This window comes from Erpetoichthys calabaricus, chromosome 1 (genome assembly GCF_900747795.2).
Source record: "Erpetoichthys calabaricus chromosome 1, fErpCal1.3, whole genome shotgun sequence".
Classification (NCBI taxonomy): domain Eukaryota; kingdom Metazoa; phylum Chordata; class Cladistia; order Polypteriformes; family Polypteridae; genus Erpetoichthys; species Erpetoichthys calabaricus.
The window spans coordinates 264461006-264749363 of NC_041394.2; positions in this window are offsets into that span (position 1 = coordinate 264461006).

The following is a 288358-nucleotide window of genomic DNA, read 5'->3' on the forward strand; positions in this document are numbered from 1 at the left end:
ATATAAAAATACGTGAAAAATCTAACATGTAAATGCTGTACATAAAACCAAAATGCTATTTTAAAGAAACCGTAGAGCGTCTCCGATATCACATTTGTTGCAGCCAGGCCACCGGCAATAAATACCTACAATGCAAAAAAAAAAAAATGCAATGCAAAAAATTGTATAAAATGTGTGCACAGTTACAATAAACGTACATACATGTACTGTACTAAGTACGTAGAAAAATAGTTTTGGGTACTCACCAACTTGTCAGATAACGATGCTATTTACTGGACTGTCACAGCTGTTGTAAAGGAGCCTCTTCACGCGACTGTGTAGCAGCGCCGTCGTCTTCTTCCACTGAAGGCGTACTAGGCAGTGTTTTACGTGTAAGGAACATCGTGATGGGCAGTTGCTGGCGCTGCCTTTTCATTTGTGTAAAGAGGTTCCTATACACTTCTGTGGCGCCGTCAAGAGCATTTTTAAATTGCAGAGAACGAATCATTTGCGGGTCCCATTCTTCAACGGATGTCTGCAAACCGTGGACTCATTGATACCGTAGTGGCGTCCTACAGCGGCGTAGCTTTTCCCTTCCTTCAACATGTCCAACAATTTCACCTTTTCAGCAATTGTTAGCATCTTCCGTTGGCGCTTCGGCACGGCCCCAGTAGCAGGAGAAGATCGCTTTGTAGACATAACGAAGAGCTTGACTACAGTACGCACAAAGCAAAACGATGATGCTGAATGAATGAGATGAGATGAGATGCCGGCTTTAAGTGAAATCGAATTCTGCGCTCCCTGTTGCGGAGCCAGTCAGCACCCAGGAGCTTAACCGCGTCCTCTGATTGGGTAGCTTCTTAGCCATCCGCCAATAGCGTCCCTTGTTTGAAGTCAAATGCGTCCCTTGTTTGAATTCAAATGGGCAAATCATGAGGAAGCGCACTTACTGTAGACCGCAGACATCCGCGAAGCAGTGAAAAATCCGCGATATACATTCACATATGCTTACATTTAAAATCCGCGATGGAGTGAAGCCGCGAAGGAGGAAGCGCGATATAGCGAGGGATCACTGTATATATATTTACATGTGTGTGCATGTGTGTGTGTGTGTGTGTGTGTGGTCAAGTAATTCATCACAATTATAGTTGGGGTGCCAGGCTGGCCTTAACCATGTTTAACAAAAGACAAAACAAAAGCTTTCCCCAGTGCTTCTTCCACTTGTGACTGTGCTTCACAAAGCTCCATCTCTTGTGCTGGTTAGGGTCAAAAGATACCCTCCTCTGTCCAACCCCTTTTTAATATGGTCCCGGGCCTGGAAAGGTTTAGAATGCAGGGCGGGGGCAGCAGTAGCAGTGTCTCTTGGCCATGGTTCTGTGCGGTGGAAGGAACATGTGATACCATTAGCAAGCACCCCCTCTTGCTTGGTAGGGATACTTAGTTGGCTCACCAGAGCCTTCCAAGTGGTCCCCAAGCATGCATGTGCAACACACTCACACCTTTACATATGAATATATATATATATATATATATATATAGAGAGAGAGAGAGAGAGAGAGATACATGTGTGTATGGGAGAGAGTGTGTATTTCTGTTCAGGTTAGATTCAGTTTTCCCTCTTCTCTGAAAACAGTAGTGGACATGAGATTTTCAGTCTCTTAGGAATCTTATACATAGAATAACCTTAGTTTCACAATGCAACAATAGATAGATAGATAGATAGATAGATAGATAGATAGATAGATAGATAGATAGATAGATAGATAGATAGATAGATAGATAGATAGATAGATAGATACTTTATTAATCCCAAGGGGAAATTCACATACTCCAGCAGCATACTGATACAAAAAACAATATTAAATTAAAGAGTAATAAAAATGCAGGTAAAAACAGACAATAACTTTGAATAATGTTAATGTTTACCCCCCCGGGTGGAATTGAAGAGTTGCATAGTTTGGGGGAGGAACGATCTCCTCAGTCTGTCAGTGGAGCAGGACGGTGACGGCAGTCTGTCGCTGAAGCTGCTCCTCTGTCTGGAGATGATACTGTTCAGTGGATGCAGTGGATTTTCCATAATTGATAGGAGCCTGCTGAGCGCCCGTCGCTCTGCCACAGATGTCAAACTGTCCAGCTCCATGCCTACAATAGAGCCTCCCTTCCTCACCAGTTTGTCCAGGCATGAGGCGCCTTTCTTCTTAATGCTGCCTCCCCAGCACACCACCATGTAGAAGAGGGCACTCGCCACAACCGTCTGATAGAACATCTGCAGCATCTTATTGCAGATGTTGAAGGACGCCAGTCTTCTAAGGAAGTATAGCCGGCTCTGTCCTCTCTTGCACAGAGAATCAGTATTGGCAGTCCAGTCCAATTTATCAACCAGCTGCACTCCCAGGTATTTATAGGTCTGCACCCTCTGCACACAGTCACCTCTGACGATCACGGGGTCCATGAGGGGTCTGGGCCTCCTAAAATCCACCACCAGCTCCTTGGTTTTGCTGGTGTTCAGGTGCAGGTGGTTTGAGTCACACCATTTAACAAAGTCCTTGATGAGGTTCCTATACTCCTCCTCCTGCCCACCTGTAAATATGTGCATATATACATACTGAATATGTATATATATATATATATATACACACACACATACATATATATGTCTGAGAAAGTCAAAGTGTTAAAACATCCAAATAATTTCAAAGGTATAACATCTTATTTTTAGTTAATCGCATTGTTGAACACCCCTTACTAATATGGCCAATGGTTTCAAACTAGGAGCTAAGGCTCTGACTAGGTTGCCTAGCTAGCTTTTAAATAAACTGAAAATGTTCTTCAGTTATACACAAAAGCAGTGGTCCTCTTCCTATGAGCTACATAAACAGTTATCAGGTGGTATGCTAGGGAAAAAAAGAAAGAGTAAAAAGTGGGACTTAAAAGGACTATGGGTTACACAGCAGCCAAACTCAAGTCTCCACGATCAGACGTGGATCGATTCTACCATGCTGTCTCACTGTTCTCCTGGTGCAAGACTCCACTCCTGTCTTTCTCATCCCTGTTCTCCTGTCCATTTCCTGCATCAAGACAAACCCTTCCAATGCTCACACTGGCTTTGGGAGAACAGCTCCCTCTCACTTTCACACCTCTTTTCACAATGTTCACCCACACATGCAGTCTGCACAGTCTGTCTGTCTGTCTCTCTCTCTCAGGTTGGGTGTCCAACTTTACAAGATTTTTAGTTGTGTTAAGTTTGGTTTTTGTTCACAATTGACTGTGTTAGTTTTCTCCTTCTTGACCTGAAATTATATGTAATTTGAGTTATTTTGATCTTTACTTCTTTTGATCTAGACTGTTTAATCTTTGTAAATTAAAAAATATGGAAATATTAGCAGGGGTGCACATAACTTTTTCAGTGAGTTACTCAAGTGAGTACCATCAGATGGAGTTTGGTACGCAATTCAATTCAAAGAGCTTTATTGGCATGACCATAAACAGTTTTGCCAAAGAAATTGAAAAAATTGAAATAAAACAATTTCTGTAACAGATTTAACAGTAAGGTAAAGAATTAGGGTAAAAAATAAATACAGATACAACAACAATAATAAAATAAAAATATAGCAGCAGCTTAAAAAGAGGTAAGAATCAGAAATACCTGATCACTCTATACAGAGTAAGGTTTTAATAAGTGCAACCTTCCTCACTGTTCTCTACTTCTGCTTCCTGCATGGTAGATGATGATGCTGCAGATGCATCTCCCTCTCCTTGGTTAAGCCTCCACTTAGCTGTCTCCATCCACAGGTCAACCGCTGGTTTTAAGGTCAAATGTCTCTGTGGTCTTCTTTGACTGATGGATGTGCATTAGGGCCATGAGGCGAGCATGTGACAGACGAGAGCTGTGCTTGTTTTTTATTATGTTAAGATTTGAGAATCCCCTCTCACAGGCTGCACTGCTCAAAGGCTCAAAAGTTTAACCAACTTGACAATGTTGGAGTAAAGATCTGGATTGCTTGTATTTATTATCAGGACCAAGTCATACACAGAGGATGCTGCCAAGCGTTTCCCTGTTTGCTTTAAGCGCATCCATTCTGTGACAGTTGTGTCTTTGTCAAAACTCTGTGTGGCTTCATAATTCTGAAGAATGTTGTGTTGCCAAAACGATGTAAATCTTGTATTTCCTGAGGCCAAGTTGAAGGATCAAATACTAAGAAATGATCACATGACTTCAGTGAGTCATATCTGATTCCAAACTCCTCAATTAACCCCCTAAGTAAGTTTATCTTGTCCCTGTCAGCATCAGCATTAGAAACAGTATATGCTCTGCAGTGGCCTTCAGCATCAAGCAAAAGTGTAAACTGTCCTATGGCCACCATGAGTTCATCCTTACATTCTCCAATGCTCAGCTTTTCCTACTGAAACACAATGTATGTGGTCTTCAAAATCTTGCCAATGTCAAGCACGCTGCCCAGAAAACACTGAAATTTCACAAAGGAGATCCCGTTCCCTACACACAACTTCTTAAGCACAGCCGTATTTTTTGCTCCACCTTTTTGTAAATAAAACTGCAGCAGCTTGACCATGGAGCCATTAAAGGTCTCACAGTACGGAACGTTGCAATCAGCTGATTTTCCGCAGTTTTCTAGTGTGTGTGCAGTGCACAGAATGTGCACAAGGGAGTCTCCTACTGCAGCCACTTGCCATAGTTTCAGAACAATGCCGTTGTATATACAGACGTAAACAGCAGCCCCGTCTGTACACACGGTGACCAACTTTCTCTTCCAGTTGTCCAAGCCTGCTTCCTGGAAAGGTTTAATGAGACCATCTGTTACAGCCTGCGCAGATCGGTCAGCACTCAGTTCGATTAGTCCAAGGAACTCCGTGGTAAACTGCCCGATGTTGGACACAGACACAATGAAACGATCTCATGCTTGGTTTTAATGATGTCTTCCGATCCATCAAAAATCAGTCCCCAAAATTCAGCAGACTCCAACTTTGCTTTCAACTCCGTGCTGATAGTGCGCGTGATGGTCTACATTATCCGTGTGGGTGCCTCACGTGAATGATACACAGTTCCAACATTTATTCCTAGCCGCTCCAGTAAAGGAATATCTTCAGCATAGGAGGATAGGGGACAAGCGTGTTTAGCTTTATGAAAGGCAAGGAGAAAAATATTACACAGAGCTTGCCGCTGTTCTTCATTTACCTTTGTTCGCCATCTAGCTAGAGGGCGAGTGGAAATTTCTTCCTGACTAGCTTGTTTATTAGGAATAGCTTGTACTACATTCATGTGCTCCTTGCTCTTTTCATGTTTGTCACATAACAGATGACTGAAATTCTTTGAGCCTGTGTAAAAGGCACTTGTTTTGTCTGAGATATGTGGATGTGAGCGGCACAACTTACACATTTCAGTGCACTCATCATTAGCCTCAAGCCACGGCACATCTTGGAGCCACTTTTCAGGGCTTTTTTTTTCTGCTCTGGCTCGGCTTGTTGTTTCTTTGCAAGTGGTGAAATGCCAAAGTAGCTGATTAATGTCTGTTGTTTTTTAGACATATTGGCAACACAAGATAATCAAAACCAAAAAGAAAACAACATACAGTATATTAGCAACATGAGGTGTCAATGCTCTCTCTGACCGCGACACAGATGACGTTGCGCATTTACAATTTTTGTTGCGCATGCGTACCAGCATACCAGTTATGTGCACCCCTGAATATTAGGCTTTCTAATTTAAATTCCTTATCAAATCATGCTACTGTTTCTACATTAAAAAACAATTAATTAAAACAAACATTTGATGTGCATACGAAAAGTAAAAAAATATAACACAACCATACAAAAACTCACTGTAATCACTTGTTAAAATCACATTCAAATGTGCCTGGCAGGAGTTCAGTACTTTACAATTTGAGACTGAAATAAAATGGGGATACTTCAAAATATTTCAATTCATGGAGGTTATACGTCAAGCTGAAAACCCCTGGCATTTAGTCACATATGTGTCAGTAGTCTGCTGTAGTTAAGCTTTTGCTTTGAATAATAAGTCTATTATTATACAATGTCATGCAGTGGGACATCTATTAGCAGTAACCAAGATGCAATATCTTGCTCTGCTTTGCAAAATTGGCTTTTTATTATTGGTTGGCCCTTACCAGATGATACCAAATTTTGGGGGTGCTTGACTGAAAGTTCAAGGAACCCTGATTCATTCCATTAACAATCCAGCCATTAACAATGGCTGAGAAAGATACAATTTGTGATGGTTGCTTTTGAGTTAAAACTCAAAATTTAAATATCACAGAAGTCCACGACCTATCACTTAAGAGCAAAACATGCATGATGCTGCTGCTAAAAACTCTACCTTGAGGCAGCAGAATCTGCAGCAGGCTGCATTTAATGAATGTACAGCTCAAATTATATCCACAAATTAAACTAAACCTAAAGCATTTACTACAACTATTTATTGCAAAATAGATTGCATCAGACTGCAGCCCTCAAAAAATAATTGAAGATTTAGGGCTGAGAGACACCATTTGAGGTCTGACAATTCTTACATACTACGTTCACATGGGATGAATGTGCCTATTAAGGATTTGTATGAAATACAGATGGTTAAACATGCAATAAATTGTAGCTAATTGAGGGACATTTTGTGATTCATCATGATTAAAACTTTTAATTGCATGACAGCCCAAAAAAATTATATACTGTACATTATATATATATATATATATATATATATATATATATATATATATATATATATATATATATATATATATATATATATATAATTTACCTCATTTACTTGCAAACAACTGAAAATAATTGGGGCCTGACAGAGAGATATAACAAGAAAATAAATCTTTAGCCATTGAATCTGTAGGTTTTGAAAAGCGGTCCAGTCACAGCTCTGTAACATAGGTAACTCATCTCCTGAATGAGACGCCACCTCCCAGGAGGGCCTTGCTTTTATAGCTTCTGGACTGAAAGAGGCTGGGTCAGTTTCCCTCAATGGGCATCTTCTCTGAGCTGTGGGTGATAAAAGAGATACGAGTGTTAGTGCTTACATTAGACAAGGATGGAAGGTGACCCTTGTACACACACTTGTGATTATGCAGATTATATACATTTACATGAGCCTGAGTCTGAACCGTTCTTCTAAAGGACCAACAGCAGCACCCAGCAGCAGGCCTTCGGCTCACGCATGCTGTTGCCGCTCCTCTCTGTTAACAACAGTTTTCGCAAAATTCGCCTTAAATCTACACTTTCTTACGCTTGTTTTATTTTCTTTATTGCACGTATAGTTCGAGGATGCAGCTGACTCGAATTGTATGGATTTGGTTTAATTTTTACAGATTTTATGGACTTTACTTTGACTGAGAACAACTAAATCTGTGGATCAGGGACGAGACCTATGAACATTTCTTTGTACCCGGCGATCTAGGAGCCTGGGATGATCTGTCTCCTTGATTATATTTGCTATGCTGGTCTGCTCCCGATTCATTTTACTGTGTTGTATGACTAAGAACTGATCTGATGCTCATACCCACCTGGCTTGTGGCTCTGGCTGGCTTGTGGCTCTGGGGTGATCACGCCTGTAATACCCAGCGTTACTGTTTATGGCAGTATGTTGGAACCTCCAAATCCTGCTACCTCCTCCTGCTATGCTTTCTGTTGCTCTGCTATCGCCGCTCATCTACGCTACCGCACCCACCCATCTCACCGGCTCCGCTGTGCTGTACTGCTTCTCCACTGCTATCAGATAAGTATTGCTCAGTATCATGCTTAAATACTCTCATGACAAACTGCTTCATACTAAACAGTTTGTCCAGAGCAAATGTTCTGACTGGAATATCCTAAAAGATATTGATATTTTGCGGTGCCCAAAATATGTACATTGCGGGTCAGTTTGCTGCCACCGCCGGGCTGCAAATGAAAAGACCAATGGTGGCATTTGCTCGGGAATACGCAGTCCTACTCACGGCCCTGAAAATAGAAGTGTCAGTGTGCCAAATTTACAGTATTGTGCCGCTCACTTTTAAAATCGCTTCTGTAACGCCAATGTTAAAAAAGTCTGGCCTTGATGCAGACAATCTTAACAATTTTCGGCCTATTTCCCACTTACCTCTTCTGTCAAAAGTTCTTAAGCGTGTTGTAGCTTCCTAACTCACCAACTACTTAACTTCTAATAATTTGATGGAACCCTTTCAGTCTGGTTTCAGGGCGCAGCACAGCTGTGAAACTGTTCTGCTACAGGTAACCAGTCATTTGCTTATGGCAGCAGACTCTGGACAAACCAGCATATTAATTCTATTAGACCTCAGTGCAGCATTTCACACTGTCAGACATGACATTCTACTGTCCAGAATGGAGAACATGCTGGGTATCTCTGGCACTGCTCTCCAGTGGTTCAAGTCCTACCTTTACTGATAGGCAAGAGTTTGTTAGTTTTGGCAACAACAGATCCAGCTCAGCGCCAGTCACACAAGAAGTTCCTCAGGGCTCTGTCCTCAGCCCTTTTCTGTTCTGTATTTATATGCTTCCCCTTAGCCATATTATTCATAGCTTTGGACTGGGCTATCATTTTTTTGCAGACGATACTCGACAATATTTCAATATTAAAAGTGGAACTTCATCAGAGCTTTCTCAGCTCATAACCTGCCTCAGTGAAATTAATACCTGGATGGAGCAGAACTCTTTAAAATTCAACTACAACAAAACTGAACATCTGCAAATTGGGACCAAAGTGCAACTTAATAAAATTAGCTCCTTCCCAGTCCATCTTGGCGGTGATCTCATCAGACCTGCCTCTACAGCAAAGAATCTTGGTGTCATTTTTGATTCCTCCCTTTCTTATTCCGCTCACATAAATCACATTAAGAAACGGTCTTACTTTCACCTCAGTAACATATCCTGTGTTCGCTTCTTCCTCTCCTTCTCTAATGCTGAGAAACTTGTCCATGGTTTTATCACATCCCGCATCGATTATTGTAATTCCTTACTGGCAGGTGCACCTTCTAATCTTATATCACAGCTCCAGCTTATTCAAAACTCAGCTGCAAGAGTCCTTACTCGAACGAGCAGCAGTGAGCACATAACACCCATCCTGCTCCGCCTTCACTGGCTCCCCGTGTCTTACAGAATCGAATATAAAATTCTATTAATAACCAACAAAGCCTTAAACGACCTTGCGCAAAATTACATCAGTGACCTTCTACATCACTATGTGCCTGTCCACCCACTAAGGTCCTCTGATTCTGGCAATCTTGTTGTGCCCCACACTAATCTACACTCCATGAGTGACAGGGGCTTCAGCTGCATAGCGCCCAGACTCTGGAATGACCTACCAAAATTAATTAGATCAGCTGACTCCATGAATTCTTTTAAAAAACAACTCAAAACTCATCTGTTCAGGAAGGCTTTTAGCTCTACCTGACTTTATTACCCTTCTTTCAGTTTACCTCTATGTCAAGATGCTCATGTAACCTGTGTGTGTGTGTGAGACCATCAATTATATTGTCTGTTAGGCTTTTCTCTGAATTCACTATCTTACTCTTCTCTATTTATTTATGTGGTTTAGGACAATTCTATATACTGTATACCTGGCCGTTCTTTCTTAAACTCTGTAAAGCACCTTGAGCATGGGAAAGGAGCTATATAAATAAAATGTATTATTATTATTTTATTATTATTATATTCTGCCCTAACCCAGCCACAGGGGATGCACAAACCAGTGTGTTTCTTTGTGCCAGTCCCAAGCCCGGATAAATGGGGAGGGTTACGTCAGGAAGGGCATCCAGTATAAAATTTTGCCAACTCAATATGCGGACAACAATACAAATTTCCATACCGGATCGGTCGAGCCCCAGCTTAACAACGATTGCCACCAGTACTGTTAGCCAACAGGGAGCTGGCAGAAATTGGGCTACTGTTGGCCAAAGAAGAAGAAGGAGAAGAAGAGGAGGGAGACGTGTCCGGAGACAAGACGAGAGGAGGAAAGTAAAGAGAGTGGAACTGAGGGTAGGAACTTTGAATGTTGGCAGTATGACTGGTAAGGGGAGAGAGTTAGCAGATATGATGGAGAGAAGGAAGGTTGATATATTGTGCGTGCAAGAGACTAAATGGAAGGGGAGTAAGACCAGGTGGATTGGAGGTGGATTCAAATTGTTCTATCACGGTGTTGATGGGAGGAGAAATGGGGTAGGAGTTATTCTGAAGGAACAATATGTCAAGAGTGTTTTGGAGGTGAAAAGAGTGTCAGGCAGAGTAATGATTATGAAGCTGGAAATTGGAGGTGTGATGATGAATGTTGTTAGTGCATATGCACCGCAACTTGGGTGTGCAATGGGTGTGAAAGAAGATTTTTGGAGTGATTTGGATGAAGTGATGAACAGTGTACCCAAGGGACGGAAAGTGGTGATTTTAGCGGATTTCAATGGGCATGTTGGTGAAGGGAACACTGGAGACGATGAGGTGATGGGTAGGTATGGTGTCAAGGAGAGGAATGAAGTTCAGAGGATAGTGGATTTTGACAAAATGATGGACATGGCAGTGGTGAATACGTATTTTAAGAAGAGGGAGGAACATAGGGTTATGTACAAGAGTGGAGGAAGATGCACACAGGTAGATTACATCCTATGCAGGAGAGTTGATCTGAAGGAGATTGAAGACTGCAAAGTGGTGGCAGGGGAAAGTGCAGTTAAGCAGCATAGGATGGTGGTCTGTAGGATGACGTTGGAGATCAAGAAGAGGAAGAGAGTCAGGGCAGAGCCATGGATCAAATGGTGGAAGTTGAAAAAGGAAGACTGCAAGGTTGAGTTTAGGGAGGAGGTGAGACAGGAACTGGGTGGCAGTGAAGAGTTACCAGACAGCTGGGAAACTACAGCAGATGTAGTAAGGGTGACAGCAAGAAGGGTGCTTGGGTGACATCTGGAAAGAGGAAGGAGGAAAAGGAAACCTGGTGGTGGAATGAGGAAATACAGGAGTGTATACAGAGGAAGAGGATGGCAAAGAGGAAGGACTCACTGGCTGGCACATGAACACCACAACCTGTGAACTAAACTTGCTGTGCTCCACTCTGCCAGCAGTCGGTGTCAGCAAAGGCAACAGAATCACGTCTCCACAAAACGAAACCGCTTTAGTACAGATATGCGTATTGAATTAAATGACATTTCCCCAGACGCACCCACCCTCCATGATATGTCATCCATCCAAATATCAGACGGAACAGAAACTGATTGCCATTCTTGGATTTCCGATTCGCTAGCGAATCGCGGGCTTACTTGTATTTTCATAAAATCAGAACTTATTCCTCACCATCTTGACTATGTTTCAATGTGCATCTTGTTTATATTGCTTTAGAGATGCTACACATTCTCTGATCTCAAGAGGCATAAACAGCGGTTGGAACAGGCCAAATAAGAAGTACCACTAGGCTACTTCATAAATTAAATTATGAAATTTTTCCATGAATAGAAAATGAACAGGAAGACTGAGAAGAAGGGATTTATATTAATTTAGTTACCCACTACTAGATCTAATAAACTAATAAATATATAATTATTACTATAACCGCCTAGTTTACCCTAAAAAAAATCAGAAGGAAAGTGAAAAAAATTCAACAAATATAGAACCAATAGTAACAAGAGGGTGATTTTTTAAAGAGATTGGGAGACATCAACATTATAGTGGATGAAAGGAGCTATAGATATAAAAATATATGCTGGTTAACTTCTGGCAAGAGCATCAGTACAGTTTTGGCGAGAACAGGACATTTATCTTTATTCAGCTTGTCATTTCCTATCAACCTAATGTTTCTTAAAGACGGTCTCCAAGGTGCTACTTTAAACTACAGTACTCTAGGCTTTTTCCAAGCATCTGTAATCCTCTTTGTAAAGAAATATTTGTGTGAAACTTACCCTTAACCATTTTCCATCTTGTGTTCTCATTGAAAAAGTGATTTTAAAATAACAGTTGGCATCCACCATACTTAAGTCTGTTTATAATTGTAACCACTTATGTCATGTCATCCCTTAAACATTATTTTCTTTTTTATTGCTTTCAGAATTTCATCACACTGCACAAACAACTGAACAGTAAATCAACCAGTGTTATAATTATAAAACCCTTTCCAACTGCAATGTTCAAATATCCTTTCCCAAAACACCAAGATACAGCAGACATAGAAAATGAAGTAAAATGAATTTGTCATTCAAAAGTACTGATACATCTGGATGGTTGGCAAGCATTCTTCCTGTTCAGATAGTTACTTACTGTGGTGTTTTTGGTATGAAAATTCTGATGAGACCCATATGGACCTTAGGGAAAGATGCTGTAAAGGTGTCAGACAGCCATAAAAGGATCCGGTGCAGAAGATGTGAGGCTCTGAGACAGAGAGAAAGGCAGAGAAATATGGCCAAGCATTTAAAGAGAAGTACTTACATGACCTGCTCCTCTACTTAAATCAATTGGCCTGGGCATGTGGACGCAAGCAGATCTCAGGCACAATCCTGGCATGGATCAGTTCTCATAGTTGGGGAAGATATGGGCAGACAGTGTTGCTTCTGTCTCCAAGTGAATGATATGTGTTGGAGTTGTCAGCATGAACATGTAGGCAGGGGATGTGGCAGAGGAAACATCACTACAGCTACATGGAAGGACCCATGGAAGATTGGAGGAGGTGCAGTGTCAATGGAAACAGTCTCCAGTAAAATCACGTGAGAGAGAACTGGAAAATAATGATAAACTATCAGGTGAATAATGCCACTAAAAAAAAATTTAAAATATTATTTTGCCATAAATTACAACCACCAAAGTATAGTATTAAAAATAAAACATCAACATCAAATACTCAAAACCAAACCAGAAATGCAATTGAATATTCATAAATTTCCTAATTTCTTTCAGTTGATATGGTGCTAAATCATGTTGTGTATAAGAAACTGAAATGATTTACAATAATAATGGTGACTGCTCTGAAATAACAAGATGTGAAAGTTCATACATCCTCTACACTACATCACAAAAAAATTAATCAATTTGAATTTGGTGTAATCATTTTGAAAATAGGGGCGGCACGGTGGCGCAGTGGGTAGCGCTGCTGCCTCGCAGTTGGATGATCTGGGGACCTGGGTTCGCTTCCCGAGTCCTCCCTGCGTGGAGTTTGCATGTTCTCCCCGTGTCTGCGTGGGTTTCCTCCGGGCGCTCCAGTTTCCTCCCACAGTCCAAAGACATGCAGGTTAGGTGGATTGGCGATTCTGAATTGGCCCTAGTGTGTGCTTGGTGTGTGGGTGTGTTTATGTGTGTCCTGCGGTGGGTTGGCACCCTGCCCAGGATTGTTTCCTGCCTTGTGCACTGTGTTGGCTGGGATTGGCTCTAGCAGACCCCCGTGACCCTGTGTTCGGATTCAGCGGGTTGGAAAATGGATGGATGGATTTTGACAATACAATCTATTACTGAGCCAAATTTACTACATTTTTAATATTTACAAAATGTATAAAGCTATGGGCAGTGCCCCAACTGCCCTTAATGCCGAGACGCCACATACAGTATACCACTGATATTGTCGTTGACCATTGTTCCTCATAACAGCAAGGGATGAATTATGAAGAAAGAAGAAAAGAGCTGAGCTTTTCAGTTTAAACAAAACAGCATTAAGTGAAGACGTGACTGAAGTGTTTAAAATTGCGAAGGGGATTATTACAGTGGATCGAAAACACAGGGACACAGTTGAAAACTTTTTAAAGGTAAATTTCACACAAACATTAAGAAGTTTTACTTCACACAGAGAGTCACAGACACATGGAATTAAGTACCGAGTAGTGTGGTAGACCATAGGACTTTAGAGACCTTCAAAACTCAACTTGAAGAATTAAGTGCATAAGATTGGCAAGCTTTGATGGGCTGAATGGCCTGTTCTCATCCAGATTGTTCCAGTGTTCACAAAAGCTCCATTTTCCAAAGCTAAAAATACTGAACTTCTTCAACCTTTTATTTTTATAAGTTATACCCTATAGTCCTGGCATACGCCAATTCACTATATTTTTTGTTTATTATTAGATATATAGTAAATGAAAGGGACAATGATGCATATACTACAATACAGTAAACAAAACCTACAGTGGTAAATTGAAAATAAATATATTGAACTGATGTTAGGAAAAATAATTAGCTTGTACCTTGCTTTTAGTTTTTGAGGTTTGCCAGTTTTAATAGTATTTGACTGAATTTGTTTTAGTATTTGTAATGTGTAAATCTGTCCTATATCAGTATATTAATACTGTATACTAACCACTTAATATAGTTGTGCTAGCACAGTAGGTCAATGTTAATACAGTGAAAGCTATCCGTTATGTGTATTGTATGATTGGTCCAGAACTGCTGACTGGATGAAATTCATTAAATTGCTTTTGCTGGCTGAATTTTCATTTAACCCACAGTTTTAGCATAGCAAACAGTTCAGATAACTAGAAAACAAGCCACCTGATGCTGTGTGTGCTTCAGCAAACCAAGAATGATGGAGTAATAAAAATATTAACTAAAAATCCATCAAAGATGATAATGGGAGTGCATTAGAGTGATTTTAGCAAATCTCACATCATTTGTTTTTTTGAAGAGCTTTCTTTGTGTCAGCTTGCAGAATCACTTATTCACTTAATCTTGTCTGCCTTTGAATTTCTGTTCAGGGACAAGTTTGCACCTTTGTTTACAGTATACTGACTCCTGTAAGACCAGATGAAAACCACTGCTCCGGTCTTCTTCCCAATAGCTGCTTATTTCACAGGGGTTAAACTAAAAATCAGCACTGGCCACTATAGAATTCACAAGCAGGTACTCATTCCTGTTTTAATATCTATAACACAGATAACCTATTTACAACAGACATATACATAGGAAATAATACATTAATAATTAAAATGAAAAACTGCATTGCTTCAGCTACAACAGAAATTATAGATTGAAATTTGCCCACCTACAGTAGCCATTTAATCATTTTTAGTTTGTCAGAAACATATTGGGGACATCAGACTACTATTGATTACTCATTAGCTTTGATTGTGTTTAATATATTGCAGCTCTGCCACAATCTCATAAAGGATATTATTTGGTTGTGAAACAAAGCAGTGTAGTGTGAAACTAAGATAGAATTGTCAATTCCATCTGGAAATATGGTTCACCTCTGGGATGACTGTAATCAGATTATAGCAATTGAACAGAGTTCATGACAATCACACAAAGAAGGTGCTAGGTGACACATTGAGAAAGTGTGATCAGAGTAAGTACTAGTTTTTATTTATGAAAAACCAGAATTGATGGTTAAATATGGAGAGCTACTGCAGGTGGCAGAATGCTATTTATCTCAAAAAACCACTTGCTTAACAACAGGTTAAATATCCACCCACTGAACATGACAATTAAATTTATAATGGCTCAGTAAACTGAAGAGTTTGACTATAAGTGAAGGTCTACTGCAGGCACTTTTGCTGGGTGAAGGTGTAGTATAATGGATAGCCCCTTGTTTAAGTGCAGTTAAATAAAGAATACAAAAATGCCAGACTGCATTACTGAAGCGGCTAATGCGTTTTTTTTCTCCACTGTGAGGAAAGCAAAGCTACATGAATGAATGCCGCTTAGAAATACGTACTAATAACAGAAATGTAAAAGCATAAAATATAAATATATGCAATGTTAAACTTGAAAATGAAAGGAGAGATACACTTTGGGATGTCTGCTATCAGGAAGACATAAGAACAAATATTTTTGAGGGTATTGTCCCTTATTTCTGGAGGTTCAATAAGGACTTTTGCTGTTTTTATCAGTTGGATACCTGAAGGTTTCCTCTACTGTATTTTGCCATAAGTATTTTTTCTATGCTGTATCTCTTATCTCTTTTTTGACTCTTAAATTAGACTATCAATGATTTACCATTAGGGCATTGGAACATTCTAGGTGAGAGCAGGCCAATCAGCCCAACAAGTTATCTCCACTTAACTCTTCTAAAATAATATCAAATCGAGTTTTGAAAGTCCATAAAGTCCTATTGTTTAACACACTACTTAAAAACTTCCTAATGTTTATGCAAAATTTATCCTAAACAAATTTCCAACCATGTCCCAGTGTTCTTGATGAACTCATTTTAAAATAACAGGCTCGATCCACTGTACTAATTCCCTTCATAATTTTAAACACTTCAGTCCTGTCTCCTCTTAATCTTCTTTTGCTTAAACTGTAAAGGCTCAGCTCTTTTAATCTTTCCTCAGAATTCAACCCCTGTAGCCCTGGAATCAGTCTAGTCGCTCTTCTCTGGAACTTTTCTAGCGCTGCTATGTCCTTTTTGTAGCCTGGAGACCAAAACTGTACTCCAAGTGATGCCTCACCAATGCGTTATAAAGCTTCAGCATAAACTCTTTGGACCTATGACTGTAACCAATACAGTATTTAGAAAATTAACCGTACTATTTTTCAACATTTTGAAGTAACACTTTTAGTAATATACAGTAATGTTAAGCTTAAATACTTTCTACTGTGTTTGGAGATTAATATGTGAGGCAGAACATAGCAAGTGGCAATTTGAGAAAATTTTAATAAACAACCTTTAAGTCTATATAAAGAAGAAATTAAACTTCATTGTACAATAGAGTAGTTTACATTCAGCTTTACTAAAATGATACAAGAATTGAACAATGTGGGGCTAAATCTGTATCTTGCATTACAGCTTTTGAGTACAGAATGTAGTTGTGTGGGTGCTAGACTTTACTGGGCACTCTTTCAAGAACAATAAATTGACATACTGTTAACCCAATCAGGGTTGATTAATTTCTTGCACAAGAAGCTGCCAGGGTAGGGTCTGGTTACCGACAACCCTTCTAGTATATTGAAAGAGGTAAAGAAAATAGATGAATGGATGGATTCAATTATGCCTCATCTACTATTTTGCCATATTCTGTCATCAAGATCCACATGCAAAAACTGCATTACAAGCTTTTTTGCAAACAATACCAGCAAAACAACGATAAAACAATGAAGCATTTAGGTTGTGAACATGCTGCTGCATCAAAAACTTTATTAGATTAGGAGTAATTTCCATTGCGGTAACTTTGTATATTGAGTTTGCACTTTCCATTTGTGTGTTTTTTGGTTTTCTGTGGCTAATGTGCAATACACATAACACTTTAACTTACTTATCCATTATAAGCAAATATTAACACTCTGTAAATATTTAATTATACTTATAACAATAACAATAACAGTAAAGCTGTTAAAATATGTTGTCATTTTGCTTCATTTTATATCAAGAAGGCTTTGTGAGTACCCTAGAGGATGGACGGGCATCTCGACTGGGATTGATGGACAAGTTTTTGACTGGCTTGAAGGCTGTAATGGAAGGACTACATGGTTGGAGGCACCACCCAGCTAGGACACCTCACGGTTCTAATCTGCATTGGGATAAGGGAATAATGGATGGACTGGGCGAAGTTTATTCCCTTGCAAGGAAGATGTCAGTGTTCCTCTCAACCGATTCCAGTTTAGACACCCAGATGTTTACATGGGATATGAAGTGTGGAAGCACAACCCTGTCGGGATCCTTGGGTGCTGAGAGGGTACCACTGACACCACTGACATATAAGAGGAATGTTAAATAAAAACAAATGCTAAGCCAGTCTTTCTGAATTTTAAAGTAGATGACACCACTTTGAATGGACATTCTATCCAGTTCACATAATAATAAATAATAATTTACCGTACTGTACAATAAAGTAAGGGGAACAGTCAGGGCACTGTATATAGTGCATAAATTAAAATTCATTTATATCATCACTGACTGAGTAACAGAAATAAACATCCAGATACCTAGTTTGTTTCTTGTGTGTGTGTTAATAATGCTGTTGGTACAACACCATGTTTGGTCACACTTTTGTTCTATCTTTCATGATTCTACTACTACAGAACACTGTAAAACATTGTGCAAGTTTTTACTGTTGTGTTCTATGAATAACACCACTTGGCTGCCATTGAACAGAACACTCTATAGTATTGTTTTTAGGAGAAGATAAAGTTTATGGCTGAATTTAATAATGAGATTTCTGCCTCATACTTCAAAACAGTCACACTCTACACACGCAATAATTGAACTCTCTACTACTACCTAATTTAACTAAATATACTGTAGCCTGCTAGGGGTTATTTGAGGTTGTCCCAAACCCGAAAAGAGAAGTGTTTCTCCTTGAAGCACCTCTGAGACCTGTGGTCAAACCAAAATTGTAAGTGGCTTGAAGAATTCTCTGTCATCAGCTATCCAGGCTGACTTACCTGGCATTCACAAACTGTAAGTTTATCCTAAGCTGTTAATGTTCCAGTCTGTATCCTGGACGGTATATTTTTGCATACCATCCAGGGAATGTATCAGCTGGCATTCCAGGTGAGTTATAAACTATCCTGCAACTCCCACTACCAACATAACTTATTTCACAATACTTATATATATTCTATTATATACTATAAAAAATGTGTTTTAAATCACTAGGGGGCTGTGTTTTGCTGCCCGTTGTCTTAATTGATATTGGTTGTAAGTAGGGCGTGTCTTGCAAGAATCTAATGTTCTAAGTCATCACGAGACGGTCCTGGGTCAATCTCTTGGCACAAAGTCTCATGTTTAAGGTCCCCATGAGACGCTCCATGGCCATTCTCTTTCATCTCGCGGGTCTTTTAAGTGTCTTCCGTGATCTTAACATGAAGATCACGTCTCGTCTCCCGTCTTTCTCTCCCAGGATTTTTTTTTATAATAGAGAGATTACATATGGACAAATGCTTATACATATTATTTAATAGTGTGACATTTGAATCTATAGTTAAAACTACCATCCGTAGAGGATAATTTATATCTATTATCATTTATGAAGTGGTAAGTGGTAAGTCAGGCTCAGTTAGTCCATGATAGAGATCTGAAGCAATAATTATTTTGTCAAAAATAATGAAAAATTGCAATATTTAGCATGCTAGAAAAACAATATTAAATCATATTCAATTAAATGATTAGATAGATAGATAGATAGATAGATAGATAGATAGATAGATAGATAGATAGATAGATAGATAGAAATTAATTTGTCCCCAGTAGAATTTTGGCATTTTACAAAAGCTCAATAAATAAATATTATTACATTATGACAAACAATAAAACCCTCTCAAATATACACCAGAATGACTAAAAAGAAATAAATCTTCTGACTTGGCAGTCACAGTGAGGCATTATGCGGGCATATGACTGTTGGTATAAAAAGGCTCCAGTAGAGTTTCTTGACACACTTCTAATGAAAATTCATCAGCTGAAAAATACTGTGTTAGTGTGTCAGGGAGAGGATGTGCAGCATTGAGAATCAAACAAGTTTTCTCTCATGAGAATTAATTGTGGCATCAACAGATTTATTTATGCAGGCAACAGAACATAAAATGGTAAGAATCTGCAACCTTGCTGTGTAAAGACATAAACCAAACAAGAAAAAAGCTGATTTTCTGCAATGTTACCTTAGACTACTGATTGCCAACACAAGCAATTTGAGTAGAATTTTTTACAGCATTATTTCTATGTATTTTAAACATTGTAAAATTACTTATTTATGGAGAGGGTTGATTCTACAATGATTACACAGGTCAGAAAAAATGAGAGGATTTTATGAGGACATACTGAGAGCATTTTATTAGTATTGATTGAATTTACTTGGCAGAGCTCAAGAACTGATTGAGAAAACACAGAGAGCTGAGTGGGCACTCTCTGAGGAATATATGCAAGTGAGAATAGACGTTAAGAGTGTAAACTGGTATTAAATTACAAAACACTTTATTAAAATGTATTTTTAAAATACTGCATTAAGAAATGATAAAGTTACAAAAATATTAAATATAGAAATTAATATTTAATTTGTATTTTACCTTCTATCTGAGCATAATACTATATTTTGCATGTAAGTATAGATGAATAAAATGCATGATAGAGGCTATTTAGAACACAGAATTAGAATTATTTTACTAAGGAAGGCTGTTTATATAATTTCAGTAAGAATGTAATGAACATTGTATTTATTATTGTGTTTTATCATACATTATTATATGAACGTGTATATGTTTTTATATGTTTTGTTTATATAAAATGAAGCTTCCCACTTAAATATGTCAAATTCAGTTCACAATGTAGTATTCTAATCTCCTAGAAAAGGTATGTAAGGGTTTTGCGTTGTTTTTGCACTGATAATAAAGACTTGTCAAATGTCACACACGTTCGCATAGGAGACAGCTAAAGGGCTTGAATGACGGCAATTCCGAGCCAGACCAGGATGTGGCAGAGTGCACTGACTCTTTTTCTTGCTTTTCTGCAGACCGTTCACAGGAAATTCTGCCTGGCCCTGTTGACCTCACTTCTGGGTCCGAACCTATGGATGAAGACCCTTCCGGTTCCGGCCCCTCTGATGTTATTTCCGGGCCCGAGCCTATGGATGAAGACCCTTACGGTCCTGGCCCCTTTGATGTCACTTCCTATACTGGCCTTTAAAAGCCTCCACCTTTCCCCTATCCCATCAGTTCTATTTTGGACTCCGATTTGTGCACATCAGTGCTATCACTTATTTCAATTTTGCAGCCAGGAAATAATATACGGGTGGCTGCCCCAAACCTTTCTATGGCTCTTTGTCAAGTTTGTGACAATGTATTTTTTCATAAAATATTAATATTTGAATTAATCCAGAAATAAAATGCAGTGAATAAGTAACATCTACAGTAACGTATACAGTCCTTTTTCATAGCTCCAAGGACCAGTTTCATTATCATCCAAGTCACTGTTGTTGCAGATTGTATAGTTTGCAGAGCACCTGGTGCTCTCCAGTGACTCATGTTCCTTCCAAAATACTACAGATGTTCAAGTAAACATAACTGAGGCTAAGCTGGCTCTGTACTGGTGTGTCTATGAGATCTGTGTATTGGTTGATGTCCAGCTGGTCTCTGGTTTTTGCAAATCTGGTCTGGAATAACTGGCTTTAGAAAATGAATGATTGAGTGTAGGTGTGTATTTGAGTGGGCTCTTGCACGGACCACTATCCCATCCAGGTTAGGCTATTTGTACATGCTGCTGTCAGGATGGGCACTTGTTCTTCAATGCTCTCTAATGCAGAAAGTAGAGCAGTTCATAAAACTGAATGAATGTTAATTAATATTATATTCCCTGTCACGTCTCAACCAGGGTTCCTCCTCTGGCTCCTGTGTTCATTTTTAATTATTTTATTTATGTTGATTATGTACATCATTCTTTGTTTTTATTTTGTCTTTGTATATCATTTGCTTTTGCTGTTTCATGTGTTTTGTGGGTAGTCCCCCAAGAGGCAGGGCCACTTGCCAATAACCGCCAGGAACTGCTCTCGGCTCTATAAATCCAGTCACACTTATATAAATCCAATCACACTTCCTGATGGGTCATTTCGAATGTGCCCAGGAGTGGTGAATTTACATGTGTTTTGCTGTGCTTACTGTGATTACTGATTTTTCAACTTTTGGCTCTGTTTTTGACTTTTACATTGGACTGTGTATTCGGATTTGTTAGTGTTACCATTGCTGGCTATTTCTTTTTGCCTTGTGTGCTCCGCAGAGGTTTATCTGTATATATTTACAGAGCTTTTTGTGACATAATCCTTTTTACTTTATACAGATTTGATGCTTGCCCTTATTACTAGCTGGGGATACACAGTGATATCCCTGTCTAGTCGACATTAAAGGAAGTGGAAATTATTTCGGATTTATGTTCTTTGGGACAAAGCTGCTTGTAACTTGTTCCAACTTGTGTTACAGCTTCTTAATTTCTCTATTGTATAATTTAAAAAAAAAACATCGATGTATAGTATTGTTATCTATAACAGAGAAAATGGGTACAGGAAACAAGTGGCTGAATGGACTTGTCCTCTGTTTAATAAATGGTAAGATACTTATGGTAATGAAATTAGAGGATGGCCAGGATAACCCTTGACCCATGTAATGACCCATATGACTCTGAAGTGGATCAAGTGGGTATAGAATTAGATGGAAAGACAGATACATTCCTTGAAGCCACAGGCAATAATGCTGTTTTCTCATCATGTACAAATCTACAGCTATTATTAATGGCACACATTATGGTATATTACTTTTGTTTTGCACTTTTCTTCTGCTGTACGATATTCAGTTTGCTAATACTGTGTACCAATTTAAAAAACAAAACTTATTCTCTCACAAGCTTACCCAAAAATTCTGTTTTCTTCCGATTAATATTACCACCAATTTCGTTAAATATAACAGCAATTGCTCCTATATGATATTCAGCATTTCTGTGGATCTTAGAAATTAACATCATATGAACTGTCCTAAACTTCCCTGGAGATCAATTAAATGTTTACATTATTAGTACAGCTGCAGAGAAGTATAAATGGCACTAAATATAGCTCAAAAGAAAATATTAAACTGGATACATTAAATTGCATTTAGGTTTCGTTCTTTCATAGTGCATTTATAGTATAAGCAAATTATATGAATAATCAAAAAAGTACTTTATACACATAGGAAAATAATAAAAAATATAAAGTTTGCTTAATATTTTGTAGTGTTTTAAAGATCAAAAAACAGTTAATACTAGTAGCTTTCTTTATAGTATTTGTATTCTTGCTGAGTTGTAATAATATAATAGGATTGTTATATAATTTTATTACACTCTATGCATTGTATTGGTTATGGTATTACCTCTCACAGGTAATGAGGGAGAAATTTTATTATGGGACAGTATTAAAGGTGAAACCTTAGTGCATAAAGAAGAAAATGACTCATATGCCAGCAGAACCTGACAAAGGCTGTCTTATTGATGTTGGGCTTCCTACACAACAGAAAACAATGGCCACAGTGCTCCTTCACCTTTAATCATCAGATAACAGGAGCTGAGAGACTTTGAGCTGGGCAAGAGGACTGCAGACAAAGAGAATTAAACATTTTAGGTTAAGTGCCTTAGGGCTGAGTGTTTGTTGTCTACGGTCCTGTTTTATGTTTTTGCTTTTTGAGGTTGCATGTCCATTCTATAGCTGCTGTAAAAGAATGAGTCTCAACACACTGGAAAGGTTTGGGGCAGCCACCCGTATATTGCCCCTGACTGCAAAAATGATTTGAAATAAGCACTGATGTGCATGGGTTGAGTTCCGGACTGAACTGATCTGGTGGTGGAGAAGATGGCGGTTTTAAATGGTGAGGCTGGAAGTGATCCCATCTGAGGAAGGAAACTGGAAGTGACATCTTTCTTGGTGTCAGAACCGGAAGTGATGTCATGCTTGGCGTTGGTACCAGAAGGGACGTCATGCTTAGCTCCGGAAGTGCCGTCTTTCTTGCAATCCAGAACCGGAAGTGGCGTTGTCGTTGTTAAATCAGGCAGGTTTTCCCATATTTGGCCTGCAGAGATAACAGAATAAGGTTTAGCAAACCCCACCACCCCCGGGCCTGGTGAATAATTACCTCCACTTGGTCCAGTCAGCTTCCTCCTAATTGCACATGTGTGACACTGCATAGTTGAAGAGATTACTGGATCTACCTGAAAATCAGTTTCTACAAGAACAAGTGCACAAGACAAGTACTAAAAGTTCATTTCCAGCTCTTAGCACTTCTGTGGAATAATAGTGGTTAAATATTGGGATAGAACATTGAGGAAGTATAACAATAAATTATTGAATCATTCGCAACAGAATTGTTGCACCATTTTGCTACTTTTGGAAATTGTTTAGCTTAATTCACACATTTTCACATTTAATAACCACAAGTATTCTGTTTTCTTCCTTAATGTCACACAAAGTGTATAATCCAGTGGTCAGATTTTAATATTTTTATTATATTCTTGCAGTATGCATCATCAGGGAACAGCAGTATTATATACCGTATCACATTGAGGCAGAAAACAGAGATCTGCAAGATCAAAGCAAAAACAGAGAGGGCAAGCTGAAGTCGATATAAGCAGCCTGACTTAGACAGCAGTACAAACAAAGACAAGTGATAGATCTCGTGGGAGCGGACATGGGGCACAGTGAGCCGACTACGAAACAGTACATGAAACAAGCCCAGCTATGGTTGGCCCTTCAGCTAATCCCACTGACCACCTTCAACATCATCTACTAGATAATGAGAGTGTACATACTGCACAATTTGAAACTAGAAATAATTTATTTTCTAGCACTATCAGAAGTGGACATATCAAAATGTTTGTGGTATTTAGCATACCAAGAGAAAAATAATGGAGTAGGGGTGATGCTTCATAGCTACTATTAAAGTGCTAATTCAGCACCACTCCTGGTAAACCATAACTACTGCATATATGACCGGGCATAACAGTTTTCTACACCATAGGGAGAGTTTTTATCTCGTCATAGCCCATGTTGCTTTTCAAAATCACACATAAAGTAGAACTAAAGGAGGTATTTTGAAGCAAATGTTTATAAGAAACTATTCAAATATTTGTGCTGCTGTGAAATGTAAAACTGCTGATAAATTATTCCATTTAATGACCTAAACACACTTTTTACTTATACTGTACACTGTTGTCTGTGTATGTATATATTTTTTATTGTAAGTAGTTCAATTAAAATACCCAAGAAACACACAAGAAAACACAAAAACTTTATTTTTTACCTAGTTAACAACAGAAAAAGGAGAGCCACCCAAATACCCCTCTAAGATTCTTGAGGAGTAGTAAATGTTAATTAAAGAAAAGCAAAAACAGCACTTTCTGACCACAGGAAAAACTACAGAATGTTATGTTTCATAATGAAGCATCTGTCCATCCACACATTTATCAAACCAGCTAGTTTAATTACCAGGGTTATGGGGCAGCACTGAATGTTATATTTAGACTACAATGAATACAGAAATGTATAACAAACACCTAAGCACATTAATTGTCATTATTCACAAAAAACTTGGAAACTTAAATCGTCACTTCCTAATATTGTGACCCAGTATAAACTGTTCTTTTAGCAAGTGCAATAGTATGTTCACTTTATTACATAATCAATCAACTTCGATGCAACAAAGACAGCAACACTGTTACAGAGCCACCCCTAAAATGATTCTTTACATAGTATACAACAGCAAATAAGACAAAAAAGGTTCAGCAAACATCCAGCATTAGAATTACATCAATAAGATCTTGCCAAGTTTTGCTCTCAAAATTCTGAACAGATTCTTGTGAAGAGAATTAGATTTTTTTCCTAATTGAGATATTACTTTTCTGCATACAGAAAATATAGATGGTTATAGATGGTCAATTGGGATTCTTCCAGTTAAGCAGAATAAGTCTTTGTGCCAATAGTTTGGCATATGATATTGCAAATGATTGTTGGAAGCATGTGTTTAAAACACCCTGGGAACATTTTAGACAATATTAGATGAGATATATGTGAACAATGAACAATTTTAACTGAATTATGGCATGCTTGGGACATATTGAACTAGAATTTATTTTTATGAATGGCTAGATTCCATTCCTTTTCTGAAAATTTAATTGAGAGATTCCTTTCCCAATGTTCCCTTACTTCATTATGAGGTAATTTCTTTTAAGTTTTTTTTTAATATACTCAGGAGATGTTTTCTAAATCCTCATTTAGCCTAACCAGTACCACCTCAGGGTTGGCTATAGGTGAGAGATGAAGGAAGATGGGTAGTTTGCTTTTAGTACAATAAAATACAATGCAACTTTTACAGTATGCAGGCTCAGAGTGCTTAGTGAACTTTCTAATTTGACTGTAAAAGCAAAATGTGTGTCACTAGAAGATTATGTTTATAATGTAATAGTTCAAAATATGCTAAAACTATTTTGGCTAATTTTTTTTTAGTAATTTGTTATCTTTTACTCAATTGTTTGGCCTGCACAGCCATTCACAAACACTATTTGTATCACAGTAGTGTTCATGTGTACACCATAACACCACAGAGTAAAAAAAAAATAATACAGTTTCTCTCAAAATAAACAACATTTTGTGGATTCAATAAAATTGCAATTATTTAAAAAAATAAATAATTAGGTGGTCATGTTTTAATTTTTTCCTTTAAATTGGAAAACATCCACCCATCCACTCATCCATTATTTGAAACCGCCTAATAAAATTCCATCCATCCATCCCGCTATATCCCAACTACAGGGTCATGGGGGTCTGCTGGAGCCAATCCCAGCCAGCACAGGGAGTAAGGCAGGAAACAAACCCCGGGCAGGGTGCCAGCCCACAACAGCTAATAAAATTCCAGCTGCTAAATTTCCAGTTCCCTCCATTATCTTAAAAATGTGCAGTCATGTTTTTTTATTAATAGCTCCAAAATGAATGTGTGTGCTCTAAGATGTATGAACTGCACCTAAAGCCCAGTGTTTCTACGTTCTCTGTAGTACATAAAACATTGTAAGAAAATTGATACTATAATATTGGACCCAAAACACACATCTCTGGGATGCTCATGCAATATCTTGTGCTGACACCTGTGCTCTTTTTTTGTCTTAAGTTTAATTAAAATCAGTATGCACAAAGGAGTAGCGAGGAAAATATGCTTTGGGTATTCACCTAACAGAGAGCCGTTCAGAGTTCATTTTTAATTAATTTTCCCTAGTAGTTTTTAAAAGGCCTAAACCTTACTTTGTAAGTTCATTTTAATATAATGCTAGCCCTGTACGAGTGATCATTGGCATGTGAGTGATGGAGTAGCATACCATATATGGTTGATTCCAGTCTTCTGCCTAAGTTGAGATAATCACCTTGAAACCCTATAATGGAATAAGTTGTTTTATAAAGTGAATGAATGAATTAAACTATATTAAATGCATGCTTTTTAATTTTGTGAGCTATGTCCTCTTTTGGTCTTTTTTCCTATTTTACTTTTCTCTACTGCCTCACCAATTATTGTTGCAGTTAGGATAAAAATTGTTGTTTCTTCCACAAATATATTATACAGGATGCTACACATAAACAACAAATGTATGGTTTGATCCCATATAATGTGTCAATGAATCAGTTTTGTTCTTACTTGTTATCATCACGCTTGCTGAAATATACTGCACTGTGTTAAAGCATTCGGTGTCCTAAGTCATTAATTCTGCTCTTAGTGTTGCATTGGTTTGCTCACAGTTGTGCCCCAGCTGCTCATTAAATTATTTTGTTTCCAAACTTGCTTATGCCTATACAGGCAGCATCAGGTGCAAGATGTAGGTCTCTCTCTGTGAAAAGAACATATAATTGGAAGTGGCAGAGGTTGAAATACACCAACTATAGCCTGAAACCATCAGTCATCAAGGTAACTTTCCTACTATTGCAAAACAAGACGCATAGCTGTGAGAGCTTTGTTTGGGAACCTTAATTCAAATAAATTTAAATAAACAACTAAATATATTTACAAGACAAAAGTCTTTATTTTTTAGTACAAACAATAAAAAAGTTCTTAAAATATATGATGTCCTTACTTCTGTCAACCTTTACAAACACTGTATAAATAAGTTTAAAGTTAAAGATTGGTAAGGAATCACTTTATATAGTATGTTCTTAAAATGTTTGCAAGGCAATTTCATTTAAAATATGTAGAAAAAAACTCTTAAAAGGAAGCTGTGGTCATGTTAGGTACAGAAATTGGAGGGAAGAAATGTTGGGGTGCCAACTGGGTTATCCTGTTTAATGTTAGTTATTGCAATAAACAAAAACGGCACATGATGACACAATAACAAAACAGAAATGCTGGGGGTCCAAAATGAGACTTCTGTGGCTGTCTAGTTTTTATGCTCCTCCCACCAGATGGGGCAGAGTCAATTACCCTCACTGGGCGTTTTCTCCTGGTTGCAGGAAGGCAAAGGAGACAATACCATTAATGACAGCATCCCTTCTCATCCCAGGGTGGGACTGCTTACCCAAGATGAGTCAGGAGGGTGATCCTCAGACATACTGGACATAGGTCTGCAGTGAGTTTTCACATGAAGCAATCTGCAAGGACTTCCTATAAAACAGACTAAAATTATTGTAAGGATAAAACTGAAAATGGCAATCATAGTAATTCATGTTTTAAAAGTAGTGGCTTTAAAGAACCAATTCATAAAGAAAGTTTAACTTTATTTGAAAGTAATTTGAATACAATTTCAAATGAACATGTGGTATTAGTGCAAGGCACTTATTTGAAATGTCAGGCATTATTTCTTCCATTTATGTATTATGTATACTTAGGCAGACCTGCTTTATGCCAGAGGAAATCTTTTGCCTACTAAGTTAATTCTTCATGAAATATATTATATTTGTCCTTGGCAGGTTATTTTTTTTTTAAGTCTGACCGTGTTCTTAATGACTTTCTACTTTATACCTTTTCTTCCTAAAACTTTTATCCATTAGGATAATAAATAAACACATAAATTATAGTCAGAAATAATAATTCATAAAGACATTTTTTAAATAATAAAACTCAATTAACTCTCAATTAGTAAATCATAAATAACCATGCAACAAAGTGAAACTCATTGTATCCATGATTTTGTCATTTATCACCATAGTAAAAATTAATCAAGTGAACATTATTAAATCCAGTCAGTTTTCCATGACTTTCACCTCACTGTCACATTCTTATGTATGAAGCAGTGCTGCCTGGATGCAAAAAACACTCTAATGGCCTTTTTTATGTCTTCAAATTTAATACACCATTTAAATTTGTATATTTCGATATTAACAAATTTGACCTAATCACTCTGGTGCACACACACTAAAACTATAAATGTAAACCAACACATCATTTAAAATATTTAGAAGGAGACAAGAGATGCCTCAAGTGACTTTCATGTATGTGTTCTTAATTAATGATTTGCTTTTGGCAAAGAATGAAAATAACTTCTAATTTAAGGGTTACATTATTTCTTTCTTAATTACTTCTTGGCACTCTGAAAACTTATTCATTGTGCTTAGCCCTTTCCATGACACTTTTTGTGAGTTTATGAGATTGTGAATGTGTGTGTGTGTGTAACTGTACACATTGTTAAGCACAGGCATTTAGGCAACAAGGTGCTGGAAGCATAGACACAACAGGAACTTTCAAAAATAAAATCCATACTGGAACTTGGAGAAAGCAACCCCAAATGCCACTGTATACAGGCAGGGGTCAGTAGAGAACATGTGTATAGGCCACATGCTTGAGCAGTGCTAAGTGAATATTCTGTAGACACTTAACACTAGAATTACCAGAGCCAATGAAAAAACGTGTAAATCTGGCCCACCTTAAATCCCTTCGCACCTCTCCGTCAGCCTCTTTTGTCTTGTAAATGTGTCAATAAACCCAAGCAGCCTGCTACACCGTCCCCTCACCGCCTCAGAACGAGCAAGACGTTCTCCCAGTTCCTAACTTGATTGTTTATCTGGGAGTGAGTTACCCAGAATTGTAAGGGGAAATAATTTGATGTGTGTTTTGTGTCTACAACAATCTATGTAAACATATCGTTAAAAAAGAAATGTTTTCATGTTTTAGGAATAAATAATAAAATGTTAACATGAACTGTATAATGTGTGAAGTTCAGAGAGGCGGTGGGGGCATGGTATAGCACGCTGCTTGCTGCTTGGGCTTATTGACACATTTAGAAGACGAAAGACGCTTACTGACCTTCTACCGCTCGTCCATTGAGAGCCTGCTGACGTACTGTATCACAGTATGGTACAGCAGCTGCACCATGGCAGACAGGGAGAGACTTCAGCGAGTAATAGAGGCAGCACAAAAGATCATCGGCTGCCATCTCCACTCCTTGATGGACATTTACATCTCCCGCTGCCTCAGCAGAGCAAAAAACATCATTAAGGACAGCTCCCACCCTGGCTCTGATCTGTTTGACCTGCTGCCCTCAGGGAGACGCTACAGGTGCATCACAACAAGGACAAACAGACTCAAGAACAGTTTTTCCCAAAAGCCATAACCATTCTAAACTCACACATGCACTGACTACACAGTCTAACCCCCCAACCCCTGGACTTCCTTCTATCCATCAACTGTGCAATATCCAATATCTAAATGGTACTGATAATAACTGTGTAATATCTGCATACTGTACAATCTGTACAGGTCCAACATCCACTACTCACTGCACATGATCATCATTATTGTGCAATATTTAAATTATGTGCAATAATCCAATAGTGCAATAGTTATTTATTCTTTCCAGTGTTTAAATAATGTGCAATAACTCGATTTAGTTATTATTCTTTCCATTTTTATATAGAGTCGCAGAATTTTTTTTTTTTGCAACTTTTTGCACCATTTGTTTATTTGTTTACTTACTTATTGTGTTCTACATATATGTCTGCACTGAAGGAGCTGCTTTTAATCTCATTGTACATGTGTATAGTGACAATAAAAGACATTCTATTCTATGGAGAGGTGCAAGCAGATTTAAGGTGGGCTGGATTTACAAGTTTTTTCGTAGGCTCTGGTAATTCTAGTGTTAAGTAAGAGAGTGGTCATAGAGGTGTCCAGAAGACTGAAAGTGTTTCCCCCAAACTGTTAGGAGGACAGGCAGTATAACAGCTGCCAAGGATGCTTGGTCCTTTAATGGTAAGTTGGTACTCAGAGTTGCAAGGACATGTGAGACCACCAAAGAAATTTAAGAAAAGTATTTCTATCTAAAGAAATATTCCAGGGATGGTGTTTAATGGCCACTACCTTTCAAAGATAGTAGTCAGAGTTACTAAACAGAAAACAGAGCAAAAACTTGAAAGTGGGCTATCAAGTGTAGCAGAAGTAGTATCTAAAGAGGCTCCTGAACCTATGGAACTTGGGAAAACAAGTATTAGTTTAATACAAGAATGAAAACACTCAAATGATGATAGCACCCATTCAAAAACAAAATGGTATCTCAATTGAAAGAAAATATAACGAGTAAGTAAAACTATAAGAGAAAAAACAAACATCAACACGAAATAAGTTAAACTGGAATCTAAATGACTTGGAAAAAAGCAAGGTCTTGAATAAAAATGTATTATGCCCAAAACGTTTAACAAAGTTACAAGAATCATAAGAAGTGTTAACTTACAATTCCATGCAATTGCTTTGGAGCGGTTCAAAATTATTAGGCACAGCGTATACAGAGAGTTCAGATATTTCAGAAATTATTTGGTTGTATTTTTTACACAATTTAAAAATAAATTTGACATCTTTCACAAAAAGCAAATTTTCAGAAAAAAAAGTCAGCCTTGAAAGAGTTCATTTTGGAGTTTGGAAGTGAGTTGAGGCAAAAGTTGAACCGGTAGGGAGCCACTGTGGTAATACCAAGGGTAAGTGCATGAAACACTTGTCTTGACCTTGATTTATTTATACAACAATAAGTAGTAAGCACCATATATATTATACTGCATATATTGTGAACTATTGGGCAGCACAATCACTTCAATTACAGAGAAAACATACATTCAGCCAGATACTGATTTTAAATTGCAGCATTAGTGTGTAGACTTGTGCAGTTCTCATATCACATTGTAAAAGGAACCTATAAAGCCAATGGGTTTATTATGCTGTAGCTTACAACACAGCTGTGTTTTTTACCTTGCAGATCCTTCATATAGCATGATGGAGATGCCTGAGAATTCTGTTAATTTCATTTCATTAGACAAGGATATACTCCCAAAACAACAGACACTCAAATAATATGACTCCGACGAGTGGAGAGTGTGGTTTGTATAGCAGTTTTTACAGTATACTAAGGATAGCGGCTTGTACATTATTTGCATATATTTTCTTTTCTATAGAAGTATAGATGTCTCCTACTTGTGGCATTGTTTTGGTTGGAGGTCTTTTATACGTTGGGTTTATGGTACACATTTTGTCTGTTTTTCGCATTTTTTTTCTTCTTGTAAATATTTTTTTGCGATTTATTGGACTTTGTTTTGTGCAGTATCTTCCTGACTGTTTTTCTTTCTTTAGGAAGACTACAATTTTTGTGTATATACATTTTTGTCTTTGATTATTTTCATTTTGGGACTGGCAGGAAGCACTGTAAATATTTTTGACTATTTTTGATAAGGACATTGCTTTTTGTGGGTTTTTTTTGGGCACCTGTAAATAAACCCCAACTATTGTTTTGAAATATCATCTTTCTGTGTTTCTGTCTCCATGTCTGCAACCTCTCAATTGTGATTCCAGTCAGTCCAGTGCTATAAGAGGCCCACTGTGTAGTCTGGGCCTGTTGCTCTGACATTACATGTGATGAAGACCATGGAGATGCTGCTGCTTCACCACCTGAGGCCACAGGTTCAACACGCCCTCGACCCTCTGCAGTTTGCATATCAGGAGAAGGTGGGAGCGGAGGATGCCATCATCTTTATGCTACATCAATCACTCTCCCACTTGGACAGAGGCAGTGGTGCTGTAAGAATTATGTTTCTAGACTTCTCTAGCGCCTTCAACACCATCCAACCTCTGCTCCTTAGGGACAAGCTGACAGAGATGGGAGTAGATTCATACCTGGTGGCATGGATCGTGGACTATCTTAAAGACAGACCTCAGTATGTGCGTCTTGGGAACTGCACGTCTGATATTGTGGTCAGCAACACAGGAGCACCACAAGGGACTGTACTTTCTCCGGTCCTGTTCAGCCTATATACATCGGACTTCCAATACAACTCGGAGTCCTGCCATGTGCAAAAGTTCGCTGATGACACTGCTATCGTGGGCTGCATCAGGAGTGGGCAGGAGGAGGAGTATAGGGACCTAATCAATGACTTTGTTAAATGGTGCGACTCAAACCACCTACACCTGAACACCAGCAAAACCAAGGAGCTGGTGGTGGATTTTAGGAGGCCCAGACCCCTCATGGACCCCGTGATCATCAGAGGTGACTGTGTGCAGATGGTGCAGACCTATAAATACCTGGGAGTGCAGCTGGATGATAAATTAGACTGGACTGCCAATACTGATGCTCTGTGTAAGAAAGGACAGAGACGGTTATACTTCCTTAGAAGGCCTTAGAAGATGCTGCAGATGTTCTATCAGACGGTTGTGGCGAGTGACCTCTTCTACGCGGTGGTGTGCTGGGGAGGCAGCATTAAGAAGAAAGACGCCTCACACCTGGACAAACTGGTGAGGAAGGCAGGCTGTATTGTTGGCATGGAGCTGGACAGTTTGGCATCTGTGGCAGAGTGACGGGCGCTCAGCAGGCTCCTATCAATTATGGAAAATTCACTGCATCCACTAAACAGTGTCATCTCCAGACAGAAGAGCAGCTTCAGCGACAGACTGCTGTCACTGTCCTGCTCCACTGACAGACTGAGAAGATCGTTCCTTCCCCAAACTATGCGACTCTTCAATTCCACCCAGGGGGGGTGGGACATTAACATTACACAAAGTTATTGTCTGTTTTTTACTTGCATTATTATCAATCTTTAATTTAATATTGTTTTTGTATCAGTAAGGTGCTGCTGGAGTATGTGAATTTCCCCTTGGAATTAATAAAGTATCTATCTATCTATCTATCTATCTATCTATCTATCTATCTAACCTTGCCACTGCATAGGGTGTCACAAGCTGATGCCCTGTCTGGAAAGTAAGTGACTTTTTTTGGGACTTTCTGTTGGCATCCCCTCCTCATAATAAATGCATGCAGGCCTAATATACTAAACACTCCGCACTTCTTACTTCATGGTCACGGAGGGTGGCTAATGAAGACACTTACCTTTTTGACAGGCAGACATGCGGCATCCACCAGGCCTGAAATGGACGCATGCCCAACCCGTCACCAGCGCTGCCCTGCATTAACCTGCTGAAGCCAAAGTTAAAAATCCTCGTGGAAACATACCCCCACATTTTGACAATTTAACACTAGAATTACCAGAGCCTACGAAAAAACTCGTAGATCCGTCGCTTCTTAAATCCGTTCACACCTGTCCGCCAGCGTCCTTTGTCCTCTAAATGTGCAGATAAAGACAAGCTGCCAGCAGCCGGCTATTCCATCCCCTCACTGGCTTAGAACGTGCATGAACTTCTGTCATCTTTACACTATACTTAAACCTTTTTTCTTTAATGTGGTAATGCCTTGATGTTAAATTGATACATACCAACTACCTAAAGATTGTTGCAGACCACGAACACCCCTTCATGACAATGGTGTTCCTGGATGATATAGGTCCCTTCAACAGGATAATTTGCCCTACCTCATGGCAAAAATTGTTCAGGAATGGTTTGAGGAACATGACAAAGACTTCAAAGTGTTGACTTGGCCTCCAAATTCCCCAGATCTCAATCCAATCGAGCATCATTTGTTTAACTCTCCTCCATTGTCAACTAACCATATAATGTTTAACAATAATGTTAAAGGACGTACAGTATATTATATTGTTAGAATCCTTTCACATCATTCAACTTTGTTTTATTGAGAGTTTTATGTAATCTGTATTTTTATATGTGTGCATTTTTATTAGGCTGTTCCACAGACACTTATTTTTGCTTGCTCCCTCTGTTTCACCTAAAGAACATCTATAGTAAATTATGCTCAATTCTGTTAGTTAATATTCTTTGTTAGCCTGAGCAAGCACCTGCTTTTTGGGTCACATTAATTAGAACTAATAGGTTTCATGCTGCCACTATACACCTTATAATTATAACAAAAGATAATAACTCAGAAAGATAAAGGACATTCCCTAGTTCCCAAGAGCATTCCGACTAAATATATTCTTTGGCATATAAACTGCACTACATTAAGATTTTTTTAGTACTATAACAACACAAATTGGTATAACTATGATTTAATAAGGATTACATGTACTGTAGTCTATTGGATAATGAATTGGACTGTAAACAAAGATCCTGCCAATTAACTCATGACCTCTTCCTCATTTCCTGACTCCAAGAGACTCACTTAACACACACCCATCACCTCCCCTGCTCCAGTTAAAGAAAACATTTAAACTGAAATTCTATATTTGTAAAGTGTCTTGGGATGTCATTCACAATAGAAAGGGACTATATAAAGTAGGTAAAGGTTGTTTTGCTTACGCAATCTACTATGTTAAGAAGCAGCAGTTATACTGCAATAAATAGAGATGGCAACTTTTTAAATGGGAAGGAATCAGAAGATGAAACACTGTCAAAAGAAAACAGGCAATATTCAAAACCAGAAATTTAAAATGCATTATCAACAAATCCAAACAAAATCCTAAATCAATGTCAAAAGACAAAGCTAAAGTTCTAATACAGGAAACCCTAACCAATATTTATCACAATCAAAGTTCTGAGGCAGTTTATCTAGGAAGTGAATTTGTGCTGCACTTTAAAACTAGAATTACCAGTCTACGAAAAAACTTGTAGATCCGGCCCACCTTAAAACCATTCGCACCTCTCTGCCAGCGTCCTTTGTCCTCTAAATGTGCCGATAAAACAAGCTGCAAGCAGCCGGCTATTCCATCCCCCCACCGACTTAGAATGTGCACGAGCATCTCCCAGCTCATGCCTGGATTGATTATCTGGGAGTGAAGTGGAATTTTAGAGTGGAAATAATAGCTCGTTATTTGGAACACACTCATTTCATGTGTGTACCGTTTCTACAGTAATCTTAAAACAGAAACTTTTTCATATTTTAGTAATAAATGTTACAAAATGTAGGCATAAACTATAGAATGTGTGAAGCATGAAGTCCAAACATCAAATAAACAATTTCTATTTTATTAATTTTCATTGTAATCATTCCATACAAACAGATCAATTTATAACCCAACAAATTTGAAGACAAATCAAACCCCACCCCTGAGAAGGAGAGCTTAGCTAAAGGAAAATTGCTTTAAGCTTTTTAATAAGGCAACATTAGACAAAAGAAGGGGAGAAGTAAATATCTATATAAATAAGAGATGGAGAAGGGAGTTAAATGCAATAATAGTTAATTCTCTTATTCTAAAATAATATTGATTAAATCCTGCCAAGTTTTGAAAAAATTTTGTACAGATCCTCTAACTGAAAATTTGATTTTTTCCAATTTCAAATAATATAAAACATCAGTTTCCCACTGACTTATAAGAGGAGAATTAGGATTCTTCCAATTTAACAAAATAAGTCTGCGTGCCAAGAGTGTAGTGAATGCAATCACCGTTTGTTTGTCCTTCTCCAATTCCAGTCCATCTGGAAGGACACCAAACACAGCTGTTAGTGGGTTAGGAGGGATTGTGATACTAAGGCTGTCTGAGAGGCACTTAAAAATTTTTGTCCAAAATGATGTTAGTTTGGTGCAGGCCCAGAACATGTGACCCAGTGAGGCAGGAGCTTGGTTGCAGCGCTCGCAGGTTGGATCCTGGCCTGGAAACATTTTGGACAGTTTTAAGCGAGACAGATGAGCTCGATATATAATTTTTAGCTGAATAATTCTATGCTTTGCGCATATAGAACTCGAGTGAATTCTCTGCTTTGCTACCTTCCACTCCTTTTCTGATATATTGATTAAGAGATCTTCTTCCCAATGTCCTCTTGGATCTTTGAAAGGTAGGGACTCTAATAAGATTTTATATATTGCGGAAATAGTGTTTGTTTCCTCGGAATTGAGCAGTATTTTTTCCAGCATTGTGGAGGGTGCAAGGTGGGGGAAATCGGGCAATTTCTGTTTAACAAAATTTCTAATTTGAAGATAGTAAAAGAAATGTGTAGCTGGGAGGTTAAATTTTGAACGTAATTGTTCAAAAGATGTAAATATGTTGTCTATATAAAGATCTCTGAGCATTTTAATCCCAAAACTTTTCCAGGTATTAAAAACTGGATATACTTGCGAAGGTTGAAAGAGGTGGTTCCCTTGCAGAGGTGCCACTGATAAAAGATTTTCCATCTTAAAATGCTTCCTAATTTGGTTCCATATTCTGAGTGAGTAAAGCACAATTGGGTTATTAGTATATTTGCGATAACTTTCATTTATTGGAGAGCAGAGCAGGGAATATAAAGAAGTACTACAGGATTTTACTTCTATTGCAGACCAAGCCTGTGTATGTGCATTTATTTGTGTCCAGGTTTTTATGGCTTGTATGTTTGCTGCCCAGTAATAAAACTGAAAATTAGGTAAAGCCATGCCACCTTCTGCCCGAGGTCTTTGTAGGGTTGCTCTTCGGATACGTGGGTGTTTTGAGTTCCAAATGAATGAGGTTATTATTGAATCTAACTGTTTAAAAAACGATTTATTGATATATATTGAAATGTTTTGAAATAAAAAGAGAAGTTTAGGAAGGATATTCATCTTAACGATGTTAATTCTTCCGGCTAGAGTGAGATGAAGGGTTGACCATCTATGCAAGTCTTGCTTAATTTTTTCCATACAGACGCCAAAATTTTGTTGATAAAGAGCTTTATGTTTACTTGTGATATTTACCCCTAGGTATTTAAACTGATCTGCTATGGTAAAAGGTAGGGTGTCTAATTTATTATTATATGCTTGTGAGTTCACTGGAAAGAGTATACTTTTATTCAGATTAATTCTAAGACCAGATATCTTTTGAAATTCTGTTAGTGCTGTTAAAACAGCAGGGACAGTGTTTTCTGGGTCCGATATATATAAGACCATATCATCTGCATATAAAGAAATTTTCTGTTCCAGTCCTTCTCTGACAATCCCCTTTATCTGATGAGAATTTCGGCAGTGAACCGCCAGTGGTTCAATAGCGATTGCAAACAACAGTGGCGACAAGGGACATCCTTGTCTGGTACCACGTTCTAGTTTAAAGTAGTCTGAGCAAATTTTATTAATACAAACTGAAGCTTCTGGACTGGTATACAGTAGTTTAATCCAAGCACAAATATTCGGGCCAAACCCAAATTTCTCCAATGCAGTGAAAAGGTAATTCCATTCGATCATGTCAAATGCCTTTTCTGCGTCTAATGATAGTAATATCTCTGGGGTGTTTGATTTTGCTGGTGAATATATAACATTAAACAAGCGTCGGAGATTTGAAGATAGATGTCAGCCTTTAATAAATCCAGTTTGATCTTGTGATATTACCGAGGGCAGCACTTTCTCCATCCTTCTAGCTAGGATTTTTGAGAGTATCTTAACATCATTATTCAGGAGTGAAATTGGTCTATATGATGCACATTGTAACAAGTCCTTATTTTGTTTAGGAAAGACGGTGATTAATGCTTGTCGAAATGTTTGAGGTAGTATTTGGTGGTCTTTAGCTTCTGTAAATGTTACCAATAAGAGTGGAGCTAGCTGAGTGGAGAATTTCTTATAAAACTCTACGGGGTAACCATCAGGGCCTGATGATTTCCCGCTTTGTAGTGACTTTATAGCATCTAGTAATTCTGTTAGCGTTAGAGGTTTATCTAATTCCTCAGCACTTAAAGCATCTATTTGTGGTATTTGTGAATTATCCAGAAATGCATTAGATTGCGTGTTGTCTTCTTTGGGCTCAGTGGAATATAAAGACTTATAGTAATCTCTAAATGTGTGCATTATTTTATTATGGTCGATGATTTCTTCTCCATTCTTGTTGGTGATTACTGGTATTGCATTGTGAACTTCTTGTTTATGAATTTGTTGAGCTAAAAGCTTATTAGCTTTTTCTCCGTGTTCATAGTAATGCTGTCTAGACTTATAAATAAGTTGTTCAGTTTCTTTAGTTGTTAAGATGTTAAGTTCTGTATGCAGGGCCTGCCTTTTCCTGTGAAGAGCTTCACTTGGACGCCTGGCTTGTTCTTCATCTATTCTAGTAATTTCATTTCTTAGCTCTGACACTTTCTTGGTTTCTAATTTATTTCTATGGGAAAGATATGAAATAATCTGGCCTCTTAGGAAAGCCTTTAGAGTTTCCCAGAGTGTTCCTGCAGAAACCTCTGTAGACGTGTTTGTCTCTAGGAAGAAGCTGATTTGTTTGGATATAAATTCTGTGCAGTTCTCGTCTGCCAATAAAAGAGGGTTAAGACGCCATCTGCGAGGTGAGTACGAGGGGCTTATTGATTTTAGCTCCAAGACTAGAGGGGCATGGTCAGAGATAACAATTGTGTCATATTTGCATGATTTAATTGTAGGCAGGAAATTATTATCTATAAAAAAATAATCAATTCTTGAGTAGCTATAATGCACTGGTGAGTAGAACGAATATGTTCTTGAGTTTGGGTTAAGAAACCTCCAGGGGTCTGATAAGTTGTGATCATTTAAAAACTGTGTAATTATCTTTGCAGTATTAGATGTCGTCCCCCCTGTCACGGGAGTCCTATCTAAGAGTGGATTTAAAACACAATTAAAGTCCCCAGCCATTATAATTTTATGAGTGTTCACATTGGGAATGGATGCAAATAGATTTTGCATGAATTCCTTATCATCAACATTGGGTGCATAAACATTTATCAAAATCATTTTACTGTTATATAAGTTGCCCATGACCATCACATATCTCCCTTCAGGGTCCGACACTACCTCTGATGCTACAAATGGAACTGTTCTGTGTATGAGAATTCCCACCCCTCTAGTTTTCTTTATAAAGCTAGAATAACAATTTCACAAAAAGTTTAAGAACAATACAACAGTTTCTGTGGCGTAGCGGTAAGATTTGCTGTCTCAGAACACAGCAGGCTTACTGTCCATCAGAGACCTGAGTTCGATTCCCTGTTGAGGAGAAAGTGTTGTTTTTATTCTTTTTAACCTCAAACGGACATAAAATGTATAAATTGGTATGCACTGTCAGTTATGAGATTGTTATATTTTCATGTGGGATGCTCCTTTTAAAATATATCGGGGTAATTACATTCACGGCATTCGTAGTCTGTGTCACAATCTGATTGTATGGGTGGTTACCTACCAGGTAACGCTTGCATAAAAGTCACTAGAGCTGGGAAAACCTAGTGAACGTTCTGCAATGGTGGGGGATGGAATAGCTGGCCGCTTGCTGCTCATCTTAATCAGCACATTTAGAAGACAAAAGATGCTGGCGGAGAGGTGAGAACGGTTTTAAGGTGGGCCTTAAAGTTTTTTCGTGGTAAGTCTAGTGTTAAATTATGCTCCAATTGAGCTACAGGTCACAACCTTCCATACAACAGTCCCTAATAACAGGTCACCCCATCACAGCAACAAAGCCACACAATGGTGGCTTCCGTGAAAAACTAAAATGGTGAAGGTAAAGATGCTAACATACTTCAAATATATTTTTAAACAGAAAAACAGGATTTTAAGGGGGCCGTTACACACAGAGTACCGTGATTTCTTACCAGCAGTGTTTGGTGTGTACTAGTAATGTTTTCGAGCGTACTCATCCCATAATTCCAATATTTCCACATCCCACTCTTTGATCTCATGTTATCTTATTGTGGTGCTCGAAATTCTAAGGGGGTCCTTCCCCCCTTTCTCTTTTGAACTGAATAAATATATTTGGTAACACTTTACATTAAGTGTCCATAATTATACTGTAACTACTATGTAATTACCCGCTTCCAAAAGATGAATTTATTGCTGAAAAATGCAAAATCTAGAGGGGCACCTTCTTGACATGTTTTGCTTAAACAAGTATTTGTCACATTCTTGTAGTTGTGTTACATTATTTATTGTTGAAATTTTGGGCTATTATTATACCCATTCCTAACATAATACTGCCAAACTTGCATCATTCAATCAAGGAACACAGGGCCGCAGAGCCATTCCAAGAATCACCGGGCACAAGGCAGGAAACAGCCCAGGATGGGGAGCCATCCCATTGCAAGACCCACTGACAAACATACCAGCAGTCACACTTTCACACATATGGCCACGTAACCCAACCTACATGTCCCTGGGATGTGGCAGTAAAACCCATGAAGAAGACATAGGGAGACATGGGTAGAATGTACAAATTTTACACACATATCTCCAGACAGAATTCCATCTCAGGATAATGGATCTGTGAGGTAGAAGCGTTAACCATTTTGCAAAGGTGTTTTCGCCATTTAAAACAGATTTTGAAATATCATCGAAAACCTATGCAGTTATCACTGCAATTCTCCAATAAAATTGCCCAGACCATGGAACATCTGTTACATAGTTGTAGTTACATACCCTGATGTTTTTATTACATTTTGAAAGTACAGATACAATGTAACTATGTAAGTACACTTGGTTTTGGATCAGTAATAAATTGTTACATTGTAATTATATACACTGTGGAATAACAATGACAACTGAGTAATTAACTATAGTGTTATCTTGTAACAGAAAAACAGCATAACACTAAGAAAAAAAAAATAAAACAAATCCACATTACAATAGCAGCAGGGGAACATAATTTAGTGGTTAATTTGTTTTTCTGTTTTTTGTGTTGTTTCTATGGACCTTTATAATTAAAATAAATCACTAAAGACAATTGTTAAAATGATTTAGTTATTATTTACTGGCTAGTTAAATTGAGTGTATTTCCTCTTTAAAGTTCATTGAACATTCAGGACACAGTTTCTAGTTTATGTTTAGGTCTCATTTACCATTTAGATCAGCATCAAGAATCTAATCTTACATATTAACTGTAAAGACAGCACAGTGAGCAAGCATGAGAAACTTCACAATTATGGAATGCTGATTCAGTGGAAGTTGAATCTACTAAAGTCTCTCCAGTACCCTGTTTATTAGCACTAGCCCTTCACAATTCTATTCAGATGCCATAGAATTAACAATCTCCATTTTTCTTGTATCACCATGCTGTTGTAAATAAATATATATAATTTTTTTGTGCAGTTTCTCAATGAAACATGAAATTGTACCATTAATTCCTAGTATCAGTCTTTGAGTTTATTTCCCCTAAAGCCATTATTTGCTGCCTTGTAGACAGGAACCAGCCTACTGACGCAACCTCTAGGAGTTCACCAACAAACTGATCAGAACTGGTCAAAAAACAGTATTTTCAACATTAATTAACAGATATACAATACATTAGCTTTCTCCTCAGAGTACACTTGGTATTACTGTAAATGGTTTCCATGTTGCTGTAAAAGATTGTACATAACAAAGATGTATTTGAAGTTTTTATCTATTTTTTTATATAATAATATATGGTTTCTATGGACAGAGTGGTGGCTCTGAGGTTGCCGGTTCGAATCCTGTAAACACCAAAAGTGACTCTACTTTGTTGGGCCCTTGAGCAAGGCCCTAAACCTGCAATTGCACCGTCTTGGGTATGACGTTAATCTGCATGTAGGCCCTCCAACCTGCAGGGAAAACCTGGGGGTTGTTGGCAGAATTGGCACCAGAGCCACCATAAAAAACCTCACATTGGTTCCATTCCGTCTGAACTAGTGTAGTGCTGAGGTGTCACCCATTGCATGGCTTCACTTTGGTAGCAATCTGTATCAGAGCGTGCTCCTAACCTCTCTCTCTTACTGTCAACACCACACCTAACAAGCTTAACATAATGTTTGACTTGATTAAATAGTATTACTTTACAGCTAGACCCCTGGAACAATTATCCAGTTGCCAGAAAGTGAAAATGTTTGTACAGTTTTGTATTTATACAGTTGTACAGGTACAGTTTGTATCTAATCTATGTCATCTGTTACCAATCTTTTTTGAAAGTTACCAGCCTTATCCACAGTTGCTCTGAAGAACACTGAATACTCCAGGGGCCTCATGCATAACGCTGTGCGTAGAATTCACACTAAAACATGGCATACGGACAAAAGCGAAAAAATCTGCATGCACACAAAAAAAAAAAAACAGGTGCATAAATCTGTACATACACCAACTTCCACGTTCTTCTGCTCCATAAATCTCGGTCAGCGTGAAAAATAACGTGTGTGCATGCGCCTGCCGTCCCACCCCAGTGTATCCAGTGTAATAGTGACACACAGAGAGAAGTGTGTACATTGCAACAGGTATACTTGTCATAAACGTAGAAAGGATGGTCCTTGGGTGTGTGGGAACTGTTAACATTTGAATCTGATGATGGCGTATAGCGCAGAACTGTACTCTGTACTACTCTTTCCTCTGCATGTCCTAGAGTACAAAAACAAAACAGCACCATGCAGCAACATGTGAAGACTGGCAAGACTGGGGGAAAAAAACGCGGTCACTGATTACAAGCGCAAGAAGGCATGCGAATGAATACGAATAATGTTGCATCAGTGAAACAATGTTTTCCAAAATGTAATATACAGATCATAAAATGAGTTATTCCAAATATAATATATACCTATGTCTGTTTTTTTGTCAGTGCGGCTTTGACATCATGGACCATAAAGTGCATACTAATTCAGCGTGAGCAGGAACACTCAATAAAACTGAATAAAAAAAATTTCAAGTGACAGTGAGATACGAGGAAGGCAGTGTTTTTGTGTCAGCTTTTATCCCTCCACATCAGGGAATTTCTAGTTCCATTGTCTCAAAACACCACTCACATCTACAGTTATTCCCAGTTTCAGATTAAAAAGTAACCGCGTCAGATCTGGGGCAGGGAGTGGGTGTTGTATTGTGACTGTGATTGAGAGAAAAAAAAAGCTAACTTTTGCAAGTGCTATAAATTTACACTGGCTGTTACAGACACAAATCAAATGTATGTTTTTATTGTAAAATGTTAACAATAAGAGCAGCTCACTACTCAAAACGGTAAACTTGCCGGGGAGCTGGTTTCAAACTCACGACCTCCAGATTATAATTCAGCGGATCTTACCGCTGCACCACAGAAGCTGTCGTATTGTATTTGCACCTTTTGTGAAAGTGTTTATTTGATACTTAGTCATCAGCCTTCACACATTATACAGTTCATGTCTACATTTTTTTATTTATTACTAAAACATGAAAAACATTTCTGTTTTAATGATGTGTTTACATGGATTGTCGTAAACACAAAACACACATCAAATTATTTCTCCTTACAATTCTGGGTAGCTCACTCCTAGATAATCAATCAAGGAAGGAACTGGGAGAACTTCTTTTCTTGCTCGTTCTGAGGCGGCGGGGGGGGGGGGCGGGGTTTGCTGGTATAGCTTGCTGCTTGGGCTTATCGACACATTTCGAAGACAAAAGATGCTGATGGAGAGGTGCAAAGAGATTTAAAGTGGGTCAGATTTACAAGTTTTTTCGTAGGCTCTGGTAATTCTAGTGTTAAATAGACAGGTTTTTACTGATATCTATTGGGGGCGACTGTACTCTTCTTGTAATTTCTTACAAAGGAACCTTTAAAATTTCAACAACAGTTCAAACAATCAATTTTAATTTAAAAGATAAAAATTACAGGTAAGAAAGGAACAGAGATCAAAACACCACAAAGATAAGGACAGAACAGGCATTAAAGGACTGGTGAGCTTTGTTGGGCTGAATGTTCTTGTCTAAAATTTTCTGATTATCTATTGAATAAGATTAAATGCAAAAAATATTAAGAGCTACAGAATTTTAAAATGACAGCTATTGCATTTGCCCTTCAACGTTTTTTAAACAATTACACTTAAGATGTATAGAACCATTTTTTAAATTACTCTTTCATTAATGAAATAATAAGGAAATAAAAATAATACTTTTTTGTAAAATACATCATACATGTCCTGTTTCTTAATTAAGGTTTTTTTTTTCCAAATAAATTGTGTAATTCTTCTACATATTGTTTACTCTTTTCTTATCTGCATTGAATTTTTTCTTTGAAAACACTGTGTTCCTGATTTCCTTTGTGAGCTTTTAACAAATTATGCTGACTGCATGCTAAACATTGCATAAGGATTATTTTCTCAATGAATTAAGTAATAACTGGAATTTTCAAATTTTATTAAGTCTCTGCAGGGTAAAGATTAGGTCTGAAACTGACAAATTCCAGAGAAAACAACCTAACTGAAGTGTAATTCTGATTTTATCCTATTCATTTTTAGCCATTACACTGTAAATTACATAATAGTCTAACATTGCACACATAGGCAAAGATTACATAAGTCAAGGTATATATTTTGCTGCTAAAATGATGCAAGGTATATACAGTTATGTTTTTTCTCTATAAGCAACAATTCTAGGCTTTAACACTAGAATTACCAGAGCCTACGAAAAAACTCGTAAATCCGTCCCACCTTAAATCGCGTCTTAAATCCGTTTGCACCTCTCCGCCACAGTCCTTTGTCATCTAAATGTGCTGATAAACAAAAACTACTAGCAGCCAGCTATTCCATCCCCCCACCGACTTAGAATGAACTTCTCTCCTAGCTCAAGCCTTGCCTTGATTTGATTACCTGGGATTGAAGTGGAGTTTTACAGTGGAAATAATTCTAGCGTTATTTGGAATACACGCATTTCATGTGTTCCATTTCTATAGTAGGCTGTGCAAAGACATTTTTAAAACAGAAACGTTTTTCATATTCTAATAGTAAATGACAAAATGTAGGCATAAACTATATAACGTATGAAGCCTGAAGTCCATATATCAAAGAAACACTTTCACAAAAGGTACAAATAAGAGAACACGTGTGCTTTTCTTCAAAAAAAATATAACTGCACAAAAAAAAAGCCGCGTTAGCATGCCACATTGACACTCTTACTACAACCGCCGCGGTGGCGTAATGGTATCAGCTCCTGACTGGGGATCGGAGGGTGGCGAGTTCGATCCCGCACGGCTCCACTTCGAGAAATAAACTGCTCTCATTCATACAATTTTAGAATAACAACATAAATTTGATTTCAGTCTGTAACAGCCGGTGTAACTTATGATACTGGTAAAGGTTAGCTTTTTTTTTTTTTTTTTTAATTCACTTTTCATTCTCGCGCTATAGGTCTGCAGTGTATCACGATGCATACTACCCCCCCCAAAAGGGTTCTGACACACAAACGCTGGCGAAGCTGCCTTCTTCGTATCTCACCGTCACTTGAAATCAGCAGTTCTTAGCGCACGTGTTCTCTTATTTGTACCTTTTGTGAAAGTGTTTCTTTGATATATGGACTTCAGGCTTCATACGTTATATAGTTTATGCCTACATTTTGTCATTTACTATTAGAATATGAAAAACGTTTCTGTTTTAAAAATGTCTTTGCACAGCCTACTATAGAAATGGAACACACATGAAATGCGTGTATTCCAAATAACGCTAGAATTATTTCCACTGTAAAACTCCACTTCAATCCCAGGTAATCAAATCAAGGCAAGGCTTGAGCTAGGAGAGAAGTTCATTCTAAGTCGGTGGGGGGATGGAATAGCTGGCTGCTAGTAGTTTTTGTTTATCAGCACATTTAGATGACAAAGGACTGTGGCGGAGAGGTGCAAACGGATTTAAGACGCGATTTAAGGTGGGACGGATTTACGAGTTTTTTCGTAGGCTCTGGTAATTCTAGTGTTAAGCCATTTATTTTAAAATTGTAATACTATATAAAAGTTTTATTTTCTGATAATGAAAAACACTTACCTACTATAAATAACGTGGACTCTGAAACTACTGTATTTTGTGGCACTTGTCCTTTTTTAGAGAACCATTCCCACCCTTTATTCAAGTCAGTCTGTTGCCTTCTCTCTGCTCTTACTGCTTAGAGGTGAAAAGATGTCTTAAGATGTGTAATTCGCCTTTGTAATAAGTACAAAATGTATACCAATCTTTACACATAGTGATGGCTCAAAGAACTGTGGATTTTTTATTAAATTTATATTACATTTTCAGATTTTTTTTAATTTACTAATTTTTATAGTTTGTAAGATTTTTTAAGCATTATTAGTGGTGCCCAAGTTTAAGATTTCAGTTTTACTTTTTCTAACAAGTAGGTTAGATTAAGGTTAGGTTTATTATCACAGAGGGATGCATTAGGAAAGTACAAAAACATAAGGTATTGTTACACAGACTCAATAAAATAAAGATAAAACAACTGACAGCCAGTGTTATCACACACACACACAAACACACAGATTAGTTCAAAGAATAATAATTACTTTTAAAGTCCACATAGTAATAATTAAGAATTAAGCACAGCAACATCCCTAGAAGTAATAGAATTCAATATGCTTATAGCTCTGGAAATAAACAAGTTTTTAAATCTGTTGCTGTTTACCCTCGGAAACCTAAATCTGCAGCCTGATGGCAACAGCTGAAATTTAGGAAAAAAGATGGCGAGTCTCTTACAGAACTGAGGCTGTCTTTTTCTAAGCTGTTTGTAAAACAGGTTTCATTCACCTTAGTCAAGAAAGTGAATACTTTTTTTGATGGTGATTTGAATTTCAAATAGCTTGTCACAGCATCCTAAATGCCTAAATATCAGTAACAGGTTACCCATTTTTCGTTTGGTTTTATTATTTGTTTTTAATTTTACTACCATGTAAGACATTTTGCAAGATTTTTTCTTTGGAATCACTGTTTTGTGCATGTGATTAATTTTCTATATGATCTGTGACATCACGACAGCAACAATGGTTAAATGGTTAAAGTTGTGTCCAAATTTTGTTGGAAGATAAACAAAAAACTTTGCTTTTGAACATTCTTGTTTTGTCAGAATATTCCAGTTTTTAATTTAGTTTTTCTTATGACTTGGTGCATCATATTCAAAAGAGACAAACAAATTGCAAAATTCAATCTGTTCATTTTTATTATTTCTAACTTTGGCTTTGTGTGACTTTTATTTTGTAATGTGCTTTAAATCTCTGTCTCCGTCTAATAAATTCAGTCCATATTTAGTAAATCTTAAGGCTTTTGTTTCACACTTCTTCTGGTTCTTGATTAGCTGCCTATTGTAAGCCACTGGTAGATATTTTTTAATTTTGTAAACTTAATTTAACAACTTGACTTTTCTGGACAAAAACACCAAAGTTATCCTTTAAATCTCAGGCACAGATTAAATAAGAGACATCATTTAGTGCGGTGTCTGTTGTCTTAGGGTGGAAGTGATTGTTTGTGATCTGAGTTCCAAAATTAAACCACAGGTGCATTCTATCATAGTAATAGTAATCCTTCATGCTCAGCTAAATTGTTTGTGTTTTCTTATGGAATCTTTGAATAGTGCTGCTTAGATAATTTGGAAGTGCTCACCTTCCTAATAATTGGTGTGCTGTACTGTACTGTACTCTACATCAGTCAGGTACTAGGCAAGGTGAATTTAAACCCTTCTTGAGGCTGGGAGATGGATATTTAGAACAAATGTAACACCATGGAATGAAACAGTACATAGGTATTTAAAGCTGCATATTGTGAACGTCCTACTGATACCTCAATAAATTTTCTGTGGTCAAAGATGTCTTCCTAATTAGCACATAAATGAGGTTTTTACAAAACCAGGTTACTCACCTTATCCCAGTTTTGTGTATGCACATAAATGAACTCATAGACTCAACAACAGAAATTACTCACTCTGTTACCAACATTCTAAAGATGAATCATTCCGGCCCTGGAATTTTGGTGATGTCAACCAAGGGAACTTAGGAGGAAACAATAACAAACTTCTCAATTTATATGTATCTTGTTACTACATTCATGGACACAATAAGCTGGACCTGCTAATTGCTAAATGCCTTTAAATATAAACCTGCGTCACATCTAAATTGTACTTCTAGTTATGAGCCTGTTATTAGACGTCAACAACTGTCTTTGAAGAAGATTTTTGTGTGTTTTTTAGGGGGGTTGTTGCTTATTATAGTATTTATAATTTTCTTGAGCTTCTGTTAAGTCTTAATTTCCTCTTGGGGACAAATGAATTATTATGTACAGTATCTATGCAATGTACTAGGGGGCCCCACCCCCTGCTCGCTTCGCTTGCCCACCCCCGGGTTTGGTTTACTGGAACACACGCTAAGGAGAAGTGGTCGGATCATCTGCTGGCAAGCTGCGTGTTTTGCTTGTCACTTGTCGTTGTTTTAAGAGCTGTGAGTACATGAAGCGTGTCTGCAAAAAGCAGTCCAACAACTGTTAGGTTAGATGTCCGTGGACTTGTTTTAAATGATGTCTCACGTGACATTGTTAAAACAATACTTGTCCTTTATTTCCGGACCTGGGTATGGTTAAATCTCTTTCTCGCAGGACGTATAACGCTGCTCGCGTTGTGAAGGGCTGAACGCATGCTAAGGAGATGCCATCGGATCATCGGCTGTCTTTCTGCTGCTGCTGTCGCGCTTCCCGTTGATCATTTTAAAGCCTGTACAGCAGCTGTCCTTTTGGGTTATGGGTTAGAGTGGCTGAACGCACTCAAGGAGAAGTGGTCGGATCATCTGCTGGCTTTCTGCTGTATTTTGCTTGTCACTTGTTATTGTTTTAAGAGCTGGGAGCAAGTTAAAGTGTCTCTCGCGAGACTTCAAATTGTCTTCCGAGAAGATCACGTCTCGTCTCCCTCCCAAAGATTTTTTTTTATAATAGTGAGACATATTTGTTAGTGTGACTGTTATAAAGTAATTTCTACAATATGTGCATAGTCCAATTTTATGTGATGTTTCAACACTAACACTACCTTTTCTAGGTGAAAAAATTATATAGAAAGTGACAACACAATTCAAATAGTTTTTGTAAAGAACATGAATGTAGAGAAAAGCCAAGCAAAATGACACCTTTTATTGGCTAACTAAAAAGATTACAATATGCAAGCTTTCGAGGCAACTCAGGCCCCATCTTCAGGCAAGATAATCTAAGATAAACCCTAGTACTATTAAGAACATGAAGTAATTTTTCCTTTAGCTGTGTAATTTGGCTAGGTTTATTAGGTGTACTCTATTAACAACACCTTCTAGTGACACTCCATAATAGCCTATGGTACAGCAAATACAATATAATTGTGTATTGCACAGTGTTGCAGCTTTATAATAGATAAGTTGTATTTTAAAAATACCTGGACTTTGTACAAGAAAGTGTGTTGCTTTGGATAAAAAAGTAAAACTATGAAGAAACATATGTAATGTACGTAATGTCAATTAAGCAATAATTTCAGTAACAGGCAAAGTTCACAATCTGTAAAATGTGATAAGTAAAATGAGCACAAGAGTTAATCCATTTTATGGAATTTACTGCATATGGCAACCAAAATGAATAATGATTTGCCAAATAAAGGCTGGAAGAATATTACACTTTTGCTGCTGTAATCCAATTTTATATATTGCTTATGTGAAGGTCAGCTCATAACTTTTCAATAGCGTACAAAAATTAATTTTAAAATTAATTTCAATTATAACAAACAAGATATTCAAACTGTAGTAGTTTCTTTCTGCCATGCCACAGTTGAAATGCTCATTGTCTGTTTATTTCTAACACTATGAAACAAATATGCTTCTTACACTTTGCTTTTGTAATATGGCTTTCAGTCCCAGACTCAGCATTTATTTATTTATTCAATTTCCTTTGCTCTCTGTCATTTTTTTCTGTGATTAGGTAGTTTATAACCATCTGATGAAATGTATGTATCCAGTCTATTTTTGTTTCAGTAAATCATAATGTCTGTCTGGGTTTTTGCCATAGTCTATGAAATATATGATATTACAAAGGAAACAACCCTTTTTTATATTTAGTGAAGGTCTATGCTGGTCCACATCTGCAAAAAAGAAAAAATAGATAAAGGTTATTTCCATGTTGAAAAATGAAAAGAATGATACCAACAAAATGTTTTGCCTGTTTAACCTTACACATAATACTCTACCTCTGTGACTTTGAGGTAGGATGATGAATAGATGAAGGGCTGCTTGACAGAAGATAGGATTGGCACATGTTATTGCTTTATGTATCCAGCCATGAGGTTGTAGCAGTAGCTATAACAAAGAAATAATGGTAAAAAAATGGGAAATTGCACAAGAGACAAGAGTTGTATCCATTCAATATAGGGTACACTGCTTAAATCTTAAATACTTTGTAATTGCTTCTTTCACTCAAGGCAATTGTTAACGTTAATGAAAATGAAATTTACATTGAAAAAAAAAAAGGTAGTAACACATTGTTTTGCCTTTTGGCTTTCATCAGCTTAACAGCCAGGACATCTTTCAAACGCCCTTTTTTTATAGTATTATATTGTAGAATTATACCTCATCATTTTTTCATGTCTTTTTGACTGCCTCTGTACTGAGCTGTCGCTTATTAAATGAATTAATACTAGCATAGTATGCCTGGTTTAAACTAACTTTTGCTAAGTGGCTGATGCAAAATGATAACTATACACAGTAATGTTTCATATTATTTACTGCATTAGTTGAGTTGTTTTATCTTCAAATGTTTTAACATTTTTTTAAACAAATGAAATGATACACAGCATACAGCAGAAAAAAATTCAACAGGCACTCAAAACCTACAAGATCACGGATTACTCATGCAGTTGGTACCTCTGTTTGCTTCTTTAAGAGAGGTGGGAGAGAAGTGAGTTGGTCCCACTATTGAAACTTCAGAACCTCTAAGCTGTTCTTCATCATTAACTTCCTTTCTTTAAAGCTAATAGTGCATGAAAGTGGGGGAGCAATATGTACAGTATGCCGTAAATGGGAGATGAGTTACAAAAACTGAACAATGGTGTTCGAATATACAGATAAGTTTGCACATACTTTAACATGTTTAATATTGGTACAGCTCTTTAAATAACCTTTACGCCAGCTGTCCAACATCTGGTATTTCCCAGAGATTAAACTGGCTTACTTTATAAATAAACTCATTCCAAATGCTACTTTCTTGTTTGTCTTTCTGCAAGGGCAGAGAATTTTTGGCACTATCTACATACCAGGATGCCAAATCATTTTTTCCATATGGCATCTGTTTTGTGGGCATATTAAAATCATTAAGAGGTACTGGAATAATGAAAAAAGGGGAAAGAGCTTTTTCACAAAACTCCACTTTGTATGTATTGTAAATCTTACAAGTCTAATGCACACAAAAACTTTTTGTAAATGAGAGAATGATATCTTTAATTGAGAAACTTTATTGAGGAACAATAAATGGCCTTATTCAGCATTTCCAACGAAAGTATTTCTGTCTCCTTGAGCCAGTCATTGTAAGAAATGAGAAAGGTTTGTTAAAGACATTTGATAATAAAGACAAATGATCACCACCTTAACATACACAGAGATCAAGTGTTTCAGAAGGTAATTGCTTCCAAACTCAATTAATACCATGTAATACACATTAATTACCATGACATTAACACATTTAATAAATGTAGACATGTAATTAAACTTTATGTACATACAATTTTACCCAAAGAAGAACTGATTATTGTAATGGGATGATTAAGAAACAGGTAGAAGGAAATTATTCATGCAAAGTCAATTGATTATGCAATTCCCAAAAGATGTGCATCTCACATTCAGCAAGCTTTCTGCAAAGTCAAATAAAATAAAAGGCTCTGTACAAGAAATTTTGTTGACAGTAATATTCATATAATGCATTTTTGTATGTGTACCTCATTTTAAAGCCCGATAAAATATAATCAAATAAAAGTGACCCCAAATACAAAATTTTGTTGTTTCTTCGTAGAAACATAAGCAGCAATTTTAATTATACACAACATATTGTTTCATTAGTTTTTGAATGCTGACCCTTTATCACAAAATATTAATCAGGTATGTGAAACAAGATGATTGGTGGTTTTATAATATTCAGGAAATGTCATATGCTCAGAAACATGTCTATTTTGTGGACTAGAACAGTAAATATAAGATGATAAATTAGCTTGTGTGACCCACTCTTGTGCATTAGCAATTGATTATCAAGTGTATGTATAATTTTAAAAATAATTTGGAATTGAAAAAGCATGACTGAAATTGCAATCAAGATTTTAAAAAGTGAAAAATAGAAATATTAATGAAGTATTGCATCATTCGCTCTTAAATGCACAGTGGTATATGAAATAAAGAATGTTATGAAATGGCACACAGGTGAAGTGGATAGGAAAGTAGCTTCACAGTGTCTGAACTCCATGGAATTCCACTCTGGACACCTATGACCCTCCACAGTTCAAAAATATACTGTCCGTCTGATTGTTGACTCTAGATTCATTCAGCATGGGCCCGTGAGTAAGGTTATTCAGGATAAGTCTGATTCCTTTCCTATACTGTAACTACAAATTTATTACCTAGAAATACTGCATATGAGCCATTCAACTCACATCTGGCAGAATGAAAACATCTTTGCCAGATGATGATTACTATAGTAATTGTTAAAAAGTCTTGTTATCACGTAACCTTTTATTTTCATCCTGCCTGTCTGAAAACCTTAACTTACGGCACTGCATTTACAACAGTTTCTTACATCATTACAGTTACATTTAAAACAGTTGTAAGAATAATAGGACACTATGAGAAGTGTTGAGGCACCCGTGAGCAAACCCTGTATAACTGAAATTCAAAAGAAAAGAAAATAAAACACGTTCTGACTGATTTGAAGATGGCAGAGATTCTGGTTTTGAGGACATCTGACAGGAAGAGGTGGGTCCAGGCAGATAGACATCGGAAGTGACAGTGGTGGTGGAATAGCCATCAACCTTCCAGTCTGCAAAAGGAGGAAAAGAGAAGGCGTTATCTCACAGTGCCAGCCCCTGGAATGACAGAGAATTACCATCACAAGAGCTCTTCAGCTGTCCCCTATGTCCACTTTTTCTGACAGTTCATACTGAAGTACTTGCTTGAAGTGAAAACTGAATTCTTCATAAAAGCTCTGTTTTAACTGAATAATTCAAGGCAAAAAGTAATATTTTATATATTAAGTATATATATTAAGTAACACTAATATTACACTGCTTTGCCTAAATTACAAATAAATACATACAAAATATTTATCAACTTGTATGCAAAATCTCACATCACAACACTCCACCCCGATAAATCTTTTGTATAATGTCTTTATAATTAAACAATCTTAATTGTTTGAAGAGTCTGTTGAATAACTTGTGCTTTGGTTTGCAGTATTTGCTCTCCCAGTGTTAAAAGTTGTGCATGACCATTTGTCCATTACATATCTTCTTTATGTCAAAGACAATCTGAAAAACATGGATGCGCTCCTGATGACTTGTATCTGCTCTGGCTTGCTTCAACTGTTTCTTTAGCATTCTGCAGTCTTCATATGTCATCAGATCTGGTGGTTCAAAATGAGACAAGTCCACACCTTCCACTAACCTAATATTCGTAAATAATAACATTATGCAAAGTAAATCTGAATATTGGCAACCATACAACCTATATATGATTCCATATATGCATAAAGACAAGTAGACATTCACCCAGTTCAAAATGAGTTTTGCTACAGTTAGTGTGGGACACATATCTATAGATAGATGCACAGAACTTTGATTGTCACCAGGGAGAAATTGGGCTTTTTACAGTAGCTCTATAAATAAATACATACATAAATTGGTAGATAAATAAATAAATAAGGTGTAAAGTGTAAACACACAATTTGGTCTGAACAGAGAAGAAAATTAAAAAGAAACAAAACTTCTCACTTGGCTGTCACAGTTATATTGAGGCATTATGCAGACATATTGCTGTTGGTATAAAGGAGCTCTAGTAGCATTTCTTGACACACTTCTGCTCAATAATTTGTTGGCTGAAAGTCCTCAGTGTTAGTGAATCATAGAGAGGATGTGCAGCATTGTTCATATTGGCACTCAGTTTTGTTTTATATCTCTCCTTTGCTACTACTTCCGGGGGGGGTCTAAAGTGCATCCTATAACTGAGCTTGCCCTTTTAATTTAATTTAGTTACCTATTTAATTGGGTCAGCCTGCCTGGATTGCTTTAAAATCAGACTGAACACGGAGAGAAAGCTAATAAGCTTTTAGCTCAACAAATCCACAAGCAAGAAGTTCGCAATGCAATCCCAGTAATCACCAACACGAATGGAGATGAAATCATTGACCATAAAAATATAATGCACACATTTAGAGACTACTATAAAACCTCATATTCTACTGAGTTTAAAGGACAACAAACAATCTAATGCATTTCTGGATACATTACAGATACCACAAATAGATACTTTTAGTGCTGAGGAACTGGATAAACCTCTGACGCTATCAGAATTACTAGATGCTATAAAGTCACTTCAAGGCGGGAAATCAGCAAGCACTGATGGCTACCCTGTAGAATTTTATAAGAAATTCTCCACTCAGCTAGCTCCCCTCTTATTGGCAACATTTATAGAAGCTAGAGACAATCAAATTCCTAAACAAAATAAGCACTTGTTACAATGTGCATCATACAGACCAATTTCACTTCTGAATAATGATGTTAAGATACTCTTAAAAATTACAGCTAGAAGGATGGACAAAGTGCTGCCTTCGGTAATATCACAGGATCAAACTGGATTTCTTAAAGGCAGACACTTATCTTCCGATCTTCTGTTCAATGTAATATATTCACCAGCACCCCATAGATATTATTATCATTGGATGAAGAAAAAGTATTTGATATGATTGAATGGAACTACCTTTTCACTGCATTGGAGAAATTTGGGTTTGGCCCGAATATTTGTGCATGGATCAAACTACTGTATACCAATCCAGAAGCTTCAGTTTGTATTAACAACATTTGTTCAGACTACTTTAAACTAGAACTACTTTAAACTAGCACTCAAAACTATACTCCCTGCTCTGTGCTCCAATAAATGCAACTTATCGCAAATATACTAATAACCCAATTGTGCTTCATTCACTCAGAACATGGAACCAATTTAGAAAGCAATTTAAGATGGAAAATCTTTTATCTCTGGCACCTCTGCAGGAGAACAACCTCTTTCAACCCTCGCAAACATATCTAGTTTTTAATATCAATTAATAAATTGCTCAGAGATCTTTATATAGACAATATCTTTGCATCCTTTGAACAATTACATTCCAAATTTAACCTTCCAGCTACACATTTCTTTCACTATCTTCAAATTAGAAACTTTGTTAAACAGAACCTGTCCAATTTTCCTCATCTTGTACCCTCCACCATGCTGGAAAAAATACTACTCAATTTCGAGGACTTAGACACCATTTCTGCAATATATAAAATTTTATTAGAGTCCCTTCCTTTCAAAGATCCAAGAGGACAATGGGAAAAAGATCTCTTAATTAATATATCAGAAAAGGAGTGGAAGGTAGCAATGCAGAGAATTCACTCGAGCTCCATATGTGCAAAGCATAGAATTATTCAACTCAAAATTATATATCAAGCTCATCTGTCTTGCTTAAAACTGTCCAAAATATTTCCAGGGTAAGATCCAACCTGCGAACGCTGCAACCAAGCTCCTGCCTCACTGGGTCACATGTTTTGGGCCTGCACCAAATTAACATCATTTTGGACCAAAATTTTTAAGTGCCTTTCAGACAGCCTAACCCATTAATAGCTGTGTTTGGTGTTCTTCCAGATGGATTTGAAGTGGAGAAGGACAAGCAAACTGTGATTACATTTACTACACTTTTGGCACGCAGACTTATTTTATTAAATTGGAAGAATCCTAACTCTCCTCTTATAAGTCAGTGGGAAACCGATGTTTTATATTATTTGAAATTGGAAAAAATCAAATTCTCAGTTAGAGGATCTGTACAGAACTTTTTCAAAAATTGGCAGGATCTAATCGATGATATTTTAGAATGAGAAGAAATAATTATTTCCGCATTTCTTTTCCTTCTCCATTTATCTTTATTGCCCTATTAAACTCAACAATTTAGGTATATTTACAAGCTTTAAGTATTACTCCTTTGGCCATGCTCTCCTTCTCAGGGGTGGGGTTTGATTTGTTTTCAATCCTATTTCTTGTAAAAATTGATCTATTTGTATGGAATGATTACAATAAAATTAATAAAATATAAAAAAAGTGTGAAAAAATAAATAAATAAAATTGTTTAATAAATGTTTTATTCTGCTAAAAACTGTATATTCTGAGTCTTGTCTGCTGCTTGAAACAGTCTTATTATCCCCAGAAAATGCCAATTGCCATTGTACACTGGAATTGAGCTGTGATCTTTTTAAAGTGCTAATAGTTAGTAAAGTGGCAGAAACTATTCTGTGGTCTTGAGCTCCAGACAAAATACTCTGATAATGATTATTTCTTGCAAGTAAGTAAGTATTATCGCTATCCTCTAGTGATGAACGAATCCTGTGGAGTTTGTTTTCCCATGAGTTCATCTAAGTCATGGAAATCTTTTGGACCTTTGCCAGTCTCTGCAAGGAACAGGAAAACATCTTTCTTCTATGCTGGACTGAACATTGGGGCCAAAAATTGAACTGTGCTGTGAGGCAGTAGTGCTAACCACTGTTCCACCAGGGCTCAAAAAACAAAAGATGATAACAATAAAGAAATACAACAAATGGCCACAAACTAGTCATAATTAATATGTATATATATATATCATTGTGCTCATAGAGTTCCAACTTTTGAGCATCCATTAGCAATTTGACAAAATAGTGCAGTGAAACTTGCTTATTTCATTGTTTGATGATGTGGCACCAGATAAATTGTAACTTCTTTTTTGTTTTTGATCTCTATGTAGATGCTTTGCACTTTGTTTTTCTATGAAATGCGTTGTAAACAGTAATTATTCATTATTATTGTTATTATTTCATAAGATTGCATGTGCTTTCTTTCGAGGGGAGGGTTCCTCAGAAGTTTGTTAAGCTCCAGGCAATGGCAAATTATGCATATAAATGAATATTTTCAGTAAGGTCAGCTAATGTACCCTTGAAATGAAAATACTTCAAGTTTTTTTTTTTTTTTTTTTTTTACATGCAGGGTGGAAACCTGGAGTACTAATTGGGTTATGACAGCATACATGTCCGAAGTAACTCGGCAAAAATCTTACAGTATGCATGCATGAAATTTCTGCATGTGGCTGCTACAGCTTTGTGATATCATGCTGACCTTGCAACCCATCATGGGGAGCTGGGAAAAATATGTTTTTCTAACCCAGGTGCAGGGTGAATTTATAGGAAAATATTAAGCAAACAAGGTCACCCTCAATTATGGCATATTCGTTGGAAAGAAACACTTTGGCGAATTTCACAGATCAACACTACTAGTCACTTTTCATTGTGTTTCAGAACGGAATGCTTTGTGTACACTCTCAGTTAATAGATATTATAAAATTATAAATTTGCTGCAATTAAGGTATGCACCAGACATTCTGCTACTGCTCTTCTGTCCTTCAGTCTGACTTGTCTTTATTTTTCAACCCACATTTCCAATACCTTTGAACTAAGGTCTAGAGCTTGACAGAAAATTCAGTGTGTTTGTCCATCTTTTTTATTAACTACTACCTGTGTAAGCCCGTGCTATAAAACGCCCGGGATCCTAGAAACTATTGAAATCATCAGAAAAAAAATTGAATTGTAGAGATGTCAGGTAATTGAAATGAACTACTCTAGGCATCTCTCCCCTAGGAGGATTCATTTTGCCGACGTGCTCACATTGCTTGTGCATTAGCGTCAGGTGGAAAAGTAAAAGGGATACTGTTTTGCCGATGTTAGCAGCTAAGCGACTTTGTCTTTCATCTGAGATTTCATTTTGCTGATGTGCTGGCCTCGCTTTTTTTATTAGTGGCTAAGCGATTTTTCTTTTTCCTCGGAGGCAGAGCCCTTACCCCGACTCCACCTCTCACTTCCAGGCCGGACAGACAGACACACACACTTCCACGCGTAGACGTTTATATATAAGATTTTCTTATATTATATGCCATTCTTCCCTGGAGAATTATATATAATTGTTTCAAAGCCTCTTTGAATTTTCTCCAATGATAATGTTTTTATTGTTGACATATTAGGAGTCTAACGTTCCTGTGGCACACCAAAATGGCAGCAAGCACATCTCACATACTTGGTTGGTGGTGGAGATGGGGGGGTGGAGGTCGTGTGTGGTGTGGTGAAATCTCAAAAATTCAAGTAACAGTATACTGGACAATGAGGGTAGGGGAGTTTAGCCTGGCTAAATGACACCAGTAAATAACCACAGAAATGTTAGGATGACACCACTAAATAATGTGTCAGTGGCTCCACTAAATCCTGAATAATGTGCAACAGAAGTTCTGTTCCCATAATCTTTTTCTGCTTTTGCCTTTTCTGTATGCATTTAATTTGTTGCTTTGGCTCAGAAGTGTTTTGACAGAGACAGGTTCACATTTGTATGCAGCAGCATGGTTTGTTTAGACCGGGTGATGTTCTGCAGCACATTATATTTGGGATTAGAATAAATGCATGGTGCTAAAGTAAACCCTGTTTTTAACAAGTTAAACATTTCAGTGCCTAAGGCAATTTTTGCTGTTGTCAAAATTGTTGTTAAAAGTTAATGATTATATTTGATGCGATGCAACAGAGGAATCAAATGAAAGTGATAGATTTCATCCTGAGCAGTTTTTAAATGTGAAATTTTTAGTAATCTTTAACTGCTTTTGAAGACAGGGAGGTACAGCGGGATTGTTTTGTTTGGCTAAGTGGTGAATTCAGGTAGGTGTGCCCTCCATGTTGTGTTTATATTAGCCTGTTTGTATTCTCATGGGGTATGGGGTCTACAGAGCTCTGAGCTTTCATTAGGATATTCACTGCTTAGAAATGAATTGCATTATATTCTTCATCGGCCTTAATCTTATATTACAGTGCATCCGGAAAGTATTCACAGCGCATCACTTTTTCCACATTTTGTTATGTTACAGCCTTATTCCAAAATGGATTAAATTCGTTTTTTTCCTCAGAATTCTACACACAACACCCCATAATGACAATGTGAAAAAAGTTTACTTGAGGTTTTTGCAAATTTATTAAAAATAAAAAAATTGAGAAATCATATGTACATAAGTATTTACAGCCTTTGCTCAATACTTTGTCGATGCACCTTTGGCAGCAATTACAGCCTCAAGTCTTTTTCAGTATGATGCCACAAGCTTGGCACACCTATCCTTGGCCAGTTTCGCCCATTCCTCTTTGCAGCACCTCTCAAGCTCCATCAGCTTGGATGGGAAGCGTCGGAGCACAGCCATTTTAAGATCTCTCCAGAGATGTTCAATCGGATTCAAGTCTGGGCTCTGGCTGGGCCACTCAAGGACATTCACAGAGTTGTCCTGAAGCCACTCCTTTGATATCTTGGCTGTGTGCTTAGGGTCGTTGTCCTGTTGAAAGATGAACCGTTGCCCCAGTCTGAGGTCAAGAGCGCTCTGGAGCAAGTTTTCATCCAGGATGTCTTATATTGCTGCAGTCATCTTTCCCTTTATCCTGACTAGTCTCCCAATTCCTGCCGCTGAAAAACAACCCCACAGCATGATGCTGCCACCACCATGCTTCACTGTAGGGATGGTATTGGCCTGGTGATGAGCGGTGCCTGGTTTCCTCCAAACGTGACGCCTGGCATTCACACCAGAGAGTTCAATCTTTGTCTCATCAGACCACACAATTTTCTTTCTCATGGTCCGAGAGTCCTTCAGGTGCCTTTTGGCAAACTCCAGGCAGGCTGCCATGTGCCTTTTACTAAGGAGTGGCTTCCATCTGGCCACTCTACCATACAGGCCTGATTGGTGGATTGCTGCAGAGATGGTTGTCCTTCTGGAAGGTTCTCCTCTCTACACAGAGGACCTCTGGAGCTCTGACAGAGTGACCATTGGGTTCTTGGTCACCTCCCTGACTAAGGCCCTTCTCCCCCAATCGCTCAGTTTAGATGGCCGGCCAGCTCTAGGAAGAATCCTGGTGGTTTCGAACTTCTTCCACTTATGGATAATGGAGGCCACTGTGCTCATTGGGACCTTCAATGCAGCAGAAATTTTTCTGTAACCTCCCCAGATTTGTGCCTTGAGACAATCCTGTCTCAGAGGTCTACAGACAATTCCTTTGTCTTCATGCTTGGTTTGTGCTCTGACATGAACTGTCAACTGTGGGACCTTATATAGACAGGTGTGTGCCTTTCCAAACCACGTCCAATCAACTGAATTTACCACAGGTGGATCAGGGGAAACAGGATGCACCTGAGCTCAATTTTGAGCTTCATGGCAAAGGCTGTGAATACTTATGTACATGTGCTTTCTCAATTTTTTTATTTTTAATAAATTTGCAAAAATCTCAAGTAAACTTTTTTCACGTTGTCATTATGGGGTGTTGTGTGTAGAATTCTGAGGAAAAAAATGAATTTAATCCATTTTGGAATAAGGCTGTAACATAACAAAATGTAGAAAAAGTGATGCGCTGTGAATACTTTCCGGATGCACTGTATCTGTGTGTACTTTGTCCTTGCTGCAAGCCACAATTTGCTACTTCTAGTTAGGACTGAAAGCTGAATCTGTGTCTTTAACCATGTAGGTAGCTGGTGTGGATACTGTTCCCGATGATTTCTGTATTAAATTGTTTGTCAGACATGTGAAGTAGTAATGGCACATTCACAAAATCCAGTTTTTAAACATTGTTGTTTGTGCTGCAAATCTGACTTGTTCTAGTTATGCTAATTGATTTAAGACAACAGGGTAAAGATATGTGACCAGGACTGAGCTTGACATTGAGTCTTCATGGTGTTGCTAAAGTTATTATGTTTATATGCATCACTGTGTATTGTTTGAGTGCATAGGTACAGTTACAAGCATTTTGTGCAGACTGGTATTTTGTTTTTTTATCGTTTTCTTTGCTATTGTCTTTCTGAGGGCATTGTTCATGACTTTTAGATACAATTTGTTGTACAGCATTATTTTGTGTGCTTTTTACCTATTGTGTTTTGTTTTTAACTGTGTTATATTCATAAATAAATGCAATATTTTGGGAATATCAATAAAAATACACAATATAAAAATAAACAGAAATGAGTTCAATTATAAATCGATTGCTTGTGTTACTGATTGTTTTAGTAAGTTTATCTTAAATTTGAAAAGCTTTTAACTTATATGAATATACCAAATCTACTAATGCATGTTGTTCTTTAATTTTTTACATATAATTAACAGTTTAGTAATGGGCTTTTTCAGCAATATCTGGTGCTTATACAGGTAAAATACAAACAGTAAAACATTAAGATATTAGCAATATTGTCGTAACTGTACATATGTAACTAAAGCACAAAAGCCATGAATAATTTGTCTTTTAAAATCAATTGAAACAAAGATCTTGAAATGTGCTCTGAAAAGCATCTTCTATAATGAAGTCTTCTGTATAGAAATCCAAAAGGAAACATCAGTACTCCTTTTTGAATTCCAGGCTTAGGCTTTTTAGCACAGTAAACATCTCTTAATGCAAATTTGGCATGACATGGCTATTAGTATTCCACTCATGAAATGAGCTGCACTGAATACTACGCTCACTTAATAGGGAAGATTTCCAATCAGCAGGACTGCAGTTTTGTTTTCAAGCTGTTTGTTCTTATTGAGCATATTTGCCATATGCTTGCAGAAGCCAATTAAATGACCACCAATTATTTTTCAAAACATATTTTCAATAGGAATTATTACATCTGTTTTTTATAACATCAATGCTTATTTGCAGAGTGAAAATTAAGGATTGTAAATGAAAATATTTAACTATTTCTTTAATCTTGATGTGTGTATATTTTCACTTTCAGGCAGTATTTCATAAAAAATGTGCTGTTTTTTTCACTTATCATTAGGGAATATATAGAAAGACCCCAAGAGTGGACAAGCAGGTGTGTCAGTTCAAGATACTGCTAGTAATGGGAAGGTGCCCTCCTCCATTGTGAGGTGTGTTTCTTCCTGAATGGAAATTTCAGTAGGGAGAATATGTATAATATAGAGCACGTTTTTCATTTCTTAGTGCCTTCATGTTGTAAGTATACTGTGCTTGCAAAAGAAAGAATGTCCTGCAAACTGTAGCCATTGTAATGAACTAGTGATAATGGAATTAATATGTACAACAAGCACTTATCTAAGAAGTGTATATGCCTTTTGTATAAATGTTAAGACAATGAAGCTAACAAAAGACTATTTATACAAGTATATCTAAAACAATGTACTATATTGTAATAACTGTATTAATGTACTTTAATGAAAAGTGATTGCAGACAAGTGAAAAGACATCATGGTTCCATTAACACAGGAGCAGAAGAAAGCAAATGTCTGCTTTATCACTATCCTTGTACAATGCATTCAAAGGCTATTAACAGTGAAAAAAATGTTTATTGGTCATTTTGGGCAGCTCCATAAACCAGAGTAATTAGAGATTGGAAAAGTGTATTTCAGCTATCAAACATATTCAATATTCAGCTAAATCCGATATCAGAACTGGAGAAGTAATTTTCTTTTTGCTGCATATTATTTAATGAAAACCATATACATTTCGTCTTGTATTTTTTTCATTGTCAATGCATTCCAGTGTTTTTGTGGTGTGATATAGATTCAAACAGTAGTTATGACATTTTTGGTATATAATACAAGGTGTGACATAGACAATGCTTTACTAAAAACTGTGTAGCTGGAAACACTTCACAAAAACTGATTAACAATTAGAACATAATCACATAAAAAAATTGTCTTCAACAAATGAAGACCATTCAGTCCTTCAAGGCATGTTTGTTTAACTAATGGCTATGCTGTCCCAAAATCTCATCCAGATACTTCTTAAAGGTTATGTTGTAAGTACATGTCTCGGTAGTTTGTTTCAGATTCCCATGACTCGTTGCATAAAGATGTGCTTTCTAGCTTTAGTCCTAAATGCACTTTCTGTTAATTTCCACTGTTGTCCACAAGTATGTGAATTACATTTTAGTTGAAAATATTTGGCTGCATCTTCTTCATCATTGAGAATTTTGAGGACGTGGTTTAGGTCCCCACACACTCTTCTCTGCATGAAACTTAACTGGTTTAATTCTATAAGTCAATCAGAGTTGTCCTTAAGTCCTGGGATGCACTTTGCTGCTCTTCTCTTCACGTCAAGAGCTGCTATGTGAGCAGAACTGCATACAATACTCCAGATGTGGCCTCACTACTGCTTTATGTGGTCTGAGCATAATGTCTCTTGATTTATGTTCAACACCTTTTGCAACCTAATCTTGTACATTTTATTTTCCTTTTTAATAGCTTTTACACATTGCTTAGATGATGAAAATGTGTCAACATAAACCCCTAAATCATTATCAGGGATGGCTTCATTTAGGATAGTGTTCCATCTTGTATTTTTAATTAAAGTTCCTTTTGCCCACATGTAGCACTTTGCAATTTTCAACATTAAACTGCATTTTCCATCAGTTCTAAACCTTGTGAGATTCTTTTTAAACCGCTTTTGTTGCCTCCTCGTTGTCTGTCATTCCTTAAGTTTTAGCATCATCTGTGAATTTCAAATGTTTACAAACTATATCAAAAACTATATAATTAATATACATGAGAAAAAAGGACAGACCCCTGAGGGTCTTCACCGATGACCTCACTCCATGTGATGCATTCTCCTCTCATCTGTACTCTTTGTCTTCTGTTGGTTAACCAACTTGAGATCTAGTTTTTTAAGTTACTGTACCTCTGATGTCAACAATGTCTAGTTTAAGAATTAATGCTTGGTGTGGGAATGTATCAAAGACTTTTTGAAAGTCTAAGTAAATTGTGTCATATGCTTTGTTTTTGTCAAGTACTGCAGTAGCCTGCTCAAACAAAACTGAGTACCATTATGAACAATGCTGCACATCCTCTCCGTGACCCACTAATACTGAGGACTTTCAGCCAATGAATTATTCAGCAGAAGAGTGTTAAGAAACATTACTGGGGCGCCTTTAAATTAATAGCAATATGCCAGTATAATGACTTACTGTGACTGATAAGTCAGAAGTTTTCTACCTTTATAATTTTCTTCCTTTTTAGTCATTCTGGTGTGTGTGTATAATTATTAATCTAATTATTTATATAATAAGCTTCTGTATAAATCCTATCTTCCCTTGGAGACAAATAAAATTCTATCTAGCTATCTTAATGTACAAAGACACATCTGATTTTTCTTTATTGTTTTTCAACATATTTCATAAACATTTGATATTTTGGCTGTGAGCAGATAAGCAAACAGGAAATGTATTTTTACCTGAAAAAAATAATTCCAAGTATTTGTGATAAAATAATTATTCCTTGTTTCCTTGCATTATCATAAGAATGCCTAAAAAGCATGCATAAAAGCGAAAGGCAGCAACAGCTATGAAAGTTTTTTATCAAAAACACTTCACTTTACAATACAAATTTCTGTGTCAAAAATAACATATACTATGATTGTGAAGACATAACCGACTTGAAAAATATCAAATTTATCCTTTAAGACTAAACTTATAATGTGCCTTATTTTTGGGTTAAACTTACTGAGAATTACTGAGAGTTTTATCTCAGTAGTACAAAAGTAGATTTGAAGTACAAATATTTTATGAAACATGATTTGAAAAGGATTTTATCCACAGCTGAAATGGTGAAAGATTCCCCTAGAAAACATTTTATTATGGCACAGTGACATCAGTGACCTTCAAGGACCTACGCATGCCCAAAATGACAGACAAATATATGCAACCTTAATGATAGTCAAAATGGTTCAAAAATAATAACAAATTCTAACAGACTGGAATATCAAAAATAAATGGAAAAAATGAATTCACATTCCAAAAAAACACAAAAGAAACATAAGATCCCAAACATTGATGCAAAATATCTGAAAAATTACTGGAAGCAAGATAACTCCTAACAGCACCTATAAGCAGGCACCTTAGTTTAATCAAAAGAGGCCACGCCTTCCCTTAAACATCGATACGTGAGTTTCTTGTGTGCACCAGGATGAGTGGAGGAGGAAGTGTGATGGGCTGGGGTTCTTTTGCTGTTAGCAGAGTTAGAGACTTTCACAGAGTGACTGTTATTCTGAATCAAAAGGGTTACCACAGTTTGTCTGTTATATCAGAAAAAGATGGCTACTTTGATAACTCAAAAATGTGAATAAAATTTTGTACACTTAGTGACTCCTTGACTTATTTTTTTTTTATTTGCCATCGTTTATTGCTCTATGACCTGATTTCATGAAACATTAAGACATTAAACTATGTGCATTTCCATAAAAACTGAAAAAACTGATGTGTTCTAAAACTTTTAACTGGTAGTGTAGCTAAAACGCTAAAAAAAAGGAAATGTTGGAATTCTTGTTTTTTTTTATATACTTTATTAATCCCAGGATGGATATTGTCACTTTGCATCATGTTTAGACATCAAAGCACAAGGTCAGCCTCTGTACAGTGCTCCTGTGGTAATTTTCAAGTAAAGGGCCTTGCTTAAGGGCCCACAAGTTAAGATCCCTTCTGTCAGTAATGGAATTTGAACCAGCAACCTCCTAAATACAAGCGCAGATCCTTAACCTCAGAGCAACCACTACGAAGTGGCAGTAACTGTTTTATTGGAACTATATGAAGTTCAAGTAGGCTTTATTGTCACTTCAACCATATACAGTTAGTACACAGTGAAACGAAACAACGTTCCCCCAGGACCAAGGTGCTACATGCAACATAAATTTACAACATAAATTAACAGAAAAACTAAACTAGCTAACTAAGAGGCCTAGTTAGCTGGCTAGCAGAGACAAGACAGATTGACCTAACATAAATTACCTAACATGAATTACCTAGCATGAATTACAGCATAAATCAACAAAAACTAACTAACTATCTAAGGAAGACTTTTTTAACCAGACAGCAGACAACAAAGTGCACGTGCAATGTGCAAACAAAAGCAACAAGTGACAGTGCGACAAAAAAACACAAACGTAACATAATAATATGGTGTTGTGGTGATGAGTTGAGGTAGTGGAGAAACAGTAAACATTCCTTAGTTTAGCAGCAAAAAAAAAAAATTAGGAAGTAAAGAAGTTAGTGTAAAAAGTAAACCAGTAATGGATATTGTGCAAAAAAAGAAAGCATTTACAGGTTGGTGTGTACGATAGTTTGGTAGTGTAGGTCAGTGTGTTTAAGCTTGTGTTGATTAGTCAGTCCAATCTCAATGTTTTGAGATGGAGGATGGCTGAAGAAAGATAACTGAAGTTCAGAAAAAGAATTATTGTTAATAAACAAAAATATTTCTTGAAATAGGCCAGAAGTCAAAACTTTTAAACAAGGTCAAACAGGACAGAAAAAAACATCAAGATGTCCATAAATGGCAGATGTGTCTACTGTTCACCTTTGATCAGTTAAACAATCATTGGCTTTATTTTACTTTTTGTCTTATGCATACCTGTATATTTAATGCTACATTTAAGTTCTTTTAGAAATTAATTTTGTAATCATTTTTATGTCACTTTATGTTTTTTACCACAGTGCGATATGCCTTGTCAAATCCTTGTCCTATTTATTATAATTGACTTTACAAAGTAAAAAAAAATGCCTTTTTAAATTTATTTTACAATAGGTAATAAAGTAATAATAATACCTTATATAATTATTAAATGTTTTGTTTCTTTCTTTCCTGATACTTGTTTTCTTTTTTATATTATGTTGCACATGGTAAATGCATAGCGGTTTACAGTAAGTAAAGATTAATAAAAATAGTCAACACAATAATAGAAGTACTTTTTCACTTTCCTCTTGGACACAATGCATTTTCATGGAAAGAATTTCATTTCAGTTGTCAGTCTGTATACATTTAAAAAAGGGGAATTTTTGTTGGAAAAAGATAATAATGCAATGCAGTGCAATTTATACATGAAAACAGGACAAATGCAAGACAAGTAAAGAACAAAACTGTACTATACTATACTATACCATAATAGATAATAAATAAATAAATAAATAATAGGTAATGAATAGATAATAATACATTTAAATATATGGTAATAAATACAATATAATACAATAAGTAGCAATTCAAAGCAACTGTAAGAATACATATGCCATTTTGTATTATTTCCAGCTAGAGATTTAAAATTTTTTTTGTCCACCCTTGACCATCTGACCTTAGCATCAGACCCATATTTGGAGACTTAAAAACCAATTCCATATTTAAGAATTCTGTTTCTTTTAATTATATATCTATCTTATGAAAATATGCATTACAGTAATCCCTCGCTATATCGCGCTTCGCCTTTCGCGGCTTCACTCCATCGCGGATTTTATATGTAAGCATATTTAAATATATATCGCAGATTTTTCGCTGCTTCGCGGGTTTCTGCGGACAATGGGTCTTTTAATTTCTGGTACATGCTTCCTCAGTTGGTTTGCCCAGTTGATTTCATACAAGGGACGCTATTATCAGATGGCTGAGAAGCTACCCAACTTACTTTTCTTTCTCTCTCTCTTGTGCTGACTATCTGTGATCCTGACGTAGGGGGTGTGAGCAGGGGGGCTGTTTGCACACCTAGACGATACAGACGCTTGTCTGAAAATGCTGAAAGATTATCTTCACGTTGCTACCTTCTGTGTACAGCTTTTAACTATGCTGCACGGTGCTTCGCATACTTAAAAGCTCAAAGGGCACGTATTGATTTTTTTATCTGTCTCTCTCTCTCTCTCTCTCTCACTCTCTCTCTGCTCCTGACGGAGGGGGTGTGAGCTGCTGCCTTCAACAGCTTTGTGCCGCGGTGCTTCGCATACTTACAAGCCAAACAGCCCTATTGATTTTTTTGCTCCTTTGAAGAGGAAGATATGTTTGCATTCTTTTAATTGTGAGACTGAACTGTCATCTCTGTCTTGTCATTGAGCACAGTTTAAAGTTTTGAAAAAGAGACAAATGTTTGTTTGCAGTGTTTGAATAACGTTCCTGTCTCTCTACAACCTCATGTGTTTCTGCGCAAATCTGTGACCCAAGCATGACAATATAAAAATAACCATATAAACATATGGTTTCTACTTCGCGGATTTTCTTATTTCGCGGGTGGCTCTGGAATGCAACCCCCGCGATGGAGGAGGGATTACTGTATTTTTTTTGTATACTATTTATTCATCATTATTCTTATCTATGTTTTTTCTTTTGTTGCAACTATTTCTTTGACATCTTGTGAAGCACTTTGAACTACATCTTTTGTATGAAAATGTAATATAGAAATACCAGTAACGATGCACTGCAGTGAATACACTTGACTTGAGCATTCATAGTATTCATCCTCTTTCTCTGTACGTTTAGCATTCGTTTGCTCAGAGGTTGATGTGCTTGCTGCTTCCTGAGCAGCTGTTCTTTTCTCCACCCTAGTGGCCCGCTTCTTCTTTTCTTTCGTCGGCATCTTTTCACATTAAAACCGATTAAGTCAGTGTTTGTGTTGCAATTACTTAGTACGTTTTCCTTAATTTTTCACTTAAGCTGGCACTTAACTCATCAATCTGCCTCAAGAATGATTTAAGATATGAAGAGGTAGGGGATGTGATGGCGAAGGTGGTAGGGAATGAGAAAGGCAACCTTACGCATGTGCCACATGGCCGCCCTGCTGGCCACTGCCGAGACTTGATCCTAGAATAAAATAAAATAAAAATAAAAAGAGGAATAACCTTGAAGGTCAATCATCACCCCAAAAGCGGATAGTAGACGTCATGTAGCATATGTGTACCAAATTTCAGGTCAATAGTTCAAATGGTTTGCGAACTACAGGTGATTTAAAATCCTGGACAGACAAACGGACAGCCATGGTAGCGTATTATATAAGAAGATAAATGTTATTATTGCTAAAGTATCCATCATTTGTCTATCCTTATATCCATTTGGTTAACCATCTTTGTGGTCAGCAAAGAACTGTGGATTATCCTTGATAAAATCCAGTCCTGCATGCTGATAGCAAGACACACAGCTGTACATGCCCACCCTTGCTAATACCGTGCCAATTTAGACACTTTGGAATGTGAGAGGATACCTGAACAAAACATGCAAAAACACCACACAGAGAATTAAAGAATGAGCAAACAGCACACACACTCACACACAGAGCACAGGAATTGTGAAGCACCACATAATTCTGAATTTAAAATATATACATAATTAAAACTTCTGTATGTTTTATAAATTCATATTGTTCTATTTGTCCTTTCTTAGTTTACACTGAGTAAATATACTGTAACTTAGTTATTCTTGTGGCCACAATTTGTGAACTATTGACTGAAGCTTTTGTTCTTGTGGCATTTTCAAAGACTGCTGTAGTAGAACATAACATTCAGTTTCCCCTGAGACAGTCAAGGATTTGTGCTTTGTTGATATATTTTCAGTCATTCTGTAAAATGTGCCCTTTTTATGATCAGTAGAAGAGTTGCAATCTGTACTTGCATGGCATTCTAAACAGACTTTTTTAACAGTTTCATGAAGACATAATGGAAAACAAACGACATTATACACATTTGTTTTAAATTACTGTGACAGCCACCGGAATGAGCAAGATAACAGCTGTATTTAGGGATGTTGAGGTAACCACAAGAATCCCAAGGTACTTTTATTAATTCTTTTCCCCTGCCTGCGTCCTGCAAGATGCCTGTGTCCTGATCACACCCTTGCTTCACTGAGTGATCCCTCCTATCTTTCTAATTGCTCTGCTCTCCACATCTGTAAATCTGACACTCCTTGTTAGATCTCCCGCAGGAAACAGACTGTTTTATTGACACCTTGCTGCAGTGGGAAAAAAGGATGCTCCCGGGACACACTTCTGCTTTGCACAGAATCTGCCAGACTTCACAATACATTTCTAAAAAACATTCATTAAACATTGATGCCACTTTTGTCAGACAATTACCTACCAATTTATTTAATGGAAAATTCTCAATGCTTCTTATGAAATTGAAAGGATCTATTTTTAATAAACTAGAACTTTATTGTTGGCGGTAATTGATTTAGATAGGAGTTGTTCTTTTGCATAACAATAGAATCAATATTTTACTTTGCAGAATAACATTTTAATAATAGGTGCCTCCACAAAAAATGACCACTGCACCATTTGTTGGGGAAATGCACTGTTCCATTGTCGGAATGAAAAAGTCAGAGATATATCAGCATTTCATTTTCTTAAATATAATTCAAGTATACATTTTGTTAATATAAAATAACCAGCTCCAAATAAACATATTGCTATTAGCTGTACAGGAGGAAATGCATAAGCTGATAGAAGTAATAACATGTTAAAAGGTTACTATTGTATGTACACATTGCAGGTTTTAGCATAGACTGACTGTTGAGGTTTAAAAGTGACATGACATTATTACACATAAATAATCAGATCCTTTATACCTCCTCCAGAATAGCATATTTTGCATTATAAATAAATAAGCTTTCAAGACATGAGTAGAATTCATGCCACATGTGCATTTTTTTAATTGGTCTACTCTGTGATTCACTCGTGTGTACGATTGCTTTCCATTGTTATAATGCTATCAGCAATACAGTAATGACACACATAAGCACATGATGTCTTATTCTGTGGACAAAGGTTGGTAATTAGTGAGCCAAACTCTGGTGTACCCAAGGTGAAGCAAGTAGGGAAAACAGATTACTTTCTGGATTGTCTTAGCGCCTAATTCTAATTCGATTTAATTTGTAAAACAAACAGTAAACATAGTAATAACATTTTAGAACAGAAAGCATCAAAAGCTTGTATTGGAAAGTGTTGGCTTACATGTTTAGAAGTAAACATGTTTTATTATTTTTATTTGTTGATTTGATAGTCTGACATTTTATACCAGGGCAGCACGGTGAAGCAGTGTTAGCACTGCTGTTTTGCAGTAAGGAGACCAGGGTTCACGTTTCGGGTCCTCACTTTGTGGAGTTTGAATGTTCTCCCTGTGTCTGTGTGAGTTTCCTCTGGGTTCTCTCGTTTCCTCCCATTGTCCAAAGACATGCAGTTTACATGAATTGGTGACACTAGATTGGCCCTGGTGTGTGTGTTCATCCTGTGATGGACTGGCACTTTGGCCAGGCGTTGTTCCTGCCGTACCCTATGCTAGCTGGGATAGGCTCCAACCCCCAACCCCATGACTCTGGTCTGGATTAAGCAGGTTAGAAAATACTATGACATGACATTTCACACCATTGTATAAATAGAAAACATTTTTCAAATTGATTTTTAACAGTAGGCTATAAAGTAGCAAGCAATTGTGAAAGAAGGCTACTCAGAAAACATTGAGAATGCAATTTTTTTATTTTTAATAAATTTCAGGTTACAAGAGTGTACGGAGTACAATAAAAAAGAATAAAAAGATGTTTTTTAGAATAATGTTTAAATTCCCAGGAACACCCTCATAAGTAAGATTTATGTAATATTATACTGTTCTGTTATAGATACAGAGAATATTCCCTGTAAATGAAGAATGTTGTTCCTTGTACAACACAAAACACTGCAAATGCTTGATATACAGTATACATGGCAGATAACTGTCTAAATCTGGCTGAAGGACTAAATTATCACAAGTGTCCTTAATTATTTGGTAGCACTGCAGTTTGTGAATTTGTTGAACATCCTCCAGCGGTTTTCCATGGGCCAATGTGCGGTTTATGTGCATGTCAGCTGGGCTGTCTGGAAATGAGCACTCAATCCTGTCCAAAGTGTGTGGCATGGAATGTCTAAGAACAAACCAAGATTGTTGAAAATATAAATACTACAGTGCATCCGAAAAGTATTCACAGCGCATCACTTTTTCCACATTTTGTTATGTTACAGCCTTATTCCAAAATGGATTAAATTCATTTTTTTTCCTCAGAATTCTACACACAACACCCCATAATGACAACATGAAAAAAGTTTACTTGAGGTTTTTGCAAATTTATTAAAAATAAAAAAACTGAGAAATCACATGTACATAAGTATTCACAGCCTTTGCTCAATACTTTGTCGATGCACCTTTGGTAGCAATTACAGCCTCAAGTCTGTTTGAATATGATGCCACAAGCTTGGCACACCTATCCTTGGCCAGTTTCGCCCATTTCTCTTTGCAGCACCTCTCAAGCTCCATCAGGTTGGATGGGAAGCATCGGTGCACAGCCCTTTTAAGATCTCTACAGAGATGTTCAATCGGATTCAAGTCTGGGCTCTGGTTGGGCCACTCAAGGACATTCACAGAGTTGTCCTGAAAGCCACTCCTTTGATATCTTGGCTGTGTGCTTAGGGTCGTTGTCCTGCTGAAAGATGAACCGTCGCCCCAGTCTGAGGTCAAGAGCGCTCTGGAGCAGGTTTTCATCCAGGATGTCTCTGTACATTGCTGCAGTCATCTTTCCCTTTATCCTGACTAGTCTCCCAGTCTCTGCCGCTGAAAAACATTCTCCCCAGCATGATGCTGCCACCACCATGCTTCACTGTAGGGATGGTATTGGCCTGGTGATGAGCGGTGCCTGGTTTCCTCCAAACGTGACGCCTGGCATTCACACCAAAGAGTTCAATCTTTGTCTCATCAGACCAGAGAATTTTCTTTCTCATGGTCTGAGAGTCCTTCAGGTGCCTTTTGGCAAACTCCAGGCAGGCTGCCGTGTTTCTTTTACTAAGGAGTGGCTTCCGCCTGGCCACTCTACCATACAGGCCTGATTGGTGGATTGCTGCAGAGATGGTTGTCCTTCTGGAAGGTTCTCCTCTCTCCACAGAGGACCTCTGGAGCTCTGACAGAGTGACCATCGGTTTCTTGGTCACCTCCCTGACTAAGGCCCTTCTCCTCCGATCGCTCAGTTTAGATGGCCAGCCAGCTATAGGAAGAGTCCTGGTGGTTTCGAACTTCTTCCACTTACGGATGATGGAGGCCACTGTGCTCATTGGGACCTTCAAAGCAGCAGAACTTTTTCTGTAACCTTCCCCAGATTTGTGCCTTGAGACAATCCTGTCTCGGAGGTCTACAGACAATTCCTTTGACTTCATGCTTGGTTTGTGCTCTGACATGAACTGTCAACTGTGGGACCTTATATAGACAGGTGTGTGCCTTTCCAAATCATGTCCAATCAACTGAATTTACCACAGGTTGACTCCAATTAAGCTGCAGAAACATCTCAAGGATGATCAGGGGAAACAGGATGCACCTGAGGTCAATTTTGAGCTTCATCGCAAAGGCTGTGAATACTTACGTACATGTGCTTTCTCAATTTTTTTATTTTTAATAAATTTGCAAAAATCTCAAGTAAACTTTTTTTACGTTGTCATTATGGGGTGTTGTGTGTAGAATTCTGAGGGAAAAAAAGAATTTAATCCATTTTGGAATAAGGCTGTAACATAACAAAATGTGGAAAAAATGTGGAAAAAGTGATGCGCTGTGAATACTTTCCGGATGCACTGTTTATTGTACAAACAACTGAAGTCCAGATGCTGAAAATCAAAGAGGAGAGGAAACAATAGGAAGGAAAGGAATATAGTACAAAAATCAGTCCTTTCACTGATATTAAGCAGATGATAAACTAAAAAAAAACTTTTTTGTGGAGAGAGTTTTATGTATTGTGAAATAGGACGGCCCGGACACACACAGGCGGACACCGATTCACTCATCACCACGTTTATTCACAATACTACTATATACAAAGTCACTATGTGCACCGCCACCAAGCCCCACAGTCTCCCAATGTCCAGGCTCTCACTAGCCTCTTCTCTTTCTCTCTCTCATGTCAGGCCTCTCCTCGCCTCCTCTGCACCGACTTCGTCTTCCTCCTCACCCAACTCCAGCCTTGATTGCAGGGAGGCGGCTCCTTAACACTAGAATTACCAGAGCCTACGAAAAAACTCATAAATCTGTCCCACCTTAAATCGCGTCTTAAATCCGTTTGCACATCTCTGCCAGAGTCTTTTGTCATCTAAATGTGCTGATAAACAAAAGCTACTAGCAGCCCGCTATTCCATCCCCCCACCGACTTAGAATGAACTTCTCCTAGCTCATGCCTTGCCTTGATTTGATTATCTGGGATTGAAGTGGAGTTTTAGAGTGGAAATAATTCTAGCGTTATTTGGAATACACGCATTTCATGTGTGTTCCGTTTCTATAGTAGTCTGTGCAAACACATTTTTAAAACAGAAACGTTTTTCATATTCTAATAGTAAATGACAAAATGTAGGCATAAACTATATAACGTATGAAGCCTGAAGTCCATATATCAAAGAAACACTTTCACAAAAGGTACAAATAAGAGAACACATGCGCTTTTATTCAAAAATATAACTGCACAAAAAAAAAAAGCCGCGTTAGCATGCCACATTGACACTCTTACTACAACCGCCGCGGTGGCGTAATGGTATCAGTTCCTGACTGGGGATCAGAGGGTGGTGAGTTCGATCCCGCACGGCTCCACTTCAAGAAATGAACTGCTCTTATTCTTACAATTTTAGAATAACAACATAAATTTGATTTCAGTCTGTAACAGCCGGTGTAACTTATGATACTGGTAAAGGTTAGCTTTTTTTTTTTTTTTTTTAATTCACTTTTCATTCTCGCAGTCGCATTCAGAATCAATCCATACAACCCCATCTGACACAGCTGGTTTCACATAAATAAAAGTGCACTTTTAGTCAAGACTATAACCGAAGAATAAAGAAAGCAAGTTACAGTTGGTGGTTGATACGACAGCTTGCGTGGTGCAATGTTAAGAACTGCTGATTTCCGATCCGTGCTATATAAAATCATCACATTCAAATATTAACAGTTCCCACACACCCAAGGTCCGCCATTCCTACATTTACGACATGTGTACTTGTTGCAATGTACACACCTCTCTGTGCTATGGTTCCTATTACAGTGAATGAGCACCTGACACTGTACTTTCTTCCCTGGGGGAAGCTGAGGTCTTAGAACGGAAGTTTGTTGATGCTGTATCTTCTTTTCTTTTTCCATCGCCTTTTCCTGTAAGAAGCGACAACGAAGTTCCTCTGCAAGGTGAGCCATGAACACTCTTCTTTTCTCAGTGGACCCCGTGCATGCCTTATACAGTACGTGTACGTTCATCGCTGCTAGGTCAAGGATGTTGTAGAACACAGCAACCGGCCACCTGTGTGTTCCTGTTCGCACTGAATAAGCACGCGCCTTCTGGTCCATGATGTCAACGCCACACTGGGGAAAAAAGAAAGACAAATATATGTGACATTTTGAAGAAATCATTTTATCACCAGAATAGCACCAGAATACTTCGTCATACTAATATTTTTTTCATTAGCATACCTTCATGTGGTTGTAGTCTGTGACCGAGTTTGGTTTTTTTTTTTTATCTTGCCCAATCTCCACATCATGGTGCATTGTGCTGAGAATGCAGACAGACTTCTTCTTTTTGGGCACATACACTGTCAGCATGGCACTGGGAGATCTAAACACCAGCGTGGAGAATTGTTCGTGTACTGAACTGACTTTAGCTGCAGGTGGAAGTTCCCGTCGCACTTTATTCATGGTGCCAAGCAGAGTTGTATTGCGGTGCAGCAGTCTATTAGCCAGCGAAAGTGACGTGAATAAGTTGTCTGTTGTTACGGTTCTGCCTTTGTCCAGAAATGGCTCCATAAGCTTTATGACCACAGACTCGGAAAGTCTTTCTCCCGTGGGACGACTGGGATCTTTTCCTAAATAAGGAGTGGCATTGCACATGTACTTTGTCTCCAAATCTGCCGCAATCCAAAACTTGATGCCAAATTTGTCAGGCTTGCTCGCAATGTACTGTAAGAAAGGACAACGGACCTTGGTTGGAAACAGTTGCTCATCAACTGTAATATGCTGCCCTGGGTTGTAACTCAGAACACAGTTCTCAACAAAATGTTGCCAGATGTCCGAAATCGCAGCAAATCTGTTGTTTTTCACACGTTCTGCACGGGTGTCTGTGTTGTCAAAGCGCAAATGCCGCATGATAGTCTGATATCGGTGCCGGGGCATCGTATCTTTGATTGCCGGTACAACAAATAGTTCTGACCAGGCATCAGCCACAGCACCAACTGTAGTCATCGCTGCTCTTGTCAAAAGAATGGAGATAAATGCCATCAGTTCAGAGAGGGAGAGGCTCCAGCTGGGGTCTGCTCTGTGACCTTCGTGGACTGTGCAATCTCTGATTGTCAACAACATACCTATGTCGATCAAACACAAGAAGCTCTGCAGTCGACTGGTTACTTTATGCTGTAGGAAGATAAGTAAATAAATAAAGGTAAATACGTAAACAATATTCGATGCATCTTTTATATAAGTAACATAAAAATGTTTTTCATATACAGACCATCAAAAAACATTATTGAAATCAGGACTTAGCACGATACCTTGGCGAGCTCCGTAGGTCCGGCTGCTTCGCTGAAGGACATGTGTGTGACAGATCGACTGGCAGGACGACGCCCACCTTCTTGCTGTATCCAAATGGTGCCATCTTTTGCCTTTATGCCTGGTGCAGCTGTGCTGTTCTTATGTTGGACTGGACGTTTCTTGCGGGGAGGGCTTCTGTTCTCTTTGTCTGATATAGAATCCTCATCTGGGCTCTCCTATGTGTCTGTCTCATCGTCTTCCTCGATATCGAAAATAAGTTCCTCGCCACCGTCTGAGTCGCAATCGTCCATTTCTTGCAGCAGAGCCAAAGCCTCCGAAGGGGACAACCTCCTGTTTAGTGACAGAGCTGTGGCCATTGCGGTGTCTGTTTGCTCAAAATAATAATCAAGCATAACTGATTCACCTAGGTTTGTGTGTCAGGTTTTATCTCGCCACATCAGAGAATTCCACATCTGAGAATTCCTTGCAATTTGCAGCTCCATTCATTATCTCAAAACACCACGCAACATCAAAGTAATTCCCAGTTATGTCCACCACTCACACCCACGCCCACATTCCACATCAGAGAATTTCCACTTCCAGCATAAATTCACACCTGATCTGACGCTGTTCGTTTTCAAATAATATTGCATTAGTGCGATGAAGTTTTCACATATATTGTCTCTTTCAGGTGTGTAATAGAAACCACAGCATAGAGAGAAGTGAGTACATTGCTTCTTACAGGAAAAGGCGATGGAAAAAGTGCATTGGTACGAGAATGCAGTCACGAGTATACTGCAGAGCTATAGCGCGTCTTTATGTGAAAACAGCATAAATAATGTGAAATCATTCTCTCCTCTGCATGTCCTGGAGTACAAAAGAAGCAGCATACAGCAACATGTGGGGACTGGCAGGAACACTCAATAACACTGAATAAAAAGAAAATCAAGTGACGGTGAGATACGAAGAAGGCAGCTTCGCCAGCGTTTGTGTGTCAGAACCCTTTTGGGGGGGGGGGGGGGGGGGCGTTAGTATGCATCGACTGCGAGAATAAAAAGTGAATTAAAAAAAAAAAAAAAGCTAACCTTTACCAGTATCGTAAGTTACACCGGCTGTTACAGACTGAAATCAAATTTATGTTGTTATTCTAAAATTGTAAGAATAAGAGCAGTTCACTTCTCGAAGTGGAGCCGTGCGGGATCGAACTCGCCACCCTCTGATTCCCAGTCAGGAACTGATACCATTACGCCACCGCAGCGGTTGTAGTAAGAGTGTCAATGTGGCATGCTAACGCGGCTTTTTTTTTTTGTGCCGTTATATTTTTGAATAAAAGCGCACGTGTTCTCTTATTTGTACCTTTTGTGAAAGTGTTTCTTTGATATATGGACTTCAGGCTTCTTACGTTATATAGTTTATGCCTACATTTTGTCATTTACTATTAGAATATGAAAAACGTTTCCGTTTTAAAAATGTGTTTGCACAGACTACTATAGAAACGGAACACACATGAAATGCGTGTATTCCAAATAACGCTCGAATTATTTCCACTCTAAAACTCCACTTCAATCCCAGATAATCAAATCAAGGCAAGGCATGAGCTAGGAGAAGTTCATTCTAAGTCGGTGGGGGGATGGAATAGCTGGCTGCTAGTAGCTTTTGTTTATCAGCACATTTAGATGACAAAAGACTCTGGCGGAGATGTGCAAACGGATTTAAGACACGATTTAAGGTGGGACGGATTTACGAGTTTTTTCGTAGGCTCTGGTAATTCTAGTGTTAAATAGGCGGCTGATTGCTGACCGCACCCAGCCACCTGTGACAGTATAATACTTAAATTATCTTATTATTCTTATTATTATGTCTATGAATAATATATTCAATAATATTTTTTATTCAAGATAAAAAACAAAAGATCACTTAAATAAAACTTGAAATAAATTGCCCTCTAACCATAAAATTAAACATTAACACTAGCTTCCCATATCATGATATAATGTAAGCGTATCAGCTTCCATAATTAAAAATTTTTAAACAGTTTACTTGGGGTCAGACCAATTATTACCAATACATAATAACATGGTTTGGATATTAGTGTATTTCAATCTGCCTGGCTATATCCATTGCTTAATTATTGCATTGTGATTTAAAGCTTTTTTCAAAATCTGTAATGGTGTTCAGATAAATAGATAAAACTTAACTATGCCCAGAAGACACAAAATGATAGATAGATAGATAGATAGATAGATAGATAGATAGATAGATAGATAGATAGATAGATAGATAGATAGATAGATAGATAGATAGAGTCTGAACACACATAACTAAAAATAACAGAATAACAGTCACAGTAAGGCATTTCCAGCTGGCTCTACTGTAAATGGTTCAATCAGGTCTTAGACTCGTTATTACATCCGTTTTATTGTTGAGGTGATTTTTAATGATGGCAAATCAAATAAATAAGTTCTACATAAGAATCAGATAAATAAGTTCTTTAGAACAGTCTAAAGAATTAAAGACTGAAAAATTGAAGTTAAGTGATTTCATCTGATTTATTGCTCGTTGGTTAAAGGCCCCTGTAAGATATAAGTGATATTTTGTAAAAAGGAACCTGCATGATTCTACATTTTAAATCAGACAGATGAAATGTGATGGGTTTAATGTGAATATGTATTGTCACAAGAACGACAATGTTGTTGTTGTTTGGGGCAGCCACACATATAATGTGCCTTGGCTGCAAAAAGGTAGTTAAAGATTGTGAGTTGTTCACAAGACTGAGTCCAAAACAGAACTGCCAGTATTGGATCAGGATGACCGCTTTAAAGGCCTGTGTAGGAAATGACGTCATTGGGGCCAGAAGCAGGAGTGACATTATAGAGGCTGGACCGGAAGTGACATCATCAGAGGCTGGACCGGACGTGGTGTCGTCAAATGCGCCAGAACCGGAAGTGACATCATCGAAGGCACCGGAAACCCTGCGAGATTTCCCGAGAATGGTCTGCAAGGGATCGAGAAAAAACAGTTAGTGCACCCCGCCGCCCCCAGGTCGGACATGGTATTGCCACTATTCAGGCCATTTAGTTGACTCCTACTCGCACATGTGTGACAGTATATTTAAATGATGAGTATTATATGTCAGTGGTACATTCCAGTTTCATGATATAAGATACATCTGTTTTATACCAACTTGAAATGTCTGGTCCTGAGGAAGGAGTTATCCAGAAATGTGTTATGGCTTTGACACCTGGGTACTTCTGCATTTTAGTATAGCTATGATAAGATAAGGGCATTTGCAAATCTATTGTTAATAATTTGTCTGAATCAAAGAAAACTGTTTTAAAAAACTGTATTTATACAAGATTATATGGTTAATTTTTTTATCATTTGGGAAGTCATTGTTGCTCAAATTTTGTATTTTGTAGTGTGTTGCTCATTTCTTAACTTGATATAGAGTTGTATGTATATATTATAATTACATGTCCAAACAAAATTATGATACAGACTTATGGTGGAAGAGATGTGTCCATATGGCTTACTGATAATGACTGGGAGTAAAATCTCCACATGGCACAACGTTCTTTCAGAAACATCTGCATGACCTTGCAGGAGGTAAGTGTTAGAGTGCCACTGTCGCTTGTGATACTTGTTGTATAAAATTTGTTTAGCTACATAAAGTATTTTTCAGTGGCCATGTAGTTTGGCATTCACAAAAGCACTTCAATTAAATGTATTTATTTCTTTTGCAAGAGTTCAGTTACATTGCTAGATAAACAACATATAATTGTGCTGAATGAGAAAAAAAGCTTGTGAGATTCTGCTGGTGAAAGTGATGGAAATACCTTATAATGAAAAAAAAATGGACAGATGTAAGAGCCTATAATTCTGTTGTACTTGGACAAAATAGGTTTTCAAATAAGTAGAGCTGCATGTTAACTTTATGAGTTTTATACTTTTTAACTCCACTGCTTTATTTGTTAAAAATCCACTGTTTTCTGCTCAGTTCAATCACGGGTAGGCTGCTCTATTAGCCACTAAGTAATTTAAGTTAAAATCATATTGCAGCTATTTCCATCCTAGTAACAGTATGAAATATGTGTTACTAACTGCTTTGAAATTGTGGAGAGACAAACAGTCAGATAAAGTTTGGATCCAGAGAGATGTCCCATACTTGTATAAGCAATTAAAAAAGAAAGATAATAAAAGAAACAGGCAATAGTTGTCACATTGTTGTTCCTCAGGCATTGTCTGTCCTCATTTAGAGCTGTTTAATCAATGAACACCAACTTCTAGTGTTGACATAAGTCGTATACTGTCAGCATCAGAAGGGGTAGGACTCGTGGAGCTATGTTGGAAGTGATGCTATGCGTCCTCTGTTGGAGTCTCCTCCGCTGTACTAGCAGAAATGGAAAAGAGGATAGTGGCTGTGCAACACACTCGGTGTTTCCCCCAGAACCTGTGAGACACTCCCCACACTCATGTGTTAGATACTGCATGTGGTCCAGTTATAAAAGTAAAAATAGAAATATTAAATGAAAAATTAAATTCCGGACATGTAGCAAATATTTATAAGTTTCTGGAGTCAACCATATCACCTGTACTAAATACACAGAAATTCATACGGGCATTTCGCCACTCTCTGGCAGTGTTATCTGTGAATAGAACTACCTTAACTCAAAACTTCTGTCTACCATAGCTTTATTATGGATCAAGGTATTCCACAAGGAGAGAGGCAAGGACAAAATCCCTGACTGAAAAAAAAATCCTTGACTGATAAAATTTGAATCTCCAGTTAAGATGGAAAAGGAAATGACACACTGACATTGTACACTGTGATAGAATGGTTAAAGAACTGAATTCTCAACCAAAGGTTTGCCAGTCAAATTCACTCACTGTGTGACCCTGAGCAAACCCCTTAACTTGCTTGTGCTCCAACTGTACAAAACGTGATGAAAACAGCTTTTCTATATACTAAACAGCCTTTGAATGCAAGTCCCTTAGATTGCAGTGGTACACATTTACAGGAATTTACATGAATGTTACTTTTAATAGGAGATTTCTATCATTTTTAGTAATTCCAGCCATTGTGATCTATATTAAATTGCCTCTGGATTGTTTTACCAATGATACAGATGCAACTTTTATTGTTTACCGGTGGGGTTTCTTATGCAATGCATTAAGCACAATGATTACTTTTTTGCTAGCTGAATTGCTGGTTCTCATAGCAGTCAGACTCCATACTAACGAAAGCTTGACAGACGTTTCCATTATTATGCCTTTGAGGGGTAAAATACCTTCTTCACTCGCTCCGATTAGCACTCTAATTTATTTCTTTTAATCCTGGTTATGCAGCCCTGACTCCTTATAGAATAACCTCAGTAGTAAGTAGTTTCTCTCTCCGCTTGAACTTCAATGCCTCTCGGAGATCGATTCGACTACTCTTGGTGCCCTAATCTCCCTGGTTAAGCTCAAAGAGGCTTTAAGCTCTATGAATAATGGTAAATCCTTTCAGTGTGATGGCTTACCACCTATATTTTCTTTCACATTTGGAACTGTCTGAGACTTTTATTACTCTTGATGATAAATGCACCTGAGATTATCTTTCAGCACAAACAGAAATATGGCCATAGGTTCATTATTATTAACTGAAAAGACTCTGCTCTTTATTTTATCTGTCATCCACACTCCTTATCAGGTCTAATGACAAGATTCAGTAACTAGAGCAGCATCCAGGGTAAGATCCAGCTCAGTGCCAGGTGTTCTCATGACTCTGAATTGAAACTGACAACTAGAGGAACAATGAGTCTATCATTTTAAAGACAGCTAAAAAAAATGGAGAAATAGAAGGTGTTCCTACTAGGAAAATGGACAGGTACCTGACTGGAGAGACATGAATGGCCCATATTGGCAGAATAATGTGTCTTTTGTTCTCAATTGTATGACCTTTTTGTGTTTTATGTTTAAATATAGGCACAATTTTTGAAGTATCTGTTGTTCTTGGTAGTATTGTCAATGTGGAGAGTGTCAAAATCCAGTTGGGTGTTTATTTTTTCAAAAACATACATATTTTACTTTGCTTCATTTTTACTTTACTTTGGAAATATAAGAGAGCACTTGCCATTTAGCATTGACAGTTGACTGAACAGAAGCAAGTGTGAGACTGGGTCCTATAAGACAACAGGAGAGCTGCACTTGCTTACAGGAGCAAACACAAAACAAACAAACAAAAAAGTGTACTGTTTCTCACAGTAGAAATTAAATCCAAAACAAATAAATCACATTATAAAAAAGGAGTACAGTAATCCCTTGCTATATCGCACTTTGACTTTCGCGGCTTCACTCTATCGCGGATTTTATATGTAAGCATATTTAAATATATATCGCAGATTTTTCGCTGGTTCGTGGGTTTCAGTGGAAAACGGGTCTTTTAATTTCTGGTACATGCTTCCTCAGTTGGTTTGCCCAGCTGATTTCATATAAGGGACGCTATTAGCAGATGGCTGAGAAGCTACCCAATCAGAGCACGTATTACGTATTAAATAAAACTCATCAAATATATTGTGAGCACAGGGGCTGTTCGCACCTCTAGAGGATACGGCTGCTCCTCAAAAAACGCTGAAAGACTACCTTCACATTCCTTCCTTCCTTGCTGGGCTTACTTGTGGTTACTTTGTTGCGCGATATGCTTCCCGCAGGGTGCTTCACATACTTAAAAGCTCAAACAGCACTTATTGATTTTTGATTGTTTGGTTTTCTCTCTCTCTCTCTCGCTCTGACATTCTCTGCTCCTGATGGAGGGGGTGTGAGCAGGAGGTCTGTTCGCACCCCTAGAGGATACAGACGCTCGTCTAAAAAATGCTGAAAGACTACCTTCACATTGCTCCCTTCCTTGCAGCTGCTTTGTCAAGTGACATGCTTCGCAAACTTAAAAGCCCAAAAAGCACCTATTGATTTCTGATTGTTTGCTTTTCTCTCTCTCTCTCTGTCTCTCTCTGACATGCTCTGCTCCTGACGCGCAGTCCTTTGAAGAGGAAGATATGTTTGCATTCTATTAATTGTGAGACGGAACTGTCATCTCTGTCTTGTCATGGAGCATGTTTAAACTTTTGAAAAAGAAACAAATGTTTGTTAGCATGAGGTGGTACCTGCAGCGCTGTGGCACCGTGTCCTCACATGTTTAATTATTAACAATATAGATTATTTAAATGTTAACATTTTATCTGTATAATGTAATAAACATATTTTGCTGCATTTCATCTTAAAAATGATATTTTCATCATATGTAAATAAGTGCTTTATAAAGTGGCTCAGGTTGTGCAATATTATAACTGTATCACAAGTTTACAGTGACGTAATTGTACTTAAGTACAAACAGTTCTACAAGGAGCACTTGATGGACTGATTGAATGTGTTTATAGTTCTTGGGATGAAACTGTTTCTGAACCGCGAGGTCCGTACAGGAAAGGCTGTGAAGCATTTGTCGTATGTCAAATAAAATGTGCGCATGGCTGAGGCAGTGTGTGCTTGATGCTGTATACCGATAATTCTCTTTCTGATCAGCTGCTGTAGAGCCGTGATTCCACATTCAGATACAGTGGAATAAATTCTTGAGAGTAACAACACTAAAACAGCTATGGTATTTGGAATAGTTTTGCCATTCCGTGGACCATTATATTGTTACAGGTTAATTACAATCAGATGCCTTAAACTAATAAACGATATGCGGTTAATTTCAGTGTATTTGATAAAGCCGCTTCAGGGATGTGGATCTAAAAAAGAAAGGGAAACCACACTGGAACAAAACCACTGCTTTGACGCTGGGTGCAACCAATTTGCAAAACCGAGCGGAGAACTTGCATATGCCAAGCATTTAGCTGGCGTGAAAATGTACGTGGCTTTATGCCAAGTTTAGGTTTTATACAGCGTGATGTAAGCGTAGAAACGGGCTTACGCAACATTTTTGTGCATACACGCCGTTTATACATGAGGCCCCAGCCCATTGAGGTCTGGATTCAACATCACACAGAAAATCAGAAGTCAATAATTGAAATCATAAGCTGATCCAGTTTGGGTATATTTCAGCATAGCAACTCATAATGTGACTCAGTAGTGTGTATGGCCCCCATGTGCCTGTATGCACTCCCAACAACATCTGAGCATGCTCTTGATGAGATGCTGGATGGTTTCCTGGGGGATCTCCTCTCAGACCTAGATCAGGGAATCTGAGCTCCTGGACATTCTGTAATGCTTCTTGGTGGCGTCAGATGCATCCATACATAACGTCCCAAAAGTTGTCAATTTGATTCTAGTCTGGGGAATGTGTGAACCAGTCAATGGCATCAATGCCTTCATGATCTAGGAACTGCCTACACACTCTAGCCACATGAGGCCGGGCATTTTCCTGCACCAGAAGGAACTCACAGCCTGCTGTATCAGCATAATGTCTGACAATGGCACCGACGATTTCATCCCAGTACCTAACAGCAGTCATGGTACCGTTGCCTAGCACGTGAAGGTCTGTGTGATCCTCCAAGATATGCCTCCTCAGACCATCACTAACCCAGCGCCTAACCGGTCATGCTGGATGATGTTGCAGGCTGCATAATGCTCACCACGGCTTCTACAAATTCTTACATGTCTGTCACATGTGCTCAATGTGAAACTGCTCTCATCTATGAAGAGAACAAAGTGCCAATGGCAGAGCTGCCAATTGTGGTAGTCTCTGGCAAATGGCAATCGAACAACATGGTGATGGGGTGTCAGCACAGGTCACACAAATGGATGTCGAGCCCTTATGCCAACCTCATGGACAGTTTGCCCAGAAACATGCACACATAGTAGCCAGCTGGATGTCATTTTTTTGTAGGGTTCTGGCAGTGCCCCTCCTGTTCCTCCTCACACAAAAGAGGTCCTGCTGCTGGGCTGATGCCCCTCTATAGTCCTGTCCAGCTCTCCTGGAATCTCCTCCATGCTCTTGAGATTGTCCTGGGAGATCCTTCTTGCAATTACACATATGGATGTGCCATTCTGGAGGAGCTGGACTACCTGTGCAACTTGAATCAGCTGCAGGTACCACCTCATGCTACCAATAGTGACAAGGATGCATGCAAAACTAGAGAAGAATCAGTCAGGAAGGATAAGAAGAAAGCAATTATGTGTGGCCAATGCCTGCTAAACTACTTCCTTTTTTGGGGTTGTCTTGCTGTTGCCTCTCCAGTGCACCTGTTATCACTTTTATTTGTACCAAAGCATGTGAAGTTGATTCACAATCGCTTGTGCTTCCTAACTGGACAGACTGATATTCCTGACTTGGAGATAGACGGTGATGAATAAGTGTTGCCTTCATTTTTTAAGCAGGGTATATTAAGGATTTTGTGTTCAGCAAAGGAGTTGTAGGAACAAAATGGTGTAGGACATGATCAGGGCCCAGCAAGGCTGTAATCCAGACAGAAAAGCCTTCAGTGGCATTTTGAATGTATATATGTCTGTTTGGAAAAAAAAATGCACTACCAGGAGATCCTTCCTTCAGCTGCAGCGTATGCAGAATATATTCAGAGGCAGTAGAGGCTTGTTAAGAGACAGGGAGCTCATTTTTATTATATGTCATGACACATTGTTACTATCATGGCACCCAAAATAAGCAAGACTCATTAATGAGCTACAGATTTGTCAGAATGTTGGCAGAAACAGGAAGGCAATCACAGAAAAGAACACACACTATAAAATTAAGACTAAATAGACATTGTGTACCAAATACAATATCAACTCCAGCCAGAAAAAAGAGTCAGGGGAAACACAATAGCCAATCTAGTCCTAATGAGAGACATGGTCCGATGCTAGAGAATGGTATGTGCTCTGGTTTTATTTTAATCAGAAGCTATGGAACTTGGAGGAATGCTTGCATGAGGACTTCCAAGACTGGGCGCTGCATTTAAAAATAAAGAATCCAATTCAGCAGTCACAAGAGGTTTCTGGAGTTCCCCACTGCTATTGAAAGTAGTTTATTCTGATGTAAAGAAGGGTACAAATTTGATGCAGTGTCAGCTTAAGTATAAAGTGAGATAAATGACAAGAGTTGTTAAGTCTCCTGCATGTTTTAGAAGTAGAAGTGAAATTATAACCCCACCATGTTTTCCTGAAGGTTTTGATCAAGATGGTGCCCAGAAGAATGGGATAATACTGAAATTTTAGACTCCTTGAAAGAAAGTTCCCCTTGTGATGTGGAAGGGCTTCTGTCCTTCCTGGAAGTACACCAGCATACTGAACAGCCTTACAAAGCTAACTGCTTTCTTCCATAACTTGAAGTCGAGTGAGAGTCTTAGCAATTGGCTACCTGTTTGGTAAGGGGTTGCCTGGGAAGGCTACAACAGCATCTGGGACACCAGCAGCTGCCAGAAAGATTTCTAGATGTGTTTCCCATCACTGACTACGAATGTTAACTCAGAATCAAGTTTAAAGCTATGCCAAGCCATAGTCAAAATAGTTCAAGAGTTAGGAGATGATCTAAGAGCACAGACTTACTGAAAGGATGAGTTATATGAGAGTCAAACATGTTACAACAGGTTCAAAGTGACTAGAACAATTTTACTTTGCAAAATCACAGCGATAACAGACAGTCATTTAGCTGTAAAGCATCATTTTGTTAATGCACTGTGATAAGCCAAGTCCTGGATCAATTTAAAAGTAAAGAATTGCATAACTATTTATAGCCTATTATGGACATTGTAAATAGTTGTATAGGTAAAAGTTATTAAACTGTTTGTTTTAGTGCTCCATTGAGCTTTTGCAGTGACAGATTGAAATTGCACAGGTGTCGGAGTACAGGGCCGCTTCATGGTTATTTGGAGGCCTACAAACAACTCAAGAGCATGACACTGTGGCACATATCCAAAGCCTTTCTCGGATGAAAAGAGCAGTTCTTTAAGTTTAAGGAGAAAAAGGAAGAAATGAGAAAAGAGCTTGGTTTGAAAAGATTACCAGCAGAAACATGTGTGGAATAATTAAGGTTGTACGGACAGCATTACAGACAAAATGAAAGTTCATTGTTTAACTTACCTGTGAGGTGAAAAGCAGCTGTTGTGGCATGGTTGCAAACGTGTATAACAAATAGGAAAGACTACACCTAAACCAGGGTTGCCAGGTGCATAAAAAGTTTATAACTCAAAGACAGCTCAAAAATCACAAAGTCATCCAAAAAACTACTCCAACACCTGAAGTAAACAAAGTGACACACCAGAAAGCAGGGACTGGCAGCAAGATAAATGAATTAGCTACATATTATCAAACAATACATTACATATACAGGTATGGATAGCAGGAGAGGGGATGCCAGATGGATGGTAATAATGCGGAGATGGGCAGGAGGTGACAAATAGTCCAAAGTACCATGTTGTTTTTAAAAATTAGTAGCCCAAAAAAAATGCAACCTGCGGAAGCCCATTTTTTCTTGCACATGATGCTAAAAATAGCTCAATGATGCAGATAACTGCGGACCTGGCAACATTGAACTGAACAGAAGTGACGTGCAGCGTACATCCCATCATTTATTATTTGAGAACCCTTGAAGACGTGAATGGGGACTGGCTATGTGAAAGAGCTAGGCGTATAAAACTGTACTCCAAATCACCACGGGCCTCATGCATAACGCCGTGCGTAGAATTCGCACTATAACATGACGTAAGCGCAAACGCTTATGCACAAAAAAATCCAGATGCATAAATCTGTGTGAATGCCAGCTTCCACTTTCTTCCGCTGCATAAATCACGGTCAGCGTGAAAAGTAAAAAGTAATGCACGTGCACATGCCTGCTGTCCCACCCCAACTCCTCCCAGAATTACACCTCTTTGAATATGCAAATCAATATAAATAGCCCTTAAGCTCAGCCTTCTGTGAAAAGACAATGGCAAAAGTACGAGGGAAAATAGAAGAATTTCAGCGAATACCAAGTGGAGGCAAAGAAAAACATACTATTTGTTGATTTAAACAGTGGTATAAACAACAAAAGGAAGTTGACCGAGTGACATAGCGTGTCGGAGAAACTCAAAAGTTCAAGTTCACAAAAGAAGCTGTCACATATCAAAGTCGCCGTGAAAAGGCAAGTCGTAGCCCACCATCTGAGTGTCATATTAACGCTTATTAGGGTACAGAGAAAAAAAAAGGCACACAGTGTGAAAAAAGCACAAAATGTCAACTTTAATCTCGAAATTTCCACTTTAATCACGTAGTTTATTTTGTCATTAAAGTAGAACATCATAAACTTCATCTTAAAATCGTTTAATTTACTAGTTTCTCAAATCCCATTGTAACTAAAGTAGCATGTTAAATGCTTTGTTTTGTATTTGATCTTCTATGTGTGTGAATCACTACGTGCTTCTGGGCTTTCTCTTCCTCCGACAGGACACAGAATCCATTACATCCGTAATATTACAGCTCTGTGAATAATTAAAATACTGAGAAATATAAGTGATATCATTTTCATGATGATAGAAGTTAAAGCATGTTATTTCACATGGGAACACAGTGGCACAGTGATTGTTCATGTCTCACGCAAGATGCTTGCTGCTCCATACACGACCTTCGATGAAATACTTTATTGCAGAACTACTGTCTCTTTCAAATGTACTAACCCCCAATTCCTGTCCTTACTTTTCTTTCTCCAAATACCCAATCGCCACACAATCAGCTCTGTAATAGACGTTAAGCCATCTGTAAGCTTAGAATGCCGATTCTTCAAAACTTTTAAGGAACATTGAAATATCTTCATAATGTTTAATTATCCTATCCATCTGTCCTTCCAGTGTCACGCCAGCCACAGCAAGAATACAGCGCGAGGCAGGAACAAACCGTGAATGAAGCTCCAGCTCCTCACTAGCGCTGCAGCACTGTGTAGTTAAATTTAAAGTTTTATCTGTATAATATAATAAACATATTTTGCTGCATTTCATTTTAAAAATGATATCGTCATCATATGTAAATACACGCTTTATAAAGTGGCTCAGGTTGTGCAATATTATAACTGTATCGCAAGTTCTTGGGAAGAAACTGTTTGTGAACCGTGAGGTCAGTACAGGAAAGACTCTGAAGCGTTTGTCTCATGAGAACAGTTCAAATAGCGAATGGCTGAGGCAGCGTGTGCTTGATGCTGTATACCGATAATTCTCTTTCTGATTAGCTGCTGTACAGCTGTGATTCGCACTCAGATACAGTGATATAAATACTTTGAGTGATGCAGTGAGAGTAATATGGAAAAAGATGATCCGATGTGGCAACCTCTAACGGGAGCAGCTGAAAGAAGAAGGAGAAGGTGCAGTGAGAGTAACAACGCTAAAGCAGTTATGGTATTTGGAATAGTATTGACCATTCTGTGGACCATTATATTGTTACAGGTTAATTACAAACAGATGCATTAAACTAATAAACAATATGCGGTTAATTTCAGCGTATTTATAAAGCTGCGTCAGGGATGTGGATCTGAAAAAGAAAGGATAACCACACAGGATCAGTACCACTGCTTTGATGTTGGGTGCCGCCAGTCTGCAAAACCGAGCAGAGAACTTGTGTACGACAGGGTATGAGCTACCGTGGAAATGTGCGTGGCTTTACACCAAGTTTAGGTTTTATACATCGCGATTTGAACATTGAAACATTCTTACGCAACATTTTTATGCGTACGCACCATTTATACATGAGGCCCCAGGGGTTAAATGAACGTCTGAGTTGCTGTTTGTGTAGTAGTGAGAAGAGTGTTTAATTTTGTATATATTAGTAAGAACAGCTTTACTTCCCATTGTACATATTTTTGTGCTTAATTCTTCACTTTTTGTTTTGATTATTTTCTCTCAGTCATTGTCAATTGCAAACTTTCTGAGAAAGAAGAAGGAAGAAGAAGAGTCTTTCCTTGTCTTCAGTGCCTTAGAACCACTGTAATTATTGTATATAGCACTTATTTTTCTTGTTTTGTTAATGCTCTTGCATTGAACTGTTTATACATTTGCAAGACGTTACTGTAAATAGTTTTTGGCAAATCTGCAGTAAATCAGAATGTCTGTTTTTGAACAGTTATCATGTCTGTGTCTCTATTCTCTCATCTCGTGGTCACTCGGTTACAGGTCCAGGTTTAGGGAATCTGAAGCTGTGCAACAGTGCCATTGCACATACACATCTCACTCTCTTCCCTTTAGTTTAATTTATCTTTTCTGAAATTAGCTGCACTTATGCTTTGTTTGGGTATTGTTTCTTTGAGCTTCACTGTAGTTGTGCAGAATAATACAACCTTAGATACTGTAACAGAAGGAAAATCCTGCATATTTAAGTGTATTAGTCTTCATAGTGTTCAAATTCACATTTCTGAAAATGACAGCCCAAAATATTGTTCCTGTGGGGTAGTGTTACTATATGGGAATTCTTTCATAAGGTTGGGCAGTAGGGGATATGCAGGCTTACTCAAAGAAAATTAGGAAAAGCCTTGTCACCCTCCACCAAAACATGTGAGTTTGAAGGGATGTTTGCATCTTTTAAGTCATCACTTGAATTTGTAAATGTTTGAGCATTGGCAATTCATAACAACATTCACAAAACAGTACTCAGTCCATAATCATACAGCACTTATTTATTTTCAAAGAATGCTTACCCTTGTGGTTTATGTAGTCTGTGGATTTTGCCAATGGTCTTTTGATTTCAATGTACTTGCAGTCAACTACTTCAAGGCACAGTAATATACAATACCTTTTGTAAATGCTGGCAACAGGATCCTTAACGTCTGGCTCTGTTCTCTCTCTTTTGATGTTATCAGGATCCAAGGAAATAGAAATTTCCTTGCACACCTGACTTATAATGTTTGAAACAACTTTCAGAGACAACCCAAACACATTGGCAGTTCTCCACAGTCATCAGTCATCACTGAAGTGGTAAAGGGTACAAGTAAACTTTATGTCTATATACACAGGCTATCTCATTTGTGTATTCTTTCCTTCAACAAAGTTTTTGCACCATTCCTCAGGAACCACAACTTCCTTTGGAAAACTGTCCCATCAAGCACTACTTTGTTGAAGTTCTACATAAAAACAGAAACCCTTGAAGGGATGGTGATGCCATTAATAAGGGGAATTATCACAGGACTGTAGAGACTGGTAAATATACCTTTCACACATGTCTGCAGTTTTCAAACTGTACAATATGCAGTTTTAGCTGCATACAGGTAAGCAACACAGAAAAAGGAATGGAAAGCAGCACTTCTATGTCTGCCATGTTAGAATATGGTCTTCTTCTGTGCAGGGCCATGTAATAAGAATAAAACAATCAGCACATGATTACTGTCTGCATTTTCAAAACTCGTCATTTTCACCCATGCACACTGAAATGCTGAGTAGGCATTTTTCGGAAATATATGGTTCTGAAGAACATTTTTTGAAAAGTTTCCATTTTCAAGAGTTAAAATGACCAGACATAGTGTGGACGGAAGACAAACATACAGACTAAATGGCTGTGTATTTAAACAAAAACAGTGTTGTGAGTGACTCTTGGGGTACTGGGTGTACTTTTCCAGAGGCTCACAGCTCAATTTAAGTCGAGGCTGGAATTCTTGGAACCGTACTGAACATCAAAAGAATACCCATTGTGTGGCCATTGTCCTTTTGAGTGTTTCACTGTAAAACCAATAACAAAATTTGGTGCTTTATTATTGATCCTTCTTTACTGTCTTCCAAAATACAGTGGGTGTTTTTTAAAGTATCCTGACTATATGACTAACTCAGTTAAGTTCTTTTTTGTTGTCATTGTTTTGGGGTAATTTAATATCTACCTTTGCATTTCAACATATTAGCTTACACAATATTATTTGTTCATGGCTGTTGTTTAGCAACTTGCACTTCTGTATTTTTTTTCCTGCTATTTTTTTAATTCTAATTCAGAACTTTATTTTTAATGTATTAATCTATTATTTGGTATTTATTATTATTATTAGTAGTAGTAGTATTAGTACTAGTAGTGGTATTATTATTATTATTATTATTATTATTAACCCAACATGATGGCTGGAATAATTTAACATGGGACTACCTGATAAAATCATACAGCACAGTACCAAAGAGAATTGCTTCAGTTTTGCATTCTCAGAGAAGCTACACAAAATACTGGCTTGTTTTAAAAATATGAGACATTCTTGTTACTTTCTACAGTATCATGTATTTATTGCAATGTTTTACAGTTTTTTGATGAGCAAATCTACACTTACTTCCCAGACAACTAGCTGTAAAAAATATTTTTCTTTGATGGCTTAAGATTTTTCCTTAGTGCTGCATACAGTGCATGTTTATCTGTGTTTTATATATATATATATGGTTTTGAGATGCATAACTTATACAGTATGCCAGGTTCATTGTATATTTGTACTACATTATAAAACTTTTTTTATGATTAGTGAATATATATAGAAGTCCATGCATAATGTAATATGCATAAGATATACATATAAGTATACAGATCCTTTACAGAAACAGAAATTACAAATGATCCTATGTATACAATCAGATATATTGTGCTGTGTTCTTGTGTTTGACTTTTTAATCTACATTCCATTAAACAGCCTCTTACTCCAAGAAAGGATGAAGGTTTCTCTCTAGAGGATTATTGTCAGCTGGACATATTTCTTCCAAGATTCTACCTCTTTTTGATTGCAGCGTGAGTGAACTGCAAGTAAAATAAATCCATCAACTTCACATCACTAAACAGCCTACTTTTTAATTTATTGGTTTATTTAGCTCTGCAGGGAAATAGATAATCTGCTTTGTGATGGCTGACCCACACAGTGTCTGCTTAATGCAATATTTTATAGCAATTTTAAAATAAAAGGCTTCAACTGGTTCTTTCCATTATGTATTAAACAAAAGATTGAACAAAGGGCACAACTAATTGTATATAAACTTGAATTTTGTAGATAATGTACAGTAGTTGACATGTAGATACTCAAGGAAGAATTAACATATGTGATGGCCTATCAGTTTAGACTGCCCAGTTAATGAGAGATAAATACAACAGCAGTTGGTTTCATCCGTTACAGGAGATGGACGTCTGAAGCGGAGCTCCGCTAGCAGCGGCTTTATTTTCCCACGTATTTCTTATTATTTAGAGGTATCCTGTATTTACCCGACCCAAGGAACTTCCACTACAATATATAAACATGAGTAACAAGAAGAGAAGTCAGAAAGAACCGGAAAAGAAACTTAAAGCTGCATCAAAGTCTGGACAGACATCTGGCCTGAGTGCGAGGTATGGCCTCTCGGAGACTGACCTGGAACAGGCAGATGAATGTGCAGACGAATGCGCAGACTTCCTAAGACCCCGCTCCACTGTATCGTCTCCAGTCGAGAGTGAAAATGGTAGCGAGGGTGCAAGTGATACAGGTCACGATGGATCGCCGATTTCTGAGGATCATTTGAGACTAGAAAAGGCCCTGCAGTACGTGCTCTCATTTACTCATCGCGAGCCCGCAGCATCCGCTGTAATAGGAGCTGCAATCCCACTCGCGGAGCACGACAGCCAAAGCGAACTGTCCAAACTGAAAGAGATGATGAAAGAAATGATCGCTACACTGGCCACTGCCACATCTTCTGTCATGGCATGGGAAGGACTTATCATCTGCTGTCGGATCCACTTTTAAAGAGACTGGTATTATAATTATACATCCTTTTCTTTACTTGGACACTATATGTTTATGTTTTAATTACAGTTATTGACGTGAGTGTGTGTAAGTGTGGAAGTAATTAACGTAGGGTTTGTTTTTTTTTTTTTTTTGTTTTTTTTACTACCCTAAAGTAGACTGTTTAACATCATACCCTTGGTTTATTGCTATTTCTACTATTGCATTAGAATCTACTATGTTTATCCTAGACCACTTTTTAAAATCATTCCCAGGGTTCATTATTTTATTATCTTAATATCTTAAAATTGCTGAAGATTATATTTTAAGCTTAAAGACTGTTAATGATTATATTTTTGGCAGATAGTATTTAGACTTCAGCTGCAATAGATATCTCTACATTGTTTTAATTCTCAAACACCGCTGCGGGGGAGCTTGTTTTGTTTTGGACGTGCTCTGTCTCTTGGTATGTCAGAGGACTTGGACATTGTGAAGTGGGATCTAGCCTCATGCGGGGAGGCAAAATTGGGGGGTGGGGGGATAAAGGGGGGAGAGAAGGAGAGCAGGCTATATCTGATTTATTCTTCTAATCCTTATAACTATAAATATCAACGCAACAATAGGCTATATGGCAATAACTCGTGGGGAAATTTGAAATTAAGATTAAAACTGCCTCACTACCAGTTAAGACTATAAAATGACATTAAAAACTCAGAATCAATGTCTCTATGATGGGACAGTTAACTTTGTGAGCTGGAATGTTAAAGGCCTGAATCAGGTGAGAGCATACTTTCTTTCTCTCTAATTCCTAACAGGCTTAAACGCTAAAATAGTATTTTTACAGGACACCCACTTACTAAGCAAGGATCAGTCCAGACTACAAAAAGACTGGACTGGCCAAATATTCCATTCTAGCTTTACAAAGAAAACTAGAGGTGTGGGAATTCTCATACATAGAACAGTCCCATTTGTAGCATCAGATGTAGTATCGGACCCTGAAGGAAAAAATGTGATGGTCATGGGCAACTTATTTAACAGTAAAATGATTTTGATAAATGTTTATGCATCCAATGTCGATGATAAGGAATTCATGTAAAATCTATTTGTATCCATTCCCAATGTGAACACTCATAAAATTATAATGGCTGGGGACTTTAATTGTGTTTTAAATCCACTCTTATATAGGACTCCTGTAATAGGGGGGACGACATCTAACACTGCAAAGACAATTACACAGTTTGTAACTGACCACAACTTATAAGACCCCTGGAGGTTTCTAAACCCAAACTCAAGAACATATTCGTTCTACTCACCAGTGCATCATAGCTATTCAAGAATTGATTATTTTTTTATAGATAATAATTTCTTGCCTACGATTAAATCGTGCAAATATGACACAATTGTTATCTCCGACTTTGCCCCCCTAGTCTTGGAGCTAAAATCATTAAGCCCCTCACACTCACCTCGCAGATGGCGTCTTAACCCTCTTCTATTAACAGACGAGAACTGCACAGAATTTATATCCAAACAAATCAGCTTCTTCCTAGAGACAAACACACCCTCAGAGGTTTCTGCAGGAACACTCTGGGAAACTCTAAAGGCCTTCTTAAGAGGACAGATTATTTAATATCTTTCCCACAGAAATAAATTAGAAACCAAGAAAGCGTCAGAGCTAAGAAGCGAAGTTACTAGAATAGATGAAGAACAAGCCAGGTGTCCAAGTGAAGCTCTTCATAGGAAAAGGCAGGCTCTGCATACAGAACTCAACATCTTGACAACTAAAGAAACTGAACAACTTATTTATAAGTCAAGACATCATTACTATAACACGGAGAGAAAGCTAATAAGCTTTTAGCTCAACAAATTCACAAACAAGAAGTTCGCAATGCAATCCCAGTAATCACCAACATGAATGGAGAAGAAATCATTGACCAAAAAATATAATGCACACATTTAGAGATTACTATAAATCCTTATATTCTACTGAGTTCAAAGAAGACAACACACAAACTAATGCATTTCTGGATACATTACAGACACCACAAATAGATTCTTTAAGTGCTGAGGAACTGGATAAACCTCTGACCCTATCAGAATTAATAGATGCTATAAAGTCACTTCAAAGCAGGAAATCAGCAGGCCCTGATGGTTACCCCGTAGAATTTTATAAGAAATTCTCCACTCAGCTAGCTCCCCTCTTATTGGCAACATTTACAGAAGCTAGAGACAATAAAATTCTACCTCAAACTTTTCGTCAAGCATTAATCACCGTCTTTCCTAAACAAAATAAGGACTTGTTACAATGTACATCATACAGACCAATTTCACTCCTGAGTAATGATGTTAAGATACTCTCAAAAATTATAGGTAGAAGGATGGAGAAAGTGCTGCCCTCGGTAATATCACAGGATCAAACTGGATTTATTAAAGGCCGACACTTATCTTCCAATCTTCAACGCCTATTTAATGTAATATATTCACCAGCTAAGTCAAACACCCCAGAGATATTATTATCATTAGATGCAGAAAAAGCATTTGATATGATTGAATGGAACTACCTTTTCACTGCATTGGAGAAATTTGGGTTTGGCCCGAATATTTGTGCATGGATCAAACTACTGTATACCAATCCAGTAGCTTCGGTTTGTATTAACAACATTTGTTCAGACCACTTTAAGCTAGAACATGGCACCAGACAAGGATGCCCCTTGTCACCACTGCTGTTTGCAATCGCCATTGAACCACTGGTGGTTCACTGTCGAAATTCTTATCAGATAAAGGGGATTATCAGAGAAGGACTGGAACAGAAAATTTCTCTATATGCAGATGATATGGTTTTATACAGTATATACAGTATCAGACCCAGAAAACACTGTGCCTGCAGTTTTAACAGCACTTAAAGAATTTCAAAAGATATCTGGTCTTAGAATTAATCTGAATAAAAGTATACTCTTTCCAGTGAATTCACAAGCATATAATATTAGATTGGACACCCTACCTTTTACCCTAGCAGATCAGTTTAAATACCTAGGGGTAAATATCACAAGTAAACATAAAGCTCTTTATTAACAAAATTTCGCCGTCTGTATGGAAAAAATTAAGCAAGACTTGCATAGATGGTCAACACTTCATCTCACTCTAGCCGGAAGAATTAACGTTGTTAAGATGAATATCCTTCCTAAACTTCTTTTTTTTATTTCAAAACATTCCAATATATATCAATTAATAATTTTTTAAGCAATTAGATTCAACTATAACCTCATTTATTTGTGACTCAAAACACTCACGTATCCGAAGAGCGACCCTACAAAGACCTCAGGCAGAAGGTGGCATGGCTTTACCTAATTTTCAGTTTTATTACTGGGCAGCAAACATACAAGCCATAAAAACCTGGACACAAATAAATGAACATACACAGGCTTGGTCCGCAATAGAAGTAAAATACTGTAGTACTTCTTTATACTCCCTGCTCTGTGCTCCAATAAATGCAACTTATCACAAATATACTAATAACCCAATTGTGCTTTACTCACTCAGAATATGGAACCAATTTAGAAAGCAATTTAAGATGGAAAATCTTTTATCTGTGGCACCCCTGCAGGAGAACAACTTCTTTCAACCCTTGCAAACATATCCAGTTTTTAATACCTGGAAAAGAGTTGGGATTAAATTGCTCAGAAATCTTTATATAGACAATATTTTTACATCCTTTGAACAATTACATTCCAAATTCAACCTCCCAGCTACACATTTCTTTCACTATCTTCAAGTTAGAAACTTTGTTAAACAGAAACTGCCCAATTTTCCTCATCTCGTACCCCCACCATGCTGGAAAAAATACTGCTTAATTTCGAGGAATTAGACACCATTTCCACATTATATAAAATTTTATTAGAGTCCCTTCCTTTCAAAGATCCAAGAGGACAATGGGAAAAAGATCTCTTAATTAATATATCAGAAAAGGAGTGGAAGGTAGCAAAGCAGAGAATTCACTCGAACTCCATATGTGCAAAGCATAGAATTGTTCAACTCAAAATTATATATCGAGCTCATCTGTCTCGCTTAAAACTGTCCAAAATGTTTCCAGGGCAAGATCCAACCTGCGAACGCTGCAACCAAGCTTCTGCCTCACTGGGTCACATGTTTTGGGCATGCACCAAATTAACATCATTTTGGACCAAAATTTTTAAGTGCCTTTCAGACAGCCTTGGTGTCACAATTCCTCCTAACCCATTAATAGCTGTGTTTGGTGTTCTTCCAGACGGACTTGAAGTGGAGAAGGACAAGCAAACTGTGATTGCATTCACTACACTTTTGGCACGCAGACTTATTTTGTTAAATTGGAAGAATCCTAACTCTCCTCTGATAAGTCAGTGGGAAACCGAAGTTTTATATTATTTGAAATTGGAAAAAATCAAATTCTCAGTTAGAGGATCTGTACAGAATTTTTTCAAAACCTGGCAGGATCTAATCAATAATATTTTAGAATAAGAAGAAATAATTATTTCCACATTTCTTTCCCTTCTCCATTTTTTATTTATATATATATATATATATATATATATATATATATATATATATATATATATATATATATATATATATATATTCACGGCATTCGAAGTCTGTGTCACAATCTGTTAGTGTGGGTGGTTACCTACCAGGTAACGCTTTGTGGTTGGCCAGCAATCTGCTAACATCCGCCACGGTGCCTTCAGTTTGTGAAGAGCAGATCATAGAATGGTTGCAATAGTTTACTGTCAAATAAATGCAAAGAGTACACGACATGTGTTTCGCCCTCATTCTGGGCTCATCAGGTGTACATACTCCACTGCACTCCCTCTCGGGAATCGAACCTCGGACGTCAGCGTCAGAGGCGATGCCCCTAACGTTGCGCCACGGCGTGTGGTTCGTTTATTTGACAGCATGTAGATCGGGGTAATTACATTCACGGCATTCGAAGTCTGTGTCACAATCTGTTAGTGTGGGTGGTTACCTACCAGGTAACGCTTTGTGGTTGGCCAGCAATCTGCTAACATCCGCCACGGTGCCCTCAGTTTGTGAAGAGCAGATCATAGAATGGTTGCAATAGTTTACTGTCAAATAAATGCAAAGAGTACACGACACGTGTTTCGCCCTCATTCTGGGCTCATCAGGTGTACATACTCCACTGCACTCCCTCTCGGGAATCGAACCTCGGACGTCAGCGTCAGAGGCGATGCCCCTAACGTTGCGCCACGGCGTGCGGTTCATTTATTTGAGAGCGTTACCTGGTAGGTAACCACCCACACTAACAGATTGTGACACAGACTTCGAATGCCGTGAATGTAATTACCCCGATCTACATGCTGTCAAATAAACGAACCACACGCCGTGGCGCAACGTTAGGGGCATCGCCTCTGACGCTGACGTCCGAGGTTCGATTCCCGAGAGGGAGTGCAGTGGAGTATGTACACCTGATGAGCCCAGAATGAGGGCGAAACACGTGTCGTGTACTCTTTGCATTTATTTGACAGTAAACTATTGCAACCATTCTATGATCTGCTCTTCACAAACTGAGGGCACCGTGGCGGATGTTAGCAGATTGCTGGCCAACCACAAAGCGTTATCTGGTAGGTAACCACCCACACTAACAGATTGTGACACAGACTTCGAATGCCGTGAATGTAATTACCCCGATCTACATGCTGTCAAATAAACGAACCACACGCCATGGCGCAACGTTAGGGGCATCGCCTCTGACGCTGACGTCCGAGGTTCGATTCCCGAGAGGGAGTGCAGTGGAGTATGTACACCTGATGAGCCCAGAATGAGGGCGAAACACGTGTCGTGTACTCTTTGCATTTATTTGACAGTAAACTATTGCAACCATTCTATGATCTGCTCTTCACAAACTGAGGGCACCGTGGCGGATGTTAGCAGATTGCTGGCCAACCACAAAGCGTTACCTGGTAGGTAACCACCCACACTAACAGATTGTGACACAGACTTCGAATGCCGTGAATGTAATTACCCCGATCTACATGCTGTCAAATAAACGAACCACACGCCGTGGCGCAACGTTAGGGGCATCGCCTCTGACGCTGACGTCCGAGGTTCGATTCCCGAGAGGGAGTGCAGTGGAGTGTGTACGCCTGATGAGCCCAGAATGAGGGCGAAACACGTGTCGTGTACTCTTTGCATTTATTTGACAGTAAACTATTGCAACCATATATATATATATATATATATATATATATATATATATATGTATTTTTTCCTTTCTTTTGTTTATTTTTGCCCTATTAAAAAGCCCTAAGCAACTCTCCTTTGGCCATGCTCTCCTTCTCAAGGGTGGGGTTTGATTTGTTTTCAATTCTTTTTTGTATAAATTGATCTACAGTGGTGTGAAAAACTATTTGCCCCCTTCCTGATTTCTTATTCTTTTGCATGTTTGTCACACAAAATGTTTCTGATCATCAAACACATTTAACCATTAGTCAAATATAACACAAGTAAACACAAAATGCAGTTTGTAAATGGTGGTTTTTATTATTTAGGGAGAAAAAAAAATCCAAACCTACATGGCCCTGTGTGAAAAAGTAATTGCCCCCTGAACCTAATAAGTGGTTGGGCCACCCTTAGCAGCAATAACTGCAATCAAGCATTTGTGATAACTTGCAATGAGTCTTTTACAGCGCTCTGGAGGAATTTTGGCCCACTCATCTTTGCAAAATTGTTGTAATTCAGCTTTATTTGAGGGTTTTCTAGCATGAACCGCCTTTTTAAGGTCATGCCATAGCATCTCAATTGGATTCAGGTCAGGACTTTGACTAGGCCACTCCAAAGTCTTCATTTTGTTTTTCTTCAGCCATTCAGAGGTGGATTTGCTGGTGTGTTTTGGGTCATTGTCCTGTTGCAGCACCCAAGATTGCTTCAGCTTGAGTTGACGAACAGATGGCCGGACATTCTCCTTCAGGATTTTTTGGTAGACAGTAGAATTCATGGTTCCATCTATCACAGCAAGCCTTCCAGGTCCTGAAGCAGCAAAACAACCCCAGACCATCACACTACCACCACCATATTTTACTGTTGGTATGATGTTCTTTTTCTGAAATGCTGTGTTCCTTTTACGCCAGATGTAACGGGACATTTGCCTTCCAAAAAGTTCAACTTTTGACTCATCAGTCTACAAGGTATTTTCCCAAAAGTCTTGGCAATCATTGAGATGTTTCTTAGCAAAATTGAGACGAGCCCTAATGTTCTTTTTGCTTAACAGTGGTTTGCGTCTTGGAAATCTGCCATGCAGGCCGTTTCTGCCCAGTCTCTTTCTTATGGTGGAGTCGTGAACACTGACCTTAATTGAGGCAAGTGAGGCCTGCAGTTCTTTAGACGTTGTCCTGGGGTCTTTTGTGACCTCTCGGATGAGTCGTCTCTGCGCTCTTGGGGTAATTTTGGTCGGCTGGCCACTCCTGGGAAGGTTCACCACTGTTCCATGTTTTTGCCATTTGTGGATAATGGCTCTCACTGTGGTTCGCTGGAGTCCCAAAGCTTTAGAAATGGCTTTATAACCTTTACCAGACTGATAGATCTCAATTACTTCTGTTCTCATTTGTTCCTGAATTTCTTTGGATCTTGGCATGATGTCTAGCTTTTGAGGTGCTTTTGGTCTACTTCTCTGTGTCAGGCAGCTCCTATTTAAGTGATTTCTTGATTGAAACAGGTGTGGCAGTAATCAGGCCTGGGGGTGGCTACGGAAATTGAACTCAGGTGTGATACACCACAGTTAGGTTATTTTTTAACAAGGGGGCAATTACTTTTTCACACAGGGCCATGTAGGTTTGGATTTTTTTTCTCCCTAAATAATAAAAACCATCATTTAAAAACTGCATTTTGTGTTTACTTGTGTTATATTTGACTAATGGTTAAATGTGTTTGATGATCAGAAACATTTTGTGTGACAAACATGCAAAAGAATAAGAAATCAGGAAGGGGGCAAATAGTTTTTCACACCACTGTATTTGTATGGAATGATTACAATAACATTAATAAATAAAATAAAAAAAAATAATGAGAGATAAATAGAGCTGAAATATGAGAATGTAATATCTATAAAGATTTAAATCCATGTTTTCAACAATATTTTTTTTTTAACACTAGAATCCCTGAAGCCTACGAAAAAACTCATAATCCTGGGCCACCTTAAATTCCTTTGCACCTGTCCTTCAGTTTCTTTTGTTTTGTGAATGTGTCGATCAGCACAAGCAACAAGCAGACTGCTATCCCATCACTCCCTACCACCGGCTACTTGTAAAAGCTAGCACTTTTTATTTTATTATTCAGTTTTATTCTGTCAGTGACATTCACGTGGTACAACAAACATGCCTCTCCCTGTATGAGTTGATGGCGTTTATCTCCATTCTTTTCACAAGATCAGTGATGACCACAGTTAGTCCTGTGATTGATGCCTGCTCAGAACTATTTCTTGTACTGGCAATCAAAGATACAATGTCCCGTGACTGCTATCAGACTACTACACAGCATTTGTGCTTTCACAACAAAGACACCCATGCAGAATGTGTGAAAAATGACAGATTTGCTGCAATTTTAGACATCTGGCAACTTTTTGTTGAGAACTGTGTTTTGAGTTACAACCTAGGGCAAAGACTTTCTGAGTCTGTGGTCATAAACCTTATGAAGCCGTTTCTGGGCAACGGCAGAACCATAACAACAGACAGCTTCTTCACAGCGCTTTCGCTGCGTAATAGACTGCTGAACCACAACACAACTCTGCTTAGCACCATAAGAAAAATGGGACTTCCACTTCAGTACGCGAGCGATTCACCACGCTAGTGTTTAGATCAGACAATGCCATGCTGACAGTGTATATGCCCAAAAAGAAGGAGCCTTTGATTTCAGTCTCTAACAGCCGGTGTAAAGTTTTGCTACCCTATACGACTCCAGGCACCTCAGTGCCAGATAAAAAGACCTGAGCTATGAGAATTTTGCAACTGACCTCAGCTCCATATTGGGTGGCAGGGTGGTGTGATAGAAGGCTGCTTCCTGCTTGTGCTGATCAACATATTAGCAAACCATAAGATGCTGAAGGAGGTGTGAAGGAATTTATGGTGGCCCGGAATTATGAGTTCTTTCGTAGGCTTCAGGAATTCTAGTGTCCAGAGTATGGCTTTTATTTGAATAAAAAAAAATTAATTTATAAAGTGTATTATTTCAGTATTAAACTTAATTCTCTTAAATGAATTTCTTTAAGCAAATGAACATTTTAATTATATAGAAACTTACTTTGAACAATGCTAAATGTATTGATTTATTTGGAAAGTGATGATACAGATTTCCGTGGGATTTTAGTGCCTCATTTTTATTTATTTTTTTGTTTTTGCTTTTCTGATCATTGAAAAAGGGAAGAAAAAAATCCAATTATATGAAGTAAATTTAAATCAAAGTTATTGAATTATATTTTCAACAAATTAACCTTTCTCCTGATTCTTTATTAGTAACTCCAACCCCCCACAACTTTGAACTGAAAAATCCGTGCTTTAGTGTGTGATATTCCCCACGTACAGTATAAGTCTTAATAAGGCTATTATTGCATGAAGATATTTTTCTAATTTAGGATTCTGTCCCAGAAAGATTTTGGATACCTTTAACTGAGAAAGCGGTGTGTGGTGCATCACATGTTAAGTTGAATTACAGCATTCTTTGCAAAAAATGAACAAGTGTATATATTATGAATATTTGAATTCCACTCTTCGTGTGAGATATTGAATAACAGGTCTCATTGTTGCCTAAAAACAACTACAGGTGCACACAATAGAAATAATAAAATCTGAAAATACTATCAAAATCTCAATTATAACTAAATAAGATACATTGAAAAGTAAATACAATTTACCAAAGCTCTGCATTACCCAAGGCTATCCTGTAAGTGTATTACACTATTTTCTTATACAGTGCCATGAATATTATACCAAGCGAATATTACTTTGACGTAATTGGGACTTCACAGGGAGCAGTGCATAGTGTGCTGCAATGGTGGGGCGCACCTGGGAGGCTGGAGTAAGACAGGGGTTTTGTAGTTATTGCTTTGACGTGATTGTGACTTCACGGCTATCAAGAGGGAAGCAGTGTGTACTGTTGCCCGATGGCTCAGCACACCAGGGAGTCTGGAGGAAGATGGTGTGGTGGCTTATAGTAATTGTTTTAATGTGATCTGGATATTACGGATATCAAAATGGAAGTGGTACATAGTCCAGTGTGATGGCATGTTGCACCAGGGAGTCATGTTGATTGTGCTGTGCAACAAGGAGGCTGGACTTAGATGGGGTAGGTTTCACTACCTTAGTCCTGAGGTACAAAAGCTGGTATGGAGGAGGAGAAAGAGTAAAGAAACCTGACAGTATCCTTGGGCAGACAGGAGAGTGGAGGAGAAGGTAGATCTCGACAGAATATTGTGTATTGTAGATATAGGCCCTGAAGTGGCAAACTGTTTATTGTTATATCTTTAAATGACCTATACCTTGTATATTTCTGGAACCCTTCTTTCTGTAAATAAAAACCTTCTTGACTAGACTGTGGTGTGTCCGTGGGTAAGTGAGAGATTGCCCTTCACTGGTCTCAAGTGTCATACATCTTTCAAATACAGTATATATATAAAAATATACACCTGCACCATAAGCTAAAGCAGAAATAAACTGTATTCTTTTTCCCAATAACAATTACTGACAAACAGATAGACAGTCAGCTCATCATCTGTTCCCAACAACTCCACTACTCCTTTAAATTGAATATTATTCGTACTCAATTTAGAAGGTCAATAAGAAAGAAGATAACCTCTGTTGTCAGCCATGCTGTTTTCTATGTTCACAGGATTACTCGGCCAATCAGTGCTGATCCTCGTGAGAATCATCCATCTAGCTGGAATTAAACTGAGGTCCATGGCATTGTAAGTTTTTTTATAAAACAATACACAACTCTTTGGGGGTGTTAGTTCCTTAGGAACTGAGGAGACACCGTGTGTTCTGTGTTATGTGAGCTGATCGTTTAATTAGGTCATCTGCCCCGCATCAGTACTCTGCAGGTGTTAATTAAGGCATTGCATCCAAACGTTTATCAAAAGAAGCCTGAGTAGGATATTGAGGAGAATGAAGAAAACCAAGAAAGGAATTGGGAGTGAATGCCAGTGCAGTGGGGAGGAGGCAGACAAGTCAGTAGTCCCATAATACAGCAAGGGGAACGGTGCTCCAAAGGGTGGTACATCCTGAACAGTCTGGAGGAGTGAGGGCAATGGAGAATCCTCCTAGGGATCCGGTAGATACCAAGGGAGCATAGTGAAAACTTACAGTGTGCCAGGAGATGCTGAAGGAAGCAGTCGAGGAGAGAGCCGGAGAGATGAACTGCAGCTGCTGGCGATGGGGGTAAGCTGGGGAGACAACGGAGAAAGACATGCTTCCCTTACACAAAGCACATAAAAAGGAAATGAACTTGACATCTACATAGTTTTATATTTGATTTTAGTATATTATTTATTGCTAGCTTTATCCCAAGATAAGCACTGAATTTATGGATTATTTGTTTATTTGCCTGCACTGTACTTTTGCACTTTGGGGTTTTGAACTCATGTATTGTTAAATAAAAGCACTAACACTTTTTGCACCTCACTCTTGCTTGTTTGTGTCCTCATTTGTCCGGCTCATCCTGGTCATGTTATTGACGGTTCTGGGTTCAAGGATGATGTGGCAGCTGCATCCAACTCAGGCCACTACACTTGCCTGCTGCTGTGGTAATTTCAACATGACCTGTTCTTCACAGGCAGAAAGAACACTCTATCTATTGCTTAGACTCATGTGTGCATGCAAGTATCACCTTCTCAAACTGTTGACTTCGTAATATTAACCTGGGCCTAATTCTCTGTCAGCAACCAATGCTCTTTCACTCATAGTAGTAAACCAAAGCCTGCTTGAAGGTCTCTTGTCTTCCCTAAGACATGCAGATATTTGAAATTCTCCCAAATCTCCTACTTGCTCTAGACCAACCTCTAGCCATCCACAATCCACATCAAAGCCATTACACAACAGTGCTCCACTCCACACCACCCAGTTTCAAAATGGCAGGGGCCATTTTTCAAGTATCTACACTTTTCCCAATTTTTATTGTAACAAACAGGTTTATATAAAATGTCACCGGATAGACATTTGGATTCCAACTTTGTACAGAAATTATAGTGTCCAAAACATCAGCGAGTTATGCCCCAATGGGAAAAAAACAAGCCACAAGAGCAAAGGGAAGAAGTGCCCAGATGTCAATTCATGGCAACTGCTAAACAAGTCTGCTTGTTTATCATGAAATTCAAAATGACATTGCAGGAAGACACAAAATTATAATAGCACTATTAAAATGGTTGAATCTGTAAAAACCAACAACAGAAATGTATTCAGCAACCTCAAAAAATGGGTACAGAAAAAAAAAAAAAGAACAGGATAAAAACAAATGTTCTGCCAATGACAACACATAGTGAACCTCAGAGGTTTATGCTACCGTTCAGTTTATTCTGTGGTTATGCAATTTTATTAATAGCGCCATCATTGCACTCAAATGTAAATTGCAACTTACAGTATATTCCGTAAACATATTAAACTCATTCTTTATGTTCACAAACTTTAGTTCTGCTTTATTATTCCATACAGCTACTTTAAAAATCTCCTTCTTATATATTTGCTGCGCTTATATTTTACTGGCTTTTTCTCCATGCTCATAATAAGAATGATGTGACTTGAAAATGATTTGCTCTGATTCTGCTGTGATCCAGCATTAAATTCTGACAGCCATTTTTGTAGAGTATATCATTAGGCAGAATTTCATATTCTTATTCGTGTTTAAAAATCTTAGTAATTAATTCAGACATCCTTCCAGCTTGCAATTAACTTTAATACAAAACATATAAAATGATCTGCTCCTTCAGCTATACTTTAAGTGTTCCTGCAGATATCTTTAGGGATGCATTGATCTCTCAGGAAATAGAAATGAATATAAAAAAAGTCTTTATCTATTAATATTAATTAATTTAATTGCTCATGAGGAGTTGCATCAGTGGAGTATAATGATTAAAATAATAAAAGTCTCAAGTAAAAATAGCATTGTACTTACAAAATTCAAGATAAGACAAATAACATGTCAATTTGTGAATAGCTATGATGTATGCTGGAAAAAAGGATATTGTCATCAATATTGAGAAAGAAATCTCCATAGAGTCTGACAGGTTTTAGTTGCTCACTAGGACCATATTGAGAGGAGGGGCTATTTTGGAACCTAGCATTTTGACCGTGGGGATCCCGATTTTTTTTTTTTTTACGTATGCTAAAAAAAACACACTTTTATGTGACTACAAAGTGAATCAATGAAAAATTAGAATTCTAAAAAAACGAAGTGAATACAGAAACAGCGTTAAAGCGAGGTCTTACTGTACTATGAACTGTTCAACCTGAACTAAGAGGATGAGCCGGACATGACAGTTTTCACGTGGTTATCAATACAGCAAGTAGTTACCACAATTCTGGAATCCAATGGGACCCAAAAAGAACAAATTATTGACTCACAAGAGCAGAGACATGGCGTGGGCACACGTCACCAACATATTTGTCTGGTTTCCCCATTAAACATTCCAGCTTTGCAGCCACACACACCTACACCCACAGAGCCTGAGCCATACTGTTTTATTTTAAAACCTGCCCCTCCATGGACCCCTAACACCCTTTTACCCCTTTGTCGCACATGTACTCTAGCTAAATGGTATAATTTCAAACAATTGAGTCATAGAAGAGTAATGAAAGGCCATTGAAGTAAAAGATGCTTAGATAAATAGCATAAAATAGATAAAGTTAATAAATCATATATAGCATAAACCATGCATATTATGTACGCTACAGGAAAAAAAAAATATTAAAGAGTATTTCCATGCTGAAAAAGAAGGAAGGTAAAAGACAGAATTTTTCTGCTCTAGAGCCTTCATCAGATGTGCAACTGAAAAGGTAAGAGCAGGTAACATACATAGGAGAGGAAGGAGAGAACAGAGACAGGGCAGTTAACAGTAGAAAAGGTGAGAGTAAATGTGAGAAAGCTGCCATTACAAAAGATGAGGGGAGATATTAAAAAGTTAGACCTGGAGAAATGTGTGATCCCAGTGTGAGAATGAGCTTTGCCTCTTCTTTTTTTCTTTGAAAAGTGTCTTTGGAGCCCTCTGAAAAAACATACACAGAGATTGTTACTTACTCTATATCAGTCATTATGCTCATTAAAAGTCTGAAGTGATTTTGGGACTAATACCAGAAACAGAACTTTATATTTATTGTTCTAGTAAATATTGTATGTCATCCTGTCTAGAGCAGGTTCCCACCTTGTACCTTACACTGCCAGAATAGGCTTTCTGTATCCCTGCACTGCATAAGCAAGGTGAAAATTGGATGGATGAATTAATAGATAGTAAGTGCACAGGATATGTAGAAATACATGGTGGTTGACTCTTTTTTTCTCTCACAGCTTTAGGAACCTGTGTTTGAGTCCTGTCCAGATTAGCCTACTGTTTGTGTGAAGCTTGTGAATTATTTTCCTTATTTTCATTGGTGTGCAAGCATGCATATGTGCCCTGTGATGGACTAGATTGGTTCAGAGCTGGTTCATGCTAGAATACAGCTTTTAAAGAACTTATAATGTAAAAAAACTAACTGTAAAAATGTACAGATGACTCGAAAGTAGTATGATAACAACCACAACTGACAAAGATAAACTAAAGCAGCAACAGTAAGTCATTTAAAGAAAACGCTTTGCAGCCTCTTCAGCACTTTGAGAGTCAGCAATTTGTTAAACGTATGCCCATATTTTCTGAAATTGCCTAATAATGCAGATATAACTTGCTTCCCAGCTGTCATAGGAATATTTATCAGCAGCACTGCTGATGATAACTTTTGTGGCAGTCATAATCAGAGTACATGATTTAAGCAGTATTATGCTCAGTTAAGAATCCCTATTTCTGTTTCAGCATGTAGTGAATGGTTGTAAAAATAACATTGTAAAACCTTCTTAAGACTGACCATGTTATTGAATCTTCAATAATAAAAATGTAATGAAAACAATTACAGTATACTTGTCACATTTTTTATTCCTTTTATGACATTCAAATCAAGAGGGTAAATATGGAATATGCAAAGAAAAATATCACCTACCATTATTCAATGTTATTAGGTATTATAAATATAGTTCAGGTATGTTTACTGTTACACAAAAATCATATAGGAGTATCCATACGGCTGACTGTGAATACAGAGTGAGATGTAACAAGGATCACATTTTCACCAGTTCTATCATCTCATTCCATGTTTCCCTCATTTGTACCTCACAAGATCTACTCCATTTCTCACTGCCTGACTGGTGCTGTCTGTTTAGTTTCACAGCTAACCATTTTTTGCTATTTAGCAATAATGATCACTTATCATATTTGTACTCTAACTGATCTGTCACCAAATAGCAAGTATTAGCTCCCTATCCAAGCTTGTTAGCTGACAAGTCATGTTTTTCTTCTATGAGTTGGCTTGAAGCATAAAGGAGAAACTACTGTTCATGTTTTACATAATATATTTTAAAGACGTCATTTAAATGTCAACTTAATTAAGGGCTAATCAGTTTACACTGTATTATAGTGTGTACTGCATAACAGGCACTTTCCCTCTCAGCTTTCTATTTCTGCCAAAACACACACATCACATGAAACATGTTATAGGGCACCCTGATGGCAACGCTAAATATGGATATAACATATTCAAGTCAAGTTGGATGTCTTATTTTTAGTTGGTGTTTTTTGGATGCGTCATCAAATATATATAAGAGAAAAAGTTAAAACAGAAAAAAATTAAGACAATGAATAAAGTAATAACTCTTTTCTCCAATCAGACATACTTTTTTCACAGCCTATTAAAATGACCACTCAGCTTCAAAAAAGGAATGACCACTCCACAAAAAAATATTTTCTTTTTCCAAACTGCTTCTGCACCTTTGAACTGTTGTCCATGTCTTCCACTGACTTGCCTGTGACACATGCTACTCATATGTTGTTCACTAAATCAGACTTCACCCTAAAATGACCTCACTACCTCATACAATACTACTATTAGTCTGTTATCATTTGATATTAAATTATACCCATTCAACCATTTTCTTGAAAGCTTTTTTCAATGTAGTACTGGAGGGTACATCAATTAATATTAGGAAGCAGAAGTTGTAAATAATCATTAATTCATATTTGGGAGTCATCTCTGTACGTAACTTATATCTCACTTTATTAGATACACCTGCCGAACAGAAAATTGCTCCTTCATCTTCTCTTCAGAACGGCTTGAATTCATCAAGGCGTGAAATCAACATGGTGTCCAAACAGTGGAGCAGTGATTCTGGCCCATTTCATCTGCAGTGCTCCCCATATTTATTACAGAGAAGTACCCTAATTAGATTTTTCTGCTTAACTCCACAGATTACCTACATTAATCCGATTAGATTTGATTAAATTAGGTATACTTTATCAATCCCCAAAGGGAAATTCAAATGCATACCACAGCAAAACAAAAAAAACATAAAATACACAGATATCAACTCAAAATACAATATATAAATAGAAGAAAAACTATACAATTAATTAATTAATTAATTGGTTATGCTAAAACAATGTAGTAAATTGAAATTTGTACTATTTTCGTTTAGCTTCCCGCTGCAGCAAAGTAAGGGATGTGAAGAACACAGGGGTAGCCATTGTATTAATGCAAGTTTCTTTTCAAATGCCTTAACTTGCTAGTACTGTTGCCATTAGGGGACACACTAGATATACTTTGGCTTTCAAAAGTTGCTATACTTGTATTAAGAGATCAAATATATGTTACAAAAGCCACCCCAAACCGTTATTTTTTTGTAATATTTTTCATTTTTTGTTTTTCCCCCCTGCTCATTATTTAATCAATTTACATTCAGTACATTGTTTGTAACTTTATCCTGGTCCTTTCCTTGTTATCTGTCAACTAAGGGCTTCATGTGTGACCTCAAGAGCTCTGTTTATATCACCTAATTGCCACAGTTCCTTCCTATTGCATGAGCCGCCTTATGTAACTGAGTTCTTCAGCTGCCTTTTGTACTTCTTTGTTAATTAAGTTTAGTTGTTTTTTTCACCATTTTCATTGTTCTTTTGGTTCTTGTCACAATTTCTTATTTTTAAATAAATCTTTGTGTTTTTTTTCTTTCTTTGCATTTTGGAAATTTTTAAATATTTTATTAGACTTTTTGTTTAATTAAAAAATGTTTATTCAGGTTTTGGCAACTATTGTTACCCTTTTTGGATTTTGAGTGATGAGACCTTATACCGTTTTCAAGTGTTTAGGCTTTTAGCCCTTTTTCAGTTTTCCTACCTGAATCACAATCCATCATTGCTGACAACAGGCAGGGCAGATTCAAGAACTTTAGTTTATTATTCAGTATCTGGGTCCTTCCATCAGCACGAACAAGCAGATTTAAGATCGTCAGAACAGGCATGTTCTTTTTTCAGCTTGCTTTCAGTGACAAGAATAAACTGAATTATTGCTTGCAATCAAAACAGATGTTAATTTGTGGTTCAGCGACATCTGCAGCTGATGGCCTGGGTTGGTTGCAGCTGCCATACTCTCTTGAATCTGGGACCATCCATAGTCATGTCCAAGAATGAGCCAGGTAATGAGGACAGAAACTGGCAAGAGTAAGGTGCATTAAACTGCTTAATGTTTTTATTAATGCAAAATGCAGTGTCCACAAAAAAGTGTAGTGCAGTTTTTTTTGCTGTAATTACATAAATATTGCGGGAAGTTATATACTTCACATCTTCTGCAACTTTGTAATGGCCGGTGAAATTTCCTATGCTGTAGTGTGCTGGGAAGGTAATCTCACTTCAAGAGAGGCCCACAGAAATCAACAAGCTAATTAAAAGGGCAGGCTCAGTTATGGGATGTGCTCAGGACCCTCAGAAGGTAGTGGCAAATGAAAGAATTAAAACAAAGCTCACTGTCATTATGAACCAAGCTGCACATCCACTCTCTGACACACTAACACAGTACTTTCAGCCAAAGAATCATTCAGCAGATGTGTGTCAAGAAACACTACTGGGGCTCCTTTACACCAACAGCAATACGTCTGTATAATGTGTCACTGTGACTAGGACTGTCAAGTGAGAAGTTTTCTTTCTTTTTAATTTTCTTGCTTTTTAGTCATTCTGGTGTGTGTTCAGACCATAGTGTGTATGTACTGTATATATGTATTTATTTATTTAAAGAGCTTCTGAAGCCAAATTTCTTCTGGTGACAGATAGATATATAGATAGATAGATCTTTATCTACAGTATCTATCTAAATCAATCAATAAATAAATAATCTTATAAAAAGTGCTGAAGTAGAGGTTAAATTAATAAATACCAATAAACGATCCATAAGTAAAAAGAGGTTAAAGTAACTGGCAGAAGTAGCACGTTAAACTAAAATGAACCTTTGTGCTTTCAGTCTAAAATTGCTGTTTCCTCTGTTTACCCTTTGAGGTTTGCACACCAAGAGGAGACGTCCACTGACAGATGCATTCATCAGTTAATTCTCAGTTTGAGTTTCCACCACCACCCTGGGCATTTGTGATGGCCACCATGAATTCTTCTTCTTCTTTCGGCTGCTCCTGTTAGGGGTTGCCACAATGGAACATCTCCACCTTTCCAGGGCCTCCTCAACCTGCTTCCTACTCTTGTTATAGATAACAATATCATCCTCAAACATCATAGTCCACGGGAACTGCTGTCTAATCTTCTCTGTCAACCTGTCCATCTATATTGCAAATAAGAAAGGGCTCTGAGCCAATCCCTGATGTAATCCCACCTCCACCTTAAATGCATCTATCACTCCCACCGCAAATCTCACCACTGTCACACTTCTCTCATATATATCCTGCACAACTCTTACATATTTCTCTATCACTTCTGACTTCTTCATACAATACCACAGCTCCTCTCAAGGCACCCTGTCATATGCTTTCTCCAGGTCCACAAAGACACGATGCATCCCCTTTTGGCCTTCTCTATACTTCTCCATCAACACTCCCAGAGCAAACATCACATCTGTAGTGCTCTTTCCCAGCATGAAACCATACTGCTGCTCACTAATCATCACCTCCCCTCTTAACCTAGCTTCCACTGCTCTCTCCTATAACTTCATGCTGTGGCTCATCAATTTTATCTCTTTGTATGTACTACAGTTTTACACATCACCTTTATTCTTAAAAATTGGTACTGCTACACTTCATCTCCACCCCTCAGGCATCCTCTCACTTTCCAAGATTCCATTAAACAATCTGGATAAAAACTCCATTGCCATCTCTCCTAAACACCTCCATACTTCCACAGGTATGTCATCTGCACCTATAGCCTTCCCATTCTTCATCCTCTTCATAGCTGTTCTTACTTCCTCCTTGCTACTCTGTTGCACTTCCTGGCTCACTATCTGCACATCATCCAGCCTTCTCTCTGTGTCATTCTCTTCATTCATCAACCTCTCAAAATACACTTTCCATCTATTCAACACACTCTCCTCGCTTGGGAGTACATTTTCATCTTTATCCTTTATCACCTTAGCCTGCTGCTCTTCTTTCCCAGCTCGGTCCCTTTGTCTAGCCAATTGGTACAAGTCTTTTTCTACCTTCTTACTTTCCAGCCTCTGATACAACTCATCATACATTTTATCTTTAGCCTTTGTCTCCTCTCTCTTCACCTTACACCTTATCTACTTGTACTCCTGTCTTCTTTCTTCATCTATCTAACTATCCCACTTCATCTTCACCAATCTCTTCTACTGTATACTCTTCTGTATTTCTTCATTCCACCACCAGGTTTCTTGTCCTCCTTCCACTGTCCAGATGTCACACCAATTACCCTTATAGCTGCCTCCATTACCACTTCTATTGTAATTGCCCAGCTATCTGGTAACTATTTACTGCCATCTAGTGCCTGTCTTACCTCCTCCCTAAACTCCACCATGCAGTCTTCCTTTTTCAACTTCCACCATTTGATTCTTGGCTCTGCCCACACTCTCCTCCTCTTCTTGATCTCCAGTGTCATCCTGCAGACCACCATCCTATGATGCCTATCTGCGCTTTCCCCTGCCACCACTTTTCAGTCTACAATTTCTTTCAGACTGACTCTTCTGCATAGGATATAATCCACTTGTGTGCACCTTCCTTCACTCTTGTATGTCACCTTGTGTTCCTCACTCTTCTTAAAATATGCATTCACCACAGCCATGTCCATCTTTTTCACAAAATCCACTACCATCTGACCTTCTTCATTTCTCTCCTTGACACCATACCTACTCATCACCTCCTCATCCCTTTTGTTCCCTTTACCAACGTGTCCATTGAAATCTGCTCCATTCACCACTCTGTCTCCCTTGGGCACACTCTCTACCACATCATCCAACTCACTCCAGAGATCTTCTTTCTCATCTATTGCACATCTAACTTGTGGGGCATATGCACTGTGGCAAGCGGCTCTGGGTGGTACCCAGTCGGGACGCCCGGAAGGACCAGAAGAGGGACTATGCCTCCTCCGGACCACAAGAGGGCAGCCACCCTGGATGGTATGGGGACCACGGGAACAGAGCTTGGAAGCTCAACACTGTATGGGCCCGTGGTCACCGCCAGGGGGCGCCCAGATGCCTAGGGAGCCCTGGCCCTCAGCACTTCCGCCACACCCGGAAGTGCTGGGGGGAAGAAGACCTGGGACACCCGGAGTACCGGCAGTCACTCATTGGGAGGCACCTGGAGCACATCTGGGTGGATATAAAAGGGGCCGCCTCCCTCCATTCGATGGTTGGAGTCAGGAGTGGAGAAAGACGAAGTATTGGAGGAGAGGAGTGGAGGCGGACCTGAGCAAGGCAGAGTGAATGAAGGCTTGGACTTTGGGGAAGTACTGGGGTTGTGTGTGCACTTACTTGTAGATAGTCATGTATAATAAACGTATGTTAGGTGAACTGTCGGTGTCTGCTTGTCTATGTCCGGGCTGTGCTCCACAGCACTAATAACATTCATCATCATATCTTCAGTTTCCAGCTTCATAATCAATACTCTGTCCAACACTCTTTTCACCTCCAAAACACTCTTGCCATGCTATTCTTTCAGAATAATCCCTTTCCCATTTCTCCTTCTATCCACACCATTGTAAACCAATTTGAACCTACCTCCAATACACCCAGCCTTACTCCTCTTCCATCTGGACTCTTGCATGCACAATATATCAAAACCTTGCTCCTCTCCATCATAGTGGCTAACTCTCTCCCTTTACCAGTCATACTGCCAACATTCAAATTTCCTACCCTCACTTCCACTATCCTAACTTTCCTCTTCTCCTTCTGCCTCTGGACATGGCTTCCTCCTCTTCTTCTCCTTTGGCCAACAGTAGCCCAATTTCCACCAGCACCCTGTTGGCTAACAGTACTGGTGGCGACCATTGTTAATCCAGGCCTCGACCAATCCGGCATGAAAATCTGTATTGCTGTCTGCATATTGATCTCGCAAAGTTTTACACCAGATGCCCTTCCTGATGTAACTCTCCTCATTTATCCAGGCTTGGGACTGGCACAAAGAAACACTGGTTTGTGCATCCCCTGTGGCTGGGTTAGATGGCCACCATGACTGCACAAGACTTTTATTTTCCAGGATACACATAAATAAATTGGCTGTTGTAATTTTCTAGATGGAGTCTTGAATCTTCTTTTTGAATTACAGATTGAATGTTTAAGAGCTAACAATTATTTGGGCGGGAGAAATACATTTGTAAACCTTTACTATGTGTTTGTTGTCATTTGTAGAGTATGATTCACAAAGTGCAAAATAATTGTGAGTTGCCCAGACAACCATGGGGATTTCCTTAGCAACAACTAAACAGAATAAGAAAAACTCATTCTAATATAATGGGTGTAGGATGTATGAGGAACTCTGCTTCACCTTTCAGCCTGTACTCCAGAAATATGAAGGGATCTGTACAATTTATGAACCCATAATTCAGCAAAAGTCTACATTAAATTACTTTCACTTACTCTGTTGCAGCCTGGATGTGGAGATAGACTAATTTTCAATAAATTACCCAAACATGCTTGCTGTAATAAACCAAATAATACAATTTACTTTTATCACAAGGATAATAGAAAATGTATATATGCAAGTACACATAGATATATATATACACTATATATAAGACAATAACTAACAATACAAAAAACATAAATTACTGCTAGCTTAGTTGAATTTTTTCTATTCTATAAAAATGGCACATAACTTATATATTAAAAGTAATAAATAGTGTGAACACTAATGTTAAACAACTGACCTTGATATGTTTGTGGGACATTTTACTTTCAGAGGCCACTGTTTAACTCTGTAACTTTTTATTCTATGTACAAATAAATTAATGAAATATAAGAAGCAGAGAAATATAATTACATACTGATGTTAATATACTGTATATTGAAAATAGATTCAACACATGGTACCGTACTACCTTATGCTTTTCTAAAACTGCTTACAATTTAAATTTGTGGAAATACATTTAAAGGGTTCAGCTGTATCATATAAACACTACTTAATCTACAAAGTAACATTCAGAATTTCTGTAAGTGAGCCATTTTCTTTAATTCCCACATTCCTTTCACACAAGTAACCATTGATGCCCTCACCCATAAAATAAGCTAAAGTGGCACTTAAATATGACTGCATTAGCCCATTAATAATACAGCTGACATTTATTAACCTCTGACCACTTCAGCTTCTCCCTGTAATGAGTCTTTTGTTTCTTGCATGTACTTATTTTTCAGTCATGCCTTTTAATAGTAACTGTATTGTTTATTGACTTGTATTATTTTTGTTTTGTTTGTTTTTGCATTTATAACTATAATTAATTATGGGCTGCGTAACTACTGTTATTGACTTTTCCACAGTCCATTGGAACTAGATCTAGTGAAAGGTAAAATGATCTGTGTCAGATATAGTCTTCTTACCAATACATTATTTAATTGCATTCGTATTATATTCTAAATAAAGTGTAGAATTGAAAAGTATTTAGAATCCTTTGTAATGAATAACATAAAATGTATTTATTGCAAAGAGGATATCCAGGAACTTACACATACTAGACAATAACAAATATCAGGAGTAACAATGAAGCTAATTTCATCATGGCCTACATGAAATTTGGGGCCACTTCAATGGATAGAATACTATACAGTTTGGCAAGTGAAGGTGGATACTTGGTAAGAGTTAATTGACTGTGAGCTGACTTTGGAACCTCAGTAAATACCTCAATTCCCAGTAAATATTTATTAGGTTCTAGTGGAAACAGATAACCATTAAAGAGAAGCTGTAAAAAGTAATTGACTTGGAATCTTAACTTGAATGATCCAAAGGTCATGCAAAAAGACAATTTCCCCTCAGGGATTACCAAATACCAAAAAATACCAAATATTTTCTCACTGATGAATAAAAACACTTTCAAAGTGCAATCATAACCCACCTAAAGCAATAATTAAATGATTCCACAGGTGTACACTTTTTTTGGTTAATGTTATGATTGGTATTATTTTTTACTTTGTTGTGCATGTTTGAGACCTATTTTTACTTCACTTTTAATGCAAATATACTGTATATTTTAGAGGACTATAAAACTCAATTCTGTGGCTACTACCATTTGAGAAGATTATTCTAGAACATTTATAACTATTTTAAGTCATTTTTTTGGATGCCATTTTGAATTCTTTTCTGCTGCTGAAAAGAGTTTGTCATGGAGTTACGGAGTTGTGTTATGGTATTGCTAAGCAACTGACCTGGAAGTGTTTGGATTACACTTTCAGGGTGAAAGGTACAAAATTCTTCCCAAGCACTTCCTTCCTATCCAAGTCTGTGGACAAATGAAAAAAGAATAATGTGTGTTTAGAAGTCTTTTTTTATCTGAAGCTCTAACTAAATTATCTATCTATTTTGAATTGTAAGTTGAGGTTTTTGATCGACAATAGTGTTTAATTGACCTCCTGGTTACGGATCTTTGCTTGTTTTTTCTGTCTTAAGATTCTTTTTCTGGTAGTTTAGTTAAATAATTCTCTGCTAACTTTGTGGTGTCAGAACAGAAACTCAGATCCTCAAATATGAGTTACCTCAAGATAAGATTTGTTTAGCATGACATTTGCGTGTTGCTCGGTGAGACATTGAGTCTCTGTAAATAAATGACTGAACTTGCTTCGGACCTTTATGATAATATGTATAATATGTAAGGGAGAATATGGGGCATTTACTAGAAATAAAAACCGATAGAGGATATGAACTTTGTGTGGATGGCATAAAGAAGAAATAAAATACTCCATTAGTTTTAAAGTCAAACGATGGAGAAGAAAACAAAAATTTTGTTTCTATTGAGGTAATGCTGGGCATTAGGATTGCCCTAAATGTTTGAGAAACTTAGGAATCCAATGTTTGTAAGAGGTGGTAGGGTCAGTCTTAGTAGCAAAATCTTACTGTTAGTTCCCACACTACTAAGTGACATGGAAGTGTCTGCAATAATTAATTCTGGAGCTGCAGAGAACTTAATTAGTTCTGGTTTAGTAGAAACATTAAGTTTACCTAAGAGATTATTATAATTTAAACCAAAGTTCTGTCAATTGACGGAAAGCCAGTAGGCTCTGGTCTCTTTGAACATATTAATTCTCCTATTACACTACAAACAGCTGTCTTACATCAATAATCAATCACCTTCTTCATTATTCGATCTTAATTCCCCTAGATTATTTTTGATCTTCTGTAGCTTCAAAAACACAATCCAAGTATTGATTTGAAATTAAAAGGCACTGTTAAGAGGAGCTCTTTTAGTAGTACAGTAATCCCTCGCTACTTCGCGGTTCACTTTTCGCGGATTCACGACTTCGCGGATTTTATATGTAAGCATATCTAAATACATAACGTGGATTTTTCGCTGCTTCGCGGGTTTTTTCGGACAATGGGTCTTTTTACTTGCTTCCTCAGTTGGTTTGCCCAGTTGATTTCATACAAGAGATGCTATTGGCGGATGGCTGAGAAGCTACCCAATCAGAGCACGTAGTTAAGTTCCTGTGTGCTGCTGATTGGCTCAGCGACGGAGTGTTGCATTAACCAGGAAGTCTCATCTCACTCATTCATCATTAACGTGCTAATGCTTCAGGGGCCGTGTCCAAGCACAAACAGAAGATGCAAATGATTGCAGAAAAGGTAAAAGTTTTGGCTATGTTGAAGGAAGGGAACAGCTACACCGCTGCAGGACATCGATTCTTTTTATTTAAAAAGGAGGAAAAGCATATAAGATCTACGGCCGCAGTGTCCTTTAACCAGGGTGCAAAACGAGTTGCAAGTGGACGTGATAAGGCAGTAGTCTGGATGGAATCTGCTTTAGGAATCTTTGCAACAAGGTCGACGACGTCATGACCGCCTACATGCTGCTACGTGTACTTCGCTATACAGTAAGTGTAAACTTATCTACCGATTTCATATTGCTTAGCAGTTGTCCCTGTTTTTAATAGAGTAAATGGTGGGTTGTAAACAATACAGGGAGGGTTTAAAAACGTCCAAATACACGTTAAATAATTAAATAAATATAGTGTCCCTACTTCGTGGAAATTCAGTTATCGCGGTCGGCCTTGGAACCTATCTCCCGCGATAAGTGAGGGATTACTGTAAACATTTCTTAAATTAAATATCTCCTGTTTTGACAATACTAAGGCAATGATACTCTCATAGTACACTGACTTTCAAGATGTTTTTAATGAAAGTAAATCTCGAACTGCCACCACACAAGATAATGATTGTGCTATTGAACTTCTACCAGATGCATACTGTAAAGGACAGATTTATGCAGAGAATTAAACAAAATAACAGTAAAAATAACAGTAAAGAATAATTATCCGCTCCTACTCATCTCTTCATTATTAAATCATTAAAAGGATCAGTGCTGTTTTCTAAATTAGACTTGCGCAGTGCATCAATTTGATTCGAGTAGGAAATGATTAGAAAACTGCTTTTAATACTGCTAATGGGAATTGTGAGTACAGCATAGGGTAATGCCCTATGGACTGACAAACACACCAGCTGTCTTTCAGTTACTTGTGAATGATATCTTATAAGACATATTAGGAAATTATGTAGTTATCTAGATAGGCAATATTCTTATTTTCTCTAAATATATGGAAACTTGCAAACTACATGTGACAGAAGTCCTTCAAAGATTTAATTGCAGTAAGCTATTTGTGAAATTACAAAAATGTGAGTTTCATCAAGATAAGTTTTTGGGTTATGAAATCTCCTGTAAGGGTTTGGCCATGGAGTAATCTATGACTTCTCCTATCCTTAACTGGTCTCCTTCTGATAGCATTAAACAAGTGCAAAGATTCATCAGATTTGCCAACTATTACTGTAAGTATATTAAAAACAAGGGAAAAGTGTTTCCCACTTCAAAATAAAGCGTGCGTGCTGCTCTACTAGTGCCTGTGTTTGTCTGTATCGGGTTTGGGGAGCTGGTGTGCCCCTTGGTGGCCACAACATACATATCCTTCCCCAGTTATACTTTGCAAATCTGAAATTAAAAAAAGTAAAAAAAAAAAACAGCATTAAAGAAAGAATATACTTCAGACAAAGCTCCTGACAAATTCAGTGCAACAGTGTGGTTCCTGGTAATCAGCTCTGACCACTTGGAGAGTGCATGGTTCTAGGTTCTAGGATGGATGTCTTCCATCCATCGTTAGGAAGAGCTTAAGCTTTCAACAGTATTTGCTAGGAACTTTATACGTACATTCTTTGGTTACAAAATAAAAACATACAATTGTTAAACATTGGATCCATTCTTTGGTAACACAGTTCAACTTTAAATAGCTCACAGTAACCACTGACCATAAATTGACCATCACCAAACAAGAAATATATCAGCACCCTTTAAATAGCCATCTTGAGCTGCTTCATTTGTCTCTCTTTGTCTTTGTTTTGCTCTCTTCCTGACAGATCACTTGCATTCCTTAAATTCTTCAGCTGTATCTATTAATTACCTCAGCTGCCAAAATCTTAATAAAAATAATATAGAATTAAACTAAGAGATTACAGTGTCAAACTTAAAATCTTTGTCTGCAATCCACCCTTGAACACTGTTGGTCTGTAAGTAGTCCTTGAAGAGCAGTCCACAAAGCAGAAGGTATAGTATTTCCTATTTCTGAATTTTATGCTTATAGAGAATTGGGGTATAATGCCATTCTAATTCTTGGTTTAATACTATAATATGCAAGTGAAAATATTTACAATAGTGAAAACAACTACAGCTACATTAGTAACACAAATGGATATATAGCTACATTTAACAGATTATGAAAATGAACATATCCCACCAGTGTTGCGTGGAGTTCCCCTTAATTTCCTCTGCAGAGTTAATTACTTTCTCTTTCCTAGTTTTAATTCTTAATACCAGGTCACTGGTGTTCTGTAGTGTTATACTGAACATATGTTTTGATTCTTTACTTTAGCATGCTCTAAGATAGAATTACCAAAATATAAAACTACTTCAAAAGCAAATTAAGAGATGGGTTAATTTCTGCTTCCCAATGTATATCCTTCCAAACTGTCAAGGTACAGGCTTTTCCATAGTCATCATCTTGTACATTAATTACATTCTTGTGATAGAATACCACTTGGCCTTTATAGTGGGTACCATCACTCCAACTTATATTATGTATAGTTGCGGCACATGCATAAGTACAGTAGTATCTGTCTGAAACACTTCAGTGGAGTTTACTGCCTTTTTGCGGCAATAACAGCGTCCACCTAATGCATGTAAACATGAATGAGGTAATGTGCCCACCCTTTGACATATGAACCCTTCTTCCCAGTTATAACAAAAGGAAGGTTGCACAATACTTTCAACATCTATCCACTTCATATATATATTCTTGGTGCCCACCATGCTCTTCCTAATAAGACTGGGAGAGCATGGAATAGACACCAAATATTGTCTTCTTCTGTAGAGGTAAAAACCAAGAAAATGAAGAAAAGCTATAACTGAATTAAGAACATCTAGCCTCTGCTGTGTTATGTTTGTCTGTTTTGACATCTTTCATGTAAATTTATAAACAGTGTCATATTTCTATTATCCTTATGATTACCAATAAATTGTGTTACTTCATTTCTTAAAATAGATGTACATCAAGGTAGCCGAAGCCCACTTAACTGTAAACTCCAAAGGGAAAAGGTAAGAAAAAGTGTTAATGAATTACATAATTAATAGCATTGTAAAGGCAAAACAATTAATTAACTAATAATACATTTATGTGCGGTGGGTTGGCACCCTGCCCAGGATTGTTTCCTGCCTTGTGCCCTGTGTTGGCTGGGATTGGCTCCAGCGGACCCCCGTGACCCTGTGTTCGGATTCAGCGGGTTGGTTAATGGATGGATGGATAATACATTTATTGATAATTTGTTAATAAGCTGATTTTTCTCACCCACACTTTCCAACAGGTTCAATGCTTTGACATTTTTTTTTCTTTTCATAAATTGTCATTAGATAATATAGATAAATATGATGTTGTCTCTCTGCGGTGGGTTGGCACCCTGCCCAGGATTGGTTCCTGCCTTGTGCCCTGTGTTGGCTGGGATTGGCTCCAGCAGACCCCCGTGACCCTGTGTTCGGATTCAGCGGGTTGGAAAATGGATGGATGGATGGATGATGTTGTCTCGTTGAATTTTTACTTCAAAACCTGCTTAATCCAGGCTTACAATAAAGGTAGATAAACGCAGTACTATAATGCTTTATGTTAACAACATCCAGATGTTTGATTATTACTTTGAAGTTAAATCCAATCAAGACAGTAAGAACGATAACTACAACTAGTAACCAAAAAGCTGTAGTTCTTAAATCACCACATTAATTCCTTAAATCACTACATTTATTTTTTTTCTTACATTTAGATAGTAAAACATTGCTTGGTAACTATTATTATTAAACTGAATTATATATATATTTAAGTCCATATATGGTTTTATATTTCTTTATTCATACTGCATAATAATAATAATACATTTTATTTATATAGCGCCTTTCCCATGCTCAAGGCACTTAGTGTTTTGGGATTTTCTTACATGTTTGTTGGGACTGGCAGCTTACTGAGTATTAGATTTTTAACTTGTATTTTTTATTAATTTTTACTTCTTGCTTTTTTTTACAGGTTTTACCACCTTTGTGATAACCAATGCTGCCCAAACATACGTTACCATTTGTGTGTGTATGCATTCATGGACATATGACATCAATAAAAGAAAACATAAGGATAGCAAGATTTCTGGTCTAAATTGATCATAAAAGTTACCCGATTCTTTCACTGCTGTCAAAGCTAAATTTTTTTGTGATTCCATTTTAGGTGCATGTTTGTTTGTCTGTCTGCATGAAACAACTTGGCCCCCATTGGTCCATTTTTGTTGAAACGTGACACATTTATTACACAAGGAAATTTTCAATTTTCATTGAGATATCAAGAACAGATCGTCCTGTATAAACGTTTGAAATTTCAAAATATCCCATTGAATAGAATTGGTAAATCTGCAAACTTGTTTATCTTATAGTAGAGAAACATTCTGTGAGACTTAAACTACAAATTAGTTTACTGTTTCAATTCTACCTCGACAGAATACACCAACGTGTATATTTTGCAAATATTCCTCTTTTTCACCTCTGATAGCCGCTACTGACAATGAGCAGATGCCTGATATACAGTAAGTTAGTGAAAAACCAGCAGACTACATGCACAGGTAGAAGGGTACTTGCCGTCTACATGGACGGTTGGGTGGGCAGTTAATCCAGCATTCTGAAGTCCAGATGAGCGCATACGGAAACCTTTCCCCTCAGCATGTTGTTTCTGCTTTATTAAGTCTTCCCAGCAGATTAACCACATACAGGGTGGTGGGGAACCTGTGCACCAGCATTTCACTCCTCCTCATGATTTCAGACAGCATTTCCCAAGGACTGACACTGATCCATAGACATTTTCTGCCTGTCCGTGTAAGGGCAGGCATGGCAATTACATTAACCATGTTATTGCCCACTTCCAATTCGCAAAAAGCTGGCTATGAAATGTCACTGGTCTGCACACCTCCACCGCAATAAACAGCATCACAACCAAGAACAAGAAGCGGACAAAAACAGAGAAGTGGCATTTATTTGTTTATACTTCAAGAACTGTGTGGAATGCTATGTGTTCATTTGTGAAAGTGTGTGTGTTTTGTTTATTCCCATGCTATGATTCCCCTCTGATGATAATAAGATAAAGCAGGCATTAGGAGGATGGGCTTTATGCATGGACAGTGTCCCCATTTGGGACTTTGAAAATCTGGTCATCCTATAATTTACCATCAGATTGCCACATTCACCTGGTATCCGTAATGATCATTCACTGCAATACACTTTGCATTTCACTTATGTTATTCCCTACTATTTGACATAACTGAATAGCTCTCCAAGTTTAATTTCATGAAAGTTACTAAGGCCAGACATGCACACAGATGGAATTAATTACATTAAGTTTTTATTAATTTATTTTGGCTATGTTAACAGGTGCTTGCAAATTGTTCCTATATATGAGTATAGGATGTGTGTGTGTGTGTGAGAGAGTGAGTGAAAGTGGTCCCTTTAAAGGACTAGAGTCCTGCACAGGTTGTTTTCAGCCTTTTACCCTGTCCCTGTGGGATAGCTCCTGGTCCCTAAACGCCTGAAATGGACTGAGAAGGTTCTAGAACTTACCTACTAAACTCAGTCTATTGAGGGCTACAGTGCCTGTACAGTCCGTGAACACAGCTGAATATTGTTATTCCATGTGTACATTTTTTTTTTTTTTTTGCAACATTATTGTGATTTTTTTAGCTCAATAGGAATTACTTCATACGGTCAGGCACTCACTTCTTACAATAGGTAAGGTAAAGGTTAGATAAGGTTAGGTAAATTAAAGATGCCTTTGCCAGCACTGTAATGTCTCCAGATTAGCTTCTTTGTATCTTGGTGTTAGCAACAGCTAAATATTTCCTCTGCTGTTCGCTGTTTAGTCTTCCTTTAATCACCCTGTTGCTAAAACCTGGATAAATCAGCAGTACATATTTCTGCCTATTGATTATTTTTGTCATTTGTTCTGTTTTAACTGTATTTGTAATTGCATATGGTGCTTTTAGTTTATATAAGGATATGTAATATAATGGAAGTATTACTTAAAAGTAAAGTTTTGTATAATACAGTATTCCCTCGCTACTTCGCGGTTCACTTTTCGCGGATTCACGACTTCGCGGGTTTTTAAATACAAGTGATTGCCCGCCTATCGCGGAAGTTATGTTCCAGACCCATCAGCAACAGGAGAAAATCCGCGATATAGAAAGACCATATAAATAAACATTTTTATAGTTTAAGCCTTAAAATACCCATCCCACATGCTTCAAACACATGTAAACTTATAAAACACACTTTGTTAACACATATGATATGTGGCTGTTGGGCTAAGGATATGAGTAACATCTCACTATTATAAAACATTTTAACTTCACGCCAGACAAGACAGTGAGACAGGAAAATAGGTGATGTACACCTAAAAGCCTGATTGTACAGGCTTTTAAATTATTGACACACAGAGCGACAAGCAGCACAAAGTCCACTTCTCCTTAGCGTTCGTTCAGCTCCCCACCCCCTTGACAATGCGAAGTGGCAGGAGCGTACTGCGCCTCCGGGGAGGGGGGGGTTTGAGCGAACGTGCGTTCAGCCCTCATACACCCCCATTCCTCCTCCTCCTTCCGAACGCGCAGAGCGACAAGCAGGCATTTTGGCAGAAGCAGCACAAAGTCCATTTCTGCTCTGCTGAGAGTTCAGCTGCCCCCCTTCACAAAGCGAGTGCAGACACATTGACGTCTGATCGCTGCGTGCAGTGTGCAGTGTTGGTCTGCGGTGTTTAAGAATGCAGAAAGTGTTTAAGAGCATAGGAAGTGTTTATAAGAGCGTGGGAAAGGTTAACAAGAGAGTGAGAAAGGTTTATAAGAGTGTGGGAAGGGTTTATAAAGCCTTAAAATATGTATAAATAATAAAATAAATATAGGTCGCTACTTTGCGGATTTTCACCTATCGCAGGGGGCTCTGGAACGTAACCCCCGCGATAGATGAGGGATTACTGTAAAGTAAAAATGATGTATTATTGCAGACAAAGGACGTTTGTCTCCAGTAAGTTGGAAATTACCAATTTTATTGTATCAAAATAATTCATATAGAAATACAAAGGTAAAATGCATTGATTTTCTATTATATTCAAAGATTTAACCACTTTGCACGTTGTTCATTACTGTGTCATCTATAATTATTGCATGACAAACAATAAAACAGTATGATTTATACATTAATCAGGTTTCACAAATGTAAAAATGCTGTAATGAAATGCATTATGATACATATGGAGTTGTCTGTTCTATTTGGCAGTAATTTCATTTTAGAAATTAGGGAGCTAAAATAATAAGGTTAACATTTTTTTCAATCTCTCCATACGATATTGTCATTTATAAATTGTAACAGGACAATACTAAAGAACAGTGTAAAGTAACCACGAAATTTAATAGAACCAAGCAAGATCCGCTGATCCCTCTAGGGCTGGCCCTTATATAGGGTCCTTGTACCACTGGTGGCTATTCCATTTTCCCATTTCTCTAAGTACTAGCAAAGATTTCACCTCCCATCCCTTTGACTATCTTTCCCTCTAGTGAGATTTTGCACAACTCTTTTTAGAAATGTTGACACACTGGTAGGGGACTGACTTGGAAATGCATCTATGAGCTACTTTCAGCTCATGGCAAACAAACACCTCCATTTTTAGAGCCAGCCAATTGGAGCTAAATAATATCATCTGTCGTCACCTGGTTTTACTGCATTCCAAGAAAATAAGTGACCATTAAAATGCCTATCCTTAAAGAGATTTTCCAGTCTTCACAGTTCTCAGCTTTGGAAATCATTATTCCAGCTATTTTATATTTTAGGTGGAGTATCTCTTTATGATTCCCTCAGTTAGCATCCAAGGCTCCCAAAGGACATTTACAGCTACAACCATCTTCACACACCAGTACAGTGATGACCTCTTATTCTAATTAGAGTTTGACTGCCTCTGGGAGGTCCCTGTTGGCGGTGTCCCCTATGCTATACTTTCCTAGTTGCAATTTTGCTATTGATAATCCCATGCTAGCTTGGCAACTCCTTAAGGAGTATACAGTAAAATAAGATTCTTCAGCTGTTTCAGGATCTATTATAATAAGACAGTTGGATGTTCTTGAGAACAATAAGGCACTTTGGGAGTTATCTTATAACAATTTTCTTAAGAACTACCTGACTCGCTGCCTTTAAACAAATGCCAGATTTCTTTACAGTTTGATGTGGAAATGCTTTAAAAATAACAAATTATACTTGTAAACTACTGATAACATATGTCATAATATTAAATTAGTCACTTAGTAATGAACTATGCTTTTTACCAAGCTGTGTTTTGAAACCATGTAGAATGTTTATGCATCATTCGCTACTAGTAGATCTGACATAATGCATTTATAATATGTTCTTATTTAACATTACTAGTGGTACATAGAACATCACAAAATACAATGTCAGATGGTTTAATAGACATTTACTTATTAAGCTAACCTAATAATAAACTATATTTTATTTTCATTCCTATTTTTTGTTGCTTAGTCATTAACAGACCAGAACTAAATATGCTCCTGGATGAATAACAAACTGACAGTTCAATGACCTGCAAAACTTGCAATATACATTATCCTCACAAATAATAGGACATTTCAAATTAATGCTTAATGTAATTTTCTTTTAATTAAGTTTCTCCTTCTAATTAGACGTTGTTTGAGAAAACTAATATTTATTAATGCTGAACACAACATACATAACACTGTATTATTCTTCATAAAATGTTGTTTAAATCATATTTTGCTAAATTGTCCATTATTCATTTATGACAGCAATTAGTATTTTTTTAAAGGTTGTTACAAATCCATTTTCTACAGTTCTATTTTTGTTTGGCTCATTTCACACAGGCAGACTACTTCAGAAATTTACAGATCAATATCAGGTCATGGACATATTAATTTCTTTGAGTGTGTGTATCCTGTTTGCACTTGTTTTTTTATTTCAGAGGTCTTGTCTCTTACTGACAGTTCACTGACAAACACCTTGTCATTATCTGTATGACTTTTTACTGACAGGTATGCTCCACCTTCCTCTTTGGAAGGTCACTCCTTGGCACTCAAAGTGCACTGTATTGTCACCATTACAATTAAACACTCTTGTGAAATGGTACCGTTTATGGAATTTCAGGCAGGTTTTGAAATTCATTTTATGTGAGAGGTATAATTGTGTGCTTGTGGGCCACCTGCAAATAACAAGTTTTCCATTTTGTTAAACTGCATTTGTGCTATTTTATGAGAGTGTGCAGCATTTGATGCTTTGTTTGTTAGGTCAGACCTGAAAAACAAAAACAAAAATATAAAAATCATACAGGGGTTTCAAACATGACATTTTATCACCTGTTAATATCAAAAGGGGGGGTGGGGAGCATAAGTCAGCATTTGGTATAATCCTTGACAGAATAAAAAGATAAAAATAAAATTTTTTGAAGTCTGTGTCATGACAAGTGTAGTCATTAGCATGGGCACCTCCCTGTACTGATTGTACAGGGCGGCAGCAGTACAAATTTTAAATTAGCACTAGGAAATGGAACCAAATCAGAACACTAGCTGATGGTTATTGCCAGAAATTCAAAATGAATCTTTAAAACTAAACCAGGATTGTTGGTTATGGAAAATAGACATCTGAAGCGGAGTTCCATTGCAGCGGCTTTATTTTTTCCCTTATTTCTTATTATCCCGAGGTATCCTGTATTTACCCAACCCGAGGAGTTTTTACTACAGTATATAAACATGAGTAACAAGAAAGGGAGTCAGAAAGAAATGGAAAAGAAACCTAAAACTTCACCCAAGTCTAGACAGGCATCAAGCCCAAGTGCAAGGTTCGGCCTTTCAGAGACTGACCTGGAACAGGCAGGCGAAAGCACAGACTTCCCAGGACCCCGCTCCACTGCATTATCTCCAGTCGAGAGCAAAAATGGGAGCGAAGGTGCAAGTGATGCAGGTCACGATAGTTTGCCAATTCCAGAAGATCACTTGAAACTAGAGATGGCCTTGCAGTCCGCACATTCATCTACTCAACGCGAGCCGGAAGTATCGGCTGTAATGGGGTTGCCACTTCACCCGTGGAGCACAAAGGCTGAAACGATTTGTCTGAACTGAAGGAAATGATTGCAACAGCCATAAATGAGCTCAAGAAAGACATTCAGAAAAATATGAAGAAAAAAATAAATGGCTTGCTCAAGACAAACGAGAAGCTGCGGCTGGAGCTGCAAGAGATGCGGCAGGAATATAAAGACTTGGAAAAACGTATATATAATCGTTTTGATGCAGCCTGTAAAGGTATGCTGGGAAAAATTGAAGAACACATTCAGGAAAATGCGTCTAAACTGAGAGAACTTGCCAATCAGCTTGGAAGACGTTAAGCAGACATTCACGACTCAAATTGAAACAACGGAACATCTGGCATCTACCACCAATGGAAAAGCTACAGCTGCGAATTCTGAATGCAAAAAACTCTGAGACAGACTTGCGGCTCTGGAAGATGGATGCAGAAGGAATAATATTAGAATCGAAAGGTCTACCTGAGAATCGTGAAAGTCCAAACCCAGTGAAACTTGTAGCTGAACTATTCTCAAAAATAATTGGAGAGGACTTTAAATCAGATACCGATATAGCGGCAGCTTATCACATACGTGGATCAAATACCTCTAAACCTAGGACTCTAATTGTCCGCTTCGAGAGATTACAATTTAAGCTTAATGTAATGGCATTTCTCAGACACAAACAAAAGATTATATTTGAAAATAACCACATTCGTATTTTCCCTGATTTCTCACCCTCAACAGCTGCTAAACGTGCAGCTGATATCAGATACAGCCTCTTGTATCCTGCCAAACTGAAAGTGGATATTCAAGACAAATATTACATCTTCTCCTCCATGGAAGAAGCAGAAAAGGAATTAAGAAAGCTGATCCTGACACTTTTTTGAAATACGATAGTGAGTCGCATCCTGTCATGGTATGTCAGGAAGATATTACCTGCTGTCTGATCCGCTTGCAATGATATGGGTACCATAATTATACATCCTTTTCTCTTCTCAGCCACTTTTTGTTTATGTTTTAATTAAAATTACACGTGTATATGTGGAAAAAAATGAAAGTAGTTTTTTTTTTTTTTTTTTTTAACTATTCTAAAGGGGATTGTTTAATATCATACCAATGGTTTATTATTTATTGTTATTATTGCATTAGGGTTTACTATGCTTAACCAGGGCCACTTTTTAACACCATTCCCTGGGTTTACTGTCTCAATATTTCAAGACTGTTGAAGATTATATTTTATGCTTGTAGTATTTAGACTTTATCGGCAATAGGTATCTCTACTTTTTAATCCTCATACGCCGCTGCTAGGGGGCTTGTTTTGTTTTGGATGTGTCATGTCTCTGTAGGTATGTCAGAGGACTGGGATTTTGCGAAGTGGGGTCCAGCCTCACGTGGGGAGGCAAAATGGGGGGGGGGGAGATAAGGGGGGAGAGAAAAGGAGCAAGCTATATCGAATCAATGTCTCCATGATGGGAGAGCTGGAATGTGACAGGCCTGAATCACGAATTAAAGAGAAAGAAAGTATTCTCTCACCTAACAGGTCTAAATGCTAAAATAGTATTTTTACAGGAGACCCACTTATTAAGCAAGGATCAGTTCCGGCTGCAAACAGACTGGACTAGCCAAATGTTCCAGTCCAGCTTTGCAAAGAAAACTAGAGGTGTGGGAATTCTTATACATAGAACAGTCTAATTTGTAGCATCACATGTAGTATCTGATCCTGAATTGAGATATGTGATTGTCATGGGCAACTTATTTAACTGTAAAGTGATTTTGATAAATGTTTATGCACCCAATGTCGATGATAGGGAATTCATGCAAAATGTATTTGCATCTATTCCCAATGTGAACACTCATAAAATTATAATGGCTGGGGACTTTACTTGTGTTTTAAATCCACTCTTAGATAGGTCTCCTGTCACATGGGGGGATGACATCTAACACTGCAAAGACAATTACACCGTTTTTAACTGACCACAACTTATCAGACCCCTGGAGGTTTCTAAACCCAAACTCAAGAACATATTCCTTCTACTCACCAGTGCATCATTGCTACTCAAGAACTGATTATTTCTTTATAGATAATAATTTCTTGCCTACGATTAAATCTTGCAAGTACGACACTATTGTTATTTCCGACCATGCCCCTCTGATCTTGGAGCTAAAATCATTATGCCCCACATACTCATCTCGCAGATGGCGTCTCAACCCACTTCTATTAGCAGATGAGCACTGTACAGAATTTATATTAAAACAAATCAGTTTCTTCCTAGAGACAAATACATCCTCAGAGGTCTCTGCAGGAATACTTTGGGAAACTCTAAAGGCCTTCTTAAAAGGACATATTATTTCATCTTTCCCACAGAAATAAATTAGAAACCAAGAAGATATCAGAGCTAACCAGCGAAATTACTAGAATAGATCAAGAACATGCCGGGTGTCCAAGTGAGGCTCTTCATAGGAAAAGACAGGCTCTGCATTCAGAGCTCAACCTCTTAAAAACCAAAGAAACTGAACAACTCATTTTTAAATCAAGACATCATTACTATGAACATGGAGAGAAAGCTAATAAGCTCTTAGCTCAACAAATCCACAAGCAAGAAGTTTACAATGTAATCTCAGCAATCACCAACACGAACGGAGATAAAATCATTGACAATAAAAATATAATGCACACATTTAGAGACTACTATAAGTCCTTATATTCTACTGAATTCAAAGAAGACAACACACAATCTAATGCATTTCTGGATACATTACAGATACCACAAATAGATACTTTTATTGCAGAGGAATTGGATAAACCTCTGGTGCTATCAGAATTACTAGATGCTAAATAAAGTCACTTCAGAGTGGGAAAGCAGCAGGCTCTGAGGGCTACCCTGTCGAATTTTATAAGAAATTCTCCACTCAGCTAGCTCCCCTCTTATTAGCAACATTTACAGAAGCTAGAGACAATCAAATTTTACCTCAAACTTTTTGCCAAGCATTACTCACCGTCTTTCCCAAACAAAATAAGTACTTATTACAATGTGCATCATACAGACCAATTTCACTTCCGAATAATGATGTTAAGATACTCTCCAAGGTCCTAGCTAGAAGTATGGAGAAAGTGCTGCCTTCGGTAATATCACAAGATCAAACTGTATTTATTAAAGGCCGACACTTAGCTTCCAATCTCCGATGCCTGTTTAATGTAATATATTCACCTGCAAAGTCAAACACCCCGGAGATATTATTATCGTTGGATGCAGAAAAAGCACTTGATATGATTGAATGGAACTGCCTTTTCACTACATTAGAGAAATTTGAGTTTAGCCCGAAAATTTGTGCATGGATCAAACTACTGTATACCAATCCAGAAGCTTCAGTTAGTATTAACAACATTTGTTCGGACTACTTTAAACTAGAATGTGGTATCAAACAAGGATGCCCCTTGTCAACACTGCTATATGCAATCGCCATTGAACCACTGGCAGTTCACTGTCAAAATGCTTATCAGATAAAGGGGATTATGAGAGAAGGACTTGAACAGAAAATTTCTCTATATGCAGATGATATGGTACTGTATATATCAGACCCACAAAATACTGTGCCTGCAGTCTTAACAGCATTTACAGAATTTCAAAAGATCTGTGGTGTTAGAATTAATTTGAATAAAAGTGTGCTCTTTCGAGTGAATTCTCAAGCATACAATATTAGATTGGACACCTTCCCTTTTATTATTGCAGATCAGAATAAATACATAGCGTTAAATATCACAAGTAAACATAAAGCTCTTTATCAACATAAGTTTGCCGTCTGTTTGGAAAAAATTAAGCAAGACTTGCATAGATGGTCAACCCTTCATCTCACTCTAGCTGGAAGAATTGATGTTGTTAAGATGAATATCTTTCCTAAGCTTCTCTTTTTATTTCAAAACATTCCAATATACATCAATAAATCATTCTTTAAGCAATTAGATTCAACCATAACCTAATTTATTTGGAACTTAAAACATCCATGTATCCAAAGAGCAACTCTACAAAGACCCAAGGCAGAAGGTGGCATGGCTCTACCTACATGTAACTTTCAGTTTTATTACTGGGCAGCAAACATACAAGCTATAAAAACCTGGACACAAATAGATGAACATACACAGGCTTGGTCCACAATAGAAATAAAATCCTGCAGTACTTGTTTATATTCCCTGCTTTGTGCCCCTATTAATGGAAGTTATCACCAATATACTAATAACCCAATTGTGCTTCACTCACTGAGAATATGGAACCAATGTAGAAAGCATTTTAAGATGGAGAATCTTTTATCTGTGGCACCTCTGCATGAGAACCACCTCTTTCAATCCTTGCAAACATATGCAGTCTTTAATACCTGGAAAACATTTGGGATTAAATTGCTTAGAGATCTTTATATAGACAACATCTTTGCATCCTATGAACAATTGCATTCCAAATTTAATTTTCCAGCAACACATTTCTTTCACTATCTTCAAATTAGAAACTTTGTTAAACAGAACCTGCCCGATTTTCCCCATCTCCCACCTTCCTCTATGCTGGAAAAAATATTGCTCGGTGTCGAGGACTCAGACACCATTTCTGCAATATATAAAATTATTTTACAGTCCCACCTTTTCAAAGATCCAAGAGGACAATGGGAAAAGGACCTCTCACTCAACATATCAGAAAAGGAGTGGAAGGTAGCAATGCAGAGAATTGATTCAAGCTCCATATGCGCAAAGCATACAATTATTCAACTCAAAATTATATATTGAGCACATCTGTCTTGCTTAAAATTGTCCAAAATGTTTCCAGGGCAAGATCAAACCTGCGAACACTGTAATCAAGTTCCAGCCTCACTGGGTCACATGTTTTGGGCTTGCACCAAATTAACATCATTCTGGACAAACATTTTTAAGTGCCTTTCAGACAGCCTTGGTATCACAATCCCTCCTAACCCATTAACAGCTGTGTTTGGTGTTCTTCCAGATGTGATTAAAGTGGAGAAGGACAAACAAACTGTGATTGCCTTCACTACACTACTGGCACACACTTATTTTGCTAAACTGGAAGAATTCTAACTCTCCTCTTTTAAATCAGTGGGTAATTGATGTTTTATATTATTTGAAACTGGAAAAAATCTAATTCTCAGTTAGAGGATCTGTGCAGAACTTTTTCAAAACCTGGCAGGATCTAATCAATAATATTTTAGAATAAGCTCTTAAAGCACTGAGAAAGTAGATTCTCTTTCCATTTCTTTTTCTTCTCCATTTATCTTTACCCGCCTATTAAACTCATCAATTTATTTATTTTTACTAGCTTTAAGTTTTATTCCGTTGCCCATGCTCTCTTTCTCAGGGGTGAGGGTTGATTTGTTTTCAGTCCTATTTTTTGTTAAAATTGATCTATTTGTATGGAATGATTACAATAAAAACAATGAAATTTAAAAAAAATAAAATAAAACTAAACCAGGACATGAAGCAGAAATTATAGTAAAACTATAATTTTACTATAATTAGTGAGGAAGGGTCAAATCCTCTAAGTATTATGAAGAAAGAGATGACCAGAATGTGTGGTTGAAAATATATGTTTCATGAATGAAAGGGAGACATCTTCCAGAGTGATGTTCAGAGACAAATATGAAGAAGCAGAATTTGAGAACAAGTACAAGATATCTGACTTTGAAAGTATAATTTAAGGTGATAATCATTCATCCATGATGAGATGGCAGAGACATCTGGAGACACCTGGAGATCTGGGGTGATACCTGTGGCCTGTAAGAGCGAAATGAGAGGAACATCTGTGCATCATCAACATAGAAGTGGTAGGAGAAGCTATGAGAAGAAATGATAGTGCCTAAGGTGTAAATGTAAACTGTGAATTCCAAGTTTGTCAAGGGAATAGATAAGCAGCTTGAGCAGATCTAAGAGCACTAGTTACTGAAACCAGTGCAGTATCAGTAGACTGACCCTTTCAGAATCTAGACTGAAGTAAATCTAGTAGACTGTTGTCAGAAAGAAATTAAAAGAATTGTTCACGGACTATATGTTGTATGGTCTTGAACAGGAATGAAAGAAGACAGGATGCTACTTCCCAATGACAGATTGGTTGAGAGAGAGAGATTATTGAGAATTGTGATTATGTGAGACTTCATGAAATTAGTAAGGAAGACACCAGAGGTCAGTGAGAGAGGTTGACTGTAGAAGGAAAGAATGGGGTCCAATGTGCCGGATGTAGGTGTGTGGTTACATAGCAGATCAGAATTGTCAGACACATTTGCAGTAGAGAAGGACACAGCGGATGTTATTGGGGCCTTAAACTGTTTTTGGAAATTAGTGACTTTAGAAGAAAAGTAGGAAGCAAAATCATTAGGAGAGTAGGACAAGGGTTTCAGAGCAGCAGGGGTACTTAAGAGAGATGTGAAGGTAGAGAAGAGGCGGCAAACATTTCTTTCAGAGGATGCAATTAAATTTTGAAAGAAGGAAGGAGGACTGCAGATAGAAGAGATGCAGAGAAGGAAGACACGAGAGACCTGCAATAAAATGTATTATTATTATTATTATTTATCCAGAAGGGACAGTAGTTTCTTTTTACATCAAGCACTTTCAGGCGAGTGCAGTTTCCTGTGAGCAGAACAGAGAGTGGAAGATAGTCTACCAAGAACTGGGCAAAGTAATTGTAAGAAGGGAGTGCAGATAGGACAGAAGTACAAAAGACGATAGGACAGACAGGAGAGATTTCTTCGGATTGTGACAGCTAGAGGTGAAGGTGGAGGTGAGGAGAAGATAGAAGAACAGAAAAGGAAAGCAGAATAGGTCTGAGATATGCAAAGGAGTGATGGCTGGAGAAGGTGGAAAGGAAAGGTTGTATGTGAAAATGAGATCAAGTTAATAATTGGCTGAAGGAGTATGAGATGATGGAAACAGAGAAAATGAAAAGGAGGTTAGGGTGGTACAGAAACCAAATGACAGTCAAGGTTGATGCTGAAGTCTCCAAGAATAACCAGATCTGAGTATAGGGATAGGGAAGAGAGAAAGAAATTATAGCAGTGATGATGTCACAAGTTGCACACTCCCAATTAGTTGTGTTAGTGAATTAAAGGAGTGGATGAATAAGAACTACTTGTCTTTAAATACAGATAAAACAGAGATGTTAATTGTTGGAGGGAATGATGCTGATCACAATAATATTTTGTCATCATTTAACTCAATGGGAATCCCAGTCAATTTTACTGAATCAGCCCGCAATCTAGGAGTTATCTTTGACTCTAGCATGTCATTTAAAGCGCATATTACAAAGTTGTCCAAAACATGTTTCTTCCATCTTAAAAATGTTAGGAAATTAAGGCGCTTTTTAAATAAACAGGATTCTGAGAAACTAATTCATGCATTTATCTCTAGTAGGATTGACTACTGCAATGCGGTGTTCACTGGATGTTCAAACTGTTCTTTATACAGCCTCCAGTTAATCCAAAATGCGGCTGCGAGAATTATTACAAGAACAAGAAAATACGAACACATAACTCCAGTTCTTAAATCCTTACACTGGCTCCTGGTTAAGTTTAGGGCAGATTTCAAAATCCTTCTTTTAACATATAAATCATTAAATGGTCGAGGTCCGGCTTACTTGTCTGAACTTATCATGACTTACAAACCAGAGCGCACATTAAGATCTCAAGATGCCGGTCTGCTTATGATTCCAAGGATTAATAAAATAACAGTGGGGGGTCGAGCTTTTAGTTACAGGGCCCCTAAACTGTGGAATGGTCTGCCTGCTACTATAAGAGATGCCCCTTCGGTCACAGCTTTTAAATCCCGGCTGAAGACTCACTACTTCAGTTTAGCATATCCTGACTAGAGCTGCTGATTAACTGTACAGACTGCATCTCTGTTGTTAGTCATTAGCACTTAAACATAAGTAACATGACAGTTATAATTGTATACTAACCCTCACTTACTCTGTTTTTCTTCTCGGTACTCAAATGTGGCACTTGGTGCCATGGCCCACCTGCCAAGTTGTTTTGCCTGCCTAAGGAAAAGTAATCCCAGATGGAGGATCGCAGGAATCGTGGGAGAGAGGGGTCCTTTCATCGGATTGGCTGGCCCAGCACTGTTCCAGCTGTGGAATGGCCAAATGGGGGAGGCAGCTTGAAGGATGAGGTCTCCAGGACTCTATACAAATACAAATCTTATTATGGGATATATCATCTACTGTTAAATTCTACTCTGTACTTCTAAAATTTATATATTTTTTTTTTTTATTTCTTACTATATTGAGAAATTGTTCTGTGTACTGTACTGTATTGTATTGTATTGACCCCCTTCTTTTGACACCCACTGCACGCCCAATCTACCTGGAAAGGGGTCTCTCTTTGAACTGCCTTTCCCAAGGTTTCTTCCATTTTTCCCTACTATGTTTTTTTTTGGGAGTTTTTCCTTGTCTTCTTAGAGAGTCAAGGCTGGGGGGCTGTCAAGAGGCAGGGCCTGTTAAAGCCCATTGCGGCACTTCCTGTGTGATTTTGGGCTATACAAAAATAAACTGTATTGTGTATTGTATTGTATAACTAACAATCAAAGTTGTAAAGAAGTTGACAAGTCTTACCCCAAATGTCACTAAAATTCTCACACATATTCTTGTCCATAACTAGCCTGAGTCATTGTGTTCTTAGCTGTCAGGTGTAGTGTTGTGAATGTGGTTAGCTCCTGGCTAATATCCCTAAAAAAAGATGATAAGCGTTAACATTGTTCATAGCATTACAAAACTTTCATGAAACCCACCCTTATCACTACCTGTATCTTGTTATGTAAATTTATATTAGATACTACATTTTTTGAAAACTACAATTTTCAAAAATAGTCATAACCATTTTTTATGCATTCCTTTTCTCCTACTTATATATTTAATGTTTAGCATTCTTAAAAAGACCTAAAACATAAATTACACATATGGTTTGAAATTTTTATCATATTATGGGGTATATTTTCAGCTGTATACAGTGTGCTTGCACCCAGCTTAGTTTAACTAAAGTATACTCGCCCTGTGTCTTTTCTGTTTAATCTGACACCATGTCATGTTTTACTATGCAAATAACTACTTTGAAAAGCGTGGTACAAGCAGAGCTATTCATTTCACATAAACTAGTGATAAGCTGTGAACTGCTGCTGATGTGAAAACATAACGCATACTAATGGAAAGGGAGAAATATTTAGGATTTTAAGATTCATAACTCCAAATGTCCTTAGAGTTCTATGATTATTAAATTTCATAACGAAACATTACCATAAGAATATTACATTAAACAATTGACTGTTTATGTTAATAATAATAATAACTCATTACATTTATATAGTGCTTTTCTAACTACTCGAGATCATGGGTTTGCATCCGGGTCCTCCCTATGTGGTAGTGCTTTACTAAGTTAGTAGTAAATAGGTTTGTAGATAAACCACACCAACACAATTAATACAGTTTCAACAAAAAGACAAAATTTCAGTAAGGTAAAAATATATACCTTACTATAGCAGTGCTGGAGTTTTCATTCTTAATACTGGCATTTTGTCAAACTATCAATGAGATTAGTTTTTTCTCTCCAGAAATTAACTGAAGAAAACTTTCTCTTGGGATATCTTGCTCTAACCATGTAGAACTGGTTACTCCCACTAAGCAGATGTTCTTCAGTTTGTTTTTGAAACATCCAGATTGGTTTGCCTTTAACAAGCTCCCTAGCTGCAATGTACTTCCAGATTATACTTACATAAGCCTTGTTTCAAACCTCTTCTAAAATTGAAAAAATATGTTCGAGACAAAAGCCTACAGTACATTGCAAAAGTGTTCAGCCCTGACACTTTTTTCATATTATGTCTGATTTTAAATTATTACATTTTTATTAGGAATATATAATGCTATTCATATCATGCCGATCAAATCAAAAAACGTCAAAGACTGTCAACAGGCTGCACAAAATGATAAATGGAAATCATCAGGTTTAAAAAATATTTCATTCCCTTTGTAAATGGAAGCTTAAATTTGCTGATGTAAAATAAATTCTGTTGAAAAGTGAAATACATTTTTGACGGATTCCACCTGTGGATCACCTTCTTTAATTTAATCTTTGAAGATACTGTATTTCTCTTCTCTCGCTTTTTCTCTAAATTTCCTACAGTGTTATATTCCAAATGGTCCAAAACCCAGATTATATTACTATATTTTGGATCCCATAGATGGATTTTTTCTTTCTATAAAGTTATATTTCATTCTTGAGATTATTCTGTACTTTTTATAATCTTTACTTTTTTTTCCAATTTCTTACATTTTTTTCATGAACTTTTTTTAAGAGTTGCACAAGTAAAAAACAAGATAAAATGAAATAATCACAGTTATTTCATCAAAAACACATTATTTCTTACTAACACATAATTATCTAAGCAACCAATAATCTTTAAAATGCACTTCGAAAACATCCAAAATTGATGATGAAGAGCTTAAGTTTACAGTCCACCTGTCAGAAGAAAATTTTTTTTTTCCATATATATATATATTGCGCCCTGGATGTTGAGGCGACCACGGGAAAGGACAAAGGAGGCTCAAACCCACTGAGGCCTGTGGCCATCACCAGGGGGCTCCCCGAGCGTCGTGGAGCCCGGGAGATCGACTATTCCACCACACATGGGAAGTTGGAGAAAGGACCTTCCAGGAACGCCCGGACTGCTTCCGGGTGCAAGGGCAGCACTTTTGCCACAACAGGAAGTGCTGCCGGAAGAACATCATCAAGCACCTGGAGCACATCCAGGTGGAAACAAAAGGGGCCACCTCCCTACAATCAGGGAGCTAGAGTCGGGAGCAGGAGCAGGACAAAGCTCCTGGGAGGTGGCTGTGTGTTGTGTGGATTTTATTAGCTGTAATAAACGTGTTTTTGATAAAGTGCTGGTGTCAGTCTGATGGTGTTCAGACCCGTTCTGACAATGTCATCCCAGATGGGACTTTCCACGGGTTTCAAGGCGGGAACATGTCATAAAAATTATTTTGTGAGTGCTCCGGCACCTCAGACCACTGCACGCACACGCTGCGTGGAAGCGGACCGCACACGCAGCGCGGTCGAAGAGCAACTCACCCAGGGACCGTCGCCAGTTCAGAGAAGCGTCATATCCGACCTGATGGAGAGAAGAGAGACCAGGCAAGGCTCAAGAGCAGCTAAATCCCCGACGCTCGCCGTCATGGTGGATTCCCGGGTCGGCTTTGTGTCTCGGATGGCCACATCGAGGGAGGGCCCTCCGGAAGACAGTATCCAGGAGCTAAGTCTGTGTCCCAGGAGCAGATGGCCGGTTGTGTGGTACCCTGTTTATGTTTCGCAGGGAAGGACGTCCTGGATCCACGTCGTGGCCGAGACAGGCTGATCCGGGGAGCAACACCATGGCGGCAGTGCCGGAAGAAACAGGGGAGGAGAAGCCGCTGCACGTCAGGAGGACACTGCAGCTGGAGAGCTCGCAGGAGGCTCGCTACCCCATCAGGTTATGAAGGAAGAAGATGGTGGCAGACCGGAAGTCCCTCCCCGTGGCAGGTGAGGGATTGGATGGTCTGTGTCGTGTTCCCGTTGATGATTGGTCACAGGCTGGACCGGCGAACATCCATCCAGAGCCGGGGGAGGACCCGACGAAAGGAGGAAGAAAGCTCCCCAGGGCACAGCCGGCACGCATGACTGATCAACAGGTAAGTCCTCCGCCGGCTGATGCTCTGTTTGTGCCTGTGGCTCGTCGTGACCCGGAGATTTCCCTTCGGTTCGCAGAGTCATTTCTACAGGTAGTACGCGACATTCGAGACTGCATAGTTGAGCAGGAGGGGAAGGTGATCGCGCCGCATCAGACGCGACAGTGGACAGAGTGACACGGCGCTGGAATCTCTGGCCAGAGGATTGTGGCGGCGCGGGTAAGTGAGACCTGTGCCATAAAAAGAAAAGGATGTTGAGAGGACCACAGGAAAGGAGCAAGGATGCTCAAGCCCACTGGGGACCGTGGCCACTGCCAGTCGGCGCCCCAAGTGTCGTGGAGCCCGGGAGATTTACACTTCCGCCACACCTGGGAAGGTGGAGGAAGTGCTGCCGGGAGAACATCATCAAGCACCTGGAGCACATCCGGGTGGAAATAAAAGGGGTCACCTCCCTACAATCAGGGAGCTAGAGTCGGGAGTGGGAGCAGGACAAAGCTCCCTGGAGGAGAGGAATGGCGGCCCACAGAGATGGAGACAAAAGCCCGAGAATAGGGGTGATTGGTGCGGGAGCACTGTGTGTTGTGTAGACTTTATAAGCTGTAATAAACATGTGTTTGATAAAGTGCTGGTGTCAGTCTGATGGTGTTCATATCTGTTCTCACAATATATATATATATATATATATATATATATATATATATATATATATATATATATATTTATTAGTGGTGAATGGTTTTATTGGTATTATTGCAGTCTTCCGTTAAATTATTTATTTCATATCACATGCTGTTAAAATGAAGAATTGATACATTTCAAAATCAATGCATGCTCTTTGTCTTAAAGTCTTAAACTTTGTTAAACATCTGTTCTCAAAGATTCATTTGAAAATAGAACTGCACTAGTATACAGAAAGGTAGAAAAAAATTTCATCTCTGTCCCAAAATGTACTGTAATTATGTTACAAGCGTTACATAATAAAAAATAAAAACCAAGACCCTGATAATAATTAATTACATTTTTTGATTCACTAGTAAAACTATCATCTTATTGGTTATGATTTTAATTGCATGAAAAAGTAACTGTCTAATTAAAGGGCTTAGCTGTACTGGAATATTGCATTCAGTGCAGAAAAGAAGATTGACATTCTTGTTAGGTCTATGGAAGGGACAATGTCATGTAGAGAGTGGATATATAAATACACAGGCAGAATTCTTGTTTTAGTTGCCACCAAGGCTCAGCTCAGGACTTGCCCTTGTTTATTCTTTGTTTATTTAAAAAAATACTTTATACTTGTATACTTGATCTGATAATTCTACATAAACCTTTTCTTGCATGTTTTTACATTCTAAAACATTATGTAAGTCTTATTTAATACTTCTAAAACACACCATTAACTTTTGAAATTCTCTGTAAAAATTATGCGCTTGACAAACTCTAATATAGAAGAATAGCAGCAAAAAAACAAGACAAGAATAAAAGATGGCACTGAGACCTTAGAATGTTCAGTTTAAAGTAACAGCTACTTAAAATGTAGTTAGAAGAAACAACAAAGCAAGTTTATCAGCAAGTGAGCTTAAAGTAAGAGAATTATTGTAGATCAGAAGGTTGTGATATTAATATTCATCATTTGAAGCTCTGATTTCATACATATGTATTAAATTAGGACAGTAAGAATTCTAACTATTTAAATACTTATTTTCTAATTTTGTGTTTATGCGTGTTGTGGTAATAAAAAAGAAACGCCACAAAAATAAAGTTTTGGGGACCGTCCCCATATATTGTCCTACGGACAAAATAAAGCAAAAATGGCAAAATAATTGATCAAAGTACTGTATTCAAGCATTTGACAAAGTTCATGGAACAAGATGGCATTTATATACAGAACTGAATTATGGGAACAGGAAATGGTTGGTAGGAAGTGACGTCATTCAGAATGGCCAGATGTGATGTCATATCGGGTCACCGGAAGTGACGTCATGGCGGCCATTTTGAACGCGGAAGTAGAGGCAATTATTTTTCTTCGGGTTTTCTGTTGAGAGATGAACAGATGCAGGTAAGTACCACGTGACAAACTCTTATCTCGCGATATTTCACTCACCTTTAGGCTTTTTGAATGCCTCCTAATCGCACGTGTGTGACAGTGTGAAAACCTTTTTGCCATTGTAGTCCTACACTATGAAATGCGATCCAAAAGTTCCCAGAATGCATTTATTTAAAAGCATACATACCAAATAACAATTAATGGTGAACAGTTCCTTCAAAATAGTCATCCGCTGAGTTGATACACCAATCCCAGCGAGATTTCAACCTTTCAAAGCACCTCTGGAAGTTGTTTTTTGTCAGTGTGTTCAAGACGTTGGTTGTTACCACTTGGATCTCCTCCACCATCTCAAATCTGCATCCCTTGAGCCTCATCTTCATCTTAGGAAATTAAAAAAAATCAGACAGCGCTAAATCAGGGGAGTACGGAAGGTGGGGAATGGCAGTAAACTGTGTGAGCTGGTGCATTGTCGTGATGCAAAAGAAATGACTTGTCAGCCCACATCTGAGGATGTGTTTGGCGAATTCGATTTCACAAACATCTTAGAACATCCCTGTAGAATGCTTGTTGCAACATTTTATGGCTTTCTTTTGCTGTTTTTCCCAGTTTAAAACAGAATTTAACACAAACTCTTTGCTCTTTCAAATCACTCATTTTCACGAACAACCCTTCACAGACACAACCATAGTTTAAATGAGAACGGCGACTTGAAAAACAACTGCGCTGACGTTATAACATGTAATAACAGCTCTCAAGGACAACTTGAACTGCTATCTAGTGGCAATTGATATAACTAAACTCTTCTGGCTGCAGAATAAATGCATTCCGGGAACTTTTGGATCGCACCTCGTATATGGTCAGAATTGATTGATATTGGACCTTTATTTGAAGAGACAAATTATTCTTTAAAAACACACTTTTTGGATTGTTTTAAGGACAATTTTATAAAATTCTATGGTATGTGTTAAAGTAACATTTGTAAACTTAATCATCTTATGGAAATGAATGGATGGATGTGTATGTGAACTAATAAATATAAATATGTTGGAATATTACACAAATTTAAAAAATCAACAGCATATATAAATATTTCAGGTATTCTGGAGGCAAAGCGAACAACAGACTTTCATCATCTAAAATTTCTACCATTTAGTGAAAACAATTTTGCAAAAAAATGTAGTGTCCTTAGAAAAAGAATGCTGCCCTTAGACTGAACAACATGTAGTATGAGGAGGAATATATACAGTGGAACCTCGGTTCACGAACTACTCTGAACACATACAAATCGGGTTACAACCAAAAAGTTCACCAAACTTTTGCATCTGTTCACTACCACACACTCGGTTGACGAACAAGCAAATTTCACTTCCGGTTTGTACGCGACAATGATTTCCTCACTTGTTGCATTGTTCTCGGTCAGATGTGTGTGCTTGCACGTGCATGTGTGCTTTTGCTGTGAACTCTTTGTGCTCTATTTCATTTCCCTTCCGGTTCGTACACGCCGATATGTTCCTCACGTGTTCAGTCTCTCCCTGTGCATTGTGCTTGGTCAGACATGCGTACTTTCGTTGCAAACTCTTTGTGCTCTACAGCAGTGGTCCCCAACCTTTTTGACAGCAAGGACCACTTTATTGCATGCAAATTTTTCCACGGACTGGTGGGGGGGGGGGGGGGGGAGGGGTTATACACAGTTTTATACACAATTTACATAACATTTCTATTATTATTAAGTTATTAAGCAGTTTGCATACGTTTGAAACCCGAGATTTTTCTTCTTTTTTTTGCATATAACAAAGACATATGCTTTGCATTTGCCATTCCAACAGATTGCACATCACAAACATTAACACTGCTATCTTTTTTTCGTGTCTGCCGTTTCTATAGGAGGGTGACAATGAGTTAAATTCCAATGGATGTTTTTCAAATGTTGACAAGCAATAAGCAAAAGATATCACTGAAAACCACAGAAAACAAAAACATCAAAAAAAAAAAAAAACCAAACAAACAGTACAAGGAAAGTTCGAAGAAAGAGATTTTTTTACAATGTTTCTGTTTGGGGATCGTTGTGTAAATGTGCACAACTGAGCTGCAACCACAGATCTAACTGCTCTGTGGATGATTCGTTCAAGCATTTCAAGGTCACTTCATTGTAATGAAAGCATCTGCTGAATGTACTTCGTAGTAACGCGATTTCTATAGACTCGTGTCATATGGGGAAACTGTCGGGACCATAAAAATACTTTGTTGTAATAGTCTCTCACCTCGGTCTCTCTCCTCTCTCTGTGCCGCTGCAAAGCCAAGTGTTCTGAAAAGTCAGACGGCTGCGGCCCAGTAGTGGGCCGCGGACCGGGGGTTGGGGACCCCTGCTCTACAGTACTTCGTGTGCTTTTGCATTAATTTTGCAGTTAACCATGGGTTCTAAGCAAGCGAAGAGTGGTGAAAAGAAAAGTTTGAGGAAAATTTAAATTGAATTAAAAAAAGAAATTATTGAAAAGTATGAGCGTGGCGTTCGTGTGACTGATCTTGCCGCCGAGTACAAGAAGTCAAAATCTGTAATTTCAACAATTCTAAAGCAGAAAGAGGCCATTAAAGCAGCTGATGTTGCAAAAGGAGCTACAGTGTTAACCAGGCAGTGGCCTCAAGTGCTGGAAGGGGCAGAAAAACTGTTGCTAGCGTGGCTGAACGAGAAGCAACTTGCAGTGGATAGTGCAAGCAAGGCGATGTTATGCGATAAAGCCAGGAAGATTCATGGCGATTTGCTGCAAAACTATCCTACGAGTGGCTAGTTCATCCTCCTCACTTCCTTCATGCCAGAACTCGACTCATGCAAGGTTAGTTTACTTGGTTGTTTATGGTTAGTTTTTGTATAAATTAAGGCTTTTTCAAATGTTCATGTTTTTCCCTGTGCTTAAAACTCATTAAAAAAAAGTGTGTACAGTGATCAGGTCGTAAGGCTATTAGTGTGAACTCCTGCAATGTTACTGTCTTGGTGGTTTATGGTTGGTTTTTAAATAAAGTTCGGATTTGTTCAAATGTTCCTTTTTTTCGCTGTGCTTATAACTCATTAAAAAAAAAGTGTTTACAGCGATCGGGTCGTAAGGCTATTAGCATGAACTCCTGTGGGGTATTTTCCGTACGTCGCTTAAATCATCCGAGATCAGATGCCTCATCTCAGATGAGATAATGCCAGTGAAATTCATCCGGGATAAGTCGGTTTTTCAAACACTGCCGTGTAGTAGATTAGTCTAGCTAGATCTAATCATCCGAGATGAATGTGCACGCCCGCACTGATTGAAAAGCCCATATATATTGAGTCTAGAAAACATGATCAGCAAGTCTCTGATAGGCTGTAACAAAATGACGAAAGAACGGGCGCATTTTTTTTTTCACACAAGCGGAGCAAGACCTTTCATTTGAAGGACATGAAGAATTTCAAGATTTAATATGCACAAGGGATAACACTGCAAAAGCAGCCCAAACCAGAAAAGACGACTGGCAAAAAGTGGCCGACCAATTAAACGCGTGTGCATTGTACTTACTGAAAGCAGCGTTTCATTTCTTATATGTCAGATTAATTATTATTTAATATGTCATAATTCCAGATCAAACGTGAGCACAAGAAGAACACGGGAACAGGTTAAAGTGAAGTACAAGAATATACTTCAAACTGGTAAATATTGGTATATAACTATTTAAAGAACTGTTGACACAAAGAATCATATATAATGTAAAGAACATTAATTTTAAAGCTAATAAGAAGACAGACAAGCAAAAAACAGGTGAAGATCCACGTGGTCCAGACCTAACCCCTGCAGAAGAGTTGGCTCTCCAGCAAAATGCCAATCTCCCTGTTTCTGAGGGCATTCCAGGGCAAAGCTCCTCCTCAGAACCAGTGGCAGGATGCAGTGATCACTTCATTTCAGATATAGGATGGTCATTGCATGTACAGTATTTGTCCTCAATGTGTGCCATATATATGTTCCATATAGCCCTTTTTTTTTGTTGGGTCAGTTGCAGGGAATGTCATATCCCTAGAACCTGTGTCTGACCAACGAGATATTGACAAAGGTCAAATATTTGATGAAGACACTGTGTCTTGATTATTCATCAGGAGGAGAGGTACATTTTCCAAATAATGTTTGATCAAACTCCACTCTGATCAGTCCCATGTGCCCCAATCACATTTGGAAATCCTGGTAATGAGAATGTTAGGCTGATTGTGAGATTCTTTATGGAACTGTGGGTGTTTTTGCCTGTGTATTACCTACCTGCAATGACATGAAATGCCTCTTTTATTGTCTGCATACTCAGGTGTCCAGGAAACACTATGAAAACCCGAAGGAAATATTTCAGAGCCAAACAGACTTTACGAATTGCCTGGCAAACTGCACTTTTAGATAGATTTTCCACATCGCCTACAGTATATAAAAAAAGTGCCGCTTGCAAAAAACCTCAAAGCAATGCATACTGTCTGTGTGGTTGTGAGAGCTGAGTTTGACTTCGAATATGAGGTCCTAATAAATTTTTGAGGTACAATATTCCCCCTCAGCTAAAGCGGTATCTTTCAAAAAGAATTTCCCCCGGGAGCAATAAAGGATCTTGCCGATCGCGCAAAAAACCCTCTATATGAAATTCTCTTCTTATGATTTGCATACCGATATCAGTTGGTCGCTCATTCATGTACGACGAAGTCATGACTGAATGAATTCCACGCACGGACACTGACTATGTGTGTTTGCTAATCCTTGTTTACATGGAACAAACCTGCTCTGAGCAGGTTTGAGGATTTGAATGTGTTGCTATGACAACACATCCAGCAAGAGTTTCGAAAAACCGACAGATCCAGGATCAGGCCAAATCATCAACAATTACATCTGGCTAAACGAGTAATCCACGTACGAAAAATACCCTCCTGCAATGTTACTGTCTTGGTTGTTTATGGTTAGTTTTTAAATAAAGTTCGGATTTGTTCAAATGTCCTTTTTTTCCCTGTGCTTAAAACTCATTAAAAAAAGTGTTTGCAGCAAGTGGTTTGTAGCGTGATTTGTTGCAATGTTACTTTTCTTGGTGGTTTATTAAATTACAGATTTTTCAAATGTTCATTTTTTTCCCTGTGCTGTGCTTAAAACTCATAAAAAAAGAGTTTACAGTGAGTGGTTCGTAGCAATATAGCGCAAACGCTTGCAATGTTAGTTTTCTGTGTTGTTCAAGGTTTTCTCAGTGTTCTTCAATGTTTTTACATTTAGTTTACTATTACGCTGTGCATTATATAGTTTAATTAACTATATTTGTGCTTAAAAATCTTTAAAAAAATATATTTACATATAGTTCATACGGTCTGGAACGGATTAATTTTATTTACATAAAATCCTATGGGGGAAATTACTTCGGGTCAAATCGGTAACCAAATCGGGTTACGGCCAGAGTTTTGGAACGAATTACAGTCGTGACCCAAGGTTCCACTGTATATATATTTTTTTTAAAGAGACAGATGATACAAATGGACCCAGAACATTAGTGGTTGTTCAGGTGATAGCAAAAAAAACAAACTTTATGTTGTTCAAGTGGCTTTATACTGTAAATTTTCAGGATATATCTGTACAAGGATAAAAGTACTTTTTTTAAATTCAGTTTTACTTTCTTAAGTTATATTTCCACAGTAATATTTTAATTAAATTAATAGTTGCCTTTCTAAAACAATTTTCTGTAACTTTAAAGGAAATAAAACTAAACAGTCAAATGAAAAGAAGCAATTCTGGAAAAGTTGCTGAACCCCTGTATTTTTTGCCATCAATTTTTTATTAAATTTAATCAGTTTATTAAAATCTGTTATTAAAATCAGTATCAATCAAATATTATACATCAATAATAAAATAATGAAAGAATATTAAAAAGTCCATCCCCGTGGCATCCTGTCCTACCCAGACTGCCCTTGCAAAAGAGGTTCCTTCAGAATCAAAAGTCTATTAATGTGTGTGGAAACCAGGAAGAGGAAAAACACAGAAAGCCCCAGAGCATTGAAAAAGTAAACTAGACATACAAATGAAAAAATCAAGAATGAGAACATAATGCTGCCCACCAGGCAGCCAACTCCTGACCAGTGGCCTGCCACTTTTCTATAATTGACTGTTGATCCATGCCACTGAAAGTACAAGTGAGGTTATCTTAAAAAAAAGTTTTCCAAAGAATGAAAGAAAGAGAATCGGGATTTCCCACTGGAGGCTAGAACTGATTTTGTAACAATTGGTTCAAGGAAAATTGTCTCTGCTGGATAAAAGTAAGGGATGGTTCCAGGAGAAAAAACATCAGATGCAGAAAGGGAATATTAACATAGAACAGAAAATGAAAGAAGCATCACATTGCTCAACTTGGTTCAGTCTTCTTATGCTCCTTTGAAATGGACTGTAATGAGCCACGGTAGTGTTTTGTGTTTTCTGAAGTTTCTGGAAACTTCATTGATTTGTTTTATGATTTTACTTTTATTATATATCACAAAAACTGAATCATAATATGATAACGGAAAAGTTGCAACATTTTATTGTAATATTTTCTCCTTATTTAGACAAATAAATAAGAACAATGTACTGATCCCCAAGATGATGTAGCTATGTCTCCACAGCACAGCATAAGGTGAAACGCTCACAGATATACTGCAAATCAATAAAAACAAAGTTGAAGCTAATACTCCAACGTAAAACCCATTTCCTTATCCACTTTAATGAACTCATTTTTCCTTCACTAAATAAATCTTCCGGTATGTTGAAAGTTAATTTAGGTTGCTTTTTTCAAAAGATTAAAATTATCAATGTAGTTACTTTTAAGCATACTGTGGTACCATGTTGGATTAGTTTGCTGCATGCATCTGAGGTTGCTAGGAGTGGACCTCTGATATCGCGGCTAGTGTCATTATCAATGCAACAATGGAAATAGTTGCCATTTTGAACTTCTTTGAATATTTTGCCATATTTTCTTAAGTTCTTTAGTTGTTCTCTGACTTTGTTACTGACTTTCCCTTTTTGTTTTGTTTTGATAGAATTTTTTTTTCAGTTTAGAGTTCTCACTATGCATGCCTCTGTCATTGTTCTTCCTGGTCCTCATACTATCTCTGTGCATCCTTGTGGTGCCACCACACCCACAATATACACATTTAATGAATAATGTCCTTATGTCACAGTGTGTTGAATTTTTTAGTAACTATTACTAATGTTCTAAGTATAATTTAAGGTAAACACTAAAATCAACAATAAACAGAAACCTGTGAAGAGACATAATAACATGAGTTGTACTGTATAGTCATATTTCCAACTTGTGGTACTAATCCTTGAAGCAGCATTTTGAATTACCTGCAGGCTTCAAGCAGATTAGTGTAATGGTCTGTGAATAAAGCATTCTGGCTTTCAAAATGTGTAAACCTAACAGATGTGTATAGTGGTTAACACTGCTTCCTCACAGATCTAGTGTTCTGGAGTCAAATCCTGCACACAGCAGCTGTATTTGTAGGTGTTCCTCATTCTCTTTGTGTCTGTGCAAGTTTTCCTCTAGCTGTCTCAGCTTTTATCTCGCATCCTTGTAGATCTGCAGGGCTGGTTAATTGGTACAACCACAACTGGCCCTGTATCAGTGTGAGTTTGTACAGACAAAAAAGCCCTGCCAAGGACTACCTAACTGTCCAACGGTTATCACATTAATTGTGCCCAATGTTACTGGGATAGGCTCAGTTGTACTATGATCCTGAACTGGATTAAGTGGGATTGAGAATGTTATGTTATGAGTACATGCATGGTTAAAATATAGATTTTTTATTTTTAGAATGAGCCATCTGGACTAGATATTCATATTACGCTGTACATATGATGATGGTACTTTTACTACTAGTACTCCTATAACTAAAACCAAAAAAAAGAGGGGGGGGGGGGGGAATATAACTGACTTGTTTCTGAACAAAACATTAATAATACCCCAAACACCTGTGAGTAGAAAAAGAGTGAAGGCACATTAGAATGTGAAAACCAGACGCGTCACGGATCAAAAAAAGTCCTGTCCTCATTTGTCATACATACTGTATGTTATTCATTTATTTCATCATCTGTGTTCAGTTCACAGCTGAACTAAAGAAAAAGCACAGACAGCTTTGCAGTAATCCAGACTAAGGAAACTGTGCGGTATGTTCTTTCAAAACCATAAACCATTGAAGGTAACTCATCAATAATGAAACGGTGAACACATATTTTTTATAAAGTATAAAAATGCTTAGATCATTTCCAAATCCTGCTTAATAGGATAAGTAGGAGCAAAAAGAAGAACAAAAGCAACAATACCCATGCTAGACTAGCACAAAATAGGGATAGCAGAAAACATACTATTTGTGAGGCTGCTTCTGCACTGAACATTTTAAAGCTCATGAAAAAAAATGAAGGTGCAAGTGGTGATTTGCATTTTTTAAGAATTTGAAAAATGATAGTAATCTGCAAGAACAGTATTCTTTTTGCTATTACACAAATAAACAACATCTGTTATGTCTGGACAAAAACACTCACAAGGGACATATTTTTAAACGATTACTGTATGTGTCAGGAAAATCAGTTTTTGCCTGGGACAAAAAAAAAATTTCTTCCTGGCAAACTTAAAACATTGATATAGCTGTTTACTTACTGATGATCTTTGTAGAGAAAGTAAAGCTGTGTTCAGTATATAAAAGACAGCATAGCATTCCGAATCTGGGTGGAGAGAAAATAAAGGAAATGTATCTTAGACAAAAATGGACAAATATTTGCAGAGATTCATTACATCTGTTGAATGATTGGCATCTGTCAATAATGATGAAACAGAACCCATTGATAATAATAATAATACATTTTATTTAAAATGACTTTTCAAAATACCCAAGGACACTGTACATTAGTATGAAACATTAAAAAATATTATTAAACAGTCTAATATGTATACATAGTTAACAAAAGAAACAAACAAGCAATATTAAAAAGATATGTTAGATTTAAAAATGGAAAGTGAGGTACAAATACTAAGCTCCAAAGACAGGGCATTCCATAGCTGTGGACCCGATACACTAAATTCTCTATCACCAATAGTACGCAGTCTATACAGTGGGACAATTAACACCTTAGAACTGGAAGAGCAAAATGAGTGTGATGGAACATATGATTCAATAAGGAAAACAGATAAGGTGTGGCCGGACCATGAAGGGCCTTAAAAGCTACGAGGGGAAGTAAAATTTTGGATGTGAAAAGGGACAGGTAACCAGTATAATTTTTGAAGTGTAGGCGTAACATGCTCCCAAGGTTTTAAATATGTAACAATATTTGCCACTGAATTGGGGCCATATTGTAGTTTATTTAGGCTCAGCACAGGGATACCACACAAATATGTTACAATAATCAAGTCGTGAGGTGACAAAAGCATTATCCAAAAGAAAGGGACACAACCTTGAAATTAGCATAAGATGGAAAACAGCTACCTTGGTAATATTAATATTAATTAATATGTGGTTCCAAGGAGAGTGTGGGATCTAAATTAACAGCAAGATTTTTAACCTGTGCAGGAAGAGATGTAATAAATCCTGGATTTTCTAATGAAAAGTCCAATTTCCTTAAAGAACCTGAAGATGAAATAATTAAAGTCTCATTTTTTTCAGTATTTAGTGTTTTATATTGGCCAAGCAGGCAAGCAATGCAGGGGGAGATAATGATTGTATAAGTCATAAGTGTAAATATAAATAAACCTGTGTGTCATCTGCATAACAGTGAAACCGTAAAACATTAACCCATTAGACCTGGGGTACCCAACTCCAGTCCTGGAGGGCCGCAGTGGCTGCAGGTTTTCATTCTAACCCTTTTCTTAATTAGTGACTTGTTTTTGCTGCTAATTAACTTATTTTGAATTCATTTTATTTGACTTGCTCTTGAAGACTCAGACCCCCTCAATTGTTTCTTTTTCCTTAATTAGCAGCCAAACAATAATGATATACAAAATGAGCTAAAACAGGACCAGCAAACTGTGGCCATCATACAATATTTGAAAATAAAGAAAGGTGAAGGTCTCAGGAATGATGATCTGCTTTTAGAAAAGATAAAATCCACAATTTAGGAAATGTCTGCTATTGCACAATGAGAGCAGCAACAAGCCATGGAATTAAAGATTTAATTAATGACATTAAGCAACTGGTTGGAGTGAAATTGGTTGGAGTTTGAGGCCCTGACTTAGTTGGTCTTCTGTTGGCTCACTCACTTCACATTTCACTTCTGTTTGGGTGCCATTTAAGGAAAGAAATGAACCAATTCAGAGGAACGATGAAGAAATTCAGGGAAACATTTCTTAAAAACCAAGTCAATTGAAATTAATTCAAAAGAATTTAATTAGCAGCAAAAACAGATCACTAAGAAAGAAAAGGGTTAGAATGAAAACCTGCAGCCAATGTGACCCTCCAGGACTGGAGTTGGGCACCCTTGCACCTGTTTTATTATATGACTTTCTTTTTACTTAGATTGTAATTAGTCATACAAAACGGCCTTGAGTGCTGTCTTGTACAGCAATTAGTCAGCTCTCATTTTCCCCAATATATCAGTCACTCATCATAAGACTTCTCATACAGAGGGGCTTGCAAAATGTATCCTTATCCCAAATTGGTTTCATTGGTTAAATGTTTTTTTTTTTTCAAAAATAGTTTGTGGATAAATAGTTAAAGAAAGAATTCTAGAAGTAAAATTTATTTGTGTATAATGGAATAGGGAACAGTTGCAAAATGGCCAAATATAATGCTATTAATATTGAAGAGAAATGGATTAGCAGAGCACATTACATGCAGATTATTAAGAAAGACTGCAATGTCAGCTATCTACCAAAAACACCCAAACAAGAAATCAAACACCACTGATCTGGGGTGCTCTAGAACAGAGACAGCCAACAAGCGTTTAATGTTGGTGCAGAGGAAGCTTGTTGCATTAGCAAAATGGCTGTCTTAAGTGATGAGAAGAGAAAGGGGCACACAAGAACCACCAGAATCAAAATTTCCACCTGGACCTTTGGACAAGTCAACAGAAGAAAGGTTAAGGAGGTTTACTTAGATTGAAGAACCATGGATATTTCTTTACCCCATATTAAAGCATATATTCAATCTAAAAAGTTGATTTAGGTATAGTGAGTGTGCAAAATAACCAAAAACTAAAACATATTAGAGATGGAAAAATATATGATGGAATTATCTTATGTGGCATATAGTACTGAAGGACTGCCGGGATTATGATCTTCCAGAAGAAGGTAAGACTCTTAAAGATAGAGTGGGAAAAATGTTTGGAGGACTGGTGTCTGTAGTGATTTTTCGAAAGAAAAACCGTGAGTATTCAGAGTATTCAGTATTTTTTAGAGTGTTACATAAATCTAAAACAATGTTAAAACAAGAATTATTTAATGACAATGCACTAAAAAAGCTTTAGGTGCACATATTTCGGAAAACTTCTGAACAAGTCAGATTTTAATCAAACTGAAATATGAGCACCACAAAAGAAATGTAGAAATACTGTTACTGGACCAGAGTTTTTAAGTAGATGTTGTAGTCTGTTTTTATCTAAAGTCAACACTTATTCACGTCTTCATGTTGTTGGCATGCAAAAAACACGCTGACACAAGGAGGATATGCAAACTTGACAGAGACAAAGTTAGATTGACTTTTAATTTTTCAGGGCTAAAGGGTCACTGTGGCTCTCTGGAAGCCCTGGAGAATGTAGTACCATACCTACTTTAAAAGTAAAAGGCTTGACTGATTTTCGCTTGGTCAACAGAGAATATTAGCAGTTGATAATGAAATATTTTTCTCTCCTGCCAACCTGGAAAAGCTGTGCTAGCCTTTGTGGTCCAAGATCTCTTTCTGACTTTGCTGCCACTGATAACTGACTTTCTAGACAACATTTCAAATGACAGGACAGACTTCTGCCTCGTGAAATTCAAATTATAGAAGCATGTAAAAGAGTTTCTGTTGGCAGTAGAATGTTAATTGTGCTGTTTCAGCCCTCAGAGTCTATTTTCCTCTAGCAGTCCAATGTAATCTGGACAACCCTGTACAATTGCTTACTTTAATCTATTATCACAATAATTTACATTATTTTTAACATGTTTATTGAAAAAAATGAAAAACAGATACGTGAAAATTGTGGCAGACATTATAATATGGAAATATAAAAGGGAACAAAACAGAAACAGAAGAACATACAGTACATTTCACCTACTCAAAAAGAGTAAAAGAAAAATAAGTAAGAGTAAGATATGTTTATTGTCACTGTACAATAAAATTAAATATTATTTGGAGCAAGACTAAAGATGCCTTAGATGTAAGTATATAACAGTAAGCTAAGTAAATGTTAAATTATGAGAAGCACAGTTAGTATTAACAGTTCCAAATATAAACAGAGTAAAAGTAAAGTTAAACACATAAGCATAAGTAGAGAAATAATAAATGAAGTCACAGTGAAGATTACCATAAATGCATTGATCATGAGTTCCAGATGGGTTATGTATAAGTGTGTGACTATGTGTAGTTGATGCAAAAATTCAGTTCAATCAGTGGTGGTTCTGTATAGGAAGGGGCCGTGATCACTGTGCATTTAATAGGGTGATTGCTTTGGGGTAAAAGCTATTCTTCAGCCTGCTAGTGCAGGCATCTGCCAAAGGGCAGAGAAGGATGAATGCTATGGCCAGGATGGGTTGGATCTCTACAAATATTGTTTGCTTTTCTGCTGCAGTGGATAGTGACGATATCTTCCTGTAATGGTAGCTGAGCGCCAGTAATTGTCTGAGACATTTTGATGATATACTGGAAGGTCTTCCTGTTCTCAGAAGTGCAGCCAGTGTACCATGCTGTAATGCAGTATCTGATGACAAACTCTGTAGAGCACCTGTAGAAGATAACCAGCAGCTCCTGAGGGAGTTGTGCTTTCTTCAGGCTCCTCAAAAAGTGAAGTCTCTGAAAACCTTTCTTGGCCATTGCTGTTGTGTTTGTTGTCCATGACAGGTCCTGGCTGATGTGGACTCCCAAGCTGTTAAGGCTGATGGGATGGTGACCACTGTAGTTCAGTCTAGAATCAGTTCCTTTGTTTTCCAACTCTCCATATTCTTGACCTCTTCTCTGTAGGCTGTTTCATCATTATTAGAGATCAGGCTTATCATACTGTTGTTGTCTGCAAGCATTATTATGATGTTATTATCATGGGTAGATTTGCAGTTGTTTGCAAGGAGGGAGTAAAGAAGAGGGCTCAGCACACAGCCCCGTGGTACCTCAGTGTTCAACATTATGTGCACAGTTTGTGGTCTGTTAGTGAGAAAATCTAAAATCCAGTTGCACAGGTGTGAGTTGAGACCCAAGTTGATTAGGTACATAGCCAACTTGTTGGGAGGGTTGGTGTTGAAGGCAGAGCTCTAGTCAATGAATAGCATCTGCACATAGTTATTCCTCTACTCCAGGTATGATAGGGCAGTGTGAAGGGCAATTGAGAATGCATCCTCAGTTGATCTTTTTACCCTATAAGCGAACAGGGTTGGAATTGGTCCAGGGAGGTGGGGATGTTGCTCTTAATGTGTCTGAGAACAAGGTGCTGAAAGCACTTCATAACAATAAGGGTCAGAGCCACCAGGCAATAATCGCTCAGGGGCCTCAGCACTGTTTGTTTTGGAATAGGGACGATTGTAGCAGTCTTGAGGCAAGTGGGGACAGTGGCCTGTTCTAGAGTGATATTAAACACGCTGGTGAACACTGCTGTCAGTTGTTTTGCACAATGCTTCTGGACCCATCAAGGAACCCCATCAGGGCCAGCTGCCTTATTAGGATTAATGTGACTTAGAGCTCATCTCACTTCATGTGCATTCAGTACCCAGAGTGCATAATGGGGCCTCTTGATGGGTTAGTTTGGTGATAGGTTGGTTGCTATCCTTGTCAAATCATGCGAAGAAGTGATTGTGATCTTCAGGAAGAAATGAGTTTCCAATGTTGGTTGAGCAGGTGTTATCCTTGTAGTCTGTGATGGACCTAATGCCCTACCACATGAGTTTAGCTTTTAAAATGCTTCTTTTTTTGCTTTGTAGCACAGCTTTGCCTTCTTAATGCCTTTCCTCAGCTTGGACCTAGCTGTTTTGTAGGCCTCTGGGTCTCCCATATGGAAAGCAATGTCACATGCCTTCAATAGGTCTTGGACCCCTCTGCTCTTCCGGGGTTTCCTATTAGGGACAGTACAGATGATCTTAGTAACAGTGATATTATCCATACAGTAGTTAATGTAGCTAAGACAGAGGAGGCATTGACATTAAAGTCAGTGTGATTGTCCTTTGTAGCTGCATGTTTGAACAGTTCCCAAATGGTATCATCAAAGCTGTCCTGTAATTCATTTATGGTCCTTCAGGCCCAACTCTGACAGTTTGCAGATTAGGCTTTGTATTTATGATAAGGGGTTTGTATGCAGGAATTGAGAACAAAGAAATGTGACCAGACCAGCTGAGGTGAGGGTAGGGTGATGTTGTATTAGCATTTGCTACATTGCAGTATATATGATGCAGTGTATTTTCCCCTGTGGATGGGAAATCAACAGACTGATAACATTTGGGGAGCACAGTTTTAAGGTTAGCGTGATTAAAATTACCTGGTAAGATAAACATGCCATCTGAAAGAATATTTTGCAGACTGCTCATAGCATCATGCAATTTAGCTAACACCACCTTAACATTAGTTTGTGGAGGGGTATAAACTGTGGTGAAGAACACAATTGTAAATTCCTTGGCAGATAGAAAGGTCAGCATTATGAAGTCCGGAGAACAATATTGTTCCGCGATGACCGTGGAGGTGCACCAAGCATTATTTACATATTTGCACACCTCACCACCTTTGTCCTTACTGGATTTAGCAGTCCTATGTGAGCGTTAGATAGTCCAGTCTGCAAGATCAATAGCAGCATCGGGGACATTAGCGTTCGGCCAGGTTTCGATGAAAAAAGAGGTATAGCTGTTCATCCTGTGGGACGAAATCCTCAGTCTCACTTCATCGATCTTGTTGACTATAGACTGGATGTTTGTGACAAACAGGCTGTGTACAGCTGGCGTGTTCAGGGAGTTCTTTAGTCTAGCATTGATGCCAGCTCTCTTATCCTGCTTCTGTTTCCTGTTCTGTGTCTGCCTGTGCTTCCTCCTCACCAGAGTGGTAATCCAACCGGGCACAGATGTGCTAAGAAGCTCGTCCAGGATATTGGCAGATGGTGGTGGAATAAAGCCCTTCATTCCCATATCCAGTATTTCTTGAAAGTTGTATGTTATGTGCAATGTATTAGACTGAGTACAGTTGCTCATTGTGCTTAAAAGTAAAATATTGACAATAAAATAAATAAATACATTGGGCTTAGGAGTAAGCACATGGGCACCTTCAGATTGTTTGGGGAAGGAATATTGAGTTCACCTTGAACCAATTAATTTAAGATAAAAGTCCATTTGCACATTCTGTCCACAACTAAGGACCACTTTTTAATGTTATCTTTAGAAATACAATTGATTTTTATGGCAGAAAGATCAAGGAGCATTAAATTATAAATAGAGGATTTCCAGGAAATTTGAGAGGCAGCAACAAACAAAACGGATTCCACACTAATTTCAAAACAAACAAAGCAAAAGGTAAATGCAATAGATATTACAAAACTATTACCCAACAGCCTAGAACTGACCATCTTTCTAATCCTAGTTGCCTGGTAACAGGGCCACTTTTAGAGAAGCTCCTGCAAGACCAAGTGTCAGTGGATGCAATTAAACATGATGTTCATAGATCAAAAAGCTCCATGGATCTCCACATGCTGGGCCTTTGTGGGAGACTGTCAAGGAAGGAAACCCAGACTACAAATGAAGAAAAAATCTTTTCCCACAAAGTATATAGAAGGAAATATATTCCAAATATGTGTCAGAAAGACTTGATTATCTGAAGAGTATATAGTGAAAATTTTAGACCTGAATGGTAAGTGGTATATGGTGTGTGGTATGCTGTGTAAATTAAATTATGCATACCTGACAGGTCACACCTTCACTGCCTTAAAGGAATGCACTTAAAATATATATATATATATATATATATATATATATATATATATATATATATATATATTTTATATGTTACTTATCCCATGTGGTTTGTAGTGATGACTGCAAAAAATAACCTAAATTGTCATGAAGAATGTTTCTGATGGAATGGTGGCCAACATTGGACAATGGCAACCTATATCAAAAACGTACATAAATAAATCTCACTTTACTTGTTTCGTATAATCCACATGTGAAGTCATCCAGTTTTATACTCACATGCAAAATGCGTATGTTTTTTGCTGAAATGTTAAGTAAATGCCTAAGGTAATTTAATGTTGCCCACAAACTGGAAGTCTGTTAATATAGGATTACCCTTTTGAATTGAAAACCCAATCTTTTCCCTCATTCATTGGTCAAGAGTCCTATCTTCAACTCAAATGCCTGAATCCTTTAAGATACTGTGCTGGGAACATGTCATAGGGGGATGGCTTTATGAAACATCAACTGGCATGCTTACTAAGATGGATAGAAAAAAGAACCTGGAACAGTACAGAAAAATATATTTATATATTTATATGTATATAGTAAATGCCCATGCTCCTCTGTTTTATATTTATATTATATATTGCATATTTTTATGTTTATTATTTCCTTTGGAGCTCTATGAATAAAAAAATGTGACCAAAAAGCTTAATTCCACAGTCCCATAAAAATCTTATACTGTGAGACTGTTAAATCTAATACAGGGGATAAAGCTTTTAATGGCACTATATGACTACTTTAAACCCTTACTAACACAAATTAATCTCTCTATTTAAGTAAGAAGTGTTTACCTGTTCTCCTACTATATGTCAAAAAGACCTCACGTTGTTCTAAGGTGAGTACTGGTGTATCTGCAAACAAGAACCTGTTTAATCCATGTAAGTTGTCAGTTCCAGCAGTTCAGTTAGACCGTTCATCGAACTTAATGACAACAACATTTTTTCATGTACATATATCTCTGAAAAGATTAGGTCTTCTGTAGTGGTCAGCCCTGTCTAAATGTGCCTCAAGGCTTCACCTTCTTTATATCTGAAACAAAAGATTTGACCTGCAATGGCAACTTTCAGACAGTCAGTTGTATGTCGCCCTTTCTAACTTATAAAGGATTCTCTGAGTCATGGCCAATGCCTGATTTTAAAGGTACATTTATTGTCCTACTGCATGTGTCAGGTCTCAAGGCTTACAACTTACAACATGCAGGACCCACAGCAGGAGGAGGACTGTACCACAAATACTGCCAAACAATGTAAAAAATCATTAAATAACAATAGTGTGACTTCATCTTTCAAATGTATTGGGAACAATGTGTGGATTGTCAATTTTCTTTGTTTCAGTTTGAAATAAAAGGATTAGATTGTTCTGTGATGTTCATCATAGCTTTTGCTGACAAAGTTATCATAATAGGCTGTTCATTGAATACTGTTATATGCTGCAAAATTTGCTAAGCTACTAATGGATTAATGGAGTTGCAGTGAAGAATTTTTCTGCATATGAGAGGATTGTCTATGTCTATGTGCTTATGTGTGGTTGGTGTTCTGAAAGAGATCCTGATCTGCTACCAAGAGCACAATTCTTGTGATGATCTTTAAAAGCTCAGGGGTATAGGGAAGGTCTTACAAAGTGGAGAACCAGAAGAGTCATTTGGCCATAATCCCACTGCAGGGCACACACACACCCACACTAGGGACAATTTTAGGATCACCAATGCACCTAACCTGCATGTCTTTGGACTATGAGAGGAAACCAGAGTACCCGGAGGAAACCCACGTAGACACGGGGAGAATGTGCAATCTCCACACTGGGAGGACCCGGGAAGCGAACTCAGGTCACCTTAATGCAAGGCAGCAGCGCTACCACTGCACCACCATGCCGCTAAATTATGAATTCTGTGTATTTAAATAAACTTTAATATAAGAACTTCAAACTTGTTAAATCAGAGTGCCTAAACCTTTTATAGGCATTCATTCTACATGTATATACATATTGTGAGATATGGCCGGCCATTCATCCTGGCCAATACCCCCAGGCCACTAGGTGGAGTCCTCCCTGTAGTGTGGAAGTGCCCCGAATGCCAGTAGGGAATTATGGACAGTGGACTTTTAATTCACAGCCCTGCTGGATACCATGGGGGCCGCCAGAGGACGCTGCAGGGAGGAGTAAGGACTATTTTTCCTACACCCCGGAAGTACGTCCCAGTCACATGGACAGAAGAAATGACGTGCTTCTGGGATGAAAAAGAAGAGTTTTTGATCTAACCCGGAGGTGCTAGGAAGTCACATGGACTGAGGGTTCAGAAGCACTTTCGGGTCAAGGACTATAAAGGACTCTGGGAAATCCCAGACGGACGAGCTGAGTTGGGAGGCAGGGTGGCTAAGCGTCTGGGAGTGGAGGACTGTTTTTTTGAATATTGTTTATTGGAGATTTGTGGAGTGGAGGGTGCTTTGTGCACATTATTATTATAATAAATTCATTTTTGGACTTTTATCTGGTGTCTGATGTATTGTCCGAGGGTTCAAGGGAGCGAGAGCGCCCTTATCTTTCACAGTTGGCGCAGCCGGCAGGATTCTCTGGCCGTCGGTTTGGCAGAGGACCTGTATTTAAGAAAATTTACTGTGGACAGAACCCTAAGAAGGCAGCATCACAACAGGCAGAGAAAAATCGCCAAAACCTCACCTTTACCAAGGACGTCATGGGAAAAAAGAAGACAAAGCAGAGCGCCAGCAACAGCGGAGGTCTAGGGCTCAACATTGCCTGCGCTCAAGATGAGCCACGGAGCAGCTATGTGCTTCGGGAGAAGCATCTGGAAGAGGACGATGGCAATGAGTTATGTGCCGGGAGCAAATTTGAAAACTTATTTAAAATAAAGCATTTTGTCCCATGCGCATACCTCCCAGGGGTCCATCCGGAGGTTCTGCGGGAGACAGGAAAGAATCCCGAAGACGGTGGGGCACTCACAACCATGGAGCCAAGGGGCGAGAAAGACTTGTGCATGTCGGGTGCCGACGACGGACATGTGACCCACCCCGAAGGAATGTGGGAAGGAGAAGGTCCGTGTCCAGCTGCTTGTGGCTTCACCCAGGAAAAGATGGACTTGGTTTTTCCGAAGGGGAAAGGGGAGGCGAGCGAAGCACCGCTCTCCCTACAAAACGGTAAGGAAGTCCAGGAAATGACTGATCGGTCCGTCAATAAATTGAGACAGACAGATCGCAGTCAGCCAAAAGCAGCACCACGGACCTCCGAAAAGAACTCCAAATCCCAGGCTCCCTTGTGGAACCCGTCAGAGCACGTGCCAGGAGCAGGCGTGTTCATTGGCTCCCAGCCGGAGGGTAAGGCTAGTGATTTCCTGTGCTTACCTCCGGCTGAATTAAACAACTTTTTGGACGTGCCCGAGCTGGAGAAGTAGTAGGCTTCAGGGATTCTAGTGTTAAAAGCTGCTCTCAGACAGTTTTACAATGAATCTGCAGGTAGAAAGAAGCCTGGAAAAAGTCTCATTAGTTGAAGAGACACCCACACACAGGAGATAGGAAGGTGAAGGGAAATGGAGAGGCTATCAGAAACATCCTGCAAGATGGCCAAGGCACCGTGTTTTACTTTGTCTTATCCATTTCCTTGTACCAACAACTAATCATTTATTTTTGGTGAGGAAACACAGACAAGAGTAGCATTCTACTTTGACAAATCCTTGTGTTACTTTCCTAATTCCAGTTTAGTTTCTTGCTAACAATTTATGCAGAAAATCCTTTTCTTCTGTCCATCCATTCATTCATCCTCCTTCAAACCTATTTTTTGCAGTTGAGGCAACAATTATTTAAAGGTGAATGGTACACCTGCCTTTTGCAGGGAAAAAAAATTAGACTTATTTTTTTAAAATATAGGTTCCTGTTATCATTCATTGTAAAAAGAAAAGAAAAAGCCTTGATGGTTGCGGAACGAGGTAATCCTTTACCTATCCATTCATCCATTACAAGGTTGGAGTGTCCAAAATCAATTTTGGTGTACACACACACACACACACACACACACAGAAACTCACAAACATTTTAGAATCTCTAAATAACCTAAGGTCACACATCTTTAGGAAGACCAGAATGTATAGCTAAAACAAACCAAAAAAAGAACATGCACCTTCCATGATTCTTTTTTAAACCAGGTACTCTGCAACTGCAAAGCAGATTCAGAAAAATGGGCTTCTCTGCAACCAAAAAACTCAATTTTTCATAAGCATATGCATCTTAATTTAATATAAGGATAAATCATCCTACACATGAACTTAATGGATAAAAGCAAAGATTGAAATCTGTACCAAAAAAAAAATCCTTTTAACCGAATGCATCTCCAGATTTGACCTCTGGCAGTATAGAGATCTCTTCTTTCAAGGTGAAACTTTTTTCTCTGTGAGGTTTCCCTGGAAAAAAATTACAGCTTGAGCAATGGCAGACTGCACTGTTCTGGGTGCTGCAAAGTTGAATTCCTTGCACAGAGTGAGATCATTATTATTTATTTGTGACACTATAATTCCAGAGTATCATTTATTGCCCGGACTACTAGAGAAAGCCAAGCTCCATTTGTCTTGCAGAATGAGAAACCATAAGTCTGCTAATCAGTTGCACAGGGACATTTGATTTCAATGTCGGGGCATTTTTTTAATGTGCGCCAAGCAAAACTGCAGTGAACCTTTTTTGCATGTTAACATGACAATAAAGCAGACTGAAAACATTCAATTAATCATAGTGAGATGTTTAATGATTTGTATAAAACGTATACCTGTCATCAAACAAAGACAGAATATAAAGAGGTCTTTGTACTACCTATTTGTAAAAGACAATCATGGATCTTGAAACACAGGCATTATGCTGCATGCAGTACCCAGAGTTGACCTGATAGGGGCAATAGTTAAACATTTTTAGTGCCTCCATTTTTTTTTCTTTCTGTTTTAATTTTTATTGTTGTTATACAGTCAATTATAGAAGCCTACAAACCTTAGTGCACAATAAAAAAGAGAGAAGAAACATGATGTGAGCAAGTGATGAGGGAGTTGTAGTCAGAATGTATATGACTGCCTTCACCAGTAAAAAAGATAACAAGTGGAAGTTCTTGTACATCAAAATGATAGAGTATTGGCAGGCATTCGTGTTCTTCAACCCTCCCACATTGCTCAGGAGTATTCAGATAATTGGGCCTGATTCATGTTCAAGTGCAAGGGGTTGAATTGCTCCTGTGCTCGGCTTTGTCACATCAAAGAACAAAGTGGTAATGTCCCTGGCAGAATATAATTAATCCTACACCTGGTGAAAGGTAAGATAATCATTAAAGTAATTGACTGCCGTGATAGGTAAAGTCTTGTAATAATGCAAGTTCAGGTGATTGCTATAGAGCAGTATAAAAATGTCATTGCTAATTATTACTTTTTATTTTATTAGTCAAAATTCTCAACTCAGAATCATCCCTTTTTCTACTACTACTGCATTTCAAATGTCATTACAGTAATACACTGTATAATATTCTGAAAATCTTTAAAAGTATATATGCTATTTATACTTTAAACACTTGCTGGTGCATTTAAAATGGCTGTATTAGAGAATATCTATCTTGTCTCTCAACAGTGTGCTGCTGTTTACTAATTGACATGCAACTGACACAACAGGACTGAGACAGGGAGTAATGCTAGAGGGCTGGCCCCTGTTCTTTTGACATTTCATTTAGATCTTCAGGTTTGTTTGATCTCATTTGTGCTAGTGAATAACACTAGGAAGTGAACAGGTTACACTGAGGCGAGGATGGAATTACAGTATGTCATTCTTAGACATCAGAGTCTGCTGGGTATCTAGGGAGTGGTGTCAACCACTGCTATCAGAAATTGCAGCAGCAGTAGGTATTTGTCCAGACAGCATGTCAAAACGAGCAGGAGATGTAGAAAAAACTGACGCTTCAAAGAAACACAGCTCATACATTGTGTAAAGATGTTCTAGGCCTACATTATAGTGCCATTATCACAAGACAACCAGGAGCTCTAAGCAGTACACTAAGGATTAAACTCGCTACATCAAAAAGAGAAGCAAAACCTATCTAAATGTTACACGTCAGTAAGATTAAAGGTTAATCAAATGTAATTTAATAAAAAACACAGACTGAAATGCTAAGAATGACTGATCGCTTGTTCTTTTACTGGTGATGAGCTCAATGATCATTATCAGTCAATAAGAGTCAAATTAAGATTATTCACAGGGAAAAAAAAGAATTATGACTAAAATTGTCAAGGAAGGTTTCAAGTAGCAAAAAGCATATCAAAACAGTCAATTTATCCAGTTTAACCTGCTCAATCCAATATAGGTTCTTGGGAGAGCTAGAGTGTTTTCCAACAGCACTGGGTGCAAGGAAGTAACTGACATGGAGGGAAACTCATTAACCCATTTGGAGAATGCACATATGTCCATCTATTATGTATTATGCAATCTATCCAATACAGGAAGGTAGGAAGAAGCAGCCTACATTGATAGTATTGTGTACAAAGCAGGAACCAGACAAGGGTAAGCTAGCATTTCTTCTCAGTACCTGTAAAGATTAGTGTAACTAGTTTATAGCAAGTTTTAAACTCAACAGCCCATTGACATATGCATCTGTTAAAAAGCTGTGTTTGGCAAAGATCTGTACATTGGGAGCTTCATAAAATGGGTCTCCATGCTGAGCACCTGCACACAAGCCTAAGATCACTATGCACAATGCTAAGCATTAGCTGGAGTGGTGTAAAGTACACCACCATTGAACTCTGGAGCAGTGGAAAGGTATTCTCTGTGGTAATCTGCTTGCCAGCCATTACCACTTTAAAGAAAAAAGGTTTAAGAACAGTGTACAACTGACTTTTAGTAAAGTTAAAACACTTACCTGTTTATATCATCAAAGTATAGGAGTGCACTTCCATGAAGCTGGCGATGGGTTGGGAGCACATACCATTTCAGGCCTCATGAACGACGCATGTCTGTCCATCCAAAAGGCGAGTGTCTCCATAGCCCCTGCTGTGAACAAAGCAAGAGTGTTTTAGTTCGAGCATGCATGCATTAATTTGAGAAGGGGATCCCAAGAGAAAGTCCTGACGTAAAGTTACAAGAAAAGTAACATTTTCTGGAGAAGGCATCGACTTGTCCAAGTGAAGCACGTCATAGGCGTGCTTGTTCCCACTCACGTGCACATGAGGCAGCCAGCCTATTTAATACAGACCTTGCAGGGGTGAGCATAGGACTAACAGAAAGTACCGGCGTCAGCCGCTATTGGAGAAAGAGAGTGACGTAAGTTTTGTTCCCCAATATAAAAGGCATATCCTGCCTATAGGAGACGTCTTTGGACTCAGTCGTGTGGAGAGTGTGGTTGGTGTAGCTTATCTTTCAAAGTATACCAAGCATAGCAACTTGTGCCTTATTTGTAAAACTTTTCTGGTGTATAAAAGTATAGACATGATTATCTCGTAGTTCTAGTATTGTTGGTGGAAGTATTTATGTAGCTTGAGTTTGAGGTGCACATTGTGTATTTCTTGTACAGGATATACACCGTTTTTTTCTCTTGTAAGCGTTTTTTGGGATTCATTGGACTTTGTTTGACTTTCTTCCTGATCGTATTTTCTTTAGTTAGGAAGACAACTGTGTTTGTGTATATACAATTTGTGTCTTTGATTATTTTCATTTTGGGACTTTGGGACACATTTTATTGTGTGTTTTTGTGCACCTGAAAATAAAACCCATTATTGTTTTAAAAATACCAACTTTTTGTGTCTGTGTCTCCAATTCTGATCCCGGTCAGTCCCGAAATACAAGATGCCCAGAGTGTTGTCTGTTGCCAACCTTGCCACTACATGAGGTGTCACATTCTTTGGAGTGATGAATCGTGCTTCATTATCTGGCAGTCTGATGGATGAATCTGAGTTTGGTAGATGTCAGCAGAGTACTGCCTGCTGTAAAGTTTGGTGACTAGTGGTCTGGGGCAGTTTTTCGGTTCCAGCATGATTGTGCACCAGTCCATAAAGCCATGTCCATATAGACATGATGTGCTGATTTGATGTTAAGTAACTCAAGTGGCTTGCAAAGAGCCCTGACTTCAAAAACTAATGTTTTAGGCAATCTATCCAATGCAGGGAGGCAGGAAGCCACATCCTGGATTGACAGTGTTGTGCACAAAGCAGTAACCAGATATGAACAAGCTAGCATTTCTTCCCAGTTCCATTAAAGATTAGTTTAACTAGTTCTTAAAAGTAATTTGAAGCAAATTTTAAAATGAACAGCCCGTTGACATATGCATCCATTAAAATCTGAGTTTGACAAAGAAATGTAATGTATTACTAAACAGACTAAATTAGAGTTCATTAATCTTTGAACAGTTTTTCAGTACATAGCTGTAAACACCTAGACGTTGACAGCAATGGGCTCAGGATTGAAATCAGCTCTGGAGAGTATGCCAGTAGAAATTAACAGCCACTCGCCAGTCTGACCATCCTCCAGTCCCATTTACACCTGGCATTAACATGCTTTTTTGGTGATCTGATCATGATTGGAGAGTCCCTAACCACATTAAAAACCAAAGTAAATACTGTTATGACCAGATTTGGAAGCTGGCCGAAACAGGTAGCGTTTCTTCTTTTTTGTTTTAACACATGCTTCATGACAAATGTCATGCCAGTTGGTGATATGCACAGGCCGATGCTTCTATGCTTTTTACTCTGGCGCAGTGCTGTCATTAAGTCTGTCTTCTCAGTGCACAGGTGTATAATGTGTTATTTTTTGTCATTTATTTAATCAACACAGAAGCAAAAATAAAGTAATAAAAAATCTCCTGACATATAGTTGAAAGTGAGTGATTAAAACAAAGCTAATTATACATTATATGGCCAAAAGTATGTGGGCACAGCTTCTGAGTATTGAGTTGAAATGTTTCAGCTGCACCCATTGTTAACAAGTGCATAAATTCAAGTACATAGCTAAGCAATCTCCATTGACAAATATCAGCAATAGAATGGGTCATACAGAAGAGCTTGGTGATTGTAAACATGGCCCCATTAGAGGATTCTAGTACATTAAATTTCTGCTCAACTCGATCTGTCCTGGTCAACTGTAAGTGCTATTATTGTGAAGTGAAAGCATCTAGGAGCAACAACAGCTGAGCCATGAAGTGGGAGACCACACAAACTCACAGAGCAGGGCTGCTGAGTGCTGAAGTGCATAAGGTATAAAATTCACCTAGCCACTATTGCATCACTCACAACAGAGCTCCAAACTGCCACTGGAAAAAACATCAGCACAAGAACTGTGCATCGTGAGTTTCATGAAATGGTTGTCCTTGCTGAGCAGCTGCACACAAACCTAAGATCACTATGCTCAATGCCAGGTGTCGGCAGGAGTGGTGTGAAACACACCACCATTAAACTCTGGAGCAGTGGAAACAAGTTCTCTGGAGTGATTTATCACACTTCACTCTGATGGATGAATCTGGGTTTGGCAGATGTCAGTAGAGTACTGCCTACTGTAAAGTTTGGTCAAGGGAGGGATGACGGTCTAGGGCAGTTTTTAGGAGTGTGGGCTAGGCCCCTTGGTGCCAGTGAAGGATACTGTTAATGCTATAGGCCCTTTTCTGATCCATCTTGAGTGCATAAAGCCTGGTCATAAAAAAAAAGACATAAAGACATGGTGTGATGATCTGAGGTGGCCTGACCTCATCCATATTAAATGGGCGGAATGGGAACACCGATTGTGAGCCAGCTCTTTTTTTGTTCAATATACGTGCCTGACCTCACAAATGCTCTTTGGACTGAATGGGCACAAAGTCTCACAAACACACTTTAAAGTCTTGTGGAAAGCCTTCCTTGAAGAGTGGAGGCTCCTATAACTGCAAGGGTTTGCAACTCTATATTAATGCCCATGATTTTAGAAAGGAATGTCCAACAAGTCCATAGAGGTATGATGGTTAGGTGCCCACAAACCTTTCGCCGTATAGGGTATCTAAAAGCTTACAGGCAGTATTCTATAACACTACCCCCCTTGTTGTATCCCTCCTTCATTTTATACCAGAGGAAAATTCTGCCATGCTTGTTATTCTACAGAGAGAATACAGTCTTGTGTTGGTGGTTGCATTTTCAGTACTGAGAATGCCATTTTAATTGTGCATATTGCTTTTTAGCATAAAGCCATTGAGACTACATTTTGAGCTGGCAGGTGTATTATATATTATTTAAATTTTTTTTTTCGTAAGCTGATTTTCCTGTAAGCTGAAGAGACACACTATGTACCTCTTCTTACATTTGTAAAAATGTTCCTATTCTCAAGGGATAATGATGATATTGTACTGTATCATAAAGTCCAACAAATTTACTGCACATTACAAACACTGAGCGTTCCATTTTCTGCCACACTTTATGTATAATGAACATGGCAAAATATTTCTCAAATAACCACAAGTGAATGAACTGACGGATTCAATAATAACAGGAGATTAAAACAGGCAATTAACTCCAAGTCATTTCATGCTCATCATACAGTTCAATTGAGGTAAGGACACTTACAGTACATGCAAAATCATATTTTTACTTTTATTGACAACAAAAATAATCTAATGTCCTCTCTTTTTAATTCAGATTTTTAATATTTAAAATATTGCTGAATGACAGGAAAAGAGATTCTTTTTGTTCAAAGCATTTAATTAATTTATTTGATCACATATTCATTTCAGTCATACTGTAACTAACCTTCAGGAGTATGTTGAAGATAGGAGCGCACACACACATTAAGGTTTTAGGGCTTCTTGACTCATTTACTTCAGCTTGCACTATTTACACATGAATTCTAAGCACTGTCGTGCCATTGGAGAAACAATTCACCAAGCTCTGGTGTTATGACCCCTAAGCATGTTGTTACCCTTTTTAATTTGTCCTGACCCAGAAGACACAGGCAAATATATTCTCTAGTGCTGTGGCCATACAGCACAGTATTGTTGCTTCAAGCATTCTGTAGTTTCCAGGATAAATTTCGCACAAATGTTAGAAAGTTTTACTTCACACAAAGAACGAGAAGCACATGCAATAAACTGCCAAGTAGTGTGGTGGAGAGTAGGATTTTAGTGACTTCCTCCATTTTATGTTATTTTGAAGAAGGTAGGAGAATAGGGTAGGTGAGCTTTCTGGGCTGAATGGTCTATTCTCATCAGAACTGTTTAATTAGTTTTTTACTCATAATAACATGGGCTTTAGTAGCTGTCGGGACTGCCAATCACTATTCATAGTTGTCTGAGTATGCATCAGTTCTATTTGCAGACCTATAACTTTTTTCTGGCACTAAAATAAGTAATGCTGACAAACATTTCCTTGTTTCAATTCCACATTTAGAATCTATATTTTAATTTGTTTGCAATTTACAGGTGTAACATTTTGTGAAAAAAGAGAAAGAGAATTGATGAGTAACTGTGCCTTAATCCAAGAAAGACTTTTAAATAAACTCAGTATTCAAAAAGAATATCATTAGATGCATTAAAATACTTTCAGAAATAAATACTTCTAACAATGACATTTTACAAATTAAAAAAATGTCTTTATTTAATGAGTGCAAGGAAAAATATGCAATACATTATAATATCAGCAACTCATTGGTAATTTTGACCTAACCACAAATGGAGCAAATAATTCTTCTTAAAGATAAGGGGCACTCTTCTGGCTATGCTGCAATGGCAGTTTAAATTAATAATTAAGCACCACACTTTTGACATGGTCATGCATTTTCTTGATCTCCAGTGGTATTTAAGTGTAAAGAGAAGGAGCACTCAGCAAGGGATACTAATTAAAAAAATATTATCAAAAGAGTCTTTGGAATGCAAAATGCACTTGCTTCTTCTTAAAGTTTACAGTACCCATTTCTGAATTTAATAGACAAAAATAACATATAATCAAGGAAAACAGAAATATAAATTTTTAACATCTATAGTTTCTGTGTTGGGCAAATGCTACATGTTGTATGATGATCCAATAAACAATCACCCTCTTAACTGTAGAACTACAGTAATCCCTCGCTATATCGCGCTTCGACTTTCGCGGCTTCACTCTATCGCGGATTTTATATGTAAGCATATTTAAATATATATCGCGGATTTTTTGCTGGTTCGCGGATTTCTGCGGACAATGGGTCTTTTAATTTCTGGTACATGCTTCCTCAGTTGGTTTGCCCAGTTGATTTCATACAAGGGACGCTATTGGCAGATGGCTGAGAAGCTACTCAACCAGAGCGCGTATTATGTATTAAATAAAACTCCTCAAATATATTGTGAGCACGGGGGCTGTTCGCACCCCTAGAGGATACGGCCGCTCCTCAAAAAATGCTGAAAGATTACCTTCACATTGCTCTCTTCCTTGCTGGGCTTACATATGGCTGCTTTGTTAAGCGATATGCTTCCTGCACGGTGCTTCGCATACTTAAAAGATCAATCAGCACGTATTAATTTTTGATTGTTTACTTTTCTCTCTCTCTCTCTTGCTCTGACATACTCTGCTCCTGACGGAGGGGGTGTGAGCATGGGGGCTGTTCACACCCCTACAGGATATGGACACTCGTCTAAAAATGCTGAAAGATTATCTTCACATTGCTCCCTTCCGACTTTGTCAAGCGACATGCTTCCCGCATGGTGCTTCGCATTCTTCAAAGCTCGAACGGCACATATTGATTTTTGATTGTTTGTTTTTCTCTGTCTCTCTCACTCTCTCTGACATTCTCTGCTTCTGACGGAGGGGGTGTGAGCAGAGGGGCTGTTTGCACACTGGCCTAGAGGATACGGACGCTCCTCTAAAAAATGCTGAAAGACTACCTTCACATTGCTCTTTTCCATGCAGCTGCTTTATATGGCGGTGCTTCGCATACTTAAAAGCCAAACAGCCCTATTGATTTTTGATTGTTTGCTTTTTTCTCTTTCTCTCTCTGACATTCTCTGCTCCTGACGCGCACTCCTTTGAAGAGGAAGATATGTTTGCATTCTTTTAATTGTGAGACGGAACTGTCATCTCTGTCTTGTCATGGAGCACAGATGAAACTTTTGAAAAAGAGACAAATGTTTGTTTGCAGTATTTGAATAAAATTCCTGTCTCTCTACAACCTCCTGTGTTTCTGTGCAAATCTGTGACCCAAGCATGACAATATAAAAAAAACCATATAAACATATGGTTTGTACTTCTCGGATTTTCACCTTTTGCGGGGGGTTCTGGAACGCAACCCCCGCGATCGAGGAGGGATTACTGTAATATGGTGTCCATAGTCAGTCTTTCCATGTTCATGAAAGACTATCCTTTGAAAGGTTGGTTAACCTTGAATTCGGGGCTAAAAGTGCAAATATGCAGTATTTAAAAGTTATAGCCATTCAGGTTTATGACACTTCCTAAAATATGTGTTTCATTTTACTGCAAACAACACAATTCATCCATTTATAGATAGATTTTCTAATCGGCTTATCTCCATATACCTCCCCCGTGAATTCAATGCTATACTGCTAACTACTGTGTACATAGCACCTGATGCTAATGCTAACTCGGCTCTGGGGCTTTTGCATGACACCATCAGCAGTAAACAGAGCAAGTATCCTGAGGCTGTTCACATCATTTCTGGGGACTTTAATCATGTAGATCTGAAAGCAGTTCTCCCTCAATTCCATCAACACATAAAGTGTGCAACCAGGGGAGTAAAAACACTGGACAAGTTGTACACAAACATCAGACAGGCCTATAGGGCTAAACCCCTAGCACACCTTGGCCAGTCTGATCATACATCTCTGCTTCTAATCCCTGCATATACTCCCCTCAGGAAACAAGCTCCCATTATGACCAGGACTGTTACCATATGGCCCGAGGAGGCCTCCCAACAGTTGCAGGACTGCTTCCAGAGAACCGATTGGGAGGTTTTCTATCACCAAGACTTGGAGTACCACACTACTGCAGTCCTGGATTACATCAGGTTCTGCACGGACAACGTCACCAGGGACAGACGCATAAGGATTTATCCTAACAGGAAGCCCTGGATGACGAGGGATGTCCAGAGTCTGCTGAAAGCTAGGAATACTGCTTTCAGGTCTGGGGATGGGGCTCTTTACAGTGTAGCCAGAGCGAACCTGAAGAGAGGCATCCGAGAGGCCAAGGCAGCATACAGAAGGAGGATAGAAGATCATCTGAGGAGTAACAACACCAGGCAGGTGTGGCAGGGTGTCCAGCACATCACCGGCTACAAATCCAGCAACTCCTTGGCTGCTGAGGGAGACGCTTCTCTGGCAGAGGAGCTGAACATCTTCTTTGCCCGCTTTGAGGCGACACCAACAGCAGCTCCATCACAACAGCCTGTTCACAACAGCAATTTACTCACAGTGGAAGTGTGTGAGGTGAGGCGGGTGATGAGGAAAGTGAACCCGAGGAAGGCTGCAGGACCCGACGGTGTGGCTGGACGGGTGCTGAAAGACTGTGCAGATCAACTGGCCGGAATCTTCACCAGGATTTTCAACCAGTCCCTGTCCCAGGCCACTGTCCCATCCTGCCTCAAGTCCTCAATCATTGTTCCGCTGCCAAAAAAAATCCAACATGAACAGTCTGAATGATTTCCGCCCAGTGGCACTCACATCTGTCATCATGAAGTGCTTTGAGAAACTGGTGCGGAGTCATATCATCGCCTGCCTGCCAGCAGACCTGGACCCATTTCAGTTTGCTTACAAAGCAAAGAGATCCACGGAGGATGCTGTGGCCACAGCCCTTCATGCTGCCCTGACCCACCTGGAGCAGCAGGGGGAGTTACGCCAGACTGCTCTTTGTAGACTTCAGCTCGGCGTTTAACACCATCCTCCCACAACGACTGGTGTCCAAACTGGCAGATCTGGGACTTCCATCACTCACCTGCAGTTGGATACTGGACTTCCTGTCGGGTCGCTCCCAGAGGGTCAGGCTGGGTCACACATCCACTGCTCTCAGCCTCAACACCGGGACGCCGCAGGGTTGTGTGCTCAGCCCACTCCTCTACACCCTCTACACATATGACTGTGTCCCCACTCACCATAGCAACAAGATTATAAAGTTTGCGGATGACACGACGGTGGTCGGACTCATCTCGGGCAAGGAGGGTGAGCTAGCATACAGGGACGAGGTGGAGCGACTGTCAGAGTGGTGCACAGTCAATAACCTGCTCCTCAACAACAAAAAAACAAAGGAGCTTGTTATTGACTTTAGGAAAAACAAAACTGACATCCAGCCACTCACCATTGGCGGGGCATGTGTGGAGAGGGTCCCGGTGTTCAGGTTTCTGGGTATGGAGCTGGAGGATGACCTGACCTGGAGTGCCAACACCAAGGAGCTGCTAAAGAAGGCACAGCAGAGACTGTATTTTCTGAGAATTCTCAGAAAGAACCACCTCCCAAAAAATCTGCTCCTTGCTTTTTATCATTGTTCCATTGAGAGTGTGCTCACGTACGGACTGTGTGTGTGGTACGGCAGTTGCACTTCCTCAGAAAAGAAAGCGCTACACAGGGTCGTCAGGATAGCGGAGAGAACAATTGGTTGTACCCTCCCCACTCTGGAACAAATCTACACCTCCCGAAGCCGCAAAAAAGCAATAGACATTTCGCAGGACTCATCACATCTCGGTCATTGCCTCTTCCAGCTTTTGCCATCGGGCAAGAGATACAGAGCTATGAAAACTAGGACAAACTGCCTTAAAAACAGCTTTTATCCGAAAGCAATCATGGCCCTGAACTCAAAATAAAACTGCTCTATATTATTCTTCCAATGTGCAATATATACCTTAGGTCAACAAGTGCAATTTGTATATTTATTACTATTCGGTTTGTTATTATATTCTGTCTTTTTGTCATTTTAACCCTTATTCCTCACACTGAGTTGATTGCACCTTCAATTTCGTTGTTCCTTTGTAAAAGTGACAATGACAATAAAGATCTATCTATCTATCTATCTATCTATTAGTATATTGTTTTTTTTATGTAGGTGGCAACTAGAGAAGAATTGCCATGGTAGCTTTTGAATGCTGAACGAAAGATCTAGGTGATGGTTGGAGCAGAAGTAGCAGAAGTCATGAAAGAGCTAGGTGCTTAGCCATACAGTGTGTGTGGTAAAGGTTTTGGGCAGAAGCTCATTATAATGTACAGGTTGTCAGAAGAGGGTGCATAAAAGATATAGTGGAATAATGGGTAATGTGCAGCCAGTGAGTGCTACCTTTGTTTGTACAAATGTGTGAGGGTTGCAGAATGTAGTAAGTATAACTTTAGACATTGACAATTGAGGTTTTTTTTCCAAGAATCTAGGGAATTCTGCTACTTAGTTGACATGTTAGAGTACAGACGGAGGTGTGGTCACAGCAGTGTTACTCAGAGTGAGAGGGGCATGAAAGAAATTCAGGAAGCTGTCCTCCATTCTTCCAAAGACATATCTCTGGCATTTGAATGGTAAAGTTTATGAAAGCTGTGAGAGGAGTACTAAGTTCTATGGGTGTGAGACATGACTGATGAAGGAGGAACATCAAGTAAAAGTGGAAAGAACAGAGATGTTTGTTATCGGATGAATGTGTGAAATGTTATATAGTGACAGAAAGACAAATGCCTAGTTAAGAAAAAGACTTGATGTAGAGATGATAAATGTTCTACTGAGGAGAAACAGACTAAGGTGGTGTCGACATGTGAAGTGAAGGCAAAGGATGACTGATTGAAGAGGTCCAACAAGATGAAGGTTGGTGGGGTAAGGCTAAACAGGAGGCCAAAGAAGGTATGGTTGGAAGTGGTCTCCCCAGAGGATGCACAGAACCATGAAGAGTGGAGAAAGAAGATGTTAGGGCCATCCAGCTAATTTGGGTAAACCAGTGATGATGGTGATGATGTTATGCTGCAGGAAAGGAATCTTAGAAATTACAATCCAAAAATCTATTTTTTTTTCAAATTTACAGCATATTTCAGATTTAGTGTCTTTATAAGCCTAACTTAAAACAACATTCTCAAACTGGCTTAATCTGATTCATGGCTGCAGGGGTTCAAAACCTAACCCGACACCTTTGGGCGCAAGGCATGAATCATCCCTGAGCGGGGTACAAGTCCATCTCCGGACAACAACACTTGCACTCACACTAGGGATCAGTTTTGAATAGTCAATTAAATTAACACATGTCTTTGGGAATGTGGGAGACAAGCTGGAATACTGAGAAAGAAAGTGGGGAAAACATGTACAGTGATCCCTCGCTATATCGCGCTTCGCCTTTCGCGGCTTCACTCTATCGCGAATTTTATATGTAAGCATATTTAAATATATATCGCAGATTTTTTGCTGGTTCGCGGATTTCTGCGGGCAATGGGTCTTTTAATTTCTGGTACATGCTTCCTCAGTTGGTTTGCCTAGTTGATTTCATACAAGGGACGCTATTGGCAGATGGCTGAGAAGCTACCCAACTTACTTTTCTCTGTCTCTCTTGCGCTGACTTTCTCTGATCCTGACGTAGGGGGTGTGAGCAGGGGGGCTGTTCGCACACCTAGACGATACGGACGCTTGTCTAAAAATGCTGAAAGATTATCTTCACGTTGCTATCTTTTGTGCAGCTGCTTCCTGAAATGACATGCTGCACGGTGCTTCACATACTTAAAATCTCGAAGGGCATGTATTGATTTTTGACTGAAAAACAAACTCTGTCTCTCTCTATCTCTCTCTCTCTCTCTCTCTCTGCTCCTGACGGAGGGGGTGTGAGCTGCCGCCTTCAACAGCTTTGTGCCGCGGTGCTTCTCATACTTAAAAGCCAACCAGCCCTATTGATTTGTTTGCTAGAGATTGTTTTCTCTATCTATGTGACATTCTGTGCTCCTGACACGCACTCCTTTGAAGAGGAAGATATGTTTGCATTCTTTTAATTGTGAGATGGAACTGTCATCTCTGTCTTGTCATGGAGCACAATTTAAACTTTTGAAAAAGAGACACATGTTTGTTTGCAGTGTTTGAATAACTGTCTCCTGTCTCTCTACAACCTCCTGTGTTTCTGCGCAAATCTGTGACCCAAGCATGACAATATAAAAATAACCATATAAACATATGGTTTCTACTTCGCAGATTTTCTTATTTCACGGGTGGCTCTGGAACGCAATCCCTGCGATGGAGGAGGGATTACTGTAAACCTTATACAGACAACAAATGAAAAGCAAACTCAAGACATAAGTCAATCTGTGAAGCACCGTATCGAACATTGAAGAGCATGACACTTAGAATTTCTTTAATGTTTTATTTTTTTTCATTAGTATTTGTTCAACTTCCACATGTATTTTTATAATACATTTTTTCACTGGTATGTTAAAATGTTTTCAAAAAATAATATTAAAAAGCAGCAGAAACTTTTAACAACTTGTAATAAATATTGATAAAACATATTTTATATGAGCAGAAGGCATGCTCATAAGTGGCTCATTCTTTTTATATTTAAATGAACTATACTGAGTACCTGCAGCTAGTAAGGAATGCTATACAAAATTAAATTGAAAAAAGTTGTAATCTAAATGGAGTGCTATTGAACACTGATATGCATATGGGTTGGTTTCTTTAATTAATTTGTGTGCCTTGACATAAATAGCTGTAATTCAGGAAGGCTAAGTTCCCATAACAACCAGAATTACAATGTTTTACCTGTGTTTTGTTGTTTCATTTAAGTATTAATTTCCCAAAAGTATTGTTTTTATTATCATACTTTCATTTTTATAAGCCATCTCCTCCTGGTAATGATAATAGAGACAACGTTTTGCAGTAAAAGACCAACTATCCCAAGGGTTAATGATCTTTGTCTTGATGAGTTACAACCTCTGTTGATTTTCATTCCAGTTGAGCTCTTAATCTTTGAATAATATTCTTAATTAAAATAATAATTTGCTTAATTAGGCACCTTATTGTTTTTAAATGTGTTCATAAGATTACAACCAAATATACCATCAAGAAGAACAGAGTTTTGTGTAACACTGCATGAATCTCAAACAGGTAGTATATGAGTGAAGTATATAAATGCACATTGTAGGAAATATTTTAAATGGTATGCTTAAAATTGGGTAAATGAATGGGTATATCAGGCGTGCTAATTGACAGTATTCTTGACATAGTAAACTCGTCATTAGATATGGGGTCTTCCCAGACTGTATTAAGACTGCTGTAGTTAAACCCCTGCTCAAGAAAAATAATCTTGACTCCTCTACTTTTGAAAATTTTAGACCTATTTCTAACCTGCCTTTCTTAAGTAAAATTCTAGAGAAGGCAGTCATCATGCAGCTAAATGATCACCTGAATAAACATGCTATTCTTGATAAGTTTCATTCGGATTTCAGAAAAAATCACAGTACAGAAACTGCACTCGTTAAAGTAGTAAATGACTTGCAGGTAAATGCAGACAAAGGCCGATTATCTGTTCTCATCCTCTTAGATCTGAGTGCCGTATTTGATACCATTGACCACAATATTTTTAGAAATTGCCTTAGTCAATGGGTGGGCCTTTCTGGCAGTGTCTTAAATTGGTTTAAGTCCTACCTGGCAGGTAGAAAATTCTTTGTTAGTTGTGGTAATTATACTTCAAAGACACATGATATTCTATATGGTGTTCCACAAGGCTCTATCCTGGGCCCGCTGCTCTTTTCAATTTACATGCTTCCGTTAAGTCAGATTATCTCAGGGCAAAACGTGAGCTACTACAGCTATACTGACGACACACAACTGTATTTATCAATAGTACCTGATGACTCCGACTCTCTTGATTCACTGCCACAATGTCTTACTTGTGTTTATGAATGGATGAGTAGTAATTCTAAAACAGAAATTTTAGTGATTGGCAAAAATGGATATAATGAGGTTATTAGAAATAAACTTGATCCATTAAGATTAAAAGTCAAGACGAAGGTAAAGAATTTAGGGGTAATTATTGACTCTGACCTGAATTTTAAATCACATATTAATCAGATTACCAGGACAGCATTTTTCACTTAAGGAATATAGCAAAAGTTAGACCTCTTATAACACTGCAAGATGCTGAGAAATTAGTTCAAGCTTTTGTTTTCAGTCGACTAGATTACTGTAACACACTCCTCTCAGGACTACCCAAAAAAGACATCAATTGATTGCAACTAGTGCAGAATGCAGCTGCTAGAATCGTAACTAGGAAAAAAAAATCTGAGCACATTTCTCCAGTTTTCATGTCACTACATTGGTTACCTGTGTCATTTAGAATTGACTTTAAAATACTGCTTATGGTTTACAAAGCCTTAAATAATCTCACTCCATCTCATATTTCAGAATGTCTTACACCTTACTCTCCAAATCGTAACCTTAGAGCTTCAAATGAGTGTCTACTTAGAATTCCAAGAGCTAAACTTAAAAGAAGTGGTGAGGTGGCCTTCTGCTGTTATGCACCTAACATCTGGAATAGCTTACCAATAGGAATTCACCAGGCTAATACAGTGGAGCACTTTAAAACACTGCTGAAAACACATTACTTTAACATGGCTTTCTCATAGCTTCATTTTACTTTAATCCTGATGCTCTGTATATTCAATTAATTATCATTATAGTGGCTCTAAAACTCATACTAATCCCTACTTTCTCTTCAGTTCTTTTTCCGGTTTTCTGTGGTGGCGATCTGTGCCACCACCACCACCTAATCAAAGTACTGTGATGTCTCTGCATTGATGGATTAAAGGCCAGAAGTCCACATGACCGTCATCATCAAGTTCTTCCATGAGAACCGTGAATACAATTGAGGTCATTTATGTTAGGTAGAATGCCTAGAGGGGGTTGGGTGGTCTCGTGGCCTGGAACCCCTGCAGATTTTTTTTTTTTTCTCCAGCTGTCTGGAGTTTTTTTTTTTTGTTTGTTTTTTCTGTCCTCCCTGGCCATCAGATCTTACTTTTATTCTATGTTAATTAGTGTTCCCTAATTTTAATTCTTATTTATTTTGTCTTTTTTCTCTTTCACTGCTGTTCACCCTGCTGACTCACGACTGCACAGCCACACACAACACCAACCACATCATCAAGTTTGCGGATGATACGACGTTGCTGGGACTGATAAGCAGGGATGATGAAACAGTATACAGAGATGAGGTGGAACGGCTGTCTGCATGATGTGAAGACAACAATCTATCTCTCAATGTTGACATGTCAAAAGAAAATCACATCCTGCCCACATCCCACTCAGCATCAACGGTTTGGATGTGGAGACTGTTAGGAGTACCAAGTTCCTCGGTGTGCACATAACTGAGGAACTTACGTGGACACATAACACCTCATCACTAATCAAGAAAGCCCAACAGAGACTACACTTCCTGATGCAGCTGAAGCAAGCAAGTCTTCCCCCTTCCATCCTCACCATGTTCTACAGAGGCACCATTGAGAGTGTTCTGACCAGCTGCATCACTGTCTGATATGGCAACTGCAACATATTCGACTGCAAGCGCCTGCAATGGATAGTGAAGACAGCAGAGAACATTATTAGGGTACCTCTCCCTTCACTACAGGACATATTTTACAAATGCAGTGTCTGCAAGGCCTGCAGCATTGTGCAGGACCCCTCACATAGACTTTTCACACTTCTGCCATCCAAGAGACGATACTGCAGCATCAAAGCCAGATCTGCCAGGCTACAGGATAGCTTTTACCCCCAAGCTGTTAGACTCTTTAACACCATGCTGCCCCCTGGGATCTTCCACACTGCCTCAACCACCTCTAAAAACAGAACTTTTATACATTCAAGCCACTTTCCTGCAAAGACGAGTGTGCATGTAGAAAAGAACTGAAAATCTCATACTGACTTTTAAGTATTTTGACACTCTTGATATCCTTCTGCTGTGAAACATTCTGACTTGTCATTGTTTACACATGTTTTAAACAACTATTATCATACACTGATAATTTCTGTATTATCTATATCTATTATTTATTTATTTATTTATTATATGACATATCTACTGACTATATTTATGTATCTAGATTGCAAATACTATACATTGCATCAATGTTCATATTGCTAACTACACATCAATATTGCTGCTTCTTCTTTGTCTTGTCTTGTTTGTGTTTTAATTTTAAATTTAAATTTTAATTCTATTTTTAATTTATTATTTGCACGTCATGTTGTTACACTGTGGACCGTGAGCTTCACAATTTCGTCTATCTGTATACTTGTATATGGTTGAGATGACAATAAAGTTCGCTTTGACTTTGACTTTTGACTTTGATGTAAAGCACTTTGAGCTACTGTACATTATTTGTATGAAAATGTGCTATATAAATAAATGTTGTTGTTGTTATATGAGACAAATAAGATATTAAGAAGGTTGTTATAGAATATAAATAGAGTATTAAAGCATTGGGTTAATATAAGTACTAAATGTATTTCATGATAAGCATAGTAAAACTGCAGAAGGAGCTAAGTGTTTGAAAATGGGGAGACTAATGAAAATATGTAGAGACATATAAAATGATGAAGCACATTTCATAATTAATATTAATTGAATAATCTAGACAACAAAAAAAAATGTAAAATATATACATTGTTTGTTCATCCATAAGAAAGAATCAATTTTGTTCTTAATTAACACTCAGAAATCTTCACATGAAACTACTACAAATGTCTTTATTTTTTAAAAGCACAGAAGGAGAGAATCACATGCAAAGGACTAGAGTCTCAAGAGCTGAAGTCCAAGATTCTTTTATGAAAACTGGAAATGGATTAAACTTATACCATGATAGATAGCTTGTTCCACCTATACAGATCAAACCAGAAATTGTCAGACCACTAGTGGAGGTCAACCATACTTGCTTGGCTGAAATGTTGCGTATATTGTGTCAATATCTATAGAGACACAGGAACTTGGCATCCTAGTATCCCAGGGTGTAATCTCTGAGCTCATACTGTAGCTTCCATACATTATTATATCTAAATAATAGAGAGCACTAATAAAGTTAATTGTAACTAGAAGTATAAGGGCCTTCCTACTTTAGGGCAACCAGAGAAAAATCAGACATTAAAACAACTGTGCAATAAGGTTAATAGAATGCTTTTGGGTTAATGGAGGTTAATGAAGGAGAATAAAGTTAATGGAACTTGATTGAATGTGTTAAGAGGTTTACTAACATGTGTAGTGATGGTCAGCAGAAAATTAGTTCTTAAGGTTAATGAAGGTCATTGTATTTTAATGGTAGTTAATGTAATTTACTAAGTTGTCTAGATAGATAGATAGATAGATAGATAGATAGATAGATAGATAGATAGATAGATAGATAGATAGATAGATAGATAGATAGATAGATAGATAGATAGATAGATAGATAGATACTTTATTAATCCCAAGGGGAAATTCACATACTCCAGCAGCAGCATACCGATGCAAAAACAATATTAAATTAAAGAGTAATAAAAATGCAGGTATAACAGACAATAACTTTGAATAATGTTAACGTTTACCCCCCTGGGTGGAATTGAAGAGTCGCATAGTTTGGGGGAGGAACGATCTCCTCAGTCTGTCAGTGGAGCAGGACAGTGACAGCCGTCTGTCGCTGAAGCTGCTCCTCTGTCTGGAGATGACACTGTTTAGTGGATGCAGTGGATTCTCCATAATTGATAGGGGCCTGCTGAGTGCCCGTCGCTCTGCCACGGATGTCAAACTGTCCAGCTCCGCGCCTACAATAGAGCCTGCTTTCCTCACCAGTTTGTCCAGGCGTGAGGCGTCCTTCTTCTTAATGCTGCCTCTCCAGCACACCACGGCGTAGAAGAGGGCACTCACCACAACCAACGGATAGAACATTTGCAGCATCTTATTGCAGATGTTGAAGGACGCCAGTCTTCTAAGGAAGTATAGCCGGCTCTGTCCTCTCTTGCACAGAGAATCAGTATTGGCAGTCCAGTCCAATTTATCATCCAGCTGCACTCCCAGGTATTTATAGGTCTGTACCCTCTGCACACAGTCACCTCTAATGATCACGGGGTCCAGGAGGGGTTTAGGCCTCCTAAAATCCACCACCAGCTCCTTGGTTTTGCTGGTGTTCAAGTGTAGGTGGTTTGAGTCGCACCATTTAACAAAGTCCTTGATGAGGTTCCTATACTCCTTCTCCTGCCCACTCCTGATGCGGCCCACGATAGCAGTGTCGTCAGCAAACTTTTGCACATGGCAGGACTCCGAGTTGTATTGGAAGTCCGATGTATATAGGCTGAACAGGACCAGAGAAAGTACAGTCCCCTGCGACACTCCTGTGTTGCTCACCACAATGTCAGACCTGCAGTTCCCGAGAAGCACATACTGAGGTCTGTTTGTAAGATAGTCCATGATCCATGCCACCAGGTATGAATCTACTCCCATCTGTGTCAGCTTGTCCCTCAGGAGCAGAGGTTGGATGGTGTTGAAGGCACTAGAGAAGTCCAGAAACATACTTCTTACAGCACCACTGCCTCTGTCCAAGTGGGAGAGGGATTGGTGTAGCATATAGATGATTGCATCCTCCGCTCCCACCTTCTCCTGGTATATGAACTGCAGAGGGTCGAGGGCGTGGCGTACCTGTGGCCTCAGGTGGTGAAGCAGCAGCCGCTCCATGGTCTTTATTACATGTGACGTCAGAGCGACAGGCCGGAAGTCGTTCAGCTCACTAGGACGTGATACCTTTGGGACTGGGGTGATACAAGATGTTTTCCAAAGCCTCAGGACTCTCCCCTGTTCCAGGCTCAGGTTGAAGATGCGCTGTAGAGAACTCCCCAGCTCCAGCGCACAGGCCTTCAGCAGTCGTGGCGATACTCCATCTGGACCCGCTGCTTTGCTGACACAAAGTCTCCTCAGCTCTCTGCTCACCTGCGCTGCTGTAATTGTGGATGTCCACAATTGTGGATGTTAGCCATGTTTCACAAAAACACAACAAACTACTGATACCTTATGTCCAGTTGTGATTATCAGAAAATCTGTTTTATTGAATTGGTTACTTTTTGAACAATGTGACTGTCTTGTGGAAATAAAAACTCATCTGTGGATGGTCTGAAGTCACTGGACACTGGAAAAAGGCCTTCAACTAACCAGATGGACATGCCCACATCAAAGATCCCACTGAAACATTTTAAGATAGTTGTAGTGTCTTACCAGCATCCTTTAGCTCTTTGTATGTGGGAGTTACAGCCCTTTGTACCATACTTCTTTGTCTGAATATCTCCACTGTTGTAGTTATGGAGGGATATACTTTTTTAAATTCTTAAAAACACATTTCTAGGTAAAGTGCACCTCCCATAGATAAAGGGTGTAACAGGTCAGCTAAGAAACTAGCAATGTTTTTTAAAAAAAAATCATTGCACCCTCAAAATTTCAATTTTTGGGACATGCACTGATTGAGCGTTTCATAAGGTGATTAGTGCAAACCGATCTTCAAATCCCTATTTTTTAGGGTAGGGTAGGTGGAATGCATGCACAATTAGCCACATGTGGCACTGAGTCAAAACAAATCTTATACGCTCTGAAATAATAATAACAAAAGATGAATTACTATTTACAAGGCGTTTTATCTTTTTGAAGGAAGAAAAAAATTGTAAAGCATCTATACAGATAGACTGGACACAGTGATGGTTGAACTATTTGTTTTTTTTTTGTTTGTAATTCTATTTTTTTCTTGTTTTTTCTGAAATGATTTTCAGTTAAACTGTTTAATCTGTTATTATTTTTGTGATTGAGGACTAGTTCATTGCAATGTTTTGCTTTCGAAAATACGAGGGCAAAAAGTAAAGCCAATTTGAAAATTATGGGGTAACTGCAATGGAGAGAAGCTGATGCAATAGACAATATTCACGGTCAAATGGGCTGAGGGATTGCTCCATTGTTAAACAACGAGCCATAATGAGATTTGTTTGATCAGAGGGAATGGTTCTTGTGATGAACTTGTGAATGTTAATATAACACAGTAAAATCCACTAAGAAACTTTTTAAAGAATGAGGAGCAGGGTACTAATAAACAAAATGAACAGTGTACAGTAAAAGAACCAATTTATATTTATTTGAAATAATCACATTTAAATAGGTCAGATCAGGTCAGGTTGAGGAAGAAGCAATGGTACAGTGCATTGCCACACCCATTACATGATGACACAGTTCAGGATCCTGGTAGGCAACCCCTCAGACAGACATGCGGTCCAGTCCCCACCCGGGACAAACCCCCCCCCCCCCCCCCCCCCCCCCGGAATTGACCTTCTATCTGCTGCAGCCAGGTGTTACATGGGTGTCCCTTTGGCCTGGTCCAACTGCTCGGGTCCTCAACAATAAGGATCCTGTGAGCCGGATTACCCTCAGGGAATCGCGTCACATGGGAGTTGTGCCATAACTGGCGCTCCCTCACAATGCAGGTAATGTGCCTTTTTCAGAACCCTGTGGGTAACCTCTATTCTCCGAAGAGACAAAATAATGAAGGAGTGCAGTCTTCGTCTCAGGTCACTGGATAGCATTGATGTCTCACAACCATATAGCAAAACAGGAAGCACAAGGACTCTAAAGACTTGGACTTTTGTCCTTTTGCAAAGCGTCACACACCCCTTTCCAGCGATCTCATGACCCCCTCTTGCTATCCCAATCCGTCTACTGACTTCATAGGAAGAGTCACCAGAGACATGAATGTCACTGCCGAGGTAAGTAAACCTCTCAACAAGGTCAACACTCTCTCTGCAGACAGACACCCTGCTGATGGCTGTGCCAAAGAGGTCATTAACACTAGAATTACCAGAGCGTACGAAAAAACTCGTAGATCTGGCCCACCTTAAATCCGTTCGCACCTCTCCCTCAGTGTCTTTTGTCCTGTAAATGTGCCAGTTAAGACAAGCAGCATGCAGCCTGCTATTCCATCCCCCACCGCCGCTGAATGTGCACAAACTTCTCCCAGCTCATGCCTTGATTGATTATCTGGGAGTGAAGTGCTGGAGTTTTAGAGTGGAAATAATAGATCGTTATTTGGAACACATGCATTTCATGTGTGTTCCATTTCTACAATAATCTGTGTAAACACATTGTTAAAACAGAAATGTTTGTCATATTTTAGTAGTAAATGACAAAATGTTGGCATAAACTATATAATGTGTGAAGCCTGAAGTCCAAAGATCAAATGAACACTTTCACAAAAGGTTCAAGGACAATACAACAGCTTCTGTGTCGTGGGGGTAAGATTTGCTGACTTGTAATCAAAAGTCCCCGGTTCGATCCCGTCTCCCTCCTGTATTTGCCGTTTTCAGTAGTGAGCTGCTCTTACTGTTAATATTATACAGTACACACTGTGGGATATGGCCGGCCATTCATCCCGGCCAAAAACCCCCAGGCCTCCAGATGGAGCCCTCCCTGCAGCATGGAGGTACCCTGAATGCCAGCAGGGAATTATGGACAATGGAGTGTTTATTCACAGCCCTGCTGGATACCATGGGGGCCGCCAGAGGATGCTGCAGGGAGGATCAAGGACTATTTTCCCTACACCTCGGAAGTACGTCCCAGTCACATGGACAGAAGAAATGACGTACTTCTGGGATGAAAAAGAAGAGTTTTGATCTGACCTGGAAGTGCTAGGAAGTCACATGGACTGAGGGTTCAGAAGCACTTCCGGGTCAAGGACTATAAAGGACTTTGGGAAATCCCAGACAGATGAGCTGAGTTGGGAGGCAGGGTGACTAAGCGCCTGGGAGTGGAGGATTGTGTATTGATTATTGAGTATTGTAGAGTGGAGGGTGCTTTGTGCACATTATTATAACAATAAATTCAATAAATTAAAATTAAAATACTGAGATGTATACGTGATATCTTTTTCATGATGATAGGAGTTAAAGCATGTTATTAAACATGGGAACACGGTGGCGCAGTGCTTGTTCAAGTCTCACGCAAGAGGCTTGCTGTGCCATGCGTGACCTTCGATGAAATAATTTATTGCAGCAGTACTGTCTCTTTCAAACGTACTAATTCCTGACCTTACTTTTCTTTCTCCAAATACCCAATCGCCACACAATCAGCTCTGTAATAGACGTGAAGCCATCTGTAAGCTTAGAACGCCGATTCTTCAAAACTTTTAAGGAACATTGAAATATCTTCGTAGTACATTTTTAATTATTCTACCCGTCTATCCTTCCAGTGTCGCGTCAGCACGAGCAAGAATACAACGCAATGCAGGAACAATCCATGAACTAGCTAGCGCTGCGGCACCGTGTCCTCACATGTTTAATTATTAACAATACAGATTATTTAAATGAAGTTAAAGTTTTATCTGTATAATATAATCAACATATTTTGCTGCATTTCATCTTAAAAATGATATTGTCATCATATGTAAATATGCACTTTATAAAGTGGCACAGGTTGTGCAATATTATAACTGCATCCCAAGTTTACAGTGAGGTGATTGTACTTATAAGTCCAAACAGTTCTACAAGGAGCACTTGATGGACTGATTTAGTGCGTTTATAGTTCTTGGGATGAAACTTTTTCTAAACCGCGAAGTCCGTACAGGAAAATCTCTGAAACATTTTGCCGTGGCTCAGGCAGCGTCTGCTTCATGCTGTATACTGATAATTCTCTTTCCGATCAGCTGCTGCTGTGATTCCCCACTCTGATACAGTGATATAAATACTCCGAGTGGTGCAGTGGGAGTAATATGGAAAAAGATGATCTGCTGTGGCAACCCTTAACGGGAGCAGCTGAAAGAGGAAGAAGATGCATTGAGAGTAACAACGCTAAAGCAGTTATGGTATTTGGAATACTATGGCTATTCCCTGGACCATTATATTGCTGCAGGTTAATTACAATCAGATGCATTACACTAATAAACAATATGCAGTTAGTTTCAGTGTACGGTATTTATAAAGCCGCGTCAGGAATGTGGATCTAAGAAAGAAAGGTTGACCACACAGGAACAGTAGCACTGCTTTGACGCTGGGTGCCGCCAGTCTGCAAAACCGAGCGGAGAAATTGCATACGCCAGGTCATGAGGTACCGTGGAAAAGTGCGTGGCTTTACGTCAAGTTTAGGTTTTATACAATGCGATTTGAGCGTGGAAACGTTCGTACGCAACATTTCTGTGCGTACGCACCGTTTATACATGAGGCCCTTGGATCTTGGTTTTTATCCAGGACACTCGCAAGCCTAGACACTCAGACTCCTCGCTCAGTCTCTCGAGAGCCCCAATCATAGCCTCCTTTGACTACACGAAGATCACGGCATTGTTTGCAAAGTCAAGATCAGTGAATCTTTCTTCAGCAACAGATGCTCCACAGCCACTGAAACCCACGACCTTGCCCAACACCAGTACATACATTGCATACATTGAACAGAGTAGGAGCAAGAACACATCCCAGACGAACCCCAGAATCAACTGGGAAAAACGCAGAGGTTCTGCTTCCACTTTGCACAGCACTCACAGTACCAGCATCTTCAGGGGGATCCTGTGTTGTCTCAGGATATCCCACAGGGCAGCTTGACCAACTGAGTTGAATGCTTTATAAAAATCGACAGAAGCTACATTGAAACTCTGCCGATATTTGCATTTGTGCTCCATGAGAGCCCTCAGTGATAGAAACCTGTCAATGGTAGACTTCTTAGGTGTAAAACTAGACTGCTGCAGTCGCTGGTGTGTGAGCAAATGATCACGAATTACCTCAGACTTAAGTGTCTGCACATTTGTGGGTACCAGATAAAAATGAGATAGGTATTGTCTGTGGATTCTTTCCATATTACAGTAGATTCTTCTAAAAGTCATCCTTGTGTTTTTAAAGCAGGGTTTTATAATTTTATGCACAACTTCATACAATGGATTGATAGGCACAAAAATGTTTTTGTCAAATAAAACTACCTCTGTCTCAAGCTCCAGCCTTAGGTCTTCCTAATTTTCACAAACAATTCTTTTTATTTGTGCATGAGACACAGGGGTTTTCATAAACTATTTTCTCAGTAACACAATGCCAGGTATTGTCTAATTGCTTATTATTCAAAAGCTTTAGATCCATTGGCAGCAGCCCTTCCAGCATATCTTAGGGCCATAGCAGCAGCACACCTGTTCTTAGAGACTAAACAGCCTTAGGGCATAATGTCACATTTTTGGTTCTCCATACAGTACTTACTATTCTAGCTAAATAAGCCCCTCCGCCCTTTACTCTGAGTAAATAAGAATTATCTGTTTTAGCTACTAAAGTTAAAGTCCAGCTCTTTTCAGTTAAATCCTGTTACACTTTTACCTCATCACTTGATGGTGAAGTGGATGAGGAATCTCGTGATAGTGAGCAAGTATTTTTTCCCATTCTGCTCCTCGTGCACATTTCTGAGACACACCATTGCTAAATGCTGACTTAGACTTTTTTGTGGATGGTTCCTCCAGCCATTCTGTGGATGGTAATATTAAAATAGGTTATGCTATATGTACAGCAACAGTGGGCATAGAAAAGACTAAACTTTCATGAAGAAGAAATATTTGCCTTGACTAGGCTTTTATACTACTGGACAACAGAATGACCTCTTGCCAAGATGAAGGTGCCAGAGAATGGACAAGCAGAAGCTGGAGGCCAGAGACAGTTCCATCCCCTGTATGTTAGGTGGCAGTGGTCCACTGGAGGCGTTCCAGCTTCGACACTGCAGCGGCCCATGGGAAGTGGGTCCCTCGGTGCAGCAGTCAGGGGAGGACTGGCATGATTCTCAAACAACACTGAAGTGCTCCCCACAGATCATGCTGGGTCACCAGAAGTCAGGAGGCAGCAATGGCACTTAACTGGAAGTGGAAAGAATAGATGGAACAGTTTTCATTTGTTTTTATATGATTATTGGCTGTGCTTTATTGTAAAAGTCCTGGTGGATTAAAAATCCATTATTTGAACCCGTACTGTGTTGGGCATTACTGGGTGTGGAGTTTGGGGATCATGGCACCCCCTACTAGTTACACTAGCTAAGGATTAATCTGCTAACATTTATACCTATTTCAGCTATGCTTTTGGGGTAGTCCATGATTTCAATGCTCTTTGAAAGCATCATGGATTTCTCGTATCCTCTTGTTCTTCTATTACACCACGGCATGCCAATTTCAACTTTGCTCAATCTTTTGCAGTTGCTGTCTGCACTAACTGTGATGAAATGCCAGGCATATAGTAATGGTAATGACACAGTGACTAGAGGAAAAGCTTTAGTTGACCTGCACGCCAAACAGGCTGTAGTTACAGGCTCTTCTGTGCTCCAGTTTCCTCTCTGAACTCCACAGGTGGATCTCACTCAATTACTTGATATGCAAATTCAAGCTAGTGAGAAAAAAGGCGGGGCTGGGTAACAGCCAGCTGTGAATCTGACACTGATGGTCTGTGCTGTTCCAAAGATTACCACCTTGCAGCCCCACAGTCCCTTCAGCCCCAGTTGGTCCAAATTTATCATTGTCCATATGACATACCAAAAAGAAAAATACTTTCCCTTATTAAGGAAACATGTTTTTTTACAATGATCTAAGGTACAGGGTTTGGAATATTCATTTGTAATAGTAGATTTGTTTTCTAAATGAGTAGAAGATTTTCCTTGTAGAAAAGCTGACTCAACAGCAGTTGCTGAGCATCTATTAAAGGATTTAATACCTCACTTTGGAATACTGTGTACACTGGCCAGACATGACAGAGGTACCCACTTAGTAAATATTCTAAAGTTGTTCAGGTCATTTGTAAAGCATTATGGATTTGTTAGCTTCTGCTTTGTTTTTCTCATCTTACATCAACTGGACAAATTGAAAAGCTAATGGCAGTATTAAAAATAAACTTGTCAAAATGTGTACAGAAAAAGACTTAAAATGACCAGTTGCTTTACCTTTACTACTTATGTCTATTAGGATGACACCATGTTGTAAAACAGGACTTCCTGCTCTTGAAATTTTAACTGGACATCCTATACAACAGCCCGCAGTGCTCTTTTGAATTGCAAAGAAATGGATATACAGTCATGGCCAAAGGTTTTGAGAATGACACAAGTATTGGTTTTCCCAAAGTTTGCCGCTTCTGTGTTTTTAGATCTTTTTGTGAGATGTTACTATGGTATATTGAATTATAATTGCAAGCATTTCATACGTTTCAAAGGCTTTCATTGACAATTACATTTACAGTTTATGTAAAAAGTCAATATTTGCAGTGTTGGCCCTTGTTTTTCAAGACCTCTGTAATTCACCCTGGCATGCTGTCAATCAACTTCTGGGCCCAATCTTGACGCAGCCCATGGCAGCCCATTCTTGCATAATCAATGCTTGGAGTTTCTCAGAATTTGTGGGTTTCTGTTTGTGCAGCCGCCTCTTGAGGTTTGACCACAAATTCTCAATGGGATTAAGGTCTGGGGAGTTTCCTGGCCATGGACACAAATTCTGACAAACTCCAAGCATTGATTATGCAAATATTGACTCTTTGTGTAAACTTAATGTAGTTGTCAATAAAAGCCTTTGAAACTTATGAAACGCTTGTAATTATATTTCAGTATACCAAAGAAACATCTGACAAAAAGATCTAAAAACACAGAAGCAGCAAAATTTGTGAAAACCAATACTTGTGTCATTCTCAAAACTTTTGGCCACGACTGTACATTTTGTGACTGAAAGCATGCATGCTTACTGTATTGTCTTAACAAGTTCTCTCGGTTCTGCTTACTCTCAGGTTGGATATGCGCTGCCACCTGCTTTGGCTAAACCTGTTCACTCCTTTCATCCAGATTTTGTGTTCATTAACATGCACCAATAAAAGAACACCTCTGCACCACTAGAAAGTCCCTCTACAAGTCCTGTTCACCACCAGGACTGCTGTGAACTGTGAAGGACAGGTAGCATGGGTTCACTTATCCACTACTCACACTTCCACAGAATGAGGAATCCTCATCCTAATTATTCTGATTGTCATCAATGCGGGCTCAATCCATGCTCAGAAGGACAAGACAGCAGCCCAGACATCGAACTCAAGTTCCTGAATTTCACTGATATCATTCAATTCCTATAAGGTACTTTTTTCACATAGTCACAATAAAAAAGACCTTTCACCCTAGACAAACATGAACACTCTCATGGTGTACATAGTATTAATAATTAATTGTTTTTCTGCCATGTTTGTGCCTCTTATGATCACAGTGCTATGATTATTCTGATTACCTGTGGTACTTCCTTCTCATTTACACTTGTTCTAAGCTGAAAAATGCAAGTGTGCTATGTTATCCTGCTAAATTTTATCATGAATGAGGAATTAGTCCAAAACCTTTTCTGCAAATGACTCTTCCTAAAGTACTAGTGGGCCTCAATGGAACTTATATTGTCTGTTGTCAAAATGCATATTCCTGGTTGCCCACTGGATGGCTCCTGTGATATTGCTTGTGTTGTTCCTCATATGACTGTTCATCAAACATTTCTCTGACAAGCCACACAGTTTAGGAGAGCCCTTACGATGAGACTGTTGCTAAATTATTTTTTCTGCAGTTTTGTGTTTTAGCCCTTAGAACTGCAATCATTAATATTTCTTATGCATGGAGGCAATAGCCAGTTTAACTACCCATTCACTCCAAGAAATTACTGCTGAACAACTGGCCATGAGGAGTTTTGTTTCTGAGAACCACATGGAATTGGATATGTCATTATCCTCACAAGGAGGAACACATTCCATTGTTGGTTTTTCGTGCTGTATATACTGTATATTCCTAATGCTTTACACAATATTACAGATGTGACATCTTGCATGTAAAATACTGCATGTGGTGACAGAGGTTTTAGATGATGGAACTCATTCCAGAGCAGAATTATTCTACTTTTGGGACATGGTGTTGTATATGGTGTTATAGATATATATTGGACTTTTAATATGATTTTTTTGGGCTTTTTTTGAAAAATCTTCAAGTGCCACTGTCAGAACTATATTTACTGTATTCTACACACTTCACAAAAAATAGATTCTTCAATTGCATGTTCTCATCACATTGTGTTTTTCCTGATTTTTTACATGTATTGGATATTTAATGTGATTCATAAGAACAAGAAGTGGGCGAATGAGGAAGTTACTATGCTTATCAATATGTATATTTATCATTATTATGAGTTTTACTTTATTGCCTTTTAATTCTATCTATATGGATTTTGTTTTACATTATGTTTTTATCAGTACAGTGCTTATTCTTGCTTATAATTTGGAATGTGGTCCTTTGAAGAGGAAATCTCAACTATATGACAAATGTATTTCTTTAGTCCTGTTTTTAACTCTGGGATATGAAGCTGTAGTCTCTGGGTTGTTTTGTGGTCTTAAGGAAAAGTTGGTTCAAAAGAAGACATTGTACTTTTAGCAGTACTTTTTCAAAAAGATCACCTCATGAAGGTGCGCTGTATATAATGAAAGATCTGGTAGCATTTTCTTCAACATCATTGGCAGGCTAACCCCCTGCTATAGTATCTCAGTGTTCACAAACATCGCAACTGGCCTAAGAAGATAAAAACAATTCTGTAACTGCTAATGACTTATTAGGCAAAGTGGTGGCTCTGAGGCTAAGGATCTCTGCAGCTATCTGGAAGGTTGCTGGTTCAACTCTCATTATTGCCAGATGGGATCCTACTCTGTTGGGCAGTTGAGCAAGGCCCCTAACTTGAAAAATGCTCCAGGGGTGCTGTACAACCAGCAAAGGACATGCAAAAAATAAATTGCTTTGGGGGATTAATACAGTGTACCAAATGACAAAAGAAAATAGGTTTACATGAAATAAAGTGTGTTATTATCTCAATGAAGCTACCTTGTGTTTACTGACACTATCAGTTTCACAAGTATCCCACAAGTCTTGTAGGATATTGGATACATTTTCTTGTTCAGTCTCCTCAGTATGTTAAGATAAAATAAAGTTTGTCATTAACTCAGTGAAACAACCCTGAGTTCACTAACATTAGCTATTGCTGAGGGGTTAGGGGTCATTTTCCCCACCTAATCCAGGTCCTGGTAGAATACAAGAGGATGTTCCTGTAAAGTTATCACAGTGGTGGAAAACCGAGTGAAGCCAAAGGAAAAGTGAATGAGTAGAGCTTCAGAAGCGTGCAGCCTATCACTACTGAGGTTCCCAGGGGCAAGTATTGTGGGGTGTTGATGTCAGAAAAAGTTAATTAGTTAAGGTATTTGTTTATGGACATCTTTTCTCCACCAATATAGAAAAGAATTTATAAGCCTTATTTAAAATTCGTTTTGTGAAAAATTCACACATAAGTAAAACATATATCCAAGAACAGTAACTCACATTAAACTATCTCAGCTGTGTTAGTACTTTGTTTTAGATGAATGATTCAAAGAATGAATAAACTACAGTAAGCCCTCTTTTATCACGGTTAATCCGTTCCAGACTCTATCGCGATAAATGAATTTCCGCGAAGTAGGATTCTTTATTTATAAATCGAATATTTTCGCAGTTAGAACATAGAGAACCTGTTTACTGCCTTCTAAATACGTTTTTTAACATTATTAGATCCCTCTAGACATGAAATAACACCCTTTAGTCAAAAGTTTAAACTGTGCTCCATGACAAGACAGAGATGACAGTTCCGTCTCACAATTAAAAGAATGCAAACATATCTTCCTCTTCAAAGGAGTGCGCATCAGGAGCAGAGAATGTCAGAGAGAGTGAGAGAGACAGAGAAAAGCAAACAGTCAAAAATCAATACGTGCTGTTTGGGCTTTCAAGTATGCGAAACACTGCGTGGGAAGCATATCGTATGTCATTGAGGAGTTTTATTTAATACGTAATACGTGCTCTGGTTGGGTAGCTTCTCAGCTATCTCCCAATAGTGTCCCTTGTATGAAATCAACTGGGCAAACGAACTGAGGAAGCATGTACCAGAAATTAAAAGACCCATTGTCCGCAGAAATCCGCGAACCAGCAAAAAATCCGTGATATATATTTAGATATGCTTACATTTAAAATCTGTGATGGAGTGAAGCCATGAAAGTCGAAGCGCGATATAGCGAGGGATCACTGTACTGGGTTTGCTGTCATCTTTTATTGGGAAACTAGGTGGCATCATAGGTCACAGACCATTTGAACAGCAAGGGTTGCTATAAACAATTTGGTGGTGACAAGATTTGATAAACTAATGTATTTTTAATGTGCTAGATGTTTGTGGCACTCTTTTACATGTACAGTGTCAGAATGGGCTACTACAGTGTCTAAGTGTCTGTGAAGTGCCTTGAGTATGGGAAAGGCGCTATATAAGTAAAATGTATTATTATTATTATTATTATTGAATATACACAGCTCAAAAAATTAATGGACACTTAATCATGATAGTCTAGCACTCAGTCAAGTGATTGCAAATCTACTTCACATGCTTTGGTGCAAATGAAAGTAACAAGAGATGCACTGGAGAGGCAACAGCAACACAACCCCCAAAATGGGAATGGCTTTGTAGGTGGTGGCCACAGACAATAACTCTCTTCTTAACCTTCCTGACTGATTCTTCTCTAGTTTTACTAGTGTCCTTGTCACTATTTGTAGCATAAGGCAGTACCTGCAGCCAATTCAGGTTGCACAGATAGTCCAGCTATTCCAGGAAGGCACATCCATACTTGATATCGCACGAAGGTTTTCTGTGCCTCCCAGCACAGTCTCAAGAACATAGAGAAGATACCAGGAGATGGGTCGTTACACGAGAAAAGCTTGACAGGGTCATAGAAGGGCATCGACCTAGCAACAGGAGGAGCACATAGCCCTACAAAATGACATCCAGCTGGTTACTGGTGTGAATGTTTTTGACCGAATTGTCAGAAACAGACTCCATGAGGGCCAATCATCCTCTACTGGGACCTGTGCTCACAGCCCATTACCGTGCAGCTCGGTTGGAATTCACCAGAGAATACTACAATCACCATCTACGTCATTGGTGCCCCATTCTGTTCACACAGGAGAGCAAGATTACACTGAGCACATGTGACAAACATGAAAGAGTCTGGAGATGCCATGGTGGGATCAATGATGGTCTGGGGAGGCATATCCTTAGAGGGTCGCATAGATCTCCGCATGCTAGGAAATGGTATCCTGACTGCTGATGAAATCCTCAGAGCCATTTTCAGAACTTACACTGGGCAGTTGTGGCCAGAGTGTGTATGCAGTTCCTGGATGATGGAAGCATTGAGGCCATTGATTGATCCCCACAACCCCAGCTCCGCTTGTATAATGGCCCATCTCCTGGTATCTCCTCCATGCTCTTGAGACTGTGCTGAGAGACGCAGCAAACCTTCTTGCGATGGCATGATGACTTGGTGTTTGACTACAATGATTAAGTATTCCCTTAAATTTTTGAGCAGGACAATTGGAGATGAAGTAATCCATTTTAAACGGTCATCAGCAGATTTAGGGTGGAAAGATCCTGTAGAAATTATTTTCTTTTTGCATCAGTTTATCTTATGATCTTAAAGGTGTAATGGTAAGTCATGATGTAATGAATTCCTTAGACAAATGTTTAGCTTTAAATTTAGCCACTCATTTGCCAGAAAGGAATCAGCAGAAATCAGGAATGAAGCATGTCAATGAAATATGTTCAATTGAAATCTTTCACACTAACCGCATTGTGGATATGCTTCCAGCAGTTCCACCATCAGAAGGCATATCACACAAATTGTTGGATTTAGAAAACAAGTCCATATAACATACCTTGACTGAAAGATTTATAAAAATGTCCAGTAGTCCAACTGGGTCTAGGTATTTTTTGTCAAGAAATATATTGATCTGTTTAGTTTGTGCATTGAATGTAGGGATTCAAATAAAATCAGAGTTAAGAATATCTACAATCTCTCTTGAATCTTGTGTTTTTACTCAGATCAAGGACATGACCATTTTTATAAAACTGAATTTACAACATGCTTATAATTTAATTAGGATTAGAAAAAGTGTTGAGTGAAAAACTGCTCTCAATAAAACATTGTGACATATGAACACCTCATCATGCTTTCTGGGTTGGCCAGCACTTCAATGGTATTTTGTAAATGACTGTTCATCAAACATTTCACTGACACTGAAATATCAAAAATATTTTTCCAAATATTCTGGGAGTCTAATAGTTTACTCCTTTCGCCTTATTTCAAAGGTAATCATGAAGTTCTGAGATGACTTTAACAAAATAAATTGATTAGTTGGAGAAATGAAAATTTCATTAATCCTCAGTGCATTTTCTAAAAAGAAATCTAAAAAGAAAGCAATTTAGAATTGGCTAGTCCACAGTTCAGTAAAACTAGTTCAGTGCTCATTGGGATTTGCAAGCTGTTATCACCATTTTATTAAAAATGTTAACATTATTGTGTTTGCTATTACTATTCTAACCAAACTGTTAAATACTGTACAAGCAACATATACAGTGAAAGGCTTTTTGATCAGTTAAAAGAGCTATTAACTTAAACACTTATTTTATGACATCCAAATATTTCTTGCAGTTTAAAGAAAGAAGCTCTTCATTGGGATTGTTTTGGTATTTCCCTAGCAAATGTCACATGAAATGATTTTTATGGGACAAAATTACACTGTAAGGAAACATGAATTTTTAGCAATAGAATTTGCCTGAAAAAAATGGTTGCACTGGATAGAGAAAGCAAAGTTAAAATTTACAGTTTTCACTAATCATGAGAACATGTTTTTTTCAAGTCATTTAAATGCAAGAGCAGCACAGTTGGAGTTGTTGAGTAATTACCTTTTTCTAAATAGTCCCTTTACATTTTTTATGGCTGGTTGACTGACTGCATGATGGAATGAATAAAATTCTTCATTTTAATCACTTCATCTTGATGAGTTGTTTCTGACTTTTGAAACCCAGGCAAATGCAAATAACTGAAATTAAGCAAAATAAACCTTTTGAGGAGCATGTAACTTGGTTAATTGGGAATTGCTATGGTGTCCAATTTGTGAGTTCAGTTAATAAAGAAGAAGAAAGCATATAAAAATTCTATGAAGGTATGCAGAAGCATTATGTACATTTTTTGCAATTTGGGTAACATTTCAGAATATTAACCAATCCTTATAGTGTACTGTAAAAGAAATGCTTTTTCATAGAAAGGCTGCATTATGTGTAATTTAGTTCAAGGGAATATAAAACACTGAAGTGTGTGCATTCACACATTTCATGTGAATAAGTCCAGACACAAACTCCACATCTGTCATCCATCTCAATATCTTATTTTATTCCTTTTTGTTGTTGTTTTATGTGGACACCCAATCATTTTGCAGTGTGTCATGCTCAGACATCTACCACTGTCAGGGAAGCTGATCACATTTCCTATTTAAAACTGTTAGCCCGAAAAACACAATAAGAAGCATCTTCACCAGAAAATGTATTTATTGCAAATTGTGTGTGATGAGAAGTACTCACTGGGGGCAACGATTTTCACCTCTTGTGTCAATTAAATACCACTAAAATGAAATAATGTATTTGGTGACCATCAGTGACTCAGAATACTTATGATTAAGTCTGCCTTTGAAAAATGTAACCACGCAGAATCTGTCAACTGCTCTCCAGCTGGTCTGCTTCAGCTTTTACCCATGCCAAGCAGATTGTGCAAATATATTACTCTATTACTATTAGAGCAATGAAAGACACATTTTCTAAAACAGAACAACTTTTATTTCTTTCTAAAAAATCCTTCTGTCTCAAATCTTGGAATAGGTTTGGTTGTTTGTGATTGTGACTCACACTTTGGTTTTAATATTTGCAGATCCTTTTGTTTTTAACTACAATTAATTTAGATCTTATCTGTTGGTACTAACCAGACACCAGCAGACTAAAAGCATCAAACAAAATCTAGAGAAGTATGTAAGTGAGATTTTTTTTTTCAAAAACCTAGCAGTATGGTTGATTTTCTCGATTTGAGTGCACTATAAGTACAGTATGGATGGATGTAAGCGACCGAATTTATCAGTTACTTCTGGACCTTCATTTGAGTCAAGATCCTCCATTATAAGAAACCTATTTAAGCTACAGGATGTGACAATATCAAGAAGACCAGAATTTCTTCTAAATAATTTTCTGGATATCTGTCCCCTTAAGACTCTGAAACGAATAGGTTCTGTAATATATACTGTATGTTGTCATCACGTGTGCATTTTGTAAACATCCATCATTTCATATCTCCTTATTCACAAGTGCAGCTTCTCCCCACACTAATGCTCCGTTTGCTGTTCTAATTGGCAGTTCTTCTAAATGTGAACTTCAAAATATGTTATTGGTTCTGAATGGCCTTGAAGACCAGTCTAAGATTTGTATCCTGATTTACATGTTCCTTCATTATTATATTCCACTTACCTCTTTGTAATAAATGGGTCTTAGCCTGTCTAAACATTATTTATTAGCTTTTGGTTGTCTTTTATTTCATTCTCCATTACACAAATTTATGTTGCATTTTTTTTGCTACTGATGATGTCAATTGCATTGCTATTCAGAGTTATTACTACAATGCTTTCTAGACATGTGTGACAATACTGACATCATCTTGTTTACAGTTAAACTGTGGCTTTTAAAATCATCAGATATTAGATTTTTATTCAGGCCACTTTTACTTGTTTCCACACTTAAACGGGCCACTTTGTGTGGGTGTGGGTTTGTGTGTGTGTACCTGTACTTGTAATAATTTGTTTCTTCTTTGAGTAGTGAGAAAAGCGCTATATAAATGTAAAGAATTATTATTATTCTGTGCATATACATTTCCTTAACAAAGTTCTCTCTGCCACTCTCTGTTTTTCTTCACAAAGATCTTCTTGAAAGATCCAAATGGTGGTGACAGATCAGATTAAAAAATGTTCGAAAATGGTGGTATATACAGTATGTACAGATTAAGAAGAAACAATAAAACATGAGGTTGATGGAGTTGACCTTTTCTTTTAAGAATACTGTAGCTGACTATCTTATCCTGTCTGCAGGCTTTCTTTTATAGGTGAAATTGTCAAAAAAGTTACATAGGTAGCCACAACTACACAATCTTGGAGCATTTAAGGACACAACAATAGTAAAAAGAAAGAAAAATATTTAAAATAATAAATTGCAAAATTAACAAAAAACACATTTGATGGCCTACATAACCAGCCAAATGGACTCCCTGTGTTTATCCAACAAGGCTTCATTTACCTTTTTCCTCAAGTTTACTCACACACTACAATACTGAACTACTTTCCAAATAATTTAATGTTGTGTGAAATTGTATTTTATATAACAATAATTAAATTTGAAATGTAAGGACCAAACCTGTTTGATATATAAAAACATATTGCATCTGGTCTTCAAGAGCAATGCATTTCTTTTGAATGAACAGATACAAAGTCAAGAAGTCAAAAGTGAAATTGTGTCAATTAAAAGTAAAATTGGATTATCTCTGATGAATTGTTCTATTCTGCTACTGCCTAACTATACATACATTTTCAAGAGCCTGTAGGAAATGAGATGGAAATATTTGTTAATTATATAATTACTGCCTGGGGTTTATTAGCATGCTCATTTTATAGCTGCAAAATGAGCTAGGCACCTATTTCATTAATTACTTAAAAAAGGATAATTGATAAGGGCTTGTGTTTATGTTGAAAGCAAATGTAAACGTATAAAGCAGTACTGCATGACAGATTCTCTTTTCAATATAACATTATGGTGTGCAGAAGCTTGATTATGCCAGAGATTGCTTTGGGGAATTTTACAGTGACTCAGTGGGAGGCAAAGCTGTAAAAAATGAGTGCATCTCCTTGAATATGAAATATTCTTTCAAATACATGGATGACAGAAAATATAGGATCTTGACTCTACTCGAGTGTTTGCTTCCACCCCCTGCTTAAATATGAACGCCACACAATAAAGAGGTTGTGAACAATAGTCTCATTTCCTACTTAACCTTTAATGGCAAAGATCTGTCCATATGAGGATGCCTTTGCTGTTAACTATAAATGAGCAAAATGACAGCATAGTTTCTTTTGGTTTTCTAATGTAGTGATTGAAATATTTGAACCACTTTCCATACAATAGGGTTTGCTGTGAGTTTAATTGGATAGTAGATTAATTGTTTTGAAGTGAGCATACTATTAGAGGATAGTAATTTCTGTCCTTTTTCCATAGAAATTGATTATTTTCCTTGTATGTATAATTTATTTAATTTACTATAGTTAATTTAGTAATATATCTGTTTTGTGATTATATGTGTCTTAAAAGAAAAGCTAACAATTCAAATATCATTCATTTATTTATACACCTTCATCTTCTTGAGCAATTTAAGTTTTTGAAATCACATGACAATATGTTAATTTGGTTTCTTGGTAACAAGAAAATTGATACATAGATTCTGTTACGGTTCATTGTAGCTATTGGATTGTGTCATTTGTCATATTCATTAGTGAGGAGTAACTGTTTCAGAATAATCTACGTTTAATTTACCACTTCGTTAAAAAAAATACATGTACTGTATATGCAGGCAATAAAAAAGTCCATTGAAAAGTAAATTAAATATAAGGTTCCATACAAAATAAAAATAAAGATGCATGCTTGTACTACAGAGCCAACAGAAAATTAATGCAGTTTATCATTGTAATAATTGCTTTGATGCAAATGCAAAGTGCATTAGCTACTTCACAGTATGGGATTTCTTAGATAATAATAATCACCAAAAGCTATCTACATTTTAAGTGCTAAAAATACATGAATAACAGATTAAAGAAAAAATAAGATGTACACGACTGTAGTCTACAGCTTGCATCTTTTTAAAATTTAACTAGCACAACTGAATTAATCGGAGTAATTACCTTTTTTCTAAATAGTCCCTTTACACCTTTTTCATGGCTGGTTGACTGACTGCATGATGGAATGCAGAACATTCTAGCAAATGTATTCTGCATTATAATCACTTCAACTTGATGAGTCATTTCTGACTGTAATACTGAGCACTGAATGTCAGTTTAAAATCCTGGAAAATGCAAATGATTAAAACTATACAAGATATAACTTTTTGGGTGCATGCAAATTCTTCTGTTTCAGATTGCTATGGATTTACTATATGAAAAGCCTTTTCAATTTATTTTATAAATCTTTGTTTATATAAAATTATTTTATGGCACAAAAAAAGTTTGCAGTCAACATGCTGTATAAGGGTATGCCAGGTTAGTATAGCTGAAGAGAGAATATAAAAGATCCCTTAAGAAGACTTGCATATACTGTAGCCTTTATGTTTATTTGTTGCACTTCATGCTTCCTGACTATGCTTCAGCCTGAATTGGATTAAGCTTGCCTGAGAATGTTATGTACCTTATACAGTATACTGCAAAAGAAATGCTTCCTTTGTAGCCAGGTTGCTTTATTTGTAATGTATTTCAAAGAAATATGAAACATTAGAAATAAGTAGTAAGTTGAATCCTTATATTCCCCACTTCTTCACCTCTATTGGACAGGCACTATACCTTCCCTCTCTGTGTCTTCTAGGTGCTGTTTAATGGAAAACAACATATCAATTTGTCGATCCATGAATGGTAACGCTTGTAAATCTAAAAGAGCATCTTTGAAGGAATTTTACAAGAAGTCATTGATTCTTCCTGGATGAGACAAGAGTGAAGCAGCAAATTCAAACTAGAAAAAAAAAATGCTGATGTCGTTCTGCACATGAATGCTTCAGTCGTCTAGTGACAGATATTGAGGAAGAGGTTAAGTGTGCACCTAGCTTGCAATCAAGGGCCAAGAACAAAACAAATAGGTATACAATTAATTTTAATCAAGTGGAAGTGTAAAACGTTTTAGCCAGATGTTTTAGCATATATGCAGAGTGACAGTGCAGAGCTCTCATTTCTGACACACAGCACCAACTGTAAGGGGTTTGCATGTTCTGCCCATGCATTTTTTGGACTGACTGGTATTAGTCAGTGTGAGTAAGAGAAATGTGTCAGTAATACTTCTCAATCAAGAAAAAATGTTTTATCTCCTTTATGTATTATGAAGTAAATAACATCCATCCCCAACTTGAACCAACTGGCTGCTGTGTCACCAGATCACCCTGTTACAGAATATCTATATCAGATAACTGAATTAAAATTAAACAGACTCTTTATTAATAGATTTCTGTAAAAGGATGGCATGCAAAACACTTTTTTCTGATTGGCAGCAAAGGACATAGGTACTTCTCACCACATTTGTTTCTTATCTTACACCCAGTGTGGCTGAGATAATCACTGACCCCCTATTACCCTAAACTGGGTGGATTAAATTTATACCTCAGTACATGCATGATTAAATGTATATGATGCAATGTCTGTTCAGTTCTTTCCACTTGATTGCACACCAAGCATATGCTTAAATTCTTCTTCACTAGCCGTCACTATACAAACAGATCACATACTTGAAGGATGCTGCATCGACAGCAGCAGAAAAGTTTATTTCCAAAATAAAGCAATGATTTTTTTTAAGTAAATGGAAATGATGTCAATAATATTCCCTTCAAAAAACCTCTTTGAAAACACTTCAAAAATTCTGGATAATGCTTGAAAAACACCTGGAAAATTGCTGAAAAACACCAAGAAAGAACTTGCAAAATGCCATTAAAAATTTAGAAAAATGCCCGACAAATACAGGAAGTTATAATAAGTGTGAATGGGACCTGTCACTCTGGGCTCTGCTTGGCATAGGCAATTAAAGCTAAAAGAAATAAAGAGAAGGACATTGCTTTGAACTCTAGGATGTTTTACATATGTATTAGAAAGCACTTAGTCATCCTTCCTTTTATCATTAAAATCAGCCATGAAGGGAGAACAGGAAGTTAGAGCCTAACTTAAAAGAATTTTAAAAAAGGCCTAAAATAATCCTGGACCAAAAAGTGAACATAAGAAATTTGATAAGATTCAATCCACTAAGATTGTTTCTTTAAATAATACCAAAGCTGCATAAATATCTTGTCCCGATTCTTTTAAAAGTTATGAAAGTTTCTGCTTCAACTACATGTCTTAGAGAGTAGTTCAACTCAAGAGACACAGTCACATACACAAACTTTCTTACATCTGGCCAAGTAAGTGTCACCAATCAACTTAGCTTTTACCCAGCCAGGACGCCTTGAAGATGGAAGGATCGGGGGAGAGAGACGATACTACCTCTGAGACACGAGAGGGCAGTCCCCTGATTTGTATTGGGGCCATGGGATTGGAGCTTAGAAGCTTAACCTTTCAGTGGCCCGTAGCCACCGCCAGGGTGCGCCTGGACAACTGCAGAGCCTTGAATGGCAGCACTTCCACTACACTCGGAAGTGCTGCCAGAAGAAGATCCGGGGACTCTTGGAGTACTTCCGGGTGCCCATGCAGCACTTCTGCCACACCCAGGAGTGCTGCCAGAAGGTAATTAGAGTGCCCCTGGAGTGCACTATAAAAGAGGTTGCCTCACTCCATTTAAGGAGCCAGCATCGGGTGGTGAAGGACAGAGCTTGTGAGAAGAGGAGTGAAGGTGGCAAAAGAAAGAAAGAAAGAAAGAAAGAAAGAAAGAAAGAAAGAAAGAAAGAAAGAAAGAAAGAAAGAAAGAAAGAAAGAAAGAAAAAGGACTGAGCAGTACTTGTGGGAGAATTGTGGGCATTGTGTGCTATGAAAGAAAAAGAAAAAAAAAGCGTGTGCTTTTGGACTTGTGTCACAGCGCCTGTCTGATTTTTTTCGCTGTGTTTTAAAAATTATGTCTTCAAGGTGGTGGCCATCATTAGCAAAACACTCTTCGAGATGATTTCTGAAAGTTTGCATGACTCATTCGGCCATTTCAAGGGGAATAGCGGCAGTTTTGTGGTGAATAATGTCCTTGAGGGCTTCCAGGTTTTGAGGTCAGTTTGTGTATACCTTTGACTTGAGATAGCTCCCACAAGAAGAAATCGCACGGAGCGAGATCAGGTGAGCATGAAAGCCACCCAACATTCCCTGGAAACATTCCCACAAAACTTGCATGGATCTTCACACCATATGAGCCGTTGCTCCATTCTGTTGAAACCAGCCCTCCACCACATCCATTTCTTCCAGTTAGGGCAGCAAAAAGTCCTCTAGCATTTCAATGTAAAGTTCTGAAGTGATGGTGACCGTTGCTCTCCCCTCCTCAAAAAAGTAAGGGCCTACAATGCCAAATTCTGAAACAGCGCACCAAACTGTAGCACATTCACTGTGCAGGAGTCTCTGATGAAGTTCACAAGGGTTGGTTTCAGCTCAATAGTGAAAGTTTTTCTGATTCACACAACCATTCAAATGGAAATGTGCCTCGTCACTGCACATTACCATGGCATCTCGATGAATGGTTTGCAGAATGTTTGCAAACGACTCTCTACGGCTCTCCCAGTCTCTCTCACTACAATCATTTTGTATGGATGGAAATTAAAGTCCTCATGCAAAATCCTCCTCAAAGACGTGTTGGAACTGTCTAAGGCAGAAGCATGTTTGTGTGCTGAACGTCTAGAAGACTGCAAAATTGATGCCCTTACAGCTTGGATGTTTTCATTCTTTTGTACAGTCCGAGGACAGCCTGGAGATTTTCTGTTCAATATTGTACCCGTCTATCTAAATTTAGCCACCCACCGTTAGGAGGAATGCGAAGTGCATTCGGAAGGCACGTTGTGTAGTGATAATGGATTCATTGTTTTTGAAGAACACTTCAACAGCGAATGCATGGTTAGCACCAGACAAGGGAATGTTGCTGACTGAAAACTACAAGGGATTGCCTATCAAAGGATCCCCACCCCAACACACTTGGCTACCTCATGCAATGACCTTGAGAAATGTGGTACTTCATTTTGGTTCACCCTGTATACAGTATATACATATAGTGAGATTTTTTAACCCTTTTCAGACCCTTCCTAATGGGGCAACACATCGAAATGCAATTGATGTGTCTGTTAGGGGCTGCCTGTCTGTCGTCGAGGCAACCACAGATTCACAGCGCCACACAGGCAACTGCAGGCTCTCTGTTGTGTCTGCCATCTGATGGGTGATGCAGGGAACATTATAACTTAGCCACTGACCTGGCCCCAACCCTGCCTGTTTGCTGTGTCTATGTGTAATAGACTGGTAGCTCCCACTGCAATAAATAAAGCTGGTGTTCCTGAAGTCCTTAGACTCATCCTTGTCTTTTGGGTGCAAAGCAGCGAATCACACAGCACTATATTTATTTATTTATTTGTAGTTAGTAATCTACAAATGGAGAAAATTAATCATGTATAGTTTTTTATTCCTAAGCTTTTGACAACCTTCATGTTCAAATGTTTGTTAATGGCATTCTCATTTGAGAGCCATGATTCAGCCAGTTCTCTGGCACTTTTAGTATTAGCCCTGAATTTAATACTAAATACAGTAATCCCTCCTCCATCGCGGGGGTTGCGTTCCAGAGCCACCCGCGAAATAAGAAAATCCGCGAAGTAGAAACCATATGTTTATATGGTTATTTTTATATTGTCATGCTTGGGTCACAGATTTGCGCAGAAACACAGGAGGTTGTAGAGAGACAGGAACGTTATTCAAACACTGCAAACAAACATTTGTCTCTTTTTCAAAAGTTTAAACTGTGCTCCATGACAAGACAGAGATGACAGTTCCGTCTCACAATTAAAAGAATGCAAACATATCTTCCTCTTCAAAGGAAACAGAGAGGAAAGCAACAAATCAATAGGGCTGTTTGGCTTTTAAGTATGCGAAGCACCGCCGGTACAAAGCTGTTGAAGGCGGCAGCTCACACCCCCTCCGTCAGGAGCAGGGAGAGAGAGAGAGAGAGAGAGAGAGACAGAGAAAAACAAACAGTCAAAGATCAATACGTGCCCTTCGAGCTTTTAAGTATGCGAAGCACTGTGCAGCATGTCACTTCACGAAGCAGCTGCACACAGAAGGTAGCAACGTGAAGATAATCTTTCAGCATTTTTAGATGAGCGTCCGTATCATCTAGGTGTGCGAACAGCCCCCCTGCTCACACCCCCTACGTCAGGATCAGAGAAAGTCAGCGCAAGAGAGAGAGAGAGAAAGTAAGCTGGGTAGCTTCTCAGCCATCTGCCAATAGCGTCCCTTGTATGAAATCAACTGGGCAAACCAACTGAGGAAGCATGTACCAGAAATTAAAAGACCCATTGTCCTCAGAAATCCGCGAACCAGCAAAAAATCCGCGATATATATTTAAATATGCTTACATATAAAATCCGCGATAGAGTGAAGCTGCGAAAGGCGAAGCGCGATATAGCGAGGGATCACTGTACTGAATTTAATACTAATCATTTCAAAGCATTTCCAACATTCCATGAAGCAACTGACATGTACTGCTTATAGTGAAACAATGTTATTAATCTGCCTGCTTTGACAATATTTGTTTTTGTCGTTACATGAAAGCTACTAGTGAAAAGTGAATACAGAGAAATTAAAAAGCAAAAAGTGGCTGAACTGGCATGAAAATATGTCCATGACTACCAGAATCATGACAATAAATTGTTGTACTATGCCATTCTGTGAGGGAAGTATGTTTGTCCTCTGCTGCTTTGAGTGTAATTTTAACTTTAGGTTAGGTTTCTGCAAATCAGGTGCCTAACACAATTATAGAAAGGTTACTGCATTTCTCTTTGTGATTCAAACATGCTGCAAGTATCATTTCTATAATATCAAACCACATCTTCCTTTTTTCATGGTAAGAAATGGTATTTCTTTAGCTGTTATAAGCCTGGGGACACTGTATCGTACTTCCTTTGAGCTATCACTTTCTTTGTCAAAAGGAACTGTGCCTTCATAAGCTGAAACTTAACAACCCAAGTGTTGATTCCTGACATTTGTGGTCGTATTTTATATATAATGTTTTATTGGTTTTGATTGTTTTATTCCTTGATTTTTTGTTCATGGATTTACCTGTCTCATATGACAACCGTGGTTGTCAGAAAAATAAAAATTATTTTGTATATTGGTCACCTGATCAATGACGTTACTTTGGAGTGGCAAAGGTTAACTATCTAAGCACCAGACAGAACTGCAGTCTTAAGTAAAAGTGAAATTTGAAACTAAAACCACTGACCAAAATCAGAAGAAGAAAGCAAAAGCAAGTTTGATAGAGATAGAGCTGGCTCTAGCATTTTTGCTACCTTAGGCAAATCTGTAAATGGCACCTTTCCACCCCTTTTGCTTTGAGTGGAATTATCACTACCAGACCTCAAAATAGAAACTTGGACAGACAAGAGAGGAGCCAGGATTGGGGAGAGCAGGATTTGGATGGTTTAAATGCCAAAGGGTAGATTTTAGAATGTTGAGGTGATGTTTAATTACTTTATATCTTTTTACATGACAAACAAATATGCGCTTCAGGAGTACCATTTCAGAAAATGCATAGGAATTAAACTATATTATGTGACACCCAAGACACAGAGGCACAAGTCCCAGTACTACACAGGCTTTATTGACAGTTTCAAATCACCACACAGTACACAGCTCCTTTCTCTCCTTGTCTCTTCTACCTCCACTCCTCCCTCAAGCTTCATCCTCCACCTCCCGACTCTGGCTCTTTGAGTTGTGGCAACTGTCCCCTTTTATAGAGCACCCGGAAGTGCTCCAGCTGTTCCATGATCTCCTTCCGGTTGCACTTCCGGGTGTGACAGCCACCCTGCAGAGGTGGGCTCAGCCGTTCTCCATATGCCCCCTATCGGTGGTGACAGGCCCCAGCAGGATTGAGCTGCCCTGTTCCATGGCACTGTAGCAAGCCAGGGGGGCTGCCCTCTGTCGTCCCGAAGCTGGTTTTGCCCTGTGTAAACCTTCCCCCAGTCCTTCCCTTATGGAGGTGTCCCAGCTGGGTAAGAATCCCAGCTGCCTGTTACAATTAGCAGATTTATTTATTTATTTTTTGTTTGTTTGTTTATTTAATTTTGTGTTTCTCTTAAAGAAATTAAAAACATATTAACATCAGGTAATGATATTACTATTTAAAGTATAACTATATTCTGTAGCTCTTTATTTAAACCACCCAACAGGCAGCTTAATGTGATGGTGACAGTCTTCTACTCTTAATCTTATCAAGGTAGATGCATAAACATATATATTTCATTGGTTACCGAAATAAATTAATAAGTTCAATATAATCAGAATATTTTAAAGAAACAAGTATGATTATAATCTTTAAACATTTACCCGTGGTTCTTATTTACTGTATCCTCACAAATATGTGCAAATAATGCTATATAACTGTCCAATCAATCATCAGAGAGATCTTCCAGTGAGAGATGGACTATGGACAACTGTTATTAATGCGCCAAGAGTGAATGTCATAGATGGTGTGGTGGTGAATTACAAAGAATGAATGAATTTTAACACAAATTTTAAATTTACATATTTGGGAGATGATTATAGTCTGAATTAAATATCAATATAGCAATGCATTCAAAAGCTGCAGTCTTGTTGTAATTTTGATCATTTGACTTTATTTTGACAAGTCTGTGTGTCCTATGCTACAACAATTTGAGGATTATAATTTGTGTTGTTAACTAATGGGTCAGCACCTGAGTATATGGAGACAGTAGTGAGGTGCTATGCTCCTTCTTGCCCACTCAGGTATGCCAGTGAACAGTGTCTGGTGATGCTGCTTCTGTGCAGTATCAAGTCTCAATCCAGACTCTTGTCCTGTGTAGTTCCCAGTTGGTGGAATTAACTGACCACTTCCATCCTAACTGCTGACTCCCTCAATGTATTTAAGAAGTAACTGAAGACCCACTTGTTCTGTGAATATTTATTCCATTGAAAAGAGAAAAAAAAACTTTGCTCTGCGATATTTTATATTGACGGTTAATTTGTTGTTTATGTTTAATTGTGGCATTGATAGTAACCTATGATTGTAATTTTATTAGTTATTACATCTCTTCACTTGTGCCAATCAACATTTGTTATCTGTCCTACTACACTTGCTGAACAAATAGGCCCTAGCCTAATGCTACTCGACTACTTTTACCTCTTTTGTAAGTCACTTTGAATATAAGTGTCTAATAAGGAAATAAATATAAATGTAAATGTCTCTTTTAGCAGGCAAGCTTTTTGTTCTCTGAGGTACGTCTGTCTAGCAAAGAGCTGTTGAATCTGTCTCTCAAGGGTGTGCGGTTTGTTGTCAATGCAATACACATTCAGCCATCTTACTCTTCTGCTTCATGTCCTAGGAGAGAAAGAGATAGAGAGAGAAAGAGATATTAGTGACGGCAAACAAAAGAAAAAAGGGGAAAAACAAATTACACAGTTCCCTAATGATGATGAAATCTACTCTATATAATGTGAGACTTGCCCGGACACCATCAGACAGACACCGCATCTTTATAAAACTCTTGTTTATTTTCTCTGTTCTCCAACACACAACTCAACTGTCCCGCACAACACACTGTGCTTCTTGCCCCAATCACCGTTACTCCGGGCCTTTCTCTCAATGTTCCTGGGCCACCTGTCCCCTCTCTCCAGGAGCTTCATCCTGCTCTTGCTCCCAACTCCAGCTCACTGATTGGAGGGAGGTGGCCCCTTTTATCCTTACCCGGATGAGCTCCAGGTGCTCTGCCTGACGTCACCTCCTGGTGTGGCGGAAGTGCCAGGAGAGCACCCGGAAGCACTCCGGTGTCTCTGGAAGGATCGTCCTCCAGGAGTGTGGCGGAAGTAAATATGTCCCGGGATCTATGAGGCTCGGGGCACCCCCTGGCGGTGGATACGGGCCCCAACGGGCTTGAGCTTCCCTGCTCCCGTTCCGTGGCCCTCTTCTGCTCCACGGCAGTTGCCCCCTCGTGGCCCAGAGGACAAATGCACCACGTCTCAGTCCTTCCAGGCATCCCGGCCGGGTCTGACCCTCAGCCTCCTGCGACACTGCCCCATTGCCAGCGAAGACTCGTCAGGCGGAGCGGCCTGTTCCGCGAGGGCAGGTTCCCAATGAACCGGGTCCTACGGCTCGTCCAGGGCCCGGTCCTGCAACACAGATAGAAAAAGGGGCAGAGATGCTGCCTGGACACCCTCCCCTGGTGTCCCTCAGTGCTGTGCACTGGCAGTACTATGCCTTTTCAGCACCCCCTTCGCGGGTTCCATGCCCCTTTTGTTGGGACCACTCGCACTCCATGTGTCACCGCTGACTTTGGGGCTTCCCTCTGCACCCGCAGAGGCCTGCCCGTTTCTGTACACAAACTCATGGGCTCACGTCTCACTCTGTGGGATGACCCGGCTTCATTCCTCGGGCCCTCCCCTTTCTTCTGGGGTGCCCTGACGGCTTGAGTCTCCCTACGGGAAAGGAAGAGACCCCTCGCCGTCTGCACCTGTGTGGATCGACCTGCAGCTGAAGCTGGCGCTGGCGGTAGTGCACTAGGACCCATGGCGCTCATCAGCCGATCAGCCCTTCTCGTCGCCTCCACTGTCGGAGCTGTGGCTACTCGTTCTCCGGAACTGCACGATACTGGGAAACATTCGCTCGCTTCTCCTTTTACATTTACGCCGCAAGTCCCACTCACCTGCATCACCACAAACCTTCGGCCAGAGAATCCGGCGCTGCATTGCTCCGCCCCCTGATATGACATGATTGCCATCCTCTTCAGCTCAACTAAACAGTCTCGAAGGTTGTGCATCACCTGTAATACAGACTTGACGGACCAAAGGGAATCCCCCAGCTTACGCCAAGCCACAGGCACAAAGGGAACGTTAGCTGGCGAAGGACTTACCGTTTCGTCGGTCCTAATCGCCGGCTGCGCTCCCTGGAGCTCTCTTCCGGGTTTTCTCCGGCCCTCCCCCTGCTCAAGATGAACATTCCTTGGTCCCGCCTCTATCCAATCATCGGCGGCCATGCAAGACACACCGTCCCATCCCTTGCCTGTCACGGGGATGGACTTCCGGTCCGCCGCCATCTTGTCCCGTCTCCCAAGGGGTTGACGAGACCCGCTGCTGCTCCTCTGCCGTGGCCTCTCGAGACGCCGCGGATCCTCCCTTCCTTCTAGGCTTTCCTTCCTTCCAGCCTCGTTGTGCGGATCAACACAGCCTGGCCGGCGACGCGGACCCAGGAAGCCCCCACCTGCAATACAGACGCTGTCCTCAGCACAGCCGACCCTCTCGAGCCGATTGCTGCCGGGCCAGGGACTTACCTCCTGGATCCCGTCTTTTGGAGTATTACGTAGCCTGCCGGCCATATCCATGGCTGTGCCGACCCCGATCCTCACGGGAGCAGCGACCACTGGTAAGTCCGCACCGCTTGGGTCTCTCTGATCGGCTCTCTTTCCCCTCGGGTGGGAGACGGTGCTTCGGCGTACCTCTCACGGCCCATGGGTGATCCATGGACCGTCTGCAGGTTTGTCCGTGGGCCGCTTCCATGTGGCGCGTGTGTGTGGTCGTCTGAGGTACCGGGCAGCTCACATAAAATTTATAAATCGGGTCCCCTGCCTTGGAACAGGCAGAAGGTCCCTGGGTCTTGAGCCTCCCTGCTCCCCTTCCGTGGCCCTCTTCTGCTCCAGGGTGGTTGCCCCCTCGTGGCCTGGAGGACAAATGCACCACCTCTCGGTCCTTCCAGGCATCCAGGCCGGGTCTGACCCCCAGCCTCCTGCGACAATATATAAAATCCTTAGCCTAAAAGTGCAACGATTTTGTGCAACAACTTTATGTGACGTTTTATGTCACTTTTTTGTCATGCTTTAAATCTGGCTTATTTTAAAACCTACATATATAAGTTTGATATCATTCTTTTCAGAATTTATCGAACTTTAATGTGATGTTGTTAGATTTTCAGATTCTTATTCCATTTTTAAATTATCAACTATCAAAATATCAAGAACTCACATCCCACAAGACGAGACTTAACCAAGAGTGCCAAGAGATTTAACTACGTCTGGGGACAGAAATAAAAGACAAAGAGTAGGACAGCTGCTGTACAGGCTTTTAAATGTTGGAAGCGCCGCACAAGATGCAGATCATGCGGCACGGCAGGAGCAGCAAGCCAGCAGCTGATTGAACAAAGGGGAGGTAAAAAAAAAACTGTAGTTGTGTTCCATTGTATCACCATTTAAGACGGGTTTCAGAGGAGCGACCATGTGTCCTTGGGGTGCGTTCAGCCCCCCTCTTCACAACATGAGCGGCATATAACTGGGGGTTGGGCGCCAGGGGGGCTTGCCCCTCTAGTAATTATATAATTGTGTTCTAAAAGAAAAGGATTCTGCCTCCCATCCTGCCATCACTAAACAAACCAGTACCAAACAATCCTGTGTTTAGCCAAATTGTTTGTGTTAATGCTATATTTAATGTCATGTTCTGGCATATACAATTATTTTCTTGGTAATAAGCTTAATCCATCTTATCTATCCTTCTTTCCCAGGGTAATGGTTGAAAGATTTGGAAGCAGTTATGACCTTAGGGCCCTTAAGGTTCACCTTGCAGTTCCAGACCTCTGCTCTTAGCATGAGGTTATGGGACTTTAACTGGTTCAGTTTACTGTTGTAGGCCTGCAGCTCCTGTCATCCTGATGTTTATGTCCCTACCCCTGAATAGCCCTTTGATGAAATTCATAAGTTGACACCTCCGAACAAATGAACCACTGAAACCAGAAAAAATGCAAGAATGAAGTCCAAATTAAAGTTAAAGCTTTTCATTTTACAATGACAACAAATTATACTATTACAGTAGATTAAAAGAGAGTAATGCAGACTATAATAATGTTACTGTTATATTTCAGGCAGGGATTCTTCCCTGGCTATGGTTCAAACAGGGACACAGGGAAAACATAGCTTTTCAAAAATGCTGTCCCTTGCAGTTTATTTGATTATTATTTTTGTTGGTGAATTTTAGTTCTGTGCTTTTGTGATTTATTGGAGTTTTGACCTTTTTGCTGTGGTTTTGACCCCTCTTTGAATTTTCTTTTGGGACCTTGATTGCCTTGGATTGCCTTTGCTGGCAACTCCTTTTTGCCTTTTGTGCTGCACAAAGCTTACGTTTTGTTCAGATTACACCCTTGTTAATAGCCAAATCTGGTAATTCTGAATTTTGTGCTTGGGAACTTTCAAATTTCATAACAGTTACTTATTCCTTACTTAGCATAAAGCCTCTAAAAATATCTTAATATACAGTAAGTAAAAAAGTAATGCAGTAATGCAGCAGCACTGACATGGATTCTGCCTTTTTGTTTTTTACAGTGGAAATGAATCTTTAATTAGTTCTACTATTTCTTTGTGTCCTCATCACAGCTCACCAATATAACTTTGTTCCAATGCACCCACATCCTTAAATGTATTTAGCCTAAAAAAGTGTATTTTGTAATCATCTTCGTATGATTACAATAAAAAAGTGTCTCTTTTTAATTTTTTAATCATTATATAACATTAATACCTAAACAGTGCATTTCCTTATAGCATTAACCTATGAAGCCTAGTTTCAGTTATGATGAGCCAAAAGTGACAAGCTTATTATATAATTATTTCAAAAAGCATATATTCCAGAGCAGATATATCATTAATTAAAAAGTTTACTTAAACCAAAACAGAAACATATCCCTGTGCTTCTGAACATTTCTGTAATTTACACGAAATATTACTCAATTGGTAGCTCTTATGTTTCCTTCTTAATTTTTAGATTATTTAATTTAGCTGTTAGACTGTACCTTAGCTTTGCGTTTTAGATTATGAGTGTCTCCAGACTATTCCTGACCTCTTAGGCCAAGATTTTTTCCTGGGCCAGGTGACTTGTTTTCTTAACATACTACTAGTTTGACTGTAGACGCCATTATTATGTGTCAAAACATGAATCTTTTATGAGATTCCTGTATATTATACAAACTAATTACTCAATGATTTAATGACCACTTCAGTTTCGCTGCCAGCTCAGTATCTGATTATTTGTGTAAATGACCCAAAACGCTGCTTCTCAGTAATTAAAAATTATGGCCAGTGATTTCAAAGCCTCCAGTGCACTGCCCACTCTTCAACCCATTGTTATTGCCCTACTTTGCTCTCCTTTTATTTACTGTACTTATTGCCGAGTTGTGCTTTGCACTGCATGACTGCTCTCTCGATTAAGGTGTACAGTATTGTGAATAGATTACTTAGAAAAGAATTCAGGGTAGCTTTTGAGACACTTAAAAGTACAGCAGTAACTTCACACAAATTGCTCAAATTAAAACAATGGAATAAAAGACATTTCACAATAAAGAATGATGAATAATTGAATTTGGCATGAAAAGCTTTAAAGGCTTTGTAATGTAAAGGATTTTCTGACTAAGGATAAATTAACTAGTCGGAATCTTGGCAGTAATTTTATAGGTTGTTTGAAAAGTCTCTTCACTTAGGCTGTTGTTTAAAGAAAAGACATTTGTTACGTCACAAGTTAAATCAGATTTAAATTTTCTTCTCCCTCAGAGATTACTTTTGTTGATCTTCGTGAAGAGGTGCCACTATAAATCTGATACACTGTCTCATTTGGTTTATGTTTATAATTCAGGCAAACAGACCCATTTAAGTATTATGTTTTTCTTGAGAGGCATTTAAAAAGAACATAGTTAATATTTCACCTTATGGCTCCTACTCTGAGTATGTTTACACTGCAAGCTTCAGTTAAAGCAAATGATTGATTTTAATGAAATGATTGAGTATCATGTTCCAAGAACAAGTGTGTTAGTAACAGTCAACATGTGTTTAGACGTGCAAGATTGAATTTCAGCACTAACATTTTTCTGAGTTAGATGATGTTAAAGGTGGTCTTCCTCAGGGATCAGTGCTCAATCTACTCTTGTATTTAATATAGGGTATCTTAATAATACTAAAAGTATACAAATATACACCTGGTTAACACTGCAGATTATACTAAGTAGAGTGAAAGGCAGATAATCTGAATCAGCCGAATCATTACAGAAGTTGTATAGAATTCAGACTTAGAGAAATCTGTGCCAAATGACATCTAATGTAAAAGATATTACATGTAGGAAGAAAGAAAATCAGATATATTATGCATTTTGAAGTTTTAAATTTAAAAGTACACCTTACTTGTCACCATTTCCAGCCAGAATTATACAGAAGGAATGAAGAAGTCAGATGATATGCTATATTATATAGCCTAATGTGTGAAGTACAAGTCAAGGGAGGTTATGCTTAAGCTTTATAACTCACAACTGCGTGGAGTACTGTGTGCAGGTTTGGTCTACATATTACATACACACATAGCAGTACAAGCAACGGTCCAGGGAAAAGCGACTAGGTTGATTCCAGGAGGCAGACATTAAAAGGTTACAGGATTAAAGTGTTTAAAATTATTTGTTTCGAACCTAGTTTTGTTAAAATTGACTTGCTTGTATGGAATGTTATTTGATTTTAATACAATCAATCAAATGCTTTAAAAAATAAATAAATAAAATAAAATGATAGGTGGAATTATTACAGTTGTAACAGCTATTACGTTAAAAAGAATTCTTTAGCAATAATACAGTGAAATGGACACTTCCTAATGGTAAATATCAAACAAAAATTGTTGAAGTTTTTCTTAACATAGAAAACCAGAGGCACGTGGTATAATTTACCTAATAGTGTGGTAAATAGTAATAGTAGTTTATAGACTTTCAAAACAAGATTTTTATAAAAATGACATAAATAGAATTGACAGGACTTGTTAAGTAGAATAGTCTTGCTATTGTGTGAAACCTGCCACCACTTAATAGTGTGCTTATATTTATATAACTTACATATATTTAATCTCTCCACGTCCTTCGACTGTTGTCAAATGGTAAAATGGCTGTACATGAAGAAATGAGTGTATGGGTGAGATTATACATTAACCTGAAGAAAAATGTGTCTTTTAAAAAAAATTGACACCTGAGTACTTCAGTAACTATGAATTAGTCACCTTGAATTAGGCCTTCCACTAAGGATGGTTTCATTCTGAAAGCTAAAACACAGTTTTTACATGCTCAATGTAGAATACACATTGCCCTGTGCCGGACACTATGCATTTTTCCTCCACTTCCTCCAGTTGTTATGGACCAAGCCCTTGAATTATACATTGAAAATATTTTAGATTCCCATAGGACTTATTGACTGCATCTACTATTTACTGCACTGAAACAGCTATGGCCCAGCAAATCACATCTCTTCACACACCTGCTCAGCAATACAGATAGCTCCTTGTTAAATCACATGCATATATTCAGATGCAAAGTCTTAATCCACACTAACATGGATAAATCTGAAACTGGAAACAATTTTTTTCTAAAAACCATCTTAAAAATGTATAAATCTGAAAACACTGCCTCCCATTTGTGAACAGGGAAAACATAGCTTTTCAAAAATGCTGTTGTATAATCATTATGTGCTCAGCAGACACTGACTTTAGTTTTGTTATTCCCCTTGTAAACTAAATTTTACTTTGGTGAGAATCCTTCACCAAACTCTCTGCCCTATTCCTTGAAATTCTTGAATATTTTATTGTACTGTATTTATGTTTCCTGCGGTGGGTTGGCACCCTGCCCGGGACTGGTTCCCTGCCTTGTGCCCTGTGTTGGCTGGGATTGGCTCCAGCAGACCCCCGTGACCCTGTATTCGGATTCAGCGGGTTGGAGAATGGATGGATGGATGGATGTATTTATGTTGCCTGGATTCAATTTGTATTTTCCATAGCTTTGGCACTGAAAAGCAGGTGTACATCATCTGTCCAGATAAAGAAGTCCAATTTAGTGCTTTCTTTGGGTGCTCCCTGTTTTTCTTATGCTTTTGCTCCATGAACAAAAATCTTTCTTAGCTTCACCGTTTTGGATGTTTTAGTGCTGATATGAAAATGCTAGTGTGGCGAAAAACTTTGAAAATAAAAACAGCGTTTTCACATTTATGTACGTTGGTATGTACTAAGCCTAAGTATTTGACATAGAAAGTAGTGGGATCCTAGTTTTGGACGGACGGACTGACACTAAGTTAATTATCAATTCAAACAGTGCTAAGTAAATCGGATTATAGAATGGAGATGGCAACAAACCCGTCATTGTGGGTGGATCTCAGTGACGCCCCAAACAGATTGCTAGGCCAGTCCATTAATGACTTTTGTATAAAAAACATTATACAGTATGTACTTATTACTTCACAATTGATTAAATAGGTGTTTTTTTTATTGACATGTGCCTTTTCGTAAGTATGATGAGTATTCCTACCCAGACCGATCAGTTGCTGACAGTAACTCAGAGATGTCTTAAGTGGGAGCAAGTGCATATGTTAAAAGGTGTTAATGTAGATCATTAATAATTACAAACCAGAGGGCATCGTTTTTGAAAAATGATAGTATGGCTATTAGAAAAAGGCTTAAATTGAACTCCTATTACTTTAATTAGATAGAAAGGAATCTGCCTTTTAAACTGATGTTTAACATAACACCACATTTATGGTTATAGAATGCAGCTAACAAGTAGTAGGCAGGATGTTTTAAAGAAAAAGTTCAATTGATAGAACAACACTTTATTCAGCAGAGCTCCATATAGAGTGAGTTATTCTTGTTGCCATCTCTCTCTCTGTTTCCCTGCTTTGCTGAGTGTGTACATGTCCTGCGCCTACAGTGGTGTTTCCATTGCTAATATTGTAAATACATGAGTTGTCTGCCTTGGTGATACTCTACTCCAATGTTCCATGTAGAATTAAAATAACCCATAGCTTTCATTATTATATTTGATTCATGTGATTTTATACTATGTGTGCAGCGGCTCTGGTGGAGTTCAAAGCCTTTAATGTGTTTTTGGCTATTTACACTGCTCTGTTCTTTGGTTAACTCTGATTTGGCTCCTAAGAAAATTGCCTATTCTGTTGATATTTGTACATCTGCTGGAGTGTAGAATGTCTGATCATAGTGGCACTGACCTCTTGTTATAAACCATCTTCTCAATCTAGTGCTTATTTGATTAATACATCTGCATTGCTGCCGTTTGTTTAATTTAAATTCTTTTGACATTAATTGCTAATTAAAATAGTTCTCTGAACCAAAACCTAGATTAATTAGATTTTATATTGGAAATTCATACTGGCTAGTGCCTGCCAACAGAAATCCTAATGTCTGGCTTAAAGGAATGCTCCATGGAAACATTTAGATTTTGTTAAATATTACTTATCTCCGGTTGTAGTAGAGGCTGAGAGCAACTTTTAATCTCATGTTATTTTGTGAAGAAAGTACATGACAAAGATTATGATTGAACAGGACACAATGATGACCAGTGCTGGACAATGGCAAATGATGTGAATAATGTCTTTAGAAAAAGAGAAAAAACAAATACTCACTTAACTCATGTCACATTATTCACATGTTTATTATTATTTTTATTTTACATGTATTTTTTTCTAAAATGAATAATTACTTCTGGAAAACTCAGCATACAAGATAAACAGGATAGATACTTTCCCATAGTACTGTGCTTTTGAATTGAACATTCATCTCTCCCCCTTATTCACTGCTCAAGAAATCCTTCTTCAGTTTATAAGCATGTCTATTTCCTTGTGAAAGATTGGCCCATCTTCTGACCACCATATTTTGCTTGCTCTCTTTCACAACATTTTATCTCCTAGTCTTTCCAACTTATTCCATTAAAAAAGAACATTTTTACATCAGTTTCTGTTTTTCATTTTTCTTTGCCTCCAGTTTGTTATTCTCATATTTGTGACCATTTACAGGTTTTGGATGAGAATATTCTGTTTATCTGGTTCATTTTATGATATTGAGCTTTATTTTATATTGTTAATAATATGGTGTTTTGGGTGCCTTTTTGTTTTTCACTTCTGGTACTGGCATTAAATGAACCCAGATTTAATGACATAGGTCCTGCTTTTGAAGCGCATGGCTTCAACAGGCTCAACCTTTAGTGGTTCATTCATGACGGGTTAAAAGGTTGCCTTGGTGGCCATTTTGGTATCCAAGTTTGTGGATAAAAATCTAGGAACGCTAGACTACTTGCCATTTCTTTATTTTTGAAACATGTTTTAGGTAACAAACTTTTGACGATAGCATTTTGATTTTAACTTTTTTTTCTGTTTTTGGCTTGACAAACGAACATCTTCAGGTTTTCATTTCTTGCACATTTTCATTATGTCTACCCACCCATTAAAAAGCACAGCACTGGATGTTTCCATATCATAAATCCAGCACATAAAACAAGAATCAAAAAAGGATAAAAACAAAACACTGAAGTGAGTATAAAACTAAACAGATGTTTAAATGTCCTCTTGGAGATTCCCTGTTGTCCCTTACCAGCATATACAATCTATCAAATATCTTTAAACCAACAAAGAAAATGCCAGAATGTTCAATTTCATAAGATTTTGTGGCCCTTTTCAATCTCCAAACTAGTGCAATTCAATACAGGGAACATCTCTGCCATGCTCTGGACGGAAAGGTAATGGTATCATATAATTCAGTATGGCCTTCAATTCATAAATTAATCTTGTGCCTCCTGTCATCATGATCAATTTATGTGGTACAATTTTGATAAGCACAACTACAGTTTCATCATTGGTCCAGGAAAGATTACAGTATGGAGAGGTATACCTGTTTTAATAATTCAGAACTGCTCAGTCTTCATACTTTCAAATTGGAAGAATGAGTTTGAATATTGGAACACAGAGCATTTGTTTGTTCAAAGAGAATATTCTTCTTTATCTCCCAGTATGAGACTTCTTTGCCAAATCAAAAGCTTCTGATCAGGTCTTGCTGCTCAAACATTCTGAGACATTCTGTACTGCAGTTTAGTAGGTTCTGTCTAAGACTAACCAAATAGGATAGTTAGCAGTGATGGATATAAAAATGGATGGGACAAAAATATGGATACAGTCAGAGTTCAAACTGTAACTTGCCTTCATGTAGAAGGCAGCATATGATCCCCATACTAGCATATAAAGACAAACTATGCCATTTTCTGTAAAACCACTGTCACACATGTGTGATTGGGAGACATCTGAAACACCTTAAGAATAATACTACCACACCAGACCAGGGGTGGCGAGCTGGCACTAACTCTCTGTCTCAATCTTCTGCAGACCATCCACGGGAAATCTCGCCAGTGATGACGTCACTTCAGTTTCCGGCACCAGTGAGGACGGAACTTCCGGTCCTGGTGCCATGGATGATGTCACTTCTGGGACAAAAGACATCACGTCCGGTTCTAGTCCCGATGGCATCATTTCTGGTCCAGAGGACACTGGTTCCTGTCCCAATGATGCCATCTTTTCCTATTATATTCACTTCTGTTGTGGACTCAAACATGTGATCATCACGATCAATTTAAAACCCATTTACAGTCAAAGCACAATATACAGGTGGCTGCCCCAGACCTGTCTATGGTCTGCTTTTGTGACACCATGTGGAGATCTGACTATGATCAGATTATGTTAAACAATTTGTGTCAATTTTAAGACTTAAATAGAAAGAAAAACAGCAAGACTCAAGGAATGGAGAAAAGTGCAAAGAAAAATGTGGAGATAATTTGCAGTGAAAACGCCATACATGGAAACTCACTGTTTAATTAAACACTGAGAGAAAAATTAAAGGAAATTTAAAATTACTTTTTTCATTACACTTAGAGAACAACAATGAATCTTTCCATGTAATGTTTATAAACACAAAAACGTACAGTATATGTCTAATCTTTTGTGCACTTATGAATGAAAGAAGATTTATGAAATGCAAAGCCTGGTTTATAAGTAAACATTGATGTTTAAAAAGTTTATTAGGATAATTGGAAATATTAGAAATAAAAAGAAAAGAATTACTCAGATCACCCCTGAAGAAATGGTATCCTTTATATCAAATGAATAATCAATGGAAATTGATTCAGCATGAGCTAGAAACAAGGTCAGCAATGACGTTATCTCCAGACTTGATCATCAGTTTATTAAATGTCCTTTTTTCTAAACTCAGACTGGGTGCCTGAAAGTCATATAAATGTTTAATAAGACTTCCATGCTGAACAAATTTGGAATGTAGCAAAGACACATCAGTGTAACAGCTTAAGTTAAACTGCTTTGGTAAAGCTATCCCTAAAGTAATATATTTTTACCTTAAGTAATAATCTAGTGTATAGTGCAATAAAATTATTTTATCCTTGAACAACATCTATTCTGAATAAATATTTAAAAGAAACACTGTGTAAGGTCAGGATATATGTCTGCCTTGTGATTGACTGCATTAAGTCTGACTTGAGTTACATATCTTTTCCATACATTATGAGACAAATTCATGTTTACAGTCAATGCATATTTAATAAATAGTGAAGTCAAACACCATAGGGCAATTAGGTCTCATTTCAGTGAGTATTAAGTGTTAGGCTGGAGTTATTGAAATGACTAAGGAAGTATAGTATGAAATCATAACTCATCCATCCATGTATCCATCCATCCATCCATCCGCCCATCAATCCATCCATCATCAAACACATTCACATTCCCAAAAAGTATGCAGACCTTAGTATTAATATCATATGATAATGTCATAAAAGGCATAACACCGGAAAAAATGTTTCCTACTGGGTATGACTGTTGGAAATCAAGACTGAAAAATATAAAATCAGAAGAAAAGAACAGATAAAATAGAATATACAAAAATTGCAGTAAAAGTGATGGAGAGTAACAAAAACTGCTTACTAATTATTGAAACCATACAGAAATCTTAAAAGATGATTAAGAAAGGTAAAAAGGAATCATATAGAAATGGAGGGGTGCTCAAGAAGCAAACAAATAGCCAAAGAAACCAAAGAACCAGCTTGGATCCTCTACCTTTCTACAACTAATAATTCTACTTACAGTTGATTCTCATTATCCATGAGGCATTATGTTCCTGAAAAACTGGAACATACTTGGAATGGCTCCTTTGTGGGGAACAATTGGAAGCCCCAGTCTCCATCATGAATGGGATTCAACAGCTTACCCAGGCTTCTCGGCTCGAGGAAGATGTACCTTGATCTATTCAGTGTAGCATGCTTGCTGGCCCGGGCACCTACAGGTAATACAAACCTGTTATTGCTTACTCTCACATGTTACTCATGTGTGTTTAGACTTCTCAGAATTATATTTTTCTGCTGCACATGGTCACAAATACAAACCCCCGATGTCTGTCATTGCCCCACCTCACAGCCCATGAAGAGGACCTTATCCGCGAATAATCATGATTAGACTGCAGGTGTTCTGAAATAAGTTATACTTTTATAACAGCAGATAAGCAAATTAATGGATAGCAAGGATTTACTATCTATCCATTTTCTGAATATGGATAGATAGGATGTGGATTTCACTGTAATATTAATTTACACTTACTCATCATGTGACAGTTTAGAGATGCAAGTGAACATAACCTGGGGTGTTGACAATTTAAAAAAACTGGAAGCTCCTTAAATACAGAAACCCAGGAGACTGGAGCTTTGAGACTGCTGTACTAACCATCACTGTTTTATTCAATAAGCCATGTACTGTGATTAAATAACTGAGATTAAAAGGAAAAATAACCCAGATGAATTAGTTATTTAGCAAATCTCATTATGCAGTGTATAATGTATTAATAAATCAATTTTACAAACACACCTAATTCATAAAAAATAATACACCAAAACAAAAGTAGGGGTCACTGTACCTTGAAAAATGGCATCATTATACCCCCTTAGATCATAATGATTATGAAAGGAGTAAATTAGAAATACTGAAGCACAAAAAAGTAACCAAAAAAAATTGCCTGTTCTGTCTTCAATACTATAAAAATACAAATAGATTGGGCTTAAGGCCTTAACATCTGCATGCATGAAAATGAAAAACTGTTAACAGAACATTTAGAAGACCACTTTAATCACACGACATAAATAAAATTTCAAAATTAATTATATTTTGAACATAATGAAATTCCGAAACATTTCTTCAAAGGTGATTTAAACTGTAATCATATGCACTCCCTTGTCCTGAATGAGACATCTGACTTCATAACCCTTTTCACTGTACTAAACCAAAATAAACATGAACGACTTTGCAGAGAACAAATTTAATTAAATAGTACATAATCTGGTAGCACAATTCCATGCATGGATTTATTCAAATATATGCAAGTATATGTATAATATTAACTTGTTTCCCAAGTCTTTTATTTTTTTATGAAGTTTAAACTTTTCATTAAGATGCGAAACATTTAGTCTTTCAAACTACCTGACCCTCCCATTCCAAGCTCAAATCCCCATAGCCATGTTTCGACAAATGTTTTGAGAGACAGAGAGAGTGTATGTGAGATTGAGTGTGAGTTAGTGTCACAGGCATGCATTTGGAGGCAGCTTATGGATTCAAGTGATGGTAATAACCCACCAAACCAACCAGATGGGTGGTGCTGTTATCTGATGCCTTCTCTTTTTCATCGTCCACAGAAAGCAAGACTGACAGCAATTCAACCACTGATGTCACTTCCATTGCCTGCCCTCCTAGACCCACCCCTTCCTGCTGAGACCATTTAAAAACACTGATATAGTCATCTTGAATCAGTTCTAATTTGAGCTTGTGTTGCTAAAAACTATTTTGTTATTTTATCTTTGCAATTATATGGTGTCACTGGGAGGTGTGCTCAACTTTTTATCACTGTTTGTGCTTTCGTTACTAATATGTGTTGTGGGGAACAGCCCAGACACAGACAGGTAGACATGATGTTTAAATCACACACGTTTATTCACAACTACTATTTACACTTATCGTGAGCACAAACCCAGTGCCGCAGCACCAATCACCCCTCAAGTCCTTGGCCACACGCACAATGCCTTCTCTCAGTCTCTGGTCCGCCTCCACTCCTCTCCACCAAGCTTCGTCCTCTTCCACCCGACTCTTGCCCCTGACTGGAGGGAGGCGGCACCTTTTATTCACCCCGGAAGGACTCCAGGTGTATCCTGAGGGCTCCTGTAGCCAAACACCTGTGTGGCAGAAGCTCTGACGGTACATCCGGAAGTCTTCCGGGTGTCCACAATCCTCTTCCCCACAGCACTTCCGGGTGTGGCGGAAGTGCTGAGGTCCAGGGCTCCCAAGGCATCGGGGTGCCCCCTGGCGGTGACCACGGGCCCCTACAGGGTTGAGCTTCCAAGCTCTGTACCCGTGGTCCCCAAGGCAACCAGGGAGGATACCCCCTCGTATCCTGGAGGAGGCACAAGCCCTCCTCCGCTCCTCCTGGGCATCCCGGCCGGGCGACAAACCCAGCCTGGTGCCACAGTGTATATATATTTTGGACTATATATATTTTTGCACTAGAGGGTGCTGTCGCTCCTCTAACCCGACACACAAACGTCCAGGACACCAGGTAAAAATACAAAAAGGTGTTTTAATTCTTTCCCTTTTTGTAATAGTGCCTCTAAGTACCCCAACCACCATACACATGCAAGTAGTAATAATAATAATAATAATAATAATTATCTACAATTCTCTCCTCCACAACTCCCAGCAAGCTCTGTCATCTACCGCCCAACTCCAGCTCGCTTGTTGGGTTACCAACCGTCCTTTATATAGTCCTTGACCCGGAAGTGCTACCATTCTTCCTCCCACGTGACTTGCCAGCCCTTCCTGGTCAGATGGAGGACTTGACTTTTCTTCAGCCTGGAAGTACTTTGGGGCTTCCATCCCCATGACTTGGGAGTACTTCCCGGCTAAACGGAAAATAAAAATCCCCAGGTCTTCCTGCAGCATCTCCTGGTGGCACCCATGGTACCTAGCACGGATGTAAAGCCAAACTCCAGATCTCATGGTGCCCTGCGGGAATCCGGGGCACTGCTATGCTGCAGAGAAATCACCATCTAGCGTCCTGAGGTAGCAGTGTCCCAACATAGCTTCCTTCCCCCATCCACCCACTCTTTGGGCATCCCGGCTGGGTTGAGCTGCCGGCCGTCCATCACAATATGTATGTTTCAAATAAGTAGAAAATATCAAAAACTTTCAAAAATTTACACAGCATAAAAACAGAAATGTCATAATAAAAATGTTTATGCCATGTGTAATTACAAATATAAGTTTGCTCAAATGCAATACTGCTTGTTACCATATATATTTTTGCTGGAGCAGAAAACAGTTTATGCTCTAAGACATAAGTTTAAGAAGCTTTGTAAGAAGTAGATCAAAATTCCTCTACAGAGCTTTGCGAAACCAATAAAAAAGGTGTTCATTGAAAACTAGGGGGAAATTTGTTTATTCCTTTTTTTCAAAATGTATATAAGCTTTTAATATGTTTAAAATAAAAAAGAATAAATATTTTAGGATGTGGTGAAAAAGTAAATGGGAATTCAGGATTTGGTGAAAAGAAAAATAAACCCTGTTTACTGCTACATGAGAAAAAAGACAACTTTAGTGTCTGCTCACTTGAACTAACCAATGAAAGAGCACATTTTGAAGATATATGCTTGATTTGGAAAGAAAGCAAATGACTTGTGGCTTAACAGGCATAGCATATAGAAAACTAGATATGGGAAAGCCCCAGTATATCGAAACTAGGATGGGAACCATCAAAGAAATCAAATACCAAACAATACTAGTATTTTAACACAATAACAAACTGGGGTGGGAAAAAGAGAACTTTTTTTTTCCTAGTGTTTAGGATGGCAAAAGGCATTCTTGAGTTTGGCTTCAGGTAGCTTGATTTAAATTCTAGCCCATCTCATTATTGTTTTTAATTTCATTTTAATTAAAAGTCTTGAATGTACTGATTTTGAATTCAAATATTCATAAAAAATTATGTTTATCACTCAAAAATGGTCAGGAATTTTCTGATCTATCAGTTACAACCTTTGCGTAAATTTAGGATAATGGATTTGTTTCATCTGTCAAACAGTATAATTAGGTTAAAAAAAGACAGATTAAGTATTTTAAGTTAAATGACAGATTGGAATTGGATTGGAAAAACTGAAGGAACTGAAAGATCCAATTGGTGTCTGCCTTCCAGACTGATAAAGTGTCCATGGTATAGTGTAACAGCAAGCGACTTGGTAATGTAACGATAAAAAAAAAAAAAATTCTAAATTTATACTAGCTGAGTTAATCCAGATGAGGCAGAGTATAGGAGTCAGGGGGAGAACATTGTTTCTTGGTGAAAAGGGGATTGTCTTCATTTTAACATCAGCAAACCAAAGGAACAGGTTATTGACTTTCACTGCACCAAAGAGATTATCTATCCAGTCACTATTCAAAGGGACTGGATGTAGAGGTGGTTCACTCCTTCAAGTACTTATGGGTCCACATTAATGACAGGTTGAACTGGTCTCATAGCATAGTGGAACTATAAAAGAAAGGGCAGAGCAGTCCTTTTTTCCTTAGGAGTTCCTTTAATGAGGGAAGTGACATCCGTCATATCTCCTACAACTCTGTAATGATCTGTGTGAATTTCTGCACTGTGGTGTTCTAGGCTGGTAACATCACTTCAAGAGACGGCCACCGAATTAACAAGCTAACTAAAAGGGCATGCTCAGTTATAAGACGCACTCTGGACATCCTAGAGGTCGTAGCGAAGAAGAGAATTAAAACTAAACTGAGTGCCGTTATGAACAATACTGCACATCCTATCTGTTACACACTAACACTGAGTACTTTCAGCCAACGAATCATTCAGCAGACGCATGCCAAGTCAGAAGTGTTCTTTCTTTTTAATTTTCATCATTTAAAGTCATTCTGGTGTGTTTTCAGACCATTGAATATTTATTTATTTATTTATTTGTTTGTTTGTTTGTTTATTTATTATATTTGAATTAAAATGGCATCTGTTTTCCACCATACTCCACCGACTGGACTCTTAATTCAGATGTTCATGTACTCTAGGTTAAATCTAGACCAAATATTTTCTGCCATGTTTCAGAATATTTGTATTTGATTGTATTAACTGTAATAACTAAAACATCAATTGATACTAACTTTTATCTATCTATTCATTCATTCACTCAACCATCTTAATCCAATTGCAGGGTTATACACAGCCAGTGACTATTCTGTCAGCATGTGGTGCTGGGTAAGATTCCAACTTGGATTTTGTGGCAGTCTGCTACAGGGATTTGCCAGTTAATGTAGTATATATATTGTCACACATGTGCGAGTAGGAGTCAACCAAAGGGCTTGAATAATGACAATTCCACGTCCAACTAGGGGGCGGCGGGGCGTACTAACTGTCTCTCTCAATCCCTTACAGACCATTCTCGGGAAATCCCACAGTGTTCCAGCACCTCTGATGACAGCACTTCCAGTCCCGCCTCTGATGACGTCACTTCCTACACTGGCCTTTAAAGCTGCCATTTTGTCTTTCTTTCATCAGTTCTGTTTTGGACTCTGTCTTGTAAACATCTCTCAAACCTTGCGAATACCTTTTTAAAGCCAGGATACATTATACAGGTGGCTGCCTCAAACCTTTATAATGTCTTTTTGTCGTTCTTGTGATAAATCTAGGACTGGGGAGTGAAACAAAGATAACTTTTTAAAATGTTAACATTATACTAAAGAAACCAAATAATAAGACATTAAGGTTTCTTGTTTCCTTTTCCAAACACCTTGGCAAAATCCAAAATGTTAGAAAAAGTTTGATGAAAATGTTAACGTTTACTTAATTTATTAAGAATCATCGATATTTTTAAGCGCTAAAAGGTGAATGCCAAAATCAGTAAGGACAGAGTGTCTTTATAAACATATAAAACTAGAATTGCATTCAAGAGATTTATAAGGAATTATTAATAAATTTAACAAAATGTTTGTGAGTAAAGTTGACTTACAGAAAACCTTAATTGAAAATATTAAAGCCAGTAATTGGCATTGGAAAAGTAAAAGTAACAGTCCTAACCTTTTTCATTGTCTCTCATACTTGGCAGAAATTTGCTTGGGTGTTAGCCTAGCCCTTACTTTTACATGCAGCTTGTCTGAGCCTTTCTTTTCTCTGTTACTGAGTAATGCTAGTCGTGCTATGGTCACATGATGAAAGGGGCAAGGGAAGTAAAAGAGAGAGAATGCCTGGCTCAGGTTCTTAACTGTACCATTGTGCTTTAGTGCTTCAAAAAAGTCGTATGTTGGTTTCTTCTAGTGTTTTTGTGACTTTTGTGCTTTTGACTTTTCCTTATGGTCTTGAATTCTGTCTGGTGATTTCTTGTAAAGCTTGCTTGTTCTGTCCCTATCTTTTGTCGGTTTTTAACCTCCAGCATGTTTTGTGGATCTCAGTTGATAAAGCAGTTGGAAACTTGTTAAGAGCAGATTTTGCACAAATGTTAGAAACTTTTCGTCATGCAAAGAAACATAGACACATAAAATGCATTACCAAGTAGTGTGGTGGAGAATAGAACTTTAAGGACCTTTAAATTTCGACTTTGCTACTTGGGACAATCTGGGTAAACAGGATTACCAGAGCATCAGAGAGTTAGATAAATCAAGTTTAAACGTCAATGTTTTTCTTCCTTGTTGAATCGAGTACAATCGTCAGAGCAGGAGTAGGGAAGATTGTGCAGGATCAGTCGCGATCAACGTGTAATGCTGCAGCTGTGAATCAAGTGCAATTGTCAGAGTGGGGCAAGGTTTCATCCAGGGTCAGCTGTGGACCAAAATTTGGAAACGCCGTGATAGGCACAACGCAGAAACAACATTAGATGAGATGACTGTCCATTACAACACACATTCATGCACTTACACCAAGCCAGTTTAACAATCGGTTAACCTAAAGCACAAATCTTTGGGATGTGGAGGAAATTGATTTACCAGGAAGAAACTTCTGTGCATTGAGCAAGTATATTAAGAGCCCACACTACCAATGACTTGGACCGGAATCTCAGCCAGGTTCTTGGAACTGTCAGAGAGCAGTAGCAAAAAAGAACTACCAGAGAAGAAATTGATACCATCAGTTAAGCTGCTGGAATACTGATGTGCCATCTGATGCAATGTATTTCTCCAAGAATTATTACTTAATCAAACTATTAATTGTCACATTTTTTGTAATATTTTCACTATTCACTATAGATCAAGAGATTAAAATAATAATAAACATTTTTGATTTCTATGTGACCTAAATTATAAATAAGAAAAATCCATAACTGTAAAAATTAAACATACCATTGAGCATGCAGGCAATTTAAATTTAAAGCTGCTGAAATAATGCTTTTGATCTGGTGAGACAAACACAAAAATGCTCACTTGTATTAAAGTAAGTGTAACATACATTAATATTCAGATAAAAGAAGACTTTGAAAGCCTCATATTCTCTTTAACAGTCAAGTAATTTTAAATGAAAAACAAAAATTTCACAAACAGCAAATAGCAGCATCTAACACAACTTTACTTTTATCAAGTATGTACAATGTATCTTTTGTGATTCAAAGATTACATTTTTAGTATAATTTTCATTAAATCTTTCAAAATGGTTTTGAAATCCTCAAAGCCAATATTATTATTATTTATTTTTCTATATTACAGCCTACTTTGAAGATAAAACAGAATGAAACAATAATTGCTGCTATCTATTGAGTCTTTGGAAATCATAATGTGACAATCTGCAAATTAACTTCTTTGATTCATTATAATTAAATATTGGACATAAACAGATATTGACAGCGGGGGGGAAAAAGTTAAAATACTTTTTCCATACAAATGTTGAAGCTGAACAAGTTTAGAACGCTGAAAATATTGATTTGGAAAAATTGTTTTTCAAAGGTTACGTCTTCACTCATATCTTTCTTTCTTAAAGATAAAAAGCAACTGAAAAAGGATAAGGTGTGAAAAGCTCTCACAATGTCCTTTATTATTTCTGATGGGCTGTGGCTGAAATGATTTTTCAAAGGGTAAGAGGCACATCAGAAAGACGCAGGAAAAGAAATTCTTCTGTTTTCTATTACTCACATGCACTGTTTTCTCTGCTACTTTTAAAACACATTCAACACTGACTTGTGCTCACTTTACTACTTGTACTTACTTCATTCAAACCTCAGTATTAATCATACATATTTTCTAGTTCAAAACCCCTGTCCTCCTTCCAGGGCATGGGAGTGTCCTCGGTGCACCACTTGAGGTGCCAATCACTCACCCCATTCAGCTCGTGCTTGATTAAGTCCTCTAAAACAGTCTGTAGGAAAGTCACCTGAGGTATAATTCCCTGTTATAAACTCATTTTGTTTGCCTGGTGGTGCAGAGGGAGCAAGCCCCAAGGCTTAGGTGAAAGTAACCCAGATAGTCACCAGCAAAGGGAAGGGGGGGCACTTTGCAATGTAAATAAAACTGTCAAAGTAAACCTTGAGTTAACACCAGGAGTCAAATGATGAAAACAGATGAGGTCTTTATTGAAAATACTTGATCACTTGAATGTCTAATATTGTTTCATTACTTTGGTCTTATCTGTTGTGTGAGATGGACCTCTAGAGCTGTGCTCTGCTAGCAGCAGTGTCATTTTACTTTTTTTTTTACTGTCATCCCAAGGTATCCTGTATCTACATTAGTCGCAAGTATAAATAAGCATGAGCAGCAAAACAAAGGGCTCGGAAAGAAAAGGAAAAGGCAGCCAAAGATCCATCAAAGTCTAAACTGGCCTCAAGTTCACGGTACAGCCTGCCAAAGACTGACCTGGAACAGACGGGTGAAGGAACAGATCTGTCAGGACATGATACTGCGGCTTCGGCTCCAGCCAACAGCGAATGTGGCAGCGAAACTGCGAGTGAGGTGGGCAAGGAGAATTCATGAATTCCAGGAGGATTACTGGACATGAGCATGGCCTTTTTTACCCCCACTGTCAACTACAGCCAATACCCCCCTGTGAGTAAGCAGCATTAACCCTAACCGGACTCACAACTTCACCTATGGAGTGCGGAGAAGACCAAAACACACTGTATGAACTGAAGGTAATGACTACCACACTCGAGGTAGACATAAATGATATAAAGAGTAATATATAAAGAAGGATATAAGAGATATTAAGAAAGAAAGAAATTACATAAATGAGGAAAATGAGAATCATCTTCAGAATATAAAAGACCTGAAGAAAGTACTAAGTTTACTGCAACCTTTACAGAAATTCTAGAAAAAATTGATGAAAAAATACAGTAAGATACATGAAAGTTAGAGGATAACATTACAGTACTTGCTGCTTAGCTTGAAGATGTTAAACAAAAGTTTACAACTTGTATTGAAACAGTTGAACAATCAACATCCTCCACTGATAAAAAAGCAATGGCTCCAAAATCAGAATGCAAAGTGCTCGCTGACAAACTGGCTGTACTGTAAGAAAGATATAGAAGGAACAACATCAGAATTGAAGGTCTCCCTGAAAAATATGAAAGTGCAAACCCAGTGAAATTCATTATTCTCTAAAATAACTGGAGAGCCCTGGGCATTGACACAAATCGATGAATATACACAAGCCTGGTCTGCAATAGAATTAAAATCTTGCAGTACTTCCTTATATTCCCTGCTTTGTGCCCGAGTAAATGCAAATTATCATCAAGACACTAATAGTTAAATTGCCCTATAGCTTATATCTGTTGGACCTCTACATGACAACCACCATTATCTTCTCTCTCAAACATAGGTCAGGTCAGTTTGGGGAGCATGCACTGGTACAACGTATTGTCGCACCCACCACACGAAGAAACAGCTCAGGGTCCTGGTTGGCAACCCCCCCAGGCAGACACGTGGTCCAGTCCCACTCTTCAGAAATGACCCTATCTGTCACAGCCAGGTACAGTATTATGTGGGCATCCCCTTGGCCTGGTCAAGCCACTCGGGTCCTCAAGAATGAGGATGCTATGAGCTGGATCACCCTCAGTGAATCGCACAACATAGCTGTAAGTGCTGTAACTGACACTCCCTCACAATGCAGGTAATATGCCTCATTCTGGACTCCATGAGCAACTGCTCAATCAACACAAACTCAAGCCAGTGGTGTTTAATATTTGGAATTAAAACAGTTACAGAGATGTACATAGATAATGTCTACATTATCCTACAAACAATTAAGCTTCGAATTGAACTTCTCAACAACACAATTTTTCCACTACTTTCAAATTAGAAACTTTGCTAAACGGAACCTAAAACATTTTTTCTCACCTCTGACCTATTTTTATTTTAGAAGAAATATTGATCATTCTTGAAGATTCGTATACAGTAGCATCTCTACAGTATGTAAAAACATTTTAAAGTTCCTTCCTTTCAAAGGTCCCAGGATTGATTTTGGGTTTCAATTTGAATGTGAATGTTGACTGTGTCTCTTTGTCTGGTCCATTGCTTTCAAAATATTGTCACCCTAGTTGAGTCAATATGTATTCTCATAGCAGGTAGTGTTTTGGTTGCTTAATACTTGTACATTCAATAAAGATTTTACTTTCTTAATAGTATACAAACAGCTTATATTCTGAAGCTTAAAGGTAGCTACAAAATATAAGCATTGGTGCAATGTTTTTTAGTGACTACATGTTAACAGTGTTGTCACTTAAATTTCAGGACATATTAATAATGCTAGAAACTCAGGCAATATGAAAGGTTGTAAGGCCAATGCCATTCACTGCTGTAGATAACTGTGTAGTTTGCTGTCACGTAGAAACCAATCACATCACATATGAACCAATTCAATGTTGTAAATGGGCAAAAACGTTTCTCACCTGTTCTAAATAAAGCTGATATTTTCATACGTTATACTGCATCTTCCTCCACTGTAATTTTTTTTGTCGTTGTTTTAATGCTTTCTTTCTTCTTTTGTTTTCATTTTGTTCTTCTATATCATTAACGTCCACTGTAAAATGTTAAAGCAGATAGATAAGATAGATGGAAAGAATTTTTTTCCCAAGAGGGAAATCTGACTTTTTGCAGAAGCTGTTAAAATAAGTAAATATATTTATTGAGCAGAGATTTACTAAATGCAAGTGCATTTATTTATGAGAATCTGAAAGGGTGTGCAAGGCAGCTTCACTGAACCACAAACATCAGGGGCTTACCAGGAAATCTCCCTGTCTTCCCAATGTCTGGAATGAAGTATTTAGCCACAAATTGGAGAAACTCCAATATTACCATTTTATCCATTTTCCAGCTCACTTGTTCAATTCAGCGTCCCTGGGCTCATTCTGACAGCAGTGAAAGGTATTAATCCTGGATGAGGCCTCAGCCTGTGACCGTGTGGTTTGGCTCCACTTTCCCCTCTTGTGTTTTGGGAGCCTCTTGAACCCACTACCATTGATAATGTAACTGAATGAGCCAGGCAGATGAGGATACACACACACAATGCAAGGGGTAGGTGCATAAATGTGCCAAGTCAAAAAGTCCAAAAGTGCTGTGCAAGTCTTAAAAGATCTAAAATTAAAGGTGCTGGTGGAGGTTAAAACAAATAAATAAGAATGCATTAAACTAAAACAAGGTTAAAAACACAGTGCAGGAAACTGTCCATACAAACATGAGCCCTTGTGCAATCCTTTAAAAATGGACGTCTCCTTAGCTTAACCCTATACATGCTCTTGCAGCTAAGGAGGCACTTAACTGGCAGTTCTGTGCTGCAGTTAGGCTCGGGCCCCTGTAGCTGTCTCTGGTTCCCAGCATTGCACCATTCCAGAGCCTCCAACACCCACTGAGCCTCACTGAGCTTTCATTGCCCTGCAGCCACACTGCCTCTCTCCACCCTTATGTGGTGAGTCACTTAACCAAGCCGTGCGTCAGTCACTCGAGCTTCCGGGTCACTCAGCTGGAGTGACTCCTCACCAACTCCTGAGCGTCAGTCATGCGCTCCACTCCAGGGACTTCCTCCCAGCTGTCCGCCTTCTCTGTCTCTCTCTCTTGTTCACTTGCACCCGCTCTCTCTTGCTACTTCCTTCTCACTTCATCTTTTAACATCCTTCTCTGATCATCTTTTGTTCTTTCATTTTCTTTCCAATCCTCCTCCTTTTTCTTGTGCCGGATCTTTCTTGTATGCTTCCATGGGTATAGAGTCTCAATTGTGCACCGCAGGAAGCTGATGAAGCAGTTGAGACAGACTACACCCTCATGTGCATGCATGTCTAGCCTCAATTACTTCACCTATCCCCCCTGTGAGCATGCACAACCACGGAGAGCAAGCCAGCCAATTATTTATTTAAAAAAAGGCTCTTTTCTGAGCCACGGACCTGCTATTACACACCAGCACAGGGCACACTTGTGCACACATCCAGACTTATCCAAAACCAATTTAGAATTGCCAAATAACCTATCCTGCATATCTTTAGGATTGAAATGGAAACCACTCTACCTGAAGGAAAAGGCCAACAGGCTGTGTTTGGACAAGAATTTGAACCTAGGTCTGTGATACAGTGGGAAAGCAGCCCTACGCACAGCAATACTGTGTTACTCTAATGACATTTTTGTGCTTTTACATTCTATAATATCCCTGGCGTTAAGCTTAGTAACATTAAAATGTAATTTTTTCATAATTTAGAATATATAAAAGCTATAAATATTTGTCTTCAACTGATGTTTCTTAGGCACAGATATAACCTTCTTAAAAAAAAACAAGAAATTAGAGTATAGTATTAAAGCCAAAGCCACTATAAATTACTGACCAAAGGTGACAATATTGTTGTATTCCTTTATTGAGATTAACCCAGTCATGTGCAGAAGATAAGACTGCAGCAGCGATAAAGGAGAGATAGATAGTAGGAAGAAGGTAATTTCCAGCTGGCATTATAATTGAAGCAGAAATGCTCAGCTACCAGATGGAATCAGGGCGCTTAAAACTGATTTAGTGCATTTATCTTCATTAAATATTTCATTAAGAAACATTTTAATGATTCTTTGCAAATGTACTGTATTTGTCACTAGATGAATGTACATGAAATAAAACCTGAATAATCATGTAAGATGGTTTTAGACTGTGCCAGCTACAGTATGTGTAAAAAACTAAAATAAAATATAATATACCTGGCATAAAAGGTTCATGGTAATTCTGTCTAAAGATAATATTAATTGGTAGATCTTTCCTTATTTTTATATTTTATAAGGTCACAGTCTTTAGACATGTGTGTCAATGATTATCTGGTTTCTTTAAGCAAGTATGATACCCAGAATGTTTATTCATTTTCTTTATATCTCGTATTTCTGATATCAGTAGCAGCAAGTGATAAAGATATCAAATAATGTGTTTATTATTGTCATATTGTCTTTACTATTTCCTTTTGCCAGTCAGTGACAGTTAAGCTAATGCCTATCTTGACAGCCATTGTCTCATTGTCAGAATTCATCTTGGATAGGATATCAGACCATTGCAGGCTGTCCCAAAACACTCCCACACAGTTTCTAGGAAAACGTGTCATTAAAACTCAAGTAAAATTTTTTACCACTGGAATAGAATACCCTGAGGGAACCTAGTTAAACACTATGGTAAACATGGAACTTTCCTGCCTAGATGAAAGCCTAGGACCCAGGTTTTGTGTAGAGGCAAAACTATATTAAGAACCCCTAACATTATAGAATTAGCACTAATAATGAATTGATGAGGCACTGCATCTCAGCATGCAACTGAAAAATGAAACAATAAAAAGCTATTTCTATTCTGAAGAACTAGGGTGTTGCACTGTGCTAGTCATTATGGATATAGTGAGAAGTCAAGCAAAATGACACTTTTGATTGGCTAACTAGAAAGAGTACAATGTGCAGGCTTTCGGGGCAACTCAGACCCCTTCTTCAGGCAAGATGTGAAGACATTAAGAATTTAGAATAACAATATTTTTAATTGTTTAGCCTTTCACCAGACCAAAGACACCACATTTCTCTTCAGATTTCATGACTATGTGGTAATGGGTCCAGACAGCCTACACTTCACCCTGAGTAAGGTTTCAACAAATTTATCTAACCTGGCTACCTATTTACCCCTTAAATAGGACTCTATGGAAGATTATTTGCAGTGGGTTATATCTACCATTTATCTGTTCAAAATATATTTTATCCAACATTATATGTAAAATCACTTACACAACCATAAGTCATTAAATTCTTACAATAGCTTAATATACTAAACTTCTTCTCTGGATTTTTTTTCATAATGTCACAAATACTAGGAACATAACTAAAGAAGTGGTTTGGAAACAGGAATAAACAGTACATTCATGTAATCTTATGTTTTACTTTCTATTAAATTACAACAAATCATTTATATTAATACATTCTTGTTGGCACCAGAGAGAGGCAACATGTCTCATGTTGATCAGACATGCAAGTGGGAATTTCATTTGCAAATAACAGTGCCACTACCACTACTACTATTCATTACAACAGTTTACCCAAGCTATTAAGAATAACCTGGAGAATGGAAAAGCACATTGCTTACCTGTCATGTGTTCCCCAAAAGTTTCCACCATTCAGTTATTTGGATTTGCAGTGTCTGGGAGAAAGACAGCTTTTATTTGAATGTAACTGGACCAATACTTAACTGAAAAATAGTGTAGAACATGAAGTTGATTCTCCATAGCTTTATACACTGCTCAAAAAATTAATTATCACAGTCTAACACCAAGTCACTTAAGCTTCAGGGATATCAATCTGTCCAGTTAGGAAACACAAGCAATTGTGAATCAACTTCACCTGATTTGGTGCAATAGAGAGACAACAAGACAACCCCAAAAAATGGAATGGTTTTGCAGGTGGTGGACACAGACAGTTGCTCTCTCCTTATCCTTCCTGATTGACTCTTCTCTAGTTTTGTGTTTTGCTAGTGCCCTTGTCACTACTGGTAGCATGAGGTGGTACCTACAGCTGATTCAGGTTGTACAGGTAGTCCAGCTCCTCCAGGATGGCACATCCATACGTGCCATTGCAAGAAGATTTGCTGTGTCTCCCAGCACAGTCACAAGAGCATGGAGGAGAGACCAGGAGACAAGCCATTACACGAGGAGAGCTGGACAGGGCCATAGAAGGGCATCAACCCAGCAGCAGGACCGGTATCTCCTCTTTTGTACGAGGAGGAACAGCAGGAGCACTTCTAGAGCCATACAAAATAACCTTCGGCTGACTACTGGTGTGCACATTTCTGACCAAACTGTCAGAAAAAAAACTCCATGAGAGTGGTAAGAGGGCCCGATATCCTCTACTCGGACCTGTGCTCACAACCCTTCTCCAGAATCAAACCCATGACCTCATGATTATGACTCAGCAGTTCTTACTGCTGCACCACCCAAGCAGTCATGTTAGCATAATACACTAAACCCGATTTCTTTTTTTTCAGTTATATTCTTGAATAAAAGCGCACTTGTTTTGTTATGCGTGTCCCTTTTGTGAAAGTGTTCATTTAATATTTGGATTTTAGCCTTCACACATTATACACTTTATGTCAAAATTTTGTCGTTAGTACTATAACATGAAAAAAGTTTGTTTTAGGTATGTGTTGAACATTTCTTGCATTTCTCGCTTTACCTTTCATCCTACATTTACATAGATCATTGTAGACACAGAACACACATGAAATGCATGTGTTCCAAATAACGATATATTATTTACCTTATACAACTCCAGGTACCTCACACCCAGATAAACAAGACTTGAGCTGGGAGAACTTTTTGCCCGAGTTCAGCTGCTGCGGTTTGGGTGGGTGCTGGGGGGGAGGGGTTGTGGATGGGATAGCACGCTGCTGACTGCTTGTGTTGATCGATATATTTGCAAAACAAAGATGCTAATGGAGAGGTGCGAAGGAATTTAAGGTGGCCCGGGATTACGAGTTTTATTGTAGGCTTCAGGGATTCTAGTGATAATGATTACATCCATCAATCCAGGGATGCACCCATTCCAACAAAAATCAGGTGCGAGGCAGAAACATTCCCTGGACGGGGCATCAGCTCATCGCAAGGTGAATACAAGCACATACATTAGCATTATTTTAGCATCACCAAATCCCCAAATCTTCATGTCTTTGGAAGGAAACTGGAGTACACTGTGGAAACCCACCGGGAAAACATGCAAACCCCAGGCAGGGAACACCAGGAACGTGTCTTCCTACTGCGAGGCAGCAGTGCTACCACTACACCACTGTGCTGCTCTAACAATTATTAACAGTATTCATTATTTAAATGAAGTAAACAATTTATCTGTAAAATATAATATACATACTTTACTGCATTTCATCCTGAAAGTAATATCAAGTATAAAACTAAGGATTCTAAATGTGCAGAGAGTTGGAATATCATAAATTTAATGTGTTCTGTATGGCAATTGCAGCCTGCTGCTGCTGTTAGTTCAGGAGGAATCCCTAGAAGCACGTAACGATTAACAAGTGGGTCAGTTTTAAGATGATGTTTACAATGTTCTACTTTAATGATGAAATAAACTATGAGATTAATGAGGAGTTTTCCAGGTTAAAGCCAAAATCTCCACTTTAATCACAAATTAGACCTTTTTATTGTGTCCCTAATTTTTTTTCTCTGTGGCTCAAATACACTGGCATACTGTACATTCTGATGCTGTTGTGAAGGTGCAAAAAAAAAAAAAAAAAAAAAGAATAGAAGATGGTATGTGAGACCACGAATGCATTTGTACGTTGGCATTTTGGGTCACCACATTCATCAAACATCAAAGCCCACACATTGCAAAGAGGCTTTCAAAGACATGTTGATAGAAAACAGAGACTCTGACATTATGTTCTGACTTGATCACACTGCGCCCCCCTGATTTTTTGCTAATACTGCAACTCGCCCATGCGATGTGTTAATTTTTGAGGACATGCTCACAGGACGTGTCAAATGAATGCTGCAAACGTGTGGCAGCCATGATATGTGTGCATACGCGTTTTGAGGGTGAAGTATAAACTGTCCCTTACTGTGTCATTGTATGCAAGTAACTGAGACTGCATGTGTTCCAACTGTGAAAAATATGTGCAAGAAGTTATAATGCACTTTGATTTTGCAGGAATTTTTGGGTAAAGGTACAGCATTATCAAAATATAATAATAATAATAAGCATCTATGCCCTGCAAGTTACTTGTCCAAAGCTCCCTGCACATATCAGGAGCACTTTCTGTTGTAACAGAAGTCAGCTGTTTTTTTGCAAATATGTTCTGGATTATATGGTCCTAATTGGTCCCAGTTGAAGATTTAATACATGAGTAGTGGGCCTCTTGCATGTCCTTATTTGCTGAATTTCAAAGACACCTTTATAAGAAAATTTAACTCAGATCACATATTCCTTGATTACTGTATGGTCGATTAAGTGTTTACTCTTTGTCTTTATATTCTGGCTGCCCTTCATACTCATTCTAGCATGTCATCACTTTCATTTCACCTGATTTTATTCCCCAGTTCCCTACCTATATATCTTTCTAGCTTTTTAATTTTCACATACAAAAATCTTGATGGATAAACAGCTGAAAGATTGTGTCTCTTTTGGTTTTTTTTCAGAATAGAAATTGCCATTGCTTATTTTTTCTTTAAGCAATAATAGTTCTATGGTTATTACCTAAAGGTTTGCTTTCAATTGGTTGGTCATTTGTCTCTGAATAAAATGATTTGTATCTTTCCAGCGTAGAAAAAACAAAATAATATATAAAAACACATGAAGATGTTTATTTTCTTGTTCATGTTTGTTAAATTTAACCTGGATAAATGTTTATTTGTATACAAGCTTACTAACCTGAAGAATTTAGCATAATCAGACATAAAAAGTTTTGGGTTGGATGAAATATTAGTGGGTTGGTTATATCACTGGAGATGTCTTATGGATGGATGAAGTTATGCATTAGTGTAATACCCTCAAGCCATTCTACCAGAGCTTGAAAAGCAGCAAACCATTATCACACTTGACACCTTGTATCTTTGGTTTTACCTTTGGTACATTAATTAATGTTACCAGTAAAAGTTCATATTTTGAATACCTGAGTGCATTTTTAACTCCTTTATAATTTCAGTATAGTTATATCACTTAAACCATCACTTTAATGCAACTGTTCAAAAAATAGAAGTAATATTTTTAGGTGTTTTTATTATCATCCAATTTTTTTAATATTATAGAAAAAGACAAGATGCTGTAGTTGAAAATGTGCAAAAAGACACAATGATTACATTGTTATCAATATAAAATGAACACTATATCTACTTGAAAATTACTTTTATTGAATCATTAATTATGAAAATGTACCTTACATTTGCTCCAATCTCTATGTAGTCTAAGTATGGATCTTAGGCAGCTGAAAGGAAATGGAGGAAGTCAAAGGCACAAGCTGACCTGGATATGTATTGACAGAGCCGGACTGACGTTTACAATCAGCGGGAGCTTTCCCAGTGGTCTGCTCCCTGACCTTGCCTGGCATTCAGAGCAATCAGTGAAATGAACTAATGGTTAAATTATATAATGTTATTATACTGGAAAACGAGCAGGCGTTATTGTTCTGTAGTGGGCACAAATCCTTTCAGTTTACTGTTGGATGGTTTCTTGTTTTTGTTCAAGTCAAGTTTTGACTTTGTGTGTGTCTTGCGCTCTGACAGTTAAACAGGAGCACTATGACGAGAGGTGCATACGTCTGGTGCTTTTGTGATTAAAGTTATATATAAATATTGTTTAAAAGTTTATAATATACTTTGAATTATATTTAGATGTTGGTATTTGTTACTGTGCATTTATTTTGCTTTACTTTTGTTTAAAATTTTAATGAAGTGACTGAATAGGCTACACGAAATGTTTTATTTTATTTTTTTATTAATGAAACACGCATGTGAGTGGAATGATTTGTGTTTTTAAATGTACCTGTTGTTCTTTATTTCATTATAAGTTTGTTAATGAACGTGTCTTGTTTTTACTTTATTATAACATTTTCAAAGTGCGTCTCTTGCACTCTGACAGTTAAACCTTAGCACTATGATGAGAGAGTAACTGAATAAATTACACAAAATGTTTCATAGTTTTCTGTTTACTAAGTGCATTCTTTAAAAAATTACATTTTTTGAGTCTTTTGTCTATTGAGGATATTTAAAGGGGTCTTTTTTGACCAACACTTCAAACTTTGTGGAAGAGTATTCAACATTACCAGCCAGACATTGACAGGGGCAGTGTAGATTCCAGACTTACAGTTGAAACTGCAAACCTAATCTATGCATTGTGGATTCCACTGACAGCTACTTTTTGTGGTTCAGTGCTTTTTGCACATTTGTGTTGACATAAATATTATAAAACTATATGGTTTATTTATTTATGAAGTGTTGTTCCACACTTTATCAGAGGTTGTCTTGAGACTAATATTTAAGAGTGAAATGTATGAGTAAAAGCTGAATCTACTGTCTCCTCATTCATAAAAAATTCCAAGCTAAAATGGTGTTTGTTAGTTTTTTGAGTCTGTGCCTGTACAAGAAAACTGATGTATATTGTTAGACTGGGTTAGACTTGGGATTCCCGATCTGAATAAGCTTCCCTGTCCGGCCCTGTGTATCGGTCTCTTCTTTCTTATTTCTCTTCTTCTGCTACTGTCCACTTGAGCTCACCCTCTCACATCTTCACTAAGTTAACTCTCTCTCACTCAGTTCTGCATTTGTACATGTCATCAACACCTCACTCAGCTCAAACATTTTTCCTACATTGTTCAAACAGACTCTGACAACTCCTTTTCTCAAGAAGCCCTATGCAATTAAAAACTAATCTCTCTCCTCTTTTTCACTGCCAAAAAATAGGAACAAGCTGTCTCTATCCATGTCTGTTCCCTTCTTCTATAGAACAAACTACTTGATTTGAATCAGTCAGACTTCAAGAGGGACCATTCCGTGAAGACAGCTACGAGGGGGGACCCAAAAATAACCGGAATTTTGTTGTTGTTAGGTTGGTACTTGTAGTACGTGGTTGGGCCGCTAGGGCGATCTAGTTACACTCCTCACAAGTCAGTCTGCCAAGTGCCATCAGTCCGGAAGGTTGTGCTTGTGTTCTGTAAATTTTTTTGTAAAAGTAGTTTTGCGCAACAGTGTGAGAAGGAAACGCCCTGATTTGTGGGAGTCGGGCGATTGGTTCTTTCATTATGACAACGCTCCATCTCACACTGCTCTCAGCATTCGCCAATTTTTGGCAAAAAACGGTATGACAACCCTGAACCACCCACCCTACTCACCAGATTTAGCTCCGTGTGATTTCTTTTTGTTCCCTCGGATGAAAAAAGACTTGAAAGGAAGGCGTTTTGCTGACGTCGAAGAGGTAAAACAAGAAACGACCAGAGCATTAATGGGCATTACTTCAGACGAATTTAAAAAATGTTTCGAGCAATGGAACAAACGGTTAGATAAGTGTATTTCCGCCAATGGAGAGTACTTTGAAGGAGACTAATTGTAGTTTGTACAGAAAATTAAATTAAACATGTTTTAAAAATATTTCTGGTTATTTTTGCGTCCCCCCTCGTATACTTATCATTGTCAAAATGTTACATGTGTCATCTGTCCTCTCTCCTCTTCCTTTGACCCTATCAACCACCAGATCCTCCTTCCCACCCTCTCTGACCTTGGCATCACTGGGTCTGTCCCAAGGTATTTTTAGTTATACAACTTAGGTAGATCCTACTGTGTGTCCTGGTGATAAGAGATGTGAAGGGTATACCAGGCATACATGGGGGTGCACCAAGGATTGGTGCTGGGCTCCCTCTTTACACTTCCCAACTAGGCCCTATAATCATTTACCCTGTTTTTTTGTCATTGTTATGCTGATGATATGCAGCTGTACATTTCGTACAGAGGACAACATGGTATCAGCCAGTATCTCTGCAAGTCTCACTGATATTGCAATCTGGATGAAGGAACACCATCTCCAGCACTAACTGGGAAGGATGGACCTTCTTATTATCTCAGCTTTTCTGTCTATTCAGCACCCCATCTCTGTTCAGCTTGGATCATTACAGCTAATACCCACCATGTCTGTACCTAACCTTAGGGGAGTGATTGATGACAAGCTTTCCTTCAAGGACCACGTTTCTATGGTCTCTCAGTCTTGCAACTTCACTTTAAACAACACCCACAAGATCCCTCTGCTGGCAGGAGTACCTGCATGTTTTACCAAGCCACTGCAGATTGTTCAAAATGCAGTTGCAAATCTAGTGTTCAGCCAGCCGAGGCAGGCACATTTCACTCCTCTTTTTACAGTAAATTGGCTCAATATATTAATTCAAATACTTGATGTTTACCTTCAATGTAGCAAACATATCAGTACATTTATATACTATATACTAGCAAAATACCCACGCTTCGCAGTGGCGAAGTACTGCTTTAAAATTTTTATTAAGAAGAAAAGTAAACCTTTTTAAACTGAGGGAAAATATACCAATAATTATTTGTTAAGGGTCTCTTTGTATACCACGTTGTCAGTTCAGCCCTCTGGTTGTAATATGACCAAGCTGTGCGCTGAGCTTACTCTTGAGCATGCAACGTATAGTTGGCCATGTGAAAAGCAATCTTGCCTCAAATCAATGCCAACCTTTTGTAGGGTCTGTCCCTGAGACTTATTAATTGTCATTGCGAAGCAGAGCCTTACTGGAAATTGGAGGCATTTGAATTGAAATGGGTTTCATCGATAACTTCGCATCCAGCTTTTGAGAGTTTAAACATTCATAAACATCAAAGTGTCCACTACTCAAATCGTCACCTGTGAATCTAAGATGTTTAAGAGGCATTGGCGGTTGTCCAAAGGTGTAAAATATCTGGCAATTTTGGTACACTTGAAAGCGACAACCGAACAATTCAGCGGCAGCCATCAACTCACATGCAGAACCATAGGTGAAGGGTTTAAGCATTTCACTCTTATAGTGCTCCTGTGTAGTATAATTATCTCCTGTACCGTCATCAGTCCACACCTTGAACCTGTCCCAGTCATTCAATACATGAGACACAATGTTCCTCCGGATATCAAGAGTGAGCCTGATATGGCCGTGCAATATGTAACACAGAGAATGGAAAAGGCAGTCGCCATCTCCGGGCATGGAAACCACTTGGTAAGTGACAGTTCTTTGATCGATGGTGATCACCTCGATAGACATGTTAATGGGGGTACGGTTGGAACGATAAAGGAAATGGGTACCTGAACAATGTAAACTAAGTCTAAAATACCTACATAATAACTATAATCGTAATAAACGAACAATAAAACAGCGGAGAAGCCGTGGATTAAATAAAAAGGCTGCAATTATCACCAGGGAGACGTGAATACCGTGGTGAAGCAAGGAAGGGATTGAAGAGACCGGAGCAACGGACAGCCTTATATAGGCAGGCAGCCAACTACGTGGGAGGCGTGGGGATGGGGGACCCAACGCCGCCTCACACGGCGACCGAGCTGCAGGCTATGGACGTATATATGTACATAAGTAGGATTCAGTTAGCGCTGGGAACCCGCATACCAAATTTCTTGAAGATGGGCCCATAGCTAACAAAGACCGTTGGAAAGTTCAATATGGAGGTCGACAGTGGCGTCATACCACCGAAATAAGTATGTACATCAGTTTCGGTTAGCACAGGGAAGCCACCTACCAAATTTCGTGAAGATGGGGCCATAAATAAGAAAGTTTAACATGGCGGACGTTGTCGACCGTTATGACCGTTACGCGTAGAATTTCGAAATGAAACCTGCTTAACTTTTGTAAGTAAGCTATAAGGAATGAGCCTGCCAAATTTCAGCCTTCTACCTACACGGGAAGTTGGAGAATTAGTGATGAGTGGGTCAGTGAGTCCGTGAGGGCTTTGCCTTTTATTAGTATAGATATATGGAGACAATTGTGAGGTCATGTTTTCATTTTTGACTTTTCAGGTCTGCTTCTGAATGGTTTCTGGTGATTCACTTCTGTGTGGCATCACATCTCAATCCAGACTATTTTCATGTATAATTCCTAGCAGGTGGAACGAGTTGCCCACCTCCACTTGCACTTCTGATTTGCTCAATGTGTTTTAAGATGCTGTTGTTTGAAGAGTTTCTGTCTAACTGATATCAACTGTTAGGTTTTTGTAACCTAGGAATTAACTTATATTTTGTTCTTCCTTTCTAATGATCAATTTGTAACATGTCCTGTAACACTTGTTTCCAAACAGATTGATGTTTGCTCAATTATGACCTCTTTTGTAAGTTGCTTAATATAAAAGTGTCTCCTAAGCAAATAAATGTAAATGTTATATTAACTTGTGTTTTTGCTGCATACTGACTGATATAAAGGAAATTCTAGAAATCTAAAAAACTGGAGACGTGACTGGGAAACTTCGATCTGTTATTATGGTTATGTTTTATGCTAGGCAAAAGGTCAAGTCGGCTTATAAAGCACTTATAATTAATACACAGTTATGCAATTTAATTTTACAAGGCTTTCTTTGGAACAGATTTTAAATACAGAGTATAATGACTTTACACTGTAAAAAAGGAGTTACATCAATCTGCTGTGTGTGGTTCCCTAAAGATACTCTCTCATTTTCCCTGTATTTGGATGATTCAGCTGATAATGAGCCCCATCTGAATTGCCAAAATGAAGGTAAACCATAGGGACTTCCACCTGAGTTACTGAACCTGGAGTATACTAAAAGTTAATTATCCTCACATGCATAAGCCACTGACTGTTAACTACTTAATTAGTTGATTACTTTGCAGTAAAAGCAAAAAAGAACATGTATCTTTTTTAATTTCTTCACTGGGAACGTCAATATAAAGGTCACTGAAAGAAAAACCAAGAGTTAAGAGGTTCAGCACATAACTTTATTAACATGACAAACAAAAGATATTGGCTCATTTTCAAAATAATCCACATGATAAATTGCATTGTCACATTATTTGCAAATTTAGTAAGATAACTATCTGAATAATATTACTCAAATAAATAGATTCACTTTATTTAAAAAGTTCACAAAAAGCGATACTTAACTTAGCGAATTATTGGAATATACAACAGATATTTTCCAAAAATGTGTTTATTCCATGTACACTATATATTGTGTAAACAGTTAGGATGGTCCTACCAAAACACAACTGCACTAGACATGATTTAGACAGAATAATACCTTCATTAGGCAGATTCATCTTATACACTGTCATTTTTTAACCCATCATCATAATCACCGCCTAGTCAAACCAAGTGTGTTCTCACCAACACAACTTCCTTGACTCTGAACTCAGCTGGGAGGGGCAGAAGACCCAGAAGGCACAGTACTCAGGGAACACTTCCAATTCAGCCAAAACCTTTGTGAAATTGCAAGACTGCCTTCCCAAAGCTCCTGGTAGCAACACTGGAGATTCTTGACAGGGTTGCCCATTAGATCTATATTTTCTAGGCAGTCATGTAGAGATCAAACTGAGGGCAATGTAGAAGATTTGATCCTGTAGCCCAGAGGAACACATTACTATATTCAGAGTTCTTCTCCTACTAGTAACCAATCCTGACTAATCACTATGAACCCCATCACTCCCATTACAACATGTTGTAAAATATATGCAGTCTGGGTAAGTGAAGCAGTGAAAGGTTTAATAGACCAAGATGACTCTTTTGCTTATATAGATGTGTTTAAAGCATACATGACTAGGACATTTATAAAGTGATCAAAATTAAATAAATGCATATATGTTTTCTTAGCATGCTTTCCAATGACCAGGGGCCTCATGTATAAACGATGCATACACACAAAAATGTTGCGTAAGCCCGTTTCCACGCTCAAATCATGATGTATAAAACCTAAACTTGGCGTAAAGCCACTCACATTTTCACAGTAGCTAAATGCTTGGTGTATGCAAGTTTTTCGCTTGGTTTTGCAAACTGGTGGCACCCAGCAAAGCAGTGCTGCTGTTCCAGTGTGGTTTCCCTTTTTTTTTAGATCCACATCCCTGACTCGACTTTATAAATACACTGAAATTAACCACATATTGTTTATTAGTTTAATGCATCTGATTGTAATTAACCTGTAACAATATAATGGTCCACAGAATGGTCAAACTATTCTAAATACCATAGCTGCTTTAGCGTTGTTACTCTCACTGCACCTTCTTCTTCTTCTTCTTTCAGCTGCTCCTGTTAGGGGTTGCCACAGCGGATCATCTTTTTCCATATTACTCTCACTGCACCACTCGGAGTATTTATATCACCGCATCTGAGTAGGGAATCACAGCTCTGCAGCAGCTGATTAGAAAGAGAATTATCAGTATACAGCATCAAGCACACGCTGCCTCAGCCAACTGCTCTCATACGGCAAATGCTTCAGAGCCTTTCCTCGTGCTTCAGAAACAGTTTCATCCCAAGAACTATAAATGCACTCAATCACTTCATCAAGTGCTCCTTGTAGAACGCTTTGTACTTATAAGTACAATTACCTCACTGTAAACTTGCGATACAGTTATAATATAGCACAACCTAAGCCACTTTATAAAGCGCGTATTTACATATGATGACAACATCATTTTTAAGATGAAATGCAGCAAAATATGTTTATACAGATAAAACTTTAACTTCATTTAAATAATCTATATTGTTAATAATTAAACATGTGAGGACATGGTGCCGCAGCGCTAGCAAGGAGCTGGCACTCCGTTCACAGATTGTTCCTGCCTTGCACTGTATTCTTGTTGGGGCTGATGTTCTACTTTAATTACAAAATAAACTACGTGATTAAAGTGGAAATTTCGAGATTAAAGTTGACATTTCATTCTTTTTTACCACTGTGTGCCTGTTTTTAATAAGCTTTCATATGACACTCAGATGGTGGGCTATGACTCGCCTTTTCACCGTGACTTTGATATCTGACAATTTCTTTTTTATTTCGGGCATTATGTGACTTTGTGAACTTGAGCTTTCGAGTTTCTCCGACACTCTATTTCACTTGATTTATGGAGCGGAAGAACGTGGAAGTTGGTGAACGCACAGATTTATGCATCTGGATTTTTTTGTGTGTATACACATTTCCGCTTTTGTCCTTATGCCATGTTTTAGTGTGAATTATACGCACGCCGTTATGCATGAGGCCCCAGGTCATTTTTGAGATAAAAAGGTTCAGGTCCAGTCTGGGATCAGTAAGCGTCTGTATGGATTTTGAGCAGCCTTTCATATCTGAATGGATTTTCTCTGGGTACTTCAGTGAACCTCCCAGTTAAATTTTAAAGATGTGCAGGTCAGGCTGAGTAGCAACTAAAAATTGGTTCAGAATTAAAGATTGTGGGTGTTGTGCTCCAACAAAGTTGGTTCTTGTCTAGTGACTAAGGTCGCTGTATAAGCTACAGCTGGTGTAAGGGAAATTTTCTATGTAACAAAGACTTTGCAAGTTGATGAGCTGGAGTTGATGAGATCATATGAGTAGTTATTTACAAAGTAGTTAATACACAGACAAAATGTATGGTTTTAGATGGACTATTTAATTAGCCTTGTCTTGTTTGGTCTAACATTATTCAATATGAGTTATACAACTATGTTATGCTAATGATAGTATTCCTTATAAAGTTTTGCTTTCCAGAATTTGTTAGCATTTGTCATAGTTAGTTAGATAGATAGATAGATAGATAGATAGATAGATAGATAGATAGATAGATAGATAGATAGATAGATAGATAGATAGATAGATAGATAGATAGATAGATAGATAGATAGATAGATACTTTATTAATCCCAAGGGGAAATTCACATACTCCAGCAGCAGCATACTGATAAAGAACAATATTAAATTAAAGAGTGATAACAATGCAGGTATAACAGACAGACAATAACTTTGTATAATTTTAACGTTTACCCCCCCGGGTGAAATTGAAGAGTCGCATAGTGTGGGGGAGGAACAATCTTCTCAGTCTCTCAGTGGAGAAGGACAGTGACAGCAGTCTGTCACTGAAGTTGCTCCTCTGTCTTGAGATGATACTGTTCAGTGGATGCAGTGGATTCTCCATTATTGACAGGAGCCTGCTCAGTGCCCGTTGCTATGCCACGGATGTCAAACTGTTCAGCTCCGTACCAACAATAGATCCTGCCTTCCTCACCAGTTTGTCCAAGTGTGAGGCGTCCCTCTTCTTTATGCTGCTTCCCCAGCACACCACCGCGTAGAAGAGGGCGCTTGCCACAACCATCTGATAGAACATCTGCAGCATCTTATTGCAGATGCTGAAGGACGCCAGCCTTCTAAGGAAGTATAGTCGGCTCTGTCCTTTCTTAAACAGAGCATCAGTATTGGCAGTCCAGTCCAATTTATCATCCAGCTGCACTCCCTGGTATTTATAGGTCTGCACCCTCTGCAAACAGTCACCTCTGATAATCACGGGGTCCATGAGGGGCCTGGTCCTCCTAAAATCCACCACCAGCTCCTTGGTTTTGCTGGTGTTCAGGTGTAGGTGGTTTGAGTCGCACCATTTAACAAAGTCCTTGATTATATTCCTATACTCCTCCTCCTGCCCACTCCTGATGCAGCCCACGATAGCAGTGTCGTCAGCAAACTTTTGCACGTGGCAGGACTCCGAGTTGTATTGGAAGTCCGATGTACAGTATATAGGCTGAACAGGATCGGAGAAAGTACAGTCCCCTGCAGGGCTCCTGTGTTGCTGACCGCAATGTCAGACCTGCAGTTCCCGAGACACACATACTGAGGTCTGTCTTTAAGATAGTCCCTGATCCATGCTACTAGTTATGAATCTACTCCCAACTCTGTCAGCTTGTCCCTAAGAAGCATAGGTTGGATGGCGTTGAAGGCGCTAGAAAAGTCCAGAAACATAATTCTTACAGCACCACTGCCTCTGTCCAAGTGGGAGAGGGATCGGTGTAGCATATAGATGATGGCATCCTCCGCTCCCACCTTCTCCAGGTATGTGAACTGCAGAGGATCGAGGGCGTGTTGGACCTGTGGCCTCAGGTGGTGAAGCAGCAGCCGCTCCATGGTCTTCATCACATGTGACGTCAGAGCGACAGGCTGGAAGTCGTATAGCTCATTAGGACGTGATACCTTTGGGACTGGGGTGATGCAAGATGTTTTCCAAAGCCTCGGGACTCTCCCCTGTTCCAGGCTCAGGTTGAAGATGTGCTGCAGAGGACTCCCCAGCTCCAACGCACAGGCCTTCAGCAGTTGTGGCGATACTCCATCTGGACCCGCTGCTTTGCTGGCACAAAGTCTCCTCAGCTCTCTGCTTACATGGGCTGCTGTAACTGTGGGTTGGGGAAACTCTCTCTCTATGCTGGTGTCAGCAGAAGGATGGGTGGAGGGTGCAGTACACCGAGGTGAGACTGGGTTAGGGTGGTCAAACCTGTTAAAGAAGTTGTTCATCTGGTTTGCTCTCTCCACGTCTCTCTCGATGGTGGCACCCTGCTTCGAGCTGCAGCCAGTGATGATCTTCATCCCATCCCACACTTCCTTCATGCTGTTATTCTGCAACTTTTGCTCCAGCTTTCTCCTGTACTGCTCCTTTGCCACCCTGAGCTGGACTCTGAGTTCCTTCTGCACGCGCTTGAGCTCATGCTGATCACCGCCTTTAAAAGCCCTTTTCTTCTGGTTCAAAAGGCCCTTGATGTCACTTGTAATCCATGGGTTGTTGTTAGCATAGCAGCGTACAGTTCTTACTGGAACTACAATGTCCATACAGAAGTTGATGTAGTCAGTAGTGCAGTCAACAATCTCCTCAATGTTCTCACTATAAGATCCCTGCAGGATATCCCAGTCCGTAGTTCCAAAGCAGTCTCTCAGAGCCTGCTCTGCCTCAGGGGACCACTTCCTGAATGAGCGTGTGGTTGTAGGTAGCTCCCTCACTCTTGGTTTGTAGTGAGGCTGAAGCAGAACCAGGTTATGATCTGCTTTCCCAAGCACAGGCAGCGGGGTGGCGCGGTATGCGTCCATAACGTTTGAATACAGTAGGTCAATAGTCCTATTTCCCCGGGAGTTACAATCCACATACTGGGAGAAGGCAGGTAATGTTTTGTCCAGTGTCACATGGTTAAAGTCTCCAGCAATTAGCACAAGTGCCTCGGGGTGCTGTGTTTGCAGTTTAGCAACAGCAGAATGGATGATGTCATCCACGTCCGCCCAAGGAGGGATGTAAACAATAACAACAATGACGTGTCCAAACTCTCTGGGCAAGTAATAGGGATGCAGACTTACGGCCAACAGTTCAATGTCCCTGCAGCAAGAGGAGATTTTAACGTTTACATGTCCAGAGTTGCACCATCTTGTATTGACATAGAGAGCGAGTCCACCTCCTTTCTGCTTCCCACAGGTATTTGCATCTCTGTCCGCTCTAACTGTGCTAAACCCAGGTAGCTCCACGTTAGTATCTGGGATGTTAGTTGTTAGCCACATTTCACTAAAACACAACAATCTGCATTCTCTGTAGGTCCTGACATTTTTTACCAGCACAGCCAGTTTGTCGATCTTATTTAGTAGCGAGTTCACATTTCCCAGGATCACAGAAGGCACCGAAGGTTTGTATCGCCACTTTCTCGCTAGAAGCTTGGCTTTTATCTTAGCGCTTGCTCTGCTGCCACAATACAGCCTTCTGCACTTTTTTAAATTAAGGTGTTTATATGTCCATGCTCAATCAGATCTGTTGAATAAGGGAAGTTCACTGGAAGCATTGAAGGGGTGATCTCAGTTGATAATCAAAAGCAAATTCCCCAACAATGCCCCCAACCCTAAGTTATAACAGTACAATCCAGTAAAAAAAAGAAATGTTTATTACAAAGTGTACTCAGTATATATTTATACATACTAGCTGTGCTACCTGTCTAAGACAAGTTGAAATCCAAGTAATCAAAGTAGACCTCAGCATATTCAGCATTACCATTTGCAGTGCACCATCTGTTGGAAAGTATTTTGTAATGCATGTTGTAATAAAATGCATTGCAGTTTTCATCTTAACATATAATGCATCACAAAACATTTGTAGTAGTAACATGCATTGCATTTTTCATTCCAACAGATGATGCATCACAAACATTAGCATGCTTTTTTGAATTCCATATGAAATGGCATATAACAGGGACAAAGTACCCCGGATGGACAGTTTTCCTTATGTTAATGTGGACAAAAAGACAAGTATTGAACTACATGCAGAAAAGAATCACCTCACTTCAAGTTTTAGCGTTTTCTCTCTGTCTGCTTTCTCATTCTGACTTCTCCCTCAAATATCATGTTTTCCCATTCCATCATCTGTTCATTTCATAACTCTATTTAACTCTGACCTGTGCACATTATAATGCTCTTCCACTGTTTCAAAACTTGAACATATGTCACTTTCGGCTGCTGTGACATTTTCTTCACAAAAATCAAAAAAGCAACCTGCCGCTCTGATGTGTATGGAATGTAGATTTGCTGGATCTCGAATTGGGATAAAGTTTTGGAGAAAAAATTCTGTTGAAACAGATTATAATACATGATATGAAGCTATTTAGTTAGTGTTTACATATGAGATTTATAAACTGTGCAATATAGTATAATTACATATAATAATTCTACGGTAAGAGAGTAGTGGACAAATTAATGAAGGTTACAAAGGAATATAATTAATATTTAAAATAAGAAAGCAACAGATCATACAACCTGAATATTATTTTTAATATATTTTTAATCACTTTAGATTAACCAGGGGTGACAAGGGTGAAATAGTGATAGCACTGCTGCCTCGTAACAAGGAGGCCAGGGTTCATGTCCCGGGTCCTCCCTACACGAAGTTTGCATGTCGTCTCTGTGTCTGCATTGATTATCTCCTGGTGCTCGGGTTTCTTACCACAATCCAAAGACATGCATGTTAGGTGAATTTATAATGCTAAATTGGCCTGTGAGTGTGTGTGTGTGTGAGTGGGTTCATTGTACAATGGACTGGTATCCTGTCAAAGGATTGTTCCTGCTTTGTGCTGTATACTTGCTGAGGTAGGTTCCAGCTTCCCCGTTTCTCTACTGTGGATGCAGTTGGTTTGGAAGAGGAAGATTACCCATCTGAAGAAATACATATGGGTCTACAACTATTTGATAGCATTTTTTCTCTGCGTGTGTGCAAATTTTAGTGATTTGTTCTATTTTTGTTTATATTTCCCGGTGATCTCTCTGATCTTTCATTGTTCCAAGATGCCCAAAATGTCATGGAGTTACAGTCACGTTATGGATGAGTCAGCCATTTTGTGACACTATAAAATATTTGGTTATTTAGACTTTGTCAGTTTACAGTTACATGTTTTAAACATTTTAAGGCATATTATCTGTCTTTGTCTGTGTTTTTGTATATTGTCTGTATATTTTTGAGTACATCTAGTTATGTTTACCCTGTCAATTCTTTCAGCAAAGTGCTGAAAAAATATTATTTTGTTAGTGTTAAATAGGGGCAATGGAATTTGAAAGTTTCTTTTGCTTTTTACTCTTGTCCATTGAAAAAATTCATTTTTGCAAGACTCCTTTTGTGACTTTCATCTCCCGGTCAATTGTACTATTGCTCTATTCCACTTGAACAACTCCTGTTGTCTAGGTGCTCATAACAATTTTTACTTAAAGGAATTAGCACTCATATATTTTGCAACAAGGTGAATACCCTTTGTAATGTTTTGTTAACTTTCCATGATCTTAATCGCTGCCTATCTGGCAGGGTGGCTCACCCACCTACCCACTACTCAATAACACTTTGTCTCTCTCATTCCTCACCTTCTCTCATTTCTAACTTCCTCTCATTCTGTTACACTTTCAACCATTTTTCTCAAAGGCTCAATATGAGTTTTTCTTGTTCAACATGATACCTCACTTGTTCAGGATTATTTTTAATCTCCATCATGAATGATTCGAGGACAAAACCATAAATTGTTTCTGGGAACAGGTGTGATACTTTGTGGTTACAGGAGCAATGAGGTAGAACTTGTTTTGGTCAAACCCATCAGGGCATCTTGTGGCATTTTTGTCCCGTCTCCATGGCCTTGCTCTGTCACATGTTCCCCCATAGGTTTATTTCGCATTGTAGCATTCTCCCTAGGTGTCCTAGAATGCCCACATTAGTGGGTGTATATGAATGATATGCATTTTACATATAGAGAAATCTGGGGACCTACCACAGCAAAACATTTAAAGCATATGCTGGTTTAATGTGATAAGCTTTTTCTGAAAATAATATCATATATTCATTTCTTAATGAAAACTTAATCTGAATCTATTTAATTCATTTAGACCAAATGATGAGCACTTATGTGCTTTATTTTTTTTCTAACACTACTTTATTCTTCTCACACTGTTCATAGCATTTTAATGCTAATTTTAAAATTCTGATCAAAGCAAAACATTCATTTTCATTTCTTTTAATGTGCTTGCTCTTTATAAACTTTCAGTGCTCTTCAATCTTGATCATCCTCAATGCTAAAATATCTGCACAAAAGAGTTCACTTAAACTGAATCACACACAGTCAGTAAGATATTTTCTGAAGCACTCTATAATGCATTCTGACATATTAGCACAACACATCTAAAGAGGTCTTCAGGGTCACAGCGGGACTTTCTCATCAAGTGCAGTCAAACACTACAAAGTCAAGGCAGAAGAGAATGATCAGATTTTTAAAAATATTTATTTAATTATTTGTTACAGCCTTGCCTGGTGTTACTCTGAGGGTAAAAAGGTCTGCAGCACATTTGGTAGGAATCTTCTGCTTTATTTAAAAGAGGATTTAAAAGTAACGCTAGAGGCAGATCAACATAATAATGTTGTGGTACACAAAATCAGTTTAATATTTAATCCCTGCTAGATTTATGGGCCTTTTATAAATAACAACAGATCTAGGCGAAAAGTTACATTCACCATAAGGAAACAGCATTTACTTCAAGACAAAAAAAAAAAAGCAGTGCCAAAGCTATAAAATACTGTATTTACATGTTACTGCTGTAAAAGATTTTACTGGAGTATATTTTTAATTTGCCATTATAAATTATAATTTCACAATATCAAATATATAAATCTAAAAACTGTTCTCTTTTATAAAGATTTGGGGGCTTCGCCCCCTACTCACTTCGCTCACCAATCCCCTCACCCACCTGCCTGAACTACACGCCAGCAACTTTGTGTCTCTACCGCACGCGTATGTGGATTTCACTTTCACCAAACAACAAAACTTTTAATTCTCGAGAATAGGCCTCTTCATTTGGAAGAAACACTACTTTTCCCTGATGGGAACACGAATTAGACGATCTACAAGTCTCCGACTTAAAGTTTAAAGCCAAACAATATCTATATACTTCTGTCATATCACTTATGTCCATATATTTAGTCTCTTCTCTTATGTCAATATCGCTTTGAATTTTGATTCCATGTTTGGAATTACATCGTGATAATGCAACATACAGTATAACTGCCCAAGAGTGAATATTGTTTCTTTCTCTCTACAAGAAATGTGTCTGACAATAGCATTCTCACAAATGAGAAATAATTGAACCGTGTGTGTGGTTATGTGGGCAGAACTTTTCCAAATCTCTTTGCATAAGCTCTTGTCTCACAGGGCTTAAAATTTTCTCTTGCGGGATTTCACTTTCACCAAACAACAAATCTTTTAATTCTCACGGATGCGCCTCTTCATTGGGAAGAAACACTACTTTTCCCTGATGGCAACACGAATTAGACGATCTACAAGTCTCTGACTTAAAGTTTAAATCCGAACAATATATTCGATCTGTTTTCGCTGTTCTGTTAATTCACCAAGTAATAATTTTCTGTTTGTTTGCGCTAATGCGATCTTTACTATCATTTTTTTGTGACTTTAAAGTTTTCGTACTTTCATTATCTCTAACCTGCTCTGCATATGTACCGCACCAACGTTTTTGAATTCTTTACGACGTTCTACTTTGTCATCTACTGTCTTTTATTTCCAGCCCCGGGCGTGGTTAAATCTCTTGGCACAAAGTCTTGTCTCGCGGGACGTGAAAATGTCTCTCTGAGAAAATCACGTCTTGTCTCCTTCCAAGATTTTTTTTTATGATAGAGAGACAATACGCATGAGTCACGTCTGTGCAGGTTGTTTTCCTCTGGATTATTTCCTTCTTTAATGTCCTTTTTTGTTTCATTTATTTCTGTTAATGTTACTTATGTTAATTATCTGCTTTGTTTTCTAAGCCTGTGTTATGTATGTTTTATTATGTGGGTGTTTCCCCAGAGGCTGGACTACATGCCCATCACCACTACAGACTGCCCTCAGCTCTATGAAGGTGAGGGTTTCTCACCATTCATTCAAATGCGCTTGCAAGTTTTTGGTGAGTTATTGTGTTTCTGCTGTGCTTATTGTGATTTATTGGATTTTTGATCTTTTTGCCCTGTCTTTTGAGTCTTTTGAATTCCAGTTTTCATTATCTCTAACCTGCTCTGCATGTGTTTGGCCCCTTTGTTTTGTAACCTCTTTATGACGTTTTACTTTGTTTTCTACTCTGTGTTTTATTTCTGACCTCGCTTTATCCTGCTTTTTTTTCAATGACACCTCGTCCGTGGTGATTATTTTCCCTTTTTCGAGTAATAATTTCTGTTTGTTTGCGTTTATACTTTCTAATTTTCCTACTTTCATATTCTATACCTTTCTCCACATTTGTATCACGCATACATTTTTTTTTTGAGCCTTTCAAATTCCACTGCTTTCATAATCTGCTCTGCATGTGTATAGCACCAACATTTGTGAACATGTTTGTTAAGTTCTACTTTGTCTTTTACTCTGTCTTTTAATTCTGAGCCCAACTGGACGTGCTTTGTTTCAATTCCACTTGTTACGGGCTGATAATTACTTTCCTTATTTTCTGAAGTTGCACCTAGATTATTTTTTCTTTTTTGCTCTTTTTTCTCTCCAAAGCTTTTAAGTCTCTTTTCTCCACGCTGCTTTCTTCTTTGCTTAGTCGTCGATGTTTCATTTATAACGTATTGTCCTTATATGCTTTATATGAGCTGAGACCCTGGATCTGTGTGTGCTCAAATCCTTTAGACGACTGAATGTTTTGCTGCCCCGTTGTCTTATTTGATATTGATTGTAAGTAGGGCGTGTCTTGCAAGAATCTCATGTTCTATGTTATCGCGAGACGGTCCTGGGTCAATCTCTTGGCACAATGTCTCATGTTTAAGTTTGTTGCGGGTCTTTTAACTGTCTTCCATGATCTTAACGTGAAGATCACGTCTCGACACCCTACTGTTTCTCTCCAGGATTTTTTTTTATAATAGAGAGACATAAAGTTTTGTGGAGCCAGGCCCTCATGACCATCCCTTAAACTCTGCCAATTAGCACAAATGTGAAATTTACATTCATAACAGATTTAGAAATATTTGTATTTTTGGCATTGTTTTAGGTTCTTATCACTGACAGGCACAGAGAAATAAACCTGTCTAGCCTCAAAAACTGGAAGCTGTATGGAGATCTACACACAAGACTTCAAAATTCTCCGAGGCATCAAAAAAGTAGATCCAAGTGAACTCTTTCAACTTAATGGTGACTCTCATACACAAGGACATCAGTGGAAATTAAGGGGAAGTGCTTTTAAAACTAAAGCCAGGAAGCACTTCTTTATGCAAAGAGTTGTGGGACTCTTGAACAATCTACTGAGACATGTAGTTGAAGCAGAAACCTTGACAACCTTTAAGAAAAATCTGAATGATATATTGGGACAGCTAAACAAATGAACCTGATGGACTGAATGATGGACTGTTCAGGGTGGTCAAGGTTCTTATCTCTCATTTGTCATTTTATTATTGATTCACCTTTTTCTGTGGATTTTACTCTCTTAATTGTATCCTAGTAATGACAGTAACACAAAGTGGAGTTGGTGGAGTTAGCACCAGTGCAAGCAATTGAATTTTGAAAGTTTGCATTTGTCTGAATGTAAACGCAAGTGCAAAGGAGTGTCTATCAAATGGCTACATCATATGTGTTTTCAGTCATTTTAGTGTCAGCAGAGATCATTTTTGTTTAAGAAGGCCACTTTTAATTGAAAACAAATTAGTGTGGATGAAGCCTTAGTCCATAGTTAGCTGCTTGCACACTGCAACAGCGCTAAACCTAGCCTCACAGCTGTAAATCTGTACTAGTCAAGATCATTTTGCCATCATCCCTTGCTGAAAGCGCAGTACAACTGATGCAGAAAAGTTTTTAACCTATCTGGTTAATTTAGCAGTCTGCATAAACACTGAAAAAGATGTGTGACTAATATGATGATCTTTTACTGAAAAATGAATACAGCACTTATTTTTGTTTATTGTTTATGTTTTTATAGGGCAGGATTGAGGAACTTCATTACAAAGTAAATGAGCAGTGCTGGAGCGCAGTAAACCAGGAGTCTTTTTTAAAGGAAGAGTTTATGTCACCCACTTAGACCGAGTTTATATTTCATCAGAATATTCTGAGAGCTGGCAGTATTGACTGGGACCCTTTATAAATGACAAATCCTAATAGATGTTGAGAACAGAAGGGGGAGCCAAACAAGACTCAACACAACACCCGATCCAATGAAATGGATTTTTAATCCACACATCTCAATTAATACAATGATCACAGCCAAAACAAACAAACAAACAAACCTTCCACCCTTCTGCTGAGTGTTGCTCGCTGCCTCCTGACTCAGACTCACTGAGGTATGTCTGTGGGCTCCTTTTAAGATGGGCCTGACAGTATTTCCGAGGGCATGTTGTCACTTGTTGGAAGCAGTTCCAGGTCATATGGAAACTACTGTAGGAAGGTCCTCCCCTGGCAGTGTCCTCTATCATCACCCAAGGACCCCTACAGGGCTATACTTTCAGACTCCAATTTCCATGCAACCCTGCAGGTGTCCAAACTGGGACTACTTTCAAGGCACACTGCTGCCTGTTAATTTGATGAACTAACTGCTCCCAGCTTCCAGCTCTCACAAGTTCATCCTTTCTTCCAGCTTTTTTGCCAGGCCAGGGCAGAAATTATAAGGCATCCCAGCCGGGTAGTGTCCGCAATGTGGCCATTCTTCAATTATGGCTTCCTGGTCAGGTCAGAAATCCTCCCCAGTCCTGGTCGTGGTGCCTGTCCATCCTCCTGGGCACTTACAATGATTTCCTTTCTTCAAACAGTTGACACATACTAATAGGTTTACTTACATCAAGTACCTAAATTATATTAGTGTGCTACAGAAATCTTCTAAAGCAACTAGATAGCAGGAGATTCCTAGTTAAATGGGTTTCCTTATGTACAGTACATTTTTACATCAAATATTCAAATTATATTATTTACCATATATATTTGCGTATAAGTTGGGTCTTGAAACCTGAAAAATCAATCATAAAATCAGACCCTGACTTATACGCCCGTTCAAAAATACGACACTTAATTTTTTTTTTTTTACATGTTCCTGCTTCCTCCAATCTCACACCAGTTTCTCAGATGCATCGAATTTTGTTGTAGCAGCGCAGTTCCCAATTTCTTTTGCCACTTCAACAACTTTTAATTTAAAACCAGCTTCATATTTTCTTCTGATTGAATGCTCTTACGATAAAGGTGTATGAGGGTGTGAGATACAAAAAACACAAATCAGTGCAAACGTTGCTTTGGAGTAGTCCAGGTATTACCATGTGGTCACGTAGGCACAATACATAGAAAATAAGACAGTGTGCTCCGTGCTTACTCTCTTAGGTGGGCATTAGCATATTATAATCCCTTGTACCAATAGCGTGAGTGTTCCACATTCGACTTATACAACCGACATTATAAAATACCGGAAATTATTCGGTAAAATCAAGTCCTGACTTATCCGCGGGAGAACTTAAACACAAGTATATACAGTAATTGTTTTACAACAGTAGCCAACAATTTCCAAACTAAAATGCTGCAAAACCCAGACTTTAAAAGTCTGATAGGGCATTTTCAACATCACAGGAAAAAAAAAATAGATATTAACTGGACTTAAATGTAAACAAAACCTCAGGGCATTATGAAACTATCTGCTTAGTCCTGTTAAGGTAACTTTTTTTTACAGCTTTAAGCAGGAATTGATTAAAGTATCCTTTTAAAATATTCTCTTGAGCCAGGCACTTAATAAAATGTTTTTAGGGTCCTAGTGAATGTTGGGTCATCAAGCTACTATAAGGCACTCTTGAGACTTTTATGTCACCTTTTGGTATAAAAAAGGCACATTGCAATAGGGTGGAATACCTACAGAGGAGAGTTTGGTACAAGGCCTCAAGGGCAAGAAAGAGAATGTCACTAAAATAATGAAAGAACAGTACACAAGTATTTTGTTATTCTCAAATACCATACTATTGTTTCAGACATTTTTCAATAGGCTAAGAGCAGTGTTTAGGTGAAGTCAAACACACTCAAACACACTGGAGGTTTGCATGCACCAATGATGGACAAAAAAGGGTGTTTATACTGTACCTATATATTTCAGTGTTGATGGTTGTTTGTCTATTCAGTGTAATAAATTTTAGGTGGCCTAGTGGCTATGGAACTGGAATGTAAACTGCCACTTAACCTGTCTGACCTCCATCTGCAATATACTTAAATATGTAACATTACACTTAATTCAAATATGTGCTTCTAATTAGGATGGCCTCGACACCATCATCCTGTGGAAGAGATAGCTTTGAAGTGATCAGGATGCAGTCATGACAGTTAAGTAGATCCTGAGATCTCATTTGCTGCTAAAAGAAACAATAGACAAATAAAGAAATTAGCAAGGACCAGCTTTCAAGAATAAATACATTTTTTAATATAGTAAGGTTCCTAGTCATGATAGCTAGGAAGCCCAACACAGTTCCTAATTAGTGCTTTAAGAATGTCCCTGTGGCTCTTCTGTTGCCATCTCTTACACAGTTACTCAATCATAAATGAAGCACACTGAGCCAATTCAAATGCAATGAATAATGAAATTTTAAAATCAAAGGCGGAAGGGCATGCTCTGGGCACCACTGTTGTCTCTTTTTTCTCTGTCCACATAAGTTAAGTGTAGCATGTTAAAACTGTTTGAATTCATCAAGCATATTAGTAGGTGAAACAGTAGTCAATGTCCCCATATAAATGAGATTTCTGCTTCAAATGGAAGGAATAAATATTAATCCTTATTAATCTCAGTTAGTGCTCTTCAGTCAAGTAATGTTCTGGTGTATGCATGAGAAATCAACTATAAAAATATCCACTTGCATACATTTGGCATCGCTGCATTATGTTTGTTATAATGACTTAACAGAAAATATTTAATTTCTATTCATTTATTTATAAAATGGATTACTATTTGATCTTAGATTTTTGCTCAAATAAAATGTGCATGAAAATAGTAAGTATATAAAGGTGAGTGAATTCACAAGTCCTTCTGTAGGATGATTGAAATGGTACTTTAGTTCTAGTGACATTTATTTCCAAATAGGTTCAAAGCAAAAACTAAACTAAGACACAAACACATGTTTTCTTTGCAAATTAAACAGTAGCTGTTAAATATTTAGTCTTGTCTTTTTCTTTTTCAGTTCCAATGTTTGTCTGCCAAGACTCTGCTAATGGGAAGCTTACATAAGTGCAACTCAACCTACAAGAGTACACCACCCCATATATAATAATTATTTATTTTTTCTTCATAAAAGTCCATTGTAGAAGAATAGCCCAGCTACAGACAGACACACAGACCAACAATGTCCAGAACACACACGCTTATTGTTCTTTGGCACAGCACAATGTACAAACCCCAATAAAAGCTCCGTCCTTTCGTTCTGCCTCCTCCACTCCTCTAAGCGTTGTCCACCTCCTCCCGACTCAAGCTCCTTTGCTGGAGTGAGGTGACATCTTTTATACCGCACCCGGAAGTGCTCCAGGTGCTCCTCGATCAAGTTCCGGCAGCACTTCCGGGTGTGGTGGAAGTGCTGCATGGGAATCCGATTCCTCTTCTGGCAGCACTTCTGCAGACCACGGCTCCGGAACTGTCCAGGTGCGCCCTGGTGGTGGCCACGGGCTGCCCTCTCATGTCCCGGGGGAGGTACTGCTGATGATATGTCCACTCCCCGGTCCTGTCCTCAAAAGGGCGTCTCGGCTTGGCAAAGTCCCCGGCCATCTATCACACCATGATTAACCACATCAAAGCATCATATCATGATAAAAATTCATATGTGGCCTAATATCCCATCAATCATACATAAAGGCCTGCAACAAACATTAAATGATTACCAAGGCATATAAACATAGATATGTTAACAAATAACAGTTTTTTTGTTTTTTTTTTTGTTATGTATTAATAAAGCTTGTGTATCTTAGAACAGTTACTCCAAAGTCAGTCTTTAACTTACACTCCTAAAAATCTTGATTCTTTAATGGCATTTTGTGGTTCTGTACTGAGTCATGTGGTTCTTCATAGAAATATTGCTTGACAAAGTGCCATTTCATTCAAGGAAGAGTTCTTTGCATATGAAGTTTTCTGGCCTCATCTTTTAAATTGATGTACTTCATGTGTGACTTACAGCTGTCATAGTGCTGTTTTGCATTTGATCTCTTTTATGTTCTTATTTGTGTCTTGCATCTCAGGCACATCATGAAGTTTCCTTGGTTTGACATGAAGAAATCCAACTCCCATTCACTGTTGAACTGTCGATTTTCACCGTCTACATGTCTGGATTTCTTTGATGGCGGTAACTGCATTATGTAGCCAGTAAAACACAACGATAATTATCAGATAAGGAAATGATGGAGGGCGGCACGGTGGCGCAGTGGGTAGCGCTGCTGCCTCGCAGTTGGGAGAACTGGGGACCTGGGTTCACTTCCCGGGTCCTCCGTGTGTGGAGTTTGCATGTTCTCCCCGTGCCTGCGTGGGTTTCCTCCGGGCGCTCCGATTTCCTCCCACAGTCCATAGACATGCTGGTTAGGTGGATTGGCGATTCTAAATTGGCCCTAGTGTGTGCTTGGTGTGTGGGTGTGTTTGTGTGTGTCCTGCGGTGGGTTGGCACCCTGCCCAGGATTGGTTCCTGCCTTGTGCCCTGTGTTGGCTGGGATTGGCTCCAGCAGACCCCCGTGACCCTGTGTTCGGATTCAGCGGGTTGGAAAATGGATGGATGGATGGATGGAAATGATGGATCTGACTACTTTCGTTGAAATTTAAGCATGCTGAACTTTAACCCTTTTCGGTACCATTTGATTGGCCACTTTAGTTACCATGGGAAATAATTACAGCGGTACTCACAAAAATCTAAACCATGGCTAATTTTGCTGTTACTCCATTGAACTTTTGGGCCCTCAATTCTGCACACTGCCATTCATGCAGTTTTCATATACTGTAAATTGCCACTCAATTGTGCTACTATTGTTAGGGACCTGTACATTAATATTTATTTTTCATTGTTATGTATTTTTTATTGTTTTATTGGTGACATTATTATGGTGCCATTTTGTGTTTTTCTATAGGCATTGTCATCTTGTGTCGTTGCTTTCACAGGTGTGTCTGTTGTGAGTTTCTGTTGATTATAGTGCTCCATGGTGGCTATGCTATGAAAGATAGCAATGTGTCCAAACTTTACAATTAAATCTGTAAAGGAAAGCTAAATAAACAAATGCATTGCTGGTTTTGATTTTTGCTTAATTCTAACTTCTAACATTTAACACTTTTGTCTCTCACTACATTTTTAGTATTCTCACTAAAAAAACAATCAATCTCTGCCATTAGTGTACAGATTAAGCTGGTATGTTTTGGGTCCATGTGCATTAAAATTATAGGAAACACAGTTAAAGGAGGCTGAGATCAGATTCAGCAAAAACAAATACTACTGAGTCAGTGTCTCTTTGTTACTACCTACAAATAAATGTGGGATTCCTATTGTCCTGAGGAGGAATTTGTAGATGATGATCATTACTTTATGAAATGACAAAATGAGCAATTTCTAGAGAACTTGGAGAAGATTTTGTTTGGTTGCATTTACACATCCCACTCAATATTAAGGCTCTTTTTCATCCATCGTCAGCCAATATCCATAAGCTACAAGGTATGTGTAGGTATTGATGTGGACCCTGTTATGGATCCACTCATTGATGAGTTTTTTCCTGACACTGAACAAGTACTTTTATCACTCTGTTACCTTCCTAATGTTTGTGAAGATCTAAGATTACATGTTTGCTTTCCTCTTATAATTCCATCAGCTAGTGAATACTCTTTCTTTTCTCTATGCCATAAATCCCTGCCTCAAACTGGTTAAATATTTATTTCCCAAGAGCTAGTCTCATTTATTCTAAATTCTTCTCACCCATCCCCACTATCTGATCATTAGTGTTGTTCTTACTATCCTTCGTCCTTCCTTGCAAAACTGTGTCATTATACTGAACTTCAAAAAATGCTGTTAATTTATAAACACTGCTATTATTGACCAGGTCAATTATTTAGGCATTAAAATATCCTTCTCGGTAGAAGAGAGTGCTGCTTCAAATTTACATCTTTAATTTTTGGAAGTCAAATTGTGATAACATTTTCCTTGTGTTGTCAGGTCTGCCTAGACATTTCCAAGATGAATGTTGTTAGACTCAATTTTAGAGATTCTATGATTCCCCTAACCCCTCCTCTTTCGCTGGTCAGTCTTAGCTCTTCAGATTTATTAAGTATGGTTTGAAACACTTTATACTAATCTGCAACAGGTGTTGTGCATTTGTCTCTCTTCCATTTCTGGAATTGTATCATTGGGATAATGTGCTGGGTTCAGTCTGGAACTGGGTAAGCTGTTCTGTCCCTCCAACCTGGCAGTTGACCTTTCATATACTGTAAATTAAACACAATTATTTATACCAATTTGAATCTGAAGATGTGGAATAGCAGGTCCACAGCTGGGGAAGTTAGTGGCCATTTTTAAATAAATATATAATTGATCATCCAGAATGATCTCTTTGGGTTTGCATGCTCACGCAGCTGCGGGAGGTTGGTGAGGTAATTGGGGTGAAAAGCATCTACACGTGATGGTGCGGTCTGTCCCAGTTGCTTCATTGACTTTCTATGGAGCACGCTTGAGCTGTTGAGCCCTTGGAGGCATATAAGGGAGAGCCAGCAGGAGAAAAAATATGGATGAAAGGAGAAAATAGACTGGCCATTGAAAGAGAAAGGAGGAGAGACACAAAGGAAGTTAAAGTAAGAAGAGGAGGAAAAAAATGGCAGAGACAGAGATAGAGAGAGCACTCATGCTAAACTGAGTGAGGCAGGTGGTTGGGTCTGAGTCTCAGGGCCATAGGAGCCAGAGGCTGTAGAAGTGGCATTCCTACTGAGTGTTTGCCTGGGAGTAGGAGCGATATGTGGGACTGGTGGCGGGAGACATATGAGGCTCACAGTGGCGCCCCAGGATTGCCGAAGGCCTACAATGGGGACCTGAAGGTATTTAAAGCAAGCACCAGGTTTGGGAAGGAAGCATTGGGGCAAATTTTTTTAATGAACTGTCTCTGATTTTAACATCCCATTTTAATGTATATTTATCAGATTTTAACCTTTACCTTCACACTGTTTTTATGGATCATTTATTTATTGACTGTTGGAGCACTGCACTGTTTTAGGACACTTGTTTTGTTGGTATTTTAAAAAAGCAAATTGGCACCATTATGCACCTACCCCTACTTTCTGTGTTGTATCTTCATCCTCTGGTTCATCTCTCGGATACATTATTGGCAGTAGCAGGTTCAAGAGGCTCCCCAGAAGGACCCAGTACCATGGGACTGACCCACACCATCACAGAAGACAGCTGGAATGCAAAGAAAAGAGGCAGTTGGGTTTCTCTAACAAAATGTCAAATGCACTCACTCATATTTAATAATCCAGCTTTACTAATACGTAGGTGTTAACCCCAATAATCAGTTTGACTACAGTAAATAGGTTTTCTGTTTGGTATTTGTCTTCTGGAATCATTCAAAATCTACATTCAAACTTTAGCATTTCTTCCTTCCTTTTCCTGCTCCTATTTTTAACTGTGCTCCTTAAGTACTGGAGTCACATCCAAATCTCCTCTACTTAGTTACCCTCTTTTTTCCCTTGCAAGGTCCTTTTTCTATCTTAAAAAGCCAATTTCATCAATTTATCAGATACAGTATGTAAGTCCTCTAATAAACACTTTTCCTCTTAGTGGCATTGCTTTATCCTCACCTCTTTGCTGGTATGCCATCTTTAAAACTATTAAATATACTTCAATATACCTTCATTTTTCCTTGGGAAAAAATAAAGTATATCTAAGGTTAATCTAATCAAGGAATTCTAGGCATCAGTTTAATTATATTATTAGGCTTTATCTTATCCTTTACAAACTACATTTAATGGGCCTTTGCATAGATCCTTGCCATCTTTGTTATCTTATCCTTGTTGGTGTTCCCAGAATGTTGATGCACTTATACTGGCTTTGTTCTCCTGTTCAAGCTTTCTAATCTATAATTTATTATCACCCTTCTAATGCTAACATAAATTGTATTATCTGAGACCTCATAGGCTTTGCTTTCTCAGTTGACCAATGGTTCATCTATTTTTGTGCAATAGCTTCTACTTTCTCCCTGTTTCCTGATGTGATGGTGACATGGTATTGCCACTCATCAAGGTGGTATACAGCACAACTAGAGAAAGATGTTGGGTGCCAATTGTTTTTTATTTCTTACATACTGTATAAAGACTTGCTGTGTATTCTTGATTATATAAAATGCATATTTCACCATTAACAATAAAAAAATAGATGAAGGTGTAAGTTAAGATAGTTTAGGAGAAAGAATATTATTTATACATTTAATTTATTCATGGCAACATAATTAATAATAATAATAATAATACATTTTTAATATATAGCACATTTCCTGCATTCTGTTAACAAAATATCTTCTAAAGAATTAAAAAATGAAAAACATCATACCAATAACTTACACCACTGAACATGAATTTCCAATAATCATTAAAATTTGATGAACAGTTATCATGTGTATAGTTGATTGCTAACAATTAGATTAACTGAAGTACCAAAATGCTGTAAAAATACATCTAAATACCTGCAAACTAAGAGCAAATGGCACACCCATATAATGTACCAAATGAGTACAATTTCCTTGCAGCAATAAATATGAAGCTGAATTAAATATTCCCCTTCTAACACTGCATCTAGGCTTTTGTTTACTTTAATTTTCACCTTCTAGTAATTCTTCCATGAGATATTCATTTAATAATAACCTGAATTTTGTCACAGTTGTGGTTCAATTATAAAAATATATCCCAGAGAAAGTAATAGATCTCAATAATACAAACCTTGAAATCATTAGCATAACATTTCTCCTGATATTTTAAGAATTTACAACCAAAAACAAGTTAAAAATGATCTTTCTATTATAATCTTTCCAATAAAGCAATGAGTTTCAGTGATTTAGACAGGATGGTATTTAAATTGCCAACAGTTAAGATCAATTTGTATGCAGATGACACACAAAATTTATTTTACTTGCACTGATTCAATTGTATTCCGCATGCAGACTTCCTTATTAGGCTTGCTTGTCTAGATATCATTAAATTATTTGGGAATGAATATTAAAACCATTGAAATGCTTATTGTTGTATCTTGAAATGCCACTGATATCTGACTTCTTTATTGCTCTGTATTAATTTATTTTAAACTATAGAGTCAGGAGGAATATTTGTGTTTAGAGGTATAGTAACAGCACTGTACTGTATATACTTTAAAATAATAATCTAATATGTATTTCAATCAGAATCCCACAAAGATCTTTATTTTACACTTGTGCAATCACATAGCTATAGTTTATTTTTTCCCAATTCAAAGACATTATTTCACATGTAAAGTCCAGTCCAATAGTTGGCAGTGGGAAATCAGATTATGCTGTAAATGGCCCCTGGCTACATATAGTTGGCTGATACTTTAAATTTACATTGAGCTTCAGGACATCAGGGACACTTGGGGCTGCTAGGAAGAGTTTTAGTGAGAAATTTTTCATAATATTCCTGAACTCAGCAGTTCAAGTGTCCCTTTTGGTATTAGTTCTATTAACCTTAGAGTTAAGAAGACAGATGATGGCAAGAGCTCAACTGACAGGAGGAAAGGAGGCTAGAGGTTGTGATGAAAGAACAGGACATATTTAGAGGAGGGTTTCTGTGTGATACATTATAGATAACTGAACTAGGCATTCCATGGGAGAATTAGTGAGGGAGGAATACTCTCTAAAGAGCTTTAAGAGCAGAAGGTTATTTTTTCCCTTGTTGTTTTCATGTTATATTTCCCTGTTATTTTTATGATCCTGTTTGTACTTTGTTTTACTAATACATCCACCCTTTCTATGTTTGTTTCTTTGGTCTCTACTGGAACATTAGAACATTAGAAAAATCTACATGAGAACTGGCCAGTCTTCCCAACAAAGCTCACCAGTCCTATCCGCTTAATTCTTCTAAAAAAACATGAAGTCTAGTTTTGAAAGTCCCTACTGTCTAACACACTACTTGGCAGTTATTTTATGTTTCACTATGTAAAGAAAAACACCGTAATGTTTGTGCAAACTTTACCCTCAACAAGTTTCAATATCAATGTCAACTTTATTTATATAGCACATTTAAAACAACATTGGAATGCTGTGGTCAAAGTGCTTTACAATAATAGAATTAAAGAAACATACAATTAACATGAATAACATAAATAGAAATAAAATAAATGAAAATAAATAAAATAAATAATAAATAGAAGTAATGTTATATAATCACAATGAGGAAACCATCAGTATTACTGAAGGTCACGGAATGCAAGTGAATAGAAATGAGTCTTTAATCTTGTTTTAAACAGTTCAATTGTAGACGACTCCTTTATGTGATGAGGTAAAAAGTTCCACAGGCGAGGAGCAGCAGCTGCAAAAGCCCTGACCCCCTTTGTTTTACACTCGGTATGAGGGACAACAAGAGACAACTGACCAGAAGATCTGGATGGCTAGTGTAAAACACATAATTAGATAAACAGGCAGGAGCAAGCCCATGTAAAGTTTAAAAACTAGAAACAAGATTTTAAAAGCAATTCGAAAACTGACAGGCAGCCAGTTTAAAGAAGCTAAAATAGGAGAAACAGAGTCATACTTTCTTGCCCCAACCAGAAAGCGAGCGGCAGCATTCTGGACCAACTGTAACCTGTGTATCAGGGATTTGCTAATCCCAGAATACAGCGAGTTGCAGTAATCAAGGCGAGAAAAGATAAAAGCATGAGCTGCTTTCTCAAGATCCCTAGAAGATAAAAAAGGCTTGATCTTACCTAATACGCGAAGCTGGAAAAAGCAACTCTTGACTACAGAATTAACTTATTTCTGAAAAGAGAGGTTACTGTCAAAGATAACACCTAAATTGTGGATTTGAGGTTTACAAAAAGACGGAGAAAGAGCTGAGAAGTCCAAGACTAATTTGGGCTTTAGCTGATAGACCCACTATAAGCACCTTCATTTTATTTTGATTCAGATCAACAAAATTATTAGCCATCCAGGATCTTAGTTCAGAAAGACAGTTGTGCAGTTGATTTATTGCAGAGTTGCAGATGGGAATATAAACCTGTGTATCATCAGCATAGCAGTGAAAAGAAATGTAAAATTTCCTAAAAATAGCTCCAATAGGGTGAAGGTATATAGAGAATAAGATAGGACGCAAAATGGATCCCTGAGGAACACCACATTTAAGAGGAGCAGTAGACAAAAAAGAGGAATTTAAAGTCACTGAAAAGTGTCTACCAGCTAGATATGACTTGAACCAGTTAAGAGCAGCCCCTTTAAACCCAATAAGATGTTCAAGCCGCAACAGCAATATCTTGTGGTCAATAGTGTCAAAGACAGCAGTCAGGTCCAAGAGGACAATGACTGCAGCTCTACATGAGTCAGTAATAATAGAGATCTCATTGAATACTTTAAGGAGGGTGTCTCAACACCACAATAACACCTAAAGCCAGATTGGTAGATCTCAAATAAATTATTGGAGTTAAGGTGATCAACCAATTGATTATAAATAATTCTTTCTAATATTTTAGCCAGAAATGGCATTTGGGAAATCGGGCGAAAATTGTCTAAAACTCCAGGATCTAATTCTGCCTTTTTTAGACAGGGACGCACTTCAGCATGTTTAAAAAATGAGGGCACAACCCCCGCACTAATAGAATCATTGATAATGGCTAATGAAGATGGGCCCAAAACATCAAAGGCTTCCACTAAGAGGCGTGGTGGTACAATATCAAGAGGACTGGGGGCTGGTTTAAGGGTGTCAATAGTACTTTTTAACTGTGAAAGTGAGACAAAATCAAAAGATTCAAATACAATACCATTATTAACAGTAGGAAGTTAATAGTCAGTTGGAACAATACCACAGCGAATTTTATCAATTTTACTGACAAAGAATGAAAGAAACTGCTCACATGAAAGAACACTGCTATTTAATCCCATCACAGAATGAGGGTGAATGGCCGCATTAATTGAATTAAATAAGACCCTAGGATTCTTAGAATGATGGGAAACTAAATCAGCGAAGAAATCATGTTTAGATTTCTTAACTGCAACCTAGAATTTGAATAGAGAAGCCCTAAAAATCTGTTTAGAAACAATCAGACCATCTTTTTTCCAACGCCGTTCTGCAGTTTGACAGGCGCAGTGCAGCGATCGTGTAGTTTCATTTAGCCCAGGATCAGGTCTTCCCTTATTACAGAGTGTCTTGAGCGGAGCAATTGAGTCTATTACCGTTTTACAAGAAGAATTAAATTCTAAGACAGAATCATCGATACAATCATATTGGACAAGCACATCAAGACTACAGAATATGGTTTTAAAATCGGATATAATAGAAGAATTTAAAAAGCAAGAGCAGCGTGAAGCACAAATAATAGTAGGGACATCTACAGTAATATTCAAATACAACTATGTTCACGTGTTCTTGATGAACTCATTTTAAAATAACAATCTCCAATCCCTTCGTAATTTTAGACACTTCAGTCATGTCACCGCTTAATCTTCTTTTGCTTAAACTGAAAAGACTCAGCTCTTTTCTCTATAATTCATCCCCTGTAGTCTTGGAATCAGCATAGTTGCTCTTCTCTGGACCTTTTCTAGTGCTGCTATGTCCTTTTTGTAGTCTGGAGATGAAAACTCTCTTTGACCTCTTTTGTAAGTGGCTTTCGATAAAACTGTGGACGCGGGTGTGAGTGGTGTGCATGACTGAGAATGATTGTGGGTGTGAATTGATACTGAAGTGACTTTAGCTGCAGGTGGAAGCTCCACGCAACTGTTGTTACGGTTCTGGTGAATCAGCAATAAGGTCATGGGTGTCTAAAGCTCATTGATGTGTGTGGGGAGCAAAGGATAGTCCCACTTATCCAATCCCACAGAAGAGCTACTGTAGCACAAATTGCTGAAAAACTTAGTGCTGGTGATGAGAGAAAGGTATCAGAACATATAGTGCATTGCAGCTTGCTTGAGTATGAGGCTGCATAGCCGCAGTCTATTCAGAGTGCCTATGCTAACACCTGTCCACCACCGAAAGCGGCTACAGTGGACACTTGAACATCAGAACATGGAGCAATGGAGGAAGATAAGATGGTCTGATGAATCATGTTTTCTTTTACATCATGTGTACAGCTACGTGTATATGCATCATTTATCTGCAGAAGAGATGGTAGTAGAATGCAGAATGGGAAGAAGGCAAGCCAGTGGAGGCAGTGTGATGCTCTGAGAAATGTTCTGCTGGGAAACCTTGGGTCCTGGCATTCATGTGGATATTACTTTCACACGTACCATCTACCTAATGATTGTTGCAGACCATATACAACTCTTCATGACAGTTATATTCCCTGATAGCGGTGGCTTCTTTCATCAAGATAAGACACTCTTCCACACTGCAAAAATTGTTTAGGACAAAGGACAAAGAGTTCAAGGTGTTGACTTGGCCAACAAATTCTCTCAGTCTCAGTCCAATTGAGCAGCTGTGTGATGTGCTGGAAATACCAGTCTGACGTATGGAGGCCCCACCTCACAGCTTACAGGATTTAAAGGATCTACTGCTAACATCTTGGTGCCAGATACCTTCAGAGGTCTTGTGGAGTTCATGCCTCAAGTGGTCAGAGCTGTTATGGTGGCACAAGAGGACCTACACACTATTAGGCAGGTGGTTTTAATGTTCTGGCTGACTGGTGTATATTTAATTTTATTTACTACTATGTGGACTACATTTTACATTGTTACATTTTTAAAAGACTACAATTATATTACATTTTTATTCCATTTGCAGTCTGTATTACAGAGAGCCCTATTTGCTAATACATCATCAGTGGAAAGGATACAGATACAAGCAACTTGTTAGAGAAAAAACAAACTGAGCACAGCATGTACTTGGTTTGATTAAACCTCTACACACTGTACATTTTCCAGGCTAAGTTCTGTCCTTCATAACTTCTGGGTCTCAATCAGCAGTTTATGAAATGAAAATGTAAACTTTCCACCAGTACTCTACAGCAGGGGTCCCCAACCACCGGTCCGCGACCCACTACCGGGCCGCAGCCGTCTGACAGCCGGGCCGCGAGAGAACTGCCGGCAACGGAGACTCACTCAGACTTTTCAGAATGCTTGGTGGGCAGGGCTTTGCAGCGGCGCAGAGAGAGGAGAGAGACCGAGGTGAGAGAGTATTACAACAAAGTATTGTTATGGTCCCGACAGTTTCCCCATATGACACGAGTCTATAGAAATCACGTTACTACGAAGTACATTCAGCAGATGCTTTCATTACAACGAAGTGACCTTGAAATGCCTGAATGAATCATCCACAGAGCAGTTAGATCTGTGGTCGCAGCTCAGTTGTGCACGTTTGCACAACGATCCCCAAACAGAAACATTGTAAAAAAAATTCTTTCTTCGAACTTTCCTCGTACTGTTTTTTTTTTTTTTGCTGTTTTTGTTTTCTGTGGTTTTCAGTGATACCTTTTGCTTATTGCTTGTCAACATTTGAAAAACATCCATTGGAATTTAACTCATTGTCATCCTCCTATAGAAACGGCAGACGCGAGAAAAACGATAAGTGTTAATGTTTGTGATGTGCAATCTGTTGGAATGGCAAATGCAAAGCATATGTCTTTGTTATATGCAAAAAAAGAAGAAAAATATCAGGTTGCAAACGTATGCGAACTGCTTAATAACTTAATAATAATAGAAATGTTATGTAAATTGTGTATAAAACTGCCCCCTCCCACTCCCCCCCCCCCACTCCTAACCCCCCCCCCCCCCGACCGGTCCGTGGAAAAATTTGCATCTAATAAAGTGGTCCTTGCTGTCAAAAAGGTTGGGGACCACTGCTCTACAGTATGCACTTAAGATAGCACTAATAGAAATTAATCTGTTTTTGTCACTGAAGTGTCATTTTGTGAATTTTCACAAAAAAACTATCCAAACTACAACCCTGCCAGAAACCTGTGTCATCAGTGAGTGGACATGTCTCTTCTTTCTTTATTGTTATGATTTTTGTGTTTTATTCTTCTTGGGCTTCCATGAAGCTAGAAAATTGTTTTAGTGTTGTTTTGGGTGTCTTAACACCCAATTATGCAGTACTGTCATCAGGATTTTGTTTAAAGTGTCTGTTTAGAATTGGAATAATTTTTATTGTCTTTTCTGATGCCATTTTGCTTTGGTAATCTGCTTCGTTATTTTGTGTGCTTTTGCTGCTTGTGATTAATTGGTGAACCTGCTTAAAGGTCACAATAATCACTAATATCAAAGATTGGACCAAACCTAGTAAATAACTTCTTGAATCTGATGTTTGGTTTACGATTTGGCTCTGGCATTTCTTAATTTTTTACTTTTGGTTATGATCCTTGCATTGCCCTTTGACTCTGTTCTTTCTCCTAATCCTCACTCTTTAACTTACTGGACTGACTGCACTTTTTACTATCAGTGCATTTATACTGTTGAGTTACCCAAGAATGTGTACTTGCAAACGCCTGCTACGTAACATAAGTATTCTTCCATGGGCCCTGTTGTCCCTTTCTGTCTGTAGTTACAGTATATTAATGTAAGCAGTGGCCTGGTAGCTGCAACTGTAAGATCCTAAGACTAATAACAATATACCTTGGTGTTTTGTCTTGGTAGAGTAATATATATATTGCTCTACTTTCCCCTATTGTATTATTAATATGTAGCCTTAGAATGCCTAATCTCACAGACTTACCACTGTTTATAAGGTATTATTGTATATAACTTATCCCCACCTTCCCTTCTATATCTATAACCTTAGGCAATTAGAAATAGTAAAAGACAAGCAGAAGTTAAGTTACAGTTTAAACAATGTATTAGTATTATTGATAATATTCATAAATAATAACAAAATGCAAAGTACATTTGAATATTGGCAACCATACAACCTGATTAAATGGTGATATGTAGTTCAGGCGGCACGCAGACTTCTGGTTACTTAAATGTCTCTAGTTAAGGCATCATTGATGCTCAGCTTTCAGCCACATGTCTGTTCAAAATGGCTGCTGAGCTGTGCTGTTCATTGTGTTCTCTTCAGGTTAGCAAGAGAGATGCTTCTTCATCATATGTTGGTTGGTAAGAGAGAGATACTGAGGTTAAACACATACATTTATAGATGTTCTGTCCAATCCCGAGAGCCAATAGCACATCATGGTACTTAAAGGCTTCTGACCAAACAGCCATACTTCAGACCAATGGGGGAAATAGAACAACTTAACACCTGCCCCCAAACCATATGTTAAAGTACACCTTAGCCCATTTGCGGGGGTAGAAATGACTTTAGCAAAGAAACACTTGCCAAACTGGTTTAAAACACACATCCCCCAAATCCTGTCGTAAAATTCAAACAGACCCATTCCTAAAAAGGGGGGAAACACTAAATTACACTGCTTTGTCTAAATTACAAATAAAGATATACAGTACAAAATATTCATCAAGTTATATGTAAAATCTCACATCACAACACTTGGCAACTACCTAACACAGACAGATAGATGGTGTAATAACAAAGCAAAGACAGTAAGAAGTTTGATTTCAAAAAAAGGAGAAGTAAAATGCAGGTACATCATGTTGAGTCTTTTCATACGGGAGTCTGGATATGACTACCAAAGATAGCAGTCCTTTAAGTTAACACTGTTTCTGGCAGGAAGAGGCGGCTCCAGGAAGATCGAAAAAGAAAGTGACGTCAACGGTGGAAAAGCCATCAATTTTCTGGTCTGCAGAGGGAGAAAAAGAGAAAGCTTTATTGTGGAGTGCCAGAGCTCTTAAGCTGTCCTCTATGCATGTGTGCACGTGCGTGACAATGGATACACAATGAGTCCTACATTTCACCATAAAGTGACTGAGGTCCTTAGTTTGTAAACAGTACACACGCAATGCATACCAATCTGTCTAGCATTTGCTGAAATTAGAAGAAATTATTAAGGAAAAGATGGACAGACCATGCATATTAATAATTTTCTTTACGACTACATTGTATTTATGTTAAACTGTACAGATCAAATATGTTGCAATCTCAGAAGCCAAACTTCGTTTGGGTCTTGTGGCCAATCTCATTTAATTTCAATCATATCTTTGCACCATGAATGGCTCTCCACAAGAGCAACTATGGTATGAAAAAGTGGTAGTGTTACTAAAATGAATCTCCGAATAAAGAACTAGCTACCTGGAAATGCCGCAACATGCAAGTCCGTCAACAATTTCATCAGTAGCCACCAGACTCCATTTTATCAGACAAATATCCTCAAGTATTTGGAACCAACTGGGGAGCCACCACTAAACTTCATTTTAAAAACTGTCCTGATAATGTTATTGTATAATCTTGACCTAAATATAATGTAATGGAACCAGTAGTTGCTTATGCCAAAGTGGTATAGAACTGATAATATTAGCAGGCTGTCCCAAAGGATAAGATGTGGTGATTCTATGCATTTCTGTTATATCTAACAAGATGCCTTTCAATTTCAAGAGACTCCTGTGAGAATTGCAGTTTTATGACACTACTTGAGACTGGAGGTAGGTCATCTGAAGCAGCAACATTATTTTAGAAAATTAATGATTTTCACATAGACAACTAGATGTTTCTCCAGAGATAAGATACCAAGAAATGTATTTTTTGCATAGGACCACAAAACAACAATGCTGTTCTTCAGAAAGAAAGAATTGGTATAGTATTACTAGTTTTTATTATTTATTATTAAATGTACTGTAGCAACAAAAAGTAAACATGAAAATATATGATCCTTTTACAAATTTTAAGTAATACAAATTAAATGAATAAACAATATTAATTAATCATAATATAGCAGTGTTTTTGTATTTAAAGAAATTGACATGCTTTAGGTTTCTATAAATTAGTATAAAAGGCTGAGAAATGCCAGGTACTTAAAGCTAGAATTTTTACAGTGATGTGTGTCTTGTCACTGCTAAAATTAGATGCACAGGAGGAAGGAGTGAGAATCACTAAAAGAGAGAGATAAGCACAGTTCTATTTATGTTCTTCTATAAGTAGAGTCCTTCACAAGCTACAAAAAGAAAACATCCAACTGTGTAGATTTTTCCATCTTCCCAAACAAAATGAACCAGTATTATGACTGCTTTGGAAAGCAATGTACAGTATCTCCAAACAAAATGTTGATCCCCTGACCCATATGTGCTCTCCTTCATATTTCTCCTTCCCACTTCTGTCCTTTTAGCTCTACATTTTCACTCAGGCTGACATACTTAGTTGAGGACTGCCTCTCTCTCCAAGCCCCTTGGCCATCTCATAGAAGGTTAAGCACCTGTTCAAAAAACACTCTCAGTAAAAAAGCAACAGGAATGTACCTTAAAGGAAACAAATGCTTGTTCCCTGGGGCTGTGCCCTTGGTGGTAAACTTTATTGTATACCAAAACAAACTGCCACGTAGTCAAAGGCCTGCTTATAATGGAACTTCCTGGTAATGACAGGTATATGCAGGATTCAATGTAGTGAATAAATCAAATTAAGATATTAAACAAAAATGCATTTAAAGAAAATGACAGGAAAATAGGAAAAAATATTCAAGTAATTGTAAATACTGTAATAATAATCCATCCATCCATCCATTTCCCAACCCGTTGAATCCAAACACAGGGTCACGGGGGTCTGCTGGAGCCAATCCCAGCCAACACAGGGCACAAGGCAGGAGTAATAATAATCCAATGTGGGAAAATAGTTCAAACCTTTATAAATAGAATAAATGCAAAGTGAAAAAGTGAAATTATATTATAATAAGGCAAAAACTACCATATACAGTATATATTATATATAAGTAGAAATAACAACACATAAATAATTAGAAACAGGTAAATTGTGAGAAAATCAAATTAAAGAATACAACATGGATATGATATGCATATAAGGCAGAAACATATGAAAAAAATATGAAAATAAAGACATAAAACCAACAAACTGTCCATATAAAATAACAAATAACAGCAAAATCTTTCCCAAGTTTCACAAAGATTGTGTTAATGAGAACATCCCATGGCTTTAATGCCTGTGTGTATAAATAATGGAAGTGGCCAACATGTTTCAAGGGCATATCACCTTCTTCTTAAGGTTCATATGAACAAATCTCTAACAAAATTTAAAAGATTAAGAGAGTGTATGATACAGAGAAAAAACAAAGATGAAAGTGAGAAGTAATGAAAACTATATAACCATTGTATGAAAGTTCAGGCTCACAAAACAGGATTCTCACTGGGATTGACCTATAATTGGAAAGGGATATAAAGCTAAAGAGGAAAATAGCAGTGATAAAATGATGAAATAAATTCTTATACAAAATTTAAGGCTCACCTATATTATCTAGAGCCAGTTAAAGACAAACAGAATATATTCTTTAATGTCAGCTCAAACTACGACACTGAAAAAAATAAAACAACCAAAAAAGACAACTAATAAATTAATAAAAGTCAATGCAAGAACCAAAAATATACAAACAAGAAAAATGCAAGTCATGAAACCAACAAATTAGCAATTTGCTGCAAAATAGTTGCTTTATGTCTTTATATTTTCAGATTCTACTAGGGAGACTAAACCTATCAGTCATATGAGCTGAAAGGATTGCTAAAGCAGAATTGACTTTACAGCTTTGACATTATGTTTCCAGCAGGGAGTACTTGCTCCCTGGGATTGTGTTCTGTATTGAATGCAGAACTGACTTGAACCTTGTACATATCCCTTCAGTAACCGTGATGGAAACAATCAGACTAGAGAAATATGATAAAATAATATTTTTGTTTTATAATATTTTTTATTTACATAATATTTTTAATATAACTTTCTTTAAAATACAGCTTTCACTCCTTGTAGTATAAGTAGTATAATTATTTATACATATATATTCCAGCTGAAGGGAAGCCATTGGAACAGTACAGTCATCATCCAATTCTTCAGTGGGTAATGCTGATGAATAAATGTCCAATTGTGCAAGGTAGTGTTAAAACGGCTTCTAGCTACTGGATGGTTTCTCCCCATTTTATATACTCAAGTTTTTTTATGAACCTTGCCAGATATGAGCAACTGCCACAGCACCTTTTGCACCAGCTTTAATCACTTATGATTATGATGGCCCTTACCATATATTGATCACCAAATGGGGCACACCAGCACTTTTAAATAACCTGCCTGTGTCATCTGCCATTTGTGTCATCTCATTTCCCTGTCAGGTTTCTCCCAATCAGCTGGTTTGTGTCAATTTAGCAAATACCTGTTTTTAATAAAATAATGTGTATACTGTAGAATACCCTCACAAATCCCAGTTACACATATAAAACCATTGGTTACACACTACCACATTTAAGGTTTCAACAAGACAATGGTGTATGTGGTACATTTTGGGGTGGATATGATCAACCTTCTCACAAATGCACAAATCAAAAAGAAGAAGAAAATGAGCATCAAAAAAATCACATATCCAATCAGAAATTCCACCTGAATTCAGTAGAATATAATGAAGAGGTGAATTATATGAAGTGAAACCCACTCCATATGTGTTGTTAAGAAATAGCTGTCCTTTAGCATGTGCCTTGTTGCATGTTCTAATAGCATGTATATCACCAGAGGATGGATCTTCACCAAGAACACTAGTTTCCTATTAGGAAAAAGGCAGTTATGAAATCTAAGGACAAGCAAAGAAGAAGGCATATGAGTGATTACAGATTAAATAAGCAAAAATGTAATGCAGTGATTAAACAAACTTAGTGATTATGGTGTAACGTTTGGACACAATTTTGCAGATTTCTCAGGCTGCCTGGATTTTTATCTATGACCAAACTTTTCTTTTACTTGTTCAACTTCCTATTTATGCCTGATATTTGCATTTCAGGGACATGTGCCAAGTATGCTGATTGAAGCAAAGAGACAAAAAATAATTCTAGAAGTTGATTTGAAAATACTGCACCTGAAAAATTATGCAAAGTTAACTACCTCTTAATTGCCTGAGAGTTAGAAAAAAAAGATTGTGCATAGCAATCAAAAGACTATACTATTTGTAGTAATAAGTGCACACATATTCCTTTTCATTTTTGTCAATAAAATATATTTCTTAATCAATGCATTATCAATTTGAACATATTCTGTATTGTCGATATACCTATGGAAAATCATGCTTACTCTCAAGCAGAAATAATGTTAGAATAGTAGCCATTACATTTAGAACCTGAACCTATTCTGTCTTTTGCTATTTGGTGACAGCCTTCTTTGTTATCATGTTTGGTCTGGACTTCTCTAAGAAAAGCTTGTACCACAAATGCAACAGGCAATATACTATACTGTAACAAAATGTAATATTATAGTAACAAATCATTCATTATCTGTAGCTAAAGCAACTGATTACTTTGGCAGTATGTTCCCTCTCAAAAAAGTTGCAGTAGATGCTGTACTTTTTCGTCTTTAAGTTACAGATATCCCCCGTGACCCCATCCTGGATAAGTGGGTAAGAAAGGTGAATGGGTGGAAATTACACATATCATGATTGTAGCCTCAAAAGTGCACTTGTGGTCCTTAAGGTATTTGTAAAGTACACCTTTAGAGAGGTTACATACAATGTTTTTGTGTTATGGTGGAGAATTAGGAAAAATTCACCAATGCTATGAAATGGAACTTTTTGAATTTTCAAATAGTTTTAAAACATGCTCATTTGAGATATCTCAACAAATGTTGAAGTTTCCTAATTAATTCTTCTGAAGAGTAAGTGTACTCAAATTTTACAAAATCAGTTTACTGGGACCCAAGTCATTTCAGGAGGACTGACAGTAGGGGATTTTCCAATACATGAGAACACGCCTAAAAAAAGCAATACTGGATACTTTCATGTCTGTCTGTGAATGTAGTTGAAATGCTGACCATGTTCTTTATTTATTTTCATTTATTTGACAGGCAATGTTGCAATTTTAACTTTGAATCTGGAAATTGTATGTATTGGGCTGGGCTATGTGTTGCATTGTGGCAAACTATATCACAAGAGTCAATAGATAATCTGAGTGTTTTTACAAAATCACAGTCATTATGGGACTTTCATTTTGTGGAATATAGTTAGACTATTGTCATTATTTGACCATGGAAAGTAAGCTATCTCTTAAGTCACTTTCACACAGATTCAAACAAGTAAATTTTATGTAGTACATAAAAATGTTCTTATTTTCATGATTCACACTAACTACTTATTGTAGTAAATTAATAACAGTCAATAAAACATCTGGCAATATATACAGCAATACTCTTGCAGTTGTCACTGTAAATAACGTTATGTTCTGTGGATAAAAACTGTCCCCAAATCTAATGTTTCAAGTGCTAATGAAGATGAATATAGAAGGAATACAAATGACTATTTAGGAACATACGTCTTGAGTAATACTTGTAAACTGGAGCTGTGGTCCAGTGATACTGTGTGCCACACCACTCTCTGCAGTGTTTTGTGGTCAAAGCTGAGCAGGTGCGATACCGTTATGTAATGTAACCAATTAGTATGGACTTCACTACAGACTTAATAGATTGTAGACATATAGTATGCAGACATTTCTTCCTAGGTCTTCTTTAGAAATAAAGGCATTTGTGAGCCTTTTTTACAGCTGTTGGCTCTCTTCACAGTAACCCACTACAACCGGTGTACATGGGAATGTGGTCTGCCTCTGCCTACTTGACATCTTTTCTGGCAACACTGTGTCACATGCAAATCTCTTCATTGTAAGTCTGTCTGTGATCAAGTCTATGATGGTGGCATCTTCAGTAAATTTAATGAAGGAGCTGGAGCTGTATGCAGCTGCACAGTCGTAGATACTGTATACAAGAAATACAGCAGGGGGCCGTTCTACTGTGTCAGGGGGTGAGGTGGGGAGATTTATTTTGATGACCAGTGTGGAGGAAATGATGCAGCTATTCTACACATGCTGGGATCTGCCATTAAGAAAATTAAAAATTCAGTTGCAGAGGGGTGGCTGTAATTATCAAATCAATGTATTTGTTAGTTTTCAGTTATTTTGAAGTGTTGAAACTGGGAGCACAGTCAAGTCATCTATTCCACTGAAATGGGCGAAATAACAAACAGGAACATTAATTTACAGCAGAGGTTGAATAGGATATTTACATCACTATTCTGACTCAGATTCCATTATTTATTCAAAGATATGAGTGTTGATTTTTAGCAGATATACAAGAACTAGACTGTTCGATTTTCCAGAAAGATAGTGGTTTAGACTGACTTGTATGGACAGAAAAATAAAGCAGATACCTACAGCACAACTCCCTTTTTGGGCCTTTACACAATAAGATCCCATCATGGTGCAAATCCAGGTTTTTGGGTTTATACTGACAACATAACCAACTATCAGGATACATTTTCAAGCCTTCTTTATAAAACATTTTTATAAACTGTGTCAATAGTATTTGTGTTGGATCAGCTATAGATTTTGATTGACACTTAAAATGATAGCGTTCAACCCTCCAAATGCCATCCACTTTTAAAGCCTTTTATTACTAAATTAAGAGATTGACTAAAGATGGCATTAGATGCCAGCTAAAACAAAAATGCCAATAGTGGTTTTATTTGCTGCATGTGTCCTGAAAGTTTGCACAGTATTGATTTTCTCTATGAGTCATTTGTCACAGTCTGCATCATCATTTATATTTAAGGATAATTGTAAAATTCTGAAATTGCATTTCTGTTGTGTCAGTGGGTATGATATACAGTAAAATCTAGAATCTGCTCAGCTTTCACTGATTGCATCTGTTTTGGCATTATATTATAGTGAGGAGAGGCTAATGAGGCTACTGAAAAGTTTCTAAAAGTAAGTAGCATTTACTGTTTTGTTTATATAGAACTTCCTAACCTTCAGTGATGTGCTTATACTGAAAGGTATGGCTACTCACTCTAGGTTAGATACTAGTAGTACTAGGGTGTTGTACCGTGTTAGCCATTATGAATGTAGAGAAAAGCCAAGCAAAATGACACCTTTTATTGGCTAACTAGAAAGATTACAATATGCAAGCTTTCGAGGCAACTCAGGCCCCTTCTTCAGGCAAGATGTAATCATTTACATCTTGCCTGAAGAAGGGGCCTGAGTTGCCTGGAAAGCTTGCATATTGTAATCTTTCTAGTTAGCCAATAAAAGGTTAGATACTAGTAATGTTTTTTTCCTCTTTAAGTACTTATGTTTATCATGGATTTAAAAATACCTTGGAATTTGTTAATTACCACCGATTATGTATGGATTATTTCAACTGCAATAATGATAACTACCCATAGGATAATTTAAAATATCTTCATAAACTCAATGTGAAGGTACCTTCTATTTAATGACACCATGTGACAGGGAGGCACAACCTGCTCCAGCAGCTTTGGGAAGAACACAGAAACAAGCCTTGGATGGGGCGCCATTCCATATTTAGGGCATTTCTCATCCTGGAGGGTGGAAAGAAAAAATGTGCACAATTAAAAATGACAGTAACCCATTTCAGGCATGCCTATCTCAGATCCTGGTGGGCTACTGTGACTGCAGGTGTTCCTTCCTGCTGCTGTTTTCATCAGTGACCAATTTCTGCTGTTAATTGTCTTCTTTTAGCTTCATTTTAATTTCTGTGCTTTTTAAGATGACCCTCTGTTTTGCTTCTTGTTTCCTTAAATGGCAGCCAAACTAAAATGAGATGTGAAGTGAGCCAACAGATGACCAACTAAGTTCGGGCCTCAAACTCCAACCAATTAAGTTTCAACCAGTTTATTAATTAGAAACAGATTATTGTTGTTAATTAAACTGGTTACTTAATTCCATTGCTTGTTGGTGCTTTTATTATGTCACAGCAGACATTTCTAAAACTAATGATTTCTAAGAGAACCGTTAAAATGTTTTGTGAAACTGAGCAGATCCACATTACTGAGACCTTCATTTTTCTTTATTTTCAGTTATCATATGATGAACACAGCAAATCCTGTACAAAAAAGGGAAGACAGCTAGGAAGAAGTACGATGGACACAGTCTAGCTGGTCATGGATGTTGTGACAACTTTTTTTTTAATTCAGAAAGTTCCACTTTACTCTTACTACCACATAGCTGCAGTATCCCTTGTGACTTTTTCCAAATGCAATTGCAGATTAAGAGATTTTTTTTTTTCAGCAATGGCTTCCTAGAGACACACTTTGCAACACCACACAGCTTTATTATATACTTCATTACACACCATGTAAGAAAAGTGATTACACTATGTAGTCTAGAGATCTCATTTAGAATTAATATATCAAATCATAAACAATTAAACACCCCTATAGCAAAAAAAAAAAAAATCAAAAACCTTAAAATGCTGGGATATTATTTCATTTTAATTCTACAGTCACTCTTTCTGGCAACATTCAGTTTGAATTCTTTGATCATTTTAACTTACGCTTTTTTTAAGAGTGAGCACTACAAATAATTACACATAATTCTGCATACCACACTTAAACATAATGAAGAAATCTTCACACTAAAGAATAAAGAAGACAGCATAATGAAACAGCTGCACTTTGGGCCAACTGACATAGGTAAGTAGATTTAGACATTCAGCACAGATCTTGATGAGAAGAAGAGCAGGGCTACATACAAATCCAGCCACGGTATCAGACAACATTACCTCACCGTTACCAATTAAATTGCTTCCTGGAAGGTGCATGCTTTCTGCTTAAATATATGTACTTACTAAACACATGAGAAAATACATGAAAGAGTTACTAAATTGTCAGATAAGAGTATTTGCCAAGAAACAAGCAGTGGATACACTAGAAAACAAAATAAGCATTTGGGGAAACAACAAAGAGAGACATAACAAACAGTTATGGGAGTCAAAGGTAAAGCCACTCAGCTGAAGTCTTTTATTTGAGCCATGGCTGACCAAGGTAAGATAAATTTACAGAGTTTGAAACGTGGAATACCCAAAGGCATGAATGGAAATTACTCTACAATCTTTATGAGTTCATTTTTTACTAAAAGTACTGAGAAGTTGAAAGAAATGAAAATCCTGAAATTCAATGAGTGAGTCCATCATTTAGCATTACATACTGGTGGCAAATCGTGGCCATTTACTGTAAGGCTGCACCTATATCTAGACTTGGAAAATATACTTTGCTATTTGAGGGTGAAATAAATCCTAATGCATTAAAGATATGAAGTTTTCATCTTCCCTGATTATAGTGCAGAAGTTGCTATGAAAAGGCTATTGTTTGATTGAATTTAACACAATTAAGAAATATAATCAAATATACGCTTCTGAATCCATCCCACGTAAAATTCTCAGTGGACAAAAATCTTAACGCACACACATAAAAAAGCTGAGTGTTTTATTAAAGCCCACCTTAAAGTATAATATTCAGCAAATACTGTAGGTGAGCATTGAATTCTATACAGATATTAAAAAAAGAAATATAAAGAAAAGACACACCTGGAGTGTGGAGTAAATTAAGTAATAGTGTATATATTAGTATTTTTGGGATTTTTTCTATGTATTTTATTTTACTTTATTATCATGTAGGTGGAGTGGTTAGCACTGCTGTCACACATATCTGGTGTCCTTGATTTAAATCCTGCCCTTAGTTGTTTTCTATGTGGCGTGTGTTCTCCTCAGGTGGACAAGGATTTCACTCCCACATGACCAAAGATGCACAAGATAGTGTGACCGATGCTAGTTGCGAGTTTAGGTGGGGATATGTAGCCACTGTGAGGAACCGGCAGCCTGTGCCTATTTCCTGCCCTGCAACCAATGCTGTGAGGATAAGCTTTGGCCCGTCAACCCTGAACTGGATTAAGCAGGTTAAAGAATGTGAAGCTGGTTATTGCTAACAGTATTTCATTATTTGTGTGTGTATAGTGTATGTGTGTTTGCCCATATATGTGTTCATGTATATACAAAATATATATTCTGTAACTGTGTCAGAAACATTTGAGGTGGGTTGAGGTTAGGTCAGTTTCTGCTGTTTAGGTTTCTGCAGTAATTAAAAGAACAAAGAGGTGTATCAGATCCAACCTGAAATTCTGAAAGCACTGTACACGATGAGGATATTTTGATGGTAGCTTCTCTTTAATGTTTTGAGGAAGGCTGAGGCAATGCCTCTGGACTCGTTGAATACGATGGTGGTCCTTCTTTCTAAAAAGTTGGAAAGGATTATACTTTTTGATTACACAAAGTCAGATCTCCTAAACGCATCACTTCCTTGCATGTTTAATTTGGAAAACTTCCTCCTGATAGTTTCTCACAAGTTTATACCACAGCTTAAACATCTGTTCAAAACATATCAAATGATCAGCTTTGCCTAACTTAAATTTACTGTAGAATTAAGGAATAATGGAATAATGCATAAGGAAGGTATCTAAAAATTATATCAATGCATTTATAACATTACATCTTTCAAAAATCTGAGAATGCAGTGGGAAAAGGTACTTCAACCCTTTCTGGGAGAGACTCAACAGGCATGTGCCACCTTTAGCTACAAGTTCTGGTTATGTCCTTATACATTTTTTTTACTTAATCATCAAGTGTTTGGTCGATCATTAATCCTTATCCTAACCGACCTAATACTTGATGCAGCTTTGCTACTTAATGTACACTGTATTGCAATTCCCTTGACAATACTACCAGCTTGCCACCACATTCTGGTCAATTGGAGGAATCATAAGATAGATAGATAGATAGATAGATAGATAGATAGATAGATAGATAGATAGATAGATAGATAGATAGATAGATAGATAGATAGATAGATAGATAGATAGATAGATAGATAGATAGATAGATAGATAGATAGATAGATAGATAGATAGATAGATAGATACTTTATTAATCCCAAGGGAAAATTCACATACCCCAACAGCAGCATACTGATACAAAAAAAAAAACAATATTAAATTAAAGAGTAATAAAAATGTAGGTAAAAACAGACAATAACTTTAAATAATGTTAACGTTTACCCCCTCGGGTGGAATTGAAGAGTCGCATAGTTTGGGGGAGGAACGATCTCCTCAGTCTGTCAGTGGACCAGGACAGTGACAGCAGTCTGTCACTGAAGCTGCTCCTCTGTCTGGAGATGACACTGTTTAGTGGATGCAGTGGATTCTCCATGATTGATAGGAGCCTGCTGAGTGCCCGTTGCTCTGCCACGGATGTCAAACTGTCCAGCTCCATGCCTACAATAGAGCCTGCCTTCCTCACCAGTTTATCCAGGCGTGAGGCGTCCTTCTTCTTTATGCTGCCTCCTCAGCACACCACTGCAGCATCTTATTGCAGATGTTGAAGGACGCCAGCCTTCTAAGGAAGTATAGCCGGCTCTGTCCTCTCTTGCACAGAGAATCAGTATTGGCAGTCCAGTCCAATTTATCATCCAGCTGCACTCCCAGGTATTTATAGGTCTGCATCCTCTGCACACAGTCAGCTCTGATGATCACTGGGTCCAGGAGGGGCCTGGGCCTCCTAAAATCCACCACCAGCTCCTTGGTGTTGCTGGTGTTCAGGTGTAAGTGGTTTGAGTCGCACCATTTAACAAAGTCCTTGAT